Here is a 202,111-nt window from a genome sequence, read left to right on the forward strand (position 1 = left end):
TATTCAGCCCCCCTGCGTCAATACTTTGTAGAGCCACCTTTTGCTGCAATTACAGCTGCAAGTCTTTTGTGGTATGTCTCGACCAGCTTTGCACATCTAGACACTGAAATTTTTGCCCATTCTTCTTTGCAAAATAGCTCAAGCTCAGCCAGATTGGATGGAGAGCGTCTGTGAACAGCAATTTTCAAGTCTTGCCACAGATGCTCAATGGGATTTAGGTCTGGACTTTGACTGGGCCATTCTAACACATGAATATTCTTTAATCTAAACCATTTCATTGTAGCTCTGGCTGTATGCTTAGGGTCATTGTCTTGCTGGAAGGTGAATCTCCTTCCCAGTCTCAAGTCTTTTGCAGCCTCCAGCAGGTTTTCTTCCAGGATTGCCCTGTATTTAGCTCCATCCATCTTCCCATCAACTCTGACCAGCTTCCCTGTCCCTGCTGAAGAAAAGCATCCCCATAGCATGATGCTGCCACCACCATGTTTCACAGTGGGGATGGTGTGTGCAGGGTGATGAGCAGTGTTAGTTTTCCGCCACACATAGCACTTTGCATTTAGGCCAAAAAGTTCAACTTTGGTCTCATCTGACCAAAGCACCTTCTTCCACATGTTTGCTGTGTCCCCTACATGGCTTCTGGCAAACTGCAAACGAGACTTCTTATGTCTGTCTTTCAACAATGGCTTTCTTCTTGCCACTCTTCCAAAAAGGCCAGATTTGTAGAGTGTACGACATAGTTGTCCTGTGCACAGATTCTCCCACCTGAGCTGTGGATTTCTGCAGCTCCTCCAGAGTGATCATGGGCCTCTCGGCTGCTTCTCTGACCAGTGCTCTCCTTGCTTGCTCTGTCAGTTTAGGTGGACGGCCATGTCTTGGTAGGTTTGCAGTTGTGCCATACTTTTTCCATTTTTGAATGATGGATTGAACAGTGCTTCTTGAGATGTTCAGTGCTTGTGATATTTTTTTATAAGCTAACCCTGCTTTAAACTTCTCCAGAACTTTATCCCTGACCTGTCTGGTGAGTTCTTTGGTCTTCATGATGCTGTTTGTTCTTCAGTGTTCTCTAACAAACCACGGAGGCCTTCACAGAGCAAGTGTATTTATGCTGAGAGTAAATTACACACAGTAGGACTCTATTAACTAATTAGATGACTTCTGAAGGCAATTGATTGCACTGGATTGTATTTAGAGGTATCAGAGGACAGGGGGCTGAATACTAATGCACACCACATTTTTCAGATTTTTATTTGTTTAAAATTTTGAAGACCATTTATCATTTTGGTTTCACTTCACAATTATGTGCTACTCTGTGTTGGTCTATCACATAAAATCTCAATAAAAAAACTTTTAAGTTCGTAGTTGTAAGGTGGAAAAATGTGAAAAAGTTCAAGGGGTATGAATACTTTTTCAAGGCACTGTACATGTTGGTCCTGGGATCGAGATGCTGGCCTCTTCTGCTCCTCGGACCTGCCTGATCCATTCTGGTGCCCTGTGTCTGGTTGGAGTCTCATCGCATCGCTCCTGTGGAGGACGGCCCCATGTGGACAGTTGAAAGTCACACTTGGAAGATGCTCTGGACTCTTACAATAATGCTTTTATGGCTGAGAACTACAGTTGACTTGCTAACTTTAGGACTGTGGTTGTCATGAACAGTTTTGCACTCAAGTTTCCATCAATGAAAAGTTTATAACATCAACGAAACTGACTTCATGTTAAAACAGTTAATATTATAGTCATGCTGTCTGTTGTTGCCCAAATGAAGATAGGTTCCCTTTTGAGTCTGGTTCCTCTCGAGGTTTCTTCCTCATGTCGTCTGAGGGAGTTTTTCCTTGCCACCGTCGCCACAGGCTTGCTCATTGGGGATAGATTAGGGATAAAATTAGCTCGTGTTTTAAGTTGTTCAAATTGTGTAAAGCTGCTTTGCGACAATGTTTATTGTTAAAAGCGCTATAGAAATAAACTTGACATTTTCTATATCACTTATCCATCAGAGTTGCAGAGGAAGCTGGAGCCAATCACAGATAACTTCAGGTGCGACCCTGGGCAGGTTACCAGTATCACACAGTTCACACTCACATTCATACCTATGGGCAATTTAGAATTCTTGGATTTCAGTTACGTGACTTTTCTTTGCGATTTCACTTCCAGTAAAACTGCTGGTGGTCTAGCAAACCAAAACGGCTGCCATAGTGCAAACAACTAGTGATAAGTTATCAGAGTATGCTCGTAATCTAGAAGCCACTGCTCGCTTTAGATATATTCAGAAGATCGCTATGTGCAATGGAATCGACCCCTACAGTCTGGGAAAGAAGGATTTGTCAGACGATCTTGAAAACTACCCTTCAGTTGAGTTCCCCGACATCTCGAACTATCTGGTGTTGCAGACGTCCTTCTACACCGCAAAACAGATGAAAGTGCGGAAGAGTATGGAGGCTTACAACTTTTTTGCATGTGTCTGGGTAAAGGACCTCGGTATCAAGTCGCTGCCGAATGAATCCTGTATTGTTTTTGCCCGTGTAAGTCTGTTTTTTCTTAAAAGCTTTTCATTCATGTCTTTACAACGAAGCGCTGCAAGTTGAAGTGTAAACAAACAACAGTTGGCTTGATTCTCACTTGTGTTGGCTCTTATCTCTCAGCTAAATCATTCATAAAGATCATCAGAAACCCCTTTAAAGACCTGGATCTTAGTTAAACAAGATGGAGAAGTGATCACGGCACATTGTAACTGTACGGCTGGAGAAGAGTTTTGTCGTGACTTTCATGCATATGGACTTCATTATTTGTGGTTGCTTTGGGCTACATCCACACGACAACGGCAACGAGATGTTATTTAAAAAAATATCGCGTCCATATGGGCAACGATCAGTAAAATATCAGGTCCATATGGCAACAACGCTTGCTGAAAACGATGCAATACACATGCCACACCTCTAGGGGCGCTGTAAGGCGGTCCCTTTGGAGACACCAGAACAATAGAAGTAGTAAGGACGCATGCGCATAAACTATTATGCGCGAGACTTCATATAAGCCACAAAGTCAGAAAAATCTGTTCGTAAAAGTACATTATAATGACCAAATACAATGAAAAGTATTTTTCCAGTCTCACCTGTGAAAGGTAATCCCATGTGATCTCGTTTGGACGGTAAACCTGTTGGTACAGTTAAACGCAGCACATGAATGAGGCATCTTTATTCTCCGCTTTGACCCATCCAATATGGCGGCGAAGATGACGTATGATTCTACGCGGAAGGCGGCGTCTTTAATGGTCCGGAATAAATTGAATGCTACACGTTGATGGATTAATTTGTTCTCCTATGCCCTTTTTGAGGAATGTATTGTAGGACTTAAACCAACATCTGAAGAGGTGAGATCGCTCCTTTTTTTCCCCTATTTTTGCTGGCGGGATTGACTCTGCCCTAAGGGCTATTCTCTCTCTCTCTCTCACTTTGCACCATTACACAATAAATATTCACAGTGAAAATATTTTGTAAGCGCGTTTCATGAACCAAGTTATAGGATTTGTTGACAACTCGCATCGAGTTCGTTACACTTCTACCCAGCGTGAAGCACTCACAGTCATGTGGTTGTGACGTCATCGTAAACAAATCCGTTCTACTCATCCAGATGACTTCGCAACGGCAACGTTGCCAGATCTTTCCACTCTGGAACCCGTTCTCAAAAGATTGCGTTTTGGGGCACCCAAAACGCCGGTGCCGTGTGGACGCCAGGCCGAAACGATAAACAATTGTATCAGATTCACCTGAATCCGTTGCCGTGTGGACAGGGCCTTGATCGCGTGCACTTGCTGAAAGACTTGTTGAAAAGAAAGCAAGGACACCCTGTTAAAGAAAGCGAGACACATGTAGTTTTCAATATGGCGGCCATCAGAGTAAACAAAGAAACAGCTGGGGACTTTAGTGCTTCATGACTAAAAAAAAGTACCGTTAAATTACAACACATAGCAAGAAAAGTACTTGGAAAACATTAAAGACATACAATCCCGATTCCAAAAAAGTTGGGACAAAGTACAAATTGTAAATAAAAACGGAATGCAATAATTTACAAATCTCAGAAACTGATATGGTATTCACAATAGAACATAGACAACATATCAAATGTCGAAAGTGAGACATTTTGAAATTTCATGCCAAATATTGGCTCATTTGAAATTTCATGACAGCAACACATCTCAAAAAAGTTGGGACAGGGGCAATAAGAGGCTGGAAAAGTTAAAGGTACAAAAAAGGAACAGCTGGAGGACCAAATTGCAACTCATTAGGTCAATTGGCAATAGGTCATTAACATGACTGGGTATAAAAAGAGCATCTTGGAGTGGCAGCAGCTCTCAGAAGTAAAGATGGGAAGAGGATCACCAATCCCCCTAATTCTGCGCCGACAAATAGTGGAGCAATATCAGAAAGGAGTTCGACAGTGTAAAATTGCAAAGAGTTTGAACATATCATCATCTACAGTGCATAATATCATCAAAAGATTCAGAGAATCTGGAAGAATCGTTGTGCATAAGGGTCAAGGCTGGAAAACCATACTGGGTGCCCGTGATCTTCGGGCCCTTAGACGGCACTGCATCACATACAGGCATGCTTCTGTATTGGAAATCACAAAATGGGCTCAGGAATATTTCCAGAGAACATTATCTGTGAACACAATTCACCGTGCCATCCAGCTAAAACTCTATAGTTCAAAGAAGAAGCCGTATCTAAACATGATCCAGAAGCGCAGACGTCTTCTCTGGGCCAAGGCTCATTTAAAATGGACTGTGGCAAAGTGGAAAACTGTTCTGTGGTCAGACGAATCAAAATTTGAAGTTCTTTATGGAAATCAGGGACGCCGTGTCATTCGGACTAAAGAGGAGAAGGACGACCCAAGTTGTTATCAGCGCTCAGTTCAGAAGCCTGCATCTCTGATGGTATGGGGTTGCATTAGTGCGTGTGGCATGGGCAGCTTACACATCTGGATAGACACCATCAATGCTGAAAGTTATATCCAGGTTCTAGAGCAACATATGCTCCCATCCAGACGACGTCTCTTTCAGGGAAGACCTTGCATTTTCCAACATGACAATGCCAAACCACATACTGCATCAATTACAGCATCATGGCTGCGTAGAAGAAGGGTCCGGGTACTGAACTGGCCAGCCTGCAGTCCAGATCTTTCACCCATAGAAAACATTTGGTGCATCATAAAACGGAAGATATGACAAAAAAGACCTAAGACAGTTGAGCAACTAGAATCCTACATTAGACAAGAATGGGTTAACATTCCTATCCCTAAACTTGAGCAACTTGTCTCCTCAGTCCCCAGACGTTTACAGACTGTTGTAAAGAGAAAAGGGTGGATCTCACAGTGGTAAACATGGCCTTGTCCCAACTTTTTTGAGATGTGTTGTTGTCATGAAATTTAAAATCACCTAATTTTTCTCTTTAAATGATACATTTTCTCAGTTTAAACATTTGATATGTCATCTATGTTCTATTCTGAATAAAATATAGAATTTTGAAGCTTCCATATCATTGCATTCTGTTTTTATTTACAATTTGTACTTTGTCCCAACTTTTTTGGAATCAGTGTTGTAGCTGAGAGGGATATGATCACTGCAAACTCAAGCATGCTTCGACTCGGCTCCCTTCGATTTCACCGAGAAGTTCATTCAAAAGCCACCTTTCTCAACGTCTTTTTGTGAAATCCTGTGTTCGTTCACCCTTTTTTATTAGTTCACAGGGAACCCTGAAGAAACTTTTATCAGTTTCACAATTTGATCGATTCAAACAACCTAAAACAACGCAAGCGTAAGGCATTTTTCATGCAAGCAATGCACCTTCTCCGTACAAACGCTTTGTCAACTGAGCTTTGGTAGACCACCAGCTAAAGTTTTGAATAACTAATGAGGTGGATGTGACGTCACGTGAAACCCAAGAATAGCAAGTTGACCTAATCTGCATGTCTTTGGACTGTAGGAGGAAACCAGAGCACCCAGAAGAAACCCTCGCAGGCACAGAGGAACATGCAAATTCGACAGAGAAAGGCTTGAAACCAGAGCTTTCTTGCTGTGAAATGATAGTGCTAACCACTACACCACTCTGTTAAGGACTTATGATCTTGAACTGCATGTGACAGACACTGACAGCATGCTATTAACTATTTTGGAGCTGCTTCACTCCAAGTGGTGAACATCTGGACCAGGATATGGGGCAACTCTCCACTAACAAGTGTAGTTGGTATAATCTGTTGTGACTGATGTGTGCAAATCAATTCTGCCATGCTCACCAGGGTCAGACGGCTAACGCACATGGCTCTACACACAGTAAAGTTCATAGTACATGCATTTGGAATATAGTGCATTTTGCATGATTTGAGACATGGCTTGAGACAGAGCCAACCACAAACTGAGAATAATCTGCTACGGTCAGTAAACGATAAAATCTTAGGTGGGGTTTACATTAGACCGTATCAGCGGATCATCAGATTAACGTTTTTAAAACGATTAGCGTGCACACAGCAACACCAATACACGGATACGCTCGGCTCCGCAGGCATCCTGCGCTCCAAATCACTCCGCCCTGAACAGCGAGTGCCCTCTGGAGGGTGCGCACTCCGGCCCTGCGCAGCTCACAGAGCGCGCGAGTGAAGCGCACGAGCAGTGATTCGGGACTGAGCCGCTGTGTGTGTGATCTCAGTGCATGTTGGGCATGCGCGTCACTTACCACTTGCAAGTGGAAGGATGGCAAGCCTAAAGACAATCATAACTACACAATGGGCAGTATTTGCATCAGTATTTGCAGTATTTTCATACTTTTATACTCTTTAATGAAGGGTGATACAAGGCGGAAGTCCGTGACGTTTTTCAGCAGTCGTGTCACATGACCAACGCCAGCGAATCAGGAAGGTGGATGTCACAGTGACGTTGTCCAATGACGACGCCAGCTAGAGCTCAGCACAGCGTATCCGCGTATTCTCAATGTTTACACAGCACCGGACCAGACACAATCTGGATTGAATACGTGGACCCTGGCGGATTCCCGTTTCCCGGCGTTTCCAGGCGTTTTAATGTAAGCGGACAGTGCATCCACGAAGAAAACGAGACAGATACGGTCTAATGTAAACTTGGCCTTAATATCTCTTGCCATGATATCTGGCACGCCTGGGTTAATGGGTGTGATCCCACCATCCGTGATTTGACTAGTTGGACTGTATCTCCATGTTGAGCCTACAGCTGCTGCTGCCTCCATTATAGCTCAGCAGTCAGCATTATGAAGACTAAGAGGATTAGCTGATGGACAGTTTCTGACTGTCCCAGTCAATTATCCAAATGAAAGCCCCGATCTCACATCAAACTGATTTCTGTCTCTTTCACAGGAAGCAGAAAGACATAGTGGTATTTCGATGCTGTTTCAGGGAGGTAAAATTGTGGATTATAGAAAAGCCTTTACAGGATAATGCCTCTAAAGTGCAAAATGATATTATGCAACACCTAAGAGTGGAAAATAGCTCATCTCAGTCAGCCATGCACACACACACACACACGCTCATGAACACTCAGGAAAAAATAAATGTCATCACCCACATTGAACATCAGTTAATGACAGGGAAGAGAGGAAAAACACGGGGGAACGAGCGCTGTTAAAGTTATCAGAATACCATGATATTGACATGATACTGATATTATAATAAAATGATGGCAAAAATGCATTGTATTACATATTTGGAAGAAATACAAAATGGATTTTTTTTTAAAAAGGTGAAGGCTTGTGCTTCCTCCAATACAAATGAAGACAACCAACCAACCATTGCTACTAATGCAACCAGAACTTTGTGGTTCATCCCTGTATTTCTTTGCTACAGTGTCTTAGCACTGGAGGGTTAGCACCATTTGATTTACACAGCATGCCTAACACTTTAACCTCCTAAGGCCCAAGCTGTTTTTTTACATGCATTTTTTATTTCTCTTTGCTATTTGGGCTTATTAGAACCTGATTAGAATAAAAACTAAGCATCATCTTTTGATAAGATGTACTTTTAGAGAAAAAGTATGTCCACATATGTGGATTCTTGTTCCGAATTTCCATAAAGTGCTGTCCACGCATGTGACCGCTAAGCCCTAGGAGGTTAAAGGTGTAAGTTGTTGCTTTTTTTTAAAATTGTGACACAAACAATAAAGATTTAAAAAACAAACAAACCCAGAAATCTGGAGTGTGCATAAGTATTCACCCCCTTTCGTATGAAACCCCTAAATAAGAGCTGGTCCAACCAATTCACTTCATAAGTCACATAATTAGTTGGTTAAGATCCACCTGTGTGCAAATCAAAGTGTCACATGATGTCTGTATAAATCAACCTGTTCTGGAAGGAACCTGACTCTGCAACACTACTAAGCAAGCAACATGAAAACCAAGGAGCCTCCAAACATCTAAGATAACACTGAAGGAGCTGCAAAGATCCATAGCAGAGATGGGAGTATATGTCCATAGGACCATTTTAAATGTGTACACTCCACAGAGCGGGGCTTTATGGAAGAGTGGTCAGATAAAGCCATTGCTTCAAGTAATAAATAAGAAAACACATTTGGAGTTTGCCCAGCAGCATGTGGCAGACTCCCCAAACACATGGAAGAAGATTCTCTGGTCAGATGAGACTAAAATTGGACTTTTTGGCCATCATAGGAAATGCCATGTGTGGCGCAAACCCAACACCCTGAGAACACCATTCCTACAGTGAAGCATGGTGGTGGCAGCATCATGCTGTGGGGATGTTTTTCATCTGCAGGGACAGGAAAGCTGATCAAGATTGAAGGAAAGATGGATGGCACTAAATACAGGGCAATTCTGGAGGAAAACCTGTTTGAGTCAGCCAGAGGTTTGAGACTGGAACGAAGGTTCACGTTCCAGCAGGACAATGACCCTAAATATACTGCTAAAGCTACACTGGAGTGGTTTAAAGGGAAAGATTTAAATGTCTTGGAATGGCCTAATCAAAGCCCAGACCTCAATCCAATTGAGAATCTGTGGCATAACTCGAAGATTGCTGTAGACCAATACAACCCATCTAACTTGAAGGAGTTGGGGCAGTATTGCCTTGAGGAATGGGCAAAAATCCCAGTGGCTAGATGGGTGATGTGTTAAGCTAATAGAGACATACCCCAAGAGACTTGCAGCTGTAATTGCAGCAAAAGGTGGCTCTCCAAAGTATTGACTTTGGGGGTGAATACCAATGCACACTCCAGATTTCTGTTGTTGTTTTTTACTTCTTAATTATTGTTTGTGTCACAATTAAAAAAAACAAAAAACAAAACTATTTGCACCTTTAAAGTGGTAGGCATGTTGTGTAAATCAAATGATGCTAACCCCCCAAAAAAATCCATTTTAATTCCAGCTTGTAATGTGACAAAACAGGACAAACACTAAGGGGGATGAATACTTTTGCAAGACACTGTAATTCCAATGTGGCTTTCAAATTCTTACTGCTGATGAGTAGTGTACATCTTGTAGCATGGCTATCTATTTCATCAACTGCTGTTGTTTTCCTAGGCTGACTTATTGGTTTTGGTCGTTAGTACCTCAATGGTTTCTTTCTTTTTCAGGACATTCCAAATTGTTGTACTGGTTATGCCCAATGCTTGTGCAATGACTGATCAATCTTCTCCTCTTTTCTCCTATAGAAAGCTCTCTGGCCTTCATATTGGTTTATCCTTCTTACCAAAAATTGCAGTATTCACAGGCAAAACCCAGAGCTCAAACCAAGAGTAGACATTCAGAGCTATTTATTGTTTAATCAATCAATCAATCAATCAATCAATCAATCAATCAATCAATCAATCAATCAATCAATCAATCAGGTCCAATATTTTTGGATTAATATAGATTACTACAGTTGTGGAATAGGACTATTTACTGTTTGATCTTGGGGTGGCATGGTGGTGTAGTTGTTAGCACTGTCGCCTCCCAGCAAGAAGGTTCTGGGTTCAAGCCCAGTGGCCAACAGGAGCCTTTCTGTGTGGAGTTTGCATGTTCAAACAATCCAAAGACATGCAAGGGAGATTAATTAGTGGCTCTAAATTGACCGTAGGTGTGAATGGTTGTTTGTCTCTATGCGTCAGCCTGGCGACTTGTCCAGGGTGTACCCCGCCTTTCGCCCATAGTCAGCTGGGAGAGACTCCAGCTTGCCCGCGACCGTGCACAGGATAAGCGGCTACAGATAATGGATGGATGTTTGATCTCAAATGCATTAAAGGAGAACTGAAGGCAAATTTTTTATGATCAAAATTCTATATCTCATTTTATTAAATATAGGAGTGCATTTTTGATCGCTATTTTGTCACTGCTATAGCAAGTTATGAGTGTTTGAAATATGCTCTGTAATATATCAGTCCAGCTCTAAATTGACCGTAGGTGTGAATGGTTGTCTGTGTCTATGTGTCAGCCCTGTGATGACCTGGCGACTTGTCCAGGGTGTACCCCGCCTTTCGCCCGTAGTCAGCTGGGATAGGCTCCAGCTTGCCTGCGACCCTGTAGAACAGGATAAAGCGGCTAGAGATAATGAGATGAGATATATCAGTCCAGATGTCAAAGCAATAGCTGTAAAAGAGATTCGTTCAGACCTGTGCGAGACATCGTAGGACGGAAGTAAAACGTACAGCGGAAATCAAAGTGACCAACATCTGCCATCGTTGTCAAAAAACGCGTGCACCGTCTTTCGAATGCTGATGTAATCAAGACGGAAGTTTTGTTTGTTTTGACAGCAATCAGGAAAACTTGGAAAAAAAAAGTAGGCAGTAATCGTCATTTAAACTTGTTTTTGTGCAATATTTCATTTGGAAAACAGTTTTCAAAATGGCAGTGCTGACACTTCACGTTTCGAAGTCTTGTGAAGATCGCGTGGATAAGCGACGCCTGCCGTGGACCAAACGAACTAAATTCAACAAGGCTAAAAACCGAACAGGCCGATAAGTATAATATTTAATTGCAATTAGTTGCCAATATGAATCACGATATAAGGTTACTAAAACCGGAAACGTAATTGAATAACACGTTAAGAAATAAAAGCAATTTTAAAAATGACTTCAGTTCTCCTTTAAGAAGGCAAGACATTGCACTAATTAACTTTTGATGATGTGCAGTTGTTAATTGAAAAGCCTTGCAGGTGACTCTCTCATGAAGCTGGTTAAGATTATGCTAATAGCATGCAAAGGGTCATCAAGGTAAACGCTGGCTACTTTGAAGAATCTAAAAGATGAAACGTGGGTTGTTTTTTTTAACATTTTAAAACTTTTTTTGTTTATCACATAATTCCATATATGTTATTTCATAGATTTGATGTCTTCAGTATTGTTCTACAATGTAGAAAATACAAAATACAGAAAAACCTATGAATGAGTAGGGGTGTCCAAACTTTTGAATGGTACTATACAGGGAAGTAAATGCTTAAGTGTTCACAAGTAGTGTTCCCTCTAAGTGCACTGGGACCACAGTCAATATATACGGGTTGTAATGCATTTCTGACCAGTAACATTGAATCTTCATCCTAACACTATTTCCTGTTTTTCTTATATTGTTGGTACTGTCCAACCAAATGCTTCACATTTTAGTTTTCTGCTTACACCTTTATTTTTCAATAGGATGACATCCAATTTACCTCTGATCTAAATTATTTAGGTCTGCACTCCTGTTTTATTTTAAGTCTGTCCTGGAAATCGAAGGAGTTCGTTTCTAAAACCAGGGTGAAAGGAAACAAAGCCGTTACAGTGGATAAAAAAAAAAAGTGTACGCACCCCGTTAAAATGATAGATTTTTCTGATGTAAAAAAAAAAAAAGAGACCACAATAATTAATTTCAAAACTTTCCCACCTTTAATGTGACCTATAACCTGTACAATTCAATTGAAAAACAAACAAATCTGTTTCGGGGGAAAACAAACATACAATAAGCTGGTTGCATAAGTGTGCACACCCTTAAACTAATACTTTGTTAAAAAGTACCTTTTGATTTAATTACAGCATTCAGTCTTTTTGGGTTCACACCTACCATCAATTAAAATGACTCTGATTAACCCCAAATAAAGTTCAGACATTTACTCAGTCGCATCCTCCAGCAAAAGCCAGGGTTCACAGAGGGCTTACAAAGCATCAAAGGGATCTCATTGTTGAAAGGTATCAGTCAGGAGAAGGGGACAAAAACATTTCCACATCATTAGATATACCATGGAGCACAGTGAAGACCGTCATCAAGAAGTGGAGAAAATATGGGACAACAGTGACATCATTGAGAACTGGACGTCCCTCCAAAATTGATGAAAAGACAAGATGAAAACTGGTCAGGGAGGCTGCCAAGAGGCCTACAGCAACACTGAAGGAGCTGCAGGGATTTCTGGCAAGTACTGGTTGTGTACTACATGTGACAACAATCTCCCGTATTCTCCATATGTCTGGACTATGAGGTAGGGTCAAAGAAACACATCCAGGCCCGGCTAAATTTTGCAAAAAACAAACAAACAAAAACAAATCAACTCTCCCAAAAGCATGTGGGAAAATGTGTCATGGTCTGATGAAACCAAGGTTGAACTTTTTGGCCACAATTCCAAAAGGTATGTTTGGCGCAAAAACAACACTGCGCATCACCAAAAGAACCCCATACCCACGGTGAAGCACGGTGGTGGCATCATCATGTTTTGGGGTTGTTTTTTCTTCAGCTGGAACAGGGGCTTTAGTCAAGGTGGAGGGAATTATGAACAGCTCTAAATACCAGTCAATTTTGGCCCAAAACCTTCAGGTGTCTGCTAGAAAGCTGGAGATGAAGAGGAATTTCATCTTTCAGCATGACAATGACCCCAAGCATACATCGAAATCAACAAAAGAATGGCTTCACCAGAAGAAAATTAAAGTTTTGGAACAGCCCAGCCAGAGCCCAGACCTAAATCCAATTGAAAATCTGTGGGGTGGCCTGAACAGGGCTGCGCACAGGAGATGCCCTCGCAATCTGGCAGATTTGGAGCACTTTTGCAAGGAAGAGTGGGCAAATATTGCCAAGTCTAGATGTGGCAGGCTGATAAACTCCGACCCAAAAAGACTGAATGCTGTAATTAAATCAAAAGGTGCTTCAACAAAGTATTAGTTTAAGGGTGTGCACACTTATGCAACCAGCTTATTGTATGTTTTTTATTTATGTTTTTCCCCCAAACCGATTTGCTTGTTTATCGATTGAATTGTACAGGTTATAGGTCACATTAAAGGTGGGAAAAGTTTTGAAATGATTTATTGTGGTCTCTTTTTTTTTTTTTTTTTACTTCAGAAAAACCTATCATTTTAATGGGGTGTGTACACTTTTTATATCCACTGTAATTTTGACATTTAGAAAAGTTAACCTAGCAAACTACAACCCCGATTCCAAAAAAGTTGGGACAAAGTACAAATTGTAAATAAAAACGGAATGCAACGATGTGGAAGTTTCAAAATTCCATATTTTATTCAGAATAGAACATAGATGACATATCAAATGTTTAAACTGAGAAAATGTATCATTTAAAGAGAAAAATTAGGTGATTTTAAATTTCATGACAACAACATATCTCAAAAAAGTTGGGACAAGCATGTTTACCACTGTGAGACATCCCCTTTTCTCTTTACAACAGTCTGTAAACGTCTGGGGACTGAGGAGACAAGTTGCTCAAGTTTAGGGATAGGAATGTTAACCCATTCTTATCTAATGTAGGATTCTAGTTGCTCAACTGTCTTAGGTCTTTTTTGTCGTATCTTCCGTTTTATGATGCGCCAAATGTCTTCTATGGGTGAAAGATCTGGACTGCAGGCTGGCCAGTTCAGTACCCGGACCCTTCTTCTACACAGCCATGATGCTGTAATTGATGCAGTATGTGGTTTGGCATTGTCATGTTGGAAAATGCAAGGTCTTCCCTGAAAGAGACGTCGTCTGGATGGGAGCATATGTTGCTCTAGAACCTGGATAGACCTTTCACCACTGATGGTGTCTTTCCAGGTGTGTAAGCTGCCCATGCCACACGCACTAATGCAACCCCATACCATCAGAGATGCAGGCTTCTGAACCGAGTGCTGATAACAACTTGGGTCGTCCTTCTCCTCTTTAGTCCGAATGACACGGCGTCCCTGATTTCCATAAAGAACTTCAAATTTTGATTCGTCTGACCACAGAACAGTTTTCCACTTTGCCACAGTCCATTTTAAATGAGCCTTGGCCCAGAAAAGACGTCTGCGCTTCTGGATCGTGTTTAGATACGGCTTCTTCTTTGAACTATAGAGTTTTAGCTGGCAACAGCGGATGGCACGGTGAATTGTGTTCACAGATAATGTTCTCTGGAAATATTCCTGAGCCCATTTTGTGATTTCCAATACAGAAGCATGCCTGTATGTGATGCAGTGCCGTCTAAGGGCCCGAAGATCACAGGCACCCAGTATGGTTTTCCGGCCTTGACCCTTACGCACAGAGATTCTTCCAGATTCTCTGAATCTTTTGATGATATTATGCACTGTAGATGATGATATGTTCAAACTCTTTGCAATTTTACACTGTCAAACTCCTTTCTGATATTGCTCCACTATTTGTCGGCGCAGAATTAGGGGGATTGGTGATCCTCTTCCCATCTTTACTTCTGAGAGCCGCTGCCACTCCAAGATGCTCTTTTTATACCCAGTCATGTTAATGACCTATTGCCAATTGACCTAATGAGTTGCAATTTGGTCCTCCAGCTGTTCCTTTTTTGTACCTTTAACTTTTCCAGCCTCTTATTGCCCCTGTCCCAACTTTTTTGAGATGTGTTGCTGTCATGAAATTTCAAATGAGCCAATATTTGGCATGAAATTTCAAAATGTCTCACTTTCGACATTTGATATGTTGTCTATGTTCTATTGTGAATACCATATCAGTTTTTGAGATTTTGTAAATTATTGCATTCCGTTTTTATTTACAATTTGTACTTTGTCCCAACTTTTTTGGAATCAGGGTTGTACCAAGTGTATTCACATTATACACACACATTGAGCAGTTTAATAGGAACACCTATATCCCCGCTCATTCATGCAATTATCCAAATCAGCCAGTCATGGCAGGAGCACAATGCACAAAATCATCCAAATACAGCTCAACAGCTTCAGTTAATGTTTACATTAAACATCAGAATGGGGGAAAATGAGATCTCTGAGATTTTAACCATGTTATTATTATTATTATTATTATTATTATTATTATTATTATGTTGGTGCCAGACAGACTGGTTTCAGTTTTTCCGGAAACTGCTGATCTCCTGGTATTTTATGCTCAACAGTTCCTAGCATTGACACAGAATGATGTGAAGAACAAAAACCATCTGGTTATCTGCGTCGTCAAAGGAGAATGGCCAGACTAATTCAAAATGACAGGAAGGCAACCTTAATCACACTTTACAACCATGGTGAGCAGAAAAGCATCTCCGAATGCTCACCATGCGGAATGGAAGCAGACGGACTACAACAGCACAGTAGAACATGAAGTTCCACTCTTCTCAGCTAAGAACAGAAATCTGAGACTGCAAGGATCACCAAAGCATCACCAAAAGTGAATAGTTCCAGATTTGAAAAACAATTGTCCAGTTTTGGTGAACATGTGCCCAGTGCAAGGACGCGTAATCCTAATGGGCTTCATGGGCAGCTGCCCAGGGCCTCGGACACTAGGGGGCCTCGGAGGTAGCGAGATCGGAAAATATGAAACGATATTTTCAGAAGTTTTGATCATATTGATAACATTTTTGATGCATTTCGCCACCCGTAAGGAAGCCCACCTTGTCCCGTCGCATAAATCACCCATCATTGTCAATATGATCACTGTCCACCATGTCTTCACACGCTACGCCAGCTTGAGTTCAATGATTTAATGAATGACTTCGCTTTCCAGAAAAGTAGGAAAGTGCCCTTGTAAGTTGACCCATGGCTGTCAAACTGAATGCGCAAAGCTGTGTGCCACTGCTGTTTGGGACATTACGTGTGTGAAAGGATGAAATGTTTCACATAGCCCATACATGTCAACCTATACGGAATGTCCATATTTTATACGGATTTGATTCAATAAACGTAGTATACGGGCGTACAAATAAAGTTATACGGATTCTTTAAAAAAACTTCAATATTTATTTAGAGCTATAATCAATTCCCACGATGACAAAAGAGCGCATAACATTTACAAACGTACTGTACACCACAGAAAGCACAAATAGCCAGTAAAAAGTCTTATGAAATCGCGCGTTATCTTGTGGTAGCGAGACTTCGTTCCACTTTTGATCATGCGCACACCACATTGCGAGAATCCCGCCAACCGGGAAGTAACATTTTGTTTGAAACGCGTATTTCCACCTGAGCGACTTTCACTAGCTACTGAAAAGATTCTGAATGGGCACTCCGGCAAGATCAACACTTTGTGTTTTTGTCAAACATTGGAGAATTCTGAATTAATTCATTCTGAAGGTTTATTGTTATTAATATTGAATAAAAAGTAACTTGGATATCTCATCTCGTCTCATTATCTGTAGCCGCTTTATCCTGTTCTACAGGGTCGCAGGCAAGCTGGAGCCTATCCCAGCTGACTACGGGCGAAAGGCAGGGTACACCCTGGACAAGTCGCCAGGTCATCACAGGGCTGACACATAGACACAGACAACCATTCACACTCACATTCACACCTACGGTCAATTTGGAGTCACCAGTTAACCTAACCTGCATGTCTTTGGACTGTGGGGGAAACCGGAGCACCTGGAGGAAACCCACGCGGACACGGGGAGAACATGCAAACTCCGCACAGAAAGGCCCTCGCCAGCCACGGGGCTCGAACCTGGACCTTCTTGCTGTGAGGCGACAGCGCTAACCACTACACCACCGTGCCACCCCTTAACTTGGCTATATCATTGTTAATTATCATTCAAATTTTAGGTAAATTATTTTAATTTGCATCTTATAAGGATTTTATAAGGGAAATACGGATTTTGGAGGTTGGTTATACAGGTTTAGTTTAGTTTAATTTATTTGTCACATAAAATATAGATTACACATAAAATATAAATTACAACAAAAAAAATAAATATATACATGTGTATAGCAAAAATAGGGAAAAAGAAAAAAAAAATAGATACAAACGTGACAGGAGAAGAAAACAGGGCGTAAGCCCCAAGTGACATTCAACCCCCACAGATTACAAAAATATAAAGACTTATGACGCATTTAGGATAGTAAAAAAAAAAAAAGGGGGAGGGAAAATATATATATATATATATATATATATATATATATATATATATATAATACGTTACGGAGGATGGTACAAAGCGAGTTTCTCAAAGAAGTGAACAGATATTTGTCTTTTGAAGGAGATTGGCGTGGGGGAGAATTTTATAGCAGATGGAAGGCTGTTCCATAATTTAACAGTTCTTGGAAAGTAAGAGCTCCGATAGTAGTTTTGCTTGTGATTGAAGAAGAAGCGGAGATCAGCTGGATGGAAGTTTCTGGTGCAATATCTAGATGTAGTTGGAACGAGCAAACTAGCTAAACTATCACTAACAGTACCGTTTTTGATTTTGTAAAGCAAGACAGCGTCACTGATTTCTCGGTGATACTCTAAAGGGAGAAGACTGAGCGACTTAAGGCGATCGGTATAAGACACATCAGGGGGGTAGTTCAGGATAAACTTTGTGGCGCGGCGCTGAATGTTCTCTAAAAGAGCCTTGTGCTTAGCAGTTGAAGGTGACCATATGCTTGAGGCGTACTCCAGGCGAGGCCTAACTAAGGTGCAATAAAGCAATTTCCTTGTACTTTGGTCATAGATGTCGTGACAGACCCGCCTCACCAGCCCAAGCATCCTGTTAGCTTTTGCACACATGAGCTCTATATGTGGACCCCAGGACAGATCGTTTGTTACAGTGACTCCGAGGTCTGTTACTTGCGCTGCTGCATCCAAAGTGCGGCCACACAGCTGGTAACAGTGCGGTGGACGCTTTGTCGAACGCTTCTTGGACATATGCATAACCCTACACTTAGATGCGCTGAACTCCATACCGTGCTCTATACTCCAATTATACAGTGAGTCAAGGTCACCCTGCAGGGAGAGAGACGAACTTGCAGACTCTATAGAGCGGTAGAGCTTGGAATCATCAGCATAAAGGGCAATATCCGAACCATGCTGCATGTAGTTTGGCATGTCGTTTGCGTAAATCAAAAACAGCAGGGGCCCGAGGATAGATCCCTGCGGGACCCCTGATGTCACCGGCAGCCAAGAGGAGGTAACACCCTCAAGGACAACGCGTTGTCGTCTTCCGCCCAGGTAGGACTCAAACCATTTCAACAAAGGACCTGCAATCCCATACCGCTGTAGTTTGAACAAGAGCAGATGGTGAGGGACCTTATCAAAAGCCCTTGAGAGATCTAGATGAATAACATCAATGTCATCCCCTACTGCTAACCTGTTCACAATGTCATGATAGACTTCAACAAGTTGCGTTACAGTAGACTTTCCCTTAAGGAATCCGTGTTGTAGATGGTAGATGAAGGGTGAAATGTAGCTGAAGCAGTGATTGTAGACGCAGCGCTCAAGGACTTTTGATACAATACAGAGCAAGGAAATGGGCCTGTAGTTTTCTACGAGGGTGGGGTCATCCTTTTTGAAAACAGGAGTGATGTTCGCCTCCTTCCATAACGCAGAAACGGATCCCCTGGAAAGCGACAGGTTAAACAGCCGGCACAGTGAAGGTGATATTTCAGGTGCCGTGTTCTTTAGAATAATCCCAGGAATTTCATCCGGTCCGCAAGCTTTGTTAGTGTCTAGGTTGAGCAAGACATCCAGTACTTCGGGAACTGTGAGCTGGATGGAGGTCAGGCCCACTGAAGGCTCTTGGTTGGTGAACTGGGAACTAGCCATTCCCACACCGGAAGCAGGGCTGAAGATTGAGTGAAAATATCTATTCAGCAAGTTAGCCATGTCCCGAGTATCTGTTATAAAAGCGCGGCCATCACGGAAAAAATTCGGTGAAGGCTTGTCGGCAGTGCATGATTTTACATAAGACCAGAAGCGCTTCGGGTTATCCGATATCGAGGTCTTTAGTTTTTCAGCGTACTGTTTTCTTTTTTGGGCCAGCATTTGTTTCGCTGCGCGTCGGAGCTCATTATATTTTTCCTCAGCAACCGCCAACCCGGTCTTATTTGCTTTTCTTCTCATCGCGTCTTTCTTTTTAAGCAAAGAACGCAAATCGTGATCAATCCACGGGTAATCTTGCACATTCCTTGGTTTTGATTTAGGAATGTGCTCATTAACGGCAGCGAGAAATAAGTCACTCCAATTTGCAAGTGATGAATCCACGTCATCACTCTGGGAGAAACACATATCCCACGGGATGGTTTGATTGACTAAAGGTTGACATGTATGATAGCCTAACATTGAGATTTATTTCTGGGAAGCAAGATACACTAAGTAACTTTAAAAACGCACATTGATAAAACTTGCTGAATTCGTGCTGAGTTTATCTCAAGAAGAAAAGAAATATATCACAATGGAAAAATAACTTCGTTCCGCCCGAATAAGTTCCAAATCTGTGCTCAAATCAGAATTTAAGGGAGTTGTACTCAATAACGTATAATATGACTCGGGTAGTCAATGACATGGACAGGCTTTAATTTTCAAACAAATTTTGCATACACTGTACACACACAATCTTGCCTATAAATACCCGGGGGAAATGATGGGAAAATTGTCATTATTGAAGATGCCACGCCTAAGCCAAAATCAACGTGAACAGGCCATCGGGATGTTGCGTGCCGGAAGTACACAGACAGAGGTCGCCCGGCACTTCGGTGTTCATCATTCGACCATTTCCCGTTTGAGTCAGCGTTACAGACAGACAGGGAGCACCAGGGATCGTCCACGCCCTGGTCAGCCTCGAGTCACGACGCCAGTTCAGGATCAGCACATCAGGCTAGCTCACCTCCGTGACAGATTCCTGACACCCTCAGTCACTGCTGCTGAGACCCCTGGACGACACAGACCCAGAATCTCCAGCATGACGGTCCGAACATGGACCGACTGTCACTTTGAATTTTTTTATTGTGAATTAATTCTTGAGTTTGACAATAAATGTCCTTTATCGATGTTTCAAGATGTGTGTGCATTACATACAATATCATAAATTTCAAATATATGCATGGATCTAAAGTGATATCGTGTTGAATTCCATTGTGCGTTTTTAAAGTTACTTAGTATATTTTTCTTTCTTTGTTTTCGCAAGTTAAAAGTCGCCTGGATTCCAAAATGAAAACGAACGGTTATATACCAAATGAATGTTCTTGTTCTGAATACTAAAGAAACTGTTGTAGGCCGAGGTTATGTTCTTGACGTTGTTCATTGACTCACTCATTCAAAGGCTTCTTGAGGCTAAACTTTAGTTAACCAGACTTGTTAACCGTGATGTCTGATGGATTTTTTTCACCATGCAATTGCCTATTTCACTATTGCTTTTTCTCGATTAAATAGGTGTTGATGGATATAAAGTTTTATTGTTCAATAGTATTTCTAATTGTGCCACTGTCATTCTTTAAGCTTCTGTGTCTAGTTAGACAGGCACGTCTGAGGGGGTGAATTTGCTGAGCGCAGTTGACAACAGGCGGGGGTGGGGTGTCTGCCCAGGGCCTCGGCAAGGGTTAACGCGGCCCTGGCCCAGTGTTCACTCAGATTCCTGTTTTTGGTTGGAATGTGGTCTTCTGCTGTTATACACCCATCCACCTGCTGCTTGATGCAGTTCTGTAAATCAGCCGATCCCTTGACAGCAGCACGATGCATACAATCATGCAGATACAAATCAAGAGCTACAGTTAATGTTCACAATGTTCAGACATCAGAACGGGAAAAATTGTGATCTCAAAGTGTGACTTTCTTTCTCTGTGGCATGGGTGTTGGTTTGAGTATTTCAGAAAATACTGATCTCCTGGGGTTTTCACACGCAACAGTTTCTAGAGTTTACACAGAATGGTGCGAAAAACAAAAAACATCAAGCGAGGGAGGGACAGTTCTGTGGGTGGAAACAAATGCCTTGTTGATAAGAGAGGGTCAGAGGAAAATGGCCAGATTGGTTTGAGCTGCTAGGAAGGATATAGTAACTCATAGCAACTCTTTACAACCGTGGTGTGCAGAAAAGCATCTCAGCATGCAACACGCCTGCCAGCCAAGAACAGGAATCTTAGACTCAAGCACAAGTTCCTATTAAAGGGACCGGTGAGTGTAGCTCAGCTGCTTTAAGGTTTGAAACACCGCCCAGTAGGTGTCTTCTTGCAAGGATAATGAGCATGAATGAGCAGTGTCGAGGTGTTCCTATTGACTAGAAGACCACAATCACTTGTGTGTTTTGTTTGAGTTTACTTTAGTCTTCAACCTATTTTACTGACAGGTCTATCTGTTGCAAGTTTAAAAAGTCGTTAGGCACAAACATGATAGTTTCAGGCACTGGCAGTTTGGTCTGCCAAGCGAGTCAAAAAGAGTGCCCTGAGAGCACAATATCCCCCGACTGGCAACTGTGCCATAACTCTGGTAAAATGCAACTGAACTGAATGAAATTTCAATATGCATATTACCAACATATAACAAAGAATCCTGCCAAGTTTTGTGAAATTCCTCCAAAAATTGTGAGAGGAGTTGATTTCAGAAGGTGAGTACCCTTCCCAGGACGGACAGACATCACCACGACATAATCACCCTTCAGGCCTTTCGGCCAGCGGGGGATAAAAATTGTGAGGGAAGTTGATTTCAGAAGAACGTACACCCTCATGAAATTGTCAAAGTACGAGTTATTTAATCAAGGATCAAAACTCTGGGAAAAATTTCACAAACGAAATTAAATCGTAATATACGTATTGCCGTCATATAACAAGGCCTTTTGCCAAGCTTCGAGAAATTCGTCTAAAAATTGTGAGAGGAGTTGACGTCAGAAGGCGAGCATACCTGCATGAAATTGTCAAAGTACAAGATTGTTAACCAAGGGCTGTAACTCTTAAAATGCGACCGAATTGAACAAACTTGCAATATGCGTACTACCGACATATAACAATGCCTTTTGCCAAGTTTCATGAAATTCTTCTAAAAATTGAGAGAGGAGTTGATTTCAGAAGGAAAACACGCACTTATGAAATTGTCAAAGTATAATTTTGTTAATCAAGGGCTGTAACTCTGGTAAAATGCGACCCAATTTAACAAAATTGCTATATGCGTATTACCGACATACTAGTGCATCTCAAAAAATTAGAATACCATGAAAAAGTTCCTTTTTTTCATAATTTAATTCAAAAAGGTAAACTTTCATATATTCTATATTCATTACATGTAAAGTGAAATATTTAAAGCCTTTTTTGTTTTAATTTTGATGATTATGGTTTATAGCTCATGAAAATCAGAAATCCAGTATCTCAAATTATTAGAATATTCCCTAAGATCAATCAAAAAAAGGATTTACAATACAGAAATGTCCAACTTCTGAAAAGTATATTCATTTATACACTCAAATACTTGGTTGGGGCTCCTTTACCATGAATTACTGTATCAATGCGGTGTGGCATGGAGGTGATCAGTCTGTGGCACTGCTGAGGTGTTATTGAAGCCCAGGTTGCTTTGATAGTGGCCTTCAGCGCATCTGTATTTTTGGGTCGGGTGTTTCCCATCTTCCTCCTGACAATACCCCATAGATTCTCTATGGGGTTCAGGTCAGGCAAGTTGGCTGGCCAATCAAACAGAGTAATATCATGGTCAGCAAACCATTTGGTAGTAGTTTTGGCACTGTGGGTAGGTGCTAAGTCCTGCTGGAAAAGGAAATCAGCATCTCCAAAAAGCTCGTCAGCAGATGGAAGCATGAAGTGCTCTAAAATCTCCTGGTAGATGGCTGTGTTGACTTTGGACTTGATAAAATACAGTGGACCAACACCAGCAGATGACATGGCACCCCAAATCATCACAGACTGTGGAAACTTCACACTGGGCTTCAAACACCTTGGATTCTGTGTCTCTCCACTCTTCCTCCAGACTCTAGAACCGTGATTTCCAAATTAAATGCAAAATGTACTTTCATCTGAAAAGAGGACTTTGGACCACTGAGCAACAGTCCATTTCTTTCTCTCCTTAGCCCAGATAAGACACTTCTGACATTGTCTCTGGCTCAGGAGTAGCTTGATATTAGGAATGCGAAAGTTGTATCCCCTTTCTTGAAGATGTCTGTTCGTGATGGGTCTTGATACACTGACACCAGCCTCATACTTTGAGATGGGTTTTTTTTGTGTGTTTTTGTACTGTATGCCATACTGATTAAAATTAAAATAGAAAAATGCTTGAAACATTTTAGTTTATGTGTAATGAGTCTATAATATATAACATTTTCACTTTCTTAAATAACTGATGGAAAATATTGAACTTTTTCACAATATTCTAATTTTTTGAGATGTGCTAGTATAGCAAAGAATCCTAACAAGTTTTGTGAAATTCCTCCAAAAATTGTGAGAGGAGTTGATTTCAGAAGGTGAGCACCCTTCCCAGGACGGACATCGGCACGGCATAATCCCCCTTCGGGCCCTTCAGCCAGCGGGGGATAAAAAAAAATTTAAAAAACAGTTACAATCCACTAAACATCCACTAGATTTCTTTCTTGCAAAAGCACACAAGATGACTCTTGAGGCAGACGGTCTCAAACAGGCAGGTTGGTCACTGATGGTGACAGATATTACACAATGACATTAAGTGTTTACCAAATCACTATCTGAAAGAGTGAACGGTATATTTAAGACCCATGTTGATTGCATGTGTGTCATGCAAGTCTGTGGTGTGCTCTGATCTCATGTGTTGCTTCACTGTGCAGTTTAGCGCTAGTGAGACTATGAGTTTTCTAAAATGCACACTGATCTACGGTCAAATGGTGACATTGTGAAAATGGCTCCATCTGGTGTTTGTACACAAACTGAGTGCAAAATCCACACACGCCTAAATACTGTACCTCATCTACACCTGTAGAGAGAATAAATATGGACATAAAACGTTTTACATTTCAGAAAAACTCATTTTTTATCATGAGACAACAAAAGATAAAAAAAACACAAATAATTAATCTATAATCAAATGTTTTCAACATCACGTTCCAAGTTCAGGACCGATCTCAGAACCTAAAATGTCTTTGTGAGTACACACATCCTGAGGGTGACGTCAGGGAGAGCAACGGCCACACAGCGCGGATAAACAAGAAATAAACACAAACTACAAAAATAAGGAATTAGGACATGTAGGTCCCAGAAGAACAGATTAGAGCTGAGGAGGCGGCGTTGCTACACCACGGCATACTGCTGATACAGCAGCTCCCGAATCCTGTAGTAATCCTCACACATGCAGCCTTCCAGCCCGATCCGTCCGGCTTCCGTCTGTGTTTGACAGAGAGACACGGAGAGAGAGAGAGACGATATGATAGAATTGACAGAAGAGAGAATAAAGCAATAAAAAGAGAAGAGAGAACGAGAGAGAGAATGCAAGAAATATACATGTAAAAAAAAAAAAACACCACCACTTAAAACAAGTCCCTTGTTTACAATAAGTGTACCAACAAGAGTGCTCAGAGTACAATATCCCTCGCTGGCAACTCAGCCATAACTCTGGTAAAATGCGACTGAATTGAATGAAATTGCAGTATGCGTATTACCGACATATAACAAAGAATCCTGTCAAGTTTTGTGAAATTCCTCCAAAATTGTGAGAGGAGTTGATTTCAGAAGGCGAGTACCCTTCCTGGGACGGACAGACGGACACCGTCACGATATAATCCCCCTTTCGGCCAGCGGGGGAGAATAAAAATTGTGATTGAAGTTGATTTCAGAAAGTACAAGTTTGTTAATAATCAAGGGCATAACGCTGGTAAAATTTGCCCAAATTAAACGAAATTTCAATCTGCATATACACTACCGTTCAAAAGTTTGGGGTCACCCAGACAATTTTGTGTTTTCCATGAAAAGTCACACTTTTATTTCCCACCATAAGTTGTAAAATGAATAGAAAATATAGTCAAGACATTTTTCTGGCCATTTTGAGCATTTAATCGACCCCACAAATGTGATGCTCCAGAAACTCAATCTGCTCAAAGGAAGGTCAGTTTTATAGCTTCTCTAAAGAGCTCAACTGTTTTCAGCTGTGCTAACATGATTGTACAAGGGTTTTCTAATCATCCATTAGCCTTCTGAGGCAATGAGCAAACACATTGTACCATTAGAACACTGGAGTGAGAGTTGCTGGAAATGGGCCTCTATACACCTATGGAGATATTGCACCAAAAACCAGACATTTGCAGCTAGAATAGTCATTTACCACATTAGCAATGTATAGAGTGGATTTCTGATTAGTTTAAAGTGATCTTCATTGAAAAGAACAGTGCTTTTCTTTCAAAAATAAGGACATTTCAAAGTGACCCCAAACTTTTGAATGGTAGTGTACAGTAACTGTCATATAACAAAGTCTTCTGCCAAGTTTGGTGAAATTCCTCCACAAATTATGATTTCAGAAGAACGTACACCCTCGTGAAATTGTCAAAGTTATTTAATCAAGGGTCAAAACTCTGGGAAAATTTTCACAAACGAAATTAAACCGCAATCTGCGTATTACCGTCATATAACAAGACCTTTTGCCAAGCTTCGAGAAATTCGTCCAAAAATCGTGAGAGGAGTTGATGTCCGAAGGCGAGCACACCTTCATGAAATTGTCAAAGTACAAGGTTGTTAATCAAGGGCTGTAACTCTGGTAAAATGCGACCGAATCGGACAAACTTACAATATGCGTATTACCGACATACAACAATGCCTTTTGCCAAGTTTCGTGAAATTCCTCCAAAAATTGAGAGTTGATTTCAGAAGGAAAACACGCACTTATTAAATTGTCAAAGTATAATTTTGTTAATCAAGGGCTGTAACTCTGGTAAAATGCGACCCAATTTAACGAAATTACAATATGTGTACTCAGGGTGCGATTTGTCAAAAAACCAGAAGGGGGGGATGTTTTTTTTTTTTTTTAATCATGAAACGTCACAAAATTAAGGTAACAATAGGCTAACAGCTCAATAACATCCGATGATATCAAATGAATAACACTAAATGAAAACGAACACTAAACCAGAGATAGTATAGTAAATTCATCTTCCTATCTCTCTGACTAAATACACGAACACTAACACACAACAAAGTTTGCATTGCTTGTCGCGTTGCTGTGATGTTTCTCTCCCTCCGGATTAAATGGACAGTGACTCGAAAATCACTGAAATACATGAATACTAAATGAACAGTTTGCTCTGATGGCGCAGTTCATGTGGCCTTTTCTGCTTTCCCGTCGGTGCGCTATCCGCCGCGTTTCGCCCTTCTTTAATCCACATTTCTGGAAACTTCTCAGCAGGGAAGGAACGCACGTCTGGCCCACTGACAGCGAGGAAAAGAAGGCTGTTCAGTGTGGATACATTCATTCTGTTGCGCTCATCAGTAAGGATGTGATTCATGGCGCTAAATCCACGTTCACACTCTGGTTATTATCTACAATGTATCTATTTGCTGGGGACGTTCGTGAACATCAAAGCTGCCACTTCGGGTCATTTTGAAAGTGAGTGCAATGTAGACCATAGAAAACTGTGTCACAACATGCCTGTCATGTCAACTTTTTTTTTTGATTTGTTTGTTTTATTGACGGGGTTGTCCCCGAGGATTTTTTTTCAGCAGAGATAAAAACCAGAGGGGGGGGATGATCCCCACCATCCCCCCCAGCAAATCGCACCCAGGGTGTACTACCGAGATACAACAATGCTTCTTGTCAAGTTTGGTGAAATTCTTCTAAAAACTGAGAGAGAAGGACAGACAGATGGAAATTGCCACAACATAATCCCTCTTTGGGTCTTTCGGCCAGCAGGGGATTTAAAAAAAAAAAAAAAAAAAAGATGAAAGAAACCCAAATGAGCACTGATATTAAGGGAGGAGGAGGAAGAGTCGTTGTCTTACCCTGCGCACAGCCACCATGTTATTACAGACAAGCACTCCGCCCACAAACTCGGCCTGGATCCCCTCCCGCAGCAGGACCTGCTTAAAGTCCGAGAGCCTTGGCTCATTAATGAACACGGCCTGATGACCGGGAGCCTGAGAATACAGATGCGCACACACACACACACACACACCCATCCTGTGTCTTGTATTACACCGGAACACAGAGTTCAACATGGCCTCTGATTGAGGAAGCAGCTTCTGAACTAGTGAAAACAATTCCACAAATTTAGCGTCTAAGACAATCAAAAATTGAATCGTCACTTTCAGATGAATGCCTCAGAGCCCAAACTGACCTTCATTATTCATCATTTCAATATCACGGAGTCTACCTGAATGTTCACAACCTCTTCACTGGTCTTCAGATTATCACACACTGCCTGCTCACCTCAGTAGGGGGCAGCGGCTCCAGTGTAGGAATGACATCACTCTCCTCCGATATCTCCTTCTCGTCCTCTCCGAACAGTGTCTTCATGGCCCGCTGCGTTGCTACAGTGCTAGGCTCAGTCATGAGGTCGGGGGTCACATCCATGGTGATCTCGCCATCCTCTGTGTCGTCCTTCATGTCTCCATCTTCTGGCAGCACGCCTGTGTCCACTTTCACCACACGCATGTCTAGCACGCCATCGATCCAAGCCAGCTCGGTCTCTCTGGCTTTGCAGAATTGCAAAGAGCTGACTAAAGAGTCCTTCAGTCTCACCTAGACAAAAGAAAAAGCATGATCAACAGACAAAAACTGGAATGCTATGAAGTCCCAGGGAATATGGTTTGAAATATTCAAAGCAGGCCATGTACTCGAGTCCGACTCGTGACTCGACCTGGATTTGAGCACTGATGACTCGGACTCGTATTTTTTGTAACATGCCATAATAATTTGCCATAAGATATTTATATCTACATTAAGTTTTATACTAATTTCGTGCAAAAGAATGCACATTCACCTGTTCAGGAACAAACTAACGTTAATGGCGCTAAAATGCCCGGACAGAACGCCCCTAGGATTGCCCGCTTTGCTTATACAGGCTTCCCGTGCAGTGGGAAAAAAAATGCACTGCTGTGTGTTCGATATGTAGAAGAACTATCGAGGAGACGACGGGGACGACCTCGAACTTCAATCGCCATTTGGTAAGACTCCACCCAGAGAAGGAAGTGACACACCGTGTTCATTGCTCTGTTGATAGTGGGCGGGGCTTGCTTGCTGAGCGATGAACTAGCTAGTGTTAACCCTCTCTCATGTTATTTGCCCTGTTGATAGTGGGCGGGGCTTGCTGAGCAATGAACAAGCTTTTTATCTGTAGCCTGTTAACTAAAACGGGGCAGTCGAGCAGAAACGTTAGTCCGACACAGCAGCAGAGACACTTTCACATAAAGCAGGACTGTGAAATAGAAATGACAAAACCCGAGGAAACAATTTTAGCAGGGGGTCTGGGGGGCGCAGCTCCCCAGGAGCCGTGGGCCTGGGGGCCGCAGGGCCCCAGAACCTGAACAGATTTTGTGTATATTGATTGATTTGAAGCATCTTCTGAAAGCAAATATTTTCTCAACCATGCCATTTAATTTGAACCGTTATTATTATGTTGAAATAATAGAATTTGAACTGATTTACCTTTTAACTGATAAGGGTTCACTTGAAGAATGAAAATATATCAATAACATACCTCATATTGTAAATTCATTTATATTCTTGTGTCGATTCGTATCAATTCATTGGGTACCATAATGTCTTTTCCGGGGGGGAAATTCTAGACTGACTATTAAATAATAGTCACTAATGTTCTTGTTTTTGAACTGATTCAATACCAAAATGTCGTTCTTGTTCATGTTAGACAGATTCTAGTCAAAAACTATATACAACTATTTACAAGTCAATATTTATATTTATTTCCTTTTCTTTGTTAGCAGTTTCTTCAGCTTAGAAAGCCTACTCTTTTCTTTCTGACTTTCTATATGGCTTTTCCTTGCTCTTTTGGTCTCTCTTTCATTACATATTCATGATAACAATGAACATTATGAACAATAACACAAGTTAAAACTACATAAATAATAAATGTGAACAAGATGGTCTACCTGGTAATCTATAGATCAACAGCTTCAATTTCACCAATTCCGCATGTTTTTTTCCTTTAACATGGTCAACCAAACGCGTTCTTCCACCAGAACCGTACTTCACATCCTGATGGCACAAGATGCAGTAAGCTTTCCCCGGTTCTTTTATCTTCCGTATGTGCTCATGGAGATATTCACTACCGGCTTTAAACTCCAGCCATTGCCAATTCCATGGATTTTTGATGCCGTTTTCCTTGTCAATGTTTTTGACATCGTCGGTCTCACCGTCCTCCCTCTGAACGATGTCCCTCCGTGACGCGGACATACCGCAAAATTCTCCTTTTCAAAACTGTTGATATCGAAAGCGTGTTTAAAGAGCACAATGGTAAAACGAAAAGAACACAAGATTCGCGCCGTGGTTTGTAAGCATGGCACAAATGCCGTAAACTGGTCTGTCATTGTCGCAAAAGAAAAAAAAAAAGATACCAAAAAAATCACAATGTCGTTACAGAAAGAACAATTTGCGGTAGGCTCTTTCCCAGACTCGCCGGCTCGGTGACACTTGCTGTATGAGACTACTAGCGGTCGGTAGACAACACCCCCCCCCCCCCCAATTTGTTATTGCAAAATTAGATGATTTACTAAAATTATATTTTTGGCGGCCAAATTCGCGGAATTTTCACAGCCCTGATAAAGGCAGCAACAGCCACCGTCACATGGTGCGGGCGGAGTCTTGTTCTCGGACCCGACTTGAAATTTTCTTTAATGACTTGGATTTGAACACTGGGGACTCGAGGTTTCGTGACTCGACTACAATACTGATTAAGTGTTCTAAACTAAAGAACTGTACCAGACAGAATAGAAAACACACTGCTCAACTTAATTTGCTTATCCAGCTGATCTGAGAACTGTGTGGGCATTTCACTCAGTGGATGTTTTTTCACACCATTCTGTCTAAACTCTAGACAGCGTTGTGTGTCAAAACCCCAGGAGACCAACAGTTTCTAAAATACTCAAACCATCCCATCTGGAACTAACCATGCCATGATAAAAATCGCTAAGATTACACTGTTTCCTGTATGATGCTGATGCCACATGATTGGCTGATAATCACATTAACGAGTTGGTATACAGATGCTCAAGCAGCCATGAAGGTATACGTTTATTGTACGTAATTAAAATTAAACACGCTATTTATTTCACATAAATACTTAAATACACTGTACATACTAAATAAACCTATAACTAAAACCCAGGCTTCTTCGCAAACCAGGTTTATTCGCATATTAACTTCTGATTACCTGGTAGATGTGTGTTTCGCTGGTGGCGTCCACGGTCTCCTGCAGTTTGGGTGTATAAACTTTGATATCTTTACCGCTGAAGGCCTTGCAGGACTCGGCCAGGTCCTGACTAGCTTCTGGAGGTCCGTGAACAATAACCAGCTGTCGGGGCTTCATCTGGTTTATAATTTTCTTAATGGACTCGCCATCTGAACGGCCCTCGTAATCTATGTAAGTGACTCGAGCTCTGGGGATAGAAATACGAACATCTTAATGAAATGACTATTTAAGAGAGATCTTTACAGCCTCATTGGGAATATTTCTGATTAATTTTGATGCAACAAAGCTGTATATGAAAAGTTGCGAAAAATATCATTGACAAGCTCCAGTTACCATAAGATTCACAATTCAGTAGTTTGGAATTATGACAGCTTTAAAACTTAAAAGGGAAAAAAATAAGCAAGTGTGACGAGGGGAAAAAAAAACAAAAAACTCTGCACTTAAATGTAAGACTCAAGAGCTTGTTGCATTGATAAAAGCAGACAAGGAGTTAGAAATAGAAATTGACGATGATGGTCGCTTATAATATATTAGTTATATATTACTGTCTAATATATTATTTATATTAGACAGTCAGGAAGAGGGGTACTAACCTGATTTCTAGTGTCTCTTTGATGGATATGCACTTGGTGGGGACATCAGAAAGGTCCTGCTCCATGGGCTCGTCTCCATTAGCCAGGCCTGACTCCAGCTTGCTCTTCTCCTCCTCTGTGGCCTGCAGCTCAGGAACCAGAAACTCCTCGGGTCTGGAAGGGATCCCATACCAAACATAGCAATGAAACGCATTACTCAGCAGACAGAAAAAATGAAAAATCAGGATCTACAGAAGAGAAATTACATAAGAGTGCTCCGAGAGCACAATATCCCCCCCCGTCGCTGGCAACTCCGTCATAACTCGAGTAAAAATGCGACCGAATTGGACAAAATTGCAATATGAATATTACCGACATATAACAAAGAATCCTGCCAAGTTTTGTGAAATTCCTCCAAAATTTGAGAGAGGAGTTTATTTCAAAAGGCGAGTACCCTTCCTGGGATGGACAGATGGATGGATGGACAGACATCACCACGACATAATCCCCCTTCGAGCCTTTCAGCCAGCGGGGGATAAAAATTGTAAGGGAAGTTGATTTCAGAAAGCAAGCACACCTTGATGAAATTGCCAAAGTACACGTTTGTTAATAATCGAGGGCATAACTCTGGGAAAATTTGCCCAAATTAATCGAAATTTCAATCTGCGTATAACCGTCATATAACAAAGAATCCTTCTGCCAAGTTTGGTGAAATTCCTCCACAAATTGTGATTTCAGAAGAACATACACCCTCATGAAATTGTCAAAGTACGAGTTATTTAATCAACGGTCAAAACTCTGGGAAAATTTTCACAAACGAAATTAAATCGAAATCTGCGTATTACCGTCATATAACAAGGCCTTTTGCCAAGCTTCGAGAAATTCGTCCAAAAATCGTGAGAGGAGTTGATGTCAGAAGGCGAGCACACCTTCATGAAATTGTCAAAGTACAAGATTGTTAATTAAGGGCTGTAACTCTGGTAAAATGCGACCGAATCGGACAAACTTACAATATGCGTACTACCGACATATGACGCGGTACGCGGTGGTCCGGATCACCGTATTTTCCATACAAAACGAGGGCATTAATTAATTATTTTTCCTGGATTGTGGTCCGGTTCACCGTATGCTGTATTATATTACGATATAAATAAAAACTTACCAAAATCATACTGTGTTTGTCATTTAATACGAGTTTTTTTACAAAGTCGTACATCATTTGTTATTTTTTCTCAAACCGGAAGAGAAATGCATGCGTAAAACACACGCGCAATAAAAGATACCAGTTCTAACGCATGTAAAAAAGCGGGAGCTGCCACGAGGGAAGTGAAAAATAATTTTACCAACTTCACAGTAAGACTTTTTATTTGTCTTCTGAACTTGGTGGTCCGGACCACACCTGAAAACGGCGTGGTCCGGACCACAACGGTAGTCCGGACCACCGCGTACCGCGTCATATAACAATGCCTTTTGCCAAGTTTCATGAAATTCCTCCAAAAACGGAGAACCGAGTTGACGTCAGAAGGAAAACACGCACTCATGAAATTGTCAAAGTATAATTTTGTTAATCAAGGGCTGTAACTCTGGTAAAATGTGACCCAATTTAACAAAATTGCAATATGCGTATTACCGACATATAACAAAGATTCCTGCCAAGTTTGGTGAAATTCCTCCAAAAATTGTGAGAGGAGTTGATTTCAGAAGGCGAGCACCCTTCCCGGGATGGATGGACAGACATCGCCATGATATAATCCCCCTTCGGGCCTCTTGGCCAGCGGGGGATGATTTAGAGAGAGAGAAACAGACACAACTGACCTAATGATCTCTCCGTACTCATCCCACTTAATCCTCTCCTCATGAGTAGGGAACATAGGGTACGACTTCTTGGCCTGTTTGAAGAAGCTTCCTTTACGCCCTCCTTCACCTTTCATCATCAGATCATGATGTTTGGTCTTCACTACAGCAGGCAGCTCCAGATCATCATCCATATCGCTCTCATCACTCGAGTCCACATCCACCCTGAGCAATTAGAAAGTGTTTTAGTCTAACGGTTTACAAACTACTTGGGTATTTAACCGACACCGTTCCTCAGAGCTCCATTTACATGAAGCATAATAACCGGTTAATAATCTGATTCGTAGAGCTGGGGGACTCACTCTTTTGCTTGTTCCAGTTTTTTAGCAGTTTCTTTCTTTATTTTCTCCTTCTCCAGATACTCCTCCAGTTCCTTGCCTTCTAGCTTGATCCTTTTTCTTATCTGGTGACAAAACAAAAAGGGAAGAAATGAACCAGCCAGCAGCCTGTTGCATTTAAACCGAGTGACGAGACAAACATTAAGCAGACAAGAAATCATTTCAGTTTCCATATGTCACAACAGGGTAGGGTGCTGGATTATTCAGGACTATCAGGTGCGATTTTGCCTTCTAGCATGTGCTTGCAAATAAGAAGTGAAACCTAATTTGCATTTGTTGCAACTGTAAAAGAAAGCGGTGTTCCTACAACACTTAGGAAAACTACAACCCCGATTCCAAAAAAGTTGGGACAAAGTACAAATTGTAAATAAAAACGGAATGCAATAATTTACAAATCTCAAAAACTGATATTGTATTCACAATAGAACACAGACAACATATCAAATGTCGAAAGTGAGACATTTTGAAATTTCATGACAGCAACACATCTCAAAAAAGTTGGGACAGGGGCAATAAGAGACTGGAAAAGTTAAAGGTACAAAAAAAAAAAAAAAAAACAGCTGGAGGACCAAATTGCAACTCATTAGGTCAATTGGCAATAGGTCATTAACATGACTGGGTATAAAAAGAGCATCTTGGAGTGGCAGTGGCTCTCAGAAGTAAAGATGGGAAGAGGATCACCAATCCCCCTAATTCTGCGCCGACAAATAGTGGAGCAATATCAGAAAGGAGTTCGACAGTGTAAAATTGCAAAGAGTTTGAACATATCATCATCATCTCCAGTGCATAATATCATCAAAAGATTCAGAGAATCTGGAAGAATCTCTGTGCGTAAGGGTCAAGGCCGGAAAACCATACTGGGTGCCCGTGATCTTCGGGCCCTTAGACGGCACTGCATCACATACAGGCATGCTTCTGTATTGGAAATCACAAAATGGGCTCAGGAATATTTCCAGAGAACATTATCTGTGAACACAATTCACCGTGCCATCCGCTGTTGCCAGCTAAAACTCTATAGTTCAAAGAAGCCGTATCTAAACATGATCCAGAAGCGCAGACGTCTTCTCTGGGCCAAGGCTCATTTAAAATGGACTATGGCAAAGTGGAAAACTGTTCTGTGGTCAGACGAATCAAAATTTGAAGTTCTTGAATCGCTCAGTTCAGAAGCCTGCATCTCTGATGGTATGGGGTTGCATTAGTGCGTGTGGCATGGGCAGCTTACACATCTGGAAAGACACCATCAATGCTGAAAGGTATATCCAGGTTCTAGAGCAACATATGCTCCCATCCAGACGACGTCTCTTTCAGGGAAGACCTTGCATTTTCCAACATGACAATGCCAAACCACATACTGCATCAATTACAGCATCATGGCTGCGTAGAAGAAGGGTCCGGGTACTGAACTGGCCAGCCTGCAGTCCAGATCTTTCACCCATAGAAAACTTTTGGTGCATCATAAAATGGAAGATACGACAAAAAAGACCTAAGACAGTTGAGCAACTAGAATCCTACAGTAGACAAGAATGGGTTAACATTCCTATCCCTAAACTTGAGCAACTTGTCTCCTCAGTCCCCAGACGTTTACAGACTGTTGTAAAGAGAAAAGGGGATGTCTCACAGTGGTAAACATGGCCTTGTCCCAACTTTTTTGAGATGTGTTGTTGTCATGAAATTTAAAAATCACCTAATTTTTCTCTTTAAATGATACATTTTCTCAGTTTAAACATTTGATATGTCATCTATGTTCTATTCTGAATAAAATATGGAATTTTGAAACTTCCACATCATTGCATTCCGTTTTTATTTACAATTTGTACTTTGTCCCAACTTTTTTGGAATCGGTGTTGTACCATACTGTATCTGTTAACGTTTCTAGGGCAGTCTCACATCCGGGATGGCGCACTACTGTGAACAGCATCTGAATAGCTCATTGTTTCATGGGGCTCAAAAGTATGTATTCCCTTTGGAAACCAGCATTCAGAAGTGCAATAAGCCAATCACATTGCAACCTTCAAGATTCTGAAGCTTGGGCCAGAAAAGTGTGTAAAAAAGACATTAAACAGGCAGGGCAGAGCATGTAAGGCTAAACACTACTGCAAGACTAACAGAACAAACACTAAACTCGACCACAAGAGTACAGGCTGCTGAAATGGCATTTTGAAGGTAGTACCAAAAGGGGTGCGAGTCTTCTCCATGAATGACAACTTTAATTAATGACAACTTTAGGAAATGTGTAGAGCACTGCAGTGTTGTAGTCGAATCACTAAACCTTGAGTCCAAATCCAGTCTCGAGTTCGAGTCAAGTCATTAAAGAAAATTTCGAGTCGAGTCCAAAACTCCAACTGCACCATTTGACGGTGGCTGTTTTAACACCATTAACATTAGTTTGTTCCTGAACATGACGTATGAACAGGTGAATGTGCTTCTCTTTATCAGGGAGTGTGAAGTATTCTGTCAGAGATGGTTGGGAGACGGGTGTAAGTGCAGAAGGTGTGTTTATTAATACAAGTGAAGGTAATCCAGAACGGCAGGCAAAATCGTAAAACGGTGAAACAGGCAATAGGTCGAGTGAAGCACAAACAGGCTATCGGAGACTCGGCAGAATCAAAGACGAGAAACAGGAAATCAGGGATCAGGAACCCAAACAAGGAAATAATGCTCGGTAATGTAATGTATCGACAATGCAACTCAGTACTTCGCAAAGTAAAAGTGTTTTCACAGGCGTGTGCAGGTGCAAATCGTTTACGGCGTGCATGTTGACTGGAGCGTGCCCGAGAATCTATCTGATGCACATGCCAAGGCGCGCAGGTGCGACACTCTTGTGCAAAATTAGTATAAAAATGAACGTAGATATAAATATCTTCTGCCAAATTATGGCATGGTACAAAAAAATAAAGAAAAAACCCGAGTCCTCGTCTCTAATTTACGAGTCCGAATGCAGTTAATGTACAAGTCTGAATCCAAGTCATCAGTGCTCAAGTCCAAGTCAAGTCATCTCATCTCATTATCTGTAGCCGCTTTATCCTGTTCTACAGGGTCGCAGGCAAGCTGGAGCCTATCCCAGCTGACTACGGGCGAAAGGCGGGGTTCACCCTGGACAAATCGCCAGGTCATCACAGGGCTGACACATAGACACAGACAACCATTCACACTCACATTCACACCTACGCTCAATTTAGAGTCACCAGTTAACCTAACCTGCATGTCTTTGGACTGTGGGGGAAACCGGAGCACCCGGAGGAAACCCACGCGGACACGGGGAGAACATGCAAACTCCGCACAGAAAGGCCCTCGCCGGCCACGGGGCTCGGACCCGGACCTTCTTGCTGTGAGGCGACAGCGCTAACCACTACACCGCTGTGCCGCCCCAAGTCAAGTCACAAGTCCTTAAAATTGGGGCATGAGTCGGACTCGAGTACCACAAGCCTGTTACACTGTAATACCCTGGATCCTAAATGGCAGCCCACAGGCCAGGTCCAGGCTGCAAGAGCCAAATGTTTGGCCTGGACCAACCCATTGGCACTAACGCACCGGTCATAACACGTTAATAAAGTGTGCGACATGTGAAATCAAGTGTGCATTTCTCTACTTTATTTTGAACTCCTCATCCCACACTTAACCTCCGATCTATGGCGTAATGCACGTGTAGATGTCAGAAGATGTGTGCGCTCTCTCCGGTCCTCGACTAGCTAGCTAAAGCCGCCTGTCACTTCCTGGTAATAACAAGCGGAGATAACAGATAATCAGTAACTCTCTGAAACCAAGAACAATGTGGACTTTAAGCGTGAGTTTTAAAAGTGTCAAACAAATAACAACGGAGGAAGCCATGGCCCAATTACTAGAGAAGCAGTTTTGGGACCAAAAGGTTGCCAGTTCGTTTCCCTGGACCAGCAGGAATGGCTGAAGTGCCCTTGAGCAAGGCGCCCAGCCCAAAACTGCTCCCCAGGCTGCTCTGGTTATGTTACATGTCGCTTTGGATAAGAGCGTCTGCTAAATGCCATTAATGTAATGCAATGTGTTGTAGGGCTGTGCAATTAATCGAATTTTGATCACGATTTCGATTTTTGTGTCAAACGATCTCAAAATTCATATAATCGAGTTGAAACGATTATTTTGCCATTTGTCGGGGACGCGCACACGCAATACATTTCCTTCCCGCGGGCCCATGCGCAGACTTGCCGACAACACTCACGCGGCGGAAGCGGTGTGTGTGTGTCTCTATGGCTCTCCACTCACGCAGCTGAAAGGAGGAGAGATTGTGAATTGTTTGGCGCGAGGTAGGCTCGCAAGATGACAGAAGGAGGGCAGAATCGGTTGGTCGACAAAAAGGGACGAAAAACGTCTGTAATACGGGATCACTTTGGATTCGAAGAATCCGACGTGGAACAGAAGCGCATCGTGTGTAAGATTTGCAATAAGGTAGTATCTGCGCCTCTTGGCAACACTACAAACCTCTTCAACACGGGCGATTGCTCCAAGACAACGAGGGAGGCTCAGCCTCCTCTAAAAATGACGAACATCGTGTAGGATGAATTGTGCTAGGCTTATGTTATAGCCGACCTTATAACATTGCTATTTCAGATCCAGAATCATAGAAATATATGTGCTCAACCCAACTACAGTGCGAAATCATTCCGAAATCATTCCGTTATAACTTTCCCCAGTTCGCCTAATGTGTGCGTGAGTTTCTCCCCCTCGTGACAGCGCGATGCAGCCCAGCCTCAGTGGATTGGGAGCTATGTGCTTGTCAATCTCAAAATGCAAGACGATTATTGGACAAATACTGCGAAAATGCCCGCCCACGGAGTCTCACGGACTCCCAGCCTCAATGGACTTCAACGGCATTTGGGAGCTCTGCGCTTTTCAATCTCAAAATGCAAGACGGTTATTGGACAAATACTGTGAAAATGCCCGCCCACGGACTCCGAGCCTCACATGGGAGGGACATGGCAGTTTCCGCGAGGAGACTGGTGATTGGTGAAAGCGGCCGGATATTTTCTTTGATTGACAGCTCGTTTCAACTATAGGACAGGCAGCGGTACAGTGTTGCCAGATTGGGCGGTTTCCCGCCCAATTGGGTGGTTTTAAGTGCATTTTGGCAGGTTTTGAACATATTTTGGGCTGGATAACGTCAGCAGTATCTGGCAACATCAGTTCAGTCCCATGCGGATTCGCAAGTGCTGTGGTGTATTGTAAGAGATCGGCTTACATTTCGATTTCATTCATTACATACGGTTTCTACCAGCTTTTTTAGTTTGTATATATTTTCATTGTAAATAAAGTGTAAATATAGTGTTGTCAAGTTTGCTATCTTAGTTCCAGAAATTTCGTTTATTTGAGTGACTGAACTTGAACTTGAGGGGGCTAGTCAGCTAGCAAGAAAGCTGCGCACGGATGCCAAGCATTGCTGATTTAATTTTGGCGAAGCCATTTGCCAGTCTTCCTTTTGAGGAAAAAATTAAAATTAAAGAGCAGGGTAGACCAACGCCTCAAATTGACTTGGTGAAAAAGGTAGGGAATAATACTCGTTCCTTTCAGCTCTCCTGGTACGAGAAAGTGAATTGGCTAACAGCAAGTGACCCACATCAACAACAGTAAATAGGCTACTTTAGTAATATGTCATGGATGGACCAAAAATATAGAATCTATTTAAAATGTTTATGCTGAGTATATTATATTGGAATATATGTTTTTCTGGATATGAATTAAACACCGCTACAATTTGGAAAACATTTTTAAACAAAAACACAGCCGAGGTCAATTTTTAAACAACATGCCACAATTTTAAAATATAAAATGTTAAAAAATATACCCCTCCAACACCACCATCATGTATATTGGACAGTAGGCTAATGGGCCAAAAGAACCTGTTATTTCACAGTTTGTGACACTGCCAACAATCAGCCAGATCAGAGGCAAGAGTATGGGCAAAATTGATGTGTTTTTTCTTTTAAAATCTGGAAATATCGTAACCGACCAGCCTCCCCTGTTTGAAAGACTACCAGCCGTCACTGCTCTTCAACCACCTGAAACTGAGCCATAAAGTTATTCACGACGAAACAACAAAAAACAAACAAAAAGATAAAGCCGATGCCGCCACAACCAACAAGACAATGCAGCCATCCATTTCAGCCACTCTCTACAATGCCACGAGTTCGGAGAGGCACAACGCACTCACAGCATCCATCGCATATTATTTAGCCAAAGACATGCAGCCTATGTACATTTGTTTTTCTCTGTCTTATGTCAAAAGAATATTTTTATTTTGTTTTATACATCGCAAACTTAAGTTTTTCTAGACTATATTTATTTTCAGTTTGAAAGAAAGGTGAACGTAAATGATCAAAGAGGGGTTTTTTTTGTTTTAAAGAGAAATGCTGAATAAATGCATTGTTTCAAAAAATCGTTTGAATAATCGTGATTTCAATACTGACTGAAATAATCGTGATTATTTTTTTTTCCATAATCGAGCAGCCCTAATGTGTTGGTGTGTTATTGTGGTAGCTAACCTCGTATTTTTAAAAGTTTTAAAATCTCTGTCTGTCTGTCTTCCTGTGTCTGAGAGCCTGTGTCCTCCAGTGTGACTCTGTTCACGGTCTAATTTGGCTTCTTGAGGGTTATGTGGTTGTAGAGGAGCTGCTGATAGCTGTGTATGTGGAAAACTGTTTGGACATCTTGCAGATGTTTGTTCTGTAACAATCAGCATTAATGCTACTGTTGTATTCGGACATGTCCGGCCTTTGTGGAAAAGCTGACACAGTTATCTTTGCCTTTGCCTATCTTTGTTATTAGAGGCACAGCAAATAAAAACATTTCTGGTTTGAGCCAGATATAAAAAGGTCTGTTTGTGCCAGGATGTCTATTTTTCATAGACATCCTGGCACGATGTCTTAACCCTGGACGTTTTGGCCCTTGGCTTGGCATGCTTGATATAATTTAGTCGTTGGGGGAAAACTAATTGGGGAACCCTGATGTCTGTTAAAGGGGAACCGAAGGCAAATTTATCATCATCAAAATTCTATTTCTCATTTTATTAAATATCGGAATGCATTTTTGATCGCTATTTTGTCGCTGCTATAGCAAGTTATGAGTGTTTGAAATATGCTCTGTAATATATCAGTCCATATGTCAAAACAACGGCCGTAAACTAGATTCGTTGAGACCTGTGCGAGACATCGTAGGACGGAAGTAAAACGTACAGCGGAAATCAAAGTGACCGACATCTGCCAACGTCGTCAAAAGACGTGCGCTCCCTCTTTCGAATGCTGACGTAATCAAACCGGAAGTTTTGTTTGTTTTGATAGCAATCAGAAATGTTTGAAAAAAGTAGGCCGTAATCGTCATTTAAACTCGTTTTTGTGCAATATTTCATTTAGAAAACAGTTTTCAAAATGGCGGCACGGACACCTGGCTGACACTAGTCTGGCTAACGCGACTTCAAAGCTCTGCGAGCATTTGGTCTGGCAAAGATATTAAGCCTAACCGTTTCCCAAAGCGCGTGGTTGACCCGCCTCCCTGAAATGCCTCAGTTTGCTATTGGTCGAAGCCAGAAAAGGCTGTGACGAAGCTTAAAGTGCTGATGACACGTTTTTGACATCTTTGGCGATGTTTTATAACATAAAAAGTAATTTCCGATGATCCATATATTAATTCATGAAGGCGCCTATTTTACAAGTTATGATAAAAAACGCGGCTATTTGGGCAAATTTGACGGGGCTGCAGCACCCAGGAGACGAAAGAGGAGGAGGGGCTATATGACGTCAGCGAAAGAACCTTCCTCCTAACTTACCAGTTTACTGTTGATGCGACAGGTGTTCAGTTCGTCATTATTAGTATTATTATTATACATTATTTTATATATATATATATATATATATATATATATATATATATATATATAAATAAAAGTTATTATGCTTTCGCATTGTGTTGCTGGCTTTTGCTCCAAAACCTACAAGGATGGGGTAAGTTTATTCAAGTTTCCCAGAGATCCCGAGCTGCATGCGAAGTGGGTGAAGCAAGTCAGGCGCACTCGTGACAAGTGGGAGCCCTCACCAACATCCGTCCTGCGCTCTGAACACTTCGATTTGGATTGTTTTGACACCCTTCCCAGCTTAAAAGAATCTCTTGGGTGTTCAGTTCAGCACAAACGTGTGTTACTACCATCAGCAGTGCCTACACAGTGTTGCCAGATTGGGATTTTTCCCACCCAGTTGAGCGGTTTCAAGTGCATTTTGGTGGGTTTTGAACATATTTTGGGCTGGAAAACGTCAGCAGTATCTGTTGCCACATACTGCTGAAGTTTTCCAGCCCAAAATATGTTCAAAACACACCAAAATGCACTTGAAACCGCTCAACTGGGCGGGAAAAATCCCAATCTGGCAACACTGCCAGTATTCCGGAGGGGGTCTACTAGTAGCTATGCCGGATCCAAAGACAGTCCTCCTGTCAGAACATGTGTTGTGAAACGACATAAGATAAAGGTACGTAGAGCTATAGATTCTACATGATAATCATAAATGTAATCAAAGTCGGCGTGATATCAGTCATGTATTTGCTTGTGAAAGCTTGCGGCTTTCATGTAACTGCCACCTAGCAACGAGAGGCAAAGGGTAAAGAGGGTAGGCTATCATAGATTCTATTCGGAAGAGATCAACACAATTCTAGACTCCCAGAAGAGGAAGAGCTAGCACTAGAGTTCACCGGCGTTTTCATGCGCCATTTCCATTGAGTAGAACCAGAGTAGAACAGCCAGTGAACCGCAGCGTGTTCTCCCGCTGACGTCACAACATGGCCGCGAGCCACGGACCCAGTTTTCATGCGCTGTGCAATTAAAAGTTGGATATTTGCGTAACAACAGCTTCTTTTCACGTAATTATAACAGAAATCTAACATGTTTGCCATGTTCTATAGTTTATTTAAGAAATTGCAGAGTCATGTTCGTGTCATCAGCCCTTTAAACCAATCACATCACTCTTTCCTCTGACGTATGTGACGCGACGGAAACTGCTACCAGCGGGGCTAACTGGTAGATTAAACTCTTACCGAAGCCGGTCGGGAGCAAGGCGAAAACGTCCTTCCTTTCAATAAATACCTCCAGGGCTGCTCTTTGCTCCGTTTTCAATGAGAACTTCCCGTTGAATGCTTTCAATACAGCATCTACCGCTGTGTCAAAGGCTTGCCGCTGCTCCAAGTTCGTAATGTTTCTAGTGAATGAAGCGCTTCCGGCATAGATTCTGTAAACAATCTATGGCTTCCGGTCGCAGTTCTACTACGTCACTGCCTTGAACACGCCTCTACCCACGGCCGTTGGAGATGCTCAAAGTTGATTGGCTCCCGATTTTTCGGGAGCTTGGAAGAGCTGGAGATAGCTTGCCTTGCCAGACTAAGCTCGCAACAGGCCCTCGTGTTGCGTCACACATAGGATGGGCGGGCCCAGGCTAGGCTGACACGTCACGTTTCAAAGTCTCGCACAAGTCTCGTGAAGATCGCACGGATAAGTGACGCCTGCCGTGGACCAAACGAACTAAATTCAACACGGCTAAAAAACGAATAGGCCGATAAGTATAATATCTTATTGCAGTTAGTTGCCAATACGAGTCACGACATAAGGTTACTAAAACCGAAAACGTAATTGAACAACACGTTAATTAAGAAATAAAGCAAGTTTAAAAATGACTTCAGTTCTCCTTTAAATACTGTAATTATATTACTATTAGTCTGTAGAAAGTTCACCTCTAAATCTATCATCTTCTCTCCGGGGTGGTCTATAAGGTAGCGTGCCAGTGTGCCTGGAGTGGTACGATATGTCAGGATGATGGAGTTTTTGGAGTCTTGACACCACTGAATGAAAAGCTCGCGTGAGAATCCAGACTCCAGATCGGGCTGGCTGCACAGCACCACTTTAGGACTCGGCACTCGTGCCAAGTCTGCTAAACTGTGGCACAGAGACAGGTGGCGGAACTGGAACGGGTTGTTGCGCTTGTCTTCAAAGCATCGCATCAGCTTGTCACTCATCCACTCAACCTAAGGAAGAAAGGAAAACAAGACAGGTGTAATGGCCTTTATACACTGGATGTGACACAAATTTGTGATGCACAGAGAACACTTCTCGTTGTATTTCATGCTCGTTTCATGCCTTGATTGTCAGTAGTGTCCTGAGTGAATGATGGAGTCATCTAGTAGTGAAGATAATAATTACAGATATGCTCTCAAGAAGGAAAAGTTGTGGGTACAAATGATAACAGGGAGAGTCTTATTATCTATTTCAAGAGTTGAAGCAGAGACACAGAATACTGGGCAAAAAGAAAAAAAAGCTATGCTCGTGGTGTCGAGTTCGTGGGTGAAATATAGTCATTCAATTCCCAGACACGAGTAACGCCAGCGCATAGCCAATTACTGCTACTACAATAGAGGCTGTTTTGCCGGCTGTCTCCTAGGTCACCACATGATGTCTGACTGGTTGACGCCTTTATTTGCGGCCCAAAAGCGCCCCCCCCCAAAAAAAAAAAAAACAAAAAACACAAGATCAACTGTGAGCTACTGCTCACTTAGTTCTCACTTATATCAGAATGCAAGCAATCGAAGGAATAGGACTAGGGATGTTAACCGATGACCGTTTGACCGGTGGTTGACCGAATCAACGTCAACTGGTTAATTTTTTTTTGGTTGTCGGTTAAAAAAAAAAAAAAAAAAATCAACCGTTTTGAAGCTGCCGATTTTGGAGCGGAGAACCTGGAATTCTGTGTTGTAAACGCTTGGGGCATGCCATGTGGTGTAAGGATGACAGCTGACAAATCAGAAACACCCATTCAGTCATGTCCCGCCCTCCCGCCCCAGTTGAAGACAGATGACAAATCAGAAACATCCATTCAGTCATGTCCCGCCCTCCCGCCCCAGTTGAAAACAGCTGCCACTCGGCAAGAGAAAAGTGTAGAGACAGGCTTTTTAGCTTACAAATTCTGTTTTTTTTTTTAATTATTATTAGAAGGCGCATCGAGTTTAGTCCTGCCTTGGCCAGTGCATTCTGAAAGTATGTTTTGGTCTGTAGCCAACAATGCATGTTATTGCAGATCATATCTCTCCACACAAACTAAAGGCGCAGATGCCGACTTTTTCACAGCTGAATCGCGCAGATCCGATTTTTGGGGGGGGGGGGGGGGGGGGCATTGGAGTGTCTGAATAATTTCATCAGAGTAAATTCTGTATTAAAATTACTAAATAAGCAAATGCCGTTGAAATTATTCAGACACTCCAACGCCCCCCCCAAAAAAAATCAGATCTGCACAATTCAGCCGTGAAAAAGGCGGCATCCGCCAAAAGGCGCGCGGTTTGCATCCATTAAACTCATAGGTTAACCGACTTTAACCGGCTAATGAGGCTCGGTGGTCGGTCAAGATTTTTTTTAGTTTTCGCCATCCCTAAATAGGACACTTATTATGAATGTTGACTTCAACAAATAATTAACCCTGAAGCAAGTAAGTAAAGAGCAGTGTCTCTCCCCAGGGATTTCAAATAGCATCCTGGTAAACCATCATTTTGAAATGGCATCAAAATCCACCCTACATGTTTTGCAAATACATTCAGTCGGTAAACAGGAAATTGATGTGCGACAGACCTGAAAATGGTATACACGGTATAGAACCCCAAGCTGAAGCTCGGTACCAAATATCAAGCAGCTGTGATTTGTAGTTGCGGAGAAAAAAAGTTACGTAAATTTTGTAAATCCACGCTATAAGTTTTGTAAATACATTCAGCAGGTAAACAGAAAAGTTGATGTGGGACAGACCTGAAAACGATATAGAACCCCAAGCTGAAGTTTGGTACCAAGTGGCTATGATTTGTGGCTGCTGAGGAAAAGGATGTTTCGGACGGATGGATGGACGGACGGACGGACAGACAGACAGAGGTAAACCAGTATAGCTCCCCCTCATTTGGAGCAGGGATATAATAAAACAAGCACCCAAACGCTCAACGTGAAAAAAAGTTGCTTTTTCGCTGCATAATATTCATGTTCTGTGTGAAAGTATTCGAGACAAAAACAGTTTGTAAAAAGTATATTGATGTGCAAATTAACCACATGAAAAAAAAACCCACCCTGTGGTGTGTTCGGCCCAAATTTATCAACACTACTGAAACTCATTTTCCTCATTCGACCCCGTACATTCACAAGAAGCACTGGACTGCCCGTTAAAAAGTGTTAAGTGCAATGGTAAATTTTCCAAGTGAAAGTCTAATTACTCTGAAAAAAGCACAACATGCAAACATATAACAAAGAAATCGGTCAGGGTGATCTTAAAGCATTACTATGAGAAACTTTACCATTTTTGCATCAGATTTTTTTAACCAAATGTATACAGTGGTGCTTGAAAGTTTGTGAACCCTTTAGAATTTTCTATATTTCTGCGTAAATATGACCTAAAACATAATCAGATTTTCACACAAGTCCTAAAAGTAGATAAAGAGAACCCAGTTAAACAAATGAGACAAAAATGATTATACTTGGTCATTTATTTATTGAGGAAAATGATCCAATATTACGTATCTGTGAGTGGCAAAAGTATGTGAACCTTTGCTTTCAGTATCTGGCGTGACCCCCTTGTGCAGCAATAACTGCAACTAAACGTTCGCGGTAACTGTTGATCAGTCCTGCACACCGGCTTGGAGGAATTTTAGCCCGTTCCTCCGTACAGAACAGCTTCAACTCTGGGATGTTGGTGGGTTTCCTCACATGAACTGCTCGCTTCAGGTCCTTCCACAACATTTCCATTGGATTAAGGTCAGGACTTTGACTTGGCCATTCCAAAACATTAACTTTATTCTTCTTTAACTATTCTTTGGTAGAACAACTTGTGTGCTTCGGGTTGTTGCCTTGCTGCATGACCCACCTTCTCTTGAGATTCAATTCATGGACAGAGTTCCTGACATTTTCCTTTAGAATTCGCTGGTATAAATCGGAATTCATTGTTCCATTAATGATGGCAAGCCGTCCTGGCCCAGATGCAGCAAAACAGGCCCAAACCATGATACTACCACCACCATGTTTCACAGATGGGATAAGGTTCTTATGCTGGAATGCAGTGTTTTCCTTTCTCCAAACATAACGCTTCTCATTTAAACCAGAAAGTTCTATTTTGGTCTCATCCATCCACAAAACATTTTTTCCAATAGCCTTCTGGCTTGTCCACATGATCTTTAGCAAACTGCAGACGAGCAGCAATGTTCTTTTTGGAGAGCAGTGGCTTTCTCCTTGCAACCCTGCCATGCACACCATTGTTGTTCAGTGTTCTCCTGATGGTGGACTCATGAACATTAGCCAATGTGAGAGAGGCCTTCAGTTGCTTAGAAGTTACCCTGGGGTCCTTTGTGATCTCACCGACTATTACACACCTTGCTCTTGGAGTGATCTTTGTTGGTCAACCACTCCTGGGGAGGGTAACAATGGTCTTGAATTTCCTCCATTTGTACACAATCTGTCTGACTGTGGATTGGTGGAGTCCAAACTCTTGAGATGGTTTTGTAACCTTTTCCAGCCTGATGAGCATCAACAACGCTTTTTCTGAGGTCCTCAGAAATCTCCTTTGTTTGTGCCATGATACGCTTCCACAAACATGTGTTGTGAAGATCAGACTTTGATAGATCCCTGTTCTTTAAATAAAACAGGGTTCCCACTCACACCTGATCATCATCCCATTGATTGAAAACACCTGACTCTAATTTCGCCTTCAAATTAACTGCTAACCCTAGAGGTTCACATACTTTTGCCACTCTCAGATATGTAATATTGGATCATTTTCCTCAATAAATAAATGACTAAGTGTAATATTTTTGTCTCATTTGTTTAACTGGGTTCTCTTTATCTACTTTTAGGACTTGTGTGAAAATCTGACAACGTTTTAGGTCACATTCATGCAGAAATATAGAAAATTCTGAAGGGTTCACAAACTTTCAAGCAGCACTGTACTTGTTTCTTGTGAATCTACACAAGTCACACCCCTTAGGTACTACCCTGGGATAGTTCTAACACCCCTGTCCTTGATTACCTGAGACTTGGAGAACTCCACCACATTGTAGCTGACGTTGTTGAGCAAGGCGAGAGAGTAGACACCCAGACCTGCGTCCTTCGTCCTCCAGATCTGATCCAACAGCTGAGCAAGCTCCAGCACACGGCCTGCAGTGTCCACTGCGATCAGCACATTGCCGTCATTACGCAGCGTTTCCATGATGTTTGCTGCAAAGAGGAGAATGTTAGAGTGTGGTGCTGAGCATTAAAATACAGCAGACTCCCTGAGAGGGGCTGTATATTAAATACAAATGGAAAATGACATACTGTTTATGCGAAAATATTTAAATGTTTTGATACCAGAGCACAGGCATTATTTCATTTTCAATAACAGCAGCTCTAACAGTAGTGCTAACTCTAATCACCTTTTTTTTTTTTAAATAACGTCTTCATTCTGATGCATTATCATTTCAATAGTAGGAACACATTCACAGGGACATGCCATATAATCTAATGTTAATACTGAAAGCATTAAAAAAAATGCTTTGGAACAAAGATGTCTAATTATTGATATGGATTCTGCAGTGTCGGTGCATTTTATTGGTCAAAGTTTTCTGAGAAAGTCTTCGGGACAGAGGACAGGGATGAGAGTGGGTGGTCATCAAAAAAACAGAAAACAAGATGGTGCCCAAAGCTGGGGGTCTGGGAGAGATACCCCCCCCCCAGGAAAATTTTGAAAAATAAGGCCTTACAAACCACTTTTCCTGCAATCTGAGCTGTAGTAGATAAAAAATCTGTCGTCTTTTTTATATATTTACATGAAAATATGTTTCAAATCAATAGGAGTATTGTTTGAATTCAAAATAAAATCACATTCTACATTCAAGGGTATGGTTATAATTTATGATCAACAAAAATGACAAACTAAATTCACATTAAACTTAAGTTTTATTAATTATCAAAATGTTCATATATTAAATAAAATTTCTTAGGGAGAAAAGGTCAGTCACCCTATGTCCTCATTAGTTGCATATGATTTCAAAGTCTTTTGAAATATTTAAGTTTTCAAAACTGTCAGCATTAATTCAGATTTACTGACCATCATATACATGTTCAATGTATTAAATCAAACGAATGCTAAGTTTATGGGACAATGTCTGTGTACACTTTATACAATTATTTATAGTTCACAGTCACTTCTCATTTTCATTTAATCATTTCGACTTCTTCAGCCTTTTGGCCAAAGACAAGAGCTTGTCAGTCCTCTCTCTGTTTTTTATACCAGCATCGATTTCACGTACCTTCGCTTCGTCTCGCTTGTCAATTGTATTCGGCATTTTGAGTAAAAAAGCCGATACGAAAGAGAAACGTATTTTTGAAGCGCAGCGACGATGAACATGTGCAAGTTTCGATAAAATAGAACAGATGCGGGTACTTTTGTAAGAACTGTTATGATTGGCTATTGTTCTCTCCCACACTCTTGTAAGAACTGTTATGATTGGCTATCATGCTCTCGCCAGCGATGTTTTGGCCAATTACATTGTAGATAACACGTGTAACACGTGTTCTACCGCGAGACTTAACGAGACTAAAGATGGCGAAAATGTAAACATGTAACATCGTCGTACGCTTGAGTATCACGAAGGAACATACCCCAACCCCCCTCAATGAAAAAAAAATCTCAACGGATTTGGCATAATATCGATTTTTGCTCAGAAAAAGCGGAAATCCGCCGAAAAGCGGAAAACTCTCATCCCTGGAGGAGCTTATTGTTTTCCAGTTTCTATATAACGTGATAAGTTGGGTTTCTTCATCTTAACTGTTTACAGTTGCTATAACGTACAACCCCAAATCAGAAAAATGTTGGAACGGTAAAGAAAACGCAAATTTAAAAACTAAATAAATAAATAATAACCGGTGATTTCTAAATCTACTTTGACTGGTATTTCATTGCAGAGACCGTATGAACCCACGATATTTCATGTTTTGTCTGGTCAACTTCATTTCATTTGTTAATAAACATCCATTCCTGTATTTCATGCCTGCAACACATTCCAAAAGAAGTTGGGATGGGGCAATTCAGGGCTAGTAATGAGGTAAAACAATTAAATAATGAAACCAGTGAGGTCAACAGGTGACTGCAATCATGATTTGGTACAAAATCAGTATCCAGGAAAGGCCTAGTCTTTGAGGAGCAAAAATGGGCTGAGGATCTTCAGTTTCTCAACAAATGTGTGAGAAAATGATTGAAATGTTTAAAAACAATGGTCCTCAAAGAAAGAGACAAAAGGACTTGTAAATTTTTTACCCTCTATGGTGCATATTATCATTAAATGATTCAAGGAATCTGGAGGAATTTCAGTGAAGAAAGGGCAAGGGCTCAAGCCTAATCTGAACACCCATGATCTCCGATCCCTCAGACGGCACTGCATCAAGAACCGTCATTCATCTATAGCTGATAGAACCACATGGGCTCGGGATTACTTTGGCAAACCTTTGTCAAGCGCTACAGTATAGACTTACATCCACAAATGCCAGTTAAAACTTGGCTGTGCAAAAAGGAAGCCTTATGTTAACTGCGTCCAGAAGCATCGTCAACTTCTCTGGGCTTGGAGGCATCTGGGACGGACCATCACACAGTGTATTGTGGTCAGATGAATCCGTATTCCAGGTCTTTGTTGGAAGAAATGGGCACCATGTGCTTTGAACCAAAGACGAAAAGGACCATCCAGACTGTTAACAGGAACAAGTCCAAAAGCCAGGGTCTGTTACGGTATGGGGTTGGGTCAGTGCCCTTGGCAAAGGTAACTTACACTTCTGTGATGGAGCATTAATGCAGAAAAATACACTGAGATTTTGGAGCAACATATGCTGTCTTTAAGACGACATCTTTTCCAGGGAGATTTCAACAAGACAATACAAAACCACATTCTGCACACATTACAAAGGCATGGCTGTGGAAGAAGAGGGTGTCTGTCCCCTTTGTCCCAATAAAGAACGCGTGATAAATTTTGAAACGAAAAATGTGACGACAGGTCTCGTACTGTTGCACACCTTAAGACCTTTTTGCAGGAAGAATGGTACAGAACAACACCTGAAACACTTCATCGCTTGGTGATTAACTGGGGTACAATATGAGGCGACACAGAGGCCAAATTCCCTTAATCATCCATCAACATGGAAGAAAGAAAAGAGAACACACAAACCAAATGAGGGAGAAGTGCGTTGACCATCAGTCAGGGAATGGTCATCAACAAAAGCTACTGGCCTGAAAGTGTCCATTTCTACTGTTAGGGCAATAATAATTTAAAAAAAAAAGTGGACATCACTTGGAACTGTTACAGTACAAACTTACCTGGAAGAGGACCCAAGTTTATTTTGCCCTCATGTACAGTGAGGAGCATAGTAAAAGAAGCAAAAAAAAAAAAATCCCCAAGAATCGCTGTTGGCGAATTACAAGAAAAAGTAAAATTTTAGGGTTTCCAAGTCTCCAAAACCACCATCAGACTCCAACTCCACGCCAACAGATTATTTAGAAGGTCTATCCGAAAAAAGCCTTTTCTGTCAGTTAACCACAAACGTAAGCACCTGAAGTTTGCGAAATGCTACTACAACTGTGTTCTCTGGTCTGATGGAACAAAAATAGAGCCTTTTGGCAATAAACACTCAAGGTGGGTTTGGTGTAAAAACAAGGATGGTTGTAATGAAAAGAACCCGATCCTAACTGTTCAATATGGTTGAAGTTCTGTGATGTTTTGGGGCTGTTTTTCCTCCAAAGGCCCTGAAACCTTGTTCGGGTACACAGCATCATGGACTCCATGAATTATCAGGACATTTTAAATCAAAATCTGGCTCCTCTGAGAGGAAACTAAACTGGGTCGTCACTGCATCTTCTAGCAGGGCAATGATCCAAAGCGTTGGTCCAAATCAAGACAAAAATAGTTCGTTGACCACAGAATCAAGCTTCTGCCCTGGCCATCTCAGTCCCCTGACCTGAACCCCACTGAAAACCTGTGGAGTGAGCTGAAGAGCAGAGAGCACAAGAAAGGGCCTCGGACCCTGGATGATCTGGAGAGACTGTGTAAAGAGGAATGGGCTCAGATGCCCTGCTCTGTATCTCCAACCTTGTTGATGTTCTAGGACAGACTCAGTGCTGTTTTACTGGCAAAGTGAGATTGTACAAAGTATTAAATGCAGTGGTGCCAATAACTGGGGCACATGCTGTTGAAGAAAACAGTTATTTCTTGGAGGGATTTGCTTAATTCTGAATAAATTTATTTCAATTAAAGGTTGGATTTCTCTCATTTTTTCCCCCAATGTGAGATGAAGCGACTTCATCAAAAGTTGGGATTTTTTTCTAACCCTTTTTACTCATCTTTACAGGAGGTGCCAATAATCCTGGAGTGCACACACGAGATAGATATTTGTATATTATAAACACCGAATCACCAATTTATTCCAAACGCCTACAAACGATGTAAATGCACTGATTTGGACAGTCGTTTTCAACTCCGCGTGCTGAGAGGGTGTGAGGACTTACTCAGGAGCTGCTCATCACGCTGTTTCCTGCGAGGCTGCACGTAAGTGGCATTGAAGGAGTCAGTGATGAGCAGGGAGGGACGACTGATCCCCTCAAGGGAACAACCATTCAGGTGACTGCAAGATCAAGTGAAAAGGCAAGGCAAGTTTATTTATATAGCGCATTTCATACACAGTGGCAGTTCAATGTGCTTTACAGAGGTAAAAGCAAAACAGTAAACAATAGAAAATAAAATTACATAAAATAAAGGGGGAAGAAAAATAATAAGAATTAAACAATAGTAGAAATAAAATAATAAAATGAAGTAAAAGTTCAGTAAAAAAAACAGCAGAATAAAATAGAATAAAAGTTAAGTAAAGTTTAAAACATGCAGAGACTGTAAAAGTTAAGTAAAGTTTAAAACATGTAAAGATGACAATATTTATCAGTTAGCAGAAAGCATCTGCGAACAGCTTGGTCTTTAGTCTAGATTTGAAGCTTCCAACAGCAGGAGCATTTTTGATGTCCTCTGGCAGTTGGTTCCATAGCTGCACTGCATAGTAGCTAAAAGCTGCTTCACCACACTTTGTTTTAACAACAGGTTTTACCAGTAAATTTTGCTGGTGTGATCTGGTAGATCTGATTGGGTTAGGCCGCTGCAACATATCAGAGAGGTAATTGGGCCCTGTACCATTTAGAGATTTGTACACCAGCAGCAATGCTTTAAAGTCAATTCTGTAGCTTACTGGAAGCCAGTGAAGAGACCTTAGAATTGGAGTAATTGTGGTAGAATTGGAGAAAAGTGGTTCATTTCATAAATCCGAAACCCTATATTTCTATGTAAAGCGCACATCAACTTACATTTCTCTCTTGTGGTTGAAATCCACTGCGTAAATAATCTCCTCCTCTCCATCCTTTACTATTTTCCAAATGGTCCCACCGAGCATGTGTCCCGCAGGGAGAGGAGTGATGGATAAACCATGTCCTTTACCTGTTAGGGAAAAAAACAAATAAATAAATAGAAGAGGTATAAAATAATTATACTGCTTCTCTTCATGACATTTGACTGAGAAACATTTAGGTTTCAAGAAAGAAAGAAAGAAAGAAAGCACAACTTTATTCATCACACACTTGTGAAATTCCTCTCTGCATTTAACCCATCTGAAGCACTTCAAGGGCACCTCAGCCCAAGGCCGTCCCATACACGGAGTGCAGAATTATTAGGCAAGTTGTATTTTTGAGGATTAGTTTTATTATTGAACAACAACTATGTTCTCAATCAAACAAAAAGACTCATAAATATCAAAGCTGAATATGTATGGAAGTTAGAGTGGGGTGTTTTTAGTTTTGGCCATTTTAGGAGAATATGTATGTGTTCAGGTAACTTTCACTGTGCAGAATTATTAGGCAACTTAATAAAAACCAAATATGTAGCCATTTCACTTATTTATTTTCACCAGGTACACTGATATGACAACTCCAGATTTGCAAATAAACATATCTGACATTCAAACACAAAACAAAAACAAATCAGTGACCAATATAGCCACCCTTCTTCATGAGGACGCTCAAAAGCCTTCCATCCATAGATTCTGTCAATTTCTTTATCTGTTCACGACCAACATTGTGTGCAGCAGCAACCACGGCCTCCCAGACGCTGTTCAGAGAGGTGTACTGTTTTCCCTCTTTGTAGACCTCACGTTTTATAATGGACCACAGGTTCTCTATGGGGTTTAGGTCAGGTGAACAAGGGGGCCATGTCATTATTTTTTCACCTTTCAGACCTTTACTGGCTAGCCACACAGTGGAGTATTTGGACGCATGAGATGGAGCGTTATCCTGCATGAAAATCATGTTCTTCTTGAAAGATGCTGACTTTTTCCTATACCACTGCTTGAAGGTTTCTTCCAGGAACTGGCAGTAGGTCTGGGAGTTGAGTTTGAGTCCATCCTCAACTCGAAAAGGTCCAACAAGCTCGTCTTTGATGATACCAGCCCATAGCAGTACTCCACCTCCACCTTGCTGGCGTCTGAGTCAGAGTGAAGCTCTGTGCCCATTACTGATCCAGCCACAGGCCCATCCATCTGGCCCATCAAGAGTCACTCTCATCTCATCAGACCACAGCACCTTAGAAAAATCAGTCTTAAGATATTTCTTGGCCCAGTCTTGACGTTTTATCTTGTGTGCCTTACTCAGTGGTGGTCGTTTTTCAGCCTTCCTTACCTTGGCCATGTCCCTCAGTATTGCACACCTTGTACTCTTTGACACTCCAGGAATGTTGCAACTCTGGAATATGGCAGAACTGGATGCTAATGGCTGCTTGTTAGCTTCACGCTTGATTTTCCGCAGATCATGTGCAGTTATTTTGCGCCTTTTTTTTCCCCCACACGCTTCTTTCGACCCTGTTGACTATTTGCAATGAAACGCTTGATTGTTCGGTGATCACGTTTCAACATCTTCGCAATTTCAAGAGTGCTGCATCCGTCTGCAAGACATCTCACAATTTTAGACTTTTCAAAGTCTATCAGATCTCTCTTCTGACCCATTTTGCCAGAGGAAAAGAGGTTGCCTAATAATTATGCACACCTGATATAGGGTGTTGATGTCATTAGACCACACCCCCTCTCATTACACAGATGCACAGCACCTGATATACTTAATTGGTAGTAGGCTTTCAAGCCTAAACAGCTTGGAGTGGGACAACATGCATTAAAAGGATGTTGTGGTCAAAATACTCACTTGCCTAATAATTCTGCACTCAGTGTATTAACCTAACCGCATGTCTTTAGACTGTAGGGGAAACCGGAGCACTTGAAGGAAACCCACGCAGACACGGGGAGAACATGCAAACTCCACACAGAAAAGCCCTCGCCGGCCGCTGGACTCGAACCCAGAACCTTCTCGCTGTGAGGCGACCGTGCTAACCACTACACCACCGTACCGCCCAGACTACAGACACTGGGTTAAACAGCAATTTCCATTTGGACAGTGAGGACCCTTTAGTTTCATCAGTAATTTACAGTACAGATTTGTAGAATAAACAAATAGTTTGTCCTGGTGCCTGCTGAGTTGCCTTGCAAAAGTATTCCTCCCCCTTGGTGTTTGTCCTGTTTTGTTGCATTACAAGCTGGAATTAAAATGGATTTTTGGAGGGTTAGCGCCATCTGATTTACACAACATGCCGACCACTTTAAAGGTGCACATTGTTTTTTTTATTGTCACACAAAGAATAATTAGATGAAAAAAACAGAAATCTGGAGCGTGCGTAAGTATTCAAGACGTTAGGCCATCCTTAAAAAAAAATCCGTTTCCTGTCCACCGGGTGAGCAAAAAAAATTTTCAGTCGGGAGGGATTGATTTTTTTTTTTTATATGGATGGATAAGAAATCGCAATGCTGTGTTTGCTTTTTCTTTCAGTACTTTTTTATTACAAAAGCAGACACATTTAATAAAATATGACGGTTTAATCAACTGAAACTTGTACAAAAACTTTAAATTAGCATTTTAAATGCTGACTGCAACATTTGCAAAACTTTTACAAAGGTACTTAAAATGTCCGACACACGGACTTTTTGTAGTTCTAAATTGAGCGTTAGGCCTAGTTCGGATGAAATTACACTATTAAAATGATCACTGAATGATTTGTTTTTCTGAATCTTTATTTTGTTGTTCGCTAGAATACCATTTTGCAATTTCACACTTAAGCAAATGTTTGAAAACTCCGGATCTCCTTCCTTCATGGTGGCTGCCATTTTTTTGTGCCGCATGGCGCATGCGCAGAGCTGATTCAGTTCTATATTCTGTGCGGAATGCAGGGCTTTCCACAAGCGCCGAATGCCGGCCACACAATTAAGTCCAGCCGGCTACTTTAATGACCATTATTTTTGTAGCCCACAGGCTCTAAATATTAATTTTCGATTTTAATAAAATTAAATGTTTATCTAACGGACTGACAATAATGTCAAACTGAACCGCACTCATTTAAGTTGTGATTCGCGCTGTTTGTACCGATAATAACCACAAATTCCCCGCCGACTTCCTTGATCAAGGGAGAGTAACTCATCCGCGGCCCCGACATGCAGTGTGTGCGCGCGCACTCGGCGGAGGCAGTAGTGTGTCGGAAGGAACAGAAGCAGAGATGACGCTTATTTTGTCTCCAGTAAACCAGTCTTCTCTCGTTCAATTACGTGCTGGCATCAAAAGACACCGTTGGTTGTAAATGAAGCCAAACTGAGTGGTTGGAGTGTATTTTCATACACAAATGGAGAAATGTTGGCTGAGTGTGTAATTGTGTCGCCCCACTGCAGACCGTTGTCGTTGTTAATTCATAGCATGCTCAGCTGCGTGAATGTGTCATGCACCGGAAATAAGAGATTTACAAGCCAGGAACGCCTCATGATGCAATACGCAAGAAAAGAAAGAAGATTTACTGCCATTTTACTTTGTATTTGAGTAAAGTGAATAAATAAATGGTCTGTGGAAAATACATTTAATCCTGGGAACTGCATGCACAGGAGTTTATTTTGTGTTTACTCCCCCCCAGCTGGCTACTTATTTATCATGGCTGGCTAGTATGAGCCTTAGTGGAAAGCCCTGGGAATGCGGAAATGTCAAGTTCGATTTTAGATTTACGAACCCGAAAAAAATGTCAAAAAACCTGGGGGCGTCGTGGCTCAGGCGGATAAGGCGCCACACCATAAATCCGGGGAACTGGGTTCGATTCCGACCCGCGGTCATTTCCCGATCCCGGTCTCTCTCTCTCCTGCTCATTTCCTGTCTCTACACTGTCCTATCCAATAAAGGTGAAAAAAGGCCAAAAAATCTCTTTAAAAAAAAATCATCGAAAAACCAGCGTTAAAAAAAACAATTTCAACCGCACAAACGGCACTCACTCGACCGGTGGACCGGAAACAGAACATTTTTTAATAATGGCCTTAGCTAGCCCCATTCTAATTACGCACCTCGATATAACTACTATGAACACAAAAGTGCACATGCTGTTTACCTTTCAGATTCACAATCTGTGAGTATTTCAACTGCAGGATCTTTTCAAAAGCCGAGTCCACGTCGTCCAGTGTGAACAAGTTGAAGTTCTCCGTGTTGTGACGAGACTGTGAGAAACAGACATTACATCAGAAACAATACAGTCTATGTGCACTCATTAGATTGTTTAATTCATCGTGATTTAAAAAAAAATAATAATATTGGCTGGCGTCGAGTGGTATATCAGATATTCCATTCAGCTAGCGTGGTATTGAACGAGTTGAAGACGTGTTCAGTATCACACTAGCTGAATGGAACGCATCTGATATCCTTGACTTGCAAGTGACGTCAAAGCAAAATAGAAACCCGGATGTCGGCCAATGTTGGTGGATATACAAATGCGGGGTCAAGCGACAGTCCAGACAAAACAGTCACGCATGCGCGACTCTCTCTGTTTTCCCACTGCTTTAAGCGTTCTTTTAGCTACGCCATATCTTTGTGATGTATACGGTTGTGGTCACAACAGTACTCGTGACCGATTTTTTAGAATTACATCTGTGATTCGGAAAGAGGGTGAGGAAACTCTGAGGCTTAGTACGGAGAGGAGACAAGGGGATCAGGACACTTTGTCCAATAGTTCAGACATTTCGTCCAAAGCCTTTTTCATACGCACTACAGTGGTGCTTGAAAGTTTGTGAACCCTTTAGAATTTTCTATATTTCTGTATAAATATGACCTAAAACATCATCAGATTTTCACACAAGACCTCAAAGTAGATAAAGAGAACACAGTTAAACAAATGAGACAAAAATATTATACTTGGTCATTTATTTATTGAGGAAAATGATAAAATATTACATATCTGTGAGTGGCAAAAGTATGTGAACCTTTGCTTTCAGTATCTGGTGTGACCCCCTTGTGCAGCAATAACTGCAACTAAACGTTTGCGGTAACTGTTGATCAGTCCTGCACACCGGCTTGGAGGAATTTTAGCCCGTTCCTCCGTACAGAACAGCGTCAACTCTGGGATGCTGGTGGGTTTCCTCACATGAACTGCTCGCTTCAGGTCCTTCCACAACATTTCGATTTTATTCTTCCACAACATTTCGATTGGATTAAGGCCAGGACTTTGACTTGGCCATTCCAAAACATTCATTTTATTCTTCTTTAACCATTCTTTGGTAGAACAACTTGTGTGCTTCGGGTCGTCGTCTTGTTGCATGACCCACCTTCTCTTGAGATTCAGTTCATGGACAGATGTCCTGACATTTTCCTTTAGAATTCGCTGGTAGAATTCAGAATTCATTGTTCCATCAATGATGACAAGCCATCCCAGCCCAGATGCAGCAAAACATGCCCAAACCATGATACTACCACCACCATGTTTCACAGATGGGATAAGGTTCTTATGCTGGAATGCAGTGTTTTCCTTTCTCCAAACATAACACTTTTCATTTAAGCCAAAATGTTCTATTTTGGTCTCATCCGTCCACAAAACATTTCTCCAATAGCCTTCTGGCTTGTCCACGTGATCTTTAGCAAACTGCAGTTGAGCAGCAATGTTCTTTTTGGAGAGCAGTGGCTTTCTCCTTGCAACCCTACCATGCACACCATTGTTGTTCAGTCTTCTCCTGATGGTGGACTCATGAACATTAACATTAGTCAATGTGAGAGAGGCCTTCAGTTGCTTAGAAGTTACCCTGGGGTCCATTGTGACCTTGCCGACTAGTACACGCCTTGCTCTTGGAGTGATCTTTGTTGGTCAACCACTCCTGGGGAGGGTAACATAGGCTATCATAATTCTGACTTGTTTCGCCATTTTGAATGTTTTCATCTCGGACTCTGGAAGCATTGTATCTCAATCAATCTCGAAAAATATCAGCAAAAAAAAAACTAGCTTGCAACGGACTTTAGCTAGATCTATGATGAACTTTCAATGTATGATACAAAAATAATATTTCTTTCAACAGATCATTAGCCTTTGAGCAGAATTGTTTTTAACTTACCAGGAAGTGTTATCGAGCGACCGCTTTCAGTTTCATGGGGACTGAATGAACTCTCACTCTCAGAATCATCTGACCCGTCAGAGTAAAGACAAGATCCATGTTCATGTGAATTTCCAGCTATCGGTTCGAATTGATAGGGTCTAACTTCACATCTCTGTGAAACATCGGGAATATCACTGTCGATGGTGTCCATTTCGGTAACCTGTTTACATTAGATACCCAAGCGCTGGCTCCTTGAAAAGTTTTGTGACGTCACGGGTCACGTGACCACCTAGCTCATTAACGAATCATTGTTTTACGCTGATGTATAAAAAACTTGAATAATGTGATGATTTTCACATTTTTGACGCCCTGCAGTGATTTAGATGGCATTTCTTATGTCCTTTATACATAATTATACCCAGAAAAAAATCCATGTCCCATGTCCTTTAAATTAAAATTATAATTTGACCTTACTGTGTTGAATACGACTTCAAAAGCAATTCAGGATTTTATTAAGAGAAATATTGTGGCCAACACGAGTGTTAAGTTACCTAAAAGATCGCGTGAAGTTGGCTGCTATCTACTTTGCGTTCGTTCTCATTTTCCTCCATCATTTCATAGGCCAGAAACAGATGTTTTGACGTAATTTAACTTAGTAGGCTATGATTATTATTTAACCGTAGTCTTCTAGACATTTTGACTGTTTGGGGCATTGAACGCTGGTGTATGATTTTCAGGGAATAAAGTTTAACGCATGTCGGAACATCATTGCGCTCGCAGCCTCCAACTCCTCAAACGTCCTTTAAATTGTGATTATAACGTAGGCTATAAGGCACGGTTCTAACATACCTTACACATTGGCCTAACGAAAATAATAATTGTTGGGGCGTCTGCTGATTTGTTAGCTATAAATTTAGGTCTAATTACTTCTGACAGTCTGCAAGCATTGCACCGTCGGGTCTTCAAGTCTGGCTGAAGCAGAGGAGTGGGCTTTCCGGGGTTTATTTTTTCATTTTTTTTTTAACATGCTCTATTTCTATATGTCCAGGTTTGAACTGAGTCATTTTGGCAAGATTTAATTTAATACAAAACAGAAATGGTCAGACACAAGCACGCCAAGCACATGGGAATGTATTTTGCCAATTTTGACAGCGCATGTTTTTTTAATGCCGCACCGTAGACAGCGAACGTTTAAACATGATCAAACATAGGAAATGAACGACACAAAGCTCAAAAACAAAAAAGTTAAATAAACCCTGCTGATAGTTGATGGTGTTGCAACACATCAGTGTTATAACCCAATCTCTACCCAACCACCCCAGCGGTCTCAAAAGTAGCCGGTCACCGGCGGCAAATCGCCGGCTATGGCTTGTTATGCCGCCGGCTATTGTCAGTCGAGTCACAAAATTTCTCATCTCGTCATCTCTAGCCGCTTTATCCTTCTACAGGGTCGCAGGCAAGCTGGAGCCTATCCCAGCTGACTACGGGCGAAAGGCGGGGTACACCCTGGACAAGTCACCAGGTCATCACAGGGCTGACACATAGACACAGACAACCATTCACACTCACATTCACACCTACGCTCAATTTAGAGTCACCAGTTAACCTAACCTGCATGTCTTTGGACTGTGGGGGAAACCGGAGCACCCGGAGGAAACCCACGCGGACACGGGGAGAACATGCAAACTCCGCACAGAAAGGCCCTCGCCGGCCCCGGGGCTCGAACCCAGGACCTTCTTGCTGTGAGGCGACAGCGCTAACCACTACATCACCGTGCCGCTGTCACAAAATTTAATATTAAATATTTCTGACAGCAAAAAAGTTGTGAACGTAAATTACATCCACTATGTCATGTATGTCCGTTGCCGCGTCAACTGTGTTTACATCCTCGACATGAGTGCAGCCATTACTGCCGCCTGTGTTGCCAGATTGGGGGGTTTCCCTCCCAAATTGGGCGGTTTTAAGTGCATTTCGGCGGGTTTTGAACATATTTTGGGCTGTAAAACGTCAGCAGTATCTGGCAACATATTTTTTTTTACTTAATACAAGAAATTAATGGATGCCAACGTTTTTGCCAAAATGGTATTTTATTTTCCATTGTTTAGGCAGCTTCAGCATCATACTGTGAGATTCTGTTCAAATTGTTTTTTTCTTCTATGAAGCCTGAGCCATTTATTTTATTAGTTTATAATTATTGTTTAATTTAGTCTTCAGGAGAGACTGCCTGCACACAGTACTAGTATTAATAGTTTTTTTTCTTACATGAAAGCTGAGGCATTTATATTATATTTGAAGGTAACTTCATGTTGTGCTGTGAGGTTCTCTGCACTTTAACTTTTGAACCAACAGGAGCATTTGGATAAGTAAAGCCTATTTTTCTGCATTTTTGTAGTCCTGGTAATCTTTTACATTGGTAAAGTTGTTTATAGGACCATTTCTCAGTGTCTGTTTTTTTAATCAATAGTTTTTCAGTAATAACTTAATATTTAACATATCACTCAATTTTAAACAACCCCCGCGCCTCCCCCATGGCTTGCCCCTATAGTCTCCAAAATTTCTGTGGGAAACACTGGCGTGCGTAACAATGCTAATCAAGCTTAAGCTAGACGACCCGCCTCAAATACCCGTCCCGGGTAAATGTTATCCCAATTTTAGATGGCCTGTTCCAAACCATCCCGCCCCATGAAAAATTCGTACTTGCATATTTTATTTTATATCCATCCATCCCTGCACGCTTTGCGTGCATTATGTCTGCCGCTGGCAGACATTTTACCATTTTGCACCCTGCTGTAAATTATTTGTACCCTGCTATTCTCCCAAACTTTGAAGCCCCTGCCACCCGTCATTTTAATTCTCCTCGGATCAGCACCGACCTCACATTTGGCCTTGGGAGAGTTCAGCTGACGGAAATCCGTCACACGACGGAAAACTTTAATCCATGTATATTTACCGCAGTGCTTGCTAGCTGGTCCTGACAAATTGATACGCACAAGATTCAGTAAAACGCGACTGCACGCTCTCTACTTATAAATGCGCGACAAAATGAATAGATACGCGATATCACACTCGTGCCCAAAAAGTGGATGTGCGACAGACAGATAAAAAAACGCATATTATCGCGTATTACACGCCCTAGATTAGGCTCTGGTCTTAACTATTGGATGAAATGACCTGTATTTGTACTCGGTGGTCAGTAGAAGCGTCTTATCTTCATAAAAGTCTGCCTTTTTTTAAATAACATGAGTCAAAACCCCACATATCTTCTCTTTGTATCGAATCTTCACTCAATCGTTCAAATCATGGTAATACTGAGAAAATACAGCATTGTTTACAGACACGCTTTCAGCAGCTGCCATCTGAGCTGCTTTGTATATCCACCATCATGGCGGACGCTCATGACGTAGCACGTTTTGATCAAGTCATCTATACCACGAAAAAAACGCCAGCCAAGATTATTATTATTATTATTATTATTATTATTATTCATACACACACATTGTTCCAGTTTTTCAATGTCCGTTGATATGTTTTTCTCTTGTAAATAGACGTGAAGAATACCTAATCAAGTTTTGGTAGCCTTTCAGGTGTTCAATGCATCTTTCTCTTTCCTGGCGAACAAAGAAATGCTTCTGCGCAACATAAAACTCTCTCATTGAATATTCGCATCAGCTCCGACATGTGACATGTCTTGACGACCATGCGATATCATAAACCATATTCAACGCTCATTCTCCATTGGGTAGAGTGACGTAATACTCATAGGATAAGCGATATGCTAACAATATTGCATGCTATCGAACCAAATGAACGAAACCCACTAGAAGGGAATAGAACACCTTTTTATTCCATCGAAAAAGTGTCCTGTATGTACACTACCGTTCAAAAGTTTGGCGTCACTTTGAAATGTCCTTATTTTTGAAAGAAAAGCACTGTTCTTTTCAATGAAGATCACTTTAAACTAATCAGAAATCCACTCTATACATTGCTAATGTGGTAAATGACTATTCTAGCTGCAAATGTCTGGTTTTTGGTGCAATATCTCCATAGGTGTATAGAGATCTTGCAGTCATGTGACCGGAAAGTTAACAGCTGCCATCTCGTCGGTAAAAAACACAGCTGAATACTGCTGCACTCGTGTACAGAATGGATCAATTTCAACCGACGGACTACACGGCTCATTTTTCTAATGAACAGATAACTAGATATATGTCTAAAATAAACGACCTACAGATTAGTGACCCTTATGGCTTACCGGACGGAGTTTTCATGACCGTGTCAGTGGATGTTGAACTGCCAGAGGTGGAATACCCAGACGTGTATAATTACCTCATTAACTTTCCCTCGCTGTTCAGTGGTGAAGCACTGCGTGCTTATAAATCTCTGGACAGTTATCTTTACAGAAATTCAGGATTTGTCAGCCACGGCATCTTGTAAACAAGAAAATAACTATCCTCATTGGACGGGTAAGTCACTTAAGTATTACTAGTACTGATACTAGATATATCAGTAGTATAGCACTGACCAGCCGATTATAGAATAGAATAAGGTAATTCCAGCTGTAATTCCAAATCGTCCGTCTTGTTTACCATGGATCTGGTGTTGGAGAGGTAGAGGCTTGGCAGTGGAGATTTGAGTGGCTGTTTTCTGAGCTTAGTCAACAGGCCGGCTCTACCTGCAGCCTCGCTTTTGCTTCCTCTCCCGCCGCCGCCTCCTTCGCCTGCCAGACCCGATAACAATCCACGGAGACCCCGCTGGTCTCGCTATCTCATCCGGAATGCTGTGCATGCGATGGAAATCGCTACAAACCATCATTTTCTGCTGGAAACCAATGTCCAGTAAGTCCATACGGTTGTAGTGGATACTGAAGTCCGGTACAGACGAACAACACGCAAAAATACACACAAAAAACGTGCACAGGTAGGGAGAGCTTGTAGCCGCAGCCGTTGTAGTAGAATTGTATATAGTAGGGTTTTCCAGAAGAAAAGGTAGAAGTAGAAGGCGGAAATATGGCGTCTGTTACAATCTGGATCGGCTGTGACGTCACATGCAAGATCTCCATAGAGGCCCATTTCCAGCAACTCTCACTCCAGTGTTCTAATGGTACAATGTGTTTGCTCATTGCCTCAGAAGGCTAATGGATGATTAGAAAACCCTTGTACAATCATGTTAGCACAGCTGAAAACAGTTGAGCTCTTTAGAGAAGCTATAAAACTGACCTTCCTTTGAGCAGATTGAGTTTCTGGAGCATCACATTTGTGGGGTCGATTAAATGCTCAAAATGGCCAGAAAAATGTCTTGACTATATTTTCTATTCATTTTACAACTTATGGTGGGAAATAAAAGTGTGACTTTTCATGGAAAACACAAAATTGTCTGGGTGACCCCAAACTTTTGAACGGTAGTGTATATACAGTACTGAATGAGTTTTTATATTTTTATATTTTCATTTTCAAGTGTTTTTTTTGTTCCTACCCAAACCCTTCTCACATGCGACTCCACGTTCATACCTGATAGAGGTCGTACATGAACATCTGACCCATCTTATACACAGGGATGGTGGCGTAGATGGCACAGTTGAGACCCAGTTTGCCAACAGCATAAGGAAAAGCGCCGAGATGAAGTGGATCTGGGTGGGACAGAAGCACTGCGTCGACCTGATGGACGTATCTGAAACAACCACACAACCAGAGTAAAAATACAAACAAGGGCCCAAAAAAAAAAAAAAAAAGGCTGTTCTCTTGTGCTCAATGTTCTGAGGACAGAAAACGGCTTTCTTGTTCATGTTCATTCACGTTGATCCATTTTCACTTTGCTTAACGGTTTCATTCATCACCCACAATGCCATTCGAATAGCACCAGTAGAGATTTATGCAGCACTCAACTAAAGCTCATAACTCTGAATTTTCAAAGAAAGCACCGCCTCAACTCTAATTCCTAATCAAAGTCTGTGGTCTCTTCATTCATAGAACATCATGTCAGCAGTAGGGATCGACCGATATGTTTTTTTCAGGGCCGATACCGATAATTATGGAATTGGGATGCTGATAACCGATATGTGCAACCGATAAATGTAAACATTATAATTCACATGAAATTAAACATAGCACACACTGACACAGACCTTCATATCCATGAAATGTATGTTTAATTGTAAAATTGAACATGAAATTTTGTGCAGGGAGATGCCAGCAGCATTTGTACAATAAAGTCAAACATTAATTAGAATAAAATGAGAAATAAAATAATAATAAAATAAATATTCACCAATAAAAAAATAAAATCACTCCCTACTATATTACAGCTCACCATTTTCCGTGGAAAATAAATGAAAATACACTCTGGATTCTTTTACACTAAGAACTAAGTAAGACTTACCAACTTCAAGTAGTTTTTAAATAACAAATCAAGTGTAGGGAGCTGCCTGCAGCATTTTTTAAAAAGTAAAATCAAACAAAGTCGGCTATCACTCCCTATTATGTAACAACTTAACAAGTAACCATCTACATTCTAATGCTTTTAATGCCCAAGCCTAATATTCCCAATTTAGGAGGATTATATTGTAGTGAAGGAAGCATTACATGTAGTTTCAGCGAGACTAGTTGGTTGTAGGCTAATTCAAGTGCTTCCTTCCGTAAGCTAAGTTTGCCTGGCTACACAGATGCAAATGGACAATTTTAACGAGTAGTAGATGAAGAATGTAAACATATAATGATGTTGTGTGTTTGTGACTTATTGCGGCAAAAGCGGCGTGTCCTTACCTTGAAGTGGGATCTGCTTCTGCCCGAGTGCCCGTACGGCCGCCTTGAAACAGTTCACAGCGTTTAGCTACGCGTGTTGATTGGCTGTATCCCTTGTGCCGCTTCTGCCCGAGTGCCCATACGGCCGCCTTGAAACAGTTCACAGCATTTAACTACACGTGTCGATTGGCTATATCTCTTGTGCCAAACAAATCAGATGTTGTGGTGGGCGGGACCGTGTTCTTGAACTCAGAGAGGCGAGTGCAGGAAAGGACGTGCAGTGACAGTCGCGTTAGGAACGAAATGGCTGCAAAAAGGCATGTTATCGGCATATCGGTGGAAATTATGGCCGATACCGATAACCCTAAAAATGCAGAATATCGGCCCGATATATCGGCCAGGCCGATTATCGGTCGACCCCTAGTCAGCAGTAAATAAAAGATCACTTCACAATAGTATTTACTTCAGATGAATCAGAAGAGACATATTAGTTGGTTAAATCTGCAACACTAACCATACCAGTTCACTGTTTTGGGGCAGTAAATACATCATAAACGCCGGAGTAATAATGCTAGCCAGCTAGCTTGTCACAAAACACACGGCCTTGTGTCCAAAATCGCTCCCCACTCACTAAATAGCAAGGACGCCATTTTGTAGTGCTGTCCAAATGTACAGTGAGAATTATTACATCCTATGTAGTGCACTCAAAGTATCCCACAATGCATCACGAAAAGTAGTGTACAACCGATGGTCACGAACCAAGAAATGTATCCCATCAGGCATTGCGGTCGCACTGAAAGAAATCGAATCAAAAGCCTCAAATTTGCGTCAAAGAAGAAAGGATTCAGCCGTGATTTAAAAGAACTGAAAGATGCAGCGGACACAAAGTACGCTGTATTTATTAATGCGGGAAATACGCTCGGTATAATATGGATTTATCACATGCATGTATTTATTATTTTGAAAACCCACCTGACTGATCTGGCACGTTTTAATTACGCGACCGTAATTACGTAAATAACAGTGCGACGGAGTAATGTCCGAAAGCGGTTTTTTCGTTTTATCGGTGAGCTCACTATATAGTCCTCTATATAATAATTCCCTATATAGTGAGTAGTGAACGACTGAGTGGTTACGGAGACGGTGTCATGAGCGTGTCCGTGTCCCCCCCCCCACTCAAACACAGAGTTTAAAAATGATCTTTCCATGTTCAGATTTTGCACTTTTGATGTAAGCATTAGCCATTGCTTTATCTTTACCTAAAGAGAGCGATGCAGCAGCACTTTAGACCATTAGTCTGTCCAGCGCGCTCACCTCCTCATCTATACACTCTGCTCAAACAGATCAGATTCCAAAGCTTCAACTTTCATGCCAAGACCACCATCAGTGCCATCGTGCTCAATATCTTGATCACTAACTCGCTGAGCCGAGTCTCTGCCATAACAGTAACACAGTGCGTCGTATAGCTGCGCGGCATTCTAGAAATTTGAGTCCAACTTTGCTCTCTCTACTACTTTTAAGCTGGATTTCTCATTAATATAACTGGAAAATGGTGAGTGAGAAAAGAAGCTCTTGCTCTTTTGCTTTTCGGGGCGAACAGCGAAGCCTGACTGCTATACCTTTGCCACTGAAGGTTTTCAACCATTTTCAACTATTAAACAAATAATGGAAATACAGCGCCAAATAGCACCAGAATTTCTAAATACATCACAAATATTAGAATATATTCACTCATTCATTGCACGAACAGCTTTATCCTGGTCAAGGTCGCAATGGATCCGGAGCATATTGAAGGAATACACGGGATTAAACCCTGAATGGACTCCAGTCCATCACAGGACACCATGCACACACACACTTTAACACACTCACTAGGTGTTAGCTAGGGCAAGTTTAGCATAGCCAGTTGACCTATAGAGGTTTTCGACCCACGTGACCGTTGCCATGTCAACAAGTAGACGGCGCCATTTTGACGGTCACAAATATGGCGACTACCGGTAGCGATACACTGTTGATCATGACGAAGTCTCATTGTCGAGTATTTTATCCGGCCTAGATGACGCGAGTAAGAAGCGATATCACCAGAAAATCAATGATGCTGGTGTACGTGATCCGTACACGTTACCAGGCTATCTTTCTCTGGCTTTGCAGCGCGGGTGATCTTCCTGACCTGCAGTCAGGCGTGTGGGAAATACCAGGGAAAAAACATAAAAGAAAAAGGAGCGAGATGCAGAAAACACCTTCGCTATCCAGCGACGTAGGGCATTTACAGGGCGAGCAGAGGGAGAGGTATTTGCAAAAATTGAGGTTAGCAGGCTTAGAGAACGACGTTTACCTGCTTCCACCAGGATTGCTCACTGACGTACAGAAGTACACGAAGCCCTCGTCTTTACCTGACTTCGGCCCGCATGATCTGTATACCTATGTCGTTAAAAACCAGGCTGGGTAACATGCCTACATCAGCGGGTCGTCCCTGGAGCCGGTGGTCACCATCTTATTACAGCTAAGGTTTGTTCACATTTTCATTTACTTTCGGTCCTCAGGATAAACAAAATGTTATTAAATGTCACTGAAATAACTTCTTAGTCTGTTGAGACATGGCCCGTTATAAATTTGCTGTTACCAGGCAATGACCAAGAACTGTATTATTAGGGTCGGTGTAGTTGTAGCAGTGCACTAGCAGCTAGCTGTTAGCACTAGCTAATGTCAACAACAGTAGCTAGTATGTTACTGTAGCAATGTTTACGTTCAGTCATTTGGATGACTGTTAAAACCTTTCAGTCTCAAGTTTTTCCTTTACTGTATTTACTAGTTTACTGAGCTAGCGCGCTCGGGCAGGCTGGGAGGCATTGGTGTGTGCAAGGCGCCGTTTCTCTTTCTGATGGGGTGAGTTTATTAATCTAAGGCTGTGTGGTTATTTTTGCATGTAACGGAGAGTGTTGTGGTTTGGTTAAGCCTAGGTCACAACTGGACGTACGATTTTTTGGCCGTGTGATTTTTGGTGTTTCCCAAATCGCTGCGTTTTTTTTTTTTGTTCACGGAGAAAGACATGTGTTGGCCGTAAGTTTGTCTTGCAACCTGAAAAAAACGTAAGCACCCGTAGAGTTTGTTTGACATGACAACGAACCTCTGCGGCCGGTCTGCGGTTCGAAAATCAGCACGTCACACGCGCGCTCTCGTGCGTTTCATGCGCGCCCTCCGTGCGTTTCTTGCATTTTTTGCATGTAGACCGGCCATAGGAGCACGTACGGCTGGTTGTGACCGAGGCTTTACATGAAACTAGTGTTGTGTTAGTTGTGTCATCATCGTGCTATCTTTCTTTCTTACAGTGTGAGTAATTTTTCAACCATAAAACGTTAAAGTATACTTTAGGACTTATTTTTGTACTTCATAATTGTGTTGGGCATATTCTTTTAAGTTCGTTTCTTAAGACATGTATTTTTAAGTATGTTACCTCGCTTGTTGACAGTTTCGGCGAACACTTCCGCCTTCTTCAAAACACCCCGGTCAAACCATACAAGAACCTCCGACAGCTGCTAGTTCACCCCAAAGATAAAATACAACTGGACAATAAATGCAATATCATATATGAAATCCCTTGCCACTCATGCAATAAAGTCTATATTGGTGAAATGGGCAGATGCTTCCACACTCGCAGGAAAGAACACCAATTAGAATGTGAAAAAGAAACAACAAAAAGACTCACAAGATCCAAAAAAGAAAAAGCAAGCCAAGAAAACTTAAAATCAGCCATTTCAGACCACTGCAAACGACAAAATCATATTATGAATTGGGAAGAGGCCAGAGTCATTCGCGCTGAAGAGAATAGATATCAGCGTTGGATTTTGGAGGCAGTGGAGATACGTAAGCGGGCGCAGAGGACCATGAACCGGGATGAGGGAGCGTACGCGCTGTCACACACCTGGAGCGCAGTCCTGGGGCAGCGACCTGACAGCAGGAGGCGTGGACTACCTGTCAAATTGGGCGGGACGTTCACGCCTCCATAGAGTAACATCAGCTGATAAGGCACGTCACCACTCGACATCTGGTGACTGTTTTGAAGAAGGCGGAAGTGTTCGCCGAAACTGTCAACAAGCGAGGTAACATACTTAAAAATACGTGTCTTAAGAAACGAACTTAAAAGAATAGTTATAATTATCAGACATAATGAATTTCCACTACATGTGTTGGGCATACTTTGCATGGAAGGAAAATTGACGTGGTGATCTTTGTTTACATGAAAGTAGTATCGTGCTAGCTCGTAGGGGGTAGGGCTTTCCTTAATGTCATGCAAATGAGCACCATTATGTGCCCGACCTGCACCCAGAGTAGCTGAGATGGAAAACTTTGAGGGCGATTTTCTCCCTTTTCTGTTTTAAGAGGTATACACTTTCAAAAGGCCACACATTCTTCAAATATTGTCAGATCTCCACATGGAAGGCATCATTGGAAAGCTTAGAAACTGTACTTTCTGAATCTGTCAATAACTCAAAATGCCCCCGGGCCGACATGTGTCCCTGGATTCTGTGATCTGCCACATTTGCGTATGCCGAAAATCATAATTTTAAAGCAAGGATGGAAAGGTAAAATTGTGTGCCCTCACTCTAAATGCCAACTTACGTTGACTGCTCTAACCTAGCTCCCACCCCGTTCAGTTTCATTTCTGCTCTCTGCCTCTCGCTTTTTACGCAGCTCTGATTTCTCTTAGCTGCATTCTTTACACTATCATTCCTTTCATGCCATTACCTCCTGCAAATTGCTGTTTAGTGTTGGTATTTGCTGTTGTAGCTAAAGCCACATTGCCATCACATCACTGGCATAATTTGATTAAAACAAAATGAATATGAATGTCCCATTGTTAATCAAGTTGTACATGCCCGCACATAACATAATCCTATGCGTCTAAAGACTTGTAGGCACGAAGTTTTTCGTCGGTGTACACTGAAGTCTGGTCCGGTACGAGTATATATCTGGCCATTGTATACCAGGGAACTGACTAACATCGTCCGTCCACTCTTTAATTAAATACGGATCCGGTAGGCGATGTCCACTTGTTAGAGTTAACTTATTTATGTAGCATTCTCAATCTTGTAACGACAATTGTTTGGCATAATCTGACAGCTCATAAACTGTGGGTGGTAGAAATGGGCAACTGGACTTGCTTGAAAATTCTTGAAAACGTTTCACCTCTCGTCCAAAAGGCTTCCTCAGTTCTGTCTGACTAATAGGGAGTATCAGATATTTATCCTCTCCTGGCTCAGAATCAGAATCAGAATTCTGATGACCAGCTCATCTAAGGTGTCATTGAGGCATCATGTTGGTGTGGGTTGCTGGAGGCTGGGTGTGAACGGCGAGTCATTAGGGTGATCAAAGGATTGCCCGTTAGGGTGATCAATGGCAATCTGACTCTCTCTGTCCTCCTGTGAGTCCCCGAAATTCTGATACTCCCTATTATGGCCCTTTTCCACTACCCTTTTTCAGCTCACTTCAGCTCACTTCAGCCCGACACGGCTCGCGTTTCGACTACCAAAAACCAGCACGACTCAGCTCGCTTCAGCCCTGCTTAGCCCCTAAAACTCGCACCGTTTTGGAGTGGGGCTGAAGCGAGCCGAAGCGAGCCGAGTGAGGCTAGGGGCGTGAGCAGACACTCCCCTGTGCACTGATTGGTGAGGAGGAGTGTCCTCACATGCCCACACACGCCCCGCGAGCGCGCTGGGATCTGTAAACACCGCAAACCCGGAAGAAGAAGAATTACGAATTACGAGAATTTCTGCAGCCTTTATGCGCCTCGCCTCATCTATACGCTCTTGCCAGTATCTGTTGGCGTTGTCGGTGACAACAAGCCACAGCACCAAGACCAGCAACACTAACGACTCCATGTCCTCCATGTTTATTGTTTACTATCCGGGTCGTGAGACTACCGCTTAAAAGCTCACTGATGTCACTGTTTGCGCTGCTTAACGACATCACCTGACGTCCACCCACTTTCGCTAACTCCACCCAATGTGTCCACCCACTTCCAGCCAACACGGTTCAGCGCGGTTGTAGTCGAAATGCAACTCCAACAGCCCCGCTCAGCCCGACTCAGCACAGCACGGCACGGCTCAGCCGCGTTTGTAGTGGAAAAGCGGCATTAGTCAGACAGAACTGAGGAAGCCTTTTGGATGAGAGGTGAAACGTTTTCAAGAATTTTCAAGCAAGTCCAGTTGCCCATTTCTACCACCCACAGTTTACTATGACCTGGACGATTGAGAATCTTCACAGACTGACAGCTCATAATGCCGGTCCATGGGCAGCGCCATTGTTTCTGGGTCCAGGCTGCGCGCGCATCCTGGCAACGGTCAGTTTGTTTACAAACATGCGAAGGGGTCTATAGCATATTTGACAATAAAGTTGACTTAAGTACCTTTTCATAGCATCTATGATGTCCATGGAGAAGCTCTCGTCCCAGCCACAGTCCAGCAGGAAGCGGAACTCATCCACCTGTAACAGGTAACACAGAGCAGACTCCTCCTGCACCCCAGACACAGCAGTCAACTTGATGATGGACGTCATCTTCAACACTGAGATCTCTCACACCTAAAACAAGGAGGGGAGAAATGAGAGGACACGCTTGGCACACTTATCTCACCACCTCTACTGAGTTCTTCTACACCAAATACCTTCTCACTATCTCCACACACACACACTGTATTTTCTTATATAAAACTCTGGCACCCTGTGCTCCTTCAGCTATGTGCTCAAAGGTTCAGTTTGCTTTGTCATAGAGACAAGTTTCACAAACCTGACAAACATTTTAACAACTAGCTCAAACCCTTAAAACCTTAAACACTGGACTCTAACACCTGTATACATCTGTTTAAAAACTGACCAGTCCATTTTGTTTACTAGCATAACAACTAACCAGTTTGAATTCAACTCCAACGTGACGTCGCTAACAAAGCTAGCAAACTAGCTAACTGAACTGAAACCTAACTATTAAACAATAACCATCAATAGTAGCATACCGGGCAGCGTGCTAAATTTAACTTAGTGATTTCGCATAAACGTACGTCCCAACAAATGTTTATAAACTTGACCATCATTGTTTATTCACACTTTTTGGAGCCACACGGCTCACACGTTCTTGCGTTTCAGCCATTTTGTAGCCGAATCCTAATTCGCGCCTTATCACACATATAGGGCACTAGAAAGAGTGGAGAAGTTATTTTTATACACCCTATGCAGTGCGCATGTCTAGGAAATAGTGAGCGGTTTGGAACGCTGCCCTTCTGCTATTGCCGCTACAGTCCGGTGGCTGTCAGTGGTATGTACCATTATAATTCCCTAGGGATGGTTTAAAATGTTTCCGAAAACACTTCATAGCATTGAAATGAAGTTTAAACTATAATACTTTAAATCATTATATTTTGTTGAATTTGGTATGAGTCGTTATAAAGGCTGTTTGGTATTAATAAATATAGTTGAAAAGCGCTATTTTAGAGTTGGTATGGTCCAATGACCTCAGCTTGAGAAGCCTGATAGCAGTAAGCGAAGCTAACAACGGTAAGTTAAAATGACCTTTAATAGCAATGTACAAACAAATAAACTTGACACAGATATTCGGATATCAGTAGTTTTTATATGTTATAGTAGTTTTTTGTTGAATTTATGAACAAAGTAGATACTTTCTACTTGAAAATCTAGGATTTTAGCTGAATTAGCCGAGTTGTTTGCTAACTAACTAGCTTCTTAGACCTGTGTGTGTGTCAGTACTGGGATTTTCACTGTAATTTATTTTTTAATTATATTCGTAGTATTTTTTTCATCTTTTAGAGGGTTTTTTTAGGTTAAATCTGAATATCTTTACTTCCTATTACTATTCTGTTTAGACAGTGGAGTAGCTAAGCTAACTGACCCCTACAGCACACTGTACAGATTTCCCTTACTAGATTAAACTTTATTATAATTGTGCAGAGTACAAGTACAAAACCAATGAAATGCTTTTAGTATTTAACCAGAAGTGCAAAATACAGTATTATTTACAGATAAGTGCTAGAAGTAGAATATTTCTGCATAAATATGACCTAAAACAACATCAGCTTTTCACACAAGTCTTAAAAGTAGATAAAGAGAACCCAGTTAAACAAATGAGACAAAAATATTATACTTGGTCATTTATTTATTGAGGAAAATGATCCAATATTACATATCTGTGAGTGGCAAAAGTATGTGACCCTTTGCTTTCAGTATCTGGTGTGACCCCCTTGTGCAGCAATAACTGCAACTAAACGTTTGCGGTAACTGTTGATCAGTCCTGCACACCGGCTTGGAGGAATTTTAGCCCGTTCCTCCGTACAGAACAGCTTCAACTCTGGGATGTTGGTGGGTTTCCTCACATGAACTGCTCGCTTCAGGTCCTTCCACAACATTTCTATTGGATTAAGGTCAGGACTTTGACTTGGCCATTCCAAAATATTCTTCTTTAACCATTCTTTCATAGAACGACTTGTGTGCTTAGGGTCGTTGTCTTGCTGCATGACCCACCTTCTCTTGAGATTCAGTTCATGGACAGATGTCCTGACATTTTCCTTTAGAATTCGCTGGTATAATTCAGAATTCATTGTTCCATCAATGATGGCAAGTCGTCCTGGCCCAGATGCAGCAAAACAGGCCCAAACCATGATACTACCGCCACCATGTTTCACAGATGGGATAAGGTTCTTATGCTGGAATGCAGTGTTTTCCTTTCTCCAAACATAACGCTTCTCATTTCAATCAAAAAGTTCTATTTTGGTCTCATCCATCCACAAAACATTTTTCCAATAGCCTTCTGGCTTGTTCATGTGATCATTAGCAAACTGCAAACAAGCAGCAATGTTCTTTTTGGAGAGCAGTGGCTTTCTCCTTGCAACCCTGCCATGCACACCATTGTTGTTTAGTGTTCTCCTGATGGTGGACTCATGAACATTAGCCAATGTGAGCGAGGCCTTCAGTTGCTTAGAAGCTACCCTGGGGTCCTTTGTAACGTCGCCGACCATTACAGACCTTGCTCTTGGAGTGATCTATAGCTGTGTTCACATATATACCGGTACAATAGTGGTATAACTGTATCGATACAAAGTATACCGGTACAGTTTAGTGCATCTGTCCACACTAGCGAGAAATGTTTGCGGTTTTCTTTCACGGTAGTTGAAATGCGTGTGCGCAAAATGTTTCCGTGGTTACCGAGTAACTAACTTCCGAGAATATGGCGGATGAAACAACGTGTGTGTGCTTTTTGTTGTCAGTGTACAGTCTGTGTTTCTGGTGGCCATTTATTCAGTCGAATCATATAAAACGCGCGAGGCAGTTGAGAAAGAAACAAAGAAAATGAATCTCCATTCTTCACTATTTTATTCAGCGAAGACATCGATTGAGGTGTGTGACTTTGTGCATGCGCATTATATTTGTATCGATACAGAACTGCTTCATCTGTCCACATTACAGCGAAGCACTACAGTACCAATACTGTACCGGTACGAAACCCATACATTTGTAGGTTTCGTACCGATACAGTTATACCGCTACAGTACCAGTATAGTTGCTAGTGTGGACAGGTGTTGCGGTACGAAAGTAGTATCGTATCGGTACAAAATCCCGAGTGTGGACAGGGTATTCGTTGGTCGACCACTCCTGGGGAGGGTAACAATGGTCTTGAATTTCTTCCATTTGTACATAATCTGTCTGTCTGTGGATTGGTGGAGTCCAAACTCTTTAGAGATGGTTTGTAACCTTTTCCAGCCTGATGAGCATCAACAACGCTTTTTCTGAGGTCCTCAGAAATCTCCTTTATTCGTGCCATGATCACAACACGTGTTTGTGGAAGTGTAAGATCAGACTTTGATAGATCCCTGTTCTTTAAATAAAACAGGGTGCCCACTCACACCTGATTGTCATCCCATTGATTGAAAACACCTGACTCTAATTTCACCTTCAAATTAACTGCTAATCCTAGAGGTTCACATACTTTTGCCACTCACAGATATGTAATATTGGATCATTTTCCTCAAGAAATAAATGACCAAGTATAATATTTTTGTCTCATTTGTTTAACTGGGTTCTCTTTATCTACTTTTAGGACTTGTGTGAAAATCTGTTGTTGTTTTAGGTCATATTTATGCAGAAATGTAGAAAATTCTAAAGGGTTCACAAACTTTCAAGCACCACTGTATTAGTTATGTTATATGATTCGATGTCACTGGACCTTTTACAAATTTTAAACACCCCAGAGTGAGATCTGATATTTTCATGTGGTCAGTGAGAGTATCTGTTGTTCCAGGCATCATGGTGAACTTCGCAGCGATGGTGCGAGAGCACTGGGTGAACGTCCTGGTCCCACTGGGCTTCGTCATAGGCGTCTATCTGGACAGATGGAATGATCAGAAACTGACAGCATTCAGGAACAAGAGTGCATTGTACAGTAGGTGTGTTTCATACAGGCACTGTTGAATCGTGTTCACAGAAATGACCGAGATGTCCAAGTATCAAAAGTCGAGTCTAATTTTAAGGAGATGATGATTATGTGCCAGAGCTAAACTGCCCTCATGTGTGGCTTAGGGCTGAGATTAGACAGCAGCTGTACTGTACTTTTAAAGTGCTGATGACACGAACATGACTCTATGCAATTTCTTAAATAAACTATACAACATGGCAAACATGTTAGATTTCTGTTATAATTACGTGAAAAGAAGCTGTTGTTACGCAAATATCCAACTTTTAATTGCACAGCGCAAGAAAACTGGGTCCGTGGCTCGCGGCCATGTTGTGACGTCAGCGGAAGAACACGCTGCGGTTCACTGGCTGTTCTACTCTGGTTCTACTCAATGGAAATGGCGCATGAAAACGCCGGTGAACTCTCTAGTGCTAGCTCTTCCTCTTCTGGGAGTCTAGAATTGTGTTGATCTCTTCCGAATAGAATCTATGATAGCCTACCCTCTTTACCCTTTGCCTCTCGTTGCTAGGCGGCAGTTACATGAAAGCCACAAGCTTTCACAAGCAAATACATGACTGATATCACGCCGACTTTATGATTACATTTATGATTATCATGTAGAATCTATAGCTCTACATACCTTTATCTTATGTCGTTTCACAACACATGTTCTGACAGGAGGACTGTCTTTGGATCCGGCGTAGCTACTAGTAGACCCCCTCCGGAATACTGGCAGTGTTGCCAGATTGGGAGGTTTCCCGCCCAGTTGGGCGGTTTCAAGTGCATTTTGGTGGGTTTTGAACATATTTTGGGCTGGAAAACTTTTTCGTTTTCCAGCCCAAAATATGTTCAAAACCCACCAAAATGCACTTGAACCTGCCCAACTGGGCGGGAAACCTCCCAATCTGGCAACACTGTGTAGGCACTGCTGATGGTAGTAACACACGTTTGTGCTGAACTGAACACCCAAGAGATTCTTTTAAGCTGGGAAGGGTGTCAAAAGAATCCAAATCGAAGTGTTCAGAGCACAGGACGGATGTTGGTGAGGGCTCCCACTTGTCACGAGTGCGCCTGACTTGCTTCACCCACTTCACATGCAGCTCGGGATCTCTGGGAAACTTAAATAAACTTACCCCATCCTTGTGGGTTTTGGAGCAAAAGCCAGCAACACAATGCGAAGGCATAATAACTATATATATAATAATGTATAATAATGTCTAATAAAAATACTAATAATGATAAACTGAACACCTGCCGCATCAACAACAAACTGGTAAGTTAGGAGGAAGGTTCTTTCGCTGACGTCATATAGCTCCTCCTCCTCTTTCGTCTCCTGGGTGCTGCAGCCCCGTCAAATTTGCCCAAATAGCCGCGTTTTTTATCATAACTTGTAAAATAGGCGCCTTCGTGAATTAATATATGGATCATCGGGAATCACTTTTTATGTTATAAAACGTCGCCAAAGATGTCAAAAACGTGTCATCAGCACTTTGTGACTGGATCACTAGTGCAAGGTGTAAAGGCCGATTTAAAGCAACCCTAATGGAATGCTGATTCAACCCACATGATGCTCTGTCGTTGCAGGGAACTGAAGCCTGGTGAGGAATACACCTGGAAGTGAAATCTTCCTCTTCGTATTTATTGGACTTCCTGTTCTCTTAATTCCTCCTTTGTAATCCTTAAAACTAAATGAGTTTTCAATAACATTTGTGATGTAAAATATACTGGTACAAAAAGCACTGTGTACTTGTACTACTTTCTCTTGTCTCGCAAGCGGCATCATTTAGGTTCATATGTTGAACTGAAACACTGTAGAAAAGCACTGGACTAATACTTTTCCATTTTATTGAAAGGTATTACTGGTTTATTTACCTCTGTCCATCTGAAACACCTTTTTTCTCAGCAACTGCAAATCATAGCCACTTGCTACCAAACTTCAGCTTGGGGTTCTATACTGTGTAGACCATTTTCAGGTCTGTCACACATCAACTTCCTAATCTATTTACGAAACATATAGCGTGGATTTACAAAGTTTTCATAACATTTCTCAGCAACTACAAATCACAACTGCTTGATATTTGGTGCTGAGCTTCAGCTTGGGGTTCTATACCATGTATACTGTGTTCAGGTCTGTCGCACATCGACTTCCTGGTTACTAACTGAATGTACAGTGGTGCTTGAAAGTTTGTGAACCCTTTAGAATTTTCTATATTTCTGCATAAATACGACCTAAAACATCATCAGATTTTCACACAAGTCCTAAAAGTAGATAAAGAGAACCCAGTTAAACAAGTATATTACATATCTGTGAGTGGCAAAAGTATGTGAACCTTTGCTTTCAGTATCTGGTGTGACCCCCTTGTGCAGCAATAACTGCAACTAAACGTTTGTGGTAACTGTTGATCAGTCCTGCACACCGGCTTGGAGGAATTTTAGCCCGTTCCTCCGTACAGAACAGCTTCAACTCTGGGATGTTGGTGGGTTTCCTGACATGAACTGCTCGCTTCAGGTCCTTCCACAACATTTCCATTGGATTAAGGTCAGGACTTTGACTTGGCCATTCCAAAACATTCACTTTATTCTTCTTTAACCATTCTTTGGTAGAACAACTTGTGTGCTTTGGGTCGTTGTCTTGCTGCATGACCCACCTTCTCTTGAGGTTCAGTTCATGGACAGATGTCCTGACATTTTCCTTTAGAATTCGCTGGTATAATTCAGAATTCGTTGTTCCATCAATGATGGCAAGCCGTCCTGGCCCAGATGCAGCAAAACAGGCCCAAACCATGATACTACCACAACCATGTTTCACAGATGGGATAAGGTTCTTATGCTGGAATGCAGTGTTTTCCTTTCTCCAAACATAACGCTTCTCATTTAAACCAAAAAGTTCTATTTTGGTCTCATCCGTCCACAAAACATTTTTCCAATAGCCTTCTGGCTTGGTCACGTGATCCTTAGCAAACTGCAAACGAGCAGCAATGTTCTTTTTGGAGAGCAGTGGCTTTCTCCTTGCAACCCTGCCATGCACACCATTGTTGTTCAGTGTTCTCCTGATGGTGGACTCATGAACATTAACTTTAGCCAATGTGAGAGAGGCCTTCAGTTGCTTAGAAGTTACCCTGGGGTCCTTTGTGACCTCGCTGACTATTACACGCCTTGCTCTTGGTGTGATCTTTGTTGGTCGACCACTCCTGGGGAAGGTAACAATGGTCTTGAATTTCTTCCATTTGTACACAATCTGTCTGACTGTGGATTGGTGGAGTCCAAACTCTTTAGAGATGGTTTTGTAACCTTTTCCAGCCTGATGAGCATCAACAACGCTTTTTCTGAGGTTCTCAGAAATCTCCTTTGTTCGTGCCATGATACACTTCCACAAATGTGTTGTGAAGATCAGACTTTGATAGATCCCTGTTCTTTAAATAAAACAGGGTGCCCACTCACACCTGATCGTCATCCCACTGATTGAAAACACCTGACTCTAATTTCACCTTCAAATTAACTGCTAATCCTAGAGGTTCACATACTTTTGCCACTCACAGATATGTAATATTGGATCATTTTCCTCAATAAATAAATGACCAAGTATAATATTTTTGTCTCATTTGTTTCTACTTTTAGGACTTGTGTGAAAATCTGATGTTTTTAGGTCATATTTCTGCAGAAATATAGAAAATTCTAAAGGGTTCACAAACTTTCACACACCACTGTATTTACAAAACATACACGGTGGATTTTGACACTTTCAAAATGACAGTTTACCAGGATGCTATTTGAAATCCCTGGGGAGAGACACTGCTCTTTACTTACTTGTTTCAGGGTTAATTATTTGTCAAAGTCAACATTCATAGTAAGTGTCCTATTCCTTTGATTGCTTGCATTCTGATATAAGCGAGAGCGGGATGGATACGCAAGTGAGCAGTAGCTCACAGTTGATCTTGTTTCATACGACAGTCAGCTACACAGCCGTATAAACTCCACAGCCTCTGAAGTACACAAGTTTCATTCATGTTTTTTGCAAAAGTTCTTTCTACTGACTCACTGATGCTGAGCTCGTCTTTGCAATGAGATACTCGCAAATAATTACTGGTTCGAATGTCACATCTAACACTTCACTACAGATATAAATATTTGCAAAATTTGTATCCCAAGTTCAGAAGAGAATATATATTTTTTATAATCCATCACAGATGAACAGGCATTTTAATAACGAGTCACAAAAACCTTCTGAAGATAAATTGTTTACTCCAAAGGTGTAGATATCAAACAGTCAATTCTGACTTTTAATCCTGATCCCAATTTTTCCAGAACCAGGAAAAGTGGAAAAACAAAGACTTGTCCTGGGCAACAGATTATGGCAAACAGATGAACTCTTCAGTTTGTGGTCAAAGGTTCGGGTGTGTGGATCAGTCCTTTCGCAAACAGCATCTCTGCCAAGGACACCTGCAGAACGACAGTCACAAGAACATCGACTTTGTTTACACATGGATTATATCCATCCATCCATCCATCCCACATTTAAAGCAGCGATTGATGAGATTTAAAATGGAACAAAAACACTATCCATCTTTAAAGGTCCCATGGCATGGTGGTTTGTTGATGCTTTAAACGGGCTCGTGGAGGTTTCCGGATGTTATATCCGCAGCCTTTCTCGAAATGAACCCTCGGCACGTAAATATAGCCTCCTGGGAGAAAGCCCCATTTCAGTGCTTTTCCCAGTGCGTCGTTTTGCTAATGAGAAGCAGGAGGCGGGGAAGGGTAGAGGGTGGGGGCGGGCCATGGGGGGAGGGGGAGGGGCTTGACCAAGCTGCGCGCACACATACTCGCTGCTATCAGCGCCTGTAGCCACGCTGCTAAGACAAAACCCCGTTCTCCCTCGGACTCCTTTCGTAAACTCAACGTGACACAGAGAGTGAGAGTGTTCGGAGTGGTAGTTTACGAACGTATAATACCCTAGGCTTGAACACGCACTCCATAACCAAAGAGGATAGAAGCAGCAACTACAACAACATATCGCTTATCCAACAGAAGACATGCATTGCGGAGCAATAGTCAAACATAAGCTCATAAGTTACAGTCAATTTCCAGACTAAACTCAGTTTAACAGAGCATGCTGCATCATCTTTAGTTTTGTAGCGCAGATTACCTGGCTAACTGCAGGAAACGGTTAGCTGCACAGCTAATGTAGCCATTGCTAGGCTAACACACCGATTTTAAAACACGGCAAAACGACTTAACAGTTATACACTTACTTGTTCGGTGTTTGTGGCTGATGCGGCAGGGATGCTTGGTACGGACCCAGGCTTCAGTGACAGTTGATGTGCAAAACCTGCCCTGTACTGTCCCAAGTTGTGGAAACATTCATCAGGAAAATGCTTCCGACAAACATACACCGTCTTGGGTAGACTCGACGGCGTATTATTGAAGTAAATAAAATTAAGCCACTGCGTCTTCAGGGGCTCTCCCGTCGGCAGTAAAAACAGACTCTTTTCTGTGTTGTCACATCCATGTACAGCGCAATTTCCATGTTGTTGTGTCCTCTATGGTCTCCTCACTACAACTGGGCGGGGCAATCCATACGGTGGGTGGGAATCCAGAGGGGGGGCGTGGGGATCATCTCCCTTGCTGATGTAGTAAAGGGAAGAGCTTATCAACGCGCCGTTTTGACGCGCCATTCTCAAATGTTGGGCATAGTTTGGTTTACACATTATGACATTTCTAGCCACTGGGGTGACTTAAGAAGGTCAGAGGAACTCATTTTAACGTTAAAAAACTCAGAAAGTGAAAATTTCATGCCATGGGACCTTTAAAAACAAATTAAAAATAAAAGGAACAGTGGATAGAAATGGCACAGATTCAATACTGCTATCAGGCCAGTGCCAGCTAAAAAACGGTGGATCAGAGAAAACGTAACAGATATTCGCTCTTCTAACATATGGCAAATGCTAGAACTGGAAAAAAAGAAATTTACTTCTGGAACTGGAAATGTCAAAATATAAACGAGACGTGTTTCCCCCCCCCCTTTTGTTAGGACTGATATTATATTTAGTGTGATTTGCAAAGTGATTTTTTTTCCTCCAAAAATAAGAGTTAATCTGTTAGTTTAACGCGTCAGTCGAGTAACCTTCTAGCCAGTGTAGTGTTGAGCAGTTGCGTCAGCGAAAGCCGACGCGAGCTTACCCATGACTTGGTGCTGTTAGCGCAGTAGTCCAGTTACCTTCTAGCCGGTGTAGTGTTAGCGAAGGCCAATGCTAGTGCAGTCAAGCTGAATATTATTTCTTCCCTGTGTAATTGACTTAGTTACTTGACACAAAACTGCTGGTGACCTTCTACCGGTCAGCCATTGAGAGCCTGCTGACCTATGCGGTGTCAGTGTGGCACTCAAGCTGCACAGAAGCAGACAGAAAAAGACTGCAGAGGGTGACTAACACAGCACAAAAGATCATAGGCTGCCCTTTACCTCCTTTGTCCACCATCTACAACTCCCGGTGCCTAGGCAGGGCAAAGAGCATCATAAGAGACTATACACACCCTGGCTTCCACCTCTTCGACCTGTTGCCCTCTGGCAGGCGCTACAGGGCCATACCAGCCAAAACAAACAGACTCGGGGACAGTTTCTTTCCAAGAGCTGTCACAATACTCAACTCAAGTTTGCACTGAGGAACTGTCATGCTTGAACACCACTGACAAGGTCACCATCACCACAATGCTGCTAATCACTTGATCTCAACCTAGTCTCTCCTTGTCAGACTGTAAACTGTCATATTTGCACTATTAATATCATAGCTATCTGTAAACTGTCTTATTGCACTATCAACAAGTCAGATCTTTTTTTTTTTTTTGGGGTTGCCTACATACTGAAAATAGGCGTCTGTACATGCCAATGCTACCTCTATCACTTGATGCAGCTAGTCACTTTATTCTCAACCCTGTTACTGTTATGCACCTGTGTTCCTTCAGGGACTTGCACAAGTTTATGTATAGTTTAGGTATAGTTGTCAGTAGTTTTTTTGTTTTAGTAGTAGTTTTATATTAGTTTCATTGTACGTATTTTCCTATGTCTATTTTAGTATTTATGTGTGCACTGTATGGTGAAGCTTTAAAGGAACAGTCCACCGTACTTCCATAATGAAATATGCTCTTATCTGAATTGAGACGAGCTGCTCCGTACCTCTCCGAGCTTTGCGCGACCTCCCAGTCAGTCAGACGCAGTCAGACGCGCTGTCACTCCTGTTAGCAATGTAGCTAGGCTCAGCATGGCCAATGGTATTTTTTGGGGCTGTAGTTAGATGCGACCAAACTCTTCCGCGTTTTTCCTGTTTACATAGGTTTATATGACCAGTGATATGAAACAAGTTCAGTTACACAAATTGAAACGTAGCGATTTTCTATGCTATGGAAAGTCCGCACTATAATGACAGGCGTACTAACACCTTCTGCACGCTTCGGCAGCGCATTGATATCTGAGCTCCGTATCAATGCGCTGCCGAAGCGCGCAGAAGGTGTTAGTACGCCTGTCATTATAGTGCGGACTTTCCATAGCATAGAAAATCGCTACGTTTCAATTTGTGTAACTGAACTTGTTTCATATATCACTGGTCATATAAACCTATGTAAACAGGAAAAACGCGGAAGAGTTTGGTCGCATCTAACTACAGCCCCAAAAAATACCATTGGCCATACTGAGCCTAGCTACATTGCTAACAGGAGTGACAGCGCGTCTGACTGACTGGGAGGTCGCGCAAAGCTCGGAGAGGTACGGAGCAGCTCGTCTCAATTCAGATAAGAGCATATTTCATTATGGAAGTACGGTGGACTGTTCCTTTAAATCTCATTGTACTTGTATAATGACAATAAAGGCTTTCTATTCTAAGATCAACATCAACAGCTACGCACAACGGAGCGACCTGGCAGCCAAAATTCTCTCAAAATCTTCCGCTTTTAATGAAGCAAACCCCACAGCCATGTTTGTTTACAAACGGTCACAGTCACTCGCTAGCATGGAAGTTTTACATCTCCGATGTGTCTCTTTTCCAGTTTTTCAATGTCCATTGGTTTGTTTTTCTCTTGCAAATATGCGTGAAGTTTTGGTTGCCTTTCGGGTGTTCAGCGCATCTTCGGTTTCAGTTTTTAATGAATTTATTGAGTGCTTAATTATAGCATAGCTAATTCTAGCAGTAGCGCTGGATTAACCCCGTCTTTCTCTCTTTCCTGGCTGACAAAGAAACGATTGTGCGTATGCGCAGCAGAAAAGTTTTGTCATTGGATCTTCGATGAGCTCTGACGTGTGACGTCGTGTTGTCTTGATATTATAACAATACTGCACGCTCATTCTCCATTGGGGAGAGTGGCGTAATGCATGGAGGATAAGCGATATGATAATATTGCATGCTGTCAGTAAACCCGCTAGGAGGGAAGAGAATATGTTTTTATTTCATGGAAAAAGTGTCCTGTATGTATAATAATACTCAATGTTTCATTATCAGTGTAGATAAAAATTATATCATACCATCTCCAACACTGGAAGTTGCGCGTTTGAAATGTATTTTGCTGATTTGCATGTTGAGATGCAACACAGTACTTGAATGTCAGTCTGGAGATACAATTTACCAAGATTGCATACGATCCAGACGAGAGAGACACACACAAAAAAAATGGGCAAGTGGGGACAAACAGGGTCATTATTTTCCATCAGGGATCCATGTTACCTTGTCTTGTGCGGAGTTGCAGGGTAAACTTGAGATTGTGACAAACGCCGGGTACGAATGGATCAGGAACTCGACAGCATCTGTGTGCTACAGAAGACGTTAAAATAAGTCACTGATTAGCTGTGCTACTGTTTCTGAAGCTGTAAGAGATGAAACCAGTTGATATCGTACAGTATTAATTTTGAGGTAAACAATAAAAATCCTGAATATATTAGCAAATGTCTTGATGAAAATGGTTATTTAGTTTACCCAATCTACAGGATGTCCAAAAAGTCAGGAACCAATGAGAATATGTTGAGTACGGTAAAAGCCACAAAAAGCCTGATACAGAGGCTGAGAAAATGCGTCAAGCTGAAGCGTGAACACGTAACACACATGTTGTAAATAATAAATACAATATTAAGTCTACAGTGGTGCTTGAAAGTTTGTGAACCCTTTAGAATTTTCTATATTTCTGCATAAATATGACCTAAAACATCATCAGATTTTCACACAAGTCCTAAAATTAGATTTCAACAAATGAGACAAACATGTTATGCTTGGTCATTTATTTATTGAGGAAAATGATCCAGTATTACATATCTGTGAGTGGCAAAAGTAATGGGAACCTCTAGGATGAGCAGTTAATTTGAAGGTGAAATTAGAGTCAGGTGTTTTCAATCAATGGGATGACAATCAGGTGTGAGTGGGCACCCTGTTTTATTTAAAGAACAGGGATCTATCAAAGTCTGATCTTCACAACATGTTTGTGGAAGTGTATCATGGCATGAACAAAGGAGATTGCTGAGGACCTCAGAAAAAGCGTTGTTGATGCTCATCAGGCTGGAAAAGGTTACAAAACCATCTCTAAAGAGTTTGGACTCCACCAATCCGCAGTCAGACAGATTGTACCAGCGAATTCTAAAGGAAAATGTCAGGACATCTGTCCATGAATTGAATCTCAAGAGAAGGTGGGTCATGCAGCAAGACAACGACCCTAAGCACACAAGTCGTTCTACCAAAGAATGGTTAAAGAAGAATAAAGTGAATGTTTTGGAATGGCCAAGTCAAAGTCCTGACCTTAATCCAATGGAAATGTTGTGGAAGGACCTGAAGCGAGCAGTTCATGTGAGGAAACCCACCAACATCCCAGAGTTGACGCTGTTCTGTACGGAGGAACGGGCTAAAATTCCTCCAAGCCGGTGTGCAGAACTGATCAGCAGTTATTGCTGCACAAGGAGGTCACACCAGATACTGAAAGCAAAGGTTCACATACTTTTGCTACTCACAGATACGTAATATTGGATCATTTTCCTCAATAAATAAATGACCAAGTATAATATTTTTGTCTCATTTGTTTAACTGGGTTCTCTTTATCTACTTTTAGGACTTGTGTGAAAATCTGATGATGTTTTAGGTCATATTTATGCAGAAATATATAGAAAATTCTAAAGGTTTCACAAACTTTCAAGCACCACCGTAAGTCTATGTACTTTTTTTACTCTCATTGGTTTCTGACTTCTCGGACACCCTGTATTATTTAAGTAGGTTTTTAAAAAGAGTAATTTGTCCAGGTGAGTGCAAAAAATACCCTATTAAAGAAAAACACATGTATGTACAGAAAGGGATTAAACAGCAGCAGTGTAGCTCACTAAAGGTTCAGTCATCTCTGCTTCCTCTACTTTTATTGGTTGCTGTGTTTAACCAATTAGTTATCACTATCCTCAAGCTTGCTCTTATTGGCTGCTGCCAGCCGAGGAAAAAGAAAGAGAAAGTCCATTGCCATCTCATCAAGCATCAACAATATTATTTTTCCTGAAAGAATGTCAAATCGAAGGGCACTCAGTAAAGTGCATACTTCCGCCAAGCCACATATTCGGATTTGCGTCAAAATCTAATCAATTGTTCCTTGGCCTATGGGTCACCTTTCCTCAAAATTTCATCAAAATCCGTTCACTGTTTTTGAGTTATGTTGGGAAGAGACAAACAGAGGTGAAAACATGACCACCTCCTCATTTAAAAAAATAAAATAAAATAATAATAATAATAATTTCAGCACTGGGAGCAATTTCCATCATCACCCAGTTATAAATTAAGTCTTTGTGTACTAATTTTCCTGTTCTGTTCTAAAGTAGTAATAGTAATCTGGGGTGGGTTTCCCGAAAGCCTCTTAATGCCAAGAGCATCTTTAATTACCTCCTAAGATCCATCGCCAAACTAACGTGGTTTTCCCGAACAACATCGTACCCCAAGTAGTCCTTTAGTTTGCTCTGAATTTACGAGAGACCCGGACCGCTCTTTCAAAACAAAGAGCGACTTGCTCACAGCCGGATACACGGAATCCGCTGCGCCTCCGAGGGACTCTCACAGTCAACGGGAGAGACTGGTGTTGAATCTGCTGCTGATGTTAAATGATTTTTCTTGTACATTGCAAGAACATTGAGTTAATTATTAAATACATATATGCAAAACATTATGAATACATTTCAATAGGTTATGGAATTACGTATGGATACCGTAATGCCACACTGATATCGCCAAATTTTAATCAAATTTAACTCCGTTAGGCAAGTGATTATTGAATTTAGTGTCATTAATGAGACACATTTCTGTATCTCTAATGTTTGTGCGCGTGCGAGAGGGGTTTTGATCTGTGTGTACCGAAGGAGGTTGACTTGACCTCCTTTAAATACAGTGGTGCTTGAAAGTTTGTGAACCCTTTAGAATTTTCTTTATTTCTGCATAAATATGACCTAAAACATCATCAGATTTTCACACAAGTCCTAAAAGTAGATAAAGAGAACCCAGTTCAACAAATGAGACAAAAATATCATACTTGGTCATTTATTTATTGAGGAAAATTATCCAATATTATATATCTGTGTGTGGCAAAAGTATGTGAACCTCTAGGATTACAAGTTAATTTGAAGGTGAAATTAGGTCAGGTGTTTTCAATCAATGGGATGACAATCAGGTGTGAGTGGGCACCCTGTTTTATTTAAAGAACAGGGATCTATCAAAGTCTGATCTTCACAACACATGTTTGTGGAAGTGTATCATGGCAGGAACAAAGGAGATTTCTGAGGACCTCAGAAAAAGCGTTGTTGATGCTCATCAGGCTGGAAAAGGTTCCAAAACCATCTCTAAAGAGTTTGGACTCCATCAATCCACAGTCAGACAGGTTGTGTACAAATGGAGGAAATTCAAGACTATTGTTACCCTCCCCAGGAGTGGTCAACCAACAAAGATCACTCCAAGAGCAAGGCGTGTAATAGTCAGCGAGGTCATAAAGGACCCCAGGGTAACTTCTAAGCAACTGAAGGCCTCTCTCACATTGGCTAATGTTAATGTTCATGAGTCCACCATCAGGAGAACACTGAACAACAATGGTGTGCATAGCAGGGTTGCAAGGAGAAAGCCACTGCTCTCCAAAAAGAACATTGCTGCTCATCTGCAGTTTGCTAAAGATCGTGTGGACAAGCCAGAAGGCTGTTGGAAAAATGTTTTGTGGACGGATGAGACCAAAATAGAACTTTTTGGTTTAAATGAGAAGTGTTATGTTTGGAGAAAGGAAAACACTGCATTCCAGCATAAGAACCTTATCCCATCTGTTAAACACGGTGGTGGTAGTATCATGGTTTGGGCCTGTTTTGCTGCATCTGGGCCAGGACGGCTTGCCGTCATTGATGGAACAATGAATTCTAAATTATACCAGCGAATTCTAAAGGAAAATGTCAGGACATCTGTCCATAAACTGAATCTCAAGAGAAGGTGGGTCATGCAGCAAGACAACGACCCTAAGCACACAAGTCGTTCTACCAAAGAATGGTTAAAGAAGAATAAAGTTAATGTTTTGGAATGGCCAAGTCAAAGTCCTGACCTTAATCCAATGGAAATGTTGTGGAAGGACCTGAAGCGAGCAGTTCATGTGAGGAAACCCACCAACATCCCAGAGTTGAAGCTGTTCTGTACGGAGGAATGGGCTAAAATTCCTCCAAGCCGGTGTGCAGGACTGATCAACAGTTACCGCAAACGTTTAGTTGCAGTTATTGCTGCACAAGGGGGTCACACCAGATACTGAAAACAAAGTTTCACATACTTTTGCCACTCACAGATATGTAATATTGGATAATTTTCCTCAATGAATAAATGACCAAGTATAATATTTTTGTCTCATTTATTTAATTGGGTTCTCTTTATCTACTTTTAGGACTTGTGTGAAAATCTGATGTTTTAGGTCATATTTATGCAGAAATATAGAAAATTCTAAAGGGTTCACAAACTTTCAAGCACCACTGTATATCAGTTGTGTTCAGAAGTTTACATACAGTGACATGAATGTCATCTTGGATATGAATGTCGTGGTGATATTTGGGCTTTCAGTAATTTCTTTGAACTGTTCTTTTTCTGTGGCAGAATGATTGTACAGCATATAGCTTTAATTAAAAAAAAAAACCTAGAATTTGGTGCACAAGTTTTAATTTTCTTTGGGTTTTCTGAAATCAACACAGGGTCAAAAATATACATACGCTCACTTAGATTATTAATTCAGAGGTGCTGAAACTTCCAAAACGTCTCTTATCTTGCCAAGGCCGAGGTCTCTTAACTTCGTTAGTTATCATGATCGAGTACAGCTGGTAACTTCTCTGTGCCTTCATAAAAAGGGTTTGTTTACAGCACTCATTGTATTGACCAGCACACAGTAAAATGGGAAAGTCCAAGGAGCTCAGTGCAGATCTGAGAAAGAGGATCACAGATGTACACAACTCCAGAAATGTCTCTTGGAGTCATTTCTAAACAACTGCAACTTCCAAGATCACTTCAAACAATTGTATCCATGTTATTGTGAGGTGTAGTGACTTTGCCAAGCCACTTTGCTTCAAGAAAACCCAAACTGTCACCCTCAGCTGAAAGGAAATTGGTTTGGATGGTCAGGAACAACCTGGGAAGCACCATCGCACAGCCCTGCCATGAACTGGAAGCTGATGGATCACTGTCTACAGTTCAGATAACCATGGACTAAGAAGCTGCTATCCAATAAATAACCCCCTGCTCCAAAATTGGCACCTTCAAGCTTAACTAAAGTTTAAAGCTGACCACATGGAAAAAAAAAGCCTTCTGGAGGAAAGCTGTATGGTCAGATGAGACAAAGATTGAGTTGTTTGGCTACAATGACCACCATGTACAGAGGGACACTGTACCAGCTGGTGGTGATGGTAGGATCATCATGCTCTGGGGCTGTTTTGCTGCCAGTGGAACTGATTCATTACACAAAGTGGATGGAATAATGAAGAAGGAGGACTACCTCAGAATTCTTCAGCATAAACCATCAGAAACTTGAACATGACTTGGGAGTTACAACAGGACCGTGAACCCAAATACGCATCAGAGCTGGTTGTGGAGGATAAAGCAGGCTAACATTAAGCTTAAAACAAGTCCTGAATTCAACCCTATTGAAAATATATGGACCGTGCTGATAAGTCGAGTCCATGCCAAGAAAAAAAAAAAAAAAAAAAACACAATTTAATTGAACTCTACCAATTCTACCATGAAGAGTCGTGAAATATCCAACCAGAATTCTGCCAGAAGCTTGTTCATGGCAAACAAAAATGTTTGGTCAAGGTGAATCTTGCGAAGAGACATTTTACCCAAATACTAGGTGTGCTGTATGTATATTTTTGACCCTGTGTTGATTTCAGTAAACCCAAAGAAAATTAAAACTTGTGCACCAAATTCTAGGTGTTGTTTTTTTTAAATTAAGGCTGTATGCTGTACAATCATTCTGCCACAGAAAAAGAAATTACTGAAAGCCCAAATATTACCATGACATTCATGTTACTGTATGTAAACTTCTGACCACAACTGATTATATATATATATATATATATATATATATATATATATACACACACACACACAGGAGGTCAATTAATAGTTTAAATAATCCTGACTGCATGTTTGCGTAACAGTGAAATGAGATGACCAGGCACGGGGAACACATTTAACTTAATTATTTTGTTTATTATTTGCTCATTCTTTAGTTTGAACGTTTATTCATTTAATTTAAAAAAAAAAGATGCAAATTAAAAAAAAATGCAAAATAGTTTCAATTATTAATTTCCACATTACAGGGTTTCCCATACATAGACCATTGCGTGGCGCAGCGCCACACTGGATTCCTATCGCCACACAATCAGACTCGCGATTTTGAAAAAAAAAAATTCCGTTGCGTATCGTTCCGTTCATTCATAGTGCTCTTTCTTCTCGGGCACGCACACACACCCACACACAGAGACAGAGAGACGTGTACACAGGCCTGCCGTTGCGCATATACCCGGACTGCAAGTAGGCCTGTTAAGCTAATTAAAAATAACGCAGCCTTCCCGATTCACCTCCGACCCCTTATTTTAAGAGGTAGCCTACGTTGTGCTCGTGATGAGCTTTATCATAGCCTTCTTGGCTTACAGGAAACGGACATCCCTGAGTCAGGCTATAAACCAATTTTGATGCATACAGTAGCAGCTTGACGCGAGGAACCGGCCTTATTGCATCATCCCGTTTATCCCGCTTCAGCAATGACTTCCCATATGATAGGGCACTGGAGTTTTTTTTTCAGGAAGCCAAGCAGAATTAAATGGTCTGATAGGGCATGCATGCTTTGCACCAATTAGGGTAATGCTTTTTCATTACTGTTAGTTGCCTTGGTGTTACCTTAAGTGGTTTCTTGCATCCAATTGTGATATTTTATTATTATTTTGTTGTTACACTATACTATTTATTTCATTTTAGTATTGGTTGAGTTCAATATTTAAAATAAAAACCTCCAGCTTGTTTTTTGCAATTTATTCCTTGAATGTCAACTAAAGAATGATTGAAAGGTTGCCACCAAAAAGGCAAAAAACTAAGGCCAAAACCAGAGATGCACCGATTGACCGGCTGCCGATCGTAATCGGCCAATTTTCATGTGATCGGCCATGACCGGCAACCGGCCGGTCAAAATTAAAACATGCCGATTTTCTGCCGATCAAAACTTGTGTATCACATAGAGATGAAAGTGGAAATACTCGCAATTCGCAACTAAAAAGACTGCAGCTACACTGGCAGCTTCAACATGCTTTCTAGTGCGATTGTGTTGCGCTTGTGCAGAACAGCGTCAGTCCTGCGCGCCCAACGAGCTCCGGCGCACGCGCCGTTAACAAAAAAAAAAAAAACTATATTTGGATATCCAAATATAGTGAATTTTTTTTGTGCCAGATATTGGATGTGAAAAGAAGAAAACGTTTGTGGTTGTGTGAATTTCCCATTACAGGAATTAATATGTTAGCCTATTACCAAACATCTAGTTAGATTTGTACAAAGAGAGAGAGAGAAAATGTCTGTCTGTTTGTCTTACAGCCTTGGTTGCACTTGATTCCATTGGAAATTACTCTACAAATACACATTTGACAAAGATAATAGAATGGCTATGGTATAAGTATGACTGGAAATTATTTTTGTATTTTGATACTGAATGAAGAAATGGGTTGTTCTATAAGGCATAAGTTTTCAGATCTAAATAGGCTTATGAAAGTGTGTTCCATAGCAGTAGGCAAATAATATGAGGGGGAAGTTGTTTTTGTGCCAGATATTGGACGGGAAAAGAAAAAATGTTTGTGTGAATTTCCTATTTCAGGAATTAATATGTTAATACCAAACATGAAGAATGTTCTTTGTAAAATCTATGTCTTTTTGTTTGTTTTCAACCTTTGAGGTGTTGAAAATTTATTACTGAAAATCTGGCAGAATGTTCTATTAAAGAAAAGATAAAAAGAAAATAGTGTTTGTGTGTGCTGTGAAGTGGTTTGAAAAAATTAAATCGGAATCGGCCAAAATCGGTATCGGCAGGTCACACTCCATGGAAAATCGGAATCGGCCCAAAAAATTGCAATCGGTGCATCTCTAGTAAAAACTAAACTTCAATTTTGGTGAGTAATTTTCATAAATTCAAAAGACAGGTTTTCCATCAACCTCAAGCCCAGCAAACTAATGGCCTGCCCTGTAATGTAAAGTTGGGTCGAGGAATGAAACCAGGCAGGGTTCTGGTAAAAATTGTTTTAGCTGTCTTCTCTTAAAGAACTTAAAAGAATTTAGATTGAACTGAATAATCTCAAATGCTTCTTGTAGCTTTAAAATAGTCCCAGCAGGTGACTCTGAAGAAAAATACTGTATGTTTGAACACCGCCCGCTGTAAACACTTTGCATACACCCCAATGACCGACTCCACCGACCGCCACGACACCACCGCGCACGATTCCCTCATCGGCACAGTGGAGCACCACAAATTGCTACCTGGTCTGTGGGAAACACTGCATTATGTATGTAATGTTTAAAGACGATACAATATATTAAGATCTTTTAAACACTTTATATTTCATTGTTTTTTTTGGTAAAAAAAACAAAACGAACGCCATGTGACCTCATCGACTGGATTTAGCAACTACTAATGCCTTTAATCGGGGACGCGTGCGTGTTGCAAAGAAGCTCTTGTAACATTGCTCTTAAAACTCCTTCTTACGAGTGAGTTCGGGAAAACCACATCCAGAGACGACGTTCGCTGCTTAAGAGTCTCTCAACTCGCTTTTTAGCCCTAAAGGGCAACGTTATCAAGAAACCTACCCCTGTTCTGTCTCTCATACATGATGTTTGTTTCTAGTGCTAAAATGAAAGAATGTGGACAAAATACACCTGATATCTCCTAAGTGTACCTGATTAGATGAATAGTTTACACACAGCCAGCTTCCTGAGAAACAGGACACTGCTAACTATTTACTATATGTTACTCATCACTACAGCAGACTGCTGTAATTACACTTTACAGCTTGTACCTCTGCGTTTATCTCCATGCGCTTGGGCTCCTCTTTGTGATAAACTCTGGAGTTCTCGGTGGTGTAGTAAAGATGAACAGCCTCGCCGTCACCGCACAGCCTGTATACAGCAGCGTGAAGGGTTTTTAATCCAACTCGATCATGGAGCAACGAAAGGCCTCAAGTTACAGAAGAGGAACAGTACACTTCCCTTCACATTTTGTATACTAGTGCATCTAAAAAAATTAGAATACCATGAAAAAGTTCCTTTTTTTTCATAATTTAATTCAAAAAGGTAAACTTTCATATATTTTATATTCATTACATGTAAAGTGAAATATTTAAAGCCTTATTTTGTTTTAATTTTGATGATTATGGCTTATAGCTCATGAAAATCAGAAATCCAGTATCTCAAATTATTAGAATATTCCCTAAGATCAATCAAAAAAAGGATTTACAATACAGAAATGTCCAACTTCTGAAAAGTATATTCATTTATACACTCAATACTTGGTTGGGGCTCCTTTACCATGAATTACTGTATCAATGCGGTGTGGCACGGAGGTGATCAGTCTGTGGCACTGCTGAGGTGTTATTGAAGCCCAGGTTGCTTTGATAGTGGCCTTCAGCGTATCTGTATTTTTGGGTTGAGTGTTTCTCATCTTCCTCTTGACAATACCCCATAGATTCTCTATGGGGTTCAGGTCAGGCAAGTTGGCTGGCCAATCAAACACAGTAATATCATGGTCAGCAAACCATTTGGTAGTAGTTTTGGCACTGTGGGTAGATGCTAAGTCCTGCTGGAAAAGGAAATCAGCATCTCCAAAAAGCTTGTCAGCAGATGGAAGCATGAAGTGCTCTAAAATCTCCTGGTAGATGGCTGTGTTGATTTTGGACTTGATAAAATACAGTGGACCAACACCAGCAGATGACATGGCACCCCAAATCATCACAGACTGGAAACTTCACACTGGGCTTCAAACACCTTGGATTCTGTGCCTCTCCACTCTTCCTCCAGACTCTAGAACTGTGATTTCCAAATTAAATGCAAAATGTACTTTCATCTGAAAAGAGGACTTTGGACCACTGAGCAACAGTCCATTTCTTTCTCTCCTTAGCCCAGATAAGACACTTCTGACATTGTCTCTGGCTCAGGAGTAGCTTGATATTAGGAATGCGAAAGTTGTATCCCCTTTCTTGAAGATGTCTGTTCGTGATGGGTCTTGATACACTGGCACCAGCCTCAGTCCACTCCTCGTGAAGCTCTCCCAAGTTCTTGAATCAACTTTTCTTGACAATCCTCTCAAGACTGCGGCCATCCCTGTTGCTTGTGCACCTTTTCCAGCCACCCTTTTCAGCAATGACCTTTTGTGGCTTACCCTCCTTGTGGAGGGCATCAGTGATCATCTTCTGGACAACAGTCAAGTCAGCAGTCTTCCCCATGATTGTGGTTGTGTGTACTGAACTAGACCGAGAGATACACTGTGTTCATACTGTTTTACTCAAACTCGAAATGAAATATTCTAATATTTTGAGATGGGTTTTTTTTATGTTTTTGTACTGTATGCCATACTGATTAAAATTAAAATAGAAAAATGCTTGAAACATTTTAGTTTATGTGTAATGAGTGTATAATATACATTTTCACGTTCTTAAATAACTGATGGAAAATATTGAACTTTTTCACAATATTCTAATTTTTTGAGATGCACTAGTATATTTTAAACAAATGTATGAGAAATATCTCTCTCACACACACAAAAAATCAGTTTCTTCTCGATGGCCTGGTATTCTCAAAGATACACACTAAAGGTACTAAAGTGTATCTTTTACCTTGAAAGCTGCATAATATTGCACTTTTAAAAAGATTACACGCCAATTATGTACAGTATCTTCAATCATTTTTACACTATATCCAACATTATTCTCTCCACATTCACTGGATCTAAGCAATCAAGCGCTCTGATTGGCTACTCTACTACTAGGATATCAGCTCATATACCGTGAGTAGAGAAAAACAAAATGGCGGAGCGCGTTGCTGAACCAACCAAACACGAAATAAAAGCTCTACTCGAAAACAAAACCCCAAAAATTGTCGTCAAGTGTTTCAAAGAAACAAAAATAGCTAAAAGAATATATCCGCTGCCCCCCCAAAAAATATCTCCTGTTCCACGCTCCAGCCCAGTCGGTGGCGGTAATGCACCTTCAAGTCGGTTTCCCAAAAAAACCCGAAAGAAGAAGAAAACCCAAAAAGATACAGAAAAAAAGCAACAAAATATGGAATAAAAGTATTTGATGGTAAGAACGTATCTTTATTTATTTTTCAAGAATTATTACTATCGCTTTTTTATTACAAATTGCTCCTGTCTTTTACTTTATTTTTTTTGCAAATTCGATAAACATAAACTTTATACAAAACGTCCGACAAAATCATTTCCGCTTAGAATGTAAACAAACCAGCATTTCGCTGGTTTGTTTACATTCTAAGCGGAAATGATTTTGTCGGACGTTTTGTATAAAGTTTATGTTTATCGAATTTGCAAAAAAAAAATTTAAATAAAAATGCTCTGTTTATCAAAATCCAGTGAATGTGGATACAATAAAACAGTTATTTCACTCAATCTTGTCATACATGGCTTATAGGTGACTCGGTGCTACGCGCCTCGTCGGCTATCAGCTCATGTACGACGAGATTTTGTGGAATAACTTAATTATGATATTCAAGGTGAACTGTCCAAAAAAAAAAATCCTTCAGTTACAAATTACTCCAGAAGGTATAACGTAGTACTATTTTTCTGAAAGTCACATCAATCCAAACACCTTTCTTTTACTTTTTAAAATCACCTTTTCTCGACACACTGCTTTTACATCTTGGACAAAATTCTCCTCCACTAATCACTAATTTCTAAAATCCTGGCATGAAAATGAGAACAAACCTGGCGATTCCTGCGCGGATGAGTCTTATTTTGGTCTGAGCCTTCATGTGTGTGTTCAAATCCACGGCCTCTCCATCCTCGAATCGCACAGGAGCGCCGTATACGCTGCTTGCTTTCTCCGCTACACACACACACACACACAGCTGTTACTAATCACGTTAGACACCGTACTCTCAATATTAACCTGGAATACAGTCTAAATATTTATTTTACAGATGAGGCTCAATGTGTCTGCTTCATAATGGAGGTCCATTAACTGTAAAAGTTTCATTCCCAAAAGATTCTGGTTAGTTATCTAGAACACTAATAGAAAAAATGTTTTGGGATATCATTTGTGACAATCTTTAAAGCCAAACAAAACCCAAAATATACTGACTGATAATATCCATACAAAACATGTTCCAGTGTTGACTTATTCACATTTGTACCTGTACACTGTGTACAGATTTTATGTTGAAAGAAAAACAAGCAATGCCCCTGGGCACCGACATCTCACTCTCTCTGAGGTTCAAATAACGTGTTCTGAGTATAAATCGTGATGTCACATACACGCCAACCCAAGGCTAGTGGATCTTGTGGACACCTCGCTTCTAAATTGTTGTAAACAGCCCTAAAGTCAAGTCAAGTCAACTTTATTGTCAAATATGCTATACATGCTCGACATACAGCACAGATGAAATATCAGTCCTCTCTGACCCACGGTACAAACAGGCAATGCAATAAATAAAAAAACAAACAATAGAAACAGTATAAACACTCTAGATAGGAACTAGACAGACTAAACACTCAAACAATATAAACAGAATAAATAAAAACAGTATAAACACTAGATAAGAACAAGACAGACTAAACACTCAGACAATATAAACAGTATAAACACTCTAGATATTAACTAGACTAAACACTCATATATATATATACACACACACACACAAATTGGTACAAATAACCAAACAGTCAAGGGCACTTGAGGGATAGCAGGTAAACATGAAACATGAAATAAGCAGAATAAACAAACTAGCAGCTGTTAAGGTGAGGTAGTGCGGAATAGTGCAAATGAGCGAGGTAAAGTGAGATGTGCGGTCCCTGAGTTCAGTGTGTTAATGAACAATGAGATGTATGTGTTGGGGGGGGGGGGACTGTGAGGATGACATGTCAGATGCTGAAGGGGGGGGTTAGGGGGGTGTGCGAGCAGAATCTGTGGCAGGGGGCAGATGGGGGAGGAGGGGCAGAACAGGGAGGGAGTTGAGCCTCCTGACCGCCTGGTGAAAGAAACTGTTCTTGAGCCTGCTGGTTTTGGCCCGGAGACTCCGCAGTCTCCTCCCCGACGGCAGCAGGCTGAAGAGGCTGTGAGATGGGTGGGTGGGGTCACCTGCAATCCTGATAGCTTTGCGGGTGAGGCGGGGAGTTATAGATATCCATAAGAGAAGGGAGAGAGACACCAATGATCTTCTCAGCTGCTCTCACGATGCGCTGCAGAGTCTTGCAGCAGGACACGGTGCAGGCGCCGTACCACACGGTGATGCAGCTGGTCAGGATGTTCTCGATGGTGCCTCTGTAGAATGTATGCATGATGGGGGCCGGGGCTCTTGCTCTCCTCAGTTTGCGGAGGAAGTACAGACGCTGTTGGGCTTTTTTGGCCAGTGATGCGGTGTTGATGTTCCAGGACAGGTCTTCAGAGATGTGCACACCCAGAAACTTGGTGCTGCTCACCCTCTCTAAAGATGCTGAGTATCAAGTGTTTGGGTGTAAAAATAAGCCCGATCATTGATCATTTTATGTAACATGCTTTTGTTTGGTTTTACTCACTGAGAAAAAGTGATCTTTTTTAGACGGCAGGAATCGTGTTGCGACGGCAACAGGATTGTTTACTAGTCTCTGTGTCAGTACTGCATATGCGTTATCTAACCGAGTAAGATTTAAACTTCATCGAAATGAAGTCTGTTGATTTGCTCATTTTGCTGCCAGTAAAATCACAAGGTGACAGAAAATTTCTGAATTAGAAGCCTTTATTTCTCACATAGCACAGTGACGTTCTTTCTCTGTATTTAACCCAGCTGAAGCAGTGAAAACACACATGCACAGAGAGAGAGAGAGAGCACAGTGGTGCCTGGCGATTTTTTTTTTTTTTAGAATTAGAAGCCTTTATTTGATGGCTCTGTGTAACGAAGGTAAACAGTGTACTCGTGTGCCATTAACATCACGGCCGGATATCCGGTTTAGTGCAAATGACTGCATCCAGATAAGCCTATTTTTAGCAATATCATAACTTTTGAAATGGATAACTCGTTGTTATAAAGTTTTATTTTTAATAGAAATGTACGGGGAGTATCATCAGGGCACTTGCTGTGATCGGCAAACAGCGTTTATTTTTGGGTTTTGTTTAATAATAAAATAATAATTAGTTCCATTTATATAGCACCTTTCTCACACCCGAGGTCGCTCGACAATTAGGGAAAGGCAAAAAAAAAAAGGAGTTCGTCAAAAGAGGGTCAAGGATGTAATTCCAATGGCGCAGCTGGCCACAGTTCCACCAAAAGGCGCATGAAGATAAATCCCACACCACCTGCACAGCCACCACGACGCCACAGGACAACATCGCACCAAGCACAGAGGCATCACTGCACAGAGTGCTGGACAACCCCGATGTTAAAAGAGCAATGAGCTCACTGTAGTCTACAGCGAGGAGCACAGGCATCACCCATGATGGACCAAGGCCTGAAAGGAATCGAAAACTAGGTCTGGAGCTACACCACAACAAAACACCCCAAAACAAAAAACAAAAAAAACCTAGCAAGCCATATGTAGTATTGGACCAGGTGGGTGGGGCACAGAAGCACGGCAGGCCAGAACTGAGTTCTCAATGAACTATTTATTGTTAGCTTTTCAGCCTTTTATCACTTCCCAGCCACGCACGCACGCACACACACACACACACACACACACACACAAGTGTTCTGGTTGGGGAGAGCTCCCTTTCTCTGCTCTCCTCTCCTTTTAAAGGGTGCGGTCACTGGGGAAGACACGCAAACACAGGTTAATCCCCATCAAGTGCAATGATTCCACCACTTACCTTCCCTGACTCCGCCCTCCATTCACAGACCGATGCTTGGCCACGCCCCCGCTGCCACATACCCCCACCGCCCGACTCAGGCCGGGGAGCTGTCCGGCCTGTAGCCGACCCCCCCCTTGACGGGAGAGGAAATCCGCCACGACCATGTGCACCCCCGGCCTGTGGACCACCTTGAACTTAAACGGCTGGAGTGCCAGATACCAATGGGTGATCCGCGCGTTGGCATCCTTCATGCAGTGGAGCCACTGCAGGGGTGCGTGATCCGAACAGAGGGTGAAAGGGCGCCCCAGCAGGTAGTAGTGGAGGGCGAGGACCGCCCATTTGATGGCGAGGCACTCCTTTTTGATCATGCTGTACCTGCTCTAGCAGACCGACAGCTTCTGGCTGATGTACAGCACTGGGTGGTCCTCCCCCTCCCCCTCCTGGGACAGAACAGCCCCCAGCCCTCTGTCCGACGCGTCCGTCTGCAAAATAAAGGGGAGAGAAAAGTCAGGGGAGTGTAACAGTGGCCCCACACACAGTGCAGCCTTTACCTCCGAGAAAGCCCGCTGGCATTGCTCCGTCCACTGGACCGGATCTGGTGCTCCTTTTTAGTGAGATCAGTCAGCAGGCTGGTGACGTCCGAATAATTAGGTATAAACCTACGATAGTAGCCAGCCAGCCCCAGGAACTGTCTCACCCCCTTTTCGGTCTTGTGCCTCGGGCAGGCCGCAATCGCTGCTGTCTTATTAATTTGGGGACGCACCTGCCCATTGCCCAAGTGGAAACCCAGATACCGTACTTCCACCCGCCCAATCACACACTTCTTCGGGTTGGCTGTCAGACCCGCTCGCCTCAGCGACCTAAAGACGGCCCTTAGGTGTTCCATGTGCCGCAGCCAATCATTACTATAAATAATAATGTCGTCCAAGTAGGCGGCTGCGTAGGTCGCATGGGGGCGGAGGACTCTATCCATAAGCCGCTGGAACATAGCGAGCGCCCCAAACAGCCCAAAAGGAAGTGTGACGAACTGGTGTAAGCCAAACGGTGTGGAAAAGGCCGTTTTCTCTCGGGATAGCGGAGTCAAGGGGATCTGCCAATATCCCTTTGTCAAATCCAGTGTCGAATAAAAATGAGCCGTGCCTAGTCGATCGAGCAACTCGTCAATACGAGCCATTGGGTACGCGTCAAACTTAGACACCGCGTTGACTTTCCTATAGTCCACGTAGAACCGGACTGACCCGTCGGCCTTGGGAACCAAGACAATCGGGCTGCTCCAGTCACTCTGGGACTCCTCAACGATGCCCATTTCAAGCATGGCCTCGAGCTCTTCCCGAACCACCTTTTTTTTGTGTTTGGGCAGTCTGTAAGGGTGGCTGCGCACTACTACCCCTGGGGGTGTATCAATGTGGTGTTCTATGAGGTGGGTGCGGCCGGGCAGCGGTGAGAACACGTCAGAAAATTCTGTTTGCAACTGGGCGACCTCCGTGAGCTGGGTCAGGGAGAGGTGGTCTCCACAGGGGACCAGAGCGGTGGGCAATGTCAATTTCCCTTTTTGAACCTCCGGCCCCAGCTCCGCCTTCTCCGGAACCACTGACACCAATGCCACGGGGACCTCCTCATTCCAAAGTTTTAGTAGGTTGAGGTGGTATATCTGTAACGCCCCACCCCAGTCCGTTCGCCTCACCTCATAGTCGACATCCTTGACTCGCCGTGTGACCTCAAAGGGTCCTTGCTACCTGGCGATCACTTTAGAGCTCGACGTGGGCAACAACACGAATACTTTATTTCCTGGTGTGAATTCTCTAAGGCGCGTGCCCCTGTCGTACAGACGGACTTGACGTTCTTGGGCCTGCCGCAAATTCTCCAGAGTTAGGTGCATGAGTGTGTGGAGTTTGGCGCGCAGGTCAATAACGTATTGAATTTCGTTTTTACTGGTTGAAGGTCCCTCCTCTCAATTTTCCCGTAGCACATCCAGAATGCCACGCGGCTTACGCCCGTATAGTAATTCAAACGGGGAGAACCCCGTGGAGGCTTGTGGGACCTCTTGCATTGCGAATAACAGGGGCTCGAGCCATTTATCCCAGTTGTGTGCGTCCTCGCTTACGAATTTTCTAATTATGTTTTTGAGGGTGCGATTAAACCGTTAGACTAAGTCATCTGTTTGTGGGTGATAAACGCTGGGGTGGATAGGCTTAATTCCCAGTAACCCATACAGTTCGCACAGTGTACATGACATAAATGTAGTGCCTTGATCAGTCAGAATCTCTTTGGGGATTTCAACCCGGGAGATGACGCGGAAGAGTGCTTCAGCAATACTACGTGCTGAGATATTGCGAAGAGGCACTGCTTCCGGATATCGCGTTGCATAGTCTACCAGAACTAAAATAAAGCGATATCCTTGTGTTGACTGAGCTAATGGCCCAATGAGATCCATCCCAATTCTTTCGAACGGGGTCTTGATTAATGGCAGAGGGCGCAAAGGCGCTTTTGGGATGGCCACGGGATTTACTAACTGGCATTCGCGGCACGCTGTACACCACCTACGGACATCGCCGCGAATCCCTGGCCAATAGAACCAGGCCATTATTCGGGCTAGTGTCTTGTCCTGCTCTAAGTGTCCAGCCATGGGATTAAAGTGAGCCGCCTGGAATATAAATTCCCGGCGGCTCTTTGGGATTAAAAGTTGGGTTATTTGTTCCTTAGTCTGAGTGTCCTGCGTCACTCGGTATAATCTATCCTTAATAATGCAAAAATAGGGGAAGGACAGGGTGGCGTTTGGCTGGAGCGTTTGACCATTGATTACTCTCACTTGGTCAAACGCGTGCCGGAGAGTCTCGTCTCGTGACTGCTCTAAAGGGAAATCCGCGAGGGAATCCCCGAGAGAGGAAGGAGGAGCCTGCTGCTCCTCACTCTGACACGGTGATGACGTAGACAGCTCTGTGACAGCAGCTCCCACCAATGCCACTCCGGGACCTCTCCCCGCTGAACTATGGCAGGCCCCACTCTTCACGAAGTGCGTCATTAATTCCCGAAATCCCGGCCAATCAGTCCCCAAAATTATCGAGTGGGCAAGGCGAGGATTAACCGCCGCCTGTACTCTAAATTTCTCCCCTCGAAACAGAATGTGGACCGACACTAAAGGGTAGTTGTGAACATCCCCATGCACACACAACACCTTCACCAACTGTGCTCTTCCCAATGCCTTGTCTTGTACCAGGCTTTGGTGGATTGAGGTCTAATTACAGCCGGAGTCCACCAAAGCCTGATACGTATCCCCTTGGATACTCACCAGTATGCGATACACTCCGGCCCGATCGAGGGCGGTCTCCAGCACGTCAGGGATCCGCACCACCGTGCCCACCTCCATCGCCAAGCATTGATGCTGGAGGTGCCCCGGTTCCCTGCAGCGCCAGCATACCGGCCCAGGCTCTCTCTCTGCACCGGTGTTCCGGAGATCACTTACCTGAGGGGGGGGGAGACACAGACACGGAAGTAGGAAACGGTAGGACACCGCAGGTGCGGCGGGCCGGCTGGGGTGGAGCCGGCCCCCACCTCCGTGGTGGGGGAATGGGGCGAGGGCGAGGAACAGAAGGGGGGAGAGAGAGGGAGAAGAGGGGGAGAAGGGGAGACACGCTGTCCTGCCGTCGGAACGGCCGCCATATGATCCTCCGCCAGCTCGATGGCCTGATCCAGCGACGCCGGGCGATGGCACTGGACCCACTCCACGGTTCCTTCCGGAAGTCGGGTGAGGAATTGCTCCAGTGCCACCAGATCGATGATTCCCTCAGCGTCATGGTTGTCGGCCCTCAGCCACCGCCGGCAGGCGTCCCGGAGTTGCTGGCCAAACGCGAATGGCCGGCCAACCTCCTCCAGGCGCAGCGTGCGGAAGCGCTGCCGCTGCTGCTCCGGGGTGCGATCCACGCACTGGAGGACGGCCCTGCGGAGGTCCGCGTGGACCAGCTGGCTGTCGGCAGGGAGCTGTAGCGCGGCCAGCTGCGCCTCGCCTGTTAGCAGGGGGAGGAGGCGCGCCACGCGCTGTTCCACCAGCCAACCCCACGCCTTGGCTGCCTGCTTGAAAAGAGCGAGGAACGCTTCGGGGTCGTCCTGCGGACCCATCTTCGTTAGGGTGAGGTGGGGAGGGTCCGCGGCGGTGGTGATCGGGGCCCCCACTGACACAAGCAGGTGCCGGAACACCTGGCAATCTTCCTGTTGCGCCGGCACCAGGGCTTCGAAGCACTGTTCTTGCTCCTTCCGGAGGGCGATCAGCGCCTGTTGCTGGCTCTGTTGGGCCGTGGAGAGGGCATGGACCAGGTCCTGGAAGGGGGCGGACTCCATGTGGCCGTTCCCTTCTGCACTTTCCCGGGTTTTGGCACCACTGTAGCATTGGACCAGGTGGGTGGAGCACAGAAGCACGGCAGGCCAGAACTGAGTTCTCAATGAACTGTTTATTGTTAGCTTTTCAGCCTTTTATCACTTCCCAGCCACGCACGCACGCGCACACACACACACACACAAGTGTTCTGGTTGGGGAGAGCTCCCTTTCTCTGCTCTCCTCTCCTTTTAAAGGGCGCGGTCACTGGGGAAGACACACAAACACGGGTTAATCCCCATCAGGTGCAATGATTCCACCACTTACCTTCCCTGACTCCACCCTCCATTCACAGACCGACGCTTGGCCACACCCCTGCTGCCACACCATACAAACACAAAAAGCTCTGGTGAAAAACGGTAGCCAAAATGCGCACAGCGTATTCTCAACCGGAAACAGAAACGAACGTTTGGTTGACTTTAAAGTGCATATCCTGGACCAATTTCGTTTTTTTTTTTATATGAAAGTATGTCCCTTTACACACTCATCCAGAAGGGTAATTTTGCACAAGGCCATCTGTCTACAGCAGAAAAAAATAAAACAACAAAACACGTCTGGAGAAATCCCAAGGGAGTCTCGAGCCAGATTAGTGACGTCACCTGCGGAAGCGCCAGCAGGCTACGACAGCTTGCACGGTTTCAGTGCACAGCCTGTGTAGACCAAGTTTAGCAGCTAGCGATTTTGTACTGAAATATGGAATTGTCACCTGAGCGCAATGTTACTTCACCTTTGGATGAAGAATGTAATGGTGCTACACCCTCCTACGATACATCTGTTAACCATTCTAATAATTACGTGATAACGTTGAAGAAATTTGCAGAAAACCACCAGGTCGTTTTCTCATAAACAAACCAGCGCTGACGTAGGATTCAGAAGGAGGTGTCCCGCACGCGACGTCATGAAAAATCAATGCTTGCCGGGAAATCCAAATGCCAAGTTTTTTCAGAGGCGGACCAATTTGCCTCAAATGGCTCGATTTCAACTGAATTTTTCTGGTTTTGCGCAAGGTAAAAAAAATTGCACAAAATGCAAAATGTGACAGATATTTGACCAAAGTTTAAATGTTGTGAGCTTGGCTGCTAAGGGGTGTTTGAACATTGGATTGTTTATGTTTAAATGGCTGTTTTAGATCCATTTTAAGAGGTTGATCATTTATAACTGATATTTTAACTTTTTAATTGATCATTTAGTTTTTAACGGAAAATTTAACTTTTTAAATTGATTATTTCACTTTTTAATTGCACTGCATCATGCTGATGAGAAACGCTTTCATTTCTTTCTGTGCATGTAAATACTCAGGGAAATGACAAATAAAGTGAACCCGAAAAAGACAAAACCAAATGAAGCTTGCCACATAACTGAATAAGAGCAAAAGCACAAAGCCCTGTGTCCTGAACAATTTCCTCACAGCGTAAATCCTGAAGGAAGAGCTTTACCTTAAAGCACTGACACTGACTGAAGCCAAGCTGTTTTTTGTCATTAAATACCAATACTTACTTCCTGTAAATCTGTTTATTTCCAAATTATCTGCAGCGTCCATCATACAAGCTATTACTACAAAAGCGATAGAGTATGAGAATGAGTTCATTAATATACAGTGGGGTCCGAATGTCTGAGACCACACTGAAAATCTGGAGGGTTTCCATTTAAAAAAGGAAATAAACAAAATATTTCAGAATTTGGAAATATTTAAAACAAAGAAAGTTAATGTTCTTGATTCTAAATTTAAAATATCTTGGTTTATATTCAAAATTCTTGCCTATATTTAAATTTATGCAAATTAGTGATTGTGACCATGTTAACTGCTTTGTACAAAAGGTCACATTTTCCTTGAGCCTAATCTCGTCTATTGAAGCATGTGTTCAGACGACGCTCCAACTTGCACGGTTTCAGTGCACAGCCTGTGTAGACCAAGTTTAGCAGCTAGCGATTTTGCACTGAAATATAGAATTATCACCTGAGCGCAATGTTACTTCACCTTTGGATGAAGAATATAATGAGATGTCAGAATTGGGGCTTCATCTGTTTGGATTTGATGATGATTCAAGTAGTAAAGATGACGGAGACAACACCAGGGATGTAAATATACTAAGTAACTTTAAAAACGCACAATGGAATTCAACACGATATCACTTTAGATCCATGCATATATTTGAAATTTATGCTATTGTATGTAATGCACACACATCTTGAAACATCGATAAAGGACATTTATTGTCAAACTCAAGAATTAATTCACAATAAAAAAATTCAAAGTGACAGTTGGTCCATGTTCGGACCGTCATGCTGGAGATTCTGGGTCTGTGTCGTCCAGGGGTCTCAGCAGCAGTGACTGAGGGTGTCAGGAATCTGTCACGGAGGTGAGCTAGCCTGATGTGCTGATCCTGAACTGGCGTCGTGACTCGAGACTGACCAGGGCGTGGACGATCCCTGGTGCTCCCTGTCTGTCTGTAACGCTGACTCAAACGGGAAATGGTCGAATGATGAACACTGAAATGCCGGGCGACCTCTGTCTGTGTACTTCCGGCACGCAACATCCCGATGGCCTGTTCACGTTGATTTTGGCTTAGGCGTGGCATCTTCAATAATGACAATTTTCCCATCATTTCCCCCGGGTATTTATAGGCAAGATTGTGTGTGTACAGTGTATGCAAAATTTGTTTGAAAATTAAAGCCTGTCCATGTCATTGACTTCCCGAGTCATATTGTACGCTACTGAGTACAACTCCCTTAAATTCTGATTTGAGCACAGATTTTGAACTTATTCGGGCGGAACAAAGTTATTTTTCCATTGTGATATATTTCTTTTCTTCTTGAGATAAACTCAGCACGAATTCAGCAAGTTTTATCAATGTGCGTTTTTAAAGTTACTTAGTGTAATATGGTCGTTTTCTCATAAACAAACCAGTGCTGACGTAGGATTCAGACGGAGGAGTCCTGCACGTGACGTCACGAAAATCAATGTTTGCCGGGAAATCCAAATACCAAGTTTTTTCAAAGGCGGACCAATTCGCCTCAAATGGCTTGATTTCAACTGAATTTTTCTGGTATTGCGCAAGGTAAAAAAAATTGCACAAAATGCAAAATGTGACAGATATTTGACCAAAGTTTAATGTAAAATATCAATTACATTGATCTTCCTCCTGAATTTACTCGTGATAGGCACTTTAAGCTTCTTCTTTCCAAATAAATCTGAATATATGGGGAAAAAAATTGCAACATTTAAAATCGATTTTAATGCTCTCGCTCATGCATTCTTTCCAAGCTTTTTGAAAGAAGCACCTACTCTCTAAACACAAAGATGCATTTGCTTAGCCAGCTAGCAAATGTAATGCTTCCTCGAAGTCAAGTTTATTTGTATAGTGCTTTTAACAACAGACGTTGTCACAAAGCAGCTTTGCAGAAAATTAAAGACTTGAAACATGAGCTAATTTTATCCCCAATGAGTAAGCCTGTGGCTATAGTGGCAAGGAAATTCTCCCTCAAGTAATATTAACTACTTTGTACCCAGAGCATCAGTGACGCAGTAGTTTACACGGCCGTACCAATCACATCAGGGCACTTACTGTGATCGGCAAACAGCTTTTATTTTTTTATTTACTATAGGTAGCAATCTATGAACAGCGGTACGTGTTTATGCCAAGGAAAAGCACGTCAGATGCAATTTTTGCTTTAAGAATGTTAATGGAGAAGTACAGAGAAGGCCAGAGAAAGCTACATTGTGTGTTTGTAGACCTGGAGAAGGCATACGATAGAGTGCCGAGAAATGAGTTATGGTATTGTCTGAGAAAGTGTGGAGTGAATGAGAAGTATATCAGAGTGGTGCAAGACATGGATGAGAACAGTGAAACAGCAGTGAGGTGTGCAGTTGGAACGACTGAATGGTTCAAGGAGAAGGTGGGACTCCATCAAAGATCTGCTTTGAGTCTTTTCTCGTTTGCGATAGTGATGGATAGCTTGACAGACGAAGTGAGGCAAGAGTCACAATGGAACATGATGTTTGCGGATGATATTGTGATATGTGGTGAAAGTAGAAAGGAGGTTGAGTTGGGTTTGGAGAGATGGAGGTATGCATTGGAACGAAGAGGAATGAAGGTGAGCAGGAGCAAAACAGAATACATGTGCATCAGTGAGAACGGGGATGAGAGTGTAGTGAAGATGCAAGGAGTAGACGTAAAGAAAGTTGGTGAATTCAAGTCCCTGGGGTCAGCTGTGCAGGCAAATGGGGGCTGCGATAGTGAGGTGAGAAAGAGAGTGCAGGTAGGGTGGAGCAGGTGGAGAAGGATTTCGGGAGTCATTTGTGATAGGAAAGTCCCAGCAAAAGTGAAAGGTAAGATGTATAAGACAGTAGTGAGACCAGCTGTGATGTATGGATTAGAGACCGGACCCTTAACGAAGAGAGACAGGAGGCAAAGTTGGAGGTGGCGGAGTTGAGGATGTTAAGGTTTGCGATGGGAGTGACGAGGTTGGACAGGATAAGGAACGAGCGCATCAGAGGGACAGCACATGTAGAGAGCTTGGAAATTAAGCTAAGAGAGATGAGACTGAGATGGTATGGGCACATCCTGAGAAGAGATGCAGAGCATGTTGGAAGGAGAATGTTGAGGATGGAGCTGCCAGGCAAACGAAAACGAGGAAGGCCAAAGAGGAGATACATGGATGTGGTTAGAGAGGACATGAAAGTGGCAGGTGTGGTAGAGAAGGATGCAGAAGACAGGGAGCAATGGAGACGAAAGATCCGCTGTGGTGACCCCTAATCGAGAGCAGTCAAAAGAAGTTGTTGTTGTTTCATAAAAAAATAATAATTAGTTCAATTTATATAGCGTCTTTCTCATACCCAAGGTTGCTGTACAATTAGGGAAGAGGGGGGGGGGGGGGGGGGGGGGGGGCAACCAAAAGAGGGTCAGGATATATGGAACTCCTGCAGAAGAAGCATGATGCCTTCCAAGGTGCCGATTCTACTACCATCAAGACCATGCTTCGAAACAACAGACTATGCTGGCTCGGCCATGTGGCACGAATGGATGAGTCTAGAACACCAAAAGCAACTGCTGTTCGGTGAACTTAAGCAGGGCAAGTGCGATAAGGGTCGTCCACGTAAGTGTTGGAAAGACTGTGCCAAGGAGGACCTGCAGCTCTTCGGCATAAATGCCGACTGGTACCAGATTGCGCTGAACCGCAGCGCCTGGCGGGCCGCTCTCCCATCAGGAAAGGAGCTCTGCGAGGCCCGCCTCCAGACGAAGGCATCCGAAAGATGCAAGCGTCAACGACTGAGGGCATCCAAGGGTCCCCCGTCATCATAATATGACGGGGACCATAAGTAAGTACCAATCTCAAAACCAGGGAGTAACTTTTGTGCAGACTGATTGGATCTTCCAACCAAAACAACCAATCAAAATCCATTGAAAATTCAGGAAGGAGTAGCAACTTTTGTGAATTGTTGACGGACAACGGATGGACGGACACCATGTGATGGCAATAGCTCACCAGCCTATGGCCGTGTAACCAGCAGGGTTCAGGTTCACTTTGAGTTTTTGAAATTTGCTCTACAGGGAATCAGCTCTGAGATGGACATATTGCATCTGAGCTAATGCTGCTTACATAGTTAAGTTTAGGTTATACGTTGAAAATATGAAAATTATATACAGTGTTCTCCACTACCTGAAGTTATAGCTCGGCGGTAATATTGAGCGGCCGTCGCCGGGGGGTTCGTGAGGGGGGTGTCCCCCCTCGCACCAGAAAATTTTGAAATAAGAAACCCCTCAGATGCCATTTCCTGGCATCTAAGTTGCATGTTATTTATTTCGCAAGTAGCTGCTTTTGTGCAAAATCTTCTGACACTGGGAGCCGACTTTACATTTATTTTGTCACTCCGTTACTGAAATGTTTATTGAATAGAATATCTTTGTTTTTAGTTGAATTCTACACAAAATTACCTTTCATTTGATGTGCAGTATGTGTCTTTTCTTTCCACCGTACTCCTCTCGTACCCCTTTTCCACCAAATCAGTTCCAGGGCTGGTTCGGAGCCAGTGCTGGTGCTGGTTCACAACTCGTTCAACTTGCGAGCCAGCTGAGAACCAGTTTGCTTTTCCATAGCTCACGGTGCTAAGCGGAGCCACGTCATTACGTCGCTGTATACGTCATTACGTCGCTGTACGGCGCTACGTTTACATAAACCTTGGCGTGAATATCAAAGCAAAAACAACACGGAAGAAGCAGCAGCGGCAACAACAACAACAATAATAATGGATGACTTCGCGTTTGTACAGCTGCTGCTTCTCGTCGCTTAAAAATGGCGATCTTTCATGGTCTTGTTATTGTTGTTGGTCTTAACAACTCCGCCCCCCCCGCTGACGTAAGCGGTTCTTTCCTCTGGCCCAGCAGAGAGTTGGTGCTAGCCTGCAACCGGTTTTTCTGGCCCCAGAGCCAGTTCTTTGTCAGTGGAAACAGAAAACCCGGTTCCAAACTAAGCACTGGCCCCGAACCAGCCCTGGAACTGCTTTGGTGGAAAAGGGGCATCGGAGGTCTGAGGCAATCGGAGCCACTTAACTGACACGCACTCCTCTGTCGCCGCACTACACATGCGTAGTGACAAGTGAGCGAGCAAGCGTTAAGGGCCTCCGTTGAACCTATTGTAAAGTAAAGCGCATCAACGATCCGTGATCAGAGAATTACTTTGGTGTTTGCATTGGCGTGGTTTTTTTACTTTTCTTTGAAGTAAACTTTTATTTTTTTTGGCTGGGTGGCCAAAAATTAAGGCTCGGCGGCGCATTTATGAGTCGGCAGTAATAGCTCTTCTAGCCATTATGACTCGGCGGGCCGCCAAGTCATTAACGATAGTGGAGAACACTGATATACATATCCTGCATAAAATTCCAGAGTATTATGAAGAGACTGGAGTAGCTCAATGGTCAGGAGTAAATAAAGGGCTAATATTAACACGAGAAGAGAAAGTCATAGCAGTTACCTGGAGTTAGTACAGGTGGCAGGCAGTCGTGCAGAAACTCGAGTGCTTTCTGATCCACAGCAGCATCCACGGGAGCATAAGACACTAACTTCTTCATTAAACCCTCCATGTGGGACAAAAATTTGTCTCTGCGTGGATCTTCCTATTCACACACACACACATCATGAAGGTTAAAATGGGATGCAGTTAACAACGATAAATTAGGTCCTAACTAATTTGCATTAAATATAAAGACAAGATTTACATATATGATGCATTAAAATGGACTGGATGTGTGAATTCATCATGTGAACAAAACACACACGCTCACTGTTCAAGTGGAGAACGGAAACAAGATAGACCCATCATCATCAGAATATCAACACTCTCTCAGACATACAAGTAAATTACTAAGAAAAGACTGTACAGCTCACTGTAAACACACTATGCATCAACCACAAAATAAGTTTTTAAACCACTGATAGTCTCAAACACGCACACAAAAAAAAAAAATCCCTCATCAACTTGGTGGTGTACCAAAGTACAGTGGTGCTTGAAAGTTTGTGAACCCTTTAGAATTTTCTATATTTCTGCATAAATGTGACCTAAAACATCGTCAGATTTTCACACAAGTCCTAAAAGTAGATAAAGAGAACCCAGTCCAACAAATGAGACAAAAATATTTGTCATTTATGGTCATTTATTTATTGAGGAAAATGATCCAATATTACATATCTGTGAGTGGCAAAAGTATGGGAACCTCTAGGATTAGCAGTTAATTTGAAGGTGAAATTCGAGTCAGGTGTTTTCAATCAATGGGATGACAATCAGGTGTGAGTGGGCACCCTGTTTTATTTAAAGAACAGGGATCTATCAAAGTCTGATCTTCACAACACATGTTTGTGGAAGTGTATCATGGCACGAACAAAGGAGATTTCTGAGGACCTCAGAAAAAGCGTTGTTGATGCTCATCAGGCTGGAAAAGGTTACAAAACCATCTCTAAAGAGTTTGGACTCCACCAATCCACAGTCAGACAGATTGTGTACAAATGGAGGAAATTCAAGACCATTGTTACCCTCCCCATAGTGGTTGGCCAACAAAGATCACTCCAAGAGCAAGGCGTGTAATAGTCGGCGAGGTCACAAAGGACGCCAGGGTAACTTCTAAGCAACTGAAGGCCTCTCTCATATTGGGTAATGTTCATGAGTCCACCATCAGAACACTGAACAACAATGGTGTGCATGGCAGGGTTGCAAGGAGAAAGCCACTGCTCTCCAAAAAGAACACTGCTACTCATCTGTAGTTTGCTAAAAGATCACGTGGACAAGCCAGAAGGCTATTGGAAAAATGTTTTGTGGACGGATGAGACCAAAATGACTACATTTCTGGAACTACAATTCTGGACTACATTGCCTCAAACTTGACTATATTTCTGGATCACTGTGAATATTCTGGGAACTGTATGCCCACTGTCTGTCTATATGTTATGTTAATTTGCTTATCTGTTGATGTTTGTGTGCACTTTTATGTTTAGTTGTGTGTCAATTTTTTAATACTGCACATTTGGAGTTTGGGGAAACGCAATTTCAATCCTCTGTGTAATTCTGTTACATGGTCTGATTGACAATAAATTTCACTTTGACTTTGAAAATAGAACTTTTTGGTTTAAATGATTTAGCGTTATGTTTGGAGAAAGGAAAACACTGCATTCCAGCAGAAGAACCTTCACTCATCTGTGAAACATGGTGGTGGTAGTACCATGGTTTCGGCCTGTTTTGCTGCATCTGGGCCAGGACGGCTTGCCATCATTGATGGAACAATGAATTCTGAATTATACCAGCGAATTCTAAAGGAAAATGTCAGGACATCTGTCCATGAACTGACTCTCAAGAGAAGGTGGGTCATGCAGGAAGACAACGACCCTAAGCACACAAGTCGTTCTACCAAAGAATGGTTAAAGAAGAATAAAGTGAATGTTTTGGAATGGCCAAGTCAAAGTCCTGACCTTAATCCAATGGAAATGTTGTGGAAGGACCTGAAGCGAGCAGTTCATGTGAGGAAACCCACCAACATCCCAGAGTTGAAGCTGTTCTGTACGGAGGAACGGGCTAAAATTCCTCCAAGCCGGTGTGCAGGACTGATCAACAGTTACCGCAAACGTTTAGTTGCAGTTATTGCTGCACAAGGGGGTCACACCAGATACTGAAAGCAAAGGTTCACATACTTTTGACACTCACAGATATGTAATATTGGATCATTGACCTCAATAAATAAATGACCAAGTATAATATTTTTGTCTCATTTGTTTAACTGGGTTCTCTTTATCTACTTTTAGGACTTGTGTGAAAATCTGATGATGTTTTAGGTCATATTTATGCAGAAATATAGAAAATTCTAAAGGTTTCACAAACTTTCAAGCACCACCGTAAGTCTATGTACTTTTTTACTCTCATTGGTTTCTGACTTCTCAGACACCCTGTATTATTTAAGTAGGTTTTTAAAAAGAGTAATTTGTCCAGGTGAGTGCAAAAAAATGCCCTATTAAAGAAAAATAAAACACATGTATGTACGGAAAGGGATTAAACAGCAGCAGTGTAGCTCACTAAAGGTTCAGTCATCGCAGAACTATAGAAAATTCTAAAGGGTTCACAAACTTTCAAGTTCTAAAGGGTTCACAAACTTTCAAGCACCACTGTACATGAACTATTTAAGAACCTGTGGTTAAACCCAGTGAATACATAACGTCATTTTAACTTAGCATTAATTCCATTTGTTGCCCTTATAGGAAATGAAGTCACCACTTGCTCGTGTAAACGTAGGGTGAAATGGAAATGACACCTTTTCAGAGTTCTGCACTCCCATGTAGGTGAGGTAATCAAGAGGAAGCCCCTTTCTAAACTCCACATCCTCCTCCATCGCCATTTCCAAAGCTGCTGGCATCACCTGAGGATGGATTTTGCAGAAGCTAAAACTTACATGCAGACTCGAACATCAGTCTAAAACTTCTCCGATAAATGTGACAGAAGGTACCTTCAGCAGCAGATCTCCCCAGCTGTTCCTCTGGTACGAGGAGATAGTGATGTGCAGGGAGTGGGCGTCTGGGAGGCAGCTGCCTTGGTGAATAAACCCACGGGGAAAATACAGCAAATCACCTGGCTCTAGCACCACATCCATCACGGGTCTTCCGATCTCAGACTGACTGAAATTGGCTGATGAGACGAGGAATAATAAAGAATAGACTGATGGTGTCTTTAATATCTATGCGAATCAGAATCGGTAAACACTCTGCATCTGTACTGGCATGAAATTTCTTCTGATATGAACTGAAAAGGACTTACGGCTCGACACGAGTGATAAGACATCATCTTCAGATCTAGAGAAATGTAGAATGACGTTAGTCTACGATGCTAAACAAGATCAACTGTGAGCTACTGATCACTTGCGTGTCCCCCCCCCCGTTCTCGCATATATCAGAATGCAAGCAATCAAAGGGACAGGGCACTTATTCTGAATGTTGACTTCAACAAATAATGAACCCTGAAACAAGTAAATAAAGAGCAGTCTCTCCCCGCAGGGATTTCAAATAGCATCCTGGTAAAGTGTCTTTTTGAAATAGCATTTTTCTTCTTGAAATAGCGTCAAATTCACTGTATAATCTATTATAAAATTAACACAGATAGCATCATATTCAGACAATATAGCATCATATTTATACCATGATGCCATCAGGCCCTGGGGAGAATATTTGTTCTGTTTCATTGTCTGAATACTTGCATATGAATACAAACCATTCACAAGTCTCTCTTTTCAACCATTTGTTGATTAACATGTCATTTAGATAGAAACACAGGGGAATAAAATGTTCATCGGAATCAACTGGTTCCAATGATAGAAATAGTCATTTCCACAATTAAATACCATCATATCCAAGAGAAAAAAAGTTGTCCATATTAATCTGCTAGTCCAAAAAAAGAAAAATGTAAAGAAAAGTGTTGTGAAAGTTTTGTAAATCCACGCTATACGTTTCAAAAATACGTTCGGTCGGTAAACAGGAAGTCGATGTGCGACAGACCTGAAAACGGTCTACACTGTATAGAACCCCAAGCTGAAGCTTGGTACCAAATATAAAGCAGTTGGATTTGTAGTTGCTGAGAAAAGTCTCATCTCATCTCATTATCTCTAGCCACTTTATCCTGTTCTACAGGGTCGCAGGCAAGCTGGAGCCTATCCCAGCTGACTACGGGCGAAAGGCGGGGTACACCCTGGACAAGTCGCCAGGACATCACAGGGCTGACACATAGACACAGACAACCATTCACATTCACACCTACGCTCAATTTAGAGTCACCAGTTAACCTAACCTGCATGTCTTTGGACTGTGGGGGAAACCGGAGCACCCGGAGGAAACCCACGCGGACACAGGGAGAACATGCAAACTCCGCACAGAAAGGCCCTCGCCGGCCACGGGGCTCGAACCCGGACCTTCTTGCTGTGAGGCAACAGCGCTAACCACTACACCACCGTGCCGCTCTGCTGAGAAAAGTGTTATGAAAATTTTGTAAATCCACACTATATGTTTCGTAAATACATTCAGTCAGTAAACAGGAAGTTGATGTGCGACAGACCTGAAAACGGTATGCATAGTATAGAACCCCAAGCTGAAGCTCAGTACCAAATATCAAGCAGTTGTAATTTTTAGTTGCTGAGAAAAGTGTTACGGAAATTTTGTAAATACATTCCGTCGGTAAACAGGAAGTTGATGTGCGACAGACCTGAAAACGGTATAGAACCTCAAGCTGAAGTTTGGTACCAAATGGCTATGATTTGTGGTTGCTGAGAAAAAAAAAAAAAGTGTTTCGGACAGATGGAAATACAGAGATATGGACGGACAGACAGAGGTAAACAAGTATACCCCCCCCCCCCCCCCCCCCCCCCCCCCCCGGCATGGGCGTATAAATATATGATATGATAAAATGGCCATCATGTTTAATTAACTGGTGACTCACCGTGGGTTATACACTCTCCAGTGCTTCTTCCCTTCCAACTGCACAATAAATGCTTCGATATCGTCATAATGGGGTGCGAATCCCTGTGTTCCTGCTGGAGTTAAGTACCTTCATATACACACACAAAAAAAAAAAAGGAATAAATTTTTTAAAAACCCACTGATAATCAGCCTCATCTGTCAGAAGAGTCAGCTCAGAACATCAGTGTGCACTACCAAGTGGTCTTATTTTTATACCAAATTATATAAACCAAACATCTCATCTCATCTCATTATCTCTAGCCGCTTTATCCTTCTACAGGGTCGCAGGCAAGCTGGAGCCTATCCCAGCTGACTACGGGCGAAAGGCGGGGTACACCCTGGACAAGTCGCCAGGTCATCACAGGGCTGACACATAGACACAGACAACCATTCACACTCACATTCACACCTACGCTCAATTTAGAGTCACCAGTTAACCTAACCTGCATGTCTTTGGACTGTGGGGGGAAACCGGAGCACCCGGAGGAAACCCACGCGGACACGGGGGAGAACATGCAAACTCCGCACAGAAAGGCCCTCGCCGGCCACGGGGCTCGAACCCAGGACCTTCTTGCTGTGAGGCGACAGCGCTAACCACTACACCACCGTGCCGCCTAAACCAAACATTTAACAGTTATTCCATGAAATCGAGTCGTACATGAGCCGATAGCCGACAAGGCACGTAGCTATGTATGACGAGACTGAGTGGAATAATTGTTTTATTCTATCCACATTCACTGGATTTTGAGAAACGGAGCATTTTTTGTAAATTTGATAAATAAAAACTTTATACAAAAATTATTTCCGCTTAGGCAGACTTCTTAAAAGCCTATTGATGGCTGCACAAATTGACTTTAGTGTTGGTTTTTTTGTAGAAAGTGCCGTCTTGCTGTCGTGCCAAGGTATAAAATAGCTTTAGACATGTATTTAAGTCTTCCTTGGACATTTCAGTTCTGTAATTTTCAAACTTCTTTGAGCTGTTGAACCAGTCTTAAAAAAAAAATAGTTTAAAAGATGAAGAATGTAAACAAATCAGCAAAATGACAGGAGCAATTTGTGAAAAGTGCTACAATTATACTTCTTGACTTACTGTCATCCGACAACAGTCGGTGACAAAATGAAATCCTTTCGCCAACGACTTCGATCCTTCACAGCCACCAACAGCTCCTCACCATCAAGGTCAGAATCATTTTTAATGACGTCCTTATTATTATTGGATGACAGAGTTAGTTGGGGACAACCAATCTTTTGTTCCTCCTTGGGTTCCCAGAAGGGGACAGAAGTCGCAGGTTCTACATGTCGCATCATATGGCCTGCGAGGGCAAGGCGACGCTGCCTGATTATAGTGGTTAATCTTGGTAATTTCCCATAGGCTTGGCTGTTGGTCAAATGGTCACGCCAGGACGCATTCTTTACCACCCTGAGCATTCCTGTGTAAGTACCATCAAGCGATTTTGTGAGAGTCCATGATTCAGTACTGGAGAGGAGGATGGTTTCAACTGACTGTTTGAAAATGTGAACCTTGGTCTCGGTACTGATTGAGGATGCCCACACCTTTGAGAGTGCATTTAGAGCACCCCAAGCTTGTGCTTTCCTCACTTCAATATCGTGTGCTGGATCTGTCCAACCTTAGTCCTGGGTATGACTTTAAACTGCAACCGGTGGTGAGTCTCAGGTCCGGGAGGACTTGAGTATAAGGGGTAACTCCACTTTCCCCAAATCACCATTGCTCCCAGGTCTGCTCTGACCTGGAGTGGTAGCACCTGCCTGGGTTCCAGCTATGGGTTAAATAGTACATCACCAATAAGATGCTGGCAGCAGGGCACTTTTCGGTGCAAAATGGCAGATGAAACCAACAGGGTCAATGGCACACCACCAGATGGCATGTAGAAGAGCCACTCAAATGGCCAACGGATGGCATCACTCAGCAAGTCAGTGGTCACTGCGGGGCAACTTCCATACCCGTCAGGTCTGCGGCACTTTTGTGACCCACTTGGCATCAGGTCTGGAGGTTCAGAGAGACAACGTGATGGGGGCACGACATCGTTTGTCTTACCTTATCGTGCAAGGCACTTTGTTAGGAGAGGAGAATAGAGGCCAGACATTTCCATAGCGGCTCGGCCAGGCAGTTGGTGTTGCCGCTGCGGGCGACTCTGTCGCTCTGATGCGGGCCTTGCGGCCCATCTGCATTTCTGCGCATCCTAACGAAGCGGTCATCATCGCTAGTGATGGACATCCGATGATCAGTCCAACCGCCCAAATACTTGAAGTCAGTGACTTTTTCGATTTCTGAGCCATTGAGAGTGTGAAGAGGCTTTTCATAGGAGGGATTGTAATGGATGTATTCTGTTTTTGAGACATTAAGGTGGAGCCCAACGGCCTGTGTTGCCAATTCTACTTTGTGGAATTCGGAATCTGGGTGACGAGAGCTGTGACAGTGCCTTAGGATGCCATGTGAGAACGAGACAGATTGACACAAAGCGTAGTCGAGGACAATGATGAACAAAAAATACCGATGCACGTGTTCAGACAACAAGGAGCAAAAAAAAACTTGAAAATGATATGAAGTCTTTTTTTTTAATAATTCTTGGGGGGAAAAAAGATACGTTCTTACCATCAAATACTTTCATTCCACATTTTGTTAGGGTTTTTTTGGGGGGGTTTTGTTTTCAAGTAGTTTTTATTTCGTCCTTGGTTGATTCAGCAACATGCTCCACCATTTTGTTTTTCTCTACTCACGGTGTATGCGCTGATAGCCTAGTAATAGAGTAGCCAATCAGAGCGTGCGATTGCTCATATCCAGTGAATGTGGATAGAATAATTCTGATTACTCACTAATCTAGGGCAAGGTATTTTACTGACAAAGTACTTGTGAGGAGGCGGCACGATGGTGTAGTGGTTAGCACTGTTGCCACTGAGGGCCTTTCTGTGCGGAGTTTGCATGTTCTCCCTGTGTCCGCGTGGGTTTCCTCCGGGTGCTCCGGTTTCCCCCACAGTCCAAAGGCATGCAGGTTAGGTTAACTGGTGACTCTAAATTGAGCGTAGGTGTGAATGTGAGTGTGAATGGTTGTCTGTGTCTATGTGTCAGCCCTGTGATGACCTGGCGACTTGTCCAGGGTGTACCCCGCCTTTCGCCCGTAGTCAGCTGGGATAGGCTCCAGCTTGCCTGCGACCCTGTAGAAGGATAAAGCGGCTAGAGATAATGAGATGAGATGAGTACATGTGAAGATTTCTCACACAGATACTCTGTCGATCTGTCTCATTTTTATAGAATGGATTCCTCAATAATAAACATCAGATGAGAGAACGTTGTACTCGTGTTTGCAAAGTGAAAATAAAACTGATGTAGTTCTTAGTAGTGTACTCAGATTCTTGGCCCCTGCGTATGAGTTTGCCTTAATCAGCATTTCCTCTTACATGTTGGCTCCCGCCATGCTGCCGAACTTTTCCTGCAGGATGGACAGAACGTTCCACACAGTAGACGAGAAGGCCTGAGGGTTCAGCATCCTCAGAGAGCAGCCATTCTGAGAGCAAACAAATCCATACAGTCAGTTCTGGTAGGCTAATGACAGAAAATTAAGCATTTAAGCTCTTCAGAATGATGAGGAACAGAACAGCGATCGACGTTCCTCATCATTCCTCATCCTTGCTTCATCTGGTCTGCTAAATGTCAAGCAATTGTGTATAAACCATTTTGTACCTCATAGAAATCCCACACTGAATAAGGCAGAGCTCTCCCTGGAGGATTGTGCGTCTCTCTCTTGCCATTTTTGTAGCTCGTCACATCCAGGTTTACTCCATACTGGACATCATCCTGTAAGATTACATCACATCACATCACATTACATTACAGGCATTTAGCTCTGGATAAGAGCCTCATACAACATACCCAGAGCAGCCTGGAGAGCAGTTGGGGGTTAGGTGCCTTGCTCAAAGACACTTCAGCCATTCCTGCTGGTCCAGGGACTCAAACCGGCAACCTTTTGGTCCCAAAGCTGCTTCTTTAACCATTAGGCCATGGCTCCCCCCACGATAGCACAAAGATGCTTGTTACTCGAATAAATAACCTCTGTTTTATCGCTTTCAGATTCTGACCAATCTTGACCAGAGGTGGACAGTAACGAAGTACATTTACTTGAGTACTGTACTTCAGTACACTTTTTGAGTATCTGTACTTTACTTGAGTATTTTTTTTTTTTTGGAAACTTAACTTCACTACATTTGAAAGGCAAATATCATCCTTTTCACTCCACTACATTTCTATCAAGGTCCTCATTACTATGAAGCAGCTTTGAAAGTGGACGTTTTGTTTTTTTTCCACAGGTGACAATGAGACAGCCCATCAGTAATCACTCGGGTCACGTCATGTCTAGACTGTATATAATCAACTTCAATGCTCTCTCAGCAGCGTTATTTGAACACGATCAGTTGATGGCAGAATGGAAGGAGGCGGTTCTTCTGGAGAATGCACGCCCCCACGGCCCATGAACCCATGTTTCGGTTTACTGAAAGGATTAAAGCTTCATTTCATTTTAAATGTTTGCTTTGTTTGCCGAAAACGAACCACATCACGGCCTACCAAAACTCGCCATCCAACCTGCGGAAGCATATCGAGGTATATAAACATTTTATTTGAAGAGAAAGCTTGCAACAAAGTTGTCTGTGCTTTTAGAGCTAGCGATAACGTAGCAAACGTAGCTATGCAGTCTGGTTAGTCAAATAACTTTCTATGGATTTGCCCGCCAAGTTGCCGTAGCCTTGTCCACGGCTAATATTTACACATACAGTGGGGCAAAAAAGTATTTAGTCAGTCACCAATTGTGCAAGTTCTCCCACTTAAAAAGATGAGAGAGGCCTGTAATTTTCATCATAGGTACACTTCAACTATATGAGAGAGAATGAGAAAAAAAAATCCAGAAAATCACATTGTCTGATTTTTAAAGAATTTATTTGCAAATTATGGTGGAAAATAAGTATTTGGTCAATAACGAAAGTTCATCTCAATACTTTGTTATATACCCTTTGTTGGCAATGACAGAGGTCAAACGTTTTCTGTAAGTCTTCACAAGGTTTTCACACACTGTTGCTGGTATTTTGGCCCATTCCTCCATGCAGATCTCCTCTAGAGCAGTGATGTTTTGGGGCTGTCGCTGGGCAACACGGACTTTCAACTCCCTCCAAAGATGTTCTATGGGGTTGAGATCTGGAGACTGGCTAGGCCACTCCAGGACTTTGAAATGCTTCTTACGAAGCCACTCCTTCGTTGCCCGGGCGGTGTGTTTGGGATCATTGTCATGCTGAAAGACCCAGCCACGTTTCATCTTCAATGCCCTTGCTGATGGAAGGAGGTTTTCACTCAAAATCTCACGATACATGGCCCCATTCATTCTTTCCTTTACACGGATCAGTCGTCCTGGTCCCTTTGCAGAAAAACAGCCCCAAAGCATGATGTTTCCACCCCCATGCTTCACAGTAGGTATGGTGTTCTTTGGATGCAACTCAGCATTCTTTCTCCTCCAAACACAACAAGTTGAGTTTTTACCAAAAAGTTCTATTTTGGTTTCATCTGACCATATGACATTCTCCCAATCCTCTTCTGGATCATCCAAATGCTCTCTAGCAAACTTCAGACGGGCCTGGACATGTACTGGCTTAAGCAGGGGGACACGTCTGGCACTGCAGGATTTGAGTCCCTGGCGGCGTAGTGCGTTACTGATGGTAGCCTTTGTTACTTTGGTCCCAGGTCTCTGCAGGTCATTCACTAGTGCCCCTTTTCCACCAAAGCAGTTCCAGGGCTGGTTCGGGGCCAGTGCTTAGTTTGGAACCGGGTTTTCTGTTTCCACTGACAAAGAACTGGCTCTGGGGCCAGAAAAACCAGTTCCAGGCTAGCACCAGCTCTTTGCTGGGCCAGAGGAAAGAACCGCTTACGTCAGCAGGGGGGTGGAGTTGTTAAGACCAACAACAATAACAAGACCACGAAAGATCACCATTTTTAAGCGACGAGAAGCAGCAGCTGTACAAACGAAGTTATCCATTATTATTATTGTTGTTGCTGCTGCTTCTTCCGTGTTGTTTTTGCTTCGATATTTGCGCCAAGGTTTATGCAAACGTAGTGACGTAACTGACGTATACAGCGACGTAACTGACGTATACAGCGACATAATGACGTGGCTTCCCTTAGCACTGTGAGCTATGGAAAAGCAAACTGGTTCTCAGCTGGCTCGCAAGTTGAACAAGTTGTGAACCAGCACCAGCACTGGCCCCGAACCAGCCCTGGAACTGATTTGGTGGAAAAGGGGTATAGGTCCCCCCGTGTGGTTCTGGGATTTTTGCTCACCGTTCTTGTGATCATTTTGACCCCACGGGGTGAGATCTTACGTGGAGCCCCAGATCGAGGGAGATTATCAGTGGTCTTGTACGTCTTCCATTTTCTAATAATTGCTCCCACAGTTGATTTCTTCACACCAAGCTGCTTACCTATTGCAGGTTCAGTCTTCCCAGCCTGGTGCAGGTCTACAATTTTGTTTCTGGTGTCCTTTGACAGCTCTTTGGTCTTGGCCATAGTGGAGTTTGACTGTTTGAGGTTGTGGACAGGTGTCTTTTATACTGATAACGAGTTCAAACAGGTGCCATTAATACAGGTAATGAGTGGAGGACAGAGGAGCCTCTTAAAGAAGTTGTTACAGGTCTATGAGAGCCAGAAATCTTGCTTGTTTGTAGGTGACCAAATACTTATTTTACCGAGGAATTTACCAATTAATTCATTAATAATCCTACAATGTGATTTCCTGGATTCTTTCCCCCCATTTTGTCTCTCATAGTTGAAGTGTACCTATGATGAAAATTACAGGCCTCTCTCATCTTTTTAAGTGGGAGAACTTGCACAATTGGTGGCTGACTAAATTCTTTTTTGCCCCACTGTAGCTAGTTAACTTGGACACTGTTAGTTAGCGTGTAAAAACAGAGTTACGCTAACATGAATAGTGTTAACGTATCTGAAATCCTTTCAGAAATATCTCGTCTCGTCTTCTTCCGCTTTATCCGGGACCGGGTCGCGGAGGCAGCAGTCTAAGCAGGGAAGCCCAAACTTCCCTTTCCCCAGACACCTCGGCCAGCTCCTCGGGAAGAACACCGAGGCGTTCCCAGGCCAGCCGAGAGACATAGTCCCTCCAGCGTGTCCTGGGTCTTCCCCGGGGCCTCCTCCCGGGGGGACATGCCTGGAACACCTCCCCAGGGAGGCGTCCAGGAGGCATCCGAAAAAGATGCCCGAGCCACCTCAGCTGATTCCTCTCGATGTGGAGCAGCAGCGGCTCTACTCCGAGCTCCTCCCGAGTGACTGTGCTTCTCACCCTATCTCTAAGGGAGCGCCCAGCCACCTTGCGAAGGAAACTCATTTCGGCCGCTTGTATCCGCGATCTTGTCCTTTCGGTCATTACCCAAAGCTCATGACCATAGGTGAGAGTCGGAACGTAGATCGACCGGTAAATTGAGAGCTTCGCCTTTTGGCTCAGCTCCTTCTTCACCACAACGGACCGGTAAAGCGACCGCATCACTGCGGAGGCTGCACCGATCCGCCTGTCGATCTCACGCTCCATCCTTCCCTCACTCGTGAACAAGATCCCGAGATACTTAAACTCCTCCACTTGAGGCAGAACTTCTCCACCAACCTGGAGAGGGCAAGCCACCCTTTTCCGGTCGAGAACCATGGCCTCGGACTTGGAGGTGCTGATTCTCATCCCAGCCGCTTCACACTCGACTGCAAACCGCCCCAGTGCATGCTGAAGGTCCTGGTTTGAAGAAGCCAACAGGACAACATCATCCGCAAAAAGCAGAGATGAAATCCTGTGGTTCCCAAACAGGATTCCTTCTGGCCCCTGGCTGCGCCTAGAAATTCTGTCCATAAAAATTATGAACAGAACCGGTGACAAAGGGCAGCCCTGCCGGAGTCCAACATGCACTGGGAACAGGTCTGACTTACTGCCGGCAATGCGAACCAGACTCCTGCTCCGTTCGTACAGGGACCGGACAGCCCTTAGCAAAGAGCCCCGAACCCCATACTCCCGAAGCACCCCCCACAGAATACTACGGGGGACACGGTCGAATGCCTTCTCCAGATCCACAAAACACATGTGGACTGGTTGGGCAAACTCCCATGAACCCTCGAGCACCCTATGAAGGGTATAGAGCTGGTCCAGTGTTCCGCGACCAGGACGAAAACCGCATTGTTCCTCCTGGATCCGAGGTTCGACTATTGGTCGAATTCTCCTCTCCAGTACCCTGGAGTAAACCTTCCCTGGGAGGCTGAGAAGTGTGATTCCCCTATAATTGGGGCACACTCTCCGGTCCCCTTTCTTAAAAAGAGGGACCACCACCCCAGTCTGCCACTCCAGAGGCACTGTCCCTGACCGCCACGCGATGTTGCAGAGGCGTGTCAACCAAGACAGCCCCACAACATCCAGAGACTTGAGATACTCAGGGCGGATCTCATCCACCCCCGGTGCCTTGCCACCGAGGAGCTTGCAAACCACCTCAGTGACTTCGGCTTGGGTAATGGACGAGTCCACCTCTGAGTCATCAGCCTCAGTCTCCTCAGTGGAAGACATGACGGTGGGATTGAGGAGATCCTCAAAGTATTCCTTCCACCGCCCGACAATGTCCCCAGTCGAGGTCAACAGCTCCCCACCCGCACTGTAAACAGTGTTGGCAGAGTACTGCTTCCCCCTCCTGAGGCGCCGGACGGTTTGCCAGAATTTCTTCGAGGCCGACCGATAGTCCTTCTCCATGGCCTCCCTGAACTCCTCCCAGTTCCGAGTTTTTGCCTCCGCAACTGCCCGAGCTGCAGCACGCCTGGCCTGCCGATACCCGTCAGCTGCCTCGGGAGTCCTGGAGGTTAACACTTTCAGAAATATGTTTTGGCATAATCTTGCCAAATAAACAATGTAGAAATTGTTCTTTTCTAGTAGCGTTAGCTACCCAATATGATTTTAAGTTTGAAAAGAGTTTGCTAGCATGTCAGGTGGCGCTTCACTGACTAGCTAGCTTAATGTTAAACCACCATGATGGCACAGCATGTGTTCATTTTGTGAATTCGCACTTCTGCCTTCGGTAACGGCATTAGGTTTTGTAAGCGTTGTGGCAATAATACAACAATGCATTGACAGAAAATGTACTTTTAATACTTAAGTATTTTTAAAAGCAAGTACTTCAGTACTTTAATGCAAGTAAAAATTTGACTGCACAACTTTCACTTGTATCGGAGTCACATTTGACCAGTGGGATCTGTACTCTGACTTAAGTAATGAAATTGGGTACTTTGTCCACCTCTGATCTTGACAATATGTGTATAGGTACAATCAAACATCTAAGGAATAAACATGATATGACGAGGCATGCAGTTATGAAAGAACAACAACTGGCCGGCGTAATGCAGCCGGAGTTCATTATATGTCCAATAATCTCACAACTGGGGCGGCACGGTGGTGTAGTGGTTAGCGCTGTCGCCTCACAGCAAGAAGGTCCTGGGTTCGAGCCCCGGGGCCGGCGAGGGCCTTTCTGTGCGGAGTTTGCATGTTCTCCCCGTGTCCGCGTGGGTTTCCTCCGGGTGCTCCGGTTTCCCCCACAGTCCAAAGACATGCAGGTTAGGTTAACTGGTGACTCTAAATTGACTGTAGGTGTGAATGTGAATGGTTGTCTGTGTCTATGTGTCAGCCCTGTGATGACCTGGCGACTTGTCCAGGGTGTACCCCGCCTTTCGCCCGTAGTCAGCTGGGATAGGCTCCAGCTTGCCTGCGACCCTGTAGATGGATAAAGCGGCTAGAGATAATGAGATGAATCTCACAACTGAAAGTGTTTTATTCCTTTGACAATCGCAGCACTTTGGAAATGAGCACAATTTGTAGTTACTAAAAACAGACAAGCTGTGCATTTTATCCATTACTTCACTTACTGTTGCAGAACATCTTTGAAACAATAGGAAATTATTCCTGTTTCCTGATCATTTACGTAATAACAGCTCTAAACAACTGTTCCCCTCATCAGTCTCTGCTTTTATTACTCTCTAGAAAATAAAAATAAAATTGATCAACAGCCAGCAGGATCACTGGTACCCGTCTCCCTTCCCTGATGGAGCTCTACCAGAAGCGCTGCACCTGCAGGGCTATCTCCATCATTAAGGACCTTTCTCACCCTTCCCACGGCATCTTCTCCCTCCTACCGTCTGGGACGAGGTACAGAAGCATCAGCTGCAGAACCGGCAGGATGCTAAACAGCTTCTTCCCACAAGCTGTAAGAATAATAAATGGACTGTGTCGTCCATGTTGTGAGCTTGGCTGCTAAGGGGTGTTTGAACATTGGATTGTTTATGTTTAAATGGCTGTTTTAGATCCATTTTAAGAGGCTGATCATTTATAACTGATAATTTAACTTTTTAATTGATCATTTAGTTTTTAACGGATAATTTAACTTTTTAAATTGATTATTTCACTTTTTAATTGCACTGCATCATGCTGATGAGAAACACGCTTTCATTTCTTTCTGTGCATGTAAATACTCAGGGAAATGACAAATAAAGTGAACCCGAAAAAGACAAAACCAAATGAAGCTTGCCACATAACTGAATAAGAACAAAAGCACAAAGCCCTGTGTCCTGAACAATTTCCTTACAGCGTAAATCCTGAAGGAAGAGCTTTACCTCAAAGCACTGACACTGACTGAAGCCAAGCTGTTTTTTGTCATTAAATACCAATACTTACTTCCTGTAAATCTGTTTATTTCCAAATTATCTGCAGCATCCATCATACAAGCTATTACTATAAAAGCGATAGAGTATGAGAATGAGTTCATTAATATACAGTGGGGTCCGAATGTCTGAGACCACACTGAAAATCTGGGGGTTTTCCATTTAAAAAAGGAAATAAACAAAATATTTCAGAATTTGGGCGGCACGGTGGTGTAGTGGTTAGCGCTGTCGCCTCACAGCAAGAAGGTCCGGGTTCGAGCCCCGTGGCCGGCGAGGGCCTTTCTGTGCGGAGTTTGCATGTTCTCCCCGTGTCCGCGTGGGTTTCCTCCAGGTGCTCCGGTTTCCCCCACAGTCCAAAGACATGCAGGTTAGGTTAACTGGTGACTCTAAATTGACCGTAGGTGTGAATGTGAGTGTGAATGGTTGTCTGTGTCTATGTGTCAGCCCTGTGATGACCTGGCGACTTGTCCAGGGTGTACCCCGCCTTTCACCCGTAGTCAGCTGGGATAGGCTCCAGCTTGCCTGCGACCCTGTAGAACAGGATAAAGCGGCTACAGATAATGAGATGAGATTTCAGAATTTGGAAATATTAAAAACAAAGAAAGTTAATGTTCTTGATTCTAAATTTAAAATATCTTGGTTTATATTCAAAATTCTTGCCTACATTTAAATTTATGCAAATCAGTGGTTGTGACCATGTTAACTGCTTTGTACAAAAGGTCACATTTTCCTTGAGCCTAATCTCTTCTACTGAAACGTGTTCAGACGACGCTCCAGTGGATTCAGTGTAAAATGGATCAGAAGGTTTTGCACAAATTTAGGGAGTCCATGCCAACTCGAATGCACACGGTCACTAAAGCAACAAGAGTCATCAGGAAATGACATATCCCCCTGGCCCCCACATGAAACCCCACGCCGAATTTTCCCAAGTTGAATTGGTTGCCACGGAAATACGGAAAAAATTAAACTCACAGAAATCCCAAAACGTCAAAAGCCACAACTCTTCTAGTCAATTAACAAAACTGTCAGTTTTCGTGAAAAAATTCCTAATAGTTTTTGAGTTATGCTCCGGAAACTAAAATGTTTACAGACCGATGGACAGACGGACAGAGCGATCACGATAGCAATAAGACACAGTTCATCAGTTCACCTGTACAGCAAAACAATGTATACGTTACAATAGCGTTGTGGTACTTGAAACGGGTAGACCACTTTTTGAAGGTCTCCATTTCGTCTTGGAATCGACCGCATCTTTACTCTGTCTTGTCTCAGTTTCAGACAAAGAGACCCGGGATTTTATTTCAAGACTGAACAAGACCACAACTGTGGGGACTTCGCTAAATTGCCTATGCATTGTCTGATGCTTCTTGCTTCAAACGTAACCAATAACGTGACATGGTCTCAACCCCTCAAAGTCTTGGCCGCAATACACTCTGGTCTCAGTCATGACTTGGTCTCGGTTGAGGTGGTCTTGGCTACAACACTATGTTACAATGCTTTGCATTAGCATTCCCATATTTTCATAGCATGGAACTCCAGCATCTACTGTCATGTTGTGGAAAGGTACCTGTAATATAACGGCAAAAATTCCCAGCTATGCTAGATGAAATAGAGCTCCTCGGACTCAGAGCGGCTGTCCATTACTAGCAATGATGACTGCTTCGTTAGGACGCACAGAAATGCAGATGGGCCGCGAGGCCCGCACCAGACCAACAGAGACGGCCGTAGCGGCCGGCACGAATGGCCTGGCTGAGCCGCCATGCAATGCCTGGCCTCGTGAGCTCTCGCATACTTTTCGCCTCTCCTAACGAAGCGCCTTGCACGATAAGGTAAGACAAACAATGTCGTGCCCCCATCGCGTTGTCTCTCTGGACCTCCAGACCTGATGCCAAGTGGGTCACAAAAGTGCCACAAACCTGATGGGTATGGAAGTTGCCCCGCAGTGACAACTGACTTGCCAAGTGATGCCATCCATTGTCCATTTGAGTGGCTCTTCAACGTGCCATCTGGTGGTGTGCCATTGACCCTGTTGGGTTCATCTGCCACATTGCACCAAAAAGCACCCTGCCAGCACCTTATTAGTGATGTACTATTTAACCCATAGCTGGAACCCAGGCGGGTGCTACCACTCCAGGTCAGAGCAGACCTGGGAGCAATGGTGATTAAGGGGTAACTCCGCTTTCCCCAATACTCAAGTCCTCCCGGACCTGAGACTCACCACTGGTTGCAGTTTAAAGTCATACCCAGGACTAAGGTTGGACAGATCCAGCACATGATATTGAAGTGAGGAAAGCATAAGCTTGGGGTGCTCTAAATGCACTCTCAAAGGTGTGGGCATCCTCAATCAGTACCGAGACCAAGGTTCACATTTTCAAACAGTCAGTTGAAACCATCCTCCTCTCCAGTACTGAATCATGGACTCTCACAAAATCGCTTGATGGTACTTACACAGGAATGCTCAGGGTGGTAAAGAATGCGTCCTGGCATGACCATTTGACCAACAGCCAACTCTATGGGAAATTACCAAGATTAACCACTATAATCAGGCAGCGTTGCCTTGCCCTTGCAGGCCATATGATGCGACATGTAGAACCTGCAACTTCTGTCCTCTTCTGGGAACCCGAGGAGAAATGAAAGATTGGTCATCCCTGACTAACTCTGAAGGGTGTCATTAAAAATTATTCAGATCCTCCCGGACCTGAGACTCACCACCGGTTGCAGTTTAAAGCCATACCCAGGACTATGTCTGAAATGGGTAAACACAAATCCAAAATGGCGGTCACTAATAGTGCGGCCAGTGATGCAATTTGGACAAAAAAAGCTTAATTTATTCCCTCCTGAAGTCTTTAATCGCTTGGAAAAGAATGAAATGATAAACTGCTATCACTTGAATTGTTATTGCAGCCATAAGCTGCGCAACAATGTACCATTTTGAGCTATATCTCAGACTTTGAAGTTCATGAATACAGATAATCCATACAAAACACACGAGGCATTTGTTTACCCATTTCAAACCTCGTGATCGTAGTACTCCAATGGAGCCGAGGAGGTTTACTGGCTGTAACACAGCAGCAACAATCAGACAAAGCTGAATGACAAGGTTTCTGTAGTTACACTGCTGTATAGGGACGGCTTGTTAAGTCACGAGTTGGCCTAGTGGTTAGCGTGTCCACCTCTCGATCGGGAGCTCACGAGTTCTACTCACCGTCGGGTCATACCAAAGACCATCATCAAAATGGTACCTACTGCCGTCTGGCAAGGCACGCTGCAATACAGATGCAAGTGGGGAGTCAAACTATAGCGGTTACCAGAGGACTAGCCCCCCACTGAAACCCTAGCTATGTAATAGACGAGAGGCCAAGAGCTATGGAAACGGGGATCGGCGCCGCCCTATGCGCCACATGGCATGGGAAGGACTTTGATTTTTGATAGGGATGGCTTGTTAAGGATGGACTAAACCCCTAAACTCTACCAAAGCACTTTAGGGAGAGGTCATTCTCCAAGACAGAATCTTGCGCACACACACACACGCATGCATACACACATAAAAATACAGTGATAGAATTAATAGACTGATCATAACACAGAATAAATTACATTTTTCAAAATGCGGTCAAACTCTGCTGTTGAGAAAAGACCCTCATAATAGTGTGGATTCTGGCGTCTGATCAAGATGGGCTTCTTCTCCCAATTATCCCTACGGGAGAGGAAAAAAAAAAAGACAGATTTACACAGCAGTTTGACAGTGTGCATGTCAATTTGTTACCTCATTTCCACGGTCAAAGTGCTGGTGTGGGGAACCACTGAGGCTTTTTAAAGGAGAACTGAAGTCATTTTTAAAATTGCTTTAGTTCTTAATTAACGTGTTATTCAATTACGTTTTCGGTTTTAGTAACCTTATATCGTGACTCGTATTGGCAACGAATTGTAATTAAATATTATACGTATCGGCCTGTTCGTTTTTTAGCCGTGTTGAATTTAGTTCATTTGGTCCACGGCAGACGTCACTTATCCGCGCGATCTTCACGAGACTTGTGCGAGACTTCGAAACGTGAAGCGTCAGCCAGGTGTCAGTGCCGCCGTTTTGAAAATTATTTTCCAAACGAAGCATTGCACAAAAACGAGGTTAAATGACGATTACTGCCTACTTTTTTCAAACTTTCCTGATTGCTATGAAAACAAACGAAACTTCCGGCTTGATTACATCAGCATTCGGAAGAGGGCGCGCACGTCTTTTGACAACGTTGGTCACTTTGATTTCCGCTGTACGTTTTACCTCCGTTCTACGATGTCTCGCACAGGTCTCGACGAATCTCGTTTATGGCCGTTGCTTTGACATATGGACTGATATATTACAGAGCATATTTCAAACACTCATATCTTGCTATAGCAGCGACAAAATAGCGATCAAAAATGCATTCCTATATTTAATAAAATGAGATAAATAGAATTTTGATCATAAAAAATTTGCCTTCAGTTCCGCTTTAAGCTTTTATATCATCAGAAATGAGATTTTAATCAATTCATGTGTTTAAAAAAACATATATAAATATACACAGACTGGCCCAGAAACATTTATCATGTTGGAAGAGCGAAGAAAGGTTTGATCTTATTCATCGACACATCGCTGGTGGAAGAGGGTTGTACCTGAAGAAGGTTTTGGCTTTAACAGGATGAATGAGCCACTGAAACAGCATGCTCGCTCGCTCCCTGCTGTTGTCCACCCCAGCCAGCTCACTGAGAAGCGTGTGAAGTGTTTCATTGCTCACTCGATCGGTCCCGTTTGACGGTCGCTGCTCCTCCTGCAAGATCATCAAACTCCTTAAAAAGCTAGACAGCCTTTCAATTTCATTAAAAAAAAAAAAAAATCGGTGAAATTGGGGGCATCGTGGCTCAGGTGGATAAGGCGCCATACCATAAATCCGGGGACCCGGGTTCGATTCCGACCCGAGGTCATTTCCCGATCCCTCCCCGTCTCTCTCTCCCACTCATTTCCTGTCCTGTCTCTACACTGTCCTATCCAATAAAGGTGAAAAAAGCCCAAAAAGATATCTTTAAAAAAAAAAAAATTGGTCAAATTTAGTTCCCTCTGAAATGTGGTCATTGTGATATATGTTTATTTCTGTAATATCTCAAAAATATAAGGCCATTCTGTGGCTGGGAAGTTATTTAATTTGAGGGGATTAAAGCAAATAATCTGCATGAAATTGCTCACTTTGCGCAGTCAAGCAGACAGAGGAAGTCCGTGTGCGCATGCGCAGGTTTACTTTCTTTTTCTTCTTCTTTTGGGTTTTACGGCAGCTGGCATCCACAGTGTTGCATTACTGCCATCTACAGGTTTACCTTTGACTGTGCATTGACAGTTCCATCATTCTGTCACTAAACGAACAGCTGATCACACCGAGGTGCTCGCTGAGCGCCGATATTTATTAATTTGGTCCTGCGTTTCCTTTCCTTCGTATATAACATAACGTCTTTTCTTCTCGCTTTCTTTCCATGACTGTAGTCAGTCTTTTACGTTTCATTCGCACACTCACGTCCTTCATTTTTCTCTCCTGTTTCAAATTTGTATCCCACAATGCCTTGGGTGAACAGGGAAAGCCCACCACGTCATGCATGATGTAGTATCTTGAATTGGGTCATGGGGAAGCAGGAAAAAATAGCAGAGAATTTAGGGCCACGTGGAGATAAATTCATTAATTGTTCTATTTTTAAAAAACTAATAAAATTGGAAGTCGGTGAAGCAAATTCAGTAGCTTTCGGTCCACTAAACAAAAATTATTGGGTGTCGGGGAAAATTCTTTTTATGACCTACACATGAAAAATCTGAAAGGTCATCTAGCTTTAAACTTGCAGCTTATCACTCAGGTATATACAGTTGTGGCCAGAAGTTTACATACAGGGACACGAATGTGATCATGGACATGACTATCATGGCAATGTTGGGCTTTCAGTGATTTCTTTGAACTGTTCTTTTTTGTGGCAGAATGATTGAGCGACATACATCTTTAATACGGGAAAAAATTTATTTGGTGCACACGTAATTTATTATGGGTTTTCCGAAAACTATACTGGGTCAAAAATATACAGTACATACAGCACACCTAATATTTGGTTAAATGGCCTGTAGCAAGTTTCACCCAGACCAGATGCTTCTGCTAGCCATCAACAAGCTTCTGGCAGAATTCTGGTTGGATATTTGAGCACTCTTCTTGGCAGAATTGGTCAAGTTCAACTAAATTTGGTGGTTTCCTAGCACAAACCAGACTTTTAAGCACAGTCCACATATTTTCGATATGGTTTAGGTCAGGACTTGTTTTAAGCTTAATGTTAGTATGCTTTATCCATTCCACAACCAGCACTGATGTGTTTTTGGAGTCCAGGTCCTGTTGGAACAATCAATTGTATCCAAGTTTCTGACGGTTAGAGGTTATGCTGAAGAATTCTGAGGTAGTCCTCCTTCTTCATGATTCTATCCACATGCTGCTATCACCACCATGCTCAACAGCTGGTACAGTGTTCCTCTGTACGTCTGGTTATTGCGGCCAAACAACTCAATCTTTTGGCCCTTTTCCACTACCCTTTTTCAGCTCACTTCAGCCCGACATGGTTCGCGTTTCGACTACCCCAGAGCAGCACAACTCAGCTCGCTTCAGCCCTACTCAGCACCCAAAACTCGCACGGTTTTGGAGTAGGGCTGAAGCGAGCCAAACCGAGCCGAGTGGGGCTAGGGGCGTGAGGAGACACTCCCCTGTGCACTGATTGGTGAGGAGGAGTGTCTTCACATGCCCACACACGCCCTGCGAGCACGCTGGGATCTGTAAACACCGTAAACCCGGAAGAAGGAGAATTACGAATTACAAGAATTTCTGAAGCCTTATGCGCCTCGCCTCATCTATACGCTCTTGCCAGTATCCGTTGGCGTTGTCGGTGACAACAAGCCACAGCACCAAGACCAGCAACACTAACGACTCCATGTCCTCCATGTTTATTGTTTACTATCCAGGTCGTGAGACTACCGCTTAAAAGGTCACTGATGTCACTGTTTGCGCCGCCTAACGACATCACGTGACGTCCACCCACTTTCGCGAACTCCACCCAATGTGTCCACCCACTTCCAGCCAGCACGGTTCAGCGCGGTTGTAGTCGAAATGCAACTCCAACAGCCCCACTCAGCTCGACTCAGCCCAACTCAGCACCGCGCGGCTCAGCCCAACTCAGCCACATTGGTAGTGGAAAAGCGGCATTTGTCTCATCTGACCACAAAACTTTCCTCCAGAAAGGTTTTTCTTTGTCCATGTGATCAGCTCCAAACCTGAGTCGATCCTGAAGGTGTCAATTTTGGAGCAGAGGCTTCTTTCTTGGATCCTCTCAGTCCATGGTGATATGTCTGTGAAGGTTCTCTGTTATCCAGGTCATAGTAAACCGTAGGTGCTAAAGAAGGTAACTGGACTCGCTTGAAATTCTTGAAGACGTTTCACCTCTCATGTGGAAGGCTTCTTCAGTTCTGTCTGACTAGTAGGGAGTTCCAGGTATTTATCCTCTAGTAGACCAAAAGCAACCCTAAGGAAAGTCATTGAGGTCACATGGGTCATTGACCCTCTCAGTCATCTTGTAAATGTTAGGGTCACTGGAGGCCAGGTGCGAATGGTGTTAGCAGTCTAGAGGGTCATTAGGGTGATCTGTAGGTCATTGGCTCTCTCTGCCATGGTGTGAGTCATTGAAGTCAGCCGAGTCTTGGTGTGGATGTGTATTCAGTTTTCTGGGAAGTGTGCCAAGGACTACATTGTAGGTGGCTGATAAGTGGTCAAGAGTCCTTACTAGAACTAGAAGATATGACCACATCACTCCTGTCATATCCGCACTGCATTGGCTCCCAATCAAATTTCGTATTGTTTATAAAACACTACTATTGACCTTTAAAGCACTGAATGGTCTTGCGCCACAATACCTGAGCGAACTTCTGGCCCTTTATGACCCACCACGCCTACTTGGATCAAAAGATGCAGACTATCTGCTGGTAACTCATATAGTGAAGGCTACATCAGGGGGCAGAGCCTTTTCTTACAAAGCCCAGCAGTTATGGAACAGCCTTCCAAGTAGTGCTCAGGACTCAGACACAGTCTCAGTGTTTACGTCTAGGCTGAAAACATATCTGTTTAGTCAAGCCTTTTGTTAATTTTATTAAGTAAAGGAGTAGATCTGGAGGGTCCTCAGGCATAGAGTGTTTTGGTAAACTGGGATGTATGGATGCTGTCAGTCCCCACTCACTTGCTCACTTGAGTTTGTTGACGGTATAGTGGCTGGCTGCTTTATGTCCTGGGGCTCCCTCATGCCTGTGTTACCTTCTGGCTCTCCCCTTTTAGTTATGCTGTCATAGCTAGTCTTGCCAGAGTCCCTGCTTGCACTCAGCGCAAAATGTATACTGTTCCTACTCATCAGGTGATGTTGGGCATACCTAACAACCTGTGTTTTCTCCCCCCCCCACCCCCAAACTCTGTCTGACCCTGTGAGTTACGTGTCAATCCTGAGATCGAGATGCTGAACTCTTCTGCTCCTCGGACCTGCCTGATCCATCCTGATGCCCTACGTCTGGTTGGAGTCTCATCACATCGCTCCTGTGGAGGACGGCCCCATATGGACAGTCGAAAGTCGCACCTGGAAGACGCTCTGAACACTTACAGTAATGCTTTTATGGCTGAGGACTATGGTTGACTTGCTAACTTTAGGACTGCAGTTGTCATGAACAGTTTTACACTTAAGTTTCCATCAATGAACAGTTTATAACGTCAACAAAACAGACTTCATGTTAAAACTGTTAAAATGTTATCATCATGCTATCTGTTATCACCCAAATGAGGATGGGTTCCCTTTTGAGTCTGGTTCCTCTCAAGGTTTCTTCCTCATGTTGTCTGAGGGAGTTTTTCCTTGCCACCGTCACCACAGGCTTGCTCATTGGGGATAGACTAGGGATAAAATTAGCTCATGTTTAAAGTCACTAAAATTCCGTAAAGCTGCTTTGCGACAATATCTATTGTTAAAAGCGCTATAAAAAATAAACTTGACTTGGTGTCTCAGACTACCTCCTCTGTTCAGTGATGGTCGTTCCATGTTGACGAAGATGGCTTCTTTTACTCCTTTTTCAAACCACTGGTCTTCTCTGGCTAAAATGCATACATTGCAGTCCTGAAACAAGTATCCTTTCTTATCGAGATGAAGATAGACTGCAGAGTCCTGGCCTGAGGAACTGGCTCTCCTGTGTTGAGCCATGTGCCTGTGAAGCGGTTGTTTCGTTTCCCCAATGTACAGGTCTGTGCATTCCTCACTGCACTGAACTCCGTACACTACGTTGTCCTGTTTGTGTCCGAGTATTCTGTCCTTCGGGTGGACCAATTTCTGCCTCAGAATGTTACTGGGTCTGAAACGTACAGGAATGTTGTATTTGTAAAAGATCCTCCATGGTGATCTAAAACTCACTTGACTGTGAACAGTGACACTGGTGTTCCAGCAACTTCCAGTTCATGGCAGGTCTGTGCCTTGGTGGTTCTTTAGTTGCTCCTGACCATCTGAACCAGCTGAGGGTGACAGTTTGGGTCTTGGCTACACCTCCCAATAACCTGTACTTACACTTTTTTTTCCGTTTCCAATTGAGAGTACGCCGTGTGCATTCTGGCTGCCACTTCTCACCGGAGCTTTTTATTTTTATTTTATTTTCTCTTTTATTTTTCTTTTTTGTGTTTGTGTAGTTTGATGTTTGTTTTTTGTTTGAGTGTTTTGTCCGGTTGTAGTGTACCTCCGGACCCAGTTTTGGACATCGGTTCCCTCCAGGCCTTGGCTCGCCGTTGGTGATGCCTGTGCTCCTCACTATGGACTGCAGTGAGCTTGTTGCTCTCTTTAACATCGTGGTTGTCCAGCGCTCTGTGCGGCGGTGCTTCTGTGCTTGGCGCGGTGTTCTAAGCAATGTTGCTCGGTGGCGTCACGGTGCCTGTGTAGGCAGTATGGGACATACCAGCGCCCTGCGTGGCCGTGCTTCTCTGCTCACTTTATGGATCCATGGCATGGTGTTCCGGGCGGTGTTGCCCGGCAGCATCGCGGCGACTGTGCAGGCAGTGTGAGACTTATCTTTGTGCGCCTTTTGGTGGGACTGTGGCAGCTACACCATTGGAATAACATCCTGACCTTTTTTTGGTGGACTTTTTTTTATTTCTTTCCCCAGTTGTAAAGCGACCTTGGGTATGAGAAAGGTGCTATACAAGTTTAACTGATATTATTATTATTACATACAGTTGTTTGAACTGATCTTGGAATCTGCAGTTCATTCGAAATGGTTCCAAGAGATATTCCAGAGTTGTGTAAATCTATGACCCTCTTTCTCAGATCTGCACTGAGTTCCTTGGACTTTTCCATTGTACTGTGTGCTGCCCAATCCAATGAGTGCTGTTAAAAAAATAAACTGTTTATGGTGACAGAGGGAAAGTACCAGCTGTAGTCAATCATGATCACTAAGGCCAAGTTTACATTAGACCGTATCTCTCTCGTTTTCTTTGCGGATGCACTGTCCGTTTACATTAAAACGCCTGGAAACGGGAATCCGCCAGGGTCCACGTATTCAATCCAGATCGTGTCTGATCCGGTGCTGTGTAAACATTGAGAATACGCGGATACGCTGTGCTGAGCTCTAGCTGGCGTTGTCATTGGACAACGTCACTGTGACATCCACCTTCCTGATTCGCTGGCGTTGGTCATGTGACGCGACTGCTGAAAAACGGCGCGGACTTCCGCCTTGTATCACCTTTCATTAAAGAGTATAAAAATATGAAAATACTGCAAATACTGATGCAAATACTGCCCATTGTGTAGTTATGATTGTCTTTAGGCTTGCCATCCTTCCACTTGCAAGTGGTAAGTGATATGCACTGAGATCACACACACAGCGGCTCAGTCCCGAATCACTGCTCGTGCGCTTCACTCGCGCGCTCTGTGAGCTGCGCAGGGCCGGAGTGCGCACCCTCCAGAGGGCACTCGCTGTTCAGAGCGGAGTGATTTGGAGTGCAGGATGCCTGCGGAGCCGAGCGTATCCGTGTATTGGCGTTGCTGTGTGCACGCGAATCGTGTATTGGCGTTGCTGTGTGCACGCTAATCGTTTTAAAAACGTTAATCTGATGACCCGCTGATACGGTCTAATGTAAACCCCACCTAAGAGACGTTAAAAGGCCTTGGCAGGTTAAAAGATACTTTGGAACTTTTAGCACGACTGACTTAAGTGGCCATATGCAAATTTAGACTCCTTGTTGATTTCAGAAAATCCAAAATAAATTAAAATAAAACTAGCATAAATGATTCAGTTACTACTGTTAAACTAATAGGGAAGACATACAATTATGAGATAATTTTAATCCTTGGCCCACTGAAGTGTCCTGGGAGTTTTAGAGGTTAAACTACGAGGTAAAGCACTGAAAACTCAGTTGTACAAGGGCACAAACTTACATCGACTGGATCATCATGGTTTTCTTCCTCCTTTGTTTTTCTCTCCTCAGGAATCTTTTTCATCTTTTTCTTGGTGCTAATGGTTGGTACTAATCCATTCTGCTTCCTCTTCTTCTTTGCTGGTGAAACTGAGCTCTGCTGATTAAAAAAAAAATGTTAAAACAAAACAGTTTTGAAATTGACTTACAAATAAGAGTTTTATTCAAAATAATGTATTTTGTTCACAAATATGTGCTGTGAGAGTTGAAAAAAAAATCAACTGCACACATTTTATGCAATGAACACTTTTTTTTTTTAGTTTACACAATACTGACCAGCTGATACGTTAAGCAGAAACCGTAACAGCAGAGTAAAATCACAAAAACTTCCATAAAAAATTAGGTTTAAACAGTAACATTGAGATACGAATCATTTTTACGTCATGCTGAGTGCTGCACAATTCTTTCTTTTCCATCCTGATTTTGGCGTTTTTCTCCTTCGTCCCATAAGAAAATTCAAGGCCTGAATTACCTAATATTTTTCATTTTGAGAAAATGAAAAATGTATTTTTAGTCCCCTTCTTAAAGATGCCTCAGGCTTTACAGGCAGATGATACCTCTTGGGTTAAATGAAACATTTTTACAGCTGACGCTAAAGTCCATTTAGTCATTTTGGCTTGCAGATAAAATGTTTCTGTTGATCACAAAATGACAGCTGCTTTAGGAAACTTTGAAAGATGTAGTGGAGATGTACAGTGCTGAGCGTAAATGAGTACGCCCCCTTTGAAAAGAAACATTTTGAACAATATCTCAATGAACACAAACAATTTCCAAAATGTTGAAAAGTTTAATATAACATCTGTTTAACTTATAACGTGAAAGTAAAGTTAATAATATAACTTAGATTACACATTTTTCAGTTTTACTCAAATTAGGGTGGTGCAAAAATGAGTACACCCCACAACAAAAACTACTACATCTAATACTTTGTACAGTATGGCCTCCATGATTTTTAATGGCCGCACCGAGTCTTCTAGGTATGGAATGAACAAGTTGGCGACATTTTGCAACATCAATCTTTTTCCATTCTTCAACAACGACCTCTTTTAGTGACTGGATGCTGGATGGAGAGTGATGCTCGACTTGTCTCTTCAGAATTCCCCAAATATCAGCCTGATATTCTGCATGAGACATACGCTCTTCCTTTCTCATTTGATTTTTGTCATCTTGATTGTGGACAAATTCTCTAAATGGGTAGAAGTTTTTCCCTGTTCTCGAGAGAACACGAAGGTAGTTACTCGTTTTGATACCTACGGTAGTTATAATAATAATAATGATACATTTTATTTATAAGTGCCTTTCAAGGTACCTAAGAACACTGGACAGTAAAAAAAGAAAAACAAACAATAAAATAACAACAATAAAATAATAAGAAATCAATAATAATTATTGTTATAGTTATGGGGTTTCAAATGCCATAGATTCTGACAAAGGTACCCCTTTCACCTCAAAAGTCACACAAAACCTTTGTAAGTATCTCTAAACTAAACTGGTGTTTTCACATTCCTCAATCCTCTGGTATCGTAGAACGTACTAATCGAACATTGAAAGACAAATTAATTAAGGTCATGCAGGACCCAGGTTTGCTTCTGTAATCCATAATTCATTCTGGCTGAAATTCGTGTGACACCAAGAAATTATTTTTGGAAGACTCTCCCCTGGAAGAAGGGAACTCCGGCTCCGGGTACCTCTGATTTGAAAATGCATATGGATGAGTATTCTGCAGCCCTTATAGATAAGTTGCATAAAATTTGTACCAAGGTCAATAGTACAATATTATCTCCACCACACACCCCTTTCACGTGGGAGACAGGTGCTGGTGTGATGACTTTTTAAAGTAATGATTTGGACAATTGGGAAAACAATATAATGGGCCTGCAGACATAGTCGCCATTACTTTTGCTGCTGTTTTAACTGATCTTTTTCCACAGTGGATCCATGCCACTCAGTTGAAGAAGGCTCCATAACAAAGTTGTGTTACAATAACAAGTTTGCTGCTATTAATGCTTTTTGTGTCCCTATCTAGTCTCCCTCTGGCCAGTTCTCTCTCTCTCTATTTCTGAGCTCTACACAGATTCGACTGAGAATCCTCAAGACGTTGTGAACAAAGAGGGGAAGAGATCTTGCGCCCCGTTTGGAACCAATCATCCTCACTACAACCATGACAGTCCTCATCACGGGTTTCGTGGCTTCATTGTTGCTCGGGGCAGGGCTACCCGCCCGAGCCTTCGTGACTGCTTCATCTTTGCTCGGGGCAGGGTTACCCGCCCGAGCCTTCTGGACCACTTCATTGCTCGGAGCAGGGTTACCCGCTCGAGCTGGACTTCGAGACAACATCTTCTGGACTAACTTCGCTAACTGGACTGCACAAGCGCACACCACACTAATGTGTTATGTCTTTCATCTGATGCCGTTTTCTACTATTATTACACATCTCTATGCTCTGAAACTCTGTATTCTTACAGGACTCTGTTCTCACTATAGGTCGATATGCCTTCTAATTTTATTTTTCCCCTCACTGTTTTAGAACAAATTACTCTGAAGGAAGTAGCGTGTATCTGGGAATTAAGAGGTTTTGAGTTTCTCTAAGCTCCGGTGAGGTGGGACGAGGGCTGATTGGGCATGCCTGCCCTCTGAGCACCAATATACGTCGAGAAGGGCAAAGATTAACTCAGGATTAATTCTTGATGTAATCACATATATGATCATGAGGTGATAATAGGATTTGATAATAGTGATACTATTATCAAAGAGGGGGATTGTTAGGTTTATATAAGTATTATTCTTATTATTTTTATAAGTATTATTATTAAAATGGTGACAAAATTAAGCGTTAACTTAAGGTTCAGTTAAAAATGACCTTCTGTCTCGGCTGGACATTGTTTGGGAACATTTTGTTTATGAAATGTGTATTTTGAACAGAGAAGTGTCTGAAGGACCCACCAAGGTCTGTTTTAGTGTCAGATCGACCCACACACACACACTTTAATGTTGGATGTAATGGTAGCCTTATTGCTGAACAAAGAGTTAAGACTCTTATATTTTTATAGTATATATTATAGTATATATTACTTATAGTATATTTTAGAGCTTTTTATAGTATATTTTAGAGCTTTTTAGAGCCTTTATTATTTTGGACTATTGCATATACTATGGCAGTGATTTTAAACTGTTCCTGTGTAGCCTGACCTTCGTCCAGTGGAGAAGAACACTTCTTTGTTAGACCAAACATAGCCTTTGTTTAAAACATTGTCGTAAAAACATCTCACGCGCTTTGACGTGCGTAAATGAAATTGCTGAATTGCTGAAATATTATTTTGCTTATGACTGAAGGTTTCATTCACACACACATACATATGAAATTAAGATGTGATTTGCTGACCTAGCACATAGACACAGATATCAAAATGATGTCACTCACTCACGCCCTCCCATAAACACACACCCACACACCCCTCTCTGAGGTCACATACAAACACACACATTTGACAGACACAATAGCCGTTTGGAGAGATTATGATTTGTTATAAAAGGTGTTTGTAATCTTTCATCTTTGATGAAGTGACTGTGCGAATAAACTGGCATGTGAACTCTCTGGTTCCCCTGTCTGTTTCTATCGTTCTGTCATTCGTCCCGGATCCGAGGGTGGCCCACGAAGGAATCGGGGTCTCTTTCTGGGTGAACCCCAACAGAAAATAATTTCTTTCCACCCCAAAGGTGAAGGCTACAAGAAGATCAGCAAAGCTTTACTTATCAGTCAGAATACTGTAGCAAAAGTGGTACAAAAATTTAAGAAAGGTGGAACTGCAACCATCTCACAGAGACGTCCAGGTCGTCCACGGAAGTTAACACCTCGACAGGCGCGTCTTCTGATGAGAAGGGTTGAAGAAAATCATGAAGGGTGACTATTTCTCATGACACAATACGGCGTACACTGCAGAGGAATGGCATGCATGGATGCCGTCCACGAAAGAAGCCTCTCCTAAAGCCCAGGCACAAAAAAGCCCACCTAGAGTTTGCCAGGGCCCATGCTGACAAAGATGAAGACTACTGGGACTCTATACTCTGGCGTGATGAGACCAAGATAAATGTGTTTGGAACTGATGGCTTCAAAACTGTATGGCGTCGCAAAGGTGAGGAATACAAAGAAAAATGCCTGGTGCCTACAGTGAAACATGGTGGTGGCAGTGTCCTTATGTGGGGCTGCATGAGTGCTGCTGGTGTCGGGGAGCTGCATTTCACTGATGGCATCATGAATTCATAGACGTATTGCTCTATACCGAAAGAGAAGATGCTACCATCACTCCATGCCCTTGGTCGTTGTGCACTTTTCCAACATGACTAAACACACATCTAAGGCCACTGTTGGATTTCTGAAGAAGAACAAAGTGAAAGTGATTCATTGGCCAAGTCTGTCTCCTGATCTGAACCCAATCGAACACTTGTGGGGAATTCTGAAGAGACGAGTTGAGCATCACTCTCCATCCAGCATCCAGTCACTAAAAGAGGTCGTTGTTGAAGAATGGAAAAAGATTAATGTTGCAAAATGTCGCCAACTTGTTCATTCCATGCCTAGAAGACTTGGTGCTGTCATTAAAAATCATGGAGGCCAAACAAAGTACTAGCTGTAGTAGTTTTTGTTGTGGGGTGTACTCATTTTTGCACCACCCTAATTTGAGTAAAACTGAAAAATGTGTAATCTAAGTTTATATTATTAACCCCGCCGACAGTAGTCGGAGGGGTTATTATTTTCACCTGCGTCAGTCTGTGTGTGTGTGTATCTGTCTGTCTGTCTGTCTGTGTGTCTGCAAGATATCTCAAGAACCAATGGATCGATTTGGACCAAATTTTGGACGTGTTGCCAATCACCCAGGAAGGAAACCATTAAATTTTGGAGGTCAAAGGTCAAGGTCATGGCAGAACTTCGAAATTTTCGCCCAATGTATTTTAATAGGGAAAAGGCGGGGTTTGCACTCGTTAGAGTGTCCCTGTCTAGTTAACCTTACTTTCACGTTATAAGTTAAACAGATGTTATATTAAACTTTCTTTTCAACATTTTGGAAATTGTGTTCATTGAGATATTGTTTAAAATGTTATTTTCAAAGGGGGTGGACTCATTTACGCTCAGCACTGGATCTTATCACTTCGTCTATATAACGTCGCCATTAGTCGTCCCTTCGAAGGTAAACAAATGTAAAAGCTACAATTACTACAAACGCTCACCTGATACTCACCTATACCACAAAGCTGTGCTATAATTGGAATAAATTCATTCAGGATCCAGTATCATGTGACTAAGAGCTAGACCAATAGAGGAATTTTAAAGGAGAACTGAAGGCAAATTTATCATCAAAATTATATTAATCTAATTTTATTAAATATAGAAATGCATTTCTGACAGCTATTTTGTCGCTGCTATAGCAAGTTATGAGTGTCTGAAATATGCTCTGTAATATATGTCAAAGCGACGGCCGTAAACGAGATTCGTTGAGACCTGTGCGAGACATCGTAGAACGGAAGTAAAACGTAAAGCGGAAATTAAAGTGACCGACATCTGCCAACGTTGTCAAAAGACGCGCGCGCCCTCTTTCGAATGCTGACGTGATCAAGCCGGATGTTTTGTTTGTTTTGATAGCGATCAGGAAAGTTTGAAAAAAGTCAGCAGTAATCGTCATTTAAACTCGTTTTTGTGCAATATTTCATTTGGAAAACAGTTCATTTGGTGGAATAAATGTGACACAAGTTGCCGAGTACGTGTTTTGCACCCAGTTGTGGTCTGGCTGACACTTCACATTTTGAAGTCTCGCACAAGTCTCGTGAAGATCACGCGGATAAGCGACGCCTGCCGTGGACCAGACGAACTAAATTCAACACGGCTAAAAACCGAATAGGCCGATAACTATAATATTTAATTGCAATTAGTTGCCAATCCGAGCCACGATATAAGGTTACTAAAACCTAAAACGTCATTGAATAACACGTTAATTAAGAAATAAAGCAAGTTTAAAAATGACTAAAAGTTCCCCTTTAAGCCCAGTACCAATTTTGATATTTGAGAATTTAAAAATCTGATAAGAATATTGACCAATATTTAATTTTTTTTCCGGAAACACAACATTTGTGTGTAGTTATTTAAGAATCCTCACCAAGATAACAATGCATTTTAAATGCATTTAACAATGCACTTGTTTTACTGTCATAAATAGTACTTTGAACAAACGGACAACCAAATATATTAAAGTTATGAAGAATAAGAGTCGAATATATTAAAAAAATGTTTAAAAAATTTTTTAAAGATCAGATCCATTATAAATTATACTTCTACTATAAATGGAAAGGAAATAAAAAGGGAATACTGTGTGTGTGTGTTTTGTGCAGGTCTGCCATATGAACATCAAAGAGAAACTATCAATAAATTTTAAAAAATCGTGGATTACTGTGCTCTACTTTGTGGCGTTCCAATCACGCGTGTTTCCAGCAGTGGCGTTACAGCATGCCCTCTGGTAGACAAACTACGCAACGACAACACTCATATAACATGGTTGAAGGATCCTTTTTCCGTCTCTCTGTTTCTTTGTTAATGGTCATTTACTACTATAATTATCGTTTATTTTTTATAAAAGCTGATACAGATTTATCTGCAACAAACTCATACTGGTCAGGCTCTAATGCGACTTATTTATAGATGGATGGACGGACGGACTTGATTGATCCCAAGCTGGGAAATTGTTTTGTTACAGCAGCAAGTTATCAGACATCCGAAAAGAAAGACGCACTGTACAACATAAAATAGAATTTAGAGGGGGAAGATCCCAATAACAAGCTGACTATACAATATGCAAGGCTTGTAGTACTCGAGTCCGACTCGTGCCCTAATTTTAAAGACTCGTGATTTGGACTTGAGCACTGATGACTCGGACTCGTAAATTGGAGATGAGGACTCGCATTTTTTCTTTATTTTTTGTAACATGCCATGATAATTTGGTATAAAATATTTATATCTACATTAATTTTTATACTAATTACGTGCAAGGGTGTCACACCTGCGCGCCTTGGCGTGTACATCAGATAGACTCTGTGGTGCGCTCCGGACAGCGCGCATGCCAAGCAGACTCTCCCGCACGCGCTGTAAATGACTCGCACAGGATTAAGGCGCAATCAGCACACCGATATAAAAACTGTGAAAACATACCTACTTTGCGAAGTATTGACTTGCGTTGCTGATACATTACCGAGCCTTATTTCCTTCTTTGGTTTCCTGATCCCTGATTTCCTGTTTCTCGTCTTTGATTCTGCCGAGTCTACGATATCCTGTTTGTGCTTCACTCGACCTATTGCCCGTTTCACCGTTTTACGATTTTGCCTGCCGTTCTGGATTGTCTTCACTTGTATTAATAAACACACCTTCTGCACTTACATCCGTCTCCCAACCATCTCTGACAGAATACTTCACACTCCCTGATAAAGAGAAGCACATTCACCTGTTCATACGTCATGTTCAGGAACAAACTAATGCTAATGGCGCTAAAACAGCCGCCGTCAAACGGTGCGGTTGAAAAAAAATGGTGAAAAATAGAAAAATAATTAAGAAAAAACATTTGATCTCATTGGTTAAATGAGGCCCATTTTGGACCATGTGATCCTCATACAGAACATTACAGCAGTTTTCGAAAAAATAAGCTGTTTCTTCAATCTTTGACTTGTAATATCTCAGGAACGGATAAACATATTTTAATCCTTTTACTCCCATAGGGACCGACGCAAGGTCTGATTATCCTCGCAACTCCTATTTACTTACTGCTGCGCCAATCCAGTACTTTGGCCTCGATTTTCCCGACAAAGTAATTAGGACTTGGGTTGTTGCCTGTGTAAAACTACAGAACAGCTGGGCCTGATAAGCTATCAACATTATCAACATAATTGGAAGCAGTCATGCATTACTAAGGAAAAGCACTGAAGAACTGGGGGTACCCACTTGTGCAAGTAAATAGTCGCTAAGGGTGGTCCCAGCTTTAGTGGTGCAAAAAAGCAGCACCAGGGCACAGTCCGTGTTGAAATTTAGTAATATTATATTGCATCTGGCTGCTGTCTACTGAAAGAATTAGGACTTGGGAGTAGTCGAGATGTCAGTCGTTAGTGACTGAAAACAGACACATAAAAGTTATAAGCAGAAATTGGCAGCAAGACTCTTTTCAGAGTGATGTGTGAGTGGGGGGGGGGACCGTTTTGCCCCTTGGCCCCTAAGGGTAGGGGAGTATTATGTACATTTCAGGCCTCCCCATCACTCACCCTTTCCTGACACCTACAGTGGTGCTTGAAAGTTTGCGAACCCTTTAGAATTTTCTACATTTCTGCATAAATAAGTCCTAAAAGTAGATAAAGAGAACCCAGTTAAACAAATGAGACAAAAATATTATACTTGGTCATCAATTTATTGAGGAAAATGATCCAATATTACATATCTGTGAGTGGCAAAAGTATGTGAACCTTTGCTTTCAGTATCTGGTGTGACCCCCTCGTGCAGCAATAACTGCAACTAAATGTTTGCGGTAACTGTTGATCAGTCCTGCACACCGGCTTGGAGGAATTTTAGCCCGTTCCTCCGTACAGAACAGCGTCAACTCTGGGATGTTGGTGGGTTTCCTCACATGAACTGCTCGCTTCAGGTCCTTCCACAACATTTCCATTGGATTAAGGTCAGGACTTTGACTTGGCCATTCCAAAATTTTATTCTTCTTTAACCATTCTTTGGTAGAACGACTTGTGTGCTTAGGGTCGTCGTCTTGCTGCATGACCCACCTTCTCTTGAGATTCAGTTCATGGACAGATGTCCTGACATTTTCCTTTAGAATTCACTGGTATAATTCAGAATTCATTGTTCCATCAACGATGGCAAGCCGTCCTGGCCCAGATGCAGCAAAACAGGCCCAAACCATGATACTACCACCATCATGTTTCACAGATGGGATAAGGTTCTTCTGCTGGAATGCAGTGTTTTCCTTTCTCCAAACATAACGCTTCTCATTTAAACCAAAAAGTTCTATTTTGGTCTCATCCGTCCACAAAACATTTTTCCAATAGCCTTCTGGCTTGTTCACGTGATCTTTAGCAAACTGCAGACGAGCAGCAATGTTCTTTTTGGAGAGCAGTGGCTTTCTCCTTGCAACCCTGCCATGCACACCATTGTTGTTCAGTGTTCTCCTGATGGTGGACTCATGAACATTAGCCAACATGAGAGAGGCCTTCAGTTGCTTAGAAGTTACCCTGGAGTCCTTTGTGTTCTCGCCAACTATTACACGCCTTGCTCTTGGAGTGATCTTTGTTGGTCGACCACTCCTGGGGAGGGTAACAATGGTCTTGAATTTCCTCCATTTGTACACAATCTGTCTGACTGTGGATTGGTGGAGTCCAAACTCTTTAGAGATGGTTTTGTAACCTTTTCCAGCCTGATGAGCATCAACAATGCTTTTTCTGAGGTCCTCAGAAATCTCCTTTGTTCGTGCCATGATACACTTCCACAAACATGTGTTGTGAAGATCAGACTTTGATAGATTCCTGTTCTTTAAATAAAACAGGGTGCCCACTCACACCTGATTGTCATCCCATTGATTGAAAACACCTGACTCTAATTTCACCTTCAAATTAACTGCTAATCCTAGAGGTTTACATACTTTTGCCACTCACGGATAATGTAACATTGGATCATTTTCCTCAATAAATAAATGACCAAGTATAAGATTTTTTGTCTCATTTGTTTAACTGGGTTCTCTTTATCTACTTTTAGGACTTGTGTGAAAATCTGATGATGTTTTAGGTCACATTTATGCAGAAATATAGAAAATTCTAAAGGATTGTAAACAACCCGCTGCTTGACCTCCCGACCCCAGGGGAAGTCGGGTTTCAATCACTGCAATCAGTAAAACCAATTAGAAATAGGACCTGGTAATGAGACCATGTAAAAATCACAGGCAAGTGGACACGAGGTAAAACAATTCAGACCTGATTCAGATATTTGTTTAATTCAATAAGAGCAGTTTCAAACTATTTGGATTGAATTTAAATTTTCACCTAAGATGCCTAAAAGAAGATAAAAAAAGTGGTAGTATTGAATGGAAAATAGATAGATAGATAGATAGATAGATAGATAGATAGATAGATAGATAGATAGATAGATAGATAGATAGATAGATATGATGCAAATATCCAGCTTGTGGTAAATTGTGTTGTTAGAAACTCATACACTTTGTAAATTTATAGTTTGGATAATGTCTGACATCACGATAATATCGTAAACCGTGATAAATTGTTCATTTATCGCCCAATAAAAGTATGCTCGCATTACTGCATCAGTTTGAAAAGTAAATAAGGAGGAATTTCAGAAGAAAATAACCAACTTTAAACAGAACATTTTAAAACTTAGGTAGCAGCACTAAACTCATCTCATTATCTCTAGCCGCTTTATCCTTCTACAGGGTCGCAGGCAAGCTGGAGCCTATCCCAGCTGACTATGGGCGAAAGGCGGGGTACACCCTGGACAAGTCGCCAGGTCATCACAGGGCTGACACATAGACACAGACAACCATTCACACTCACATTCACACCTACGCTCAATTTAGAGTCACCAGTTAACCTAACCTGCATGTCTTTGGACTGTGGGGGAAACCCACGCGGACACGGGGAGAACGTGCAAACTCCGCACAGAAAGGCCCTCGCCGGCCCCGGGGCTCGAACCCAGGACCTTCTTGCTGTGAGGCGACAGCGCTAACCACTACACCACCGTGCCGCCCCAGCACTAAACTCATTTTTATTAATTGTAGTTCATACTAGACTACTTTGCTTTATTTGGGACTGTGCTTGTATATAATTTATTTACAGTGCCTTGAAAAAGTATTCATACCCCTTGAACTTTTTCACATTTTTCCACGTTACAACCACGAACTTAAAAGTTTTTTATTGAGATTTTATGTGATAGACCAACACAGAGTAGCACATAATTGTGAAGTGAAACCAAAATGATAAATGGTCTTCAAAATTTTAAACAGATAAAAAATCTGAAAAATGTGGTGTGCATTAGTATTCAGCCCCCCTGCGTCAATACTTTGTAGAGCCACCTTTTGCTGCAGTTACAGCTGCAAGTCTTTTGTGATATGTCTCTACCAGCTTTGCACATCTAGACACTGAAATTTTTGCCCATTCTTCTTTGCAAAATAGCTCAAGCTCAGCCAGATCGGATGGAGAGCGTCTGTGAACAGCAATTTTCAAGTCTTGCCACAGATGCTCAATGGGATTTAGGTCTGGACTTTGACTGGGCCATTCTAACACATGAATATTCTTTGATCTAAACCATTCCATTGTAGCTCTGGCTGTATGCTTAGGGTCATTGTCTTGCTGGAAGGTGAATCTCCTTCCCAGTCTCAAGTCTTTTGCAGCCTCCAACAGGTTTTCTTCCAGGATTGCCCTGTATTTAGCTCCATCCATCTTCCCATCAACTCTGACCAGCTTCCCTGTCCCTGCTGAAGAAAAGCATCCCCGTAGCATGATGCTGCCACCACCATGTTTCAGAGTGGGGATGGTGTGTGCAGGGTGATGAGCAGTGTTAGTTTTCCGCCACACATAGCACTTTGCATTTAGGCCAAAAAGTTCAACTTTGGTCTCATCTGACCAAAGCACCTTCTTCCACATGTTTGCTGTGTGGTTTCTTATGCCTGTCTTTCAACAATGGCTTTCTTCTTGCCACTCTTCCAAAAAGGCCAGATTTGTGGAGTGTACGACTTATAGTTGTCCTGTGCACAGATTCTCCCACCTGAGCTGTGGATTTCTGCAGCTCCTCCAGAGTGATCATGGGCCTCTCGGCTGCTTCTCTGACCAGTGCTCTCCTTGCTCGCTCTGTCGGTTTAGGTGGACGGCCGTGTCTTGGTAGGTTTGCAGTTGTGCCATACTTTTTCCATTTTTGAATGATGGATTGAACAGTGCTTCTTGAGATGTTCAGTGCTTGGGATATTTTTTATAACCTAATCCTGCTTTAAACTTCTCCAGAACTTTATTCCTGACCTGTCTGGTGAGTTCTTTGGTCTTCATGATGCTGTTTGTTCTTCAGTGTTCTCTAACAAACCACTGAGGCCTTCACAGAACAAGTGTATTTATGCTGAGAGTAAATTACACACAGTAGGACTCTATTAACTAATGAGATGACTTCTGAAGGCAATTGATTGCACTGGATTGTATTTAGAGGTATCAGAGGACAGGGGGCTGAATACTAATGCACACCACATTTTTATTTGTTTAAAAATTATAATTTTGGTTTCACTTCACAATTAGGTGCTACTCTGTGTTGGTTTATCACATAAAATCTCAGTAAAAAGCTTTTAAGTTCGTGGTTGTAAGTAAGGTGGAAAAATTTGAAAAAGTTCAAGGGGTGTGAATACTTTTGCAAGGCACTGTAACCCTACCCCAAACTGTTAGCATTAGCTACCGAACAACAATTAAAAATGGCATGAAACCATCTCTGAGATGTTATACATCCAATATACCACTTTAAAGCCATATATACCTGGGTATGTGCTGCTTTTTCTTTGACTGACTGATAAAAAGCAAACGCTGACTGCTTTCTCTCCATGCTGCCTCAAGCACCACCATGACACAAAGTTGCCAGATCCTACGGTTTCACACATCACCACTAATTAAAAAAAAAAATTTCCTTAAATATCTAGGTTACTTATAAAATAATAAAAACAAACCGTCCAGCACGGTGGTGTAGTGGTTAGCGCTGTCGCCTCACAGCAAGAAGGTCCCGGGTTCGAGCCCAGCGGCCGGCGAGGGCCTTTCTGTACGGAGTTTGCATGTTCTCCCCATGTCCCCGTGGGTGTCCTTCAGGTGCTCTGGTTTCCCCCACAGTCCAAAGACATGCAGGTTAGGTTAACTGGTGGCTCTAGATTGACCGTATGTGTGAATGGTTGTCTGAGTCTATGGCCAAGTTTACATTAGACCGTATCTGTCTCGTTTTCTTCGTGGATGCACTGTCCGTTTACATTGAAACGCCGGGAAACGGGAATCCGCCAGGGTCCACGTATTCAATCCAGATCGTGTCTGATCCGGTGCTGTGTAAACATTGAGAATACGCGGATACGCTGTGCTGAGCTCTAGCTGGCGTCGTCATTGGACAACGTCACTGTGACATCCACCTTCCTGATTCGCTGGCGTTGGTCATGTGACGCGACTGCTGAAAAACGGCGCGGACTTCCGCCTTGTATCACCTTTCATTAAAGAGTATAAAAGTATGAAAATACTGCAAATACTGATGCAAATACTGCCCATTCTGTAGTTATGATTGTCTTTAGGCTTGCCATCCTTCCACTTGCAAGTGGTAAGTGATATGCGCTGGGATCACACACACAGCGGCTCAGTCCCGAATCACTGCTCGTGCACTACACTCGCGCGCTCTGTGAGCTGCGCAGGGCCAGAGTGCGCACCCTCCAGAGGGCACTCGCTGTTCAGGGCGGAGTGATTTGGAGCGCAGGATGCCTGCGGAGCCGAGCGTATCCGTGTATTGGTGTTGCTGTGTGCACACTAATCGTTTTAAAAACGTTAATCTGATGATCCGCTGATACGGTCTAATGTAAACCCCACCTATGTGTCAGCCCTGTGATGACCTGGCGACTTGTCCAGGGTGCACCCCGCCTTTCGCCCGTAGTCAGCTGGGATAGGCTCCAGCTTGCCTGCGACCCTGTAGAACAGGATAAAGCAGCTAGAGATAATGAGATGAGATGACCCGTGCAATATTACCTCAGGGCGGCACGGTGGTGTAGTGGTTAGCGCTGTCGCCTCACAGCAAGAAGGTCCTAGGTTTGAGCCCAGCGGCTGGTGAGGGCCTTTCTGTGTGGAGTCTGCGTGGGTGTCCTTCAGGTGCTCCAATTTCCCCTACAGTCCAAAGACATGCAGGTTAGGTTAACTGGTGACTCTAAATTGACCGTAAGTGTGAATGGTTGTCTGTGTCTATGTGGTTACGGATAATGGATGGATGTTGCTGACCCTTTTCCATCAACCATTCACCCTGGATATATGTCTAACAGAGAGAAGGGTGTGCATATAGAGAATATGACACAGCTTTTATTTTATATAAAACCCGTGCAATATTATATCAGGGCGGCACGGTGGTGTAGTGGTTAGCGCTGTCGCCTCACAGCAAGAAGGTCCTGGGTTTGAGCCCAGTGGCCGGCGAGGGCCTTTCTGTGTGGAGTTTGCATGTTCTCCCCGTGTCCGCGTGGGTTTCCTCCGGGTGCTCCGGTTTCCCCTACAGTCCAAAGACATGCAGGTTAGGCTAACTGGTGACTCTAAATTGACCGTAGGTGTGAATGTGAGTGTGAATGGTTGTCTGTGTCTATGTGTCAGCCCTGTGATGACCTGGCGACTTGTCCAGGGTGTACCCCGCCTTTCGCCCGTAGTCAGCTGGGATAGGCTCCAGCTTGCCTGCGACCCTGTAGAACAGGATAAAGTGGCTACAGATAATGGATGGACTTAATACCCAAGGGAAAGACTGTTTTATAGCTGCTGTAGTGTAAGTGATAAAAGGAACTTTTCTCATAGACAGACGTTCCGTACACACAAGAAAAGAACAGGATGTGTTTATTACTGAAGCAAAAATGGCAATTGTTGGCAAATCGCTGTGATTAAACAGAATACACCTTGAAACATGTTCTTAGTGGAAAAGGTGGCAACTATAACATACAGCATCACACCACCCTGTCATGGATTATTTATCTGTAACAGTATACCACGATGTGATTTATTCTAGATATAATAAAAGAACAATGAATGGAGAAGTGGATAAATAAATAACTACTTCATAGAAAGGGGTTATTTCTGAAACATGGCAACATTGATCAGGGCCTTTCTTCTCCATTTAAATGGCGCGTGAACTTCCTTACATTACTGCCACCTGGTGGATTGGAGGGTTTCTTTGCAGCCTCTTCTTCTTCGTCGTCTCCTCCTCCGCTTCCGCCTTCTTCTTCTTCTTCGAATTCATTGGCGGTTGTCATTCCAACCTGGTGCATTGCTGCCACTAAGTGTTTTGTTTGTGGCAGCAATGATATTACAGATAAACATGGAAAGCAAGAAAGAAAGCAAAAAACGTGATAAGCCTTGTATCACTTCAAATAAACTTGTTGCTTTCAAAAATAACATAATATTTTTCCATACTGAAGGTTTTTCTGGTGAAAAACAAAGTTAAGTTTCTCACGTTAAAGTCATTTGGCCTCACTCTTTAAAGCTAGACGGCCTTTTGATTTCATAAAACCGGTGAAATTTAGTTCCCTCTGAAATGTGGTCATTGTGATCTGGGTCTGTCTCAGAAACCGGGTACTGTGGGGGAACCCCACTAAATATACTCACAGTCAATAAACTATATGGTTTTGAATGGTGATGTTGGTTTTAATTTGAAATAAAATGATGAAAGAAAGCCCTGTGATGACCTGGCGACTTGTCCAGGGTGTACCCCGCCTTTCGCCCATTGTCAGCTGGGATAGGCTCCAGCTTGCCTGCGACCCTGCAGAACAGGATAAAGCAGCTAGAGATAATGAGATGAGATGATGAAAGAAATAATACAGATAAAACTAAATCTTTGATGTGAATACTCTAGTCTATTCAGAATTTGGCAAAAATTCTGCAAATTTGTGGAAAAATGGCGGCTTGATCTGGGGCATGATAAATGGTCGACTACGACCCCGATTCCAAAAAAGTTGGGACAAAGTACAAATTGTAAATAAAAACGGAATGCAATGATGTGGAAGTTTCAAAATTCCATATTTTATTCAGAATAGAACATAGATGACATATCAAATGTTTAAACTGAGAAAATGTATCATTTAAAGAGAAAAATTAGGTGATTTTAAATTTTATGACAACAACACATCTCGGCGGCACGGTGGTGTAGTGGTTAGCGCTGTCGCCTCACAGCAAGAAGGTCCGGGTTCGAGCCCCGTGGCCGGCGAGGGCCTTTCTGTGCGGAGTTTGCATGTTCTCCCCGTGTCCGCGTGGGTTTCCTCCGGGTGCTCCGGTTTCCCCCACAGTCCAAAGACATGCAGGTTAGGTTAACTGGTGACTCTAAATTGACCGTAGGTGTGAATGTGAGTGTGAATGGTTGTCTGTGTCTATGTGTCAGCCCTGTGATGACCTGGCGACTTGTCCAGGGTGTACCCCGCCTTTCGCCCGTAGTCAGCTGGGATAGGCTCCAGCTTGCCTGCGACCCTGTAGAACAGGATAAAGCGGCTAGAGATAATGAGATGAGATGAGACAACACATCTCAAAAAAGTTGGGACAAGGCCATGTTTCCCACTGTGAGACATCCCCTTTTCTCTTTACAACAGTCTGTAAACGTCTGGGGACTGAGGAGACAAGTTGCTCAAGTTTAGGGATAGGAATGTTAACCCATTCTTGTCTAATGTAGGATTCTAGTTGCTCAACTGTCTTAGGTCTTTTTTGTCATATCTTCCGTTTTATGATGCGCTAAATGTTTTCTATGGGTGAAAGATCTGGACTGCAGGCTGGCCAGTTCAGTACCCGGACCCTTCTTCTACGCAGCCATGATGCTGTAATTGATGCAGTATGTGGTTTGGCATTGTCATGTTGGAAAATGCAAGGTCTTCCCTGAAAGAGACGTCGTCTGGATGGGAGCATATGTTGCTCTAGAACCTGGATAGACCTTTCAGCATTGATGGTGTCTTTCCAGATGTGTAAGCTGCCCATGCCACACGCACTAATGCAACCCCATACCATCAGAGATGCAGGCTTCTGAACTGAGCGCTGATAACAACTTGGGTCGTCCTTCTCCTCTTTAGTCCGAATGATACAGCGTCCCTGATTTCCATAAAGAACTTCAAATTTTGATTCGTCTGACCACAGAACAGTTTTCCACTTTGCCACAGTCCATTTTAAATGAGCCTTGGCCCAGAGAAGACGTCTGCGCTTCTGGATCATGTTTAGATACGGCTTCTTCTTTGAACTATAGAGTTTTAGCTGGCAACGGCGGACGGCACGGTGAATTGTGTTCACAGATAATGTTCTCTGGAAATATTCCTGAGCCCATTTTGTGATTTCCAATACAGAAGCATGCCTGTATGCGATGCAGTGCCGTCTAAGGGCCCGAAGATCACGGGCACCCAGTATGGTTTTCCGGCCTTGACCCTTACGCACAGAGATTCTTCCAGATTCTCTGAATCTTTTGATGATATTATGCACTGTAGATGATGATATGTTCAAACTCTTTGCAATTTTACACTGTCGAACTCCTTTCTGATATTGCTCCACTATTTGTCGGCGCAGAATTAGGGGGATTGGTGATCCTCTTCCCATCTTTACTTCTGAGAGCCGCTGCCACTCCAAGATGCTCTTTTTATACCCAGTCATGTTAATGACCTATTGCCAATTGACCTAATGAGTTGCAATTTGGTCCTCCAGCTGTTCCTTTTTTGTACCTTTAACTTTTCCAGCCTCTTATTGCCCCTGTCCCAACTTTTTTGAGATGTGTTGCTGTCATGAAATTTAAAATGAGCCAATATTTGGCATGAAATTTCAAAATGTCTCACTTTCGACATTTGATATGTTGTCTATGTTCTTGTGAATACAATATCAGGTTTTGAGATTTGTAAATTATTGCATTCCATTTTTATTTACAATTTGTACTTTGTCCCAACTTTTTTGGAATCGAGGTTGTACATCGCATTCCCTTAAAAAGGTTGTAGTCCACTGAAAAGTCTACAGTTATCACTAATTGTATTTTAAGTTGTAACTTTATCCACCTAAGGATCGGTGCGCTCACAGAATAATCATAACCGTAATAAAACATCATGCAAAATATTTGATCACCGTCGTAACTCCATTTTCCGCAAACTCAAAACCAATACGATCGTGTGTTTTGATCTAAATGGAAAGCCTCAGGGTCGAGGTCACTACCTCACCAAAAGTAGTAACTTAAAATCACTACACCGTATAAAAATTTAGTTATAAATCTGTGATTTTGTTTTTTAAAATGAAAGCTGAAAGTTAGGTATAGAATATGTTTCTTACAGAATATGCTACGATGGTAGCTGGTCTTGTATGAATTTCTGAGCTATAAAATGAGTTGTGGTCTATTTTTTACCGTAGCGTGTTATTTGTGTGCGGGGAAGGACACGCATTAACAATTTGCATGTGTAGAATGGAATTTTACACTCCAACAGTTAGAAGTTGATCGTGCTTCCATTTGCGGTCTTTCTGTTACGCGGGTGATCTGTTCAGACGTTATCGCTGAAAAGGTGAGTTTTGACAGTTTTATTTTGTTTTTCTTGCAGCATAAGGCAATAGAATGTTTCTTTTTCATCTTACTTTCATATTTCGTAGTGTTTGCGTATTTTTGGCCAATATTTTGCAACCATGGTCAATTTAGATCGAACTTTTGATAGAATCTACGGCCAGTCGTTTTGCCCCGCCCCCGCCTCACGCTCCATCCGGTGCAGTAGTGATGTCCCGTTGCTTGCGCGCCGCAGCAGAGACCCGTGCGACCTTCAGCCGGTACAGTCGCTGTTCTTTTACCACCGCCGTTATTCTCATCTTTCCGGTGTGTTCTTGATTTTTCCATTGTGTCTTATTTCGCCATATCAAATACCCAAACTATGTCATACTATTCATATTTAAGTGAATAATCAATTCAGTCATCATAACTTGCCATTTTTAACCCAAGCAATCAAAAAGAGGAAATTTTATTCAGTATTTTCACTCATCTGTGAAGGAGGGGCTTTAATTCTTCATGATGGAGTTATTTTATATGGAAATCAATTTTACAAAAGCATTTGAATTGTAATCAAAAAAAATTTCCACAGTGGAGGCCAGATAAAGCAAGATGCTATCTTTATTCTTCTTAAACATGACAAAAGAAACACTGATTGTTAGGTAAATGCAAAAAAAAATAGTAAAATATTAGAAAACTTATTTTTTGACCATAATGTCCCAAATGAGAGACCAGTTTCTGAGACTGACTCATATATGTTTATTTCTGTAATATCTCACAAACTATCAGGCCATTCTGTGGCTGGGAAATTATTTAATTTGAGGGGATTAAAGCAAATAATGTGCGTGAAATCACTCGCTTCGCGCAGTCAAGCAGACAGAGGAAGGCCGTGTGTGTGCGCATGCGCAGGTTTACCTTCTTCTTCTTCTTTTGGGTTTTACAGCAGCTGGCATCCACAGTGTCGCATTACTGCCATCTACAGGTTTACCTTTGAGCGTGCACTGACAGTTCCATCATTCTGTCGCTAAACGAACAGCTGATCACACCGAGGTGCTCGCTGAGCGCCGATATTTATTAGTTTGGTCCTGTGTTTCCTTTCCTTCGTATTTAACATAACGTCTTTTCTTCTCGCTTTCCGTTACTGTCGTCAATCTTTCACGTTTCATTCGCACACTCACGTCCTCCATTTTTCTCTCCTGTTTCAAATTTGTATCCCACAATGCCTTGCACACACGGGGAAAGCCCACCACGTCATGCACGATGTAGTATCTAGAATTGGGTCATGGTGAAGCAGGAAAAAATAGCGGAGAATTTATGGCCACGTGGAGATAAATTCATTACTTGTTCTATTAAAGAAAAACCTAATAAAATTGGAAGTCTGTGATTCAAATTCAGTAGCTTTCAGTCCACTGAACAAAAATAATTGGGTGTCGGGGGAAAATTCTTTTTATGGCCTACACTTGAAAAATCTGAAACGCAATCTAGCTTTAACTATATCATTAATTTAAAAAAAAAAATTTCTCTGTCTGTGATATACTTGAACAGTACATGTTCTGCAGTTTGTTTCCAACCACATAATGAATATTCTCCTGTTAAATAGCTTCCCTATTATATAAAGATTATGATTTAGACTGCCATGTCCAATACGTAATCAGGAGGAGAAACAACGTAATCATTGTTTCTCCTCTTCTACTCCATTTACCCTTCAGGGCCGTCCACATATACAGCGATTCAGCTTTGTCTTAATGAAGTTAATAACTGTTCATATTTTGAAGAAAATATGGAAGAAAATATTTACAATTCCCAATCAATCCGAAAGCCAAAAAAATACATTGTAAAACCCTAAATGGAGTGTACCCATGCAGTGATTTGCTGTGATAGCGGTTTGGTATTGAAACCATTAGTGTCATTAGGCCCCATCACTCAGGGCTCTATCCTCGGGTATTTTAAGTCTAGCTTCAGGTATTTTCACCCTCAAAAAAAGTAAGAGATTAATAGAAAACAACTGACTGAAGCAGATCAGAACTTGACGTGCAGCGTCCAAAGATGGAGAGGGGAGGGGGAACACGGAGGAATCGGTGATGGGGGACATAATTGGGCGCTGCACAGTGCGCATTCAAAATTTTGGTAACCACCAACAGAAAAAGAACATCCAGAACTGGTTGGAAAACGACTTCAAAAAAAACCCAACAACCAGTATTGTTTGATTTTTCAAGATGAAAACAGATGGTAAGTCATCGACCATGGGTAGATATAGAATGCATCGACAGTGTAACCTGTCGAATTATGTTGATGCACAGAAACCGCTCCATGTAGCCTGATTATGTTGAATTTACAGCGTAGGGATCCAATGTCTCAAGGATTTTTTTAAGTCACCTGCAACTTGTGGGCGGCACGGTGGTGTAGTGGTTAGCGCTGTCGCCTCACAGCAAGAAGGTCCGGGTTCGAGCCCCGTGGCCGGCGAGAGCCTTTCTGTATGGAGTTTGCATGTTCTCCCCGTGTCCGCATGGGTTTCCTCCGGGTGCTCCGGTTTCCCCCACAGTCCAAAGACATGCAGGTTAGGTTAACTGGTGACTCTAAATTGACCGTAGGTGTGAATGTGAATGGTTGTCTGTGTCTATGTGTCAGCCCTGTGATGACCTGGTGACTTGTCCAGGGTGTACCCCACCTTTCGCCCATAGTCAGCTGGGATAGGCTCCAGCTTGCCTGTGACCCTGTAGGACAGGATAAAGCGGCTACAGATGATGGATGGATGGATGTTCACGGAGTGAATAGTAGCCTGTTGATTTGTAATATGTTACTGCCACCTAGTGGTTGTTTGCAATGTTACTGCACAAATGACTGTTCAAGAAGAAGAAGCCTTTATCTGTCACATGTACACTCAAGCACAGCGAAATTCCTTCTCTGCATTTAACCCATCTGAAGCAGTGAACACATAAGTGAGCAATGAACACACACAAACACACACACACATATCCAGAGCAGTGGGCAGCTACCGTATGCTACAACACCCGGGGACCAGTTGGGGGGTCGGTGTCTTATACAAGGACACTTCAGCCATGATACAGAGGAAGGGGAAAGCGCTGTTCATTCACTTGACTCCCCTCACATTTTTCCTGCAGGTCCCAGGAACTGAACTGGCAACCCTTTAGGCCCAAGGCTGCTTCTCCGACCTTCAAGCCATGGCTGCCCTCAATATTAACACATCACAATATTTCTTTCTTTCCAGGGCCACACACACACAAAATACAGTCAACATATACTTAAATATTCATTACCAAGAACTCAATGTTAAGTCTGAAGATTAAAGGAGGACAAGGTGTAAATCTGTCTCCTGTGGTTCTCGGACCGGAAGCACAACTCTGTATCTCTCTGCTCGGATAGAACCCTGTGATCTGAAGGCTCCATCCTCTGTCACACTCGTAATAACTAGAAATGAGCATGTAAAGCTAATCTCTTTCAAAATTTTCTCTCAGAGGATCATGCCCCTGGACTCCCTTTGTAGGAGAGGCAGGTTTTCTCTTTCCACACATTTTTCTCACATTTTTCACCCCTTACCTGTTTGCCTGCTTGGAGCTACAGTATGAGGCGGTGCTGCTAGTCACGACGCTACCCAACCGTACCATGTGAGCAAGCTCATTTACTACTCTTCATTTCTTCCTGTCAGTGAAACATCTTCTGTGTTCTTTATAATGTAATTGCAGCAAGTTAATACAATGCTAATTTAGCCACATGCACTGTACATAAATCAAACTAGTAGATTGTATATTTGTTTAAATTACGTTTATTATACATTTATTACATGTAAGCAATCAAGGGTGGCATAGTGGTGCAGTGGTTAGTATTGTCGCCTCACAGCAAGAAGGTTCTGGGTTCGAGCCTCACGGCTGACTGGGGCCTTTTCATGTTCTTGTCGTGCTTGTGTGGGTTTCCAGGTTCCACAGTCCAAGAACCAGGCTTATAGTACACGAGTCCGGGACTCGGACTTGAGTCCGACTCGTGCCCTAATTTTAAAGACTCATGACTTGACTTGGACTTGAGCACTGATGACTTGGACTCAGACTCGTGCATTAACTGCATTCGGACTCGTAAATTGGAGACGAGGATTCTGATTATTTTTCTTTATTTTTTGTAACATGCCCTAATAATTTGGCATAAAATATTTACAGTGCTCAGCGTAAATGAGTGCACCCCCTTGGAAAAGTAACATTTTAAACAATATCTCAATGAACACAAACAATTTCCACAATGTTGACAAGACAAAGTTTAATATAACATCTGTTTAACTTATAACGTGAAAGTAAAGTTAATAATATAAACTTAGATTACACATTTTTTTCAGTTTTACTCAAATGAGGGTGGTGCAAAAATGAGTACACCCCACAACAAAAACTACTACATCTAGTACTTTGTATGGCCTCCATGATTTTTAATGACAGCACCAAGTCTTCTAGGCATGGAATGAACAAGTTGGCGACATTTTGCAACATCAATCTTTTTCCATTCTTCAACAACGACCTCTTTTAGTGACTGGATGCTGGATGGAGAGTGATGCTCAACTGGTCTCTTCAGAATTCCCCACAGGTGTTCGATTGGGTTCATATCAGGAGACATACTTGCTCACTGAATCACTTTCACCCTGTTCTTCTTCAGAAATCCAACAGTGGCCTTAGATGTGTGTTTAGTCATGCTGGAAAAGTGCACAGTGACCAAGGGCACGGAGTGATGGTAGCATCTTCTCTTTTAGTATAGAGCAATACATCTATGAATTCATGATGCCGTCAATGAAATGCAGCTCCCTGACACCAGCAGCACTCATGCAGCCCCACATAAGGGCACTGCCACCACCATGTTTCACTGTAGGCACCATGCATTTTTCTTTGTATTCCTCACCTTTGTGACACCATACAGTTTTGAAGCTATCAGTTCCAAAAACATTTATCTTGGTCTCATCACTCCAGAGTATAGAGTCCCAGTAGTCTTCATCTTTGTCAGCATGGGCCCTGGCAAACTCTAGGCGGGCTTTTTTGTGCCTGGGCTTTAGGAGAGGCTTCTTTCGTGGACGGCATCCATGCATGCCATTCCTCTGCAGTGTACGCCGTATTGTGTCACGGGAAATAGTCACCCCAGTTTGGCTTTCTACTTCTTTAGATAACTGCAGTGAACTTGCATGCCAATTTTCTTCAACCCTTCTCATCAGAAGACGCTCCTGTCGAGGTGTTAACTTCCGTGGACGACTTGGACGTCTCTGTGAGATGGTTGCAGTTCCATCTTTCTTAAATTTTTGTACCACTTTTGCTACAGTATTCTGACTGATAAGTAAAGCTTTGCTGATCTTCTTGTAGCCTTCCCTTTGTGGTGTAAAGAAATTATTTTCTTTGGGGAATTCTGAAGAGACAAGTTGAGCATCACTCTCCATTCAGCATCCAGTCACTAAAAGAGGTCATTTTTGAAGAATGGAAAAAGATTGATGTTGCAAAATGTCGCCAACTTGTTCATTCCATGCTTAGAAGACTTGGTGCTGTCATTAAAAATCATGGAGGCCATACAAAGTACTAGATGTAGTAGTTTTTGTTGTGGGGTGTACTCATTTTTGCACCACCCTAATTTGAGTAAAACTGGAAAAAAAATGTGTAATCTAAGTTATATTATTAACCTTACTTTCACATTATAAGTTAAACTGATGTTATATTAAACTTTGTCTTGTCAACATTTTGGAAATAGTTTGTGTTCATTGAGATATTGTTTAAAATGTTACTTTTCAAAGGGGGTGCACTCATTTACGCTGAGCACTGTATATCTACATTAATTTTTATACTAATTTCATGTAAGAGTGTCACACCTGCGTGCCTTGGCGCGTGCATCAGGTGCGCTCCGGACAGCACGCGTGCCAAGCGGACTCTCACACACATGCGCGCTGTGAACGACTCGCACCTGCACAGGATTAAGGCGCAATCAGCATGCCAATATAAAAACTGTGAAAACACACTTACTTTGCGAAGTATTGAGTTGCGTTACTGACATGTTACTGAGCCTTATTTCCTTGTTTGGTTTCCTGATCCCTGATTTCCTATTTCTCATCGTTGATTCTATCGAGTCTACGATAGCCTGTTTGTGCCTCGCTTGACCTATTGCCTGTTTCACCGTTTTATGATTTTGCCTGCTGTTCTGAATTATTAACCGTCTTCACTTGTATTAATAAACGCACCTTCTGCACTTACATCCGTCTCCCAACCATCTCTGACAGAATACTTCGCACTCCCTGATAAAGAGAAGCACATTCACCTGTTCAGGAACAAACTAATGTTAATGGCGCTGAACCAGCCATCGTCAAATGGTGCAGTTGGAGTCTTGTTCTCGGGCTCGACTCGGATCAATAGTGGACTCGACTCGAAATTTTCTTTAATGACTTGGACTTGACTCGGACTTGAACACTGGGGACTCAAGACTGGACTCGGACTCGAGGTTTAGTGACTCGACTACAAAACTGCCAAGAACATGCAGATTAGGTCAACTGGCTCCTCTATGGTAAATTGCCTAAAGATGTGAGTGTAAATGGTTGTTTGTTTTTGTAATAGATTGGCAACCCACCCAGAGTGCACTCCACCTCTCACCTGAAGTCAGCTGGGATTGGCTCCAGCTCATTTGCGACCCTGATGGATAACGGTATAGATAATGGATGGATGTGCAAATTTTGTCACATTTTTTGATACGGGTGTGAGAATATGCCGTGCACCAGCTGTAGCAAAAAATGTGAGCGTAGCATAGGACCAGTACACCTCGAATGAAGAATCTGAGAAGGTGTAACTGTTGTACTGTATTTGTGGGAAAGAAAGAAATCCGACACATTTGCAACCACTAGAGCGTTTTTCTCATTCACTTCAAATTTACCCATACACACGTGTGTGTATTTTCCACAGCCGAAAATTCCACTGTCGCAGGTGCTCAGTTGTTTTGCTCCAGTAATACCTTTCATATTTATTCTCTTACAGGACATTCCTTCCTATGATGCATGTGTTTAGGCCTGCTGTCACATGAAAAATCTCATTTGTTTACGCCTAAATTAATTCCACTGTAAAAGTTGATCCGGGACCGATCGAGGTACCGCTGGAAGTATTTACTATGGATGGGACACCAGTCCCTTACAGGGCCCCATGCACATACATATTGACACCTCGGAGCAATTTAGCATCCTGGCATGTTTTCAGAGACTGGGAGGAAGCTGGAGAACCTGGAAGGAACCCACACAAACATGGAGAGAACATGTGAAACCTCACTGAGCTCAGGATTGAACAAAGAGCTGTGAGGGGGCCAATGCTATCCACAATGCCATCTTTTCTCATTAAACTGCACTTGTGAAATCAATTAAATACATGCACTGTATGAATAATATATGAATAAATGTGAAATGGGGATCCCAGTCGATCCAGAGTTTGGGTTACTGTCTGTATGGAGTTTCATGTGTCCCCTCCATCCTGTTCTCCAGTTTCCTCTCACCTCACAAAAATATGCCAGTAAGGAGGCATGACTATGCTAAATTGCCTGTCAATGTGAATGTATGTGTGCCTTATACTGTCAGAAATAGGGGTACCATTTCTGTCCCTCAAGGTACAATCCCCCTACTGGACCTCAAGGTAACCATTACCCCTTTTCCACCAAATCAGTTCCAGGGCTGGTTCGGGGCCAGTGCTGGTGCTGGTTCACAACTCGTTCAACTTGCGAGCCAGCTGAGAACCAGTTTGCTTTTCCATAGCTCGCGGTGCCACGTCATTACGTCGCTGTATACGTCATTACGTCGCTGTATACGTCAGTTACGTCGCTACGTTTGCTTAAACCTTGGCGCGAATATCGAAGCAAAAACAACACGGAAGAAGCAGCAGCAACAACAACAACAATAATAATAATAATGGATGACTTCGCGTTTGTACAGCTGCTGCTTCTCGTCGCTTAAAAATGGCGATCTTTCGCGGTCTTGTTATTGTTGTTGGTCTTAACAACTCCGCCCCCCCGCTGACGTAAGTGGTTCTTTCCTCTGGCCCAGCAGAGAGTTGGTGCTAGCCTGGAACTGTTTTTTCTGGCCCCAGAGCCAGTTCTTTGTCAGTGGAAACAGAAAACCCGGTTCCAAACTAAGCACTGGCCCCAAACCAGCCCTGGAACTGCTTTGGTGGAAAAGGGGCACATGTGTACCTTTTTAGAGCCAAAAAGGTACATATACATTCCCAATATATGTAGTGTTGTAGCACTGTTGCCTGACAGCAAGAAGGTTCTTGGTTTGAGCCCGACGGCTGATGGGAGCTTTTCTGTGTGGAGTCTGCATGTTCTCCCCGTATCCGCGTGGGTTTCCTCCGGGTGCTCCGGTTTCCCCCACAATCCAAAGACATGCAGGTTAGGTTAACTGGTGACTCTAAATTGACCGTAGGTGTGAATGTGAATGTGAGTGTGAATGTTTGTTTGTGTCTATGTGTCAACCCTGTGATGATCTGGCGGCTTGTCCAGGGTGTACCCCACCTCTCGCCCATAGTCAGCTGGGATAGGCTCCAGCTTGCCTGCGACCCTATAGAGGATAAGCAGTTATGGATAACGGATAGATGGATGGATGCTCCGGGTTCCCTCACAGTTCAAAGAAATGTGGTTAGGTTAACATAGGGTGGCCTTGGGCTGAATTGCCCTTGATCAAGGGCACCTAACCCCCACCTGCTCCCCAGGCACTGTAGCCTAGCTACCCACTGCTCTGGGTATGTGTGTGTGCTCATTGCTCACTTGTGTGTGTTCACTGCTTCAGATGGGTTAAATGCAGAGGACGTATTTCACTGTGCTTGAGTGTGCATGTGATAAATAAAGGCTTCTTCTTCTAAAGGGTACAAATAAGTACCTTCGAGGGTACTGCCCCAGTGACAAGCCATTGTACCGCTAAAGGTACAGTAATGTACTTTATTTTCTCAGAGCGTACAATGCACTGGCATCCGAAGGACAGTGATGACTGATGATCAAGAGATGAATTAGGTTGGAAATATGAAAAGGTCAGGGGGCGGCACGGTGGTGTAGTGGTTAGCGCTGTCGCCTCACAGCAAGAAGGTCCGGGTTCGAGCCCCGGGGCCGGCGAGGGCCTTTCTGTGTGGAGTTTGCATGTTCTCCCCGTGTCCGCGTGGGTTTCCTCCGGGTGCTCCGGTTTCCCCCACAGTCCAAAGACATGCAGGTTAGGTTAACTGGTGACTCTAAGGTGGTGTTTACATTAGACCGTATCAGCGGATCATCAGATTAACGTTTTTAAAACGATTCGCGTGCACACAGCAACGCCAATACACGGATACGCTAATCACATGACTAATTAGATGGCACGTAAGTTGAAATGTGTCAGTGCGGCTCAGCGCTTCCTCCTCAGCGGCTGCGCTCCAAATGACTCCACCCTGAACAGCGAGTGCCCTCTGGAGGGTGCGCACTCCGGCCCTGCGCAGCTCAGAGCGCGCGAGTGAAGCGCACGAGCAGTGATTCAGGACTGAGCCGCTGTGTGTGTGATCCCAGTGCATGTCGGGCATGCGCAAGTCACTCACCACTTGCAAGTGGAAGGATGGCAAGCCTAAAGACAATCATAACTACACAATGAGCAGTATTTGCATCTTACCATGAACAACATTAAGAATGACAAAGCAAAGCATTATATTCATACTTTTATACTCTTTAATGAAAAACAAAAAGGTGATACAAGGCGGAAACAATAGCAGGAAGTGAAGTCCGCGCCGTTTTTCAGCAGTCGTGTCACATGACCAACGTGGCATGAACAACGCCAGCGAATCAGGAAGGTGGATGTCACAGTGACGTTGTCCAATGACGACGTCAGCTAGAGCTCAGCACTGCGTTTCCTCGTATCTCAATGTTTACACAGCACCGGATCAGATACGAACTGGGTTGAATACGTGGGCCCTGGCGGATTCAAGTTGTTCCGCCTGTGGAGTCGTTTCTCGGCGTTTTAATGTGATCGGACAGTGCATCCGCGACGAAAACGAGACGGATACGGTCTAATGTAAACACCACCTAAATTGAGCGTAGGTGTGAATGTGAGTGTGAATGGTTGTCTGTGTCTATGTGCAGCCCTGTGATGACCTGGCGACTTGTCCAGGGTGTACCCCGCCTTTCGCCCGTAGTCAGCTGGGATAGGCTCCAGCTTGCCTGCGACCCTGTAGACCAGGATAAAGCGGCTAGAGATAATGGATGGATGGATGGATGGATGGATGGATGGATGGATGGATGGATTTGAAAAGGTCATGTGTGAAAAATAGATGAAATGTAACATATGAACTGCCTAAAACACGGGGGAAATAAACTAACACCATCTGATTATTCATGTGTAACTTGTTTATCAGGGGAAATCTAAAAAAAAAAATTTTTTAAATTAAATAAAAAAAAGGTCTATTTGTTTAGAAACTCATCTCAAAATGAAATTATACACAGGTTTTGGGTTTTTTTTAAGTTATGTACTTATTATTGGATCTATTGTTCATGTTCTGAGATCCAGCCCTTGTTTGTGCCCAGCAGGAATGCCATTAGCAGCCGTTATTCCGGAACTACTTGCTTGTGCTCTGCATTTGACAGACGTGTGACGTCACTGGTGGGGAGGAGTTTCCGTAGAAAGTGCTAGAAAGAGACGAAGCACAGCTCCATCAGAGCCGTGATATCCTTCCGACCCAAAATAAAGTTCTGCAGTCGGCGGTTTCTTTTGTTCGTTTCTGCATTGCACACTATGTTTATATAAATACAATGTTTAGAAAATAATTATCATACTAAAAGAAAATTTTAATGTCATTCATCCTTGGTAGATTTCTGAGTAGCATGCCTCCATAATAATCCCAGATACTGTGTGTGTGTGTGTGTGTGTGTGTGTGTGTGTAAAATCAGAATGTAATGCAAGTGTTATTATATCTTTTATTATTTACAAACATTCTAAACATACAAATGATGCATCACTTTAAGATATAGCTTCAATAAGAATATATTGCTTATTATATAATATATAAATTATTTTTCCGTCTGTTAACGTATCTATATTAAATGTAATATATTATTTTTTGTCATATAGCTGGTCACCTTTTAGTTTTAGTCGTTATAGTAACTCGCTTTCTTTTTAACATGACAACTTGAACGCTGCCTACGGTTCAGTCCGAAACCACGTATTAGAACCCTAAATAGTACGTCAACACGCTGAAGGTCCCTATACAGAAAGTAGTGCACTAGTGTGTCATAGGCTTCGTATGCGATTTAGGCAGAAACCTATGCTACTTTATCGCAGGCTGTCCCGCGGAGTGATACAGCTCTTTCCATATATAAAGTATACACGGTAAAAAAATCGTCCCGTCCTTCTTTTACTCCACTGCATCAGATTGTGGCGGAGATCCGAAAGTGGTTGTTTGGGTGCATTTTATTCAAGACGAGTCAACGAAACAAAAGTCAAGGTACGAGATTTTCGATTCTTAATTTTTTTTTGATAAAGCAGGTATGAATTAGAAGCGGAATCAGAGTCGGGTTTATTGTCGAGTGCGTTCTCAGAGAGAAGGAATTTTGCTTTGGTGCTTGAAGAGGTAAGATGGAAGAATTTACCAAAGACCAAATTAAAGAAAAAAAAAAAAAATAATAGATGTGGTGAACATGTCTGGGATTTAATTCATCTGGAAACAAAGATGGGTGGCTAAATCAGCTAGCATTAGCTGTCTTTCGCGTTACTTTAATTAAAACCGCGGTGTCATCGTCATTTATTTTGCTAGCTAATCTGTGGTGTCCAAAAAGGTTGCCGTGAGCAGCTGTTTTTATATAAAAAATATAAATATTAGGTGTATTTGTCTCTCTTAAATCTAAACCTAATGTTTTCTATTTCGATAACGCTGAAAGAAAATGACTGGAATTCGTTTAGTCGAGAGAAACAATAGGTACCGCTAGCATCTTTAACGCCGAGCTGCCCCCCCCCCCCCCTTTTTTTAACCGGCTCGGTCCTAAATGACGCGCTGCGCCCTGTGTAAGTGCACTACTTAGGGAGCGAAAGAATGGCGTTTCTGCACTACATAGTGCACTATGCGTCTAATACCGAGTCATTTGTGATTCGGCTCCAAGACCGCATTGCTCCCTGCCTAGCTAATGCTAGCTTGTAACACCACAAGCGATAATGTAATGCTGAGGTGTAGCTTACGGTACTGAAATAATTAATTATAATAAATCTCATGTACGGTTTGTTTAAAATCTTATTAGGCCGTTTATTTTTTACTCACTCCTCCTACATGTCGGAACCGGAATCGAGTTTATTCTTAACTACGTTCTGACATACAAGCAACTTGTTTTGAATCTGAAGTATACCAAATTTATCCGAGCTAAGTGTTTATATTTACGCGTTAATGTTTTAAGGTAACCCGTTAGATATGATTTTTAAGGATGAGTGATGATAAATACTTATTTTTCTTTTGTGAAACACGTTCACGTGCGCGCTCGTGAAGCACGTGGCTGTACCCGGAAGTTCGGCCATGTTGGAATGGACTGCGGAAGACGGATGTAGGAGTAGCCGAGTCTGCTTGGAAGCTACTCAAGATGTAGTTCAGCTGCATTATTGGGTTCAAATGAACAACTCGAAGGTTTATAAGTTTGGCTAAAAAAAAAATGCAAGGGGATTTCTGGTCAGTGTATAGAAGAATGAAATGTCAGCTAAAATGCATGCTTGATGAAGTTGGTTTTGTTATGATGTGTCTATCCGTCCATCATCCGTTTCTTTCTTTCTTTCTTTCTTTCTCTTAGATGCCTGAAGAAATGCGCCAAGAGGAGGAGGCTGAGACCTTTGCCTTCCAGGCAGAGATTGCTCAGCTGATGTCCCTGATCATCAACACTTTTTATTCCAACAAGGAGATCTTCCTAAGGGAGCTTATTTCCAATGCCTCTGATGTAAGTTCTGTTGTAGTAAAGGGTGTCGGTATAATTGCGACGGTTACTATAGTGCTTTCCACTGGGTTAATGCAGCTAAGCTTTCTGTTCTCAGGTGTAATCAAATGATCATTTATTCAGTCTTAAGTAGCTAGGCCATTTTTATACTCCCCCCATGAAGAAAAATAGGGGGGGGGACATGATGACGAAAAACAGCAGAATTTTTCATTCACTTCATAGTAGGGATGGCGAAAACTAAAAAATCTTGGCTGACCACCGAGCCTCATTAGCCTGTTAAAGTCGGTTAACCTATGAGTTTTTAAAATTCTAGAATTGGAATTATTTACAGGGATGCAAACGGCGCGCCTTTTGGTGGATGACACCCTCTCCACGGCTGAATCGCGCAGATCCGACCTTCCTTTCCCAAGGGGGGGGGGGGCGTTGGAGGGTCCGACCACAACTTCATCAAAGCAAATTCTTCATATAAGCAAATGCCGCCACAGTCCATGAAACACAAAGTACAAGCACGAGAAGAAATCAGAAAGCCGCGCCGAAGTCGCGCAAAATTTAATGTGCGCAGCTTCCGCGCAAACGTGCGCAGCCCCCTGATCCACTGCTGTCCTCCCACCCACCCCCACGCCTCATGGACTGCAACGGCACCCGCCTATTTAGTAATTTTAATACAGAATCCACCTTGAAATTGCAATCAGACAATCCAACACCCCAAAAAAAAAAAACTGATCTGCACGATTCAAAGAAAAAAGTTGGCATCTGCGCCTTTAGTTTGTGTGGAGAGATATGATCTGCAATAACATGCATTGTTGGCTACAGACAGAAACATACTTTCAGAATGCACTGGCCAAGGCAGGACTAAACTCGATGTGCCTTCTAATAATAATTTAAAAAAAAAAAAAGTGGTGATTTGTAAGCTAAAAAGCCTGTGCCTACACTTTTCTTTTGCTGAGTGGCAGCTGGGCGGGACATGACTGGGTGTTTCTGATTTGTCAGCTGTCTTCAACTGGGGTGGGAGGGCAGAACATGACTGAATGGACGTTTCTGATTTGTCAGCTGTCGTCCTTACACTGCATGGCATGCCCCAAGCGTTTACAACACAGAATTCCAGGTTCTCTGCTCCAAAATCGGCAGCTTCAAAACGATTTTTTTTTTTTTTTTTAAACCCGACAACCAAAAAAAATTAACCGGTTGATTCGGTCAACCACTGGTCAAACGGTCATCAGTTAACATCCCTGCTTCATAGCTGTCAACCCAAAAATGGGGGCAAAAAGTGAGATCCAGGGGCTACAGGCTCTGGTCAGGTCTAATCTGTGCATAGTAGTAAAAGGATGTTTGCAGTTTATTTTGCCCTTTATTAAATGAGTAAATATTGTTGCAAAAAATTACCTGAATGGAACGCAAGCTGGGTAAGTTTAGTATTCTGTCCTATGTATTAACCCTTGTGTGGTTCATATTTTTGTTACTTACTCAGCCAGTGTTCATGGGTCTGGTGTAGGGCTGCACAATTAATCGAATTTAATCGAAAATCGCGATTTTGGCTGCCACGATTAAATTAAATGAAAATCGCAATTTATTTCCATTTAAAATGCGAGCTCTGCTGCATATCTGATCTCTAGGTGCTTTTTGACCAGTACTCCGCCAAACCATTAGGGGGTGAACCATTAGGGCATGTAAGGTTTCATTACTCCGCCTAAATAAGCAAGCAAGCCAAGTGCGCAGAGCTTCAGTGCAGCGGTATCCAGTGTTGCCAGATTGGGCGGTTTTAAGTGCATTTTGGCGGATTTGAACATATTTTGGGCTGGAAAACGTCAGCAGTGTTTGGCAACACTGGCGGTATCTTCTTCAAGGGGTGATAGCGTGAGAGTAGGTAACAGATTGAGCGTATTTAGCACTGGAGGCAATGCTGTGACCTGCCTTCGCTCATGTTTAAAGCCAGAGCATGTTGATAGGCTGGTCTTTCTAGCTAAAAACTTGTAGGCCTCAGTATAATGCTATGTAATTGTTGCAATTGAGTTTTCAGTTCCTTCATCCTTTGGTAATTTCATGGATAAATTTCATTGTCATTTGGAAATCAGAATTTCTCTTTTAAATTTCATTCTGCACTGAAAGCTGTTCATATTTGTTTGAATATAGTGAAATAAAATTTAAGTGATTTCCCTAACATCAAGAATAATCGTGATTGCAATTTTGATCAAGATAATCGTGATCATCATTTTTTCCATAATCGTGCAGCCGTAGTCTGGTGGACCTGCTGCATTTTGGTGTGTTTTTTAAATTCAACGCAAACCATCTTTACATTACTTAACAAATGTTTACTTCGCACCAATTACAAGCAATATGAACATGTGGTTAATATTTGCCCTTTACCTTTGTTAGATTGCATTTTTATTAAAAGTCCTTGTTTGTGTTTAATAAAATGTAATTTTACAAAAAATCAATTATACTTCATATGAGTGGAGAGAAAAGATGTTTATGTTCAAATTTACAAATGAAGCAAGGTTTTTCCTAACTAACTTTATTTCTTTGAGTTTCATTAGAAATTTAACCTGTTCAGTTTACACAACACATACAGTAACCAGGTCTGTCTATACGACACCTCATCCCCATGCTCGTCTTTATTTTGGGACTGGCTGATGCTCTAGCTCATCCTCCTCTTCAAAGTCACTCAGATTCTGGGGTTTTCAGAAATGTGATCCTCACATTCTGAAGCTTCTTCCTCTCTACATCAAAAGCTTTTGTCTTCCAAACATCATTTGCAAGGCTGTCTGAGCAGAGAACCTCTTGGCTGCGTTGATCAGTTGTGAGGAGGAACCATGTTGGAAAAGCTATATTTGTGTCCTGCCCTCAATTTATGGGAAACTCTGTCTTGGTTCCTGCAAGATGTGCAGGAATGTGAGAGCAGAGAGGTGTCGGTGCTTGAACAGCAGGGGCAGCAACACAAACAGAAGGACAGAGTGATGGAACACTAATATTAGCCCTGGGTCCAGTGGACCCGAACATCCTGTGTGTAATATAAATGTGTACAGTGTGTGGCCATCGAAAATGTTCTGATATGTTCACAGAAAATGAGCTAAGGCCAGTGAGCTGGCGTCTGGGGGAAAAAAAAATGTTCCTTTTGATAAATGAAAACTGGTCCCACAAACATTAACGCCATACAAGGATTAAATTCTTTGTTCAAGCTTCTAATAAATAAAGATATTAAGGAATATAAAATTAGTGAATTACTCAAAGTAATACCATCACCAAAAATCCTAAAACCATTGATATTAACAACTTCAAATTATATAGTTAGATTTATATATTTGTGCTTATTTTTATTTCCCATTACTAACGCGGATGAGCTCGGCTACTACTGTAACAATAGTAAACGCGCCAAACAGCATGCAGAGTTCATGTTGGGGGGGAAAGAAACATTTGGCTGTATGTTTGATACCATCTGTGGGACAGTTCAAAATAAGCTATTGCACATAGAGCTAGTTGAGCTTAGATTAACCAAAAGCATGTTTAACTTTTTTCAAACACAAATTGTACCTTTTTCACTGACGCAAGTCTGCTGTAAACACGGTTGTGTGATCCTGATAACTATCTTGCTTTTTCCAAGATCTTTCTGAGACTTTCTTTGCATGTGAAGTACATCATCTCGAAGGCCTTGGTGTTTACAGCTGATACTCCTGTTGCAAACGGCGCATCAGAAATGGTGCTTGCTTGCATCTTTCCTGTCCGTAACATGGAAATGATGAAAAAGTATGACGCGATTTCATTGGCCGACTGCAGGAAGTTGACAAATCATGACACTCCTTTCAAAAGCTTTTTCACCGGCCTTCTGGAAGCAATATTGTGTAGATAGTGGACATTGCACACACCGGTGCATCTATAATGCTTGTTTTCCATTAACATATATAATTTTTGGAAAAATTGACAGATTAGTGGAAGTGTGAGTGCAAAAAAATCATGAGTCTCATGGCAAAGTCGTGAGAGTTGACAAGTGCGTCACCTGGTGTTTTCTTCAGCGGTGTTGTCTGGTGGAATGACTCGCGTGCCAATCTCTACAGGAAGAGGCATGTTCTGTACAGTAGTCAATAAATGCCAGCTATGTACTGTTCACTTTTTAATAAAATCTATCGGTTTGTTTAATCAGTCTTTTAAAACAAGAACAGCAGAAACTATTAAAGACTGATCATACACACATGCATGCTCATTTCAGTTGAAGACTTCTATAACTCATGATGACAAACTGGGCAGAGTAATGTCCATTTAAACTTCACGATGGTGCCTACAGTGGGCAAATATCAAGTCTTGAATATCTGGAGTAGCAGCATGCATGCATTCGGGATGTGAACTGGCAACTAAGGGCGTATTCACACTTATGACGTTTGGTCCTGACCAAACGAACCAAATTTCCCTTGGTCCGGACCAAACAAGCGGACCGAGCTGCAAGGTCAGACTCGGTCCGGACCAAAGGAACTCTGGTGCGGACCTTTTGGAGGTGTGAAAGCAGACCGGACCTAATCTGACAGTTTTGCTTTTTTGTACCTCGGGAGCTTCCGTCGTTTGTCGAGCATTATGGGAAACAGAGTCTTGACACTCCACTGCAAAGTGCAAACACTGTTTTGGTTGTCAAGAGAACCTTACAACAGTCGTTCAGTCATTCAGACCAGTGGTAGGCTAGACTACAGAGTACAAAAAATGAGTAGGGGGCAAACGTGGGCCGAGGAAGAAACGTGTACCCTTGTGGATATCTGGGCAGATGACCGGATATCTGAGCTTTTGGAGAGAACACACAAAAATGCCGACGTGTTTGCTGTATTCAGTGAGAAAATGAAGGAGAAGGGGTTCACGCGCTCCCCAGAACAATGTCGGCTAAAAGTGAAGAAACTCCGTCAGACCTACATTAAAATCGGGGACATTCTTTCAAAAAGTGGCGGCACTAGCGACGCAAAAAAGAAATTCATCTATTATGATGGATAAGGCGAATATCCTGACATACCTCCTCCGTCTTGCGTGAAGAGCCAGAACTGTCACATGATGTGCGCTCATCAGCGCTATCCTCCGTAGCCGCCTTGCCCTTTGAAGTCGTCGTTGATAAATTACTTGTACAACAGCATAGTAATTGCACAATTGTGAAAACAGTAAAAACTGGAAAAAAACATATAGCTTTGACATTTAAAAAGAATAACAGCACGGAAAGCCTCCATGACTACTTTTGAACTTGACGCTTTGTGCGCGTGTCGTCTCTGACCAATAGCTGAACGACCTCAGGGCGCGTGGCTTTGTTGACAGATTTTGGTCCGCTTACTAAAATGTACAGTGTGAAAGCGAACCGCACCAAAATGAAAAAAAAAAAAAAAAAATTTGGTTTGGACCAAAGCAAGTGAACTATTGAACTATCCTACGTAGTGGATGTTCATTATGTCTAACTATTACACAAATTTTAAGTTCGTTTCTTAGACAAGTATATTTAAGTTTGTTACCTTGTTAACAGTTTCGGCGAGAATCTCCCGCCTTCTTCAGAAACAGTCCAACAGCTGTTTCTGAAGAAGGCGGGAGATTCTCGCCGAAACTGTTAACAAGGTAACAAACTTAAATATACTTGTCTAAGAAACGAACTTAAAATATATATTGAACTATCCTGGTCTGAATACACCCTAACATGACTGATCAGCAGCTGATTTCTCAGACCAATTTTAACCAGTTGTGCAGCATCTACAGAGCCAGATCAAGCCAAATCTTTACTGGTCTCGAAGTGATCACTGACCTAGCTGTTGGAATTTGTCTTTTGCAAAATAGAGATTGCAAACCTGGAATTTGATTTTAGGTTCGTCCCCCCCAACTTTAGTCTGTTATCTTGCCCTGTTCACTTGTCTTAGTTGCGTGTGTCTTTTCAAATGCAGTATTTCATACATCCTACGTGTTGTTAAATTGGTATGGTACTCAAAGTTGTTGCTTTATATTTTAGGCCCTTGACAAAATCAGATACGAAAGTCTGACTGAGCCATCTAAACTGGATAGTGGGAAGGACCTCAAGATTGACATCATTCCCAACAAGCATGAACGCACACTGACCATTGTCGACACTGGGATCGGCATGACCAAGGCTGACCTCATCAACAATCTGGGAACCATTGCAAAGTCAGGAACCAAGGCCTTCATGGAGGCTCTTCAGGTAGTGTATTATGAAGCTTGAACTGCATCACTGCGCTAATGAACGATGCATTTGGACCTAACGCTAACAAGTTGGTGCCAAATACATAGAAGCTGCATGTCTTTGTTTAACCACTACATGCACAGTTAATGGGCGCTTAATCCTCACACCCCCTTTTCCCCCTCTCAGGCTGGTGCCGATATCTCCATGATTGGGCAGTTTGGTGTGGGCTTCTACTCAGCCTACCTTGTGGCTGAGAAAGTGGTGGTCATCACTAAAAACAACGATGATGAGCAGTATGCCTGGGAGTCCTCAGCTGGTGGATCCTTCACAGTCAAAGTCGACCATGGTAGGTTGATTGTAGTGCCTGTTTAAGACTCCTCCATTGGTTGCTGTGCGTCTTGGAATGGAATAATTCTAATGCTTGGCAGTGTGCGCCAAGTGTAGTGAATCCCTTAAACGTCTTGTTTTGCTAAACAAGTTACTGATGGTACGGGGTGTGTTTACAGGTGAGCCCATTGGCCGTGGAACCAAAGTCATCCTTCATCTGAAGGAGGATCAGACAGAGTACATTGAGGAGAAGCGGGTGAAGGAGGTGGTCAAGAAGCACTCGCAGTTCATTGGATACCCCATAACACTCTTTGTAAGGTTTTTTTTTTTTTTATTATAAATATTCTGTACAGCTGAGTTTGTAGTTGGCTCGGTATGAGCTTGCTGCGTTGATTGAGCTGTGAATTTATTCAGGAAGCAGAAACTTGGCCATGGCTTTACCTCAAAGAATGGAAGTTCTTGACCACTTTGAAATGTTCATGTAGGTGGAGAAGGAGCGTGATAAGGAGATCAGTGATGATGAGGCAGAGGATGAAAAGGAAGAGAAGGAGGAGAAAGATGAGGAAGAAGGAGAGGAGAAGCCCAAAATTGAGGATGTAGGCTCTGATGACGATGAGGACTCCTCCAAGGATAAGGATAAGAAGAAAAAGAAGAAAATCAAGGAGAAGTACATTGACCAGGAGGAGCTGAATAAGACCAAGCCCATCTGGACCAGGAACCCTGATGATATCACCAATGAGGAGTATGGAGAGTTCTACAAGAGCCTGACCAATGACTGGGAGGACCACCTTGCTGTTAAGGTATAAAATGTCAAGGCTTCATGAATAAACTCCTCCTGTATTTAGTAAGCATGAATCTCTGGGCAGCAAGGAGTGGGAATGAACAGTCTCTGGAAGCAGTAGATGGTGTAGTTTTAGCTGTGGGTAATTCAGCTCAAGCCCTTTTTATTATTTTTGAATTTTGGGCTTTCGTGTAGCGTCTACTTCCTTGTATGTGTTCCGTAAACTTGGTTGAAGGTCTTCGGTACCAGTCGTTTGTAGTAACTGTATGTCGTAAGTAAAGCCCACCCTATCTAGCTCTTTTTGCCTCTGTGCCATAGCACTTCTCCGTCGAGGGACAGCTGGAGTTCAGAGCCCTGCTCTTCATCCCCCGTCGGGCGCCCTTCGACCTCTTTGAGAACAAGAAAAAGAAGAATAACATCAAGCTGTATGTGAGGAGGGTGTTCATCATGGACAGCTGTGAGGAGCTCATCCCCGAGTACCTGAGTAAGATCCTCTCTAACAACTGACGGACAGCGAAGTGGCGTACATGCGGCTGAATACACCATTTAACAGGGTTGTGTTGCTGCAGCGGGTGTTTACGTATTTGTTTTACTGCAGATTTCATCCGTGGTGTGGTTGACTCTGAGGATCTTCCTCTGAACATCTCCAGAGAAATGCTGCAGCAGAGCAAAATTCTGAAGGTGATCCGCAAGAACATCGTGAAGAAATGCCTGGAACTGTTTGCCGAGCTCTCTGAAGACAAGGACAACTACAAGAAGTTCTATGAAGCCTTTTCCAAGAACATCAAGGTAAGAACGGGCCCTCTAAATGCACCGTTGTGCAGGCAACAGCTTAAAGGGGTACCTAATATAATATATACAGTTGCTGATGTGACAAAGTAACGTATTCTATCAAATTTATATACTAGAAAACAACGAAATATCTTGGTAATTGTAAATGTAATACTTTATACGCTAAACCGCACAAGAGTCACCGTTTTTAAAAGACCGTGACGTCAGCGCTACCCACTGCACTAGCGGAACTCTCTGAAATAGAAGCGTGTAATCATGGCGTCGGGCGCATCAAGTGAAAGCGACAGCTCTGTCGAATCATACGAAGAGATCCCGCAAGACACACTGCAAGCAGGCTATGGCTTAGAAGGGTACCAGTTTGAACCTAGGAGAGGTACTCTCGACTCCGGTGATGAAATAAGAGAAGAAAGGTCGGATGACGGCGAGGATGAGACTGATGCTGACCATGGGCATGGCGAGCGTGGGGCAGAGCGTCTGCGTGCAGGTGACACGGCGTGGTGCTCGTGCGGAAAATGTAACGGAGTTGCTCACGAGTCCAGCAGAATTTATTTGCTGCAATGAGAGAGGCGCCACCCGTGGACTTGCGAAATCGTCACAAGAGGCAGAAACGGGTATTTCACACGTGCTAGTCCCAACCTCAATGAGCCAACACAACTGGGGACATGCATGCGTCATGAGTGTTACGCAGAGAAAATGAACGTGCATTCTGATTGGATAAAATTAATATCATGGCGGGCTGTTCAAACTGCGGAAATAGTTTCCTCGAGCTACTTTCAAAACACTAACTTTCCAACCTTAGAACAAAAAACTTTTGTAAGTCTTGAATAAGGTTCGTTAATGTGTTTTTATTATGTACTCTATATATTGCCCTCTGTTCCCCTTTAAATGATGGCCTCATCTGTCTTTTAGCATGGATTAAGGTTTGCTGTATTTTTATCTAGCATCAGTGACTTGGTTTCTCTAGAGTTGTCCCCTCCAGCTGTGGTGCTTTTATTAAATAATTCATTGTGACTTAATGCAGTTCAACACCTTTCACTTCCAGTAGTATAAAGATCCTGTTAGGAAATAAATGGCATTTTAATAAAGAGCAATAACTTGGTGTTTTGTAGTTGGGCATCCACGAGGACTCTCAGAACCGCAAGAAGCTCTCCGAGCTGCTGCGCTATCATGGCTCCCAGTCAGGAGATGAAATGACATCACTCTCTGAATACCTCAGCCGCATGAAGGAGAACCAGAAATCCATTTACTACATCACTGGTTAGTCTTACGGCATGTCTTCCTTTTTGTGTGTCTCATGTGACTACTTAAAATTTTCACTTTATAATTGAAGGGTTCTGAGTTGATTTGGTTCCCCCCCCCCAGGTGAGAGCAAGGACCAGGTGGCCAACTCTGCATTTGTTGAGCGTGTTCGTAAGCGTGGCTTTGAGGTTCTCTACATGGTGGAGCCGATCGATGAGTACTGCGTGCAACAGCTGAAGGAATTTGAGGGCAAGACCCTGGTTTCTGTCACCAAGGAGGGGCTGGAGCTGCCTGAGGATGAGGAGGAGAAGAAAAAGATGGAGGAGGACAAGGCCAAGTTTGAGAGTCTCTGCAAACTGATGAAGGAGATTCTGGATAAGAAAGTTGAAAAGGTAAAACACAATTTTGGGTGTTTTAAATAAAGCCCTTGCTGGACAAAATGAACAGGGTTCCCAAGCGTCCTGGAAAACCTGAAAATTTAGAGCGTCATTTTCCGGTCATGGAAATTGATAGAAATGGCCAAATGTCCTGGAATTTTATTTGTGTTTTTCGTTTTTTAATTTTTGTTTGAAACAGCTCGCTGGTCGTAGTCTAGATATGAGGACAGCTGAGCTCCATCGTAGCTCGATCTGCTGCGCTATGTCTCCACCTGTTGCCTGTACTGAGACGTGTATAAGCAATTTACATTTGAGTTTTGACCCTCTGAGGTTGCTCTAGCTTGTCATGACAGGAGAACAAGGGAATAAAAAAGTTTAAAACAGCACGTAACAAAAAGAGGTCAAACAACTGCAGTATACAATTTGCATCGATGCTGCATGACCTTATGACCAAATCCTGTCATGAATTACCTGGAAAATGATTCCTTTAAAAGAGTGGGAACCCTGATGAAATTTTGGTAACCTCAATGGGTATCCTAGTCCTTTTGAGTCAAATTTTGTAAGTCCAGTTATGCTGTTGAGGCTTGGTGCATACCTGCCAACCTGTACGCATCTTGCGTAGCCGCTACGATTTTTTTACCTCATTGTACGCCTGTACGTTTTCACATTAAAAAGTATGCATATCGTCCAAATTCGCATTTCAGTCAAGTTCTTGCTGAAGTTGATACCGCTGATCTGTGAGAGAACTCAAAGCCAGAATGGACCGCTTTGCCCAATCCCCCTGCCCCTCTTCCAGAGCGTGTGGCTCTGCCCTCTTCACCCCCTCCCCTTCCTCCTTCGCGTGTCTGACTTGGGTGCAGCCGGAGATGGCTAGAGTGAGTCAGGGATTGAAACGTCGGTTAGAGAAGAGATTTCATCAATGATGGTTAACAATCCATTCTGCAAAGATCACTGGAAAGGTAAAATAAAAACATTAGGCCAAAAAAAGTGTTTCCAGTAACATGAAATACTAAAATAAGGTTGGTAGGTAGGAAGTTTTTTTTTTTTTTTTTATATAAACTTTGTTCGAAAAAAATTAACACAAGTAAACATCTTACAAAATAGTATTTTGGCACAGAATCCTTTATACCACACAAGTGTTTTAAATCTTTAAACGAATAAAAAAAATATCGCGAGAGTTCGAGTTATGATCTACGGAAGCGTATTGCTGCCACACAAAAAAAATTGGCTTAGAATCAAGTAATTACGTGAAAAGTTAGTTAGTTAGTTATCACGTTTTTACAATATATTTATCATGTATTATCACGTAATTTCATGATACGAAATTATCACGTTATTTCATGATATTTTCATGTAATAACGTGAAAACACCTTATCAAGAAATAACGTGAAAATAATGTCCTAGGCTACTTCCATTAAAAGCAGACGGCCTTGCCTAGCCTACTGTAGAACTTGGGTCGAGCAAAAACATGGCTGAATCCTGAATGACTCCTTTGTATAAATAGGGGACTACATAGGCGGCAAAACATAGTTTTTCCCTGCCATGGAAGTGCACTTGTATACTGAAGAGGAAGCAATTTGCATTACAGCCTTGAATGAGGATTCAAAATGGTGGCTTGGCTCAGTTTTCCCTTCCTCCTTCAGTATACAAGTGTGCTTCCATGTTTATGCAGGAGGGCTGATAGAAGTGGCGAAACATTTTACTTTTTATCATTTCTTTCACAACTTGAGTGCGTTGAAACAGAAAATTGACAGACTAACGCCGCTTACACTAAAATATCGAGGGGAATTTATAATAACTTTATGGTAGGCAATTTCGACGCGGAAATTCTCGATCGGTCGGGTTACCGGAAACACTTTTTTTTTTTTTTTTTTTTTTTTTTTTTTGGTGGGCCCTTAGGTCAGCCCAATAAACCGACATTGTTAACCCCTCGTGAATGTTATACTCGTTCACCAACTATTTAATGTTTGTTGTGCTTTTCAAAACAGAAGGAAGTTCCCAAGAGCCATCAATAACAGTTTCCCAAAGTCTATCAATAGGAATGTTTTACAAAACTGGACTATGTTCCCAAGGTCAATCAATAAAACTGGATTGAAAGTGTGTTTTTGGTCTGTGGGGGCGCATGCGTGCCAGGTTGGGGTGAGGTTGACACGGGGGGGGGGGGGTACTCATGAAATTGTACTCATAAAATTTTCAAGGTTGGCAGGTATGTTGGTGTGGTTGAAGATTTTGTACTATAAAGAGCTTGATTATGTGGCTGTCCAAGAACATTTGCCATCTAGAGGTGTTCAAGTTAAGGCCCCAGTCCATTTGCTTGGAGATCCACTAATAACTATAAAAATATTCACTTGATTTAGTGCCTGTGATCTCAACTGATTAGATCCAATGACTAAAAGCAATAGCTGATCTGGGCAGAAAGGTGTTATGGACTGGTACTGTATTTCAGTGGAAGTAACTTGCATCTAGTTAGTCTGGCTTTTAAATAAAATGTGACCTTGAGCTTGCAGGAAACTGTTTGGGTACAAAATGACCTCCTTATGTTTTTTCCTGGTTGGCTGTTAAAATGCCTCATCTTAACAGTGGCATGGATCAGACCAGCACACGTTGATTGTGCATGCTAATATTTCCCATGTCTCCACAGGTTACGGTGTCTAACAGACTGGTTTCTTCACCTTGCTGCATTGTGACGAGCACATACGGCTGGACCGCCAACATGGAGCGCATCATGAAGGCCCAAGCCCTGAGGGACAACTCCACCATGGGCTACATGATGGCAAAGAAGCACCTAGAGATCAATCCTGACCATCCCATCATGGAGATGCTGAGGCAAAAGGCAGAGGCTGATAAGAACGACAAAGCTGTGAAAGATCTGGTGATCCTGCTGTTCGAGACGGCCCTGCTGTCCTCCGGCTTCTCTCTGGAAGACCCTCAGACGCATTCCAACCGTATCTACAGGATGATCAAATTGGGACTTGGTAAGATTTCATGCACGAGCTGATTTGGTGTTCTTCCTGATCAGATTACTTTGCTCAGTAAATCCGTCTCGTTTACTAAATATCTTCTTTCCATACAGGTATCGATGATGACGACGTACCCTCAGATGAACCAAGCTCTACTCCTTCTGCTCCAGAGGAAATCCCACCACTGGAGGGAGATGATGACGACGCCTCTCGCATGGAGGAAGTTGATTAAATCCCTATGCCATTTATTATTACCTGTTCATCCTTACTTTTTTCCAATGCCATTCCTTTTGCCCTGTATTTGGGCAACTTTGTCAAATCCCCCATCCTTTTTTTTTTGTTGTACAAATTGTAATTGGATGGTTTGTCCAGCTATAATTGGGGTATCTTGTTGCACTGAGCTTCCTGAAGTGAGGGCCTGAGGTGAAGTTTGGGTAAAAATGTTAAAGATTCCAATGTTAAGGGGTGCGAGGGTTGGTTCTGCTGCTCTACATGGTGAGGGGGGGTGGACTACAAAAATGTTGTGCCTGGATCCAGGCTGGTGTCTGTTCAGTGTTTTGTTTTTTGCAGAAATTAAATGAGAACTTCAGACTCCTGGCTCTCGGCTCTTTTATGGGGGGGTTGTTTTAAGAATTTTGACACTTCCATGTTTTACCCCCCTAGAAATATGGAGATGGTCCATCTATGTGGGGAAACGGTCAAGTTTTATTAAATTGAACCTTGCTAACCCCCCTGTACATACCCTCTGAAAGTTTCCATTCTTACAATATGACAAATACATTACAGTGCTGTTTGATATTAGAATGCTGCTTGTTTTTTTTTTTTTTTATGTTTTAAAGTTAATGATGAATGCGAACCTCTTCAGGTATGCCACTAGGTATGACTACAACAAACAGCTCAAAAGTGCCTCTGCAGCACAAGTAAAAGCTAAAGCAACAGATCTTGTTGAACAAAGGCGGTCAGGATCCTTCAGAAGCTATGGCAGTGTGGTCAGAAAAGGAGGTAGGATTCCAGAGATCCTGTTGGCTTGGGCTGCAAAACAAGAGGAACTGAAAAATGTTCCTACAGCGTTCCACTGCAAGGTTGGCAAAGACCTCACTGCTCTCAAATCTATGGGGGGTCTATTCACACCAGCTGCAACTGACGTACACTACTGTTCAAAAGTTTGGGGTCACGTTGAAGTGTCCTTATTTTTGAAAGAAAAGCACTGTTCTTTTCAATGAAGATCACTTTAAACTAATCAGAAATCCACTCTATACATTGCTAACGTGCTAAATGACTATTCTAGCTGCAAATGTCTGGTTTTTGGTGCAATATCTCCATAGGTGTATAGAGGCCCATTTCCAGCAACTCTCACTCCAGTGTTCTAATGGTACAATGTGTTTGCTCATTGCCTCAGAAGGCTAATGGATGATTAGAAAACCCTTGTACAATCATGTTAGCACAGCTGAAAACAGTTGAGCTCTTTAGAGAAGCTATAAAACTGACCTTCCTTTGAGCAGATTGAGTTTCTGGAGCGTCACATTTGTGGGGTCGATTAAATGCTCAAAATGGCCAGGTGAAAGATAAATCTTACTGATGCGCTGGGACACATCATCAGTGATGTAACCTGGGGTCACTGGGTGTTTCGGGTCTTTCAACATCAGACACCCTCGCCCAGGCGACCCGACCGGAGGTGATCAGACTCCGGCCTGTATCCCAGCAGCATTCGTCCACGGATCAGCCCTCTTGATCCAAAGCCATCTAGTGGCTCTTTCTGCGGCTTCAGTTGCAGACCTGATGGCCTTCCTCTTTGCCTCACCAGTGAGGCCCAGCATGGTGAAGACTTTGCAGAGGGACCACCCTGCAAATCCTCGGCATCCAACCTCCAGGGGTTCGCAGTAGGTCTTCCAGCCTTGGCTCCTGCACTCTTCCACCAGCTCCTGGTTCTTGGCATGCTTTCTCTCATTTGCCTCCTCTGTGTGTTCTTCCTAGGGAACTGAGAGTTCCAGAATGATCAATTGTTTGGTGGCATCTGAAACAATGATCATGTCTGGTCGGAGCCGTGTTGATGTTATTCTAGCTGGGATCTTCAGCTGTTTGCCCAGATCCACTTCCAGCTGCCAGTCTGCGGCAGTGGTAAGGAGACCTGACCTGGCCCCTGCAGAAAAATGTCTTGACTATATTTTCTATTCATTTTACAACTTATGGTGGTAAATAAAAGTGACTTTTCATGGAAAACACAAAATTGTCTGGGTGACCCCAAACTTTTGAACGGTAGTGTAGATAAGGATACCAAGATAGGAGACACATCTCTTTCCTTGCCTAAGGCAAGTGATCTGTTTCGCCTAATGAAGGACCACAGGAAGCTCCCCCTTAATTCATATGCAGTCAATCTGAAACTATATCTGAACATTTCCAATGCAGGGGTTACTCTGGATGACCTCACTCAAGCAATGGATGCTATTCTAGACAATAGTTTAATCATTGACAAATCAGTGCAAACTATGTAATTCTCTACTGATTGTCAAAATGGACACAATTTCTGCCACTTAGCCTTATCTGTTGCATCTGAAACCTTTCCAGTGCCTTAATTCTTTTTGTGAGAATTTTATTACTGTGATTTTTTTGATGTTATATTTGAGTTACTTCTGTTAAGGAATGCTTATATTAGTGAAAAAGGCAGTTTTTGACTATTTGAAGGGGTTATTAACTTCAGAGGGTATGTACAGGGGGGTTAGCATTTTTCAGTTGGCCAAATATTGGTATTTCCATACTTGGATCATCTCCATATTTTGGAGGGTATAGAGAAATTTTTTTTGGTCTAACACCCCTCCCCCCACACGTTTATATGCAAAAGTGACTTATTAGCTGGTCAAGGTTACAAGCACTCAAGGTTATTTTACAGTGTTGTGTATTTGGTTTCAAATATAGCTAGCACCAACTTTGAATTTTTTTTTTTTTTAAATTTAAATTTCTGTAGAAGCTACTTTACAACACTAAAGAATTTAGCTAATTTTATCCCCCAATGAGCAAGCCTGGGGTAACGGTGGCAAGGAAAAACTCCCTCAGGCAACATGAAGAAACCTCAAGGGGAACCCATCCTCATTTGGGTTAGAAGACATGATTTTATATAAGACGCCTGTTATAGAAACAAGTCATCTGTAGTCAAAGTATAACTGAAACCAGGAAATTATAGTTTAAACATAGTCTGTTTTGTTGAAAAACTACTCATGTCAGCTGCAGTCCTGAAGTTAGAAAGTTAACTGTAGTCTGCAGCCATAAAAACATTACTGTAAGTGTCCCTTTCAACTGTCCGTGTCAGGCCGTCCTTCACAGGAGCAATGTGATGAGACTCCAGCCAGATGTAGGGCATCAGGATGGATCAGGCAGGTCTGAGGAGCAGAAGAGGTCAGCATGGAACTCAGAGGGGCAGAATTTACACCTTGGCATTGCTTTCAGAAGGGTCCACAGTTTATTAAAAACATCACTTCAAGGGGTCAGAACAGATGATGACTTCAGTCCCAAATGGGCACGATGCTTTGTCTGGCAGTATGCTTTATTCACAAGCTAATATTTATATTCTCTTCAGGAATGTGAAGTACACAGCATCACTGAAATCTATTTTCATGTATTACTTAAAATGTGTCAGCCTGACAATTTTTAGAGAAGGTAAAAAGAAATGAGGCAATTGGTGGAACAATGACTAAGAACCGAAAGGAGACTTGAAATTCTCTTGCTGGAAGTGTCGAGCTGCTTTTTAAGGAAGATACATCTCATGGGGCCCTCCCAAAAAAGGTTTTGCAACTGAAATTTAATTTCTGTTCAGTAACTGCTTTATCCTCATCCAGGTGGCAGCGATGCTGATGTTTATTTCAGTAATAAAGTGGTCCGACCAATGATTGTGCTGAATCGAAACAGACAACCAACCAGTCACGTTCGTATCTGTGGGCAACTTTGAGGAGCAAGCTGACAATCTGTAGCTAGTGTTGGCTGCTTTGGTTTAGGCTAATCAATCACTTCATTCTTGTTTGCTAGTTAGTGTTGCTTGAAAGTTTGTGAACCCTTTAGTTTTTTCTATATTTCTGCATAAATGACCTAAAACATCAGATTTTCACACAAGTCCTAAAAGTAGATAAAGAGAACCCAGTGAGACAAAAATACATTTGGCCATTTATTTATTGAGGAAAATGATCCAATATTACATATCTGTGAGTGGCAAAAGTATGTGAACCTTTGCTTTCAGTATCTGGTGTGACCCCCTTGTGCAGCAATAACTGCAACTAAACGTTTGCGGTAACTGTTGATCAGTCCTGCACACCAGCTTGGAGGGATTTTAGCCCGTTCCTCCGTACAGAACAGCTTCAACTCTGGGATGTTGGTGGGTTTCCTCACATGAACTGCTCGCTTCAGGTCCTTCCACAACATTTCCATTGGATTAAGGCCAGGACTTTGACTTGGCCATTCCAAAACATTAACTTTATTCTTCTTTAACCATTCTTTGGTAGAACGACTTGTGTGCCGTTGTCTTGCTGCATGACCCACCTTCTCTTGAGATTCAGTTCATGGGCAGATGTCCTGACATTTTCCTTGAGAATTCACTGGTATAATTCAGAATTCATTGTTCCATCAATGATGGCAAGCCGGCCTGGCCCAGATGCAGCAAAACAGGCCAAACCATGATACTACCACCACCATGTTTCACAGATGGGATAAGGTTCTTATGCTGGAATGCAGTGTTTTCCTTTCTCTTGATGGTGGATTCATAAACATTAATATTAGCCAATGTGAGAGAGGCCTTCAGTTGCTTAGAAGTTACCCTGGGGTCCTTTGTGACCTCGCCGACTATTACCCGCCTTGCTATTGGAGTGATCTTTGTCGGTCGACCACTCCTGGGGAGGGTAACAATGGTCTTGAATTTCCTCCATTTGTACACAATCTGTCTGACTGTGGATTGGTGGAGTCCAAACTCGATGGTTTTGTAACCTTTTCCAACCTAATGAGCATCAACAACGCTTTTTCTGAGGTCCTCAGAAATCTCCTTTGTTCGTGCCATGATACACTTCCACAAACATGTGTTGTGAAGATCAGACTTTAGTAGATCCCTGTTCTTTAAATAAAACAGGGTGCCCACTCACACCTGATTGTCATCCCATTGATTGAAAACACCTGACTCGAATTTCACCTTCAAATTAACTGCTAATCCTAGAGGTTCACATACTTTTGCCACTCACAGATATGTAATATTGGATCATTTTCCTCAATAAATAAATGACCAAGTATAATATTTTTGTCTCATTTGTTTAACTGGGTTCTCTTTATCTACTTTTAGGACTTGTGTGAAAATCTGATGGGTTTTTTTTAGGTCATATTTATGCAGAAATATCGAAAATTCTAAAGGGTTCACAAACTTTCAAGCACCACCGTATATCAGTATAATGAGCCAACTAAGGTATAAAATGGAACATGCTAAAAAAAAAATGCACAGAACTATCCAGAGCTTCAGGTGTGCTTTGGAAAGTATGTACACATTCATAGGACTCCAAAACTGTCAATCACTTCATCAACCACTGCATTTTATTTATCATTGATACTGCCTATAAAGTTATAAGGAAAAAGATTAGAGGGGATATCAAGGTCAAGTATCCATCCATGGTCTATACTGCTTTTCCAGTGAGGGTTATGGGTGAGCTGGAACTGATACCAGCTGAGTTTTGAGAGGTGGGGAACACCAGTCTATCAGAGGGCTCCTACAGACAAACAGCTGTTGACACCTATGTGGATTAGATCAACTGGCTTCCTAATTTAGAGTAACCAGTTGAGCTAATCCACATACTGTATGTTTGGACTTCAGGGAGGAAACCCTCAATGAGCGCCAGTTGACTGGCAGGTTCAAATCCAGGACCCGCCTGTTTTGAGGCAACAGTGCTAACCACTGCGCTGCCCATATCCTGGTCACCTAAACAAACACAATTTGTGGAACTTAAAACATTGGTTCTTTCCCTTTCACTCACATGGGAATAAAAGTCCTTCCTGCACCATACATGGCGCGTTTGGCGGTGCCGATCTCCGTTTCGTAGCCCTCGGCCTCTCGCCTATAGAGATCTTGCAGTCACGTGACCAGAATGTACACAGCCACCATCTTGTCAATAAAAAACACAGCTGAATACTGCTGCACTCGTGTACAAAATGGATCAATTTCAACCGATGGACTACACGGCTCATTTTTCTAATGAACAGATAACTAGATATATGTCTAAAATAAACGACCTACAGATTAGTGACCCTTATCGATTACCGGACGTAGTTTTCATGACCGTGTCAGTGGATATTGAACTGCCAGAGGTGGAATACCCAGATGTGTATAATTACCTCATTAACTTTCCCTCGCTGTTCAGTGGTGAAGCACTGCGTGCTTATAAATCTCTGGACAGTTATCTTTACAGAAATTCAGGATTTGTCAGCCCCCCTCAGATGTGGCATCTTGTAAACAAGAAAATAACAATCCTCATTGGACGGGTAAGTCACTTAAGTATTGAGTACTAGTACTGATACTAGATATACAGTTGTGTTCAAAATAATAGCAGTGTGTTTAAAAACGTGAGTAAAGCTCAAAATCCTAATAATAGTTTTTATTTCCATGCATTGGGAACACTGCACATTATATTCTACATCAAAACATGAAGAAAAATGTATCAATATTTTAATTACTTTACAGAAAATGAAGAAAAATGAACATTGGGCTGTTCAAAAAAATAGCAGTGTCTGCATTTTTCATTACAAACTCCAAATATTTACTGTATAAACTGAAAAAATCTTAAGGATTTAGTATTCCTGTGAATCACTAAACTAATATTTAGTTGTATAACCACGGTTTCTGAGAACTTCTGGCACCTGTGAACAGGTATTCCAGCCCAGGATGATTTGACAACATTCCACAGTTCCTCTGCATTTCTTGGTTTTGCCTCAGAAACAGCATTTTTGATGTCACCCCACAAGTTTTCTATCGGATTAAGGTCTGGGGATTGGGCTGGCCACTCCATAACTTTCATTTTGTTGGTCTTGAACCCTGATGCTGCTCGCTTACTGGTGTGTTTGGGGTCGTTGTCTTGTTGAAACACCCATTTCAAGGGCATTTCCTCTTCAGCATAAGGCAACATGACCTCCAAGTATTTTGATATATGCAAACTGATCCATGATCCCTGGTATGCGATAAATGGGCCCAACACCACAGTAAGAGAAGCATCCCCATATCATGATGCTTGCACCACCATGCTTCACTGTCTTCAGAGTGTACTGTGGCTTGAATTCAGTGTTTGGGGGTCGTCTGAAAAACTGTCTGCGGCTCTTGGACCCAAAAAGAACAATTTTACTTTCATCAGTCCACAAAATGTTTTTCCATTTCTCTTTAGGCCAGTCGATGTGTTCTTTGGCAAATTGTATCCTCTTCAGCACATCTTTTTTTTTTTAACAGTGGAACTTTGCGGGAGCTTCTTGCCGATAGATTAGCTTCACACAGGCATCTTCTAATTGTCACAGTACTCACAGGTAACTTCAGACCGTCTTTGATCACCCTGGAGCTGATCATTGGCTGAATCTTTGCCATTCTGGCTATTCTTTGATCCATTCGAATGGTAGTCTTCTGTTTTCTTCCACATCTCTCTGGCTTTGCTGTCCATTTTAAAGCACTGGAGATCATTTTAGCTGAGCAGCCCATCATTTTCTGCACTTCTTTACAGTATATGTTTTACCTCTCCAATCAACGTTTTAATCAAAGCACGCTGTTCTTCTGAACAATGTCTGGAACGACCCATGTTTCTCAGGTTTTCAGAGAGAAATGGATGTACAACATGTGCTGGCTTCATCCTTAAATTAGGGCCACCTGACTAACATCAGTTTTTTCACAGAATGATCGATCGATCTCACTAATTAAACTCCACACTGCTATTATTTTGAACACGTCCCTTTCACTTAATTATTCGATTACACAGACTCAGGAGCATGCATATCATGAATGTTGGGTCTGTTGGTTTTCTATGACTCTACTACACCTAAATTATTTGCCATGTAGTAATAAAATTTCTACCAAAAACAGTGATTGATCTGGTTAGTCGTGTTGGACTGCTATTATTTTGAACACAAGTGTATCGGTAGTATCTAGTATAGTACTGACCAGCCGATTATGGAGCACTTGCATGTGACGTCACAGCCGATCCAGATTGTGACAGACGCCATCTTGTCGGTCAAATGCCATATTTCCGCCTTCTACTTCTGCTTCTACCTTTTCTTCTGGAAAACCCTACTATATACAATGCTACTACAACGGCTGCGGCTACAAGCTCTCCCTACCTGTGCACGTTTTTTATGTTTTTTGTGTGTATTTCTGCGTGTTGATCGTCTGTACCGGACTTCAATATCCACTACAACCGTATGGACTTACTGGACATTGGTTTCCAGCAGAAAATGACGGTTTGTAGCGATTTCCATCGCATGCACAACATTCCGGATGAGATAGCGAGACCAGCGGGGTCTCCGTGGGTTGTTATCGGAAGCAAAGCGAAGGGGGCGGTGTCGGGAGAGGAAGCAAAAGCGAGGCTGCAGAGCCGGCCTGTTGACTAAGCTCAGAAAACAGCCACTCAAATCTCCACTGCTAAGCCTCTATCTCTCCAACGCCAGATCCATGGTAAACAAGACGGACGATTTGGAATTACAGCTGGAATTACCTTATTCTATTCTATAATCGGCTGGTCAGTGCTATACTCAATACTTAAGTGACTTACCCATCCAATGAGGATTATTTTCTTGTTTACAAGATGCCACATCTTTGTCGCTGACAAATCCTGAATTTCTGTAAAGATAACTGTCCAGAGATTTATAAGCACGCAGTGCTTCACCACTGAACAGCGAGGGAAAGTTGATGAGGTAATTATACACGTCTGGGTATTCCACCTCTGGCAGTTCAATATCCACTGACACGGTCGTGAAAACTCCATCCGGTAAGCCATAAGGGTCACTAATCTGTAGATCGTTTATTTTAGACATATATCTAGTTATCTGTTCATTAGAAAAATGAGCCGTGTAGTCCGTCGGTTGAAATTGATCCATTCTGTACACGAGTGCAGCAGTATTCAGCGGTGTTTTTTACCGACAAGATGGCGGCTGTGTACTTTCCGGTCAAGTGACTGCAAGATCTCTATAGAATAGAATAAGGTAATTCCAGCTGTAATTCCAAATCGTCCGTCTTGTTTACCATGGATCTGGCATTGGAGAGGTAGAGGTTTGGCAGTGGAGATTTGAGTGGCTGTTTTCTGAGCTTAGTCAACAGGCCGGCTCTGCCTGCAGCCTCGCTTTTGCTTCCTCTCCCGACGCCGCCTCCTTCGCCTGCCAGACCCGATAACAATCCACAGAGACCCCGCTGGTCTCGCTATCTCGTCCTGAATGTTGTGCATGCGATGGAAATCGCTACAAACCGTCATTTTCTGCTGGAAACCAATGTCCAGTAAGTCCATACGGTTGTAGTGGATATTGAAGTCCGGTACAGACGAACAACACGCAAAAATACACACAAAAAACATAAACGTGCACAGGTAGGGAGAGCTTGTAGCCGCAGCCATTGTAGTAGAATTGTATATAGTAGGGTTTTCCAGAAGAAAAGGTAGAAGTAGAAGCAGAAGTAGAACCAGAATGAAGTAGGGCGGAAATATGGCGTTTGACCGACAAGATGGCGTCTGTTACAATCTGGATCGGCTGTGACGTCACATGCAAGATCTCTATATTACATAGCTAGGGTTACAGTGGGGGGCTGTCCTCTGGTAACCGTGAGAGTTTGACTCCCCACTCTCATCTGTATTGCAGCGTGCCTTGCCAGATGGCAGTAGGCACCGTTTTTATGATGGTCTTTGGTAACATGGGAATGGGAACGATTAAAAACTGTCCCAGTCACTAAAGGCCTCAGAAACTTTTTGGCAGTTACAAGGTCTGGTCTGTAAAAGAGCACAAAACAAGCTAGGTGTTCAGGCACTTGGAATTACAGTACTGTGCAAAAGTCTTAGGGCACCCTTTTTTTTCCCCTTCATACAAACTTTGTTATAGATTTCTATTTTATGACTTCTACATTATCGAGTACATTTTAGAGTTCCAAACGCTTATTTTCCAGCACAAAATTAAATGTTACAGAGAAAAAAAAAAGTTTGTACCTGAGCAGCATATTCTATAAGAGAGCACTTATCAGATTAAAAAAGAAAACATAATGAAGAAGGGTTTTGGAGCAAAATTAAGAAGAGTGTGAGACAGTCAAAGTGTCCAGAAGAACTGTGGCTGGTTCTGTAAGATGCTCAGTAAAACCTACAGCTCATTTCCTTATTGTTGTTCGTCCTTCGGTGTCGAAGATGACCATGACTTCAGTTGGTGAGCGTTGGATCGTCTTTGTGCGTCCGGAGGTGACTGATGAGTCCAATCCGGGCCATGAAACTACGTCCACAAGTGGGACACAAGATGATGGGTGCTGGATTTTCAGTGAATGTGGGTCGAGCCTTGCGTGCTGTGCGTTTTCTCTTGACCTCTTCAGAGCATCTGGTCTCTGATACTTGGGCTCCGCTATGAAGTTTGCCTCGCCAGGTAGAGTGGTCCTGAGCCAGGGACTCCCAGGTGCTAAGGTTGATGTCCATGTTTTTGAGGCACACTTTGAGGCAGTCTTTAAAGCGCTTCTTCATTTCCTTATAAAACTGCACTCATTGGACCCCAGACTACTATCTATTTTTAAAGCAAAGCGTCGTCGTACACCAAATATTGACTTTGTTTCATTTATTATGGCTTACTGATTACTGTTGATAGTATTTTTTTTAAATGTTGAAACATTTCATTTCATTATTTTTTAAGCCATTTTTGGTCTACAGCATTTCTTTATACATGCCTAAGGCTTTTGCACAGCACTATATTTTGAAAGAACAATTTCATTATATTCCACTGGATGGCGCTTCTCAATCAGGACACAAATAACAACATCTCATGTCATCTCATTATCTCTAGCTGCTTTATCCTGTTCTACAGGGTCGCAGGCAAGCTGGAGCCTATCGCAGCTGACTACGGGCGAAAGGCGGGGTACACCCTGGACAAGTCGCCAGGTCATCACAGGGCTGACACACAGACACAGACAACCATTCACACCTACGGTCAATTTAGAGTCACCAGTTAACCTAACCTGCATGTCTTTGGACTGTGGGGGAAACCGGAGCACCCGGAGGAAACCCACGCGGACACGGGGAGAACATGCAAACTCCGCACAGAAAGGCCCTCGCCGGCCACGGGGCTCGAACCCGGACCTTCTTGCTGTGAGGCGACAGCGCTAACCACTACACCACCGTGCCGCCCACAAATAACAACATCTATATGATAAACAGACCCCAGGGCCATGAGTAAGGGCAGTATGCCATTTAAAAATGAAAAAGCACTTTTGCATTGCATTATATTCCATGAAAGAAAAATGCTCGAGAAAATTCCTAATAAAATTAAAAATGCTTATAAACTGATGAGAACTGTAGCCTGTTTTTTTTTTTTTTAAATCAGGTCACAGAACGGTAAGTGGTTACACTTGTTTTGTTTCAGATTAAATGATGTATAAACTCTACATACAGTAGTTTGAGGAAATGACATCTAAAGGAAAAAAAAGTTCATCCTGCTTTATGTTATCAGCCACAGGATCTGTTATCCTGCATGTATGTAAACTGCTGAACTTATTTGTTTAACCTTTTGTGCTTAAAATCTCGCATTCAGAAATGTTGCATCATGATATTTAGGCTTCTCCTAAGTCACATGTTTGAGAGAAAAAGAGGCACCGCTGAGGGGGTGGTGGTGGAGGTGGAGGAGGAGGAGGAGGCCTCTGATGACATGCTCGTGTCACATCCTCAGGTGCAGGAATTAGTTGCTCAAAGCCACTAAAGAGGATTTCAGATCACGATCTTATCTTTTGCTGTGAATCATAAAAACTGTGCTTGAACTTGATTGAACTACAGGGACTAATCTGCAGATGAATAAGTCATAAATAACTGTTTGAGAACACGTGGCGCTTTTGACATCGGTGTGGTTGTTGAAACCTCAAATTGTGCTTTGCAGTGACGTCAGAGATAAAGCTTGAAACAGCATCGATTATCCGAGTTTACTTTTGTTCCCTCTACAGTGGTGCTTGAAAAGTTTGCAAACCCTTTAGAATTTTCTATATTTCTGCATAAATAGGACCGAAAACATCTTCAGATTTTCACACAAGTCCTAAAAGTAGATAAAGAGAACCCAGTTAAACAAATGAGACAAAAATAGTATACTTGGTCATTTATTTATTGAGGAAAATGATCCGATATTACATATCTGTGAGTGGCAAAAGTATGTGAACCTCTAGGATTAGCAGTTAATTTGAAGGTGAAATTCGAGTCAGGTGTTTTCAATCAATGGGATGACAATCAGGTGTGAGTGGGCACCCTGTTTTATTTAAAGAACAGGGATCTATCAAAGTCTGATCTTCACAACACATGTTTGTGGAAGTGTATCATGGCTCGAACAAAGGAGATTTCTGAGGACCTCAGAAAAAGCGCTGTTGATGCTCATCAGGCTGGAAAAGGTTACAAAACCATCTCTAAAGAGTTTGGACTCCACCAATCCACAGTCAGACAGATTGTGTACAAATGGAGGAAATTCAAGACCATTGTTACCCTCCCCAGGAGTGGTCGACCAACAAAGATCACTCCAAGAGCAAGGCGTGTAATAGTCGGCGAGGTCACAAAGGACCCCAGGGTAACTTCTAAGCAACTGAAGGCCTCGCTCACATTAGCCAATGTTCATGAGTCTACCATCAGGAGAACACTGAACAACAATGGTGTGCATGGCAGGGTTGCAAGGAGAAAGCCGCTGCTCTCCAAAAAGAACATTGCTGCTCATCTGTAGTTTGCTAAAGATCACGTGGACAAGCCAGAAGGCTATTGGAAAAATGTTTTGTGGACGGATGAGACCAAAATAGAACTTTTTGGTTTAAATGAGAAGCGTTATGTTTGGAGAAAGGAAAACACTGCATTCCAGCATAAGAACCTTATCCCATCTGTGAAACATGGTGGTGGTAGTATCATGGTTTGGGCCTGTTTTGCTGCATCTGGGCCAGGACGGCTTGCTGTCATCGATGGAACAATAAATTCTGAATTATACCAGCGAATTCTAAAGGAAAATGTCAGGACATCTGTCCATGAACTGAATCTCAAGAGAAGGTGGGTCATGCAGCAAGACAATGACCCTAAGCACACAAGTCGTTCTACCAAAGAATGGTTAAAGAAGAATAAAGTGAATGTTTTGGAATGGCCAAGTCAAAGTCCTGACCTTAATCCAATCGAAATGTTGTGGAAGGACCTGAAGCGAGCAGTTCATGTGAGGAAACCCACCAACATCCCAGAGTTGAAGCTGTTCTGTACGGAGGAACGGGCTAAAATTCCTCCAAGCCGGTGTGCAGGACTGATCACCAGTTACCGCAAACGTTTAGTTGCAGGTATTGCTGCACAAGGGGGTCACACCAGATACTGAAAGCAAAGGTTCACATACTTTTGCCACTCACAGATATGTAATATTGGATCATTTTCCTCAATCAATAAATAACCAAGTATAATATTTTTGTCTCATTTGTTGAACTGGGTTCTCTTTATCTACTTTTAGGACTTGTGTGAAAATCTGATGATGTTTTAGGTCATATTTATACAGAAATATAGAAAATTCTAAAGGGTTCACAAACTTTCAAGCACCACTGTAGTTTTTAAGCAGTTTTACAGAAATCTGGATGGAGATTTCCATCCCTAATGACCAACCAGAGGCCTCTCTGAGACAATATGAGGAAGACACCTTAAGAAGAAGGGGAAAAAAAAAACTCAAAAAGGAAATTATCATTACTCTTGTACAACCCCTGGCAAAGAATATGGAAATCATTACACTTGGAGGATGTTCATTCAGCTGTTTTACTTTATAGCAAAGACACTAAATTACAGATATGACAATTATTTTCTTGGCACATTTTTTTTTAAGATCAAATAGAGGAAAAAAAATTATGGAATAACGAACCAAATAAATAAATAAATAAATAAATAAAAAATCACAATTAGTAATTTGTTGTGCCTCTTTTGGCTTTTATGACAGCTTGAATTCTTTGAGGCGTGGACTTCACTCATGAAAAACAATATTCTCAGTCAGGTTCCAACTTTCTCGTATAGCAGTTGAATGCTATATGGCTTTGCAGGATGGAGCCTTGTCATTGGCCATTTTTTTCAATTTCCACCATAAATTTTCAATCAGATTGAGATCCGGACTGTTTGCTGGCCAAGTCACTGAGTTGCCTTTCCTGAAGAAAAGTTTTAACGCTCTTTGCTCCTGAAAAATGAATTCATCACCACCAAAAGTACTTTCAATTGATGGAATGAGAGAAGTGTCCAGAATTTCAATGTACACCTGTGCATTTACTGTAGAGGTAATTAATGACCGTCATCTCCCCAGGTCCTTTACCGGACATGCGACCCTATATCATCGATGATTGTGGAAATTTGCTTGTTTTCTTCAGACAGTCATCTTTACATGTTTCATTGGAACGGCACCAAACAAAAAGTTCCAGCATCATCTCCTTGGCCAATGTAGATTCGTGATTCATCACTGAATATCACTTTTCACCCAATCATCCACAGTCCACAGAGGTGGACAGTAACGAAGTACATTTACTTGAGTACTGTACTTAAGTACACTTTTTGAATATCTGCACTTTACTTGAGCATTTTTTTTTGTGGAAACTTATGACTTTAACTTCACTACATTTGAAAGACAAATATCGTACTTTTCACTCCATTACATTTCTATCAAGCTCCTCGTTACTCATTACTATGAAGCAGTTTTGAAAGTGGATTTTTTTTTTTCTAAAATGTGGTTGGTTTTTTCACAGGTGACACTGAGACAGTCTATCAGTAATCACTAGGGTCACGTCACGTCCATAGACTGTATAAAATCCATCCATCATTATCTCTAGCCGCTTTATCCTGTTCTACAGGGTCGCAGGCAAGCTGGAGCCTATCCCAGCTGACTACGGGCGAAAGGTGGGGTACACCCTGGACAAGTCGCCAGGTCATCACAGGGCTGACACATAGACACAGACAACCATTCACACTCACATTCACACCTACGCTCAATTTAGAGTCACCAGTTAACCTAACCTGCATGTCTTTGGACTGTGGGGGAAACCAGAGCACCCGGAGGAAACCCTGTATAAAATCAAGTTAAATTATTTCTCAGCAGTATTATTTGAACACCAAATAAACAGAATGTAGAAATCTTTCGTTTGTAGTAGCGTTAGCTACCCAATATGATTTCGAGTCTGAAAAGAGTTTGCTAGCATGTCAAGTGGAGTTTCACTGACTAGCTAGCTTAACGTTAAACTATCATGATGGTACAGCATGCGTTAATTTTGTAAATCCCGTCAGTTGCTTCAGAGGCGTTAGGTTTTGTAAATGTTGTGGCAAAAATACAACAATGCGTTGACAGAAAATGTACTTTTAATACTTAAATAATTTTAAAAGCAAGTACTTCAGTACTTTAACTGAAGTAAAAATTTGGCTGGACAACTTTCACTTGGATCGGAGTCACATTTAACCAGTGGGATCTGTACTTTGACTTAAGTAATGAAGTTGGGTACTTTGTCCACCTCTGACAATCCATGACTGCTTCTCTTTAGTCCACTGTAACCTTGTTTTCTTCTGTTTAGGTGTTAATGATGGTCTACGTTTGGCTTTTCTGTATGTAAATCCCATTTCCTTCAGCCAATTTCTTACAGTTCAGTCACAAACAAACAAACATCGACTCTTGTTTCTGCCCATTTGTTTTTCCATTTCTTTTGTTGTGCATTTTCTATTTTCACGGCATATTGCTTTGAGTTTCCTGTCCTGGCGCTTTCACGTCTTCCTTTTACAACCTTCCCATTTTGTTTGGACTTGCTCCACATTTTAGACACAGCTGACTGGGAACAACCAACATCTTTTGCCACACTCCATGCTGAATTACCTTCTTTAAGGGACTTTTATCACCCATTCCATTGTTTCAACTGACAGCTGTCTTGTTGGGGCCATGTTTCCTGTCAATCAGTCAAGTGCAACAGATCGTTAAGGTCTACGAGCACTCTCTTTTAACTGCAGGATAATTTGCATATTTAGGCTTGTGCGGGTATTTGTTTTAGAAATACAAGTTATAGGGTGATTCCATAATTTTTCCCCTCATCATTGAGTGATTCCATGGTTTTTTCCTCTACTTCATCTTAAAAAAAAAAGTGCCATTAATTCCAACAATTTCATTAAATTTTTTGAGGTATATCTTACCAAGCCAGAATGTTCAGCTGTTAAATAAAATAATGTTTCATATCTGTGATTTTTTTTCTTTCTACAAAGTAAAACAACTGAATGAACATCCTTCAAGAGGAATGATTCCATATATATATATATATATATATATATATATATATATTTTTTTTTTTGCCAGGGGTTGTCTTTATCGTGTCCTGACGTTTTCACGTCTTCCTTTCAAGTCAAAGTGTTTTAAAATATATTCAATATGAACATATTTTTTGTTCAAGGGAACAATTATTAACCAAGCCACAAAGAGGCTCCCTTGTGTGACGCACAATGAAGCTCAAACCGTTCCTATAAATGTCTAGAAAATAACATAAAAGCCCACTACAGGTTTCCACATCCCACTTCCTGTGGAAAATTCGGGTCTTTTGTTTAATAAAAAGGAGACTGTGGTCTATAATTTCTAGCAGGTTTGTCGTTTTATAAACGCCCACATGGTTTAAGAGTTACAACAAAGCAGGAAGTGAGGGCGTCTTTTTAAATCTGGGAATCCCTCCACACCCACGGCCCAGAGAAGCTTTCATTGGTACGCACCATGACCATGTGTCTTCATATCAAAACAACATAAAACAAAAGTGCTCAGTGAAACTCTGAGTCATTCCAATTTGGTTTGATACTTGAGGGTATGGGAGATCTCATTTGCGTCATTTGATTTTTGCAAAATGATTTTTCTCAACAGAACTGACCTTTTCTAACATTTTAACAAGACAAAGCTCTTCGTGAGTACTCAAACATTCTCTAGCTGGGTGAAGCTTGTGAACCTTCAAGTTGTGCAAAATGATCAAGTCAATCCACCAAGTATCTTTTGCGTTACATTTCACATTTTAAAAACAATCCTTACCCTTTATTCTCATTATTCCCAGTGCTTGCCAGAAAATAATGGATTTCCCCAGGAAAGTGTTGGTTCTTCCCAAAGATGCGTTATGAGTTCCATTCTCTGATGGAATTTTCCTTCACCGGTGAGGTCCTTGGATTGCTGTGGGACCATCTGGAAAGAAAAAAAAGCATGATAAAAATTTGTTTCTTCTCTGATAAGCTGAAACAAGCCATTTAGTGCTAATCATGCCAAATACAGTTTTGCAGAATACCTGTCCTAAACAATATGATTTTACAAAACAACACAATTTCCTCAAATCAGCTGACTTCATCTTCCAGCTTGTCCCACTTGTACCGTATGTGGGGTTGCTGCCATGTGGACACGTGTCAGATTAATTGGAGCATAGTTTTATGCCAGATGCCCTTCCTGCAACAACCCTCCCATTTACCAGACTTGGGACCAGCACCAAAGTTCCCAACCATTCACACCTATGGGCAATTTAGAGTAGCGAGTTAACCCAACCTGCATGTCTTTGGAATGTGGGGGAAACTGGAGCATCTGGAGAAAACCCATACAGACACGGGGAGAACATGCAAACTCCACACAGAAAGGCCCCTGTCGGCCATTGGGCTTAAACCTAGAAGCTTCTTGCTGTGAGGCGACAGTGCTAATCACTACACCACACATGACAAAGTACTCAGAAGGTACACTTAGGGTATGTAGAATCACTAGGGTGCATCAGTTGCCCCCTAAAAATGAAAAGTTCCTCCGATCATGATGCATTTTTGTTTTTATGTTCCTTTTGGTAAGAAAACACACTGGGTGAAATATTTTGACAAAATTCAAAAGTTTAATGGTGGCACCAGGAGCTCAAAGTTATGGAAAAAGCTGCTACTTTATGACTTTTATGACAAAATTTCGATCACTTTTCATGAAACATTATGGCACCTTATAGAGTATACCAAATATCTTAGATCCACATTTTTAGTACATATTCTAAATATATTATCAAGCACAGTTTGAGTTTTAGCTGTTCATTGAATCATTGTTCAACTACTTTTAAACAGTACAAATGTATTATGGATCACGTTAATGCTTCTCAATCCCTTGCAAAGGTTCTTAACATGATCTCTGGCTCACAAGAAATCAATAAATGGAGTCCAACATTGTGATTCAAACCTTACGCGAAAACATAAAATACCGGTAAGTGTTTTTTGGCAAAAAATGAACCTCATGGTGCCACCATTAGACTTTTGAATATGGTCAAAAAATTTGACAGGATGTCTTTATTGGTGAAAAGGAACACCCAAACAAAAATGCATCAGATTTTATGAAAGTGAGGGCAAGTGATGCACACTAAGACCCACATATAATGTATCAAAAGCTCACTTTTAATTAACTGGAAGTATCCAGCCCAAAAAAAAAAAAGTACTCAGGTGAAAATAAAAGTCACTACTTTTAATATACTCACATATTAGTGAATGTAAATGTTTTTAAACAGTCACTCTTTGTGAAAAGTAACTTTCACATTACTTATCTAAAACTGTTAGATGATGACGAGTCATAAAAAGGATCATTTGTTCTCTGTACATTTGAAACATTTACCATGAGCTTGAATTGGATTTGCTGCCTAGCCAGTTAAGTTCGCTGCTGGAACAGATGCTATTCTTCTATTCTAACATGGCATTAGCAAAGAAAACAAGGTAATTTAGCTCAACATAGCCAGTTAATGTTGGTTTATTAGTGAAACGTAACAAGGCAAAGATAAAAAAAAATGATGCTTCATTTTAAACAACTCTTTGCTTACGTCAGCATATTGAATCATTTTGTATTCAGATGCACACAGATCGCACTAAACACATTGTGTAGGCTGAGAAGGTCATCACGTGCGTAGAACTGCCATGAATCTTGAGGTTTCCTTCAACACTGTTGACTTGATTGGGTGCTTTAAATAGAAATGATTGCATGCTAATATGAAATGTGAATAAAAGATAAGAAGACCTTTATTATCCCACAATGGGGAAATTTCCTGTTTGCAGCAGCACAGTGGATAGCAGCAGAAAAGGACATATCAAGCCACACAAGTAGTAAAAAATTTTTTATATAAAAGATAAATACTAAATTAGAGGAATTATGAAGTAGACAAAACACACTAATTGCACATATCAAGTGGTTGCTTTTTTATATACTGTGTATAATATATATATATATATATATATATATATATATATATATATATATAAAATTTATTCAATCATACACACACATTTTGTGTATTTTGTGTGTCTTAGTGTGTGTGTATATATATATATATAAAAACGTGTGTGTGTACACAAATTTATATATATATATAAATTTGTGTACACACGTGTATATATATATATATATATATATATATATACACACACACACACACATATACATACATACATAAAAAAAAAATCTCCTTCTCACCCCCGGCGGGGGGTGGTATCCATGTCATCCTCAAGCTCGGGTCCTCTACCAGAGGCCTGGGAGTTTGAGGGTTCTGCGCAGTATCTTCGATGTTCCTAGTACTGCACTCTTTTGGACTGAGGCTTCAGATGTTGTTCCTGGGATTTGCTGGAGCCACTCTCCCAGTTTGGGGGTTACTGCCCCAAGTGCCCCCACTACCACGGGGACCACGCAACCCTTGACCTTCCACATCCGTTCCAGCTGCTCTTTCAACCCTTGATACTTCTCAAGTTTCTCATGTTCCTTCTTCTTGATGTTGGCATCAGCTGGGATCGCCACATCTATCACCACCACCCTCTTCTGCTCTCTCTCTCTCTCATATATATATATATATATATATATATATATATATGTGTGTATGTGTGTGTATATATATATATATATATATATATATGTATATATATATATATATATATATATATATATATATATATATATATATATATATATATGTATATATATATATATATATATATATATATATATATATATATATATATATATATACACACACACACACACACACACACACACACACACACACACACGTGCATCTCAAAAAATTAGAATATCGTGAAAAAGTTCAATATTTTCCATCAGTTATT

At 42.3% G+C, this 202,111-nt stretch overlaps 4 protein-coding genes across 8 annotated transcripts; 2 read left to right on the forward strand and 2 right to left on the reverse strand.

Moving 5' to 3' along the window:
- Positions 1–24,051: 24,051 nt before the first annotated feature.
- cpsf2 (cleavage and polyadenylation specific factor 2) lies at positions 24,052–72,605 on the reverse strand. 4 transcript variants are annotated; one of them, XM_060917866.1, is made up of 15 exons: positions 72,543–72,605; positions 71,853–72,025; positions 64,217–64,376; positions 56,744–56,849; positions 52,600–52,729; positions 51,760–51,875; positions 47,260–47,447; positions 42,953–43,243; positions 33,182–33,282; positions 32,841–33,044; positions 31,047–31,199; positions 30,415–30,640; positions 27,456–27,767; positions 27,029–27,163; positions 24,052–24,427 (listed from the first exon to the last, which is right to left on the reverse strand). In XM_060917866.1, exons 2-15 carry the CDS (start codon positions 71,999–72,001, stop codon positions 24,335–24,337), a joined length of 2,364 nt encoding a protein of 787 aa, XP_060773849.1. In that variant the 5' UTR covers positions 72,002–72,025; positions 72,543–72,605; the 3' UTR covers positions 24,052–24,334. The 4 variants fall into 4 exon arrangements, with proteins under 4 accessions (XP_060773849.1, XP_060773847.1, XP_060773848.1 ...); XM_060917864.1 differs by having other exon boundaries at positions 72,454–72,605; XM_060917865.1 differs by having other exon boundaries at positions 72,499–72,604.
- Positions 72,606–72,768: 163 nt separating this feature from the next.
- On the forward strand, positions 72,769–77,635 carry LOC132883825 (NADH dehydrogenase [ubiquinone] 1 beta subcomplex subunit 1-like). Its single transcript, XM_060917868.1, has 3 exons — positions 72,769–72,991; positions 75,747–75,891; positions 77,484–77,635. The coding sequence occupies exons 2-3, from the start codon at positions 75,752–75,754 to the stop codon at positions 77,518–77,520; spliced, it is 177 nt and encodes a 58-aa protein (XP_060773851.1). The 5' UTR covers positions 72,769–72,991; positions 75,747–75,751; the 3' UTR covers positions 77,521–77,635.
- A 2,486-nt stretch (positions 77,636–80,121) lies between these two features.
- riox1 (ribosomal oxygenase 1) lies at positions 80,122–150,663 on the reverse strand. Of its 2 annotated transcripts, none has more exons than XM_060917870.1 (15): positions 150,575–150,663; positions 137,987–138,124; positions 131,147–131,301; positions 130,097–130,196; positions 119,462–119,575; positions 119,179–119,285; positions 115,742–115,849; positions 114,074–114,108; positions 113,766–113,944; positions 113,574–113,678; positions 110,756–110,897; positions 96,363–96,483; positions 93,448–93,547; positions 84,605–84,691; positions 80,122–80,339 (listed from the first exon to the last, which is right to left on the reverse strand). In XM_060917870.1, exons 1-15 carry the CDS (start codon positions 150,638–150,640, stop codon positions 80,271–80,273), a joined length of 1,626 nt encoding a protein of 541 aa, XP_060773853.1. In that variant the 5' UTR covers positions 150,641–150,663; the 3' UTR covers positions 80,122–80,270. The 2 variants fall into 2 exon arrangements, with proteins under 2 accessions (XP_060773853.1, XP_060773854.1); XM_060917871.1 differs by having other exon boundaries at positions 137,987–138,121; positions 150,575–150,662.
- Positions 150,664–167,617: 16,954 nt separating this feature from the next.
- Positions 167,618–182,405, forward strand: hsp90ab1 (heat shock protein 90, alpha (cytosolic), class B member 1). The gene is made up of 12 exons (XM_060917872.1): positions 167,618–167,730; positions 169,055–169,198; positions 175,149–175,355; positions 175,524–175,683; positions 175,844–175,977; positions 176,150–176,464; positions 176,764–176,929; positions 177,044–177,234; positions 178,347–178,494; positions 178,600–178,868; positions 181,496–181,829; positions 181,928–182,405. The coding sequence occupies exons 2-12, from the start codon at positions 169,055–169,057 to the stop codon at positions 182,044–182,046; spliced, it is 2,187 nt and encodes a 728-aa protein (XP_060773855.1). The 5' UTR covers positions 167,618–167,730; the 3' UTR covers positions 182,047–182,405.
- The last annotated feature ends 19,706 nt before the right edge of the window (positions 182,406–202,111 follow it).

This window comes from Neoarius graeffei, chromosome 3 (assembly GCF_027579695.1).
Source record: "Neoarius graeffei isolate fNeoGra1 chromosome 3, fNeoGra1.pri, whole genome shotgun sequence".
Classification (NCBI taxonomy): domain Eukaryota; kingdom Metazoa; phylum Chordata; class Actinopteri; order Siluriformes; family Ariidae; genus Neoarius; species Neoarius graeffei.

Excerpts from the sequence above, each read along its gene's own strand:
- LOC132883825 (XM_060917868.1), top strand. The coding sequence starts at position 75,752 with ATGGTGAACTTCGCAGCGATGGTGCGAGAGCACTGGGTGAACGTCCTG. Across the intron at positions 75,892-77,483 it reads AAGAGTGCATTGTACAGTAG|GGAACTGAAGCCTGGTGAGG; the intron begins GTGTGTTTCATA and ends CTGTCGTTGCAG.
- cpsf2 (XM_060917866.1), bottom strand. The coding sequence starts at position 72,001 with ATGACGTCCATCATCAAGTTGACTGCTGTGTCTGGGGTGCAGGAGGAG. Across the intron at positions 56,850-64,216 it reads TCATGTACGACCTCTATCAG|TCTCGTCACAACACGGAGAA; the intron begins GTATGAACGTGG and ends TGTTTCTCACAG. Across the intron at positions 31,200-32,840 it reads GAGTACGGAGAGATCATTAG|ACCCGAGGAGTTTCTGGTTC; the intron begins GTCAGTTGTGTC and ends GATCCCTTCCAG.
- hsp90ab1 (XM_060917872.1), top strand. The coding sequence starts at position 169,055 with ATGCCTGAAGAAATGCGCCAAGAGGAGGAGGCTGAGACCTTTGCCTTC. Across the intron at positions 169,199-175,148 it reads TTATTTCCAATGCCTCTGAT|GCCCTTGACAAAATCAGATA; the intron begins GTAAGTTCTGTT and ends TTTATATTTTAG. Across the intron at positions 176,930-177,043 it reads GCTCATCCCCGAGTACCTGA|ATTTCATCCGTGGTGTGGTT; the intron begins GTAAGATCCTCT and ends GTTTTACTGCAG.
- riox1 (XM_060917870.1), bottom strand. The coding sequence starts at position 150,640 with ATGGAGAGAAAGCAGTCAGCGTTTGCTTTTTATCAGTCAGTCAAAGAA. Across the intron at positions 138,125-150,574 it reads AAAAAGCAGCACATACCCAG|CAGAGCTCAGTTTCACCAGC; the intron begins GTATATATGGCT and ends TTTTTTAATCAG. Across the intron at positions 96,484-110,755 it reads GCCACCTGTACTAACTCCAG|CGGAGAAAGCAAGCAGCGTA; the intron begins GTAACTGCTATG and ends GTGTGTGTGTAG.